This window comes from Camelus dromedarius, chromosome 2, assembly GCF_036321535.1.
Source record: "Camelus dromedarius isolate mCamDro1 chromosome 2, mCamDro1.pat, whole genome shotgun sequence".
NCBI classification, from domain to species: Eukaryota; Metazoa; Chordata; class Mammalia; order Artiodactyla; family Camelidae; genus Camelus; species Camelus dromedarius.
In genome coordinates this window covers 89,286,506-89,555,785 of record NC_087437.1, presented here as the reverse complement: position 1 = coordinate 89,555,785, position 269,280 = coordinate 89,286,506, and the positions used below count along the sequence as shown (strand labels likewise).

The window sequence follows — 269,280 nt, the reverse complement described above, 5'->3', positions numbered from 1 at the left end:
TCAGATACATATGCAGTAATGGAATTGCTGGATCATATGATAATATGGTAGTTCTATTTTTCAGTTTTTTGATGAAATGTTTTCCATAGTGGCAGTACCAGTTTACAATCCCACTAACACTGTACTGAGGTTTCCTTTTTTCCCTGTTTTATTTGTCAACTTTTTGATGGTAGCCATTTTGACAAGTATCAGGTGACATCTCATTGTAGTTTTGATTTGCATTTCTCTGATGATTAATGATAGCATTTTTTTCATGTGACTGTTGGCCATCTGTATATCTTCTCTGGAAAGACGTCTAGTCATGTCCTCTGCACATTTTTTAATCAGATTTTTTAATATTGATTTGTATGAGCTGTTTATATATTTTGGATATTAACCCCCTTATCAGTCATATAATTTGCAAATATTTTCCCCCATTAAGTAGGTTGTCTTTTCATTTTGTCAGTGGTTTCCTTTGCTGTGCAAAAGCTTTTAAATTTAATTAGGTCCATGTGTTTGTTTGTGCTTTTATTTCTTTTGCCTTAGGAGGCTGATCCAAGAAAATATTGCTGTGATTTATGTCAAAGAATGTTCTGCCTTTGTTTTTTTTTAGGAGTTTTATGGTTTCAGTTCTTACATTTAGATCTTCAATTCATTTTGGATTAAATCTCTTCAGTCTCTTATTTTATTTATTTTGGATTCTTTCTCTTTTCCTCTTGATGAACCTGGCTAAAGGTTTATCAGTTTGATTTATCTTTTCAGAAAATGAGCTCTTGGTTTCATTGATCTTTTCTCTTTTTTTTGGTGTTTGTTTAATTCCTTTCTGATCTTCATTATTCCCTTCTGTTGCCTTTGGGCTTTGTTTATTATTCTTTTCCTAATTCCTTTTAATGGAAGGTTAGGTTATTTATTTGAGATTTTTCTTTATTTCTGGAGGTAGGCCTGTTTTGCTATAAACTTCCCTTTTAGAACTGCATTTGCTGCCTCCCATAGATTTTAGAGAACTGTTTCCATTTTCATTGTCTTGAGGCATTTCCTGATTTCGTCTTTGATTTCTTTATTGTCCAATTGATTTTTTTAGTAGCATGTTATTTAGTCTCCTTGTGTTTTTTGAGTTTTTCTTATCTTCTTCCTGTAGTGGATTTGTAGTTTCATAGTGTTGTGGCTGGAAAAAAGTTTGATATGCTTTGTGTTATGTTAAACTTAAGGCTTGTGGTCTCGCAAGTGATCTATCCTGGAGAATATTCCATGATCACTTGAAAAGAATATGCATTCTGCTGTGTTTGGATGGAATGTCCTATAGATAACTACTAAATCCAACTAGTCTTTTTTGTCAAATAGGACCTAAGACCACTGTTTCCTTATTGATTTTTTTTTTTTGTCTGGATGATCTGTCCATTGATGTAAGTGGGGTGTTAAAGTCCCTATGATTGTTGTATTATTATAGATTTCTCAAATTTATATCTGTTAAAATTTGCTTTCTGTATTTCAGTGCTCCTGCATTGGGTGCATATATGTTAATGAGTGTAATATCCTATCCTTGTATTGATCCGTTTATAATTGTACAATACCCTTCTTTTAATTTTGTTACTAACTTTATTTTAAACTCTGTTTTGTCTGATACGGGTATTGCCACCCCCACTCTCTTGTTCTTTCATGAAATATCTTTTTCTATCCCCTCACCCATTCTGTGTGTGCTTTAGCTCTGAGGTGAGCCTCTAATAGGCAAGATATTAATGGGTTTTATTTTTTTTTATCCAATCAGCCACCCTGTGTCTCTTGACATTTAAAATGATTTTTGATAGATATGCTCTTTGCTGTTTTGTTACTTATTTTCTGGTTGTCTTTGTATTTCTTCTCTTTTCTTTTATTTCTTTTAGGTTTTTTTTGTTTGTTTGTTTGTTTTTTGTTTTTTTACCTTGTGGTTTGATTTGATTATTTTTCTTTAGTGGTATGCTTCTGTTCTTTTCTCTCTTGTTTTTGTGGATCTGTTTTAGGTTTTCCATTGGTGGTAACCATGAGGTTCATATTTGCTGACCTATAACTGTGTCTCCTTGTATTAAATAAGTAGTCCTTTAAGTTCAAACACACTAAAAGATCTACATTCTTTTTTTACTCTCCTCCTGACACTGTGTTTTTGATGCCACATTTTATATCTTCATGTTTATCCCTTTACTGGTTATTGTAGTTATAATTTATTTTATAATTTTTTGTCTTTTAATATTTATATTAGCTTATTTAAGTGGTTGATCCTCAACCTTTATTGTATATTTGCCTTCACTAGTGAGATTTTCCCTTTCTTAGAGATACTTGTTACAACCTTTTCTTTTCTTCTTAGAGAAGACCCTTTAACATTTCTTTCATGGTAAGTTTAGTATTGATGAACTATTTTAGTTTTTGCTTGTCTAAGATGTTCCTTATCTCTCCTTCAATTCTAAATGATAATATTGCCTGGCAGAGTAGCTAAGGTTGCAGGTTTTTCCCTTTCAGCCTTTTGAATATCATGCTGCTCCTTTCTGGCCTGAAGAGGGAAGTACAGAGGGTCTCAAACAAGATGAACCCAAACAGACCTACATCATGACATATAATTAAAATGAAAAATGTAAGGATAAGGAGAAAATTCTAAAGACAGCATGGAAAAAAAAAGAGGCATAAATGAGGGAACCCTCATAAGACTATCAGTTGATTTTTCTATCTTACATTTATTGAGGTCATCTTTTTTTATTTTTTCCCAATGATTTTCTTTTTGATTTTTCAGTGTATAAGTTTTCACTTCTTTTGTTAATTTGCTCCTAAGTATTTACATATTTTTTGGCAATCCTATTGCAAAATAAATTTGTCTTTAAATTTTATTTGGATTTTTCATTGGCAATATATAAAAATACAAATCATCTTTGTACATTGATCTTTAACCCTGAAACTTTGTTGAACTTTCTTAGTTCTAATTTTTTTTTTTTTTGATTACTGGGATTTCTCTCTTCAAGGTTATATCACCTGTGAATAGAGATAATTTTGCATTTTGCATCTTTCTTTCCAATCTGAAACTTTTATTTATTTTTCTTACTTAATTGCTTGGGCAAAATTTTTCAGTACAGTGTTGCATACAAGTGATGGGTATCTTTGTTGTTGCTTAAGGGGAAAATATTCAGTCTTTCACTATTAACTATGATCAGATTTGTGGGTTTTCATTGATGCCCTTTATCAGAGTGAGAAATAGTTTGTTGAATGTTTTTACCAGGAAAGGGTATTGGATTTTGCTGAATGTTCTTTCTGTGTTTGTTTAGATGATCATGAGGGTTTTTTCACTTATTCTATTATAGTGTATGTACCACAATTATTAATTTTCATATTTTGAACAAAACTTGTGTTCTTGGGATAAATCCTGTTTGATTGTGATGTATTACTCTTTTAAAGTGCTGCTGGATTTGGTTTGCCAGCATTTTTTTTTTTTTTTTGAGAATTTTTTTGGATCTAGTCCATAAGGGATACTGATTTGTATGTTTTCCCCCCTCCCTTGGGATTTTATTTTGTTTTGTTTTGTTGTATCAAAGAACTACTTGCCTCATGGGTTAAATTGAGAGATATTCCCTTCTCTTCTGTTTTTTAAAGGCTTGTGAAGGATTTTTGTTAACTCTTCTGTGAACATTTGTTAGAATTCATCAGTGAAGTCATGTGGTTTGAACTTTTCTTTGTAGGAAGTTTGTTTAAATATTAATTCAACTACTTTAGTTATCGTAAGTCCACTTAGATGTTCTGTTTCTTCTTGGGTCAGTGTCAGTATTTATGTCTTCAGAAATTTGTTTATGTCATCTAGTTCCTAATTTGTTGCTATATAATTTATAGTATTTTCCCCCTTATCATCCTTTTTTATTTCTGCAAGAGTAGTAATTGTGTCCCTTCTTTCATTTTTGTTTTAAAGATGTGATTCTTTTTTTTTTTTTTTTTTTATGGTCAGTATAGATAAAGGCATGCCAATTTTGTTGTTCTTTTCAAAGAACCAGCTTTTGGTTTCATTCATTTTCTTTATTGTTTTCCTCTTCTTTATTTTTTTTTCCCACTCTGGTTTTTATAATTATCTTTCTTCTGCTTGACTTAGGTTTTTTTCCTAGATTATTATTTAAATTAATTTAATTTTTTAGAAGTCTTTATTTTTAGAGCTTTTTTGTTTACAATAAAATGAGAGAAAAGTACAGAGATTTTCCATATCCCTCCAACATGCATAGCCTCCCTCATAATTGTCACTTACCAAAATGATACACTTTTTACCAAGGGTGAGCTTACATTGACATATCAAAATAACCCAAAGTCTATAGTTTGTTTTGTCTTGGTGTTGTATATTCTGTGAGTTTATACAAACATATAATGACATATATTCATGACTATATTATCATACAGACTATTTCACTATCCTAAAAATCCTTTGTGTTCTGCCAGTTCATCTCTCTCTCTCTTCATATCTGGCAACCACTGATTTTTATTGACTCATTAGTTTTGCTTTTTCCAGAATGTTATATAGTGAGAATGATACTGTATGTATAGATTGGCTTCTTTCACTTAGTACTATGCACGTAAGGTCCATCTAGGTCTTTTCATGGCTTGATTGCTCCATTTTTTTGTTTCGATCAAGTGCTGAATTGTTCCATTATCTGGATGTGCTAAAGCAACATTTTGGTTGCTTCCAAGTTTTGGCAATTATAAATAAAAATTATATAAATATCTTTGTGCAAGTTTTTATGTGGACATAAGTTTTCAACTCTTTTGGGTAAACACCAAAGAGTGTGATTGCTGGATTTTATATGTTTAGTTTTGTAAGAAACTGCCAAACTCTTCAAAAATGTCTGTACCATTTTGCATTCCCACCAGCAGTGTATGAGAGTTCTTGCTGCGTCATATTCTCACCAGGATTTGGTGTTGTCAGTGTTCTGGATTTTGGCCATTCGTATGGGTGTATAGTGGTATCTCATTATTGTTTTAATTTTCACTTCCCTGATGACATATGATGTGGAGCATCTTTTGATGGGCTTATTTTCCATCTATATATCTTTCTTAGTAAAGTTTCTGTTAAGTTTTTGACTCATTTTTCAATCAGGCTGTTTATTTTCCTATTGTTAAGTTTTAAGTGTTCTTTGTGTATTTTGGACAACAGCCATTTATCAAATGTGTTTTTTTGCAAATACTTTCTCCTAGTCATGGCTTATTTTCTAATTCTCTTGGTATTGTCTTTCACATAGCAGGGATTTTTTTAAATTTTAACAAAGTCATACTTATCAGTTATGTCTTTCATGATTGTGTCTTTGGTGTATCTAAAAAGGCATCCTCATAGCTAATGTCATCTATGTTTTCTCTTATGTTATCCCCTAGGAGTTACATATTTTTGTGTTTTATACTAAGGTCTGTGATAGAGTTTAAGTTAATTTTTGTGACAGATGTAAGATCTGTGTCTAGATTCTTTTTTTTTTTTTTTGCATGTGGTTGGATGTTTAGTTGTTCCAGCATTATTTGTTCAAGAAACTACCTTTTTTTTTTTTACCATTCCATAAAGCTGTACTTTATTGTGCAGTTGAACTGCATAATCTTTATTTTTGAATCAATATAATGTGAGTGCTGAGTAATTTTTTTCATAATCCAAAAATCTATTACGAATTCTCAACTACAAAAAAATAGTTTGAGAGTTGCTGAAAGAGTACAAACGAATTCCACGTCTGGATCCTTCTCATCCGTCCGAGGCTGCGCTCAGGATCTTAGGCTGTATGTGAGGCTCAGGAGAAGGGTGGCGCAGCCTGGCTACAGATCAAAGGCACCCCTCCTGGTCCATGTATCCAGCCATCCTCTGTGAAAGAGGAAGTCTCAGTTTGTCACTTGAAATACTGTGGGATTCTGTGGCTTCTGGGAAGATATTGGCTCTGTGGGTTAGGAAAGCAGGGATCAAAAAGACCCACTACTCAGAAGAAGGTCGTGAAAACAGCAAGCTCAATGGAGCTCGACCCAGGCGGTCTTCACAGACAAAGCAGAGAGAGTCTGGTGCCGGTGGGCAAGGCCGACTGAGGCGGGCAGCTGTGGGCCCTCTGCCCTTGCCTGCGTCTTGGTGGTGAGCCCGTGACCAGCAGCACGTCAGTCCAGCATCAGAGGAGCTAAGGAAGCCCTCTGAGTTCCACTGCAGAGTTCCTCAGGCTCCCACTGCCTCTGCCGGAGATTCCCCGACGCCCACGTTCAGGACTCTGCTGGTTCCTGGGTCCAACCATCCCAGAGTGGCAGGCAGGGAGGCTCCAAGCAGTGTGAGATGCAGCCAAAAGCCTCCTGGTTTCATTTTGTTGAGCCTGAGGCGGCCGGAGCCGAGGTGAAGACCAGGTGGCCGGACTCGGCACGCTGGAGGGAGCGCCCCGTGGTGGCGGCGGCGACCCGGCCCCGCGTCCTCAGGTTGGTCTCTCCGGCTGTTGGCGGGTCCTGGGCGAGCTGAAGGCTGTCGCGGTTCCAGCTCTCTGAGCCGCCGCTGCTCCGCTGCCCCGCTGCTCCAGTGTATGTATTGTTTTTGCTCCTTTGTCAAAAGTTAGCTGACTATATTTTTATGAGTCTATTTGTGGGCTTTTTGTTCCATTGATCTATTTGTCTATTCTTTCACCAGTACCACATTGTCTTTATTACCGTAGTTTTAAAGTAGGTCTTGAAGGCAGTTAGTATCACCTCTACAGTTTGTTCTTCTCCTTCAGTATTGTGTTGGCTATTCTGGGTCTTTAGCTTCCCATATAAATTTTGGAATAAGTTTGTTGACATCCATAAAACTACTTGCTGAGATTTTGATTGATGCTGCTTTGAATATATAAACCAAATTGCGAAGAACTGACATTTTGACAATATTTAGTCTTCCTACCCATAAGCATGGAATATCTCACTTATTTGATTCTTTTTTATTGTTTATAAAGGTTTTATAGTTTTTCTCCTGTCATCTTGTACATACTTTGTTAAATTTATACCAATATATGTTATTTGGAAGGGATGCTAATGTAAATGACATTATGTTTTTAATTTTCATTTCCACTTGTTCACTGCTAATTTTTAAGAAAGGTGTTGACTTTTGTATATTGACCTTGTATCCTGTAACCTTGCTCTAATTTCTTATTCATTACAGGAGTTTTTTGTTGATTCTTTCAGATTTTCTGTGTAGATAATCATGTAACCTGTGAACAAAGACATTTTTATGTCTTTCTTCCCAATCTGTGTACCTTTAATTTCCTTTTCTTGCCTTATTGCATGAACAAGGACTTCCAGTACAGTGTTGAAAAGGAGTGATGAGAGGGAACATCCTTGCCTTATACCTGATCTTACTGAGAAAGCTTTGAGTTTCTCACCATTAAGTGTGTTAAGTATGATGTTAGTTGTAGATTTTTTGAAGACAGTCTTTATCAAGTTGAGAAAGTTCCTGTCTACTGTTTTTTAGATTCTTAGGATGGAAGGTTAGGCTATTAATTTGAAATTACTTTCATTTTTAATATAAGTATTTAACAGATATCAACTTCCCTCTAAGCACTGCTTTAGCTGCATTCACTATGTTTTGGGATGTTTTGTTTTCATTTCACTCATCCCAATGTATTTTTAAAATTTATCTTTTTTTTTTCCTTTTCTAAAATTGAGTTGTTTAATTTATATGCATTTATGAGTTTCGCAAATTTTCTTCTGCATTGGTTTTAATTGTACTCCACTTGGCCAGAGAAAGTATATTTTGTATACTTTAAATCTTTTTGAATGTATTTAAACCTGTTTTATGGTATAGCAAATGGTATATATTAGAGAATGTTCCACGTGCACTTGAGAAGAATGTGTCACCTGCTATTGTTGGATAGAATGATTTATAGCTATCTGTTAAGTCTACTTGGTTTATAGTGTTACTTAAGTCTTCTATTTTCTTCTTAATCTTCTCTCTTGTTCCATGCATTACTGAAAATTGGATATTAAATTCTCTAACTATTATTATTGAATTGTCTATTTCTACTTTTACTTCTGTCACTTTTTGCTTTCTGTATTTTGGGGCTCAGTTGTTAAGTACATACTGTTTATAATTTTCATGTCTTCCTGATGAGTTGATCCTTTTTTACCTTAAAATAGCCTTCTTTGTGTCTACCAAAATTGTTTTAGAGTCTATTTTATGTATGATACCATAGCCACTACAGCTGTGTTTTTGGTGCTGTTTGCATTGTTTAACTTTTTACACTGTTGTACTTTCAGTCTATCTGTATCTAATTTTAAATGTGTCTCCTATGATAATATATTGTTAATCACTTTTAAAACTCACTCTACCAATTTCTACCTTTGAGTTGGAGTGTTTAATCCACTTATATTTAATGTAATTACTGATAAAGTATGATTTATGTCTCCCATTTAATTATTTTCTTTGGATATGTTCTGTTTACTTTTTGTTCCTCAAGTTTTTTTATTGCTGCCTTCTTTTGTGTTAAATATCTTCTAGTACACCGATTCAATTCTCTTGTTGCTTCTTTTACTATATATATTTTAGTTATTTTCTTAAAGCCTGCTCTGTGGATTACAGTTGACATTTATTTTAAAAAAAAGCTAACAACTTGATTTTTAAAAAGTAATATATTGTGGAAACTCTAGAAATCAACTACCACTTCCCTCCGGGATACGTTGTTTTCACTGCTTGATGCTGCTTCTGTTTGTTCAGTGACTTGCCTGGACTAATTCTCTGAAGTCAGTATTCTGTTTCATGTGAGGCCATTGAAGTCTCTGGTTAGTTCTGTTGTCAGCTAATGATTGGATGGAGATTTCCTTAGATGTTCTGAACCATTAAATCTCCGAGCCTCTACCAAGAGTTTCCACGTGTGTCTTGAGGTGTGTGTTTAATGGTTTGACAGGTAGTTTGCAACTTTTCCTTAGCCTTTACTTGCTTGAGGAGAGCCTTAAGGTCAGTCAGAAGAGAGAGAGTCGGGTCTTCTCATGTCTTCCCTAGGCACGTGCAAAGCACGTCATAAATGCATGGCCCGCTAGATTCCTGGGAATATGTCAGAGGAATATGACATTTTATTTCTCAGTGTTTTCTTTTTAAGATTTTTTTCAGACTCTTGTTAGTTCCACCCAGACAGCTTCAGTGTTAAGCAATTAGCCCTGATCATTTACCACAAATGCCTTGGGGATGTGACTGTTCCCACTGAGTAAACTTCTAGAATCAGTTTAAATTAAGACAAAGTCTGATAATGAAGCTTCCAGCAAGCTGCCAGACAGGTCGAATAGTAACAGTTGGAGATAAGGGTTTGTGGCACTGCAGATCTGTCCTCACTCCTCCATAGCTTCTAGCACGGTTTTCAGAGCTACCACAGTTGCCAGGCTATCGGTTTTCAAAGCCACTGAAGAATTAGAAAGGGATATGATTAGGGCAAATTAAAGTGACACAAATCTCACTTTCCTTTCTTAAAGCTGAGATTCAGCTGTTTATTTCTTTCTTCTTTTTAATAAATGCCTTTTTAATAAATGCCCTAGTTACAAGTCTTTAGTAATTTCCAGAGTTCTAAAACAGTTGCTTTTGACAGTTTTTGTTAGTACTCTTTTGGCTTTTATGGAGAGGCAGATTTTCAGAGGCCTTTACCCCATCACTCTGGACCATTCTTATGTTTTTGTAGTTTCTGTTTCAAAGTTTGCTAAATTTCTTGACTCAAGAATACAGATTAGTAGCTACTAAAATACAAAGTGGAAAAAAATAGTCAGAGTTTTAAGATTGACCCTGAGGGTGGAGTGGAGGATATTGTCTGGAAAGGAGGACTGAGAGAGATGTCTGAGAGCGAAGTTTGTAAATATCTTGACAGATTTTGGTTATGTTGCTGAGTCCAAACTCGTTCTGCTCGCCACACGACAGGGCAGTAAATGGGGAGACGAGGTGTTGGGGCAAGGAATAACGACTTTATTTGGAAAGCTGGCAGACCAAGAGGATGGCCGACTAACGTCTTGGAGAACCATCCTGCTCTAGTCAGAATACAGGTTCCTTTTATACAAAAAATAAGGGAGGGGGTCCGGTTGATTGTTGTAATCTTGCTGCAGGCATCCTTTGTTCTTGCAGCTGTTCCCGTGGGCTAGGTCATGGTGAGCCTGTAAACCTCTAACAAAATAAAGGTTATTCTCTACTACAGTTACACAGTTTTAGGCTGTGTCAGAAATCAGTGGATCTACATTCAAAATCCGTGCATTTTATTGTGTGTAAGTTTTATATTAAAAGAAAAATTATAAATAAATATTGAACTCTAGTCATACTTTGTGTTCTAAAGTATCTACAGTAAAACTAACTGATGTCTACAATCAATTTACTTGAAATGTGTCCAAAATAAGATAGATTCCTGGATAGGTAGAGGAATCGATACGTATGTTTAAAAAGTAAGTTTCACGAAAGTTAATGATATACGGGTATTTATTATAAAATCTTTCAACTTTGCATTAATTTTGAAAAAATGTAGTAAAATGTTAGGGTAAGCACTTAAAGTAGAAGATAGGTAATAGGTTTGAAACATACTTTATCTTTCTAATAGTGTCCCAATATAAATGACTAGTGTTTTTCCAGAGTTAAGAAACTTTGGAAACACAGCTAGGAATCTAACAGGATTAAAGTCAATCCTTGCCAGAGGGGTATAGCCAAAATCTTCCAGAAATTCAGGAAATGTTAAAAAAAAAAAAAAAAAAAGTTACATCTCCTAAACTGTGAAGAGAGAAATTAGTGTCATTAATAGCTCTATATAGCTGATATTTTAGAGGGTTTTTTTTTGTATTAGAATAAAAACATGAAATACTACTTTTCATTTTTCGATAGGATTTCTGTAAAAATAAAAGAAGTAGTAGATGAATCAGATTTGAAACTTTACGAGACCAGTGAACACAGTGGCTTAGCTCAAGGCACTATAAAAATAAAAGTGGTTCCTAGGAATCCTGTGAGGTGAAAATTGTACATGCCAGCATAGAAATGCAATCCTGTCATTGTACCCTGGGACCACCTTCTTTTTCCCTGAAACTTTGTGAGGCCACAGTCTAAAATTTAACATAAAGTATAATGTTTTGTCATCCAGACTAGATTGCCTCTCTTCTACAGAGCTGCTAGGTTGTTATTTAATGTGGTTGCATGATGCAGAGCCTGGCTATATGTGGTAAAAATGTTATCAGCAGTCACCGCCACAGCACAATCTATTACATAATTGGAAGCGCGGAGTAGTGCCTTTGGAGTTGAGAGGGAGAAACTGACTAGCTGGCTCATCACGCTGTTTAACAAAGCAGGAGTCAGGACTGTAAGCAGGAACAGACTGACATCACAGGTCATCTCGGCTGTGTGGATCTCTACACCTGAGAGAGAGAATGGAGCCCAGATACACAAGGATGTTTGAGTGCTGTTTAATCACCCAAGGAGATGTCTGTGCTGTGTTCATATTGCTCTCTTTTATGGACAAATAGGAGTTCTTAGCACAATAAATGTGCTGAATCTCTGGCTTTAGAGGTAAAAAAAAAAAAAAGGAACTTCGTGATAACTAGAAAAGACATTTTTAATAACTAGTATCTCATACAGAACCAGGCATACATAGTAGTGATCCTGGCAATGTTTGCTGATTAAATAAAGGCATGAATGAATTAATGAATTTTTTCAGCACACCTTTATACAATGAGTACTGTTTGCCCGGATCTGTGCTGGATTGCTTTCAGTACACAAATGTTTGTGGTGCTAGGTCTCAAGAAACCTACAGAATCTCAGGGAAGATGAATTATTACAAATATTTATATCACAAGGCAGAAAATAATAAAGAAGATATGTGAGAGATATAATTTGAGAGCTACTGGAACACGAAAGAAGGTAGAATCATCTTGGAAGACTCTCAGTTACAGTTGGAAGGATGCTAAGATTTTAATAAAAGTGAAGATGAGAAATTTAGGATATTACAGGTAAATTTACATAGAAGAATGGGAATGGAATGGACGTAACAACATATAATTTTCTTTTCTTAATCAGCTTTATGCAATTTACACATAATATAAAAGTCTATAGTTCAGTGAGGTTTGATACATTTATGTGATCTTATAACCTCAACCACATTTCTATCACTTGTAGGCAAGTTTCCTCATGTTACTGCATTAGTATCCTATTGCCATTGAAACAGCCACAAAAGTAGCGGCTTGAATCAACACAAATGTAATCTTTTACACTTCTGGACATTAGAAGCTCAAAGTGAGTCTTCTGGAAATAAAGTATGGACAGAGTTGGCTCCTTGAGCAGTCTCCAAGGGAAAATCCCTTGCTTTGCTTGCCTCTTGCAGTTTCTAGAAGCTGTCAGTATTCCTTGGCTTGTGGCCCTATCACTCCAGTCTTCCACTGTCACATCGGTTCTCCTCTTCCTGTTACTACTCCTGTGCCCATCTTTCTGACTTCACCATCTGCTCATTGTGATTACGAAAAGCCCACCTGGATAACTGAGGATAATATTCCCATTGCAAAGTCCTTAAATTAATCACATCTTCAAAGCCTTTACCATATGGGGTGAGAGGCGTTTACTGAGCTCACCATATGCATTCTGATTTTAGTCTCTTGCCCTAAACCTTTAGCCCTAGAAATCACTGCTTTTTATCACTATAGTTTTGCCTTTTCTAGAAAGCAATATAAATAGAATCATACAGCATCCAACAGTCTTTTGTTTCTGGCTTCTTTTACTTGGCTTGGTACTTTTGAGATTCATCCATGTAGTTGAGGTTAACAGAAGATTTTATCTTTTATTATGGAATAGTTATCAATTTGCATGGATATATGACAGTTTGTTTATTCATTCACCAGATGATGGTTGTTTAAGTTTTTCCCAGGTTTTGACTATTATGAATAAAACTGCTGTGAATATTTTATTAACAGAATTGTTTTAAAATGTATTTTCTTTCTCTTGGTCAAAAACGTAGGTGTTTATAGAATGTCTGTCATATAGTAAGAGTATTTTTAACTTCATAAGAAGCCATTAAACTCTTCTCCAATGTGGTTGTGCCATTGTGTATTTTCAGCACATGCGATTCACTTAATCCCTATCTTTCCAACAGTTGTTATTATTGTTGATTTGTTTTTAGCCATTCTGGATGGTATGCAGTGGTATGTCATTGTGTTTTTTATATTCCAGTAATGATTGATCTTTTTGTGTGCCTATTTGCAATTGAAATATCATGATTTGACATTTGCATACATTATGAAATAATAACCACAGTAAGTCTAGTAAACATCTGTCCCCATACAGTTAATACACTATTATTGACCATATTCCTTATGCTGTATATTACATCCCCTGGCTTACATATCATGTAACTGGAGGTTTGTATCTCTTAATCCCCTTCACCTATTTCACACTCTCCAACCTCTTCCTCTGGCAACCACCCATTTTTTCTTTGTATCTGTTTTCATTTTGTTTTGTTTTGTTTTTTAAGATTCCACATGTGAGATCGTGTGGTATTTGTCTTTGTCTGACTTGTTTCACTTAGGATAATACAAACTAAATCCATCCATGTTGCCCCAAATGGCAAGATCTCACCCTTTTTTATGACAGTAATATTCCATTGTATATACACACACACACTACACCTTCTTTATCTATTCACCTATCAATGGACACTTAGGTTCCATATATACTGGCTATTGTAAATAATGCTGCAATGAACATTGTGGTGGGTGCATATATCTTTTCAAATGGCTGCTTTTGTTATCTTTGGGTAAATACCCAGAAGTTAAATTGCTGGATAATATGGCAGTTCTATTTTTAATTTTTGAGGAACCTCCATACTGTTTTACATGGTAGTTGCACCAATTTCCATTCCCACCAACAGCCCACAAGGGTTCCCTTTTCTCTACATCCTTGCCAACATATGTTATTTGTAATATCCATTTGATAGCCATTCTGACAGGTGTAAGGGGATATCTCCTTGTGGTTTTGATTTGCATTTCCCTGATGATTAATGATATTCAGCATCTTTTTATATGTCTGTCATCCATCTGTATGACTTTGGAAAAATGGCTATTCAGGTCCCCTGCCCATTTTTAATCTTTTTTTTTTTTGACGTTGAGTTGTATGAGTACTTTGTATATTTTGAATAGTAACCTTTTATTGGATGTATTATTTACAAATATCTTCTTCTGTTCAGTAGGATGCCTTTTTATTTTGTTGACAGTTTCCTTTGTTTTGCAAAGGCTTTTTAGTTTGATGTAGTCTCATTTGCTTATTTTTCCTTTTGTTTCTTTGCCTGAGGATACAGATCCAAAAAAATACTGCTGAGACTGATGTCAGTGAGCGTACTGCCTGTGTTTTCTTCCAGCAGTTTTATGGTTTCAAGTCTTACATTTAGGGTTTTGATTTGTTTTGAGTTTATTTTTATATACGGTGTGTTCAGTTTGATTCTTTTGCATATAGCTGTCTAGTTTTCCCAGCACCATTTATTAAAGAGGATTTTTTTTTTGACTGTTTATTCTTGCCTCTTTTGTCCTAGATTAATTGGGCATATAAGTATGAGTTTATTTCTGGGCTCTCTTGTTCCATTGATCTGTGCCTCTGTGTTTGTGCCAGTACCATACTGTTTTGATTACTGTAGCTTTGTTGTACAGTTTGAAAGCAGGAGGCATGATCTCTCCAGCTTTGTTCTTCTCTCTCAAGATTGCTTTTGCTATTTGGAGGCCTTTGTATTTCCATACAAATTTTAGATTTATTTGTTTTAGTTCTATGAAAGTTGCCATTGTTATTTTGATAGAGATTGCACTGGATCTTCAATTTGCCTTGGGTCATATGCCCATTTTAACAATGTAAATTCCTCTACTCCGTGAGTATGGTATAATCTTCTCATTTGTTTGTGTCATCTTCAATTTCTTTCTTTAGTGTCTTACAGTTTTCTGAGTACAAGTCTGTTACCTCCTTAGTTACATTTATTCCTAGATATTTTATCACTTTGTTGCACTTGAAATGGGATTGTTTTCTTGATCTGATAGATTATTGTTAGTTTATACAAACAACATTCATGCATATTAATTTTACAAGTTTATTGAAAATACTAGTTTTAGTAGCATTTTGGTTGTGTCTTTAGGATTTTTTATATGTAGTATCACATTACCTGCAAAGAGTGACAGTTTCTCTTCTTTCTGAATTCCTTTTATTTATTTTTTTCTTATATGATGCCTGTGGTTTGGACTTTCAATAATATGTTGAATAAATGAGGTGAGACTAAGCATTCTTGTCTTGATCCTGATCTTAAAAGAAATGCTTTCAGCTTTATATCATTGACTTCATCTTCTCTCTCTTTTACCAAATTTTTAAATTAATTTCTTCCATCATAATTTTAATTTCTAAAAGTCTTCTCATGAATGCTAATGGCTCTATTGCATACATATACTTGTGGTTTAGAGAGTTAATGACATAGTTTTTACTACTCCTCTCTTTCTGCATCATCTTACTCTTCAGTATACATTTTTTTCTTTCGTGCTGATACTTTCTTCAAAAGTTTGTGAGTCTTGGTCATCTGTCCATAGTTCAGAAAGACACATGATGGTTGACTGGATAATTGGGTAGTTAGTGTAGGTGGGAGGGTTGACTAAACCTGTGGGTTTTGCTTTAAGGACATCATGCAGAGAGCTGAGTGCAGCTATAGACAGGTGTGGAGATTTCGGCATTACCTTTAGGTTAATACACTCTAGAACCTTCTGATCCTTTGGCTGGCAGAGAGATACATGAAGATTATGGAAAAACCGTCCTCATAAGGCTTTTAAATAATTCCTTGTTCCCAAACAGTCATGATTCTTCTGCAGTTTGCCATTCCAAGCATTACTGAGTCCTAAGTCTAGAGTTGCACTGGGTCAAAGAACTTCTTGATACCCACTTCTGGAAGGACATTAGGCTGCAGCTTTTTCTGTCCATCCTATTAATTTCTAGCCCTGCACAGTCAGACTTCTATTGAAATGTCACTTATTCTAGTAATTTTCTAATATTCCTTCCTTGTTCTCATTATTATTATGGTGTTATTTACTTTGTTTTTATCATTTTATTTTACTCTCAAGATAGGAAATTAATAAGTAATATTGTTTTCAGTACATCTATAAATACAGAGTCAATCAATGAGAACAAAAGTCGTTTTGATGGATAAAACAACTAGAAATTACAGGTTATATCTGATAAGTTAAACTCATCTATCAGTATGAGAATCTAATTTATATTTTTATCTTGCAGTTTCTGGAAATCCCGACTCACATGTTTAAGTTATTGGAAGCACTACATTTTTTACATGGATATTGTCCTTTTAAGTACATTGAAAATCCATTCACTGAAATTAAAACTTCTGTTCAGAAAATTGAATGAAGGAAGTGGGGAAACTGTTACAAAGTGAATAGCAAGTGGTAACATTTTCTTAAACTCTGTTCCAAAAATAGAAAAGTTCTGTAACATGAAACGTACATGAGAATTACATATGAGATGATGTCATTATACTTTCTGTTGTGTATTCACTGACTCACTTGACCATCATGCTGTGTTGGATAGCTAATGGTTGAGTCCTACTTGCTCCTGCATGTTGAATTGCATGTGGAGCATGTGCTCTTTTTTATGTGCCCAGTGGTAAAAATTTTATGAAGTGATATGCAGATATATTAATGAGAAGAAATGACATATTTATAAAATTTCAAGTTTAATACCAGAGATATTAAGAAAAAGTTTTATTCTGATACAGACCCTTCAAAGGATAAACCAGACAGATTGAGGTAAATGTATTAGTGGTGTACAATCTGCTAAATTGTGATATTATACACAGTTGAGTGTTTAAACATTGGATTTCTCAAATTATAGCTTGCCAGTTACGGTTCTAAAATGGGAACTTTAAAGCCTCTTTAAATTGGAAGCATGTAGTTCTCCCCCCAGAAAAGAAAAGAACAAAATATACTTGAAGGTAATACATTTGCCAGCCTTAGTGAGTATCTGAACTCTCAATTTCCCATCAGATTACCTTAGGTAGTAGTACATATTCAAAAAATTATATAGCAGGTTTTATTTAATATTCCCTAATATTTCAAAGAGGATCATAGCAGGAGGCACACATTAGAATTTTAAATTTGAGAAGGAAAAGGCTACAAATATTATAAATTATGAATGCTAAATTTTGATGGGATAGAGTCCATGAATACTTTAACATTCTGTAGTAGTTGCATACACTAGAAGTCAACTGCAAAGAAGCACAAGCAAAACTGTAGACCTTATTTAAAAATGCCATCTCCACCCCCTCTTGGGGCAGTATATGAAAGCCTGACTTTGTTTAATTGAAGTATAGTCAGTTTACAATGTTGTGTTAATTTCTGGTGTACAGCATAGTGATTCAGTTACACGTGTACCTGTATATTCCTTTTCATATTCTTTTTCATTATGGGTTATTACAAGCTATTGATACAGTTCCCTGTGCTATACAGCAGGACCTTGTTTGTCTAGTCTGTATCTAGTAGTTTGTATCTGCTAATCCTAAATTCCTGATTTGTCCCTCCTCACTACCCCCCACCCCATAACCATAAGTTGGTTTTCTATGTCTGTGAGTCTCTCTGTTTTGTAAATAAGTTAATTTGTGTCCTTTTTTTAAATTAGATTCCACATATAAGTGATATCATATGGTACTTTTCTTTCTCTTTCTGGCTTAGTATGACAGTCCCCGGGTCCATCCATGTTGCAGCAAATGGCATTATTTCATTCTCTTTTATGGCTGAGTAGTATTTCATTGCATCTGTCTATCTGTCTGTCTGTCTATGTCACATCTTCTTCATCCAGTCAGTCATCTGTCAATGGACATTTAGGTTGTTTCCATGTCTTGGCTATTGTAAATAGCGGAGAGCCTGACTTCTGAGGGTCTAATAGAAGCAGGAACTAGATGAAATCAGGGAGTGATACAGCTCTCAGTTTCCCACTTTTCCAGCTCATATGGTGTCCTGCCTCTGCGTGCCTGTTTCAACTTGTTGGCCCATCTTTCCCTGCTTCTCCATGAATATGGTAGAAGATGTTTCCACTGCTCCTCTGCCCCAACATTTCCCCACACCTGCTCCCCTTTGCACAGGCACACCTCATTCCTTAGCTGTCATCTGGTATTTAGTCCATCCATATGCAGATAACCTGAGTAGTCTCCTTGCTGTCAGGTGTCCTTTCCTGGTCCCTTCAACTCTGTAGAGTCCTGGAATATAAAAAGTCTGCTGAGGCACCAAACTGTGGAGTGGTCAGTTGTGGCTGTAAGTGAGCAGTGAGTGGCTGCAGCTCTGAGGGAAAGGGAAATGCCACTTATCAGAGAATGTGTTTCTCCAGCAGAAGTAAGCAGAACAGGGAAAATGATTCTCTATTTATTAACAAGTGAATTAATAACTCTCTACTCTCCTGTAGGGATTGGGTTAGCACTGCTTGGCTGGCACTTCCCCCAACTTGCTTTCCAAAATACAAACAGGTTATTTTAGGCTTAGAGGCTGTGCAGAAATTTCTCTATTATCGCCTTGCTCTGCTATTTTGAAGAGATCATCAGAATTTGACTCTGGTTATTTAGAATTTTTGAGTTTTTATATTAAATGAGGTTGAATTCAGGTTAAAACAAGAATGAATCAGGAGTGAACTATATGCTTTCCTTCTAGTTGGTGGAAATAATTACCAAAGCTGTCTTAGAGGGAGCTTTTGATAATGTTAGTAACCCTCTTGTAATACAGTTAGTACTCTAGCTAGAAAAAGGAGAGCACAGAAGCAAAATTAACATAATAAATTCTCATCAGTGTGTGGCTTGAGGGTTTTAAATGGGGCTTAAACAAAATCAGCCTGTAGGTAGTTATAAGATTGGAGAATACAATACCTAACATTGGTGAGCTGTTACAGAAGCAAAGAGCATTTGGACAACAGAGATGATGGACTCTAGAAATACCATATGAGTAAATTAAAGTGTAAGTCTGGATTTTTATTTTGACTTGGATAGCCTCTATTTTTAAGTAATATCCATGGTTTCAGTAAATTATCCATGTATGTGGAGAATATGACAAAAATACCACCTGAATAGAATTTCTAAAAATTAATTTTTAAATAAGCTAATCATACATGGATCAGCTTCCATGGATGCTTACTATCCAGAGACACATTCATATATTACAGTTGGCATTTCAAAAGCTGATCAATACATACTACTTTAATAATCTTCCTGTGCATAAAGGGACAGGAAGTTGTGAATTTCAATGTTAAAGCTTCTATTATAGAGTTCATGTTAGAATTTTCACTAAGAGACTATTGACTGTTTTCTGTGTAAAATATTAGGATACCTTATTTTTTAAAAGTAGAAACGTCTGACTGCCAGAGTGTTGTCATCAGAGGCAGGGCTGATGTCGGAGACACCTCTCATGTGCTTTCCTCAGTGAGGCCCCTGCTTCTTTTAGGGAAATATTTCCCCCTCATTTGAGCCACTAACACTTTTATGTGCTTTTTTTAAAAAACATACTGCAACAGGAAATCCTCTTTCGTATTGTGCACTGGTGATTTTGTCAACTGAAATAAAAACACACAGTGTGAGAGCTGTTTCAGTTTTATTACTGAGGACTGTAGCGCAGGAGAAGGCGTCCCAGAGTTGGCCCTCCAGAGAGGCGAGGGTGGAGGTCAGCATGTATGTAATTGTGAAGAAGAGGTACATGCGAGCAAGCACACAGCTTGGTAGAAGGTTGCTACCAGTCGAGAGGCACAGATACCTCAATTCATTATTTTAGTGCTTTTCTAAGTATGGGAAGATGCAAGAAATTGGCTTCATAAAATTTCCTGAAAATATCTAACCATCCGAAGGCCCATTCTGCTAGTTTTCCCAGAGCACAGAGTGCCTCATTCCTGATCTCTGCTCCTTCCAGGGTATGTTGAAAGTCAGCGACTGCAGTGGCCAATAACTTAGTCCTTGTAGAGCCAGATGGCGAGTGACATCCTTCAGTTGGCAGTTTGATAACATATTTTCTCCCTTAAGTGCTGATGTACGTATCTTTGGTACAGTATATGCAGCATACAGTGCCAGGAAGGGGAGTGAATCAGGCTAGGCACACCAGGGGTTTCATGGTTGGGTACGTGAATGAATGAATGAACATGCATTCCGCCACCAGAAAGAGCAATTCCAATAGGAAACTATCATTACATATGGCAAGTGGAATACAGTTGGATTAACAGAAAAGCTAGAAACATAAGCATTGTGAAATGGCCTTTTTATACTTAACCCTTTTCTACATGACTGCCTTGAATAGAACTCAGTACCACGGAGCCCCATCCAGCTTCCACTATCGGAGCGGCCCCTGCCGTGATGGCAGCAGCCAACAGACAGCATCTCTGGTTCCTGTAGCACCAGGCTTGAGAGCACCCAATAGCTTTCTCCTTTCTAAATTTTTTTTCCTTTCCAAGCTTTATAATGTTTGAGACTCAAAGTGATGAAAAGGATAAGATATATCCAGATTGCCTCTATTATGTCTTTGCTCAGTTCAACTCCTCGTTCATGTACCTCTTTGACAAATGAACCCAGATAACAATCTTACCTTTGTGTGGCTAAGCAAAGGGTACAAGAATATACAGCTGGTCAGAAGGTGGAGCTGGGATTAGAACTCTTGTCTGGCTTTTAGTCTTTTTATGTCAGTGGTTCTGCAGTTCATGTACCAGCTAGAGCAGCTTCCCTAAGTGGGGAGACTGGCCGTGGGCAGGGAAGAGCAGGAGGAGACTCCCCTCCCCCTTCCACTGAAACCCATTAAAGTGTCTTTCACTTAATCAGCAAGATTTTGTTGTCCACGCCTGTGGATTGGAAGAAGTCAGATGAGCAACTCATGATAGCATGGTCCATGGACTTTGGAAGTTGGTAAGAGTAACTAATAGAGCAAATGCTAGGAGACTGGCTGCTTCAAATGGAAGTAGGTGATGGTCTTATAGGTAATTAGCAGGGAAACATGTAGTGTAATTTCAGGGACTGCAGTTAAACCAGCCACTAGAATCCTGAAAGTTGGAGTTTTTCAGGTTTTATATATGGGTTAGGGGAATAGGAGTAACCAGAAATTCTTGGTCCACGTGCTTAATGTTACTTTTTTGTTTCAATCAGTCTTCTTAATAAAATAGAGAACATAGCTTATTTATTTCAGACAGTTGTAAGTTTTCTTGAGAGAGGGCTATAACATGGGTAAAACATCACTCAAACTAATTAATGGGAAAATCCATGGAAGTTTGCAGAAAGTATTGCGCTATGTCATCAAAACAGCTGTTTTGTATTCACTGTGAACTTGGCGAAAGATTCTGTCCTGGGGGCTATGAAAAGATGACACATAAATTCTCAATGAGCACAAGAGGTGTTTACATTTACTGGGGAGGCTAAGATACGGGTAAAAATACCTGTGATGCAAAATATTTAAATTGGTAAATTAAATTACCATTATAGCCAGAGTAAATATTTTTAGTAATAGGAGAGAAAAATTAATTAAATGAAAATTCAGTTGTTCAAGGTTCAGGAAGCAAAACTGATTATTAAGGCATTTCAGCAACATGATAATTAGTAGGATGATTCAGTTTTGCACTAAGCCCAATTTGACCTTACAGAAATTGAAATCTCAGTCTCCTAACAAGACAGAAACTATCAGATGAGAAAAGAGCAATTATGAATTGATGCCCAGGCTCTGACAACTATTTACATAAAAGTGTGTCCTCTAATGCAGTGCAGGAGTATTTTGTCAGACAATAATGCTTGGAGGCATTAAAAAGCACCTGCTACTTTAAAAAGTTTTGCCTTGGCAGACAGGCATCAAACTGAAAATTATGGATACAAATTTCCATTGTTTGAAAACATGCTCATTAGGATAGATAAAAACAAGGGCTACTTGTCACTTACTTTCTTTGTTGTATAGTCAGTACTGTCTAATATCTGTTTCCTTTACTAAGTGTAATAGCACATAGATTGTGCTGGTGAACATTTTTATGTGTGTCTGTATTGTTAAAGAATAATCAAAGAAGACAATTTGGGCAGTACAGACTTTGACCTTTCATGAAATGGACAGTCTTCATTCTGAGAACTGCAGAATCTGGCAGAAGACGGGAAACTTTTACAGGATAAAGACTAAAGAACAAGAAAGTCAAGGATATACAATAGAGTAAAGACAGGCTCTTCAACAAGTGGTGTTGGGAAAACTGGACAGCCACATGTAAATCAGTTAAGTTAGAACACTCCCTCACACCACACAAAAAAATAAACTCCAAATGGCTTAAAGATTTAAATATAAGACAAGACACTATAAACCTCCTAGAAGAAAACATAGGCAAAACATTTTCTGACCTAAATCTTAGCAGTGTTCTCCTTAGGGTAGTCTACCCAGACAAGAGAAATAAAAGCAAAAATGAACAAATGGGACCTAATTTAACTAATGAGCTTTTGCACAGCAAAGGAAACCATAAGTGAAACAAAATGACAGCCTATGTAATGGGAGAAAATATTTGCAAAGGATGAGACTGACAGGTGCTTAATTTCCAGCATATATAAACAGCTCACATAGCTTAATAACAACAACAACAAAAACAGAAACAATCCAATCCAAAAATGGACAGAAGACCTAAAAAGCAATTCTCCACTGAAGACATACAAATAGCCAATAGGCACATGAAAAAATGGTCAGTATTGCTAATGATCAGAGAAATGCAAATCAAAACTACCATGAGGTATCACCTCACACCAGTTAGAATGACCATTACTTAAAAGTCCACAAATGATAAATGCTGGAAAGGGTGCAGAGAAAAGGGAACCCTCCTACACTGTTGGTGGGAATGTAGTTTGCTGAAACCATTGTGGAAAGCAGGATGGAGTTTCCTCAAAAGACTGAAAACAGACTTACCAGTTGATCCAGCAATCCCGCTCCTGGGCATATATCCAGAGGGAACTTTAATTCAAAAAGACACCTGCACCCCAATGTTCATAGCAGCACTATTTACAATAGCCAAGACATGGAAACAACCTAAACATCCATTGACAGATGACTGGATAAAGAAGTTGTGGTATATTTATACAGTGGAATATTGTTCAGCCATAAAAAAGAATAAAAATAATGCCTTTTGAAGTAAAAGGGATGGACCTAAGTGAAGTAAGCCAGAAAGAAAAAGAAAAATACGATATGCTGTCACTCATATGAGGAACCAAAAAAAAAAAAAAAAAAAAGAGGGAGAGACACAAATGAACTTATTTACAAAACAGAAACAGATTCACAGACATAGAAAACAATCTTATGGTTACCAGTGGGGAATGGGGGTGGGAAAGGATAAATTGGAGTTTGAGATTTGCAGATACTGACTACTATATATAAAATAGATATATAAGAAGTTTCTTCTGTATAGCACAGGGAACTATATTCAATATCTTGTAATAACCTATAATGAAAAAATATGAAAACGAATATATTTATGTGTATGTATAACTGAAACATTATGCGATACACCAGAAATTGACACAACATTGTAAACTGACCATACTTCAATAAACAAACAAAAAAGAACAAGAAAGGGGAAAAAAACATCTGATTGGCTAGGGCCACACAGTCAACCTTGTTTGAGGTGAGATGGAACAAGCATATAAGTATGGAGCCCAGAGTTGGTTTAGTGTTTAGGGATTAGCTAACTGGATGTACTGTGTTTCTGGTCAAGCAGATCATTTACAGGGACAGGGAAGTTATCTAGGGTTTGGTTTGCTGAAGAAAGAAAGAAACAAAGACAATTTGCCTAAAAAAGAAATCAAATTCCATAAGCACTAAAAGTAATTTCTTTTTGTTCTCCCCCTTGAAGAATACCTGGTTTAAACATACTTGTAATCTACAGAATGACTCAATATGCAATTTGGATTTCTGCCACCGTAATTAGTGTCTTATGCTATAAAATAGGTTACTACCAAATCTGTGGCTTATTACAACACAAATTCATTATTTCATGTTTTGTGGATGAGACTGGGTTTCCCAGGGCTGAAGTCAAGGTTTTGGCTGTACTGTTTCTTGTGGAGGCTCTGGGGATGAATCTGCTTCCAAGATCATTCGGGTTGTTGGCAGAATTAAGTTGCGTGCAGTTTTAGGACTGGAGCCCCCGTTTCCTTGTTGGCTGTCAAGGCCTTTCTTATTTTCTGGAGGCTGCCCACCTTCCGGGTTCGTGGCCCTCTTCCTCCAATTTCAAGCCAGTAAAAGAGAGTTGCATCCTTGCCTTTGGATTCACCTCCCTGCTGCCTCTCTCTCCTGCCACATCTCCTGCTTCCATCTGGGACATTTTTCTGCTTTTAAGATTCAGGTGATTAGATTGGGCCCACCTGGACCGTCCGGGTTGCTCCCCCTGCTTTAAAATAAGTCAGTTGATTAGGAACGTGATTCCATCAGCAGTGTCCTTGCTCAGCAGTACAGCACCTAGATTAGTGTTGGCTTAAATAACCAGGCAGCCTTACAGAAACCTTTTTTGTAATTTTGCCTACCATAGTCATTACCTTTTATCTGGTGATCTTTATAAGTAAATTTGAGATATTATTTAAAGACCAACACTTAATTCCTCATTCAGATACACTTGAAAAACAGACAACTTCAACATAAACTGATTATGAATATATTTCTTCCATGAAGAACTAATCATTCCTGAAAATTACCATTATTTGAAAATAAAGGCCTTTATAAACAGTGAAATCCCATTTAAGCCCAGGTGTTTGTAAGAAAATAATACATTTTTATGATTCTACCTTTTGAAAATGGTACTTAGGCAAGAAGGTATAAAGTCCCTGTTTTTTGTTCACCCCACTGTCTCGACAAATACATACATCAACTTTAAACTTTGTCCAGTTTGAAGAAGTCACAGAACTTCCCTATGTAACTTTCACTGTATATAGTGATTATTTCACCTAAATTCTTCATGCTAAACCTCAGAATGTTAAATGATTCATCCAAAGTCAAATGATTGGTACTTGGAAGCCAGCCCTTTTATTTCCTTGAATATCAAAATATTTCTTGATATAGATCAAATGTCATTAAACATAGATAATGTAAGTTTTCCTTTAATATTTACCTGCTTACAGAATTATTGGGTTAGTATTATCTTTCAAAAGTTTTTTTTTAAGATTTTTAATATTATCTTATTTGCTTTTAGTTACCTCTTTCTCTTGGATAATCAAACTTAGTGAATATATATAATATATATATAAATATACATATACACATATATTTATATATATATTGTATATATATGTTTTTCAGTTGTCAAGGTTATTAAAATGTTCCTCACTGAACCAGACTAAATCTGACAGTAATCAATCAGAACCTCTACAGGTGACCTTGTAACTAGCTATGTAACTTGCTAAATGTTTTACTTCAGCTACTAATAAGTTTAACAAAAAGACCAAAAAAAGTCGTGTCAATGCAAAGTTTAATCAGATGTTTCTTTTCCTTGAAATTCTAAGTTGTTTTTGTTTTTTGTTTTTAACTAGAAAGTGGTGTATGAGCTTTTCTATATGGCTATGTTTCTTTTTTTTTTTTTTTTTTGAGTAAAGGTGGATTTATTCAGAGAGATACATTGAAAGGCACGAGAAAGGCCATGAGGTGTGGGGGTTGGGTGCTCAGATTAAAAGTAGGTACACACTCCATAGACAGAGTGTGGGCCGTCTCCGTCTCCAAAGAGGGAGGGAGAGGGGACAGCCTATGTTTCTTTTATCTGCAGCTTTAAAAAAATTATGTGATGATGATCTTTCCAGTATTTTTAGATACTTTTAGCTCTTATGACACCTAACATTTTAGATATTACAGACTTATATAATCAAATCATGTGCAATTTTTGTTTTTCCTTTAAAAATGAAGATTGTTACTTCACATCCTTTTTTGTTCACTCATCCATTTATCTGGTGTTTATTGGGCAACTATGTTGTGTCGGGGACACACAATAAAAAACATGAAATTCCCACCCTCATAACATTTACATTCTAATGTGGAGATAAATAAGAAACAGAGGGAAAAAAATCCTTTCTATTTCAGAAAGTTTAAGTGCTGGAACAAAATAAAGCGGTGTAAACAGGGAGAGAACAAAGGCAGGGTGGCAGGTGTGCTGTTTTACAGAGGAGGTGGGGAGGGGTGGATGGATCCGGTGCAGACACCTGAGTCCGGGGAAGAGCTGGGGGAGGGGCTTCATGGGTAGAAGGTGAGCAGGTGCGAGTCCTGAGCCCAGAGTGAGCCTGGAGGCATGAGGGAGCAAGCAGCCGAGTCGGCTGCACAGGGAAGGTGATAGAAAGCTCAGAGAAGAGCAGGCCCAGCCCTCACATTTCAGGATGGGGCTAGAGTCCAAATGAAGGTTCCAGATCACATGCCTAAAATTAAAAAGTTCTAAATCAAGCTGCAGTCACGGCCTGGCCAGCATCCCTACCTCACGACCTGGAGGTTGAAGGGGGCTTTTCTCTTTGGCCAGGCTTGGGGCCTCTGAGCCTGGTTGAGAGCACTGATGAGTTGAGGCTGGGCAGAGGGGAACCTGGGGTGGTACTCAGGATGCCTGGATGGTCACTAGACCCAGTTGAATCCAAGCAAGAACCTGACCTGGTCCATCTCCGCAGAGAGCCGGAATAGGGTAGGTTTTCCTCGCCATGCCAAATTTTTCTGACTTGGGATTTCTAGGCTGCTTGAAAAGCCTTCCACTTACCTCATCCCAGAGGAGGCAGCTCTGGTCTCTGGAGTACCTGGCGTCTTGGATGACTTGGGAGACCTTCAGCTTTAAACACAGGTAGGCGGTTTTTTCCTCTATCATGCATCTTCATCTGGCACGTCTTCTGTAATTCTTGTTTGACAGTTAAACTTTCAAAAACTGTTCTAAAGGGACAAAAAGAAAAAAAAATCCTTGTGTTTTGATATCTGTGAAAAACATCACTTACTAATATGCAGGAGGCTCCGAGGGTGGACTGAAGGTGAGGGTTGAGAGATTGTCAGGGCCAAGCCTCCTAGAGGTTTTAAGGCTGTGTTAGAAATTCAGATATTTATCTTCACGCAGTAGAACATGTTTGGAGGGTTGACTCTAGACTTAGATTGAAAGTCTGTTTGTAGGGTTCCGCCAGTCGAAATGTTTCCTCATTGTGAGTTGGCAAATTGCATGTTTCTTTTCTTGCAATCTCGACTTCATTCTCAGTGAATTGTGCCATTGTATCTTTGGTGATTATAGGCTGTGAACTCATCCTAGGTGGGACTTCATCTGTGGATATATTTTTTTTTCCAAATTTTGGAGCAATATCAAACTTAGAAAAACGTTAGAAATCTGGCCCAAATAAAACTTCTCATTTTTTCCCCAACTATCTGAGAGTAGATTGTCAAAATCAAACTCCATTAATTCCAAATACTTTATATTTCCTACAAACAAGAGTATTGTGTGTAACCACAAAATAACCATCACATTCAGGAAACTAACATTTATGCAGTACAGCTGTTGAGACTCCGAAGGCTCCATGGAACTAGACTTTGGAGAGGTTGCAGTTATTTGTAGGGATAAAGATCATCTATTGACATTGGAGTGAGCGGCTGAAGTAAAGACTATTGAAGGAGAGTAATTAATAGAACTGATAGGCCCCAGTTTGAAAGGTTTATCTGCACCTGTGTTGAAATCATTTATGACTGGTAATTCTGGTAGAGCTAAAAGGGGAACCAGAAGAAACAATCTAGGGGTTAGATAGGTAAAAGAAAAATTGTGGAGTAGTTGGTAACAGAATATGATAACATGGGATTCAGGGTTGAATGTTGTTGTCATTGGAGACGAGAGAATGTTTTAAAAATCTGTGAAGGGGTATCATGGACAGCTAGATCATCTCCACTCCCAGAGGAACAGAACTGTGCAGAGAAGATACAGCTGCTGCCTGACAGGCCCCCAGGGAAAGCCAGGCCTTCAGGAGAAAGTGGGGATTATCTTGAACAAGAAGGTGACAAGAATGATTGTGTCCTTGACTTAAATGACTGCAATCTCAAATGTGCTTTGAATATTATATTCAAAACTTTTTGTATTTTGTATTGAGAGGGTTTAAAATTTTTTTTTAACTTTTCAATTTAATTGAAGTCAGCTACAGTGTCTCAATTTCTGGTGTACAGCATAATATCCCAGTCATACATACATATATGTACATATATTTGTTTTCATGTTCTTTTTCATTAAAGGTTATTACAAGATACTGAATATAGTTACCTGCATTATACAGAACAAATTTGTTTTTTAATCTGTTTTTATATAGAGTACTTAATATTTGCAAATCTCAAACTCCCAATTTATCCCTTCCCACCCCCGTTTCCCCAGGGACCATAAGATTGTTTACTATGTCTGGGAGTCTGTTTCTGTTTTGTAGATGAGTTCATTAATGTCTTTTTTCTTTTTTAAAATGCCACATATGAATAATATCGTATGGTATTTTTCTTTCTCTTTCTGGCTTACTTCACTTAGAATGATGATCTCCAGATCCATCCATGTTGCTGCAAATGGCATTATTTTATTCTTTTTTACAGCTGAGTAGTATTCCATTGAATAAATATACCACAACTTTATCCAGTCATCTGTCAACGGACGTTTAGGTTGTTTCCATGTCTTGGCTGTTGTAAATAGTGCTGCTGTGAACATTGGGGTGCATGTATCTTTTCAAATTAGAGTTCTCTCTGGGTATACCTAGGAGTGGGATTGCTGGATCATATGGTAAGTCTGTTTTTAGTCTTTTGAGGAGTCTCCACCCTGTTTTCCATAATGGCTACACCAAACTACATTCCCACCAACAGTGTAGGAGGGTTGCCCTTTCTCCACACCCCTTCCAGCATTTATCATTTGTGGACTTTTAAATGATAGCCATTCTGACTGAGGTAATACTTCATTGTAGTTTTGATTTGCGTTTCTCTGATAATTAACAATATTGAGCATTTTTTATGTGCCTATTAGCCACTTATATATCTTCACTGGAGAGTTGCTTGTTTAGGTCTTCTGTCCATTTTTGGGTTGGGTTGGCTTTTTTGTTATTAAGTTGTATCAGCTGTTTATATATTCTGGAAATTAAGCTTTTGTCAGACTCATCATTTGCAAATATTTTCTCCCATTCCATAGGTTTTCATTTTGTTTTGCTTATGGTTTCTTTTGCTGTGCAAAAGCTTATAAGTTTAATTAGGTTTCATTTGTTTGTCTTTGCTTTCAATTTCTATTGTCTGGGTAGACTGCCCTAGGAGAACATTGCTAAGATTTATGTCAGAGAGTGTTTTGCCTTGTATTGAGAGGTTTTTACGATATCTAGATTGCCTTGTTTTCAGAAGTTTTCTGAAGTTGTGGGCAGGGAGGAGAGAGAGAAGAGAGAAAGGGGGAGAAGTGGGGAAAGGAGGGAGGGAGGAGGGTTTCTTTATAGAAATAGTACCAAGGAGTAGAACTAACTGCATTTTATTCAGAGCCCTAAAATTCACTGTATATTTGGGACATGAAGTTACCCAGGATTTTTTTTTCTTCTCATTTTCCTTTAACTCCAGACTGTCAATCAAATCCTGTATTTTCCATCTCCAAAAATTACCTGCAGTCAGCTTCTCTCCGGCTCTCACCTGCCTCCACTCTAGTCTAACCAGCAGCATCACTTGCATTTGTACTGTTCTCCCTGACTCCAATTTTAACAGCTTCAATTTATTCTCCACATATTAGGCAGCTTCATAAAAACACATCAAATTATGTCACTTCTTGGACTTAAACCCTTCAACTGCTTTCCACTCTCCTCAGGATGAATTTAAAACTGTACCAGAGATAGTAACTTATTACGTGAAATGTCTGCCCACTTTTCCAGCATCATTTCTTGCCGTTTCTCCATAGCCTGTAACAATCCAGCCACATGGACTTCCTGTCAGCTTTTAATCTATTCCAGACTCTTCATAGTACAAAAATTGTCACACATTTTCCTTTCCTCTCTGCTCCTTCCTCCCTCCAACACACATATACATACCCGACCCCGTTCTATTCATGACTCATTCCTTTGCATACTTCTGGGTCCCTTTTTACATGTTGCATTGTTTGAGGGGTCTTTGTTTACTATTCTTTCAGTCAGTTATTGGGTTATTCTCTACCTCTGCATTCAGTGTGTTTTCTTCATAACAGATCTCTCTCTCTCTCTCACACACACACACACATTTGTTATGTGATTTATTTATTGTCTATTTCCCAAGAGGAATATGCTAGCAAAATGCAGAATCCATATGTGTTTCATTAGTTAACAAATGCCTGCTACCTGGTACTTAATACACAGTTACTGAATGATTGAGTGAATTATTCAGTCATCTAGGTAGGAGGACTATTTGATAAGGCTTGATTACTATTATAAATAGAGTAGAAATAGAAATATGTGTTTATTCATTTACTTATTTACTATACTTGTAACAATGTTTGTTAAACCCTTCTTGACAATGTGTAAAGCATGTGAATGAGTGAATTTTGAGCCTCCGCCTCTTAGTATCTCACAAAAATTGTTAGGTTCTGAGCCCAAGAGGTATTAAAATATTTATCAGAAGTAGGTAAGTTTAGATGTCTTGGCTTGGACTTACAGGTTTGAGGTTTGAAGTCTGTGGTCCAGAGATGGATAAAATGACTGATACTAATCTGTGTAAAGAGAAATGGTGACATCTTATGACAACTGATATTCATTAGCCAGGAGAATCCAACAAAGGGACATGAGTTACGGCATTACAGACATACCTAGCTGCATGCATACCTAGTAACAAGGTACGTAAGTCATGATTATTGATTAAAACAACGAAGGTGAGCTCTAGTTAACTAAGAAAAAAAGAAATGATGGCAGGGTTATTGAATGGCCAGTCTGAATGGTCAGCGATCTGGAGAACGTGGCTTAAGAAACCAGGAAGAATTGAATAAGCCTAAGGCCTTGAGAACAAGCCAGGGTCATGGAGCAGGATATCAGGTGGTCACCACTGGTGAGCAGCTCCTGTTGCATCACTGTGGGCTTAGCCTCCAGTCCCCTGGAACATCTTTGCCTGGTTCTGTCCAGTTTTGCAAAATCTAGTCCCTCAAGCTGATTCTTTTTTGCAAGACCTGCTTGCTTGCCTTCTGTTTTGGTAAAGGAAAGGGGCTCTTGACTCTCACCAAAGCAAAAAGATAATGAGTGCTTTCCCCATAAATAGACACTAGCAACCTTCAAATGAGAACTGTTCACTGCATACATTACAATATTTCTGCCTTTTTGATCAGTAAAATTGTAAGAACTGGGTAACTTATTTGCATTGGCACTGATTAGTTTCACATGAAATTTTTAGCCAGCATTGACTGGGCTTGGACACTTACCATTAAGTTCCCAAGACTGCAGCTGTCAAGGTACCAAACCCCAAGGCTTGTATTGATTTCTCCTCCCCATAGGAACGCACAGTGAAATATCTGCTAATCTTACACTTTACTTTCCTCAATAAATATTCGGAGTAGCTACCACATGCCTAATTAAAAAAATTCCCTAATTGGCGAAGGCCACTGATTGATGATCCAGTTTTGTAAAGTACCAGTTGTTCATAGTATAAGAGAGCCGAGCCCTGCAGAAATAATAGCCCAAGTTGGACACATGGGTCTAGCTTTTATGATGGTCAAATGGATGAGAAAGATTATAATGGTACCTAAACATCTGCTGAAACTAACTGTATCAATGATCTGTGAACCAAGCCATGCTTTTGTGATGGACTGTTACCACTTCAAAGACATAATTATGGCTGATGAGATCAAACATTTACTTTTTTAAAAGAACACCTGAGTATAAAATTATACATTGCCCTATAGCATTTAGGATCTTATCAAGGAGAACCATCTTGCCTTCAAAAATAAAAATTAAATGGAGCAGATATGACTCAAAACGCACTTACCATGTGATACTTTTCCATAGCATGAGAGAAGTTCACGGGATTTGCAGTTTGCAAATATTGCTTCTTAATAAAGCATAACAGTTAGTTGTTTCAGGTCTGAAGGAACCACATAATAGGCATAAATCAGATAAATGCTCTTTTACCCTGGAGCCCTCTTCAGGGGATATCTATCGATGGAGATCTGTGACAGTGGACACACTCCAGTAGCTCATGAATCTTATCTGCTAAATATAGTAGGCAACGGAGTCAAAGATCAATAAAAAGATTAATGGTTTTAATTACCCCTACATAACCAGTTGTGGGTAAAATTTTACTTGCTACTTTCACTGAGGGTAGCACACCGCAGTCAGCGTTCCAGTGAAGCTAATTTGACTTTCTGCTTGGTAAATTGCTCATTGACAGTCCTGTAATGAGTCTGCTCTGTGTGTGACTGAATACTGAACAAGCTTCCGCTTTCTAAAATCAGGGGGAAAAGGCCATAAAACTGATGAATGACCTATAAACAATTTCCTTGTGAAAAATACTAGGAAATAAGACAATCTTCAGGGAAAAGTTTCCCTGCTTAAGCCGTATGGAGCAAGCAAAATAGTACCAGATCAGTGTTGTATTTATGGAGCTGCATGAGCTATTCTGACACTGACAAACATCTTCTGAAGATGCATGGAGTAACCGACAAATTATTTTCTTTTTGACAAAGGACAGAGACAACTTTAATGTGTGTGATTTGATTATGATTATTGATGTTTAGAGAGGAAACTACTTCACAGCCCGTGTATGTATTTGTAAATCCACACACAAGAATAAGTGGGGCTCTGAAAGGTTTCCAGCAGTTCTTTTTAAATAATGCCCTGGTGAGCCCTGGGCTTTAGTGTCATATTTCCGGGTTTGCACATCTATACAAGGAATCAAGACATTGCGTCGTAATATCAAAGATCCCTCAAGGAAGAGTGAGCAGAATCACGGGTATAACTTTTTGTTTTTTATTTTAGTTTTAGTTTTGGTGGTTTGAAGAATGGATGTTGCTTTTTTTTTTTTTAGAAAAATATTCATCTTGAAACTATTCATTTTACTACATTTGTCTGACTGTGTAATTTGTATTAGCTGTCCTCTTCTCAATTAGCATTATTAGAATGTTCTCAATATAACTCTAAATTAGGTGGTGAAAATCAAGTATTAATGAGCTATTGAATACAAATGTTCTGGAATGCCTGTGCTGGGGATGTGAGTTCTGAGGGCCACTCAAGCCACAGTAATGAAAGACCAGGGGATTCTATTAAGCCAGTGCATAAGTGTGAGATTTTTTTTATACCATGTTAAAGGAAAATAAAGATATTCCATAGAGCAATTCAGTTATTTCCAAACCAGACTATCTTGGTTTATTTGCTCAGTGAACCTGCTGATAGCGTGTGACATGGATGTAAAACTGGTCCCTCTGAAACTGTTCTTTATTTCTGAGGACAAGAAATAAGTATCTGCAGTAGAGGCATGAAAGTATTCAAAGGGAAAGAATAGCAAACAAAAATATTCCATGAAAAAAACATTTAGAGAATATTTGTATAACTACTGTACTACAATTAAATCGTTTAAGGAAAAAATTGAGCAGAAAATGTTCATTTGCAGAGAAAAATGTACACTATTAAACATGTTGTGTATCAGTGAAATCGTTCCAAAATACATAAGTTACATATTGGCAGACTAAAATAGAGAAATAGACATTCATAGTGGGAGACATTTAGCAACACAACATGAAGTGGAATTAGATTAAAAAAAAAAAAACAGTCCTGGTGATCATATAAAGGAAACTATTAGGAAATACATATTATGAACAAATATGGAAGTAAAATCATATACAAGGCCAAAATCTTAAGTTCTTAAGGGGAAATAAATTTTAAAATATTAAATAACCCAAATATTCTGAAAAACTGTAAAAATTCTAAGTGAACCACTCCAGAAAATAATTTTGAACCATTTATAAAATAACTTTGAAATTAAAAAATTCTCCAAGATGAGTAACAATGAATGTGTCTCAATCACAATTTTATGCCAACATTAAAAAAGATAGGAAAAAGTCTGACAATTAATTAGTAAGCTAAGCACTGAATTAAATAGGTTCAAAGTAGTCATAGAATAACCTTCAGTAATGTCAAAGGTAAGCATGAGTAGAAATGAAAGTAATATATAGTAGAGAAAAACCACAAAGCTAAAAGTTGGTTTTAAGACTAATTCAACTGAAAAGCTTGAGAATATCTTATAAAAAATAAAACAGATGTTAGAAATAAACAATATTAGAATTGAAAAGTTGACATAAATGTGTACATATATGCATACATTCAGCAGAGATTATGTGGTTAGTTTGTTAAAAATTATATTTGAAATTTGAAATTTACATAAGATAGAAGTATTCTTTAAAAAGTGAACCTTTGCTCAAAAAAATAGAAAATCTCAATAAAAACAACCGTTAAAACTATTCAATTGCAGGTAAAGTATATTTTGACCTCAAAGTGTTTTAAAACAGTACCAGACCCAGAGATTTTACAGATGATTTCTACCAAAAATAGGTAGTTACAATTTCAAAGTTAATTTTTTTAATTGGAAGAAAGAAACTTTTCAAATTTTATGTGTCCCACATAGCCTACATATCAAAACTAACAAAGACAATATGATGCCAGAAAAATACAAGTTATTTCATTGAATACAGATGAAAACACATTTATAACAATACAAGGTAAAATAATGTGTATTAAAATAGGGCAGGACCAAGTTGCCTTTATCTTTGCTAGTGCCAGATTGGTTTAAATGTAAGGAAATCTATAGTGTAATTAGCCACAATAGTCACATTAATACATTAAATTAACAAACAGGGATGATCATTTCACTGGATGTAGTAAAAACATTAAATAAAATTCAGCATCCATCCATAATAAAATAAATTCATAGCTAAATCAGAATAGAGGAGACTTCTGTTCTGAAGGTTAAATGCCAAACATACATTAAGCATCATAATGATGAAGGTTAAAAGAGTTAGTTTTAGATTAGCTAAATAATACCTGCTATCACTCTATGAGTAAGAGAGTAAAAGCTCAATATACACAAGTCAATTATATTCATTTTTATATATCCTCAGGAAAATGTTAAAAAATGTAAGATTTTAAAATGCCACTTAAAATGATAACTACCTATATAAAATAAGGTATCTAAATTCACCAAAAGATGTATTAAAATTGAATTACTATTAAATCTTCTTTGAAAGACATAAATTCTGTGCTATCCAGCCTCTGAAAAGGACCCAGTGATCCCTTCCTCTTCATAAATATGTGTCATAGTCCATGGCTTCATTTACCAGGGGAAGTCTTTGTGACCAATGTGTATGGTAGAGCTGCTAGTATGTTTCCTCCAAGTTTCGATTATAAGAGACCTTGGCTTCTGTCTTAGGTAATCTCTTGCTTTCCCTCTTGGATCACTTATCCTGGAGAAAGCAAGCCGAGACATTGTGAGTAGCCCTATGGATACATGAGGGTATAAAATGTGCAGCCAATAGCCTGTTAAGAACTGAGACCTACCATCAACCATATATGTGATCCTGGAAGCAAACTTTCTAGCCACAGTCAAGCTTTGAAATAGCTTCTGTTCTGACTAGTAGCTTAACTGCAACCTAGTAAAAAGCTCTGAGTCAGAACCACCAGCTAAGACACTCTTGATTCCTGATCTTCAGAAACTATATAAGATAATAAAGATTTGTTGCTATAAGATGCTACATTTTGAGGTGTGTTGACTGGGACTGATCATGCATTTGTAAGCAGCTGATAAGTTGAGTTTCTCATTTCCATGTCTGGAAGTAGGCTTGCTATTGATACACATGATGGAGTTAACTATGCCTCTTATCATTTAGCTGGTTAGCCCTGGTTTGTTCTGGTGGTGGCAGGCACAAGTTCTCAAAGAGTAGTGCTTGCACGAAGTCTTGCAGACGTCAAGACTTATACAAGCGTTTTGTAAGACTGTGCTTTGTGGTTTGTTTGTTTGTTTTAAACACCAATATATTACAGTTCTCTAGAGAATCAGCACCTATGTATGTGTGTGTGTGTGTGTGTGTATTGATGGATTGACTGGGAATGGTTCATGCAGTGATGGAGGCTGGCAAGTCTACATCTGCAGCGTGGCCAGCAGTCTGGAGACCCAGGGAAAATCTTGTGTTGTAGTTCAGGTTTAAATTCTCCCTTCTGCAGAATTCTCTCTTGCTCTGGGGAGGTCCATTTTTTGCTCTATTCAGATTTCAACTGCTTGGATAAGGCCCACCCTCCTTATGGAGTACAATCTGTCTACTCAAAAACCACTTATTTAAATGTTAATCTCATACAAAAACACTCTCACAGAAACAGCCAGGATAATGTCTGACCACCTGTCTGGGCACCATGCCTCAGCCACGATGACACAGATCATTCACTGTCACAGTCAAACTGGTCAAGAAAACCTGATGTAGTGAAATGCAGATTCTTCCTCTTCATGAGAAGAGTTAAAAATCTCATTGCAAAAGCATACACCATACAGGAATGGGAAAATGGCTGTCCAGTTTTTGGACAATATGCCACAGAATGGCAGATGATTCAGTGTTAGGGTTATGTCTGAGGAAGAACAGGAGGGTGAGCAGAGAGGATGGAGCCTGCGGGTACTGGTATCTGGGTGGTAAATATATGAGTGCTTGTTGTATTGTGCTTTAGACCTTAAATATTCATAACTATGAATACTCACATGTAAGCATATTGTGATACTGATATTGTGATTTATAAAAAGAAATGTGTATCTGGCACAGAGCTCCTAAACCCACTGGAATTTCCTAAGTGATGAGAGATAAAGGCATCTTTTGTTATGTCAGTGAGGTGACTTTGGGAAAGTGCCTAGGTAACCTAAGACTGGAGGTTGGTTGCCAGGGGAGCGAACCACACCGTAAGATGGTGAGAACTTCCAGTCCTCCCTCCCCAACCTTCAGGGAGAGGAGAGGGCCTGGAGGTTGAATCAATTACAGGGGCCAGTGATTTAGCGAATTATGCCTATGTAACGAAGCCTCCATAAAAGCATAAAAGAACGGGGTTTGGAGGACTTTTGGGTTGGTGAACACATGGAGATTTGGGGAGGGCAGGGCACTGGGAGAGGACGTGGAAGCCCCGTGCCCTTTGCTTATACCTCACCCTATTCATCTCTTTCATCTGGCTGTTCTGAGTTTATACCGTTTTATAATAAGCTGGTACTCTAGTAAGTAAAATGTTTCTCTGAGTTCTGTAAGTACTCTAGCGAAGTAATCAAACCCAGGGAGGGGGGTCTTTGGACCATCCAACCTATGGCTGGTTGGTCAAAACACAGGGGACAACCTGGGTTGAAACTGGCATCTGCAGTGATGGAAGGGTGGGGACCCTCTTCTAGGGCTGAACCTTTAACCTGTGGGATCTGATACTGTCTCCAGGTGGATGGTGTCAGAATTGAGTTGAATTGTGGGACAACACCCAGCTAGTGTCCAAAAGTTTCTTGGTAGTGTGGAGGAAAACGCCCAATATAAAAATTACTGACTAGAATTGTACATCTCTACATATGTGTGAAATTTAAAATCAAAACGTCATGGTCTGATTACCCTTTCATAATACTGTAGGAAAGTTTGGATCTTAGATTAGGCTATTTCAGGTATTATGGCTTGTTCAGAGTTTGTATTATGAAGGTAAATCCTGTATTTGCAGCATATTTTTGTACATATTAAAGTAGAGTTTCTGTCGCATGCAGAGGCCTTTGTTTTCAAGTCACATTAATGCAGCCTCTGTACTTAGAAATAGCTAATCTCAATAGAGACAGAACACATGTGTGCACATGGTATTTTGCTGTCCTTTCTTTTTTTTTAAGTTTGTTGCTTTATGAAATATTGAGGATAATTTTTCACAGAGACACTGCCTCTCCTAATTAGATGACTGGTTCGAAACAGGCACATTTAAAAATAAGAAATAGTGACATATTACTGAGACATTCTTGTTGAAATCAGGTGCAAGTGTATAAAACCTAGATTGCACGTACGTAGATTATGTGACATTGATATTGGAATACTTAAGACAGAAAGCATTTGGTTCTTTTGAGGTAAATTGATGTGAACCAAAATGTGATTAAATGGCCAGAGACGGTGCTTATTTTGTGCTTGCCTTAATAACTAGAGACTGCATGCCATTATGAATGAGACTAACTGGTGGCAGGATGCTCTGTTTCAACCACTGACTTGCAGGAAGACCTAAGCAAATCACTCAGCTTTCAGGGCCATGATTCCCCCATTTCTGGAATCAAATTTCTGATCTGATCTTTCTCTCAAAGAGTCTATGGATTATGATTTTTCATTCTTACGAAAAGATTAACTTTTCTACTTTGTGATTAGGTGTCATATCACTCACTTCTAATCAGAAAATGGTTTTCACTGTAAATAGCAAGGTATTTTACTCCTAATTTTCTAGCATTTAAAACTCAGATGGTACTCAGGGTAGTTGTAGATAAGTTACCACTCCTGGGGATCTGTCATTGATTTATTTTTCACGCACACTATCTCTTATGAAGCTGTGAGAATTTCTGAAATTCTGTGATTCTTTTCAAGTTATTTAAAGGTGGATGCAAGTGAAACCAAGGTGTGTACCTTTTTGTGTTTTTCACATCATAGTCGTAATTTCATCGTATACAACTTTGTTGGGTGGATGAAAATTGCATACTCATTCTTCCATCCAGTGTATTTGCTGGGCAAACAATTAGAATTCTGTTTTATACTACAGTGTTGTGTTTACAACCTATGTATTCTAAACTTAGAGAAGTTTTTTTTTTCCCCTTCTGGGGAGGAAATACATCCTTGAAAAAAATTTTTAAATGTGTTCTTAAAAAAAAAAAGTGGAAAGGTAAAGTCAGTATTGAAATACTGTGGTCCAAGAGTGATTGCAACATGCTTTGGGATAAAGACAAGAATATAAACAGTTAAATCTGAGCACATAACCTTCCAAAGTATTTGGAATGAGAGGTTGTATTATATAATAGGTAAGAACCTGGACACCATAGCCAGAGTGCCATTACAGGGCTTAGAATAGTGCCTTACATATAACAGTCAGCCATGCATGTGTTTGCCAAATCGATGTCCAAATGGCCTCACTCATTGGCAGAATGAAGCTTTGTGATAATTCTTGCATCTAAAATAAACTCTACTCTGATGTGTAAAGCAAAAATATTGAAAGATAAACAAGTAAAAGTTTATCAGCCTGTATGAATCATTTGTTTTGACATACTTTGTTTGAATGTATACAGTCAAAACTACTCTAAGAAATAGCTGCAGAATAAACAGAAATGTACCCATGTGGGTTAATGCTCTGTAACTGCCCTAGTTATGACAGCTGGCATAGTCTGGAACAAGGCTTTCCTTACCTCATAATGACTGACTTGCACTCAAAGGGAAAGTTTTATGTTCCTTTTTCATTATTTTATACTACCCAGAATAAATACAACTTAATAGACCTGGCTGTTAAATAAAGCATTTTGATCACAGACCTAGTGACAAAGATGAACGTCTGCCTGAGACACATTTACAGAATAATCACGGGGGTCAGTGACCAGGGCCAAACAGGGAAAGATAGTATCTGACCTCTGCACTCTGCCACTTGTATGACATTAAACAATGGAATAATCATCAAGGAACTAAGCTTTTTAATATTTATTGAAAATATGCTACATGCTGTGTAGTATTCCAGCATTCTTGAGGGAGATGTTGCCTGTTAATTTGTGTTTAAAGGAGGGCTTCACAGGGGAGGAAAAGGCTGGAAAAGGCTCTGTGGGGTCTGATCTTCAGCCCCATACACATTGTTAGTTTCAGGTCCCATGATATGTGGATTACATAGCCCTAGAATTTTTGTGGCGGTACTATGAGTGTGATTGTATTTACTGTTGTTCTTTTAGTGATATTAATACAAGTATAAAATAATAATTCACCTGAATGATAAATTACTTCAATGAGTAGGATTCAGGGTGAGAGCAATGAGTATTGAGTTTGTATCTGCTTTGAGCCACAAGCAGAGAATATCAATATGCCTGTGTTCTGAGGAATCTGTCCTCGAAAGTTAATAAAAATAACACCAAATAAAAGATGTAGTAATTTAACCCACTGGTTATCCAAAGGCACGTCTGAAAAAAAGACTAGAATTCTCCTACTGTGGTAATAGTCGTGTTGAGAAGAGTGGAAAATAAATGTGTAAGATGCCTTGAACCCAAAGGGTAATGACTGGTGAAAGAACAAGAATTTCTGTCAGGAACTGATAATTCTGGACTCGTAATTATCGGTTTGGATGAGGATTTTTTTTAAAGTTCCTTTAAAATTAGATGAATTTTCAAAATTCTTTTTGGAGAGTTGAATTAAGGGTACATATATTTTTTCTTCAGATAATTTTCCTATATTTTCAAATTTTTCTACCACAGCTGTATGACTTTATACGTAAAATGAGCACCGTATATAAATTATTTACATTTAATATATCTGTTAATGCAGCGTAAAATTTTCCCTGTGCCATGAATGCATGTGCAGTATACCCAGATTTTGTATCATAGACCCATGAGAACAACTTTTTTTAGGAGTCTGTCAGCAAAACTACAACACAAACTTTGGCTTTGCTCTCCTTGTACCTCAGCTAGTTCTTCTGTTAAGCTCAACAGCCTGTGTAACTATAACCTAAGGTTTAAATAAATATATTGCTAGGTAAGTGTACCTGGGGTTTGGAGATAGAAATGTATAAAGGATAAAGTAGAAAATGAGGGAGGCAAAGGACTGTCTTAGCTTGAGTTCCCTGGGGGCAGAGGCTGAAACAAAGATGTGGGTGAAGGAGATTTAAGGAGGAAGGACTCCCAGGAGAAGTGGAGGATTAGTGTACCCGCTCTCGATTGAGGAGATATTGGTGGGGCATCAGCATTACTCACTAAGAGACACTTAGTAGTTGGAAAGCCTCACTTTTTGGTTTGTTTTAAAAACAACGACAACAACAGGAAAACAGGATTTCATAGAGGAAAGGACATGAACTTTTCACCCACATCTGGATGATGAATTTTAAAACCATCACTAAACTTTGCTGAATCTCAGTTTCCTCCAGTATAAAATGTCCTTGTCAGCTAGCTGTATTTCTAAAACATCTTGGAAAGTGCTTGGAGCATCCTAGGTGCTCAGTAAGTGTAAGTACTTGCCTCGTGACACCAATCACTTGTGTCAACCTTGTTTATTCCTTAAAATTAGCTTGTATTTGCAGGGTGCTTGAGAGTTTGCTAAGCTCTACATGCATTCTCTTATTTAAACTTTATAAAGATCTTCTGAGGTCAGTAGGTCATGCATCATTATCTTTTACAGATCAACAGGTACAGATTCAGAGATGGCATATGCGAGAGAAACTGTGTTAGTTAACTACTGCTGGGTAACAACTTACTCTTAAGCATAGTAGTTTAAAACACTTCACGTTTATTATCTCACAATTTCTGTGGGTCAAGAATCAGAGCCCAGCTTTGTTGAGTTCTCTGATTCAGGGTCTTTGATAAACCTGAAATCAAGATGCTGGCCCGGCTCTCTCAGAAGGCTGCAGTCGCAGTATGGGCAGGGGTCGTGGTTGTCCCAAGGTTTAACACTGGTGCACGATTCACTTCCAAGATCCCTCAGTGGCTGTTGGCAGGATTTTGTTCATTATAGTCTGGTGGACTGAGGGCCTCAGTTCCTTACTGGATGGGTCTTTCCAACATTACATCTTTCTTCATGAGAGTGAGCAAGCCAAGGACATGGGGAAAGAAAATCAGTAAGTACTGGCAAGAAAGAAATGTTCTCTAACATAATCAGTGAAGTGACCTGTCCTTTTTACTGTATTCCTTTCTTAAAAGCAAGGAAAGGTCCAGCCCACACTCAATGAAAGGGGCTTATACAAGGATGTAAATACCAGGAGGTTGGTGTCATCGTGAGGCATGTCAGAGCTGCCTACGACAGAAACCGGTTTTTTTGTTTGTTTTGGTTTACTTTTTGTTGTCTACTGTGTCAGAAATTGGGCTATTCAACGTAATCCACACAACCACCTTGATGGATACTTTTCTCTTTTTTACCTTTGGAAAAGGACAGTTTTGATTAACCAATTTTACAGGGTCACATTGCTAGTAAGTAGAACATAGGTGCCCAAATTGTAATGATGCAAATAGACTACATGGTCTGACTTCTATTAGATGTCAAGAACAGTATCTGATCCCTTCCTGTGCCTTGCACAGTGGCTTGTTTTATACAGTTAGCATCCAAAAAATAGTTGTTGAATGAAGAAAGTGAACGACAGGCTGACCAGAGGAATATTATCCTTTATTTTCTTCATTTATCTTTTTGAAACTCCAGACACAGGCAGAAAGTGGATAAAGTAAAAACAGTTATGTTTGATGAATAGTATCTTCAGTGTCCCTTCTAATTCTTCAGCATAGGATGGAGATTATTTTTCCCTTGCAAAGGCAAACTGAACTGAACTCTGTCCAATGTGTCAATGCTTATGATTGCTTTATTAGGCAAGCTTATGCCACTCATAGCTTATCAGATTTTAAATTACCATATAAATTTCCATAGTTAGACAATATAGGAGACGTCAGTTTAAAAAGCATCTAATCTTATTTTCAAAGTTAGATAAGAAACAATCAACACTTTAGAATGAAAGCAATACCCCTAAGCTGGAAAGTGAGAACCTAACAATATTATGGAGACTCATCACCATTAGCTATCACAGTCATGATACTTGCAAAATAGAAACACTGGTTTAATTAATTGTAACACCTGCAGGGTGAGAGGATCCCGAATCTGCTGCTTGATGGGGAGGTGGGGGCTGGCAGAACACATTCCAGGTTTCACTGAACAAATCTATAAATTAACCTAGAATACATGATAAAGGGAATGCAAGTTCCATTCTAATTGTGAATTCCATTCCTATGGCTATTATGCTAACAAGTGAAATTTTTTTCTTTTATTTTTACCTATCCTTTTTTTTTTAACTGAAGTATATTCAATTTACAATGTTGTGTTACTTTCTGGTGTACAGCATAGTTATTCATTTCCCTATATACGTATTTACATGTAAAACCTATCTTTTTTGATATAACTTTCACATAATTTCAAGTTCAGTCTTTTCATCAATGTACTCATTTCACCCCAGGTGGCCAGGTAGGATTCTTCATTAAATCTAAGAAAGCAACAGGGAAAAATCAATTAAATTACAAAGTAAATTTTATGTTCCATTTGGAATTTAGTAGTTGGCTAATTTCAGATTTTGTTCCGAGGCTTGGTTTTATTTGACTGCACACATGGCTTTCTGTGCTGCTAGATGGTCAGCTATTTGTGAATAGGGAATAAATCACATGTTTATTTTTCTCAAAGCATATGACATAAAATCTTGTATCTAAGCCAGGAATCACTATATTAAACAAAACATAGCTTGAGATAAATAAAAGGTTGGCATTTTTAAGAAACTTTCAGCATCCCCATAATGGAGTAAGTGAATCCAGTTGTTAACAAGGGCATAACAAAAGGACTTTGAAAATTCAGGTATTACGATAAGGAAATATATAGGAAAACGGTATTGTACAGAATAAAACAATGCTTAAATAAAAAGGCTGAACTACAAAAAATGTTTTTGCATAAAAAACACATCAGAATTCAGCTAATACTTCGGTGTTTCTCTGCCAGTTGCAGAATCATTAATTATTCAGTGATAATGGCTAATGAACATTTAAAAATATTCACCCTCACTAATAATTAAAGAAATGAAAATTAAGATAATAAAATTTGATATTCACCTATAAAATTAGCACTTTTAACTGCAACAATGCAGTGCTAAAGGATGCCAAGAAGTCACTCACACATGTACATGTGCACACACAAACAATACACATACACACATACTTTCAGCTGAAAATAACTCAAGTGCTCAATAGTACAGGAATGAATTAAGAAAATTATTTCAGCAGCAATAAACATGAAATAAACTTTAGGATGCTATTTACAATAGCATACTAAACCAAATAGAACCAAAGTGAATGAAAGATATTCAAGGCAATGAAACAAGATTGAAAGAAACTAAAGAGGACCTAAATAAATGGAGGAACATATGATGCTCATGGATTGAAATATATTGAGAGATAGAAAGAGATTAAAGGAATGGAGAAAACTTGGTAAAGATATTATCCTCAAATTGATTGATAGATTCACTAAAATCCCAGTGAAATCCCCACATATTTGTGTGGGTGTGTATTTGTGTAGAAATTGACAAGCTGATTCTAAAATTCATAGGGAAATGCAATTTCCAAAGCATTCTAAAAAAGCACAATGCACAGGACTTGCTCTGTCGTGTATCAAGACTTATTGTAAAGCTAGAATGGGTGGTATTAGCGCAAGAATAGACTAATAAGTCAGTGGAAAAGAACAGAGCCCAGAAACAGACCCATGAATATATGTATTTAGGAGAAGGGAAAAATATATTCTTATAATAAAACACAATCATTGAAATGAAGAGTATTAATTAAATGAGGGAATGCTTATCACGTGTTTGTTGGAAAAAAGCAAGATTAAAAGGTTTATCAATATGGTTTTAGCTATTTAAATTGCATGGTTATTGGGACAAAAATATCAATATCAGATACCATTTCTAGATCATAATAGGGGACTTTTTGTCTTCCTATACCTTCATGAATTTAGCAAATCACAGGTATAACTTTTTATAATTAGAAATAACTTTAATATCAGAAAATGGAAGTACAAGGTGAGAGAAACTCTTTAGACAGTGAATAATTATATTAAACAAATTATTCATTTCAAGTTATTAAATTTAGATGTGATCATTCTCATTTTTTCTCTACAATCTTAGAGAGTGTGAGAAATTGAAAGCAAATACTCAGGTATTTTAGAGGTGAATTTTGAATATACATGTCAATAATTGTGACTTTGAAGAAAGAAGCTTGGGAAGTACAACGGAAAGCAAACACTGAAATGCAAGTGACAGAGACTCAGTGACTCTATTTTCACTTTGAATATTTAACAGTGTCAAAATGCAGCTTCTACAGCCTCCGAGTCCTGCAGGAGTCTTTGTTATGAGAGCATAGCTTTTGCAATTTTACAGAATGTTCCCTTAAAAACATTTCTTTTAAGTTAATTTATTCAATAATGTTTACTTTGTTGGAATTTATATAGTGCTATACTTTATTGAACAGGTCCTCTGAAAGGAAAATATTGAAGTGTTTTTTATTAGATGTAACCTTTAGTTTTCTTTAATGCCTACAGTTGAAGGAATTCAAGGCAGTATTCCTCTAAATCTGTCAGTTTTATTCATACATCTAAAAGCTCTAACCTTGGAAATATGTAGTAAGCACAGGGACATTGGAAAGGAAATAAGAAAGACAATACTTGAAAATAAAGAAAAGGAAACACAATTTTGCATTTGCAGGTACTTATGTGAGTCCAAGTGTTCTTGAAGGAGACACTTCTCTCACTTACTCTGTCAACACTGCTGAGCGGGGCTGGCCCCAAGCCCTAGTACCACATATGGCGATGTATCCTAAGTTTGCAAAATCAGATTGTTCTACCACCTTCCTCTGATCAAATAAATTGTGTAGGTCCAGGAATGGAATATTTGGACAAGTAGAGCTACTCTCAGTTGTGTTATTTTTTCATGAATTTATATGGCACAAGAGAAGAAAAGCTGTTTTGTCTTCATATTAAGTCTAGGGCTCCTGATGTTATCTGTGCACCATGTGAGGAATCTCCTTAAGAGTGGACCGCACAGAGGACACTATAAATGAAAAAGAGAGAGAGAGAGAATCCTGATGACATAGCTAGAAACCTGTGTCTGGACATTTCTGAATTCTCAGTGGCATGTACCACTATATTGACATGAAATGGTTTAAACTGGTCACTTGAAACAAAAAATAGTCCCATATTCAGATCTGTACATTACAGTTGCCATGTTTCTCAGCCAAATGTTACCAGGTCACAAGAAGAAAAAGATCTCACCTAGTCTACATTAGAGCTTCTTCCAAGTATTGAAGCCAGCAGATAAAACAGGTTGGAAAATGTGGATTCACAGAAATTCCTTATATATGCAAGATGGGAAAGTCAATGGGCAAAATGTATGAGGTACCAAAGTTCATGAGCAGTTAGTCTTATCACAGTGCCTTCTGTTTACAACCCAAGTCTGAACATGGATCTGTTGTTCACTGCCAACGTCCCTCTCAGGCTACCCCTTAAGGTGGAGTTAGCTAAAACCAGACTACCCCACCTCTTACTACTATTTACTTCATTTGCTTGTGGCTTTTTGTATTATAATCCTGGTAATACTAGGTAAGGTCTTCATAACCAGGGCAACCCAGAGCAGCGCTTACTTACACAGTGTTCTTGACGGCTCTCATTCGTGTGTGAAATTCTTCTTTCTTAGCTGGTTATGAAAGCACCTCCTTGTTATTCTGATTGGGACAATTCCGTTCAGCAGCAAAGGACTCATGACAGCTTATTTCTCTTAGCCTTAGGTCTTTACTTATATATAGCATAGCCATTAAGAGCATGGATGATGGGGCCAAATTGTGAGGTTAGAAGATTGGCCCCACCAATTACTAGCTGTGTGATCTTGGGGGAAATTACTAAATTATTTTGTACCTCATTTTTTTTCTCATTTCTAAGAAGTGGAGAGGAAGAGGACCTTAATCATGCTGATTTTTTTTTTAATGAACTTAATTTTTTTAGGACAGTTTTAGATTTATAGAAAAATTGAGAATGTAGTACAGGAGTTCCCATATACTCCATACTTGGTTTCTCCTGTTACTAACCTCTTTTGGTGCATTTGTTAAAATGAATGACCCAATATTGTTATGTTATTATTAACTAAAGTCCATACTTTATTTAGATTTCCTTAGTAGGTACCTTATATCTTTTCCAGTTCCAGGATCTCATCCAGGTTACACATTACATTTTAGCTATCATGTCTCCTTAGACTCTTGACTGTCAGTTTTCTTCTTCATTTTGATGGAGCAAATACTCCATTAATTTTCTTAGGGTGAATGGGATGCAAGTTCTACAGACATTACATCTCTGAAATTGCTTCTATTTTACCTTCCTATTTTATTAACAGTTTGGTCGGGTGTAGAGTTTAAAAGAGTTTAAAAGTTACTTTCTTTGTCAGAATTTTGAAGGCATATGTCCCATGTGGTTATTTGGATTGCATTGAATCTATAGATCAATTTTGGGGAAATGGACTTAACAACCTTGAATCTTCCAATCCATCAACATGGTGTATCTCTCATGGATTTCTATCCTCTTTTCTCAGAGCAGTTTAGAGGCCACGTACCTTTTATTAAATTTTATCCTAATTATTTTAGTTTGAGATGCTATTGTGAATAGTATTTTTATTAATTTTATTTTCCTAATTTTGTTGCTAGTATTAGATAAATCATACTGACTTTGAGGAGGTTAATTAAATTATACTTTTATTATTTGTTTAAACTATACTTTTATTATTGTTGTAATAATATTTACTAGTATTGTTATTACCATCTTCATTATTATTACTACATCTTTGGTAGTATACATACATTTTACCTCAGAGTTCTTAATATTCTTAATGTAATGCAATAGAATATGTTCTTCAGTTTGAAATTACATGAAGGGCAAGAGAGAGAAAAAAATATCTTTAAAACTTCAGTTTATATTAGAGAAACTGTAGCATGTTTTACACTCTAAGGTGAGAGAATTTTCAAATTGGTGAAGAGAATTTTTAATCACAATGAAAGGATTGTAATTACCCAATTAAAACTAACTCTGCAGCACATTGGTTGGGAAGCTCTTCTTTAAATAAAATTATATTTGATAAGGAGTGGCCTTTATGTGTGTTTTTGCTGATGAGGAAAACTTGTGGTGCCTTATAAATCAAAGATGACAAGGTTTTTTGATCAATTGTATGATAATATAATAATGGATAATTCTTCATATGTGAAGATTAACTCTATGAAAACCAAGGCTAACTTCTTAAATAATAACTTAAAATAGTTACATTTGATAAGTCACAAAGTTAGGAATATGATGATCATATGAATAAATATAGCCAATTGTTGGATTATATTAGTTTCTAGGAATGTCCATTCCTACTTTGCATTCTGGAAGTGGGAAAACAAAGACAGATCTGGACCAAAACTCCGTTTATCACCTGACATTCAAGCCGCATTGTGTTCTGAGTGCCCAGAGATTATCATCACTTCAGACTCAGTATCCAGTAACCCTATTTATTTTCTCTAATTCAGTTACATGGTAAACGATTTCAGGTCTCTTAAGGAAAGTGTCTGGAAATACATACTTGTAGAACTGTTAGAGTTTTCTCAAGGTCACACAGTCCCTTTTAAGAAGAGACTCCAGCTGTATAGATTGACTCAGGTCTGGGCATTGGGTGCAAAGCCATGATTACTTATTCTGGTGATTTATGTTAGGCTTTTATTTATCAGATCTATGATCTTTGTTTTGTTTTGTTTTTGTTTTACTTCTAAATGTAAAGTTGGTCTTTGAGTCTATTGCCAATCTATTACAGTTTTAGGGCTATCAAAATTAATAAAGCTACTACAGAAAATGTCTGATCGTCACATCATTATGATCACAGTTCAGTCCCTGCTGCCTTACAGGAACCATATGCATCATCTCAAGACTCTACTGAAATGAGGGAACCCTTTTAAAGTATGGGTTGCCCCCTGTGATTCCTGCCTGCAGAGTATGTCATTGCAAGGATGAGAAGTTCTACAGTGGATGTAATCCATTTATTTCTCAATAACTTGGTGAAGGAGTGATTAAAAACTTAAAACTGTTTATTTAACAATCTTTCAAACATTTACATCACTTGAAATTATATTTGAACACTATTCATAAATCTCTTTCTGTTAACATCCCAAACTCAGTCATTATCCTCTTGGCTCCTAGGAATTTCTGTATGGCATCAGAGGCCGCAGAGTCCTCTGCAAGTCAATACAGTGTATGTACACCCTTCGCTTTTACGTTTCCATTGAGTTTTTGCAATTATTCAAATTGCCCCTATGGGACATAAAATGTTTATTAACAGTGAAGTTCTTAGATTTGTGTGTGGTATAAAATACAGGTTCATAACCCCATTTTTGTAATTCTAAGAGCAAAAACAAATGATCCTTTTTTTTTTCTTTTTTTTTATGTTTGGCAGCAGCCACATTTGGTGGCTAAACTTGACCTAAACTAATATTAGCACTGATAGTCTTATTTAGCCCACTTGGTGTGAATGTTGAGAAACAAGACATTAAATTACAGAGTGTGGATGGAGATGTTACATAGTATATGATATACGCAAAATCCATTGACTCCAAGAGTTTCAGATAAAGGATTATGGGCCTTTATTATGTTTCTCTCTTTCTTGATTTACTTTGATCATTATTTCCCTCTTTTTCATCTAGCCCACAAGGTCATATACTCATTATTATCTGCTATGAATTCTTACGATTCATAAGATGATGTTGATCTTATTACTTTTATTGAGTGACTGATTTTTTTATTCTTAATGAGGCAGAATAATAAATTCCTTTTAAAAATGACTCAACTATATTTCTTTTTGAAAACAATGAATATAATTAATTTGGTGAAATTAAATATCTGTCCTTTCAGAATTTTAATGTTTAAATTTAAATTTAAAATATAATTTCAATAGTTTGTGTTGTTTAATCTCATACTTTTTTTTTTAATTTGTATATGATTTGCTTTAAATCATTTGTAAGAGGACAGATCATCTCTTTTTCTGTTGTATGTGATTTTTTTTGGAGGTCAATGCTTTGAACTCATAAGCTGTATTGTTTTTAAATAATTTTACATTTTACAGATGTCTATTTTCCTACCGAAATGGTCGACAAATATGGCATTAAAAATAATAAGTCAATAATGAGACAATACAGTGAGGACAATTTTATGTATTTTTATAGAACTCAGTAATTATTTTCTCTAGATTCAAAGTCTTATTTTCATTGGAAATTATATTATTTTTTTACACTGGAGCCAAGCCAACTATGCCAGCATCTTAATAAAAATTCTCAATAGTTAGTCCCCATATCTTGTTTCTGAGGCATTTGATTCCCCCTACTAGGTCACAGTTCACAGGCCTTAAATGGAAAAAGAATGGAAAGAAATATATCCCCTCTTCTTTGAAAACGCCATCCTTTCTGATTCTTGGGTCTTCCTCAAGACTTTATATTTCGCCCTGAACAACTGCAGTCAGCAGTGTCCCTGCTGTGGTCATTTCCAGGCTCTGGGATTGTCAGTTCCTCCTGTGGACGGTGCTGGTAATGAGTGTGAATGTCAGCTGGTGCTCTCTGCGTCACCTCCACGCATGTCCCTGAGACACTGAAATACACTCTGTCCTTCGCTGTGTCTCCTCACTCTGCTTCTGCTCCTGCCTGCTGTGATGATGGGGAGCCCCTCCTCCTTCGTGTTACACTTCTCACTCACCTGGGAAATTCTCCTCACACTTGACAAACGCTCATAGAGGCTGCCTGATGTTATCTCTTACATCTCACAGACAAGAAAATGGCCGAATTGATCCCATAGTGCGACACCTTGAAGTGAAACCTGAGGGAAGTCAGTCTTTGCTCCTCTCTGTCCCATGGCTTCTGCTAGCATAAGGAGTGTGGACCTTGAGTCTCAGATCTTCGCACTTTCTTCTCTCTTGGGGGAGCTGGGAGTGAACTGGAAAAAGTAGCTCAGTCTTCTGTATATGTGTGTACTTTGGCAACTCCTGCTGGCCCCCACCATCCAATACGTAGTGAATGATGAGGTGATGGACTTCCAGCCCATTCTCATGTTATCTTCCCCACCCCCAAACTTTTCTAATTAATGTATCTCTCCAAACCCTGCAAATCACTCATTTTTTCCTTGGAGGGGGAATTCCACTTGGTCCAGGGTCTTCAAGTGCATGTTAAAGAGCCTCTTTTGCTGTGCCCTTCACAGGCCTGTCACCCTGTGCTTTGTTGCAAAGCAGCCATTTTTTTTTTCCTAGACACAGCAGTGCTTTAAGGTTTTACAAGACCATTTTGCTGGCTTCCAATCTCTGACTTAATAACTACTCTCTATGTATGTGTGTGTTCTGTTAGAAACCTACATCAAATAAAAACTTTACTGTTTCAAAAGCTTTACTCAAACCAACCTACTTCCTGACTATGATTGTTCTTCATCTTTAAGCATCTGTTACCAACCAAGTCAAGCATGCAGAGAGGCATTGAACACACAGCATGGTGAGTGTTCATCTGGGTACTCATATGAAAGCTGGACTGCATGGAGTCGAGTGGAGAATGGCCACAGCTCTTGGTGTCCAGCATTCATGAGCATGAGCTGATGTGCCTCCGCTGAACTCAATTACATAAGTCTGCAACATTTCACAGTAGCAGAGAGGTGTTAAATATCTTTAATTCCAAGTGGAATGGAGCTATCCTTATAAAGTGGATGCTGAGCAGGGAGCAATTGGTTTGTTACCTAAATTTCAGAGTCGGGGGCCTCCCTATAAAATACAGTCTATTGACAACACCTAAATACAACCAGGAAACACGTGAGGTTCGAACACAGGGAATACATTAAGATATTTACATCCCAGATTTCTTCATTTTAAAAGATCTTTGATAGAAAAGAGTTGGAGGTAAACGTACTAGACTCTGAACAGGAGAGAGTCCATTAGCACGTTCAAAGGGACATCCGCCCTGATGCAGAGAAGAAAACACAGAATTAAATTTTCTCACTAGGATTTTCTGAAGTGTCACCACTCAGTGAGAATACAGCCACAAAGGGAAAATTTACATTTATGTTTTCTCACTAATTCAAGAAGCAAAGACGAGGCAAAAAAAGAAAAGGATTGTTCCATTTTCTAGTCTCAGTTGACTTTGCTGCTTCTCTGAGAACAGGGTGGGGAAGGCAAGAGGATGTATAATACATCGAATTCTGCTCTGACAGCTGGGAGACAATACTGCTATGCTAAGAGTTCTGGGGGCAGAATCCCATAATTCAGTGGTTTCATTCTGACGCGTGTTCCACTTCTTTTCCCACTGAGCTCATTTACAGTCCCAAGCAGTTTCTCCCTGTCACTTCCCATTTGTGTCGCCAATGTCCGTGTTTTTTCTTTCCTTTAGAGATCATCCCTGTCACAACCCATCTTCCTTCTGTCTTGTTGTCGTCTCTCCTTGAGCCTTTCTAGCCCCTTTCTTCTGTCTCCCTCACTTGCCATCACCTAAAGGTTAATGAGGCAGACCTTCTCCTGGGTGAAAATGCTCTGCGTGGACTTTCTGAAGCTTGGGAACCATGACCGTCCTTTTCCTGCATTTTACAGCATACCTCACTTTCAGGAGGTGGGAGCTGCGTAGGTTTTTCCTTAGTGATAAAGTTAGCCTTTGAAAAATCTAAAATATTCAGAGAGCTTTTGTGACTCCCTCCTCTTACTTTTTGCTGCTTTTCTGTAATGGAATTAGTGCTTGTGTATGCAGCAGGGTTGAGAGGTTGGAAGGATGACCAGAGGCTGGAGATGCTCTGTATCATAGTCACTTAACATGGGTTAAGACATGTTTTAAGAAATAGCTAGTATCATAGATTTTAGCCAACTGTGCACTTCAGTTTGAAATCCGATTTTCCCAAATCCTGACTTGTTCTCTATCTGCCAGGCTTTTAATGAAACCATTAAACTTGTCCTCTCATGACTGTGGACATAGGATAACAGTTGTTGTCATATACACAATCTCTAGAAGCTTGTTAAGACTTAGAAAGTAATTTTATTCAAGATCGTTTGCCCCAAATCCAAACTGATCAATTATATTTATGATTGAGTTAGTACATGTATACTTATTTCAAAAAATAGACATTATAGGTAATTATAAAGAAGAAATTAAAACTTTTAAAAATTTCCATGATGGGTGTTGTTTCTAGACATATATTTCATCACTAAGTAATGAAGTGTGTGAATGTGGTATATACACATAAGTAAATAGCATCACAAATGTAATTTAAAAAATGTGTCAACATTTTTTAGAGTGCTATATAGAAGTTTATGTACTATTATTTCTTCTGTCATTAGTATTAGCATTCCTTGAGTGGTTGTGCTTATATCCAACGTAACATTCAAATCTGAGCTATATATATTATTATTTCATTTATACAAGTAGCCAGGTATTTTATTTTAAGAGCTTCTGTATGTGTAGATTAAGAGGGTGGGTCTCAGAGCTAGATTTTCTGGGTTCAAATCCTAGCTCCCCCACTTATTAGCTGTGTTACCTTTGTCAAGTTGCTCAGTTTCTTTGTGCCTCAGTTTTCTTAGCACCTTAAAATCATGAGGGTAAAAATCATAACTACAACTTAGCGTTGTTATGAAATTTAAATGTGTTAATATATATTAAAACATTAAGCCTAGTATTTAGCAGAGAGTGGTACATGTTAATTACCACATTTATGATTAGAGCTTCTCATAGTCAGCCTAGTTAGTATCTCTCACGGTCTCATTTATTTCTTTTAGCTCCTGCATAAAGCTGCATATTTTCTTTTGTTTGATATTTAAAGACAAAAGTTACTATTGTTATTTATTATGAATTCAGTGTTAGATATTGAAAGTAATATTAAATTTCTGTCTTAGTCTTTTAATGTAGGACATTTAAATCTTACATAATCCTCCCACATATATAGCTTTCTGCCAGCCCCTCACTATCTTCTGATGGTAAAATTTCTAAGATGTTATGCTACAATAATTGTAGTTAGAGTAATTAACAAATAGTGATTATGTATTTACCTGCAAAGTAGAGAATCAGGGTGGAATGTTGGGGCACATCCTTAGTTCAGGCATCACCCCTAAAGGTGTTTGTGAACAAATTCTATGATATTTTTTTTTTAAGTAGATGAAACTTATTTTGGAAGTCTGGGTTAAGGAATGCCATTGGGGCTTCAGAAAAGTTCTGTAATACAAAAAGGCTAAGAGGAAAGGAATTTCATTTTCCTATAATAGCTTTTGTTTTTTCGGATCTCTACCCTTGCCTTTTCAAATCTCTTTAAAATAAGCTTGAGGAAAAAAAAAAGTTAGCGCCAAATGGAAATCAGCTCTTTAATTCTACCTTTTTATAATTCTGAAGCTACAGCTGACCCTCCTCAATATGGCCTTCCTTTTTAACATTAATTACCTTGTTATCTGAGAGATGCAGCAGTTCTCCCCTGTCTGCTTAGGAAGAGTGCCAGCAGGGCAACGGTTGGAAGTGAATTACCATGATTGTTCGGGGCTTTAGAAAGCCCTCTCTGCTGTCTATTCTTCCTAGACTCCTGGTAGAGTCACTTGGGGGTGTTGTCTAATTCGGTGTTCCTGTGTCCACTGTCCAGCAAATGTATGTTTATACTGTATGTATATAACCAATTATACTGTGGCTAGGGGCAATGTCTCTTCTGGATTCTTCACATGCCTATGATTAGAAAACCTGCTGTCGGACTCCTGGGCATGCCCTCACTCAGGAGGTGGGGAGAAAGCTGATTCCATTTGCCGACAGGTTTTGCTCATTCAGATGGTTGGTTCTGACCACGAGGGTAGGCAGGCAGCTTGCTTCGTGTTCCCCAACACTATCGTTTTTCTTCCGCTCAGAGAAGAGTAGGGCTTATTAGCAAAAATGTTAAGATTCAGAACCATAAGAAGGATATTGGAGTCAACACACCCAGTCTATTTACTTAGCTTGATTATTTTGACTGCATCCATTTGTCACTTCAGCTTAAGGCCAGTTTGGCCAATTTGATTCAATTGACTGGCTCTTTCACTGAAGTGACCAGTCAATGCTAACAAATTGGTTGTGTTTGTAGAAACTCATTAGGTTTTTATCTCTTGCATTGTGTCTGCCATAGATACGGAATCAAGAATTTGACACAGACTTTGCTTTTAGCTCTTATGGCAAGGCGGGTGGAGAAAGGATCATGGCTGGAATTTTATAGATTTGAGATGGGCAAAATAACCATTATTGATTTAGGCTACAAGCTAGCCCCCAGGTATTAATTATTATCAAGCCAATAATGTTTGAGATTACATTGTGCTTTCTTGAAAGGTTTTCCTTTTTTTTTTTTTTTTTTTAAATAAGCACTTAGTGTTATGCTCCTTGCTCTGAGCACCTGGGTAGTCAATTAATGTGTGACTGGGAGGAAAGTAATGTCTACCCAAGTGTCATGCAGACTGTTTCTTGGAAGAGAAGAAACCACTTTTTTGCCAAGAGGAGCAGTGCTGACCATCAACATGATTCTGGTATTTGAGTTTCATTTATTTCAAACTTCTTGTTTGCCATCCCAAGGGCCGCATATCTTAAAGGCTTCAGCATGTCAGCTGGGTAATTGCTGTAATAATAATCTGGTATAAAAGTCAGTAGCTTTTTACTATCCAGCAAAATAATTTTCTGGCATTTTTGTGTTGTGTCCAGGCAACAGTTTTAGCTACCAGCTACATTAATCATGGGGAATAATTTATAAGAATAAATTAGAGGATGAATCTTAATACCCTCTTTGTGTGCAATTTCATTTTCATTTTAAGTAAACTATACTTGTCTCGGTGCTTGTTGCTGGGTAGTATAAGGCGTGCTCTGAGCCCAGGGAATGTGGTCAGCGCCTCTGGAAGAATCCATGGTGCTTGTATTAGGAATCTTGGACTGCAAACAAGGGAAACTGAAGCTAACTAAGCAAAGGGAGATTTCACACGGTGATTTATGGAGCTCACAGGGATAACTGGATGCTGAGAAAGCAGTGCAGGAGCCAGGGAAGAACCTGGATTCCAGGTAGCAAGACACAATGGGTAGTTTCTCTAGGTCACCATTGTGGGAGTGAGTCTGGGACCAGCATCTCCAGTTTTTTTCCAGTCTTGATTGGCCATATCAGCAGAATGTATCCAGTAGGGAAAAGGTCTTTCCCAGCAGAATATTGGAATGGTTACAAAAAGTACAGGAAATGGATCTTGGATAACAAACATAATAAATGTCCTCCCTGTAGGGACATGGGCTAGTCATTTGAAATAAGAATGGAAAGTTTTTGGTGTCATCAGTCTCCAAATGGAGATTGAGATCTCTGGCATTCTGTCACAGAAAAAACTTTTATTTCTCACAGAAACAAAACAAAACAAGATGAATTGTTCTTTGGTGGGCCATGGTAACTTTGCTCTCTTCTTTAACAATGAGTTGAGTATTTAAACCAAGAAAAAAAAATATAAATGTAGGAGGAGAGGGATTTTTGTTTGTTTTGCTTATTATCCTATTCACTAAATTTAGTGCAGTGCCTGGAACGTGTAACCAATTTTTCAGTATCACCTGCAATAAGCAACCCTTTTAAGAATCTCGCTTACTTATTCTTTGATATGCCTGACTCCTGAAGAAATTAAAAAGAAACTGCCTTTGTATATACAAAATGGAAGTTTTACTTGGATTTTACCATGGCCAACAATCTTAGTTTCACGAGAGTAATCCCAATTCTCAGAACGTGCTTTCTTGGAAGTTCAGACTCTACTGAATTGGGGCTGTAAGGTGAGAGCAGGATTATTCTGCCAGCCATCTTGAGGAGCCTAGGACTATTCAGATGATTGAGTATGTTCATGTTTAGAGAAGCATGCATGGAATATGTGATATTGCCTAATATCAAATGCCTGTGTTACTACATTTGATAACATCTATCTCTTAAGGTCCTGAACATTCCATCTCATTGAGAAAAAGAGTCAAAGTAGATTCCAGCCCACAGAAGGAACATATGATTAACTGGTAACTCTCAGACATCCTTCATAGGTTGCCAAAAAATATGGGTGAATTCCCAATCTTGTATTAACATATATTGACAAGAGGGTGCCGTGAGCATAAAATTTCATTGATGTTGGGCAAGGCTGTGGGGGTATGTGTAGGAGACTAATGAGAGATAAAAATGCATCCAGGGATTGCCTTCGGCTGTCAGATGGATGGTGGAGTTACTGACTACGTGAGGGACTCCATACGGAAGAGCAGGATTAAGGAAGAAGCTGATGACCACTCAGGGTGACTGAACATTCCTTATCTTTTAGTAACGGTTTAAAATACCTTGTGCTTGTGTACTGATGCTTTAAGTCTTAAACACTTGTTTCTGCTGGGATTTGTCCTATTTCCTCTTCAGGGTGAGGTGCTGGTAGCGATGCAGTTCTCACTGAAGCCCCTGTGCTCCCCTGGCGCTGCAGTCTGCCTGCGTCACACCAGGAGATCACAGTGTCCTAGTTTAGAATTCACTGGTTGCATAATACATTTTGGCAGTTCTACATCATAATTTTTTTTATTCAGGTATGGCAGTAGCTCACAAATAAATTCTTGGCATGGGCTGGAAAAGTCTTTTTAATATTCAAGCCATCCTAATTAGAAAAATACAGAATTGAGGAGAAATACTCTTAACTAGAATCAGAAGCTTCCTTTTCAGATTATGTTCTACGTTCAATTTGGTTGTAAAGACAAGCCCTTTTTTTTTTTTTTTCTTCTCAGTAGAAATACATTTTTGCTCTAGTTTTTCTTTCTTTTTTCCAAATCTATTGTTGACACCTATAGGGCATACCTTGTTTCAAAGGACATCAGAGAGAAGTTTATTCATTCTTTACTGTGTTCACTAAAAAGAAAAGTTCATTCACAACGAAATCTCAGTGACCTGTTTGTGTGTGGGTGTGTGTTTCAGGAAGGCCTTCTCTAAAATCACCGCAAATAGGTATTATTCTAATATATTGAGTAGTCATTCTCTTGGCTGTCTGTTGAACTAAGAACTTATCTATCTGCTAGTGCTTATTGTTCCTACCTACCCAATACTGAACTTGATACAGCAGAAGAATCAACAAAGACTCCAGACTTAAGTCTGGCCTTTGAATGGTTCAGAACTCTGTTTGCTAGCTCCTTCAGCCCAATGCCTTCCACTGACAGAAAGTTTTCCTGGTGGTGGCATGGTGCCAAGGTTTGGGTTTTCTCACCTCTATCCTGAGTAATTTTTATCACAGACAAAATTCACTAGTGAAAACTAAGGGAATATTGGATGAGTCCTTTTAGATTCTTAAAGGTAGAGTGACCACATGATTTCTCTCAGAAACCAGAACTCTTCGAGTAAAGGCAGACAATATTAAAAACTTAAACAAAACAAAACAAAACAAAACTAGTTGTAAGCCAGGATTATCCTAGGCAAACTAGGATGTTTGTGGACCTGACATGTAGACAGTATGCATTTGGACCACCTGGCTAGTATTTGTGACAACCTAATACGGATCACTGTACTTACCATTGTGCTGGTGGTGTTCAGTCTAAAATAAGTGAGTAATAGAGTAAGTTAAATGATAAATATCTAGAAATTATAACAGCTAAGACTTGCCAAGTGGCAATATAGGGCAAAGTTCCTTTGAATATGCAGTATTTTATTAAACTTGCTAATTTACCCACTCAGATTTCCCATCTGTTTGGATGTCATGGTGTCACCCCTACGTAGATGTACACATAGCAGGGAGGACTCCTTATTTTGCAATTTTAGTAACTAATCTTTACCCATATACTTGGGAAATCTTTACTACGGAGAGAAATACTCTGACACAAACACCAACTTTCTTACTTGTGATTTTGCTAATTGTGGCCTATCAAAAGCAAGAACGATGACCACTATTAGATATTTTTCCTAAACGGCAGTTTATGCTCTGGAGATTATTCACATAATACCCGTTTCTGCCGTCTGAATGGTCTGACTCTGACATAACCACTTCAGTGAAGGTTTTCTAACCTCTATCAATAAATTTTAGCTATCTTCAGCCAAAATGATGTCATGGCCCTGTTTTCTCATGCAGAGCTGGTGTTTATTTCCCAAGGTGATGTCCTTGGATGAGCTGAACTTTCTCCCTGAATAGGGAAAAGCCCATCAGAATTCTGCAATCAAATACTGGATCTTTGGCCGGGCACTCAAAAAGTTTACTTTTGCAAAATATATAATGCCAACAAAAATTTAATTAAAAGCAAGACCTTTTCTGTGACCTTAATTTTAAACCATAGACAAAAACTAAGAAATTGAATGATAATAAACTTACAATATTTGAAAACTTATTCTAGATATATTTTAAAAACCATGAGATTTTAGAAAAATATATTGCCAAAATGTTTCAGTAAACCTTTTTAATTTGAAAAGCCTAAGGAAGTGAATTTTACTAACTAGGAATTCAGTAATTTAAAATCTGGGCAGTAGGTTCAAGTTTCATACCTTTCGTGAGTTCAAGGAGGCAGATTTGGATGACACAGTTTTTGATAAGTGTGCCTATTACCAGCTTTAAAATTACCTATAAAGAACATATTCAACTTTTATCAGTGTAAAATATTTAAATTTAACCCTATGAATACTCTCAGGGTCCTTTGAACTCAAACTTTTGCGGTTTCTTTTTAAGAAGTTCTATCTACTGTGAGAATTGATGCTACGTGACTTTTATTCTTTTTAAAAGATCTCTCAATAAATAAAGAGAAAGTTTACATTTTTAATAGCTGGATAAAGTGAGTTTTATTCTATGTCTCCAAGGGTCCCTTGGGGACTTTTATAAATGTGATTTATTATGGAAACTTGATGATCTGCTTTTCCCGTATATTCTGTGCACAAGCGCCTTTCTGGGATGTACGGGTGGTCTGGAAAGGCACAGAGGGACAGCACGAAGATGTTGCCTACTAGCCTCCCTGGTCTCTGGAGAGGGCTGATGTTGGCCCTGAGATTTGTGTTAAATTAGGAGCCTTACCCTCAGGCTGTAGCTTTTAAACAAACAAGCCTCTTTTCTGGGAAAGACTAGGGGATGGACATTTCTGTCTGCTGCCTCTGCTGCAAGCCCTGGGAGGGTAGCCAGGCAAGTCATTAAGAACCCTTTAAGAACTGTTCTTTGGTTTCTATGGTCTTGTGGACACACAGCCTATTGGTGTTCAGCGCTAGGTGTTCTGGAGGCAGGTGGGAATCTTAAAAAGTTTTTAAGTCCAAACTCTTCACTCCTTGAGAACTTGGGAGTTACGAGTTTCTGTCAAATGAATGTTGCCATACTAAGGGTGGGGTTTATGGTAAGATGTGTCTCTGCCTCTCCTGTCAGTTACAGTATGAATTTTTTTCTCCTTCACCTAACATGTGGGAATCATTTAACTAGTTTCTGGACTTCATTCAGAGGGCATTTTTTCATATGTAGCAGTAGATTCAGTATGTCCATGGAAGGAAATGAGTTCAGGAGCCTCTTACATTGCTATTTTGGACTGGAAATTGCTAAGTTACTCTAATTGAGATTAAGGAAATAAAAGAATGGTGGAATCACCTGGTAGGATGATTCAATAGTGAAACAAATAATCAACTTTTAATCATCTGTCAATTTTCTTGTTACACTGCCTAAAATATTGTATCATTCTTCAAAAAGGTTTATAAGAGACATTGGTGCCACCTTCTTTGTAGCATTTTGTTGAAGTTTTCATCATACAGAATTAAGAACACAGAATTGTTTCAGGTTTTCCATCTGTATTGGCAATGAGTAGAGCATTGACAACAGAAGTTTCAAAATTAATAGGCAAATGAGAAAATACATGCAGAGTCAGTACCACTCAAGATTCTAATAATGATGGTGAAGTTTATGTCTTTAGATGACCATAAATTACATGAATTTTCTCAAACTCCAGAATTAGTAAGCAGTATTGAATAAGTGAACCATCATTTCTAGGGACAAAAAAATGAAATATGATGTTCTCGGGCAGTACTTCATTCAACGGAAGGTATTTCATCATGCATGCTTTATGATAAGGATATGAGGAGTGGTTTTTTTTTCTTTAAAAAAAAATGACTATTTTCAGTTTTTATTATGTTTGTTTACCAAAACATACTTGATACATTTCATAAGCAGACAAAAGCTGAAGGCTGAAATGCATGCAAAGATTATTGGAAGGATATTTATCTAATTGACATGGAAAACAATTTATTGGCTTTTTAAATAGGTGTTCCTAAACCTGAAAATAAAACGTTTACAATTATGAAGCATAGAAGACAACCATTTTCTTTTTTTAAAAAAATAAGAGCAGTGGAATATTCAAGGGCATTATGCTTTGGTGATATAAATGCAAGAAGAACAAGATAAGTGCTAAACTAGAACCCATTAGAGATGTGTTTGAAATCTGGAATCAATATTTCCAAGATAAGAATGTTTCAGGTCCATGCTTAAAAGTTGCTGAGCAGTTAAATGAATTCAAAGAATGTCCATTTGGGGTACATGCTTTCAAAAAAAAAAAGTAAAATTTATGGTGTGTTATGTTTAAAATCTTATTAAAATTTCTAATAAATCTGTTATTCACTGTATCTTAAGTCTTACATCTATAATGTAATTATGTATTTATGTATATATACATATACATTATGTAAATATGTATTAAATATATTTATTTAAAAAAAGAAAAACAGCTATTTGGACTCAGAGGATGAGTGATGATGACTGATTTTTCAGGTGTACTGCAGTTAATTTAACCAGGCCCATAGTGCTTGAGCATGTATATGTTTGATAAAAATAAACCTCTGTAATTTTTATCTTCCTGCCTTTTTTCTCCTCTCCCAGATAATAATAAATAGACATGATTATCATATTAAGGAACTGTGGATTGTGTGACGTAGTGTATTTTGAAAGCTTAGCTATAACAGTGTGTTCACATTACAGAATTCCTAGCTTGAAGTGTATGGGTAGTTCCTGCTGGTTGAATCAACCAATTAATTACTAGAATATTTAAAGTGTTGAGTGTGATTGTGGGCGTGGCAGTAAACAGGCCTCAAGTGTTTGGTATTAACACGTATATGTATTGTAAGACTTGAGATATGTGTAAATAGCAATATTTGAGTTAACAGTCTCCTATACAAACCAAAGCATGATGTACATGATTCAGTCAGTAGCACTCACTCCTGTTACCTTTACAACAGGAATAGTTTTTGAAAGAAGCTGTTTAGATAAAGGGCCATTAAAACATTTTGCCAGAATTTGCCATGAAATAGCACAAGAAATGATATTTTGTTTTTCACACTATTAATAATGAGCCACGTGAATAAATCAACCCCTCTGAGCTGCATATTTTTAATTCTGTAAATGGAAGGATGCTAACATGATCTCTAAATGATTCCACCCCAGAAAAATCTCGATACCAATATCTTGGATGGCCCTCCGACCACCCAGGGATTCAGTTTGGACCCACAGCTTCTTCTAACCTAGATCTGATTTAAAAGGTACCTAATAATTACAGAAACGGCTGGAGCTGATTGGTCTCCAATTTGAGCAGCTTCTTCTCGCGTTCTTGCTCTATTCCCATCCCTTTCATCTTTCTGTATGTGAAATGACTGATTCGTGTGAGTGTTTTCCCTTAGGCTGTGTAATACAGGAGTAGAGCCGAATCAGGATGGTTCACTATTTTAACTCCAGTGACTAGAACAATTTTCAGGATACAACAGAAGCATAATAAATACTGATCAAATGGCTACATGAATTAATTAACAAACAAACATAATAACAGAATATTACACCTAAGTTTATCTTGTTTTCTTCTCTTGTACGAACAGTAGAGAAAAAAAAAAGTTCAAATAAAATTCAGGTAGCACAGTAAAATATCAACTTCTGGGGACTTCTGACAACTTATAAATATTATTCTTTCCCCCCTGCAAACTAAATCTATTTCTCACTCTTGCTTGCTTGCTTTCATACCCACACACAAACAATCGGATTTTCCTGATTTCCGACTCCAGTAGAATCAGGTCAGCAGTGGGGACAGAAGCAATAAATCTCTTTATCTCTGTTGACTTTTATGGAACTGACATCTCTTAAAATATTTTTCTTGACTTTGGTGCTTTTCTACTGACTGATTAGGCAGTAGGGCACGGCAGTCAATTGAATCTCCTGAAATCTAATATTAAAAGCGGAAATGGAAGGACCTGAGGGGCAGCAGAATAAGTGAAGAGGACTAAAGGAGGTCCAGTAATTCTTTTCCAAAAAATCGGAAATTGCATTTAAGTGTTAGCCTTTCTGTCTATCCAAGTTACTGTCTTTGTGACTCTGACATTCTCTGTTTTCTGTCATCAAGACAGCATTCCACGTTTTTATGTTAGTAATAAACTCAGCTGCTGAAAATTGATTGGTGATAAATGTATTACAAAGTCAAATGTACGTATCTAATGCCAAGTAGGAAGGAAAACATTTCTCCATTGTGATGGAATAGACAGGTTATCTAAGATAATGGAATGTGCAAAACAGAAACACAAGCTCTGGGAGATTTTATTTGTGTTTTGGGGTAAAGTTGATTTGGGCATACGAGCATTTGCAGGAATGAATAACGAGTCAAAAATCTGGGCCATTAAACTACAGAAGAGCATCACAAGTCCTGTCTCCTTCAACTTCTAGTAAGTATGGATATGGATGACACCAAGGTGCAACTGAATAGTATCCAGATGGTTGAAGACATAATTAAATTTTCAAAAGCCATACGGAGATTTTTGCTAAAGCACGGTGTCACTTAGCCAACTCTATAAACAATTTCCAAAGTAGCTTTATTTAAATCCCCAGGTTAATATGAGAAACAAAACCAAAAACACAAACAGAAAAAAAAAAAAAAACAATGAAAATTCATCTAGACTCCTCCCACAAGGAAATGAACATCTTCCCTATCTCAAGAGATAGTCAGTATTTGTACAATGACATAAATCCTGCATGATACAAGAAAGTATGATGACTTCATCTGGAGGCTGAGAGCTTCTAATTTCCTATCCTTTTCTTGCAGTTCTTTACTCAGGATCTCATAGAGAAGGCTTAAGTGGGAGGCTGTCACAGCGCCTAATAGCTTCTTGTTTATTTGCTCTACAAGGCCCAAGAAGGCTTGGAAAAGAGCCATTTAATTTCACTTTTTGTATTTTTTACCGGAATAGCTTTCTATAAAAACATCCAGTAGGTAACATGAAGAGAGGTGATCAAGAAACATGATTGAGGGATGAAAAAAAAAAAATCAGTCTTTTTCATTATATACAGATTTTCAATATTGCAAATTTTCCCAGCTTCAAATTCAACCTGAAGAACTGGAAAAGTTAAAGCTTTTTGGCTTTTTTTGCTGGGTTTTTTTGGTTTTTTTTAAACATTCCATATAAATATAGTCAAAACAAAATATAATCTGAAGTCCCTAGGTTTGCGTGTCAGGCTGCTTATTCTCAGACAGGTAGTCATTGGAATGGGTTTAGCTGATGGACTGTTTCTTTTCTGAGACCTTTTAATGGAAGAGAAAAATATTTAAAATTTGATAATTCCAACACTGAAGAGAATTTGATAATGAAAATTAGGAGTTCTTTCTTTGTTTGAGCCACTTAACTCTGGACCAGTTTTGTGATACAGTCCTATGGTTGGTGTAGAAATTTCTTAAAGAAAAAAAAAATCCATGTAGAAATTCTAGGATGGAAATGGTTCAGCAAGACATATTTAGGTATATGTTTGTCCTGCTTACTGCTCAGTGATACTTTAGGGTGGAATTTAAATCATCTCAAACCTTCCAGCGTGCACTGGATTCTAACTTGTCTCCATATAGACTCAAGTCCCTACTTAGACTAGTAACCTACAGCCAAATTTTTAATCTTATAGACCTTCTTTAGCCAATAGAAGGAGAGATTTGGAATAGAGAACTTTGGCCGCCTCTTCCTGTTCTCAAAACCATTAGAATATTCAGAAGTTGAAGCACTAAAACAAAAGTTAAGCAGAGAACTTTGGTTAAAAGGCTCTGTGGGTGATTGCTGCCTTGTTTTTGTCCAATTTCCTTACTTTCAAGTTGTGATTAAGAAATGAAATTAGAAAAAAGACAGTGTACTAGATTCTGAAGTAGTCATATTTAGTTTCAGGAATCCGGCAGCTGAAGCACAGAAATCATTTGAAATCTACAAAATTATTTGAAAACTAGTTATTTAAAAATGCTTCTTTTTGCTCAATCTCTACCTTCCACTTTTGTTCTTTTCCTTCCAATTGTTATTACTACCCTAATTATTAAATTACTTGCATGGAATGATTTACAATAAAATAAGAATAAGTCATGTCAAATGTAGATAACATCGCACGATATGTTCTATCACCACTTTTTGACATTTATTTGTAATATATTCACTTCATAAATTGCAAGATCATATAAGAAACAATGGTAGCAGTTGCCAATCTATGAACTCTAATCTTGGGAGAAGGTGTGTACAGTTTAAATGTTAAATATCAGCTGAAGTTACTTGAATTCACATTATAGATGTTAGTGTTGAGATATGGGTAAGAATTAAATTGGCTTTTCAGGTAGTTTTGAGGATTGGCTCATATAAATATCAAAGCATGTTTGAGAGACATTAATTCCATGAAAATAGTTTTACAATTACTTTAACTGCTTTTATTAATTCTTGCTTTGAGTAGCAGTAGAATTTGATGAGATTTCATAAGGCTGAAATGCTCCTTACCATCTGTTTTACAGTACACATCAGCAAAGGGAATATCCAGGTTCCCTTCTTGATAGGTGAACTATATTATACCAGGTTCTTCCCCTAACATTGCTCATGACTGTTGTTAATTTTAGCCTGGTGGCAATTAAGAATCCTGGTTTTCTCACCATCTGCAGAAGAGTTATTCATTAGGTAGGACACCATGAGGAACAGATAAGTGTCCAAGGAAAGATAATTGAAAGTCACTGTAATTCTCCTCAAACACTTTGTCCACCTGTCAGGCTCTTTGGCATAACAAAATCACTTTTCTGTCAATTTTGAGTTTTTCAATAGCTCAGGAGATTCTGAGAATATTAGTCTCTTGTTGAAAAAAGAAGTCCTGGAACATCAGAGCTTTCTGTTTCTCAAGGCAAATGATTAGTTTGCTAAATATAAATAAAAATCCAATTTGCCTGACACTTTGGAATATCTTAAAGTAAATATGCAAATTGGAAAATCTCCTTCACCAGAGCTGCATTATAAATTAGGGTGAGCTTTAAAAAAAGAAGAAGAAAAAAAGCAGTGAGTTTAAAGCCACTTTAATAAGTTCTTTTTGCTTCTAGTCCCCCTCCCATCCCTGTCAACTTCTTTGCTTTATTTTCTCCTTTTCAAACTTTCTCCCTTTGAAGTTCACAGCTTTGAAAGGTACTATTTGTTATTTTATGTCTTCTCTTTCTTTTCCTATAGGGTCTTTCTGTTACCTCTTTGTTAGATATTTAGGGGAAGTTGTGTTTGTGGGTGACCTCTGAGTGGTCTTTGGCTTCGGGATATACTTCTGTTTTCTTAGTCTGCTGACTTGGGAGGCGGGCTTGACAACCTGTTAAGTGAGTATTGATCAACTTTGTGTTGGTTGTCATTTTTGTCAGTCGCTTTGGATATGTATGCATGTATGTGCGTGCTTTATTCCACTGCATCCTCTTGTAATGATGTATCCATTCTTCAGTTTATAATTAAGTACAAAATCAAAGCACAGAAACCTTAAAACTTCTATTTTCAAATCACGGCCTAGCATTCGCCTCAAAAATTATGCTATGCCTGTTCTCTCTTCCACCTTCCTCACCTTAAATGCATTGGATCGTTTACGTGCTGGCCTCATGCATCTGGCATGTTCTCTGTACATTCACAACAGAGGGAGACCCTAGTGTGGGCAGCACACTGTTGGGCACTCATGTGTCCCATCAGTCTAGACCTTGTGCTTCACCAGCCACTGATCACATTAGCGTTATAGGACTGGCATTTCATGATGAACCTTGCGGCCAACTGCACGTCCAGATATACCCATCCTGTAATTTTCACAATTTTTAAACAAATGTAAGACTTTTTTTGTGATATTCCTGTTCAACTTAATCTTGTTTCCTTGGACTGAGCAATCTAGCTTAAGATCATTTTGCATCTGATTCTTTCAATTATCGTAGCTCTCAACTGTATGCCGTTCAAAATTTAATAAGCATACTCTCTGTGTCCTATTCTAGACAATAAATTCTTTGTACAGAGAAAGACCAAAGACAGAATCGAACTAGAAGAAAATTCTAGTCAGATTGACATTAATTGATATGTTCTATGTTACAAATGTATTTCAGATCCTCAAGAGTATTAAGAAAATCATGTCAAATATATCAACAAAATTAAAAATGATTATGTGGTAGTTTCCAAATCAATAATACCAGTAAAACTGCTAAAACACAAATGAGCCAATTTTTATGTAACTTTTAATAACTCCTTTCTGATATCCAATTATTTTAATTTTATTTTTTAAATGCCCATAAGCTTCTTGTTTAATACTTCTTCCTTTTCCCAGCATTTCATGTAGGCTATTAGTTTAATCACTTCCACATAAGTGATATTTAACACAGTCTATTAAGGCCTAGTTTTACATGGGAAGAAAGCTCTGATTTTATAATGAAAATCATCTAGGAAAGGGAATACATATTATAATTAGTTTCCCTGAAACGCATCTATTCTGTTAAGTGAGGATGAACGAACAGAGTTATTAGAATGCAGTGGGTATTTTACAAATTATGGCTTACTTCCCTGAGCACCACCCCAAACCATAGACTGATTAAATCAGCCAAATGACTACTATGTATTCTGTGCTGTACAGTAAAGAAAGTGAAGTACAAGTTTGGGTTTTATAAATTCAATACACTTAAGGGATGTGAAATCTAGAAAGTGAGACAAAAATATCAAATTAGTAATAAAAATGCATATATAAAATAATGTTTTACATTCTTGTTATTCAGTTAGACATAAATGAAAGCTGTAGTAGATGGGAAAATAACAGATGAGTATACTAATTTAAAAATCACATCTGTGTACTTTAATCTCATTTAATCAGAAGGTTATGGGAAAATAAGACATAATTGTCGTATTAGGCCTAATATGAAAGTCCAGTGTTATGAGCTGCCATGATGTCTGGAGGGCCTCAGATGGCCTTTCTGCAAGTTGTCCTCCCCACCAGGCTCCTGCACAGATATGGTTCTCTAGCCAAATTAACCCTATTATTAAAGGGACCAGACAAATTTCTTGCTTATACCTGAGTAACAGGTTTCAGATCCCTGCCAGCCCATGGAATAATTCATACAAGTCAACCGTATCCCTCCTTTGGTGCCAGGGGGCACCTCACCCTCTCGATAACTACAAAATTTAGCTCCCGCAGTCTCTGGTGGTCCACTGTGTTCTTAAGTGCAACCCCTGTGGGGCGGTGAATGGCATGTAGGGTCTTCTACTCCCCGGGCTATGAGTATTTGTGATTGATAATACTCATATTATCTCATTTGTGCAGAGTTGAATGCTGTGTGTTCAGGCATTCCCATAATCTAACGGCAAGAATAATCCCTCACTAATGGGGTGAATAGGAGGTGTTTAAAATGCTAAACCCCATCTTAAAGAATTAGTCTATGGACAGTGAGGACATTAACCTAAACAGAAGAGGAAAAATAAGAAGGCATTCTGAATTAAAAAAAAAAAAATAATAATGGCCACAGTGCATTTGTGGCACAAGGTGAAGACTGTCTTGGCTAGAGTAGAAGGTACTTTGGTACTTTTGAGTGATCAATGTATTTAAAGATCATGGGCCATGAAAATTATTCAAAGGAACTGGATAGGAATTTTTCAAAGGAATTATTCAAAGGAACAGTGTTTGCTGGATTCATGAGTTTGCGAAAGAAAGTGTCCTGATAAGAGCTGTATTTGAGGAAGATTAGAAATATGGAAGACATAAAATCTCAGGGTTAGTAGAAATTTTAAGGCTTTAAGTCTCCCTTTCAAGGCTTGGGTCTCCTCTCCCAGGTTCTTGCCACGTGATCATCCAGTAAAGCTTAAGTTTGAATATGTATCCTACCTACCTTCCATGCCATCTTTGGGTACCTCTACCTTGTAAAAAATTTTAACTTCAATTTGATGCTTGTACATGTTATTCCTATTATAACTATAAGATCCAAAGAAACAAGTTTAATTACCCTTCCATGGGACAGAAAGAAACTTTTATGTACTGCAACTGGGACCCAAGGAAGCTCACTGTATTACCCACCATAATTGGAGCAGAGAGCTGCAAAGCAGAATTCAAATCCAGTTTTTCCAATTAATAGTCTTCCCATTACACTACTGTTGTCATTGACAAAGACAAGGAAGTTATAACATGTATCTATGGGTTATTTTACCTTGAGCAGTTGAAAAACATGCTCTAATTTTGTGGTGCGAAGCTTAAAATAAAACGACTATGGCTTTTTTACATACATGTACCCAGATTTTTTCCTCATCTTTAAGGATACGGACTTTCACATCTTGGAAGTGTATACAATTAAGAAAAGTAATTACTGCTTTTTTTTTAAATTAAATGTAACCAGTTAAAGTTTCTATTATTTTGTTTTAAAATAATTAACATGGAAGTCCTTTGAAAAGATGAATATTCTTCTCCAAAGGGAATTTTCTGACTCTGTATAGCACCTTTGCATTAGTTAAATTCCCAGATGGAACATGTGCATTCAAATGCTTTCAAATACTTTAGATCCCCAAACTACGGAAACTGATGCTTCACAATTGCTTTGTAATTACAACTAGCATAATTATATAAATAACACAGGTCAAATCTCAGGAGCTGTAGCTTTCTCATATGAGAATGGTTGAGGGCTCTACCTTTTGCACTGTATTTTCTGTTAATGTTATTTTGGTGTTGATAAACTCAGATATTGTCATAAATTGAGTACCCCTGGCATATGAAAAGGCGTCTACTTTTTTTTTTTTAATTGGAAAGATTATAAGTAGAAGCGTCAAATAGATTTTGGTATGTATGCAAATGTAATTCATCTGTTTTTTTTTTTCTGTCTAAACTAGAATCATAAAGTTGAATATCACATTAAGATCTGTATTAGTTATTCAGGTGATACAATTTCTTTTCTTCTTCCTTTTTTTTTTTTTTAACACAAAAATGCCCTGGAGCATTAAATCTTTTTTGTATTCATCTGAGTAACTAGAAAAAGAACTTTGTAGTGGTTGCTTGAAAATGAAAACTGCTGGGAACTGAGGGGGAGGAGATGTATGCAGTTCTTTGTCCTGAGTCTCAGCTTGTGGGGCACACAATTCTACCGTGAAGAATGAGTTCTGTGGGATTTTTATACCTTTATTATAGAAAATAGAAGTTTGAACTTGAGGATATTTTCCCCTTTTTTATGACATTGTAATGTTTTGGACAGATAAATTCCAAACTCTAAGGAGCAATCTAAAACCTTTGAAACATAAAGACTGAAAGTAACAATAAGTTACAAACAAAATGAGCTTTGTAAGCTCTACAATAGGAAGTCACTTCATCACATTACCTTTCATATTTCTCTTCAAAGCAGACGAACCTTCCCAGTCTGTGTATATTGTTAATAAAATATAGCACCAATTCCCATGACAATTTATTGAACTACACTCACCTTCTGTTATTACCAAAAGACTAAAAAATCTCAAGTCCACGTGCAGCAGACCCATGGGTTTGTGGGGTGGGAATTGGAATAAAGGGAAATATGTGGGAACTAAATGAGAGCTCTGAGCAAGGACATGACTTATCCCATTCATAAGTTAATACTGCCTACATGAGCAAAGGATAAATCTAACACTCAGTCTAACAACATATTGTGTCATTCCTGTGATTGTTTATCTCTACTGGCATCTAAGGAAGTGTTCACATCTCTCTTTGGAGATAAGAGGAGTGATCAGAGCCATCAGTAGAGGCAGGAACAAATCTGCTTCTGGAGGTCACAGACAAATACTGCAGGCTTGGGAAGGAGGCCGCTCTCAGACACACTGACCCTTCGACTGCTGCTAACTTCAGGAATGACTGGACGGCTTCTTTGGTAACACACCTGTGTTCAAATAATGCTTCCTCTCATTACGGTGATGATAAGGCTTATGAGGTGGTTTGGCTGCTAGTGTTTACCAGCAATGTGGCTCCAGCAGGAAAGGAGGGCAGAGGTGACATCTCCAAGTGATAGGTTCTTGACCTGGTTTATTAGGAATAGAAAACACCCTTTTTGGAATTCCCAGATTTAACATAATCCAGCTTACATTTAAAGGGTCACAATAGCTTTAGACTGTAGGAGTATAAGAACAGAAGCAGGGAGACCAGTTGGGGGCTAGTGCAGTACCCGCTGGAAAGAAGGCGGAGGCATGAATCAGAAGGACGGCTGTGCAGACGGAATCAGGTGGACAGATTTAGGGTGAGTTTGAAGGTATACTTGGCATGCTTGTCTGATGTGATGTGAGAGAAAGAACGGGGGATATATGACTTTTTTTTTTTTTTTAATCTGAGCAATAGATGTATGGAGGAATCTTATGTGTGACATCAGACCATTGGAGGAGAAGTAGATTAGGGAGAAAGAAAACAAATGCTTGGGTTCAGATATGTCAAGTTTGAGATGGCAATTAGACATCCAGGAGAAGATGTGAGCAGGTAGAAATAGGAATATGGTATCTGGGTGATAGGTAGAGACCAGAGACAGACAGCTGAGTGCCATCAGTAGGAAGATATTTCAAGTCATGAGCCTGAATAATAACAGGAGTGAGTATAGAGAGTGAGGGGGACTCCACGAGTAAGCCTTCTGGCATAGAGAAAGTTTGCATTAAATACTTCGCCTTGCGAGTCCAAACCCTGCTGTGAAAATCTCCGCCACAACCATAAACCCTGACTTCTATGTTTCCCCTGTGCCAGGCTGATAACCCTATTTCTCCTATCTCCTGCCCATCAAGGATGCATTTTGTTTTTCTTAACTGAATGAAACTCTACTCTACAGGCAGTCCAAAGCTTTCTTTAAAAACCAGCCAGCTTTTGCTCAGGTCACACCTCATAAGCAAAAGTCAACTCTTCGTTGGTTTGAAGACTTGGGAATCTAGCCACGTGCCGTGTGAGACACAGCCATGCTGAACAGATTCACCCACCTTCAGACCTCTAGGTAGTTGATGTCTTTTCTAAACTATGAAAGGGGAGAGGAGTTTCAGTAGCATTCAGGGTTCTGCAGTAGTCTTCTTGAACAGTGAGCTGCTTGATGTTACTTCCTTGTTCCCCGCTCTACGTGAGAAAGTTGGAGAGGAATGGGGAACTCAGAAACAGTGTGTCTTCCATCCCATCTTGATGTTTGCAGAAATAATGCAGTTCATATGAGAGGTGTAGAGAAAGAAAAGCCACGTTCCTTCTACCCTTCTGAGTTCTTGGTTGAGACTTCTATAACAAAAGACAGATTAATAAGAGAAAAAGAAACTGAAGTTTATTAACACATAAAACTCACATATACCTGACTGATGCCCAGGGAAAAGTGAGTAACTCTTCAAGGTGGTTTATAATTCAGGATTAAATGCCATCTTGATAGTAAAATACTCTTTTAAGGTGGAGTAAATGATTTTTTTGGAAAGATGAATGGGCTTTTAGAAGAAACAAAAACCTTTGTGACAAAGTTTGTCTGGGTGTGGTAGTCCCCTCCCCTGGGAGCCAGTCTTCCCTGGTTGATGAAACTGCCAGGGAGGGGTTTATGACAATTGAGTTCCTCTTGGAGAATATGGTTTTTGGCCGATAAGGGGAATTTAGAGAAAGCCTCTCCCTGCATTTGTTGTTTATCAGGTGTCTACAGTGCAAAAAAAAAATCAATATACCAAAGCAGCATATTTTGGGGCATCATATTCTGCTACCCTTCAGTGATTATCAGAGTTACCCCCTTATCTGCAGTCTCTGGCTTCACCTGTGCGCCCCATGTAGAAATACAGAACACCTTCCGTAAGCATCAGGGTCGGTGCTCATGCCTACCCAGTGTGTTGTGTGCACTGTGGCTGTTTGGCCTTCAGTGTCAGTTCTCCCAGAGGAAAGTGTTCTGAGCATCTGACCATGAAACCTAAAGATGTTTTGCTTCAAGACTTTTGATGTGTTCCTATCACAGAGTATATTTTGTGGTCCAGCACTCCTGTTGTTCTAAGAACTGGAACGCCTAGTAAATTTGCCTGGTTCTCAATTACTGTACAGCAGAAGTCTAGTTGCTTAAAATAGAAACCATTTTATGTAATCCTACAAATAAATATGCGGTGAAGGAACTTGGGAAGTTTGTCAATAGGTATCACGGGGTTAGGCTTAGAGTCACAGGTAACAGACTGAGAGGTCTTGAACAATGAGCTAGAACTGAGTTCAGTGATGAATATTCTTGACTTTGATCTGCTATAATGGAGTGAGACTTCTGGGGACCTTGAGAGGGTGAGAGGGGATATTCTACATTGAGAGAGATGTGAATCATTGGAGGCCAGAGGACAGACTGGGGGGGGGGGGAGTCATTGAATATCACTTTAAATGATCCCTGCCTTCTGGTATTCCTGCCCGTGTGTCCTCTCCCTTTGAGTATGGGCTGGATCTAGTGGTTTGTTTCTAAAAGGTAGAATATGGCAAAAATTATGGAATGCCACTTCCACGAATAGGTTTTCAAAGACTCTGACCTCTGTCCTTCTAGTAGACTTTCTCTGTTGTTTTCTCAGCATGCGTTGTTTTGGGTCCCCCCCCCCTAATTTTTAATTGAAGTGTAATTGATTTATCAGAACGCATGTTTTTATGAAGCAGGCTGCCTTATTGGAGAAGCCCATGTGGCAAGGAACTGAGGGCAGCCTATGGCCAATAGTCAGTGAGTAATTGACCTTGTCAGTTTTCTCACAACCTTTGAGAAATGGAATCCTTCTCTCAGTCACACGATCTTGGAAGCAAATCCAAGATCTAAAGCCCAGTGGACATCTTGCTATACAGCCCGTGGGAGATGCTGAAGTAGAGGCCCAGGACACGTTGTGCCAGATTTCTGACCCACAGCAACTGTGAGATAACAAATGAGTGCTGTTCTAAGTTTGTGATACTTCAGGTCACTTATCTGCTGTTCTGCATCTGTAGATAACAAATGCAGAACCTTTACTGCCTTCCATTTTTGCTTCTTTCTGATTGTTAGCTTAATTTGAATTATGGCTTGACTTCTTCCACAAAGTGGGGATATGGCTCCTGACTATTTTGAAGTTTTATGTCTCGTAGCTTTTGCCACCAGACAAGGACTGACTCTCTCTCTCTGACCTCCGACTAGTTAGGATAAGCATTTAGATATGTAAACCAAATTGTACCATTGACCCTCTTAGATCTCTCACTCCCAAAGGCTTCTGATTATGTTTAAAATAAAATACAATTTTTTCCACAGACTGGGACTTTCCATGAATGGGATATTTCTTCTCTTACCCACCACTTCATCTTTTTAAAAAAATTTCCCCCACCGCACCCAACAAATTCTCCCTGATCACTTTCAGTCCACCCTTGTCCTTCTGTCCTCAACTACACACACTCGCTCAGACCTCTTCTATCCCACCAGGCTGTCCAAAATTCTGCATCCTTGCCTCAATTGTTTTTTTCTTTGATCTTTGTTCTCCTGGACCTTTCCATCCTTCTCATCTCACCAAAAATGTTCTCTTTAAAGTACTGTCTTCATATTCCAGCTAAAGTAGTAGCCAACTCCAAGACAACCTGTACACATTTTCCTGTTTAATTTCTGCATGATATATTCCATTGCCATCTGAAATCATCTTACATACATACATATTTATTACTTGTTTTCTTCCTATTAGATTGTTAGTTCCATGTGTTACCCCAAAGGGGGAAGGGAGAAGACCCCAGTTCTTGTTTTACCCGAGAATAATTTAAATGGGAGACTGAAAGAGTGGTATAAGCAGAAAGTTTTATTAGTAAAGCAAAAGTTAGCAAAGCAAAGTACACCTTTGAGAATTGAAGGGGTCCAACCCAAAAGAGGAAAATGGCATTGCTCCTTTGTTTCTCCTGTCTTGTATCCTGGCTTAGGGGCTGTTCTTGTGATTGATTGACGGCTCAGGTCCCCTGAGTGCACAGGCACACGCATCTTCTTTGCACATGTTCTTACCATGGTGAACACAGAAAAACCTACAGGAGGGGTTCTAAACCGCAATGCTAATTACATTATAATGAGCATTGGGTTATGTTAAGTCAGGTCCTTCTCTCTACTGCCCGCAGCGTCCGCTTCTTTACTGACACTCATTTAGAGAAAGTAAAACTCTTTGAAGCCCCTTATCCTGAGCGCAGGTGTACTGTTACCTTCTGGGTTGCTCCCTCCACCTTCTTCTCCCCTGCCCAGTGCTCATTTCTGTCTAACTACCTAACACATGAACTAACAGGGGCCTAGTATTTCATTGCTATGAGTTCAGGATTTGTTAAATGAATAGTGAATGAGTGAATTAACTACAGGAATATTGGACTTGCAGTATTATACATATAACTCAGCATGATTTCTTTCTTACAGATGAGGAGGCTGTTGGAGAGGTCGGTGTAAGATTGGCAGTGGCCTGTCGTGGAGATTTGTTAAAGGGAATTTGATAGAGAGGAATATTGTCTGACATACATCCTCTATGGTGCTTATGTAGAAATTTTCTTTGTGTTGGGTACAATTTCTTTTAAGTAATACTAAAGAAATACCATCTTGAACACCATTTTGCATTCATTGCTGAGGACGAAAATCACGAGTTTACTTCTGGGCATATGAGCTTCAAAGGGCCTTGAAGACATCTTCATGTATATAACAAACGGTTGGATATTATGTTTCTCATACAGGGAAAAGCGGTTTGAGTTAATGATATATGCTTGTGTGTTTTGTGTAGGGAACGAAACTTAAGCCTTGGAATAGGTGAAATGTCCCGGGGAGAGAGTGTTGGGGATGCAAAAATAGATTAGGGCCAAACACTGATGCACTTGATTATTTAAAGGTCTGGAGAAGGGATAGCAGTCAACAGTGGAGACAGATGAGAGTCCAGAAACATTAGAGGAAAATCGTAAATAGAAGCTAGGGGAGATCATATTTCAAGAAGCAAGTAGCAGCAACATATATCCAAAGTTAGCATGTCAGATAAAATGAGAAGAAATTGGCCATTCACTTTAAAATCACAAAAGTCATTGTTACCATAACGAAAAAAATTTCTGTGGAGCGAGGACTGAAGTCAGACTGAGGTGAATTGAAGAGAGAATGAAAGTTAGGAGTAAAAGTTCACACGTGAAGAAAAGTTGAACAAAGTGACAAGATTATTAGCACGATTCCTGTGACCCTTCTGCCTCCCTCCTTCAGGAGAAAGTCTGGCCATTTAATCTCCATATGGTGAAAGCGAATTCAGCCTTGAATGTATATTTTCACCTGAATGCTTTTCTTTCATTGAATTTATTGGTCTTTGTTTCCCAGCATCTGTTTCCTCTTTATTCTTTAATAATAGACCAAGAGTAATGGAAATCATCCAGGAACTGACACTGCATTGAAATAAACCTAGAAGTGAGACTCCAAATTCAGTTTTAATAAGATCTAAATGTGACCCTTTGAAAATATTACTTACCTGTAAAAGAAGCAGATTTTGCAAACTCTCTTAAGATCTTTCACTTTCCCCAATTCCATGTGAATATTTTAAGACCGCATTTTACTTAAAACCATTGTGAGTAATTTGCATTTTAGTTGTGAAATATGGGCATAGATAAACAATTATCCAACCTTCCAGGGAGCTTTTTAATTTAATTATTAGAAATCTACTCACTTATTATTTGTCTTCAACAGAAAAATAATTAACAGATGTTCTGTTTTCCAACTAGATTTTAATTTTCTGCAAATAAGTTGATAAGTTGACATTCTATCTAGGTAAACATCACAGGCATATTAAATTAATTCAAATAAAACCAGATGAGAGCATATTCTCTTTAAATAAATAATATGTATAGTTAATATTTTATTTTATTGTGTATAATCCTCTTACTCCTACATCTAGAATACTATTCAAAAAAAAAAAAAAACTTGCCATTTTAGTTTCCACATAAAAGTTTAACCACAGAGTTAACCATATGTTCAATTGAGGAATTTATCCCTAATTATGAGTTTCATAACAATGATTCTCTCCTGTGAGAAACAGAAAATAGGAAAGACTTTTCATGAAAATACAGTTTGAATTTTTCTTTCTTTCTTTCTTTCTTTCTTTCTTTTTTTTTTTTTTTTTGGGCAAACTGCAATTTGAACTTTCCATCAGCATTTCAAAAATAAGTTTGTCAGGATGAGAAAAGGAAGACAATGCAGCCGCCTACTTTCCTGACGCCTGCTGTGCTTTCCAAATGATGATTTTGGCATTTGCACTTTGCTATAGCAAAGAAAAGAAATAAAAGTAAGATTCAGATAAGGTCCGGTTCTATGATAATATCTGTAACTTCTAAATGACCAACGTAAGGCAGAAACACATCTACGTTAGTATTTTGGCACCTAATTCAGTTTCTCCCCTAGACTCGATGGTGCCATGTAGATGATACACTTTAGAATCAATTATTTTTATTACATTCATGAAAACACAAAGAAATTTGCTCCTATGAATTATGAAGGAAATGTTTAGGTGCCTTAAAAAATAAAAAACAAGAAATCTTGGTTTCAGAGTAAACCTAGATGATGTTATCTCTATGGCAACTTAAAAAAAAAATCACTTTCCATGTACTAGTGCCATGGCAGGCTTTCTATAATTCAGTAATTTATTATGATAAAGGTAAAATGTACTTTTAGAAATGTGAGCATCTAGTTACACTACCTAAATTCACCAGTTTAGAAGTAAAAGCTTGCATAATTTTACTACCTTTCTTTGGACCGCACAGTTTTCTTGGAGCACATCCGGGACAGTACCACATCTGACTCTTTGCTTGGCAGTACTGTGTATTACACAAGACCAATTGCCCATCAGAAGCCCATGTTATTTTTCTAAAGGCAAATGCCAGGCCACCAGTACCCTGCATTCTGTTTCAGTAGGTCTGAGGAGTGACAAAGTCATGTCTGACTGTGGTGTGTAGACAGCTGGGGAATGACTGTTAAATACTCAAAACTTGCCTTATCTGCTCACTAGAGGTCATAGAATGTTAATCTTACTTGACTGAATAGATATTTGTTTAGAAGAGTTGTGTCCAGAGTGGAGTAGGTAGCATCCTTAGGACATATTATAACATGGCATGGAATTCTCATATCATCACTTGGGAATCAGTACTTTCCAGATCCTACAGCTTTTACTCACAGTGTGTGTTATTACTAAGGAGTCAAAACTTCAATAGAAAATCTTGGTGTGTCATATATTTATGTATGTGTATGTTTAGTTTCTTCTGAATACTAGTGTTTCTACTAAGGAAAGCATTTAATAATCAAGACTCATTTTTTTCCTAAAGCCAAAAACTTCAGATAAGCAAACCTCTTTTCATTTCCTTTTCACATTATCTGTTTTCTGTTTATTACTAAAGACGCAATTGTAATTCTGGTACAATGTTTGATATTCTCCCAGGTTCTAGGTAGAAAAAATATTAGTCATAAAGATAGATTGTTGGTTAATCATTTTTTTTAACTAACAATAATCTCTCCCCTTCTCTTCTCCTCTCTGTAGATAATAGTGTTTTTATTTAAGAACACAACTTTACAATCAGAGAACTGGAGGCTTGGGTCCTGTGTCTGCTTGTTTCCAGTCTGATACTTAACTCAAGTTACTTATATTCTCTAAAGTCTTCATTTCCTAATTTTAAAATGATAATAATATTTGCTTTAATCATTATTGTAAGCATTGAATATGAGAAAGTGTGTGAAACCATTAACATACTGCCCAAGACATATAAGTTATTAATTGATTAATAAGATTTCATTATTGCATTATCAATAAGAAAACTGAAGAAAATGAATATTGCCATGGACTTAATATTTGTGTCCCCCCAAATTCATATATTAAAACTCCAATCCCCAATATGATTGTATTGGAGGTGAGGCCTTTAGGAGGTAATTAGGTCTAAAGAGTGGAGCCTTCAAGAGTGGAATTAGTGCCCTTTTGACAGAGACACAAAGAAATGATCTCTCTGTCTACCATCTAAGGACATACCAAGAACTGAGAAATGAACTTCTGACGTTTAAGCCACCCAGTCCTTGGAATTCTGTTAGAACAGCCCAAACAGACTAAGACAGAAATATTGGAATAATAATGGGAAACTCACAGGAATAAGAAAAACCTGGGAAAACAAACATAGGAATCAGGGGATCCATGATTCTCCCTGACATTTTCCAGGAGTTTTAAAACAGCCTCTTTTGAGTGTTTCATCTACCTTTTGTCCATATGTTACTCTGCTCAAGATTTAGATTTCTGGGAGAGTATGAGTGGTCCACCTGGGTCCGGTGCACTCTGCAAGGGTGAGGGGAGGAGCATGCAGAGTGACAGGTCTTTGATAGACATTTCCATGAAGAACACAGGGAATGTAAGAATTGTTCCATAAAAGAAAAGAGGGACAGTGATTTTTAAAGAAAAAGGATGAGAGAGAACGGTTGGGGAAATATCTACTATATTCATCCTTGTATGTTTGAAATATAAAGAGACATTCACACACAAATACTTTTTTCATTTCAATTTTGAAATGTCCCCACTTTACATAATTGTATATCATGAGCATGTACACATGCACACACACACACTGTACCCTATTTCTACAGGGTTATAGCCTGAATATCAATGACAAGTACTTGGCCTTGAGTGATGCCCATTTTTCCTATAAAATGTTGTAACATGATGTGAGAGTCTAAACTATGAACATAAATGTATAAGTTTATGTTTATTTACCTCTAAAACACTTTATATAGATTAGCAGAAGAAAGATCATTGGAAAGGTATAGCAAGATATATGATTAAATATATATTTGGGCTATGAAGTGAGATCATGATTCTTTTCTAATATGCAATTAAAACCCCAGTTGTAGTTGATTTTCTTTCATATGGTCACATCCATTAAACTAACATCTGGGGTAAGACTTCTCCAGAAGCTGGACAAAGCAAGCAAGCAAGCCACCAATCAGCCAACAAACTTCCTTTTCCAGATAGCCTTGCGACTCGGTTTTGGGATGTGACTTCATTTTCACCAATCGCTGCATTTGTGTGAATTGCCAGACTTGTGTAAGCTTGGAAGATTAATTGAAGTGGAGAATATCTTTCTTTCCTCTGCTTCTCATATATATGGTGCCTACCCTAGTCATGGAGATGCTGTAATTTTAGGTGTCAACCTGCAATGGTGAGGCTGTGAGTTCATTGATTGATTTATTGCCCATGCAGATTAAGCAACAGACATGGCTGTAGGACAAGCAGTCGCAGAGGTGGTAGAGGTTTCTGATATTATGAACTGAAGTGAACGCACCTATGTTCCTAAAGATAACCATCCCAAATGCTGTTTCCTGATTTCCCTTCTCTGCTGATTGTGGCAGAGAAGGCAGCTCTTTGGACCAGATCTGTAGTATTGTTGCTGCTCATTCACTGGTGGAGTGATCTAAACTTTTTTCCTCAGTTATTTGAAGCCTTGACAATCTTTCCTGTTTTGTTTTGCAGTCATGTAACCGTAAAAACTTTGGACATAGTAGAGAACAGAAAGCATCCCAATCACCTGAGCGCCAATTGCACTTTCCTAGGCTCCTATTTTATAGTAGGTGTCTTACTGTCCTTTATCACTCTTCTGTTACTGGAAATATTCTACCCAACACTGAAACACCCCTTTTTGTTTTCTTACCTATTTAATGGCATGAACAACCCCCAATGACCAACTCTTAGATTCCAAACTAGTGAAACTATTGTTGGGGCCCTGAGTAAAAAGTATTTCTCCCTTGGGTGATAAAATCTTGAAGTCCACAGAACCTGACTTCTTGGTGAAAAAGTCAAAAACATGATGGTATATAGTTGTGTATATACATGATGTCACTAACAATTCCATCCATTGGTTCTGGGACCCATGCATGTTTACCGGTAGGAGAAACTGCGACTCTAATTGGTATCTGATTCCAGTCTCATCCTACAAGTTAGTATGTCGTTGCATCATTCAGTGAAACTGTTTCTAGATGGTAAAGTAGATAGTACCAGGTAATCCCAAAGGCATCAGCCTGTTGCCCTACTTTTACTTTAGCTATTAAAATGCTCTATGAGTGAGTCAGTACTATGTGAGCTAGCATAAGATGGATAGTGTACAATGCGTGTGGCAAGTCTATTTTTAGAAGTGCTGGCAGTTATTTAAAGGTAGGGGCCATCCATCTCCACAATAAAGTCTATTCCAGGGAAGAAAAAAGTAGCTTTAACTTTTAATATAAAAGGAGCTTAGTATAATAAATGCTTCTAGATATGTTTCTTGAAGACATTGTCAAATGGGAACCAGAAGTTTGATTTATTTGTTGTTTGTTTGTTTTCATTGCTGGAAACATACAATCTAGATCAGAGAAGTCAAGTCAGTCTTAGTAGAGATCCAGTGACAGCCTCGATCTCCACTATCTTGGGCATTTTTATGAGTTTACAAAATGTCCAAAGATATCCGTGCACTGGACTTGTTGATAAGGGTACTGATTTTTCATCCACAGAGTAGGTCATTGTATCTACTTGATTGCCAAGAGCCTGTAACATAGAGGGACTTCTCTGATGATCTTTTACAAGGAATATGAACATCCTTATTGTCTGATTTCATTCCAAATGTACCGTTTCACGTTCACCCCTTCCTCTGGTAAGCAGAATGAGGTTCAGTATAGGAATGACATGTTTATGCTCAGTTTTTGTCTATCTAGTTATTCTAGATAAACCAAATGTTTTAATTTACACTTACTTTTTAGGAATATAATTTCTGGTAGGTTTAAATATTTTTATTTTCTCAAAGTGGTACAATATACATTTTAATTATTTTAGCTTATACTTTTTTTTGTCTTGCTGGTTTTTTTTTTTTCCTGTTTATTTATTTTTTAATTTAGTATACAGTTCTGGGGCTTTCTGTTTTAAACTTAATATCCGTATCCAAAAAGGGACTGAGCATCAGTAACTGGTAGGTAGCTTGAATCTCTCAGAGTATGAATCAGGACACATACATTTTTGAGGTTCTTTCTGATTGGAAACTTAAGCATGTAGGAATTGTTAACTGGAAAGTCTAACTCAGTGAGGGTGAGATTTCTGCATAATCTTGTCCACTTATACCTCATTCACTTCCATGAAGATAGGTTTCCTGGTAACTTCCTTTCCAGTATTCGTATTTGGACTAAGTTTCCTAATGAGAGATTTCCTTTGCAAGCTAGACAGCAATTTTAGGGACACACACACAAAAAAAGATAAGCTACTCTACTGAAGTTTTTCTTATAGGTATAAAAAAAGTTAACACACAAATAACTAACAAAAATATGAAACACAAATGCAGGTGATGCATGGTTAAAAAATAAACAGTACAATAAGATCTATTTCAAGACTATAATTTCTTAGTAACCATTTTAATGAAATATCAATAAAAATGATGGTGGATTTGAATAGATTTCTATTTCATTTGAAAAATGTAAAAAACAAATATGTAGTGTGAAATTTTCATGGATTTAATAACTCTCTGAACTTAGCCCACATTCTTGGTTAATACTAATTGCCAATTTGATAGGGTTTATTTTATTTATTAAACTATAGTTAATTTACAATATTGTGTTAGTTTCAGGGGTATAGCTTCAGATTATTTTCCATTATAGGTTATTACAAGATATTGAATATAGTTCCCTGTGCTATACAGTAGGTATTTGTTGTTTATTTTATACATGGTAGTGTGTGTCTGTTAATCCTATACTCCTAATGTATCCCTCCGTCACCACCACTTTCCCCTTTGGTAACCATAAGTTTGTTTTCTATGTCTGTGAGTCTGTTTCTGTTTTGTAAATAAGTTGATTTATATTGTATTTTTTAATTCCACATAAGTGTGGTATGTGATATTTGTCTTTCTCTGCCTGACTTATTTCACTTAATATGATAATCTCTAGGTCCATCATGTTACTGCAAATGGCAATACTTCATTCTTTTTTATGGCTGAGTTATATTCCATTTTGTGTGTGTGTATGTTTGTGTGTGTCTGTATATGTGTGTGTATATATATATACTGCATTTTCTTTATCCATTTATCTGTTGATGGTCACTTAGATTGTTTCCATATCTTGGCTGTTGTGAATAGAACTGCTTTGAACATTGGTGTGTGCAAATCTTTTTGAATTAGAGTTTTCATCTTTTCTAGATATATACCCAGTTTGGTGAGGAATTTTAAATGTAGCACTTAAAGTCTTCTTTTATCTTTAAAAGCAGAAGTCTGTTTATCTCCTATAGAGGACAACTTTTCTTGCCACCTAACTCATGAAAGAAAGAACATATTATAAATCAACGTGTGTCTTATATCTCTTGAGGAAGCATTTCTGCAGGCTTCATAAGACCTTTAGTGGAAAAGATTCTATAACCATCATGTACAAATATTTGTACTTGAGGGTTGTATAACTTGAAGCATAACTTAAACCTCTTGAGGTCTCTGAAGCCAAACACTGATTTTGTTTTGCTCAGCCATTTGAAGTGCATTTTTCAATGGTCCAGTGGGCCCTTGATGGGTGATAAAATAGTGTTTTATATCACACCAATCAAGCCCCCTAGAGTTAACAGGTAAGGGGGAAGGCTAAGGATAAACACTAACTTGTCAAAACTTCAATCCTCAGTCTTACTTTTCTCATCCTCTGCAACAGTACAGACTTGGCTATTGTCTTACTTGACAGCTAGTTAGGTAATTGCCAGCCATTAAGGTAGTCCTTGTCACCATAAATTAAAGGTTAGAATGAGTCATTAAAATACATCAAATACAGTATATGCAGTTCTTATGAGGTTTAGCACATAGAAGACCCTACAAACTCTGTAACTTCTAACTGAGAGGACTTCTGAGAGGGGACTGAGTAGATTCTGGGCAACACTCCCACCTCTACCAAGCTTCATACCTTACATTTAAAACACATAGCAGTAAAAATGTAATGCTGTCAATGAAAAGATGTAGCTGAAAAGAGAAAAAGAGAAAAGAAAGAGAAATCTGCAGGTACTAAAAGGGACTTTCTAGCTGTGGCAGTAAAATGGAAGTTGAAGCTGTATGACTGGCTGAGGTACTGGGGCTGGTACAGGCCTGAGAGCCTGGGGTGTTAATGTACTTAGAGGGTCCAGCGTTGTAATTTTAAGCCCTGCTATGGCAGAGCTGTGTCTGGCCCAGCCTAATAAAGCCAGTAGCTTGAAAAGCAATGTATACTCACTGAAGCTTCCACCTGCTGGTTAAATTGTACCTATGAGGAAAATTGGATCTGAGCTATGGCCATTTGAGGAAGTGAGTCCCCATTTCACAATATGTGTGCAACTGGGTTGAGATTCTTTTGATCAGATGGAAAGGTTTCATAACTCATCCATGGGGAGGGAGTTTTTAGTGGGTTTTTAAGCTTTATTTCTTTTTTTTATTTTAATTTTGTTTACCGGTGCTCTTTTGGTTTAAAACAATGTGAAGGGACTATCCTAGAAAAGGGTGCCACTCAGGATACAGTGAGAACAGTGACCCACACTGAGTGGAGTCAGACCTATATCTACTCAGAAACCATCTCCTCAGAGGAGATTTTCCTGCCTGCTCTGCACAACAGTGCAGCGCCACCTCATTCTCTGCCCTTCACCATGTGGTATTTTCTGATTTATCTCCACCTGACATATTTCACATTTCTTTGTGTTTTTAACTCTCTTTCCTCATTAAAATATAAGCTTCATACGTCAGTGTATTGCTGGTTTTGTACTTTGCTGTATATTCAGAACCTAGAAACTGTATCTGGCATGCAGTATCACTCAATAAATACTTGTTGAAATTGCTGAATGAAAGTTTGAGCATAAGTAGACAATAAATATGACAAGTCTTGCCCACAGATTTAAACATGAGTTGCAGAATTGTTTGAATCAAAGAACAACATAATACTGAAAATTTGTAGCTCTCTCTGTTTTTCTATATGTAAGCTATTGTGTATTATTTGGTAACAGAAAGTGGCAAGATCTGGGGAATAGGTGCAAAAATGACCTGGAAAATTACATAAATTAGATATAAAATGAAATTGGCTTTTTATTGGCCATTTTCAAGTATTAGTCACCAAGTATGAGTTCCCATGTCACACTGAGAGCTGAGAATAGTCAAAAGAAGCAGGTGAGAAGCTTTTGCTAAGGAAAAAAATGATCTAGGTGCTAATATCCAAAATCGCATCACACCTTGCTAAGGGCAGAGCAGTTGGTGATACCCAGTTTTGAAGTAAGCTCATCTATTGATGGAATCAACATTTGAAGTTAATTTATCAAGCACATAGCTGGATAGAGGTCTACCAACCTCACCTCAGGGATGGATTAAAGCAGTACATGAAATAGCTCAAGATGGTAGAATATAGCAGGACATTTTCAGAATTTAAACAACCAAGATCTCTTCCCATTGGAATATTACAATCTACAGCAGCAATCAAGAACATTAGTGGAAACAATATGGCATTAAAGCATATCAAAATATCAAGAGGAACAAAAATTAAATGTATTAATTATCATTGTGGTCAGTGTCCACATTGTACCTGGCTCTGTAAGAACACGAAGTGACTGCCAAGGATGCCATGATGATGCCTTTCACCTCTGTCATGGGGCTGCCACTGTTTACTGCTCTGGACTGATCGTCTAAAGTGTCCTCATTAAGACTATATCATCATCTTGTCAGTAGACATTTTACCAGTGTCTGATCTTTTCCTGGAATGTATTTGCTCAGTTTAGATTTGAAAACAATACAGTTAATCACAACATAAGTAATTTGTATAGGCTTGCTCAAGGGAAGATCCTGGTAGGAGACAGGATTTAAAAGTTTTTTTTTCCTATATCTTTTCACTACAGAATTAATTTTAATCACAATTTACATAATATTTAAGTTATATTCGTATTATACCCATATTTATTGTTTACTCAAAGTTTTTTTTAGTTATACAGACTTTTCATTCCGTGCTCCCCCCCACACACACTTTTTACTTTTGTTTAGTCTTGAGATCTGTTTGATGTAATTGTCCCTAATGGTACCTTTTGCATCTAATAAACCTCTTCCTCCTCCTTCTTCATCACTTAAAGCATTTTCATTATTAAAATGTGTAATCTACTTAGTTTTACCAGCCATCCTTTTATTATTACTTATTTGAAATATCTGCATTTTTATTCAGCTCAAATTAAGGACCACAATCAATTTATCCTAAATTGTCTTCATACAAAATGTTAGGAAAGCCTGAAACACAGTTGGGGGGAAAGTCAAAAGTAGTGTCTCTCAGAAATTTCTGTTTTCCAAGAATTCTGAACTTAGAGTGTCACACCCTAAAATAGTGAGTCTCAGAGTGTGAATCCAGGGTTAAGGGCACCAGAATCACCCATGAACTTGTGGACAGTGTCATGTCTGGGGTCTAATTGCTGGCACACTGACGTGGAGTCTCTGGAGAGGGAGCCTATGGCAATTTTAACGCACACAGTATTTTGAGAACTTGGGTCCAGGAGCCCCAGAAACTTCACAGACAGAAAAAGTAAATGAGATAAGAATGATCATTTGAAGTGTGATTTGAAGTTTTTGTTTTTTCAAAGATCTCTATAGAAGAAAAATTGAGTAAAGAGATATATGTTTAGTGTTCACAGCCTCCCATAGCAGGATAATAATTCAAGTCCCAACCAGGTGTACAGATACAACCCATTACAATCTGAATTCACCAGGCCTTATGACAAGGAGACCCGTGTGAATGTAAATAGATCGATCATTCAGTAAGCCTGGCATCATGGAGATGCACTGGGATTTATGATACTCTAAGATATCACAAGTGGTTAAGAATAGGAGGTATTGTTAAATCACACATGGTAATTAATGATCAGTGGGTATTTTGTTAGGTATTCTGTAGCTATTTCAAAGTATATGAATCTTACCCCCAAAATCTTAAATATGTATGAAAAACTTATCTTTCATAAATGAAGCAAAGTTTATAATAGAGTTTAGTCTTTAAACTTTAGACATTTCATTGATTAAAGAGTCTCGAAACATTTTTGAAAGATGGTGTGGTGGAATTAAAAACACCCAAATGTGGCATTGAAGTGGGAGGATGTTATTATTCATTCATGACTGAAGGAATCCCACAAATTATGATAATTGAAAGTGGCTTTGAAATATGTCTTGGGAGTTTAGCTTTCTCCTAGGGAAATTAATGCCTTATTTGTTCCCATAGAGCTGTGGGACATGGGATCTGGTCTTATTAATTGTGACATTATTTACTAAATGCATGTGTTTTCATAGACATGATAGAAGTGCCTGAGTGCATAGTTAATCTTAGCTACATAGAGTTTTCAGAAATTTCAAGGATTATTCTGAGTATATGGCTCTGGTCATAGCCAAACCAAATACATGGAAAGTATGAGGACAAACTATAGATGCATATATTTATTTCTTGAGAGCCCTCACATGTTCAATTTAAAATATTTACAGCTCAAACTCTGAAGGCTAAATTCCATTAATGAAGTTGGTTTTTTGGAAAAAAAGGGTATGGTGTTGCCTCAGAATGTGACTTAGCAGGAAACTCAGGAACCATGTTTTCTATCTCTGTGCCAAGAATTAGCTCATAATGTTGACCATGCCAAAAACTAAAGAAAGCCAGCAGCTTCCCCCCAGCCAAATCTTCCACCTGATTTTTTTCTTTTCCTTTTAATATCCCTTTGCAGTTTATAAGTAGCAATAACTATACTTAGGGCATATTTTTAATCAACTTCATCATTGAGCTCAGTAAATTCATATGGCATTGATGAGCTCAGTAAATTCATATGGCGTTGAATCAAAGTTAAAAAAAAAAAAGTACATGAGATTTGAAAAACTACTTTGTTCTTCAACTTTATTGAGTATCTACTATGTACCAGGTACTAAGCTAAGTATTGAGGTAAAAATATAAAAAACACAATCCTTGCAACCATCTAATGATGGCAAAAGATGTTATACCTAGCGGAATATCAGTGGAAAAGTAAAAGAAGACATTTCAGGTAAAATCCAAAGGATGTATAGAAACCAAGGAAAGACAGGAAGCTAGTACATCGCAGTGAGAGCAGTAGCATGTGTGTAGACAATTATGCATGTAAATCATGAGGCATTTATGAGAGTTCAGTTCTGGGTATACATTCTGTCATAGTCTTAGCACCCACCAAAATGAACAGATGCCATTAGTATTTTATAAGTGCCTGGAAAAAAAAGTTAAAGTTAAGGCAGCCTGATTGTACAGCCCATACAAAAATAGGTGTTTACTATTAATTTTTAATACTCAATAAATATTTATTAAATATTAAAGCATTTAATAAATTGAAAACCATGGTCAGAATTTTATTAACTAGATTGTTAAATCCTAAGGTAGAAGAATCTGGTGCCTCATACTACTAAATTTATTTAGGATAAGTATCTTAGTTATTTTGTATAGGTTTACCATATTCTGGGAGCTTTTTAAGAGAAATAATCATGGAGGTCAAGGCATTATTTTAATCTTTGTTCTTCAGCTATACACACACATACACATACATACATAGACAAACACACATACTCTATATGGAACACAGCTAGCATAATATATGAATCAAATAACTTTTTGAACCTAAATATTAGATAACATCTAATGAACAGAGTATGAGATGTTTCACAGAAGTCTAAAATACATAGTGTGAAGATAGAGAGAAGTTACAAAATAGGAAGTAGAAAGGGAAAGGCTAGCCAAAGGTGTGAGTAAGACCAGAGTTGAAAAGAAGAAACAAATATATATATGATCCTTGGAATTTGCAAATGTTTCTAAGGGCTTTGGATGTAGGTTGGCTGACTTGATTTATATTATCAAAAAAATGTTTGTAAACTTGCTATTTAATAACCTTAGCCTTACAGACTTGAAATAAATTATTTTATGGCATACATATATAAAAGTTACATTATTTCATAAAATGTATCCATAACCATTTATATCAGATATAGGTATCTGTTTATAACAAGCAATTAACAACTATACAATAAGGCTGATACTCTGCTACTCAGGACTTTCTATTTACCCTCTCCCTTATTGTAAAAGCACCTTCCAGAAGCAGTGAATTTCACTTATGAGGATCGAATATTTTAATAATGGCGTTTGATGATGTTCACAAAAATGGATGTTTGCATGATTTGAAAAGATAATCAGTCTCATAGCTGGGTCACGTTTGTATTGATGACCAGGAAGTATCTGAATATCTCCTATTTTGAGACCAATTTTATAGGAGTCTGTCGAGAACACAGGAAGAAAATAAAATAACAGCCAAGGGAGATGACCAAGGCGTTGTCCTACATAATTTCAGCATATGTTGCAACAGTAAATTCTATTCACTGTCTTGAATAACACTTCAAATGTCCCTTATTTTACCTTCATACTTGTCACTAGCATTTATAAATATTCAATTTATCTAAAAAACTACTTTGACCCTCTTAAGCTAGCCTCTGTTTTTACCGTTTTTTCAAGTTAGTATCATTACTTTATATATAATAAACTTATCCCTTCCTTGTAAGACTGTGGTTTATTTTCATTTAGCCTCTCAAGTTTCATAACATGATGATACTCTGTATGTTCCTTAAATACAATTTTGCTCCCTTTTGTCCTGAAGAAGAAAGCACTCTCATAAACTGTCCTCTGTTCTCATTTGAGTTTAAACCCAATTGCAAAGTGGATTAAAAGACCAAACAGATAAAATTAACCTAATCTTCAGCATTCTGGATTTATTGTGATTTAGAGACAAATTAAGCCAGAAATGTAATGATGACAAGAATTTTACACAATTCATATAGTTGAGTGTTTCTAAATGAACTTTATGGAAATATTTTAAATGCTTATTTCTTTGGTTTCCTTTTATAAAGGAAAATATGTATTAATTTAGGTATTTAGCTATTAAAATATGTATTTAATATGTGTTAATTTACATACTTTGCTATTCAAGGAACATGCAACCTTAAAAATGCATTTGTTCTCCTGTCTGAAAATATATATTAAAGGATAAAAATCAGTTAAATATTTAAAATTGTACTCTTTATGTTTGAGTGTATAATTCTTTCTTTATAAAATTACTAATTAGATATATAGGAAAATAGATTATTGAAATAAAAGGAAAAAGATAAAGTTGCCACTTAGCTATTTATTTTAAAGCTATTTTAATCCTTATTTTCTTCTTTTAAGATATAAAGAAAACAAGAGGAAAGAGCTGTAACTAATTTGTTGGGTTCATACTATTATTTGTTAGGGACTATGCTGACAGCTTTGAAATATGTCATTAAATATGTAAAATTATCAACTGTAGTGAAGACAGTAATTCCTACTTGAAAACAGGCTCAGAAAGTTACATCACTTCAAAGACACACAGTTGGCATGTGATGGATTAAGAAGAGCATATAAAACATAATGGCTTTTGCTGCTTTTATAAAATATAGTATTGAAAGTTCCAGCCAGAGCAATTAAGCAATGAAGAAAGGAAGGAAAGAAGGAAGGAAAAAAGGGAAAGAATTAAGCAATTAAATAAAATCATCGTAATTTGAAAGGAGGAAGGACAATTTTCTCTGCACGTGACATGAACTTAAATGTAGAAAACCCTAATGAGTCCATACACACACACACAAACTGTTTAGTGAATAAATTCAGCAACATTTCAGAATACAAATTCAATGTACAAAAATCAGTTAAGTTTTTATACACTGACAATGAACAATCCAAAAAGTAAAATAAGAAAATGGTCCATTTACAAAAGCATCAAAATGAATAAAATACTTAGGTTAACTTAGCCAAGGAAGCTAAACTGGTACACTGAAATGACAAAATGTTGCTGAAAGAAAGTACAAATGTATGGAAAGATACGTGTTTATGAATTGGAAGACATAATATTGCTAAGATGTTAATGCCACCCAAAGCAATCTACAGGTTGAATGCAATCCCTTTCAAAGTTCCAGTGATGCCTTTTCGCATAAATAGAAAAACCCATCCTAAAATTTGTATCCTGAAGGATTGTAAATAGACAAAACAATCTTGAAAATGAACAAAGTTGGAGGAGTCGTGATCTGATTTTAAAACTTACTTTGAATCTGCAGTGTTCAAAAGAGTGTGTTACTGTCATAAAGGTAGACATATAGACCAATAGAATAGAATAGAGAGCTGAGAAATAAACTTTTACATACATGAACAAATGATCTCCAACCATGTATTCAAATCAAGGAGTTGAAAGCAAGTTGTCAAACGGATCTTTGCACACCATGTTCATAGCAGCATTTTTCACAATACTCAAAAGGTGAAAATAAACCAAATGTCAACTGGAGGTTGGATGGATAAGCAAAATGTAGCTTATACATACAATGGAGTATAACAACCTTTATAAAAAGTGAAGTTCTAATATATGCTACAGCATGGGTGAACCTTCAGAACATTATGCTGACTGAAATAGGCTAGACATAAAAGAATAAATGTTACGTGATTTTACTAGAATAATCCATTCATAGAGACATAAAATAGAATGGTGGTAACCAGTGGCTGGAGGCAGAAAGGAATGGGGGTTACTGTTTAATGGGCACAGCTTCAGTTTGGGATGATGAAAAGCTATGGAGTTGGTAGTGATGATGGTTGCATAAGAATGTGAATGTATTTAATGCTACTGAGTTGTTCACCTAAAAATGGCTAAATTGGTAAATTTTATGTCATGTATATTTACTACAATTTTTTTTTTAAGTATGGGAGGAGAAGATCTATTTAAACGATTGATAACCTGCAGTTATGATAAAGGAAGGAGGAGATTATGCTAATATTTGTAGTGATACACTGTTAGCTGGGATGCCTTCTAGGTTCTTTATGTAGATTTTTTTTGTCACATAATTGTCATACAATCTACACTACTTATTTTGCCTGCCTTTTTTTTTTTTTTTTTTTTTTGGTGGAGGATGTTGAAACTCTCACTTTGACTCAAAATTACATTGCACATCAGTAGCAAACACAAGATTTAAAAGGCTGCTTCTCTGCTCCCAAATTCAGTCCTTCCCAGTATACTTTTGACAACCTTAAAGGATATATTTTCCTCCCTTCAACAATGAAGGAATTTTGTCTACTTAAATTCTGTTAATTAGCATATAAAATGGTTTATAAGTCATAATAAATTAGTGCCATCGTGACCAACTAAATTTTCACAGGCAAAGAGATGATCATTATTTATGATTGTTAGTTTTATTTCCATTATATGTACTCAGTAATTATAGAAAATTTGTCATGTGTTAAAACTATGATAACACATATTTAAATATATTAATTTACATATATTTAAAGATCATTGTTATTATAACAGACATAAGAATATTGCAAGATGTTACTATAATTTGACCCCTTATGTCTGCTGGAAACATACACAATAACACCAAGCATACAAAGTTATAGGGGAAAGCATTTTTGGTAAATGCATTATTTTTATAAATGTATACTATATTTGATTTACCAATTGAGTACTTGAGAATGATTAAACAAAGTCTGTCTTGTCACTATTAACAAAGAAATATAAGGTTATAATCCATTGAGTAAGAAATAATAAATGGTGATGACCATGAATTTCTAAGTGGAATGGTAGAATGTAATTCATATTTATAAATATATGGGAACCAATATATGTTCATTATAAGTCACTTTCTAAAAAAGTTACTTAGTCTGAATACCCTGTTTCTTAGAAGATCGTGACAAAATAGGGTATCAGGGAAAAGAGGAAATTTCTTAAAAGGTAACATAGAAGATTACATTTAAAAAATAATTTTTAGGAAATGTCTCCTAGCTTTAATAAGACCTTTTATTTTCAGATGGGTACGATTCAGTTTTTTTCTCAAATTGACAAGTGGATCAGAAGGGTATTTGTGGGTAATTCTTAATTTTTTACACAGGGAATTATGTAGTAGTAAAGATGATAGTTACTTTTGAAAATAAGTAAAAATAATGTCTATATTAAATTCTTGAATGTTCCATCCTTTTAAGCTATATGCTACCTTTTATTTTCAAATGCACTTATATATAAATATAACTGGATATGTATTCTCAGAGAAACCTGCTGAAAAAGTGAGTCTTAAAACAAATTTAGGAAGAATTTTAATCAGTTATATTTACCAAAACCATCATCAACAGACCAATCGAGCAGAACTGGGCTTCACTGTCTTTTTAAACTCTGGTTAAGAATCAAGACAAAAGAAAAGCAGAGCATTTCAGTTCCTCCTGATGCAAAGCAACTGTACCAGTTTTTGTTCCGTTTCCTCATCTTGCTGGAGACAAGGTCTTCAATCATTTGCTAAATTTTCTTAGGATCTTATTGGTTGTTAAACATTGTTTCATTTTGTGTAAAAGACTGAATTAACAGAGGGACTAAAATGATATTAAAAATAAACAAAAACAATAATCAGAGACTTGAGTTTGACATAAAATCTTAGTTTAACAGGGTGGATGACAAAGAATGTATTAGATAGCATAAGATTTTTTTTCCTCCTTAGCAGAGAAGTCCTCCTAAAATATTGATACTGTGAAGTGTTTATGTAATGTGCACAAAATAAAATCTCTTTGCTAGATAATGATTTTTCTTTTTAAAGTTATGAGACATCTCTTGACAATTCTCTTATTAGTTACATGTAGAATTGGAATTCTTTTATCTGGAACTTGGGAATAAAAATGAAAAAAATCAAATGTATTTTCTAAGAAGTCAGGTAAGTAAAATGGAGGAAGGAACAAAGAGGATGGTAAAACCCAAGGACAGCAGAATGATCTGGGAAATTGAAAACAAAGTGGGAAGTAGCAAAGAAATGGAGAATTGCATTTCAACAAGTATTAAAGTTTTAATTATACCAGATGAATAAGTTCTAGAGCTCTGCCATGCATTGTGTCTGTAGCCAACAGACTGTACTGTGCATTTAAAAATTTGTTAAGAGTGTACATATCACATTAAGTGTTCTTACAAGGACGGCACCAATAATAATGACAATAATAAAAGAAGTAGAAGGCAATGAGTGATACAAATGGATGAATAAAGTAACTCATTAATGGCTAACAAAGATCACCAGTGAATGAAAAATAAATAAGATAGATGGCACAATACGTAGGACAAGGAGGGAAATAGAAGTTTGTTCACATACTGATTATGTTATTTAACTGCTAAATTTCAAACTACTAAAGTATATGTTGTGATATTTGAGAAATACGATGAACAGTTTACAGTGGTAGATGTATAAAAGACAACAGAAAGGGGTTGCTCTGTCGAATAGTAAACAATCCCATTCTTGTGTGTCTATTTATCCTCTTTCTCAGTTGCATTATATTTTTCCTTTTGTAAATGCTATGCAGTTGTTACCAGGGAGGGCACTATCTGCAGAGGATAAATTAAATTCTTTTTTTAACTCTATTTTATTTTTAGATTACAATGTAAATATTTCCCCGTGATTAAAGCTGCTCAAGACATGCCTATTATATGCTTATTATTTATATAAATTCATACAGAGGGTCAGATTGATTTTTTAAAAATTGTGTATTGTGAATCCTTAATCAAAGTCTTTGTGCTTGCTATTAGCCTTGGGAATAGAAGGCTAAGCAGAGGTCCAATGTTGAACTCTTGGAAGTTCTTTCTTCATTTTAAACATTAATAGAGTTATTTTTAGTCATTAATTTTGTAACAAAGGAAATTGATGCATGTTCAAGATTTAATAGAGAGCTTCAAGATTTTGATAACACTGCATGATGACATTTCTTAACTCAGTGAAGTTAAAGGATCAGAATGTGTGGAATGTACATCCAGACTACACCTAGTGATGTGGGGCATCTCTGTCATTTTTGGTCAGAGGCAAATAATAGGACATGGGGAAATTGCTGTGATCCCTCCTAAGGTTGTGGTGTGGCACATTTACAGGTCTGCATGAGCAGTTGGATGCTTTCTTAGTTCATCATTCATGAGTTGTTTCACCAGCCCTGTCAACAGTTAGTCCTCTAAGGAGCAATCATCCACATCTTGCAATCCTCTAGGACTACAAACTCATTCTGCAACAAGCAGTTAGAGTGATGCTGCTTACTTGAGCCTCAAAATGGCATTGTGTTGTCATATAACCCTCAGTTGCCAGACGGAAGTAGGGTCCAGTAGTAATTGGAAAGCTCCAAATGTTTGGCGTAGTTGCATTCTCTAGTTTAATCACTTGCCTTATGCTTTTCCTTGTATTTTTTGAATATTAATGGTTATCATGGGGCATAAAAGATATACATCTTAATGAGCAAAACTAAAGAGGCCTTCTAATGTTCTTGAACTGACAAGCTAGAGACTGAGATGGGCTCTACACAGATGACTTTTTTTTTTTTAAAGTGGGAATGTAATAGCCTCTGGAGATTCTTGGTCAGGACAGATAGATGTTTCTGCAGGTCTTGCTTAGACATTAGAGATTTATGATATGAATATATTAGAATATATTTCATCTGCTCCTTAAATCTGAAACAAAGAAGTGCCCTTGATTTGGAGAGAAAAGTTTTTAAAAGGCACATCAATGTGAAATAGATGATTTGGACATTTTGCTGACACTCAGGTAATTTTTGTTTGGAAAGAAGCATTCTTCTTGCTTCTGTCTTGATAGCCTGAGCCAGTGACTTTGACCAAGTGACATGGGATGTTAATGTGGGGATTATAATTTAAAGCTGAAATTTAATTGTGAAGCACTCTTAGTCTTTCCCACTGTCTCTCCTCCTTTCCAAGTATGAGTGCATTTTATTAATGTTAACTAAAATCTTTAATGCCTACAGAATACTTGAACTATCACCCATTATTGATAGCATAATATAATATTATTTTCCTAGCCATGGTTTTCCAAATATACCTCAGTAGTAGAGCTGTGTAATTTTTTCAAAAGAAAAATAGTAGCTATAATTGATATCACTTTTTTTTTTTTGCCTTTTGGAAATCTTGGAACAATCGTGTATTTTTTGATGCATAAAAATGTATATAACAAATTTGTAAATTATAAAGCATAGTAAAAAAAAAAAAGATATCAAATGAAACCACAAACATTACTGCCACCTTATTACTCTTCCCCATTCCATTGTCATGACTCTCATTGTAGTGAGAATTTTTTAAAATTTGGAATTTTTTTGTGTGCTATACGTATGTAATTATTGCACATATGCATTCTTACATGATACATTATTATTATTTTTACTGAATGAAAGATTCTTTAAATTCTACAGCACTTTACAATTTTCAAAAGTTTCACACACATGATTTCATATAATCCCATAACAACTCTTTATTTATTTTTTTCTACCTTTATATTGTCCCTCCCCACTACCCTCTCCCCACTGGTAACCACTAGTTTGTTCTATCTGTGAATCTGCTTCTTTTTTGCTTCATTCACTAGCTTACTGTATTTTTCTGATTCCACATACAGTATTTGTCTTTCTCTGTCTGACATTTCACTTAGTGTAATGTCCTCCAAGTCCAACCATGTTGCTGCAAATGGCAAAATTTCATTCTTTTTATGACTGAGTAGTATTCCATTGTATATAATATACCACATCATCTTTATACACTCATCTATTGGTGAACACTTAGATGCTTCCATACCTTGGCAAATGTAAATAATGCTGCTATGAGCATTGAGGTGCATGTATCTTTTAAAATTAGTGGTTTTGTTTTTTTCTGGAAATATACCCAGGAATGGAATTGTAGGCTCATATAGTAGTTCTATTTTTATTTTTTCGAGAAACCTCCATACTGTTTTCTGCAGTGGCTACACCAATTTATGTTCCCACCGACTTAGCAGGAGGATTCCTTTTTCTCCACATCCTTGCCAACATTTATTTGTGTTGTTTTTGATGATAGCCATTCTGTGAGTTGTGAGGTAATACCTCATTGTAGTTTTGATTTGCATTTCCCTGATGATTAGTGGTGACTTCAGACTATACTACACAGCTACAGTGATCAAAACAGTACGGTACTAGTACAAAAACAGACACATAGATCAATGGAATAGAAAAGAGAGGTCAGACATTTGATCCCACACATTTGAGGTCAATTATTGATGACAAAGGAGGCAAGAATATACAATGGAGAAAAGACAGTCTCTTCAATAAGCGGTGCTGGGAAAACTGGACAGCTAATTGTAAAAGAATGAAATTAGAACATTTTCTACCACCACATACAAAAATAAACTCATAATGGGTTAATGACCTAAATGTAAGACCAGATACTCCTAGAGGAAAACAGGAATAACACTCTGACATAAATCACAGCAATATTTTTTTAATCTGTCTCCTAAAACAAAGGAAATAAAAGCAAAAATAAACAAGTAGGACCTAATTAAACTGAAAATCTTTTGCACAGCAAAGGAAACTATTAGTAAAATAAATGACAACCTACTGAGTAAGAAGATATTTGCAAATAATATGACTGATAAGGTATTAATATCTAACATGTGAACAGCTCACATACCTCAACATCAAAAAAACAAACAAACAACCTGATTGAAAAATGGGCGGAAGAACTGAATATACATTTTTCCAGAGAGGAAATGCAGATGGCCAATTAATTTTATTTCTTTTGAGCTTTTTAAAGTGTTTTTGTAATTTAAGAAGTTTTTAGTATTTTTATTTTTCAACATTATGTTTCCAAATTTCATCCATGTTATTTCTATGCAGTTTTTCATTTGTTACCATTATTTTATAACATTACTCTACATAAATACATTATGATTTCGTTATATATTTTCCTATATTTTGGGGCTGTTTCCATTTTTTGGTAAATACAAACAGTGCTGCTTTGAATATTCTTGTACATGTTTTCTAGGGCACATTTGCAGGAATTTGTCTAGCCTAGAAGTGGAGTTGCTAGGTTTTAGTATTTGCACATATTATTACAGAAGATAATGGCAAAAATTTTTCCAATGTAATTTATCAATGTATTCCACTAGCAGTATATACATAGTTCCCTGTGTTCTATATTCCCACCATTTTTGGTATTGTCAGGCACTACCAGTCTTATGAATATAAAAGTTTCTCATTATAGTCTAATTTTGCGTATTCCTAATTAGTAATGAAGTGTGAGCATCTTTTATTTGCTTTTCTTATTTGGTTCTTGTTCTAAGTAAACTCTTCTTATGTTTGAATAGTACTTCTTTGCTAAGGCCCATAAGAGATTCTTTTGTCTTTTAAAGGTTTTATAATTTTATTTTACTTAAGTCTTTAATATATTTGAAGTTGATTATTGTGGATCTTGTGAGCTAATTTCATTTTCTTTTTTCTATGTGAATAACTAATTGTCCCAGCACCACTAATTAAACAGTCTCTTTTGTCCTTAATTATTGATTGCCATGATTTCTGTCATATGTTAAGTATTCTTTGATTAATAGATATTTTAGATGTATTCTCCATTCCTGTTTTAAAGCCACATTAACTTAAAAATTATAGTTTTCTAATAAACCTTAATATTTGGTGTAGATCTTCCAAACTTGCTCTTTTTCTTCAGGAACTTCTTGGTTACTCCCAGACCTTGCAATTCAATACAAATTTTAGAAAAATCTTGCTAAAAATGTTACAGTAATTTCATTGAACCTGTAGATCAATGTTGATAAAAATAACTAGACTCTTTACAATCCAAGAACACTGTAGCTTATTTATGTCTTTTTAAATGTCTCACAACGAAGTTTGTAATTTTCTGCAAACATACCTTACCATATTTTATTCAGAGATGACATATTTTAATTAGCATTGCAAATTATGTCTGATGTATTCCTTCTGAATGTCCTTTCTGAATATTTCAGTTCTTCAAAAATGTAGTTAGTATTTGAACATTAATATTGCATTCAACAGCTTTCTTAATATCTGTTTTAATTCTAAAATTTTTATGAATATTTTTATAATTTCTATACAATTGTATCATCCCTGAATAATAGCAATTTTGTTTCTTTCCTTCTAATCCTTATAAAGGTTATTTTTCTTGTTTAATGCATTGGGTATGTATTCCAATGCATTAGAGACAGCTGTGATATAAGTCATCCTTGTGTTGATTGTGATTTTAAATGAAATACTTCTAAATTTTTACCACTAAATATTATTTTCCTGTTGATTCTCTTCATTAAATTGAGGCTAATCCTAATTTGCCAACAATTTTTGTCATGGATAAAATTTGAATTAATAACAATATGCCAGTATTTATTGACTTAATCATTTCATTTAGCCTCTTAATGTGGTAATCACATTTACAGAGTTTTTAGTGATAGACCACTCTTGCAGTTGTGGAATAAATCAAGCACAGTCACGGTATAGCACCTTTTCATGCACTGCTGGATTAAGTTAGCTAATATTTTGTTTAGGATTTTACATCTATATTTATAAGGAGAATTAGACTGTAGTTTACCCATCTCATTACATCCTTGACTACAGTTGATAATGTGAGTAGGGGACTATATCCTCTTTTTAATTCTTTGAAAGAGTTTATGTAAGTTTTGAACTATCTCTTTTTAGAGTTACATAGGGATTACCCATAAAACATTTTTGTCCTGGAATTTGCTTTTTGGAACATTAAAAAAAGCTGATTCAGTTAGTTTATTTATTTGCTTCAAGAATGTTTGAGCTTTATTTCTTCCTAATTCAATTGTGGTAGCGTAGATTTTTCTAAGAATTTGTCCATTTTTTCTAAATAGTAGATAAACTTCTTTCACTTCTTTAAATCAGGCTCTGAAATGATATACACACTCATTTCTTAGTTAAATTTCTATAATGATTCTTTTTTGTTATATTAGATTTTTAAATAGATTAATTTATAAGTACATGCATTTATATTATTTATAAATTTTATCACCATGTAACTTATTTGTATTTTATTTATGATAATTGAAACTGACTTTTTTAAATGTTTTTACTGTCTCATTTATATCCTAGTATGTGACCAATGTTCTTTAGGTGCACTCTGTGTCCTTAAGAATGAACATTCCTCAGTTGGTTTCAAGGTGCTATATATGTCCTTTAATCTAGCATTATAATCCTTTTGTTCAAATTTATGTGTGTATGTATATATATATTATATATATATGTATTTGTGGAGATAAAAATATTTTTGTGGTCTTCGCAGACTTTGAGAGAAGAATGTTGAGATCTCTCACTATAATAGTGGCTGTCAGTTTTCCTGTGTAGTTGACTATCAACTTTGGCTTTTTATATTTTGAGACTACTGAAGCAGAAGCTGCTGGGTGTCTTCCAAAATCTGTTCTCTACTTCTTCAGTAGTCACAGGAGCTGTACAGACTGTCATTTCAAGCTTTCTTGTATCCACACATGATGTTATCACTAGATATAGTTCATGGCTCATGGGATATAAGTAGTATAAGGTATTTTTTCAAAGTCTTTAGATGAAAGTTGGCAGAGACCTTTGGCCCTTGTTTGTCCCTTTTCTAGCCTACAGCATGGGACACAAGTGTCATCTTAGACTGGGATAAGGAGACTATATCTATGTGTGACTGAGAGATATGGTAGAAAAAGCCTGGTCCCCAAGGAATTTGAAGGCAAAATTCTCAAAGCACCACTGGAAGTTTAAATCCATGAAAGGGGAAAAATATTACTTCAGCTACTGCCATTTTAAATGGTGTGACATAGGTAGCTCTACCTAATCTAAAACTACTGAGGTATTAAATGTAAACAAATGTACAATTGCTAGATAACCCTGGTTAATGGAACATTTATTGTGTAGTGACCCTCACCTTCCTATATACATAGGAAATTTGGGGCTCTTTATGTTTTGTGTACATTTCTTGTACCTAGCATACTGTAAGATGTTATTTGATTTTCCATTTAGACTTTCTGTGTTTTTGTTTAACTGGCAAGTGTAGTCATTTTGATAATTGATCTATTTTAACATATTTCTTCATCTTACTTAGTGTTTTATGGTGTCTCACTTTTTTAAGACTTTTTTCCTTCTTTCTTTCTTTACATATCAATTGAAAATGTTTCTTTTTTCCCCCTATTTTTCACTGACTTTTACCTTGTAAAATTGGGAAGTTTGGGTTTTGGCTGTCACTTCCCTTGCTTCTTTTAATACTGTAGACCACCCTCTGAATGACTCAAATACCTTAAGGCTGTTTTACTTTGTCAATTCTAATCTGCTTTACAGATCATCCTTTTGTGATTTTACTTCCTTCTTTTTAGCCAGACACATTTGATATTATTATTATTACTATACAGATAACTTTTATTTAGATTTTAATAAATGTATAGCATTTTTTGAGCTTAAACAACAAAAATTTCTTTTCTCACAGTTTTGAAAGCAAGAAATCCGAAAATCAAGATGTCACTGGTATTGGTTCCTTTTGAGAGCTATTCAGGAATTAGACCTATTCAGCTATTCAGTTTTAGACCTCTCTCCTTGGCTTGCAGGTGGTTTCTTCATGTTCACATTTTTTTTTCCCCTGTATTTTTACATCATTTTCTCCCTTCCAGTCTTTTCACTATTCTCTCTTGCATCTTAGACCATCTTTCTAGGATATGTTTGTTTGTTTTCCTTTCTGAAATATATCCTCTAGATATTTCTCTGGGGAAGAATTACTTGTGGTAAAGTTAACTCTAGTTTGTTGGAAAATACCATTATTTTACTCTTATTATTAATATATAGTTTTGTTGTATAAGCTGGTTTAGGTTGGTGACTATTTTTTTCTTATCATTCAGAAGATACTACTCCATGGTCTTCTGGCTTCCATTGTTGTTCATAAGTCTGCAGTTCATCTATTGGTCCATCATATCTTTGTTATTGCTGCTTTTATGTTCTTCTTTTTGTCAATAGTCTCTTGAAATTTTATTATAACTTACTTATATTGTTTCACACATATTGTGGGTCCTATTTCTACGAGTTTATCTGGTCAGTTCTGGGATTTTTAAAGGCAGTAAGTTTTAGTCAGTACTACTCAGATCTTAGTGTTATACATTTTCCAAATAGAGAGGATTTCTCCTCACAAATATGAAGACTGCTGATTCTAGGTAAAAGGAAATCTGTGTGGCGTTTAAAAATTCATTTATGTAAAGCAATAAAAATCATTTTGGGGAGAACAAAGATGATTTTACACAAAAATTCTTTCCCCTCTTATTTTTTGAAACTAAAAATCGCTGAACTTTCTCCCAAGTTTAAGTAGTGTGAGGTCATCTCATATAGACAGCCAGGTAAAAGGAAAAAAAGTTACAAAATAAAAGATGTTTCCTCATTCCATGAGCATACGCAGGGTGCTTTGCTGTTTCTGGCTTATTAACTCTAACTTGATTTATGTCTTTTCTTAAAAAAAAATTCATATGGGAAAGTAAGTTATACTGATGTTATAGAAATAGGTATTCTAAAATAATTAAATTATTCATAGATTTGCAGCTCAGATTTCGCCTTGAAAATAATATCACTTCCATTTAAACTTATTGTCTTAAAGTTCTAGTACCAGTTTGTTCACTCATTTATTCTGCAAGTATGCATTAAGCTAATAATGTAGGTTATTAATCTACTCCTCTCCTGAATTTTTCTTGACACCTGCTGAAGAAATGAGCCAAAAATATAATGGAGAATCACTTTAAATTAAGGGGAAAAAAGAAAATGATCATTTTTTTTCCTTATGGCTATAATATAAAGTATTATTTTTAAAAAGTATAATGGGGAAAATAGCTGTAAACTCATATATAATGGTGCACCGTATTTTTAAACTCTTACATATTTAGATCTTTTTTAGAAGCCAGAGTAGGCTGAGTAGAATTCAGTGCCATCCTTGAAATATTGGTCTTGTAGTTATTAATTACTTCAGCGAAGTTAACCCTTATCCACAGTCATTCTGGCTACTGCTTATAAGTTCATGTCTTACTGCATCTCTGTTCTACTGAGTTTAGAAATAACCCAGCTTCCTACTGCAAATCTTTATAATGAGAATCATTTTAATCCTCAGTCTCTCGCTGTAAGCTGTTCTTATAGAGAATTTGTTTCACTGATAATATTTTAGTTTATTTGCTTTTAAAGTAGCACTTATTTCATCTTTTGAGATACAGTTGGTATTTTTGAAGGATTACACTAAGCAAAGTATTGATTTATAATCAACTTTATTATAAATTATGAACTATCATGGTTTAAGACATTAATATCCTTAATGTATTAATATTTTGAGGTTGAATTTCATGACATAAAATATAGTAACAAGGCAGATAGTGTAAAAATATTTAATACATATTAGTTTTCATTCAGAATACCAAAGTTTAAGTCAGAAATTAATACCTGTATTCTGCTAGTATTTAATGAAGGGATGTGGCTGTGAATTACAGAGAATAATCACAATTGTTTTTATTCATCCTTTTTGTTGGGTTCTGTATATACATGGCCAGAAGTTTAATTTTAAAAAAACCAAAAACTATGCCCTCCTAAAGTTTTCCACTTGAGTATCTAACACTAAAATAAGCAAAATTGGACCAGGCAAAAAATATTCAGTGGTAAAGAAAATACTTGAATTAATTTAATGAAAGGAACAAATTCTCACTTCCAAGTATAGGTTTTTGGTGTTAGACAACAACTTGAAATGTTTTGGGGAAATTTCCTTGCTTTTTAAATTCCCCATCTTCCCCCACCCTTCCCTTCACCCCAAGGTTTTCTTTTTGTATCATTTGATTATGATAATATCCCTAACCCAGCCCCTGGTACAAGCCTCAGCCACTTCCAAAGATTTCATCGCCACACCCACCCCCGTTTTCCTTTGAGACTGGAATAAATTAGAGATTGAGAAAATGGTGTAGTGAGTTAAAAATAGGTGAAATAGAATCAGTAAGTCACCCCAGGCTAATTTTCTGCTTGTATGTGGCAGAAAAATTGGGGATAATTATCATTTAAAAGAATTAGGATTTATCTTTCTCAGTTGTATTTCCAAAAATTAAGTCTTCAAGCAAATACTTGTATTCAAGTGAGAAGTTTCTAGAACCTCAGGCCTATCATTTCCTTCAGGCAGTAATGTGTTAGGAGTCACAAGGACATAATTTGGGATCACAGATCTCCTCCTAGAACCTGTGGATTCTGTTGTTTCATATGATAATTTATGGTAGTAGAACCTAAATCACATCATCATTATGAAAATGAACTTAGGAAATATGTACAATATGCCAGGCAAGTGGAAACAATGTGAGAGATGCCAACAATTGTTAGTGTATATTAGTTAGAAGTGGGTGAAGAGATCGTATCTATATATGGAAGTGGCTTTAAAAGAGTTATTCTTACATTTTACAAACAACTTAAAAGTTAAACTTAGAATCACTGATCTTTTTTAGAATGTTTAACTCTTTGTAGAGGAAAACTATTAATATCAGAGTTGTGTTGAAATATTCTATATATATATTTATGCATTAAATTCATGACACTATGCATGATCCTTCCTTATGTAACACATTTCATCATTTTACTATTGATGTTTAAAGATGAATTAATAGTTTTATAACTTACATCAAGTGGGAACTACATAGTCATAAAGGGTAATGCTTTTATTACTTGTTTATTAATCTTCAAAGTACTTTTTTCAGGGATAAAACCCCCAAAATTAAACCTTATTTTTTTTTTGCCTTATTTTTAGGATTTTTTTAAATGGCTACTGGAAAATGTGTTGAAAAATACTCTTGGAATTTTATGTAAATAGTGACTGAGATAAATTGCCAATCCTGATTTCAGTTCACTCTGTGATGAGAAGAATAAAAGTTAAATCTACAGAGTAACATTACAGTTTACTTTTTATAATCTTAATTTAGATGTATGGGTATTATATTCTTTAATCTTTACATTTTTAGTTAATTTTTTGTGTATGATATAGTAGTCAAGTTTCATTTTTTTTGCATGTGGTTGTCCAGTTTTCTTGACATCATGTATTAAAGAGACTGTTCTTTTACCATTGTGTATTTTGAGCATCTTTGTCATAAATTAATTGACCATATGTGAGTGGGTTTATTTCTGGGCTCTCTGTTCTGTCTCATTGATCTGTGTATCTGTTTTTATGCCAGTGCTGTACTGTTTTAATTACTATAGCCTTGTAGTAGTTGAAATCAGGGCATGTGATGGCTCCAGCTTTGTTCTTTCTCAGTATTGCTTTAGCTATTCAGAATTTGTTTTGTTCTTGTTTTTCTGGTTTCATACAAATTTTAGGATTATTTGTTCTATTTATTTGGAAAATGTCATTGTCACTTTGATAAGGATTTCATTGAATCTGTAGATTGCTCTGGGTAGTATGGACATTTTAACAATATTGATTCTTCTGATCCATGAGATTAGAAGAGATTCTCTCTCCATTTATTTATGTCTTGAATTTCTTTCATCAATGTCTTACAGTTTTCAATGTACAGGTGTTTCACCTCCCTGGTTAAATTTATTCTTAGGCATTTTATTCTTTTTCATGTAATTATAAATGAGGAATATCTTATTTTTCTTTCTGATAGTTATTGGTGTATAGAAATGCAACGGATTTTTGTGTATTGATTTTATATCCTGTAACTTTACTGAATTTGCTTATTAGTTCTAGCAGTTTTTTTTTAATGGAATCTTTAGGGTTTTTATATAAGTATCACATCATCTGCATACAGTGGCAGTTTTACTTCTTTTCCAATTTGACTGCCTTTTCTCTTCCTTTCTTTTCTTTTCTTTTCTTTTCTTTTCTTTTCTTTTCTTTTCTTTTCTTTTCTTTTCTTTTCTAATTGCTCTTGCTAGGGCTTCCAATATGATGTTTAATAAAAGTAAGAGTGGTTATCCTTGTCTTGTTCCTTATCTTGAAAGAAATACTTTAAGATTTTCATTATTGAGTATGATATTAGCTGTGGGCTTGTCATATATGGCCTTTATTATATTGAGGTATGTTCCTTCTATACCCACTCTGAGAATTTTTGTCATAAATGGATATTGAATTTTGTCAGATGCTTTTTCTGCATCTATTGAGAAAATTATTTGATTTTTATCCTTCATTTTGTTAATGTGGTGTATTACATTGACTAATTTATAGATGTTGGATCATCCTTGCATCCCTGGAATAAATCCCACTTGATCATGGTGTATGAATCATCTAATGTATTATTGAGTTCAGTTTGCTAATACTGAGTTCAGAATTATTGCAACTAAGTTCGTCACTGATATTGACCTATAATTTTCTTGTGGAGTCCTTGTCTGGTTTTGATATCAGGATAATTCTGGCCTCATAAAATAGATTTGGAGGAGTTCCCCCCTATTCTGTTTTTTTGGAAGAATTTGAGAAAGATTGGTATTAATTTTTATTTGAATGTTTGGTAGAATTCACCTGTGAAGCCATCTGGTCCTGGACTTTTGTTTGTTGAGAGATTTTTGTTTACTGATTCACTCTATTTGCTCAAAATCAGTCTGTTCCAATTTTCTATTTCATCATGATTCAGTCCTGGTAAATTGTATGTTTCTAGGAATTAATCCATTTCTTCCAGGTTGTCAAATTTGTTATTATATAATTGTTGATAGTCTCTTAAGATCCTTTATATTTCTGTGGTATCAGCTATAAAGTCTCCTTTTTCATTTCTTATTTACTTATTTTTTTTTTTTTTTTGGTGATTCTAGCTAAAGACTTGTCAATTTTGTTTATGTTTTCAAAGAACCAGGTCTTAGTTTCATTGATCTTCTCTATTGTCTTTTTAGTCTCAATTTTATTTATTTCTGCTCTAATTTTCATTACTTCCTTCTTTCTACTAACTTTGGTCTTTCTTCTTTTTTTTATTTCTTGAAGTATATTTCAAGTTAGGTTGTTTGAGACACTTGTTTCTTGAGGTCGGCATTTATCTCTAGGAACTTTTCTATTAGAACTGCTTTTGTTGCATCACACAAATTGTGGTATCTTGTATTTCCATTGTTATTTGTCTCAAGGTATTATTTTAATTTCTCTTTTGACTTCTTTTTTTGACTGTTCAGTAGCAGTTGTTTAATTTTCATATATTTGTGTATTTTCTAGTTTACTTCATGTAATTAATTTTCTATTTCTTATCATTGTGGTCAGAAAAGATGCTTAATATGGTATCAGTCCTCTTAAATTTAAGGCTTATTTTTGTGCCCTGAGTGTCTTCTATCCTGGAAAATGTTCTATGTGTACTTGAGATGTGTATTCTGGTTTTTTTTTGGGGGGGGGATTAAATGTTCCCTATAGATCTACTAAATCTATTTGGTTTAATATGTTGTTTAAGGCCAAAGTTTACTTGATTTTGATTTCCCTGATTTATTGATTTCTGTCTAGATGATCTATTCATCTATTCATTGATGTAAGTGGGGTAGTGAAATCCCCCACTATTATTTGTATTGCTGTCTATTTCTCCCTTTAGGTCTGTTTATATTTGCTTTATATATTTAGGTGCTCCTATGTTGGGTGCATATATATTTTCAATTGTTTTATCTTGTTGGATTTATCATTTGTGTAACAGCCATCATTTTTTTTTTAAATTACGGTCTTTGTTTTAAAGTCTGTTTTGTCTGATATAAGTACAAAGATTCCTGCTTTCTCTTGGTTTCCATTTTCATAGAATGTATTTTTTCCATCTCTTCACTTTTAGTCTGTATGTGTCCTTATATCTAAAGTGAGTCTCTCTTAGGCAGCATATATAGATATAGATATAGATATAGATAGATATAGATACGTTTTTGTTGTTGTTTTATTTTGTTGTTATCCATTCTATGTCTTTTGAAATTAATTTACATTTAAGTAAATTATTAAAGAGTATAGATCTCCATTTTGTTAGTTATTTACTGGGTGTTTTTGTAGTCTCCTCTTTTGCTCTTTTCCTTTGTGATTTGATGACTTTCTTTGGTGATATGCTTAGATTCCTTTCTCTTATCTTGTGTGTATTTAATATAGATTTTTGCTTTGTGGTTAGCATGGGGCTTACAAATACCAACTTACATCTGTATCGGTCTAATTTAAGTTGATAACAAGTTGAGTTTGATCCCATTGTAAGGTTCAGTCTTTTTTACTCTATACTCCATATTTTATGTTTTTCATGTCACATTTCACATCTTATTATTTTGTGTATCTCTTCACTAATTATTGCAATCATAGTTATTTTCACTACTTTTGTTTTGTAACCTTTGTATTAGCATTGTAAGGAATAGTCCATTACTTTTACTGTATACTGAACTATTCAACAATGTCTATTTTTTCATATACTTTCTTGTTACTAATTAGCAAGCTTTCTTTTCAGCTTGAGGTTCCTTTAACATTTTTTGTAAGGCTGGATTAGTTATGATGAACTCCTTTAGCTTTTGCTCATCTGGAAAACTCTTTATCTCTCCTTCAATTCAGAATGATAACTTTGCCAGGTAGAGTATTCTTGGCTGGAATTTTAAAATCCTTTTTTTTTAGCCCTTTGAATATATCATGCCACTCCCTTCTGTCATTCAAAGTTTCGATTGAAAAATCTGCTGGTAGTGTTAAGGGGGTTCTTTTGTACATAACAAGTTGTTTTTCTCATTGCTTCTAATATTCTCCCCTTGTCTTTAAGTTTTGACATTTTAATTATAATATGTCTTGGTGTCAGTCTCTCTGAGTTACTCTTATCTTGAGATCTCTGGGCTTCATGATTTAACTGTCTGTTTCCTTTTCCAGGTTAATGAATGTTTCAACCATTATATATTCAAACAAGATATTTGCCTTTTTCTCTCTTTTCCTTCTGGGAACCCTATAATAAAAATGTTTGTTTGTTTGATATTCTCTAAGCCCCTTATGCTATCTTCACTCTTTGTTATTTCATTTTATTTTTGCAGCTCTGATTGTGTAGGTTCCAGTGTCTTGCCTTTGAGTTGACTGATCCTTTCTTCTGCTTTATCTACTATGCTGTTGACCTTCTCTAATGCATATTGTAATCTTTAACTCTGACTTCTATTTGGTACTCTTATATTTTTCATCTCTTTGTTGAAGTACTCACTGTGTTCATCCATTCTCCCCAGTTCATGGAGCATTTTTATGACCATTACTTTGAACTCTTTTATCACATGAATTGCTTATCTCCATTTCATTAAGGTCTTGTCTGAAGTTTTTATCTGGTTCTTTCAATTGGACTATATTCCTCTGTTTCTTCATTTTTCTTGATTCTGTGTTAGTTTCTATACAGTAGATGAGACAATCGCCTCTCCCAGTCTTGAAAGACTGGTCTCATGTAAAGATGAAACTTGTTGTTCAACCCTGCTTCAATTCTTTATTCTCTCTCAAACTTTTATGCTTGTCCAAGCAGCCTATTATATTTTTAATAGTTTCCAATAGTTGAGGAAGTGCCAAGACCTGTCAGTGTCCCTAAGAGAAGTCTCAGCACCTAGATTCAGGCAGACTCTTAGGCAGTAGCTTTTAAAAGTATGCAAGTATTCACTGTCAGGTGAGACTACAAGTGTAAACCCCACTGTCTAGTGGATTGTGCAGTGTCCCCTGGGCAGCAGTCACAAAAACCAGGGCTCCAGATGAGCATACAAGCTCTTTTCTGAAATAAAAGGGCAAGATGGAGTGAGACAGAGGGAGAGCGCCAAGATGCTGCCCACAGCCTGTACTCCTTGAGAGCAGCTTCACAGTTGACTAGATGTTTGTCAAACCTGAAGTCTCTACCTCAGGTTGAAGCTCCAGAACAAGCAGAGCCTCTTTCACAGATTGGGAGTGTGCCTTAGTCTGTCCAGTGCCTTGTGGGGAAGACGGGGTGCAGGTGGCCTGCCCCAAACCATCTCTCCATTGCCACAGTCTGCTGGGACCCAGGATGCAAGTGCCCTGGCCATCATCGCCAGGTGATCAAGAGTCATCCCCTGGGTGGCAGCTGCCCAAACTGAGACACCAGACGTAACAGCCAGGTTACCAGCCACATATAAAGCTCCCTTCCAGAAGGTACTTACGTTCCAGATCACAGCAGAGGAAGAGTGCAAAGGTAGGCAAAGGGGAAGGATTGCAGTCAGCCCCTAGCAGCCTGCCACCCAGGCTGCAGCCATGATGATTACCTAGTAGGCTTTCTTCACAGAAAGACTGAGCTCCTGGATGTGTTGCCTCTTGTGTCCTGGGGTGGGAGCTGTTAAGAACTTTTTCTCTGTTAGTTAAAGTCCTGTGGCACTCATGAGAGTAAGCCCCATGGGCTGCCAGAGCCATGAAACAGAGGGTCTCCCCTGATGGAAGTCAGTAAAATTGGAGTGCCAGACAGAAGGTGATCTTCTTTCTGAGTGACACTGATTATTGCAGTCTCCTGGGACCAGGAACCCAAACTCTGCTGGCCCCCAGAGTCAGGAACCAAGAGGCATTTCCTGGGTGGGAGCCACAGTGACCAAGGCTCCAGACACGTGGAACAGCTTCTGCCCAGGAGATACTGGCATTTTGGAGCACAGGAAAGGGAAAGCATAAAAGTGGAACCCAGGAGACTCCATGTCTGGATAGTGTTCCACAGGCTCCTAGACATGTGTTAAATTAGATGCCTGCCCATGCTTTGATGTAAGCAAGTGATCCTCCTTTATGTTAAGTCTGGGCCCAATCAGCTGGGCTCTGGGGTGGGTAAGTCTGAGTACAAGGACTCTTAGAGCTGTCTCCCAGATGGCCACAGTCTTGTATGTGTTATCATGCGAGCTCTGTTGGTCTTCAAATTTAGGTGTTTCGGAAGCTTGTCTCTGAGGTGCAGGCCCCACTTAGGATTTGAACTCTTCACTCCCTAGAGATAAGCTCTGGGTTTTGAATTTTCTCCCAGTTGTGGGTTGAGGTGCTATGGATGGAGTTTATGGCAAGATTGTGTCTCAGCCTCTTCTACCCACTTTGACATGGCTTTCTTCTTGTTTGCCCCATGTATAGTCATCACTCAGCCAGACTTTAGGGTTTTATGTAGCTGCAGATTCACAGGAGGACGTGAGTTCAGGATCCCCCTTCATCATTGTCTTCAACCAGAACCATAGTCAGATTACCAGGATTAGCTAGTTAGCTCTTTATTTAAACAGCAACAAAACCCCTCTGTTGTAGACTTTATATTAAACATGAGGAGTGGGAATTGAATTCTGCAACAATAACCTGTAAAACCTAAAAACAACAAGAAGCTAATATCTAGGGGAAAAAATTATTTTACTTCATCTACCTCTGATGGAAGTCATAAAGAATCTGGCTTCTGGTATGCCAAAAAACAAACAAACAAAAACAAATGTAAGGTCAAGAAAGCTTGTGTTCATTTGCTCTGATAGGTTCCCAATATCCCCCTGTATAAAAAAAAAAAAGATCGTATTTAATTCATCAACATGATAGGGAGATACACAAAATATAATCCCTGAATTTGCAAATATTGGCTATGGGTAGGGCACTGCAAAAACAAACAAAGCAAAAAACAAAGAAACTCACTTTTGAGTACTTTTAAAAGCAAGTTTTTTGTTTGCTAGTGGATGCCAGATGACAGAATTAAACCAGACAAATACATAGAGTGTTTACGTCTCTCTGTTATTACCAGCACAGATTTTTAAATGGCCCATACATCTATGTGTAGCACTAAGGGACTGCATCTGTGTTGCTGAGCAGCAGACTGCTGGCATGAAAATCCCAGTGGCTCAAAGGAACACAGCTTTGGAAGCTCAGGTAGTTTTGCGAGGAAATGGCCTGGGAGAAGGGAGGGCTGCATTCTCGTCCTCACTGTTTTGGTAGCTGGCTATGCAGTCTTGGGCTTCTCTGTTCATATTTTTTAAAATAATTAGATTATTTTTAAGGTCTCTTTCAACTCACCTCATAAAATTTATATCCCTGCAAACACAGATATTCACTGTCAGTGTTAAGTGAGCTACTTTGACTGCTTCTCCTGATGGTATAACTTCCTCCCCCCTCCCCACAAGATATATATACACATATATATACATTTTGATGATTGTTCTTATAAGAATGAATATGGCAAGCAAGTTTATGCACTAGCAGTTTTATGCATTTGATTAGAAAACATATTTAGGAGACTTTGGTAGGTTAGCAATAAGTAATTAGTGATGAAAAAATATGACTGTTAAAGAAAATAGACCTAAGCGATGGAGTCTCTTCTTTCACGCTGCTGTAACTGAGTGCAGCTTAAATAATATTTGATGTGTTCTTAATGCTTAGAAGGAAAAACAATCCCTGGCCTCCTTCAGATTTGCATTGGGTTTTACTAATTAGCATATAAATAAATTACAATCTAATTTTCCTGGATGCATTTTCTTCCTGGAATCCTACTTATTTCCTTCATATTAAAGATTCTCCCAGTTTAGCCACAGAACTTGGACTTCCAACAAAAAACTGCACTACTTCAATTTTGGAAAGTGTCCAAAAACCTTTAGAGGCACTCAGTCCATTTAACACTTGAAAAGTAAACCTGATTGAAGTCACTGTGTGGCCGTGCTCTAAGTGGATCACGTTCTCTCTGCGGACATGCATAATTCTCTCCAGGTTTAATGCCAGTTATGAGTTTGCCTCAACAGAATGCCCAGAGCATCGATACATGGTGGCTGGAATCACACTTACTTTTAAAACTATTAAATATATGAAATAATTCTCACTGTATGCACACGAATAATAATGGAGTGTCACAGATCCACAAAGAGGGAAAAAGAAAACAAAACTCTGGGTAGATAAAGACATTTTCCTTAGGAACCAACCAACTTGTTGGCTCAAAACCAGAAATAAAAAAGGGTAATTTTTGGTTTTGCTAGCATAATAAAATGTTTGGAGCACAGAGGTCATGGAAAAGGACACAGCATTCAGTCGGCCGCTTCTTAGTCATATAGCACACAGGAAATTCAGGGTGTTTGTCCAGTAACGAGGACATTCTGTGCTCAGGGAAGCACCTCTGTAGAACTGTTTCCTCAGCAGAAGCTTCATTCTGTGTTCCCCCCCATCCCAACTTTATTGAGTAATAATTGACAGATATAATTGTATACATTTAAAGTGTACAATGTGACGATTTGCTATACATATACATTGTGGAATGATTACCCTGTTCAAGGTGATTAACATATCCATCAGCTCACAGAGTTAACTTTCTCGTGTGTGTGTGTGTGTGTGTGTGTGTGTGTGTGTGTGTGTGTCTGTTGGGAACACTTAAGGTTTATTCTCAGCAGCTCTCAAGTATGCCATATTATGAACTATAGCTCCCAAGCTATTTATTAGATCCTCAGAACTAATTATTCTTAGAACTGAAGGATAGTACCCTTTAACCTACCTCTCCCCATTTCTCCCTCTCTCTCCCCCTGCAGTCATTCTATTCTTAGTTTCCATTACTTGACTTTTTTTTTTTAAACTTAATTCACATGTAAGTGATGCCATACTTAGTGTTTGTCTTTCTCTGTTTAGCTTGTCTTACTTAGCATAATGTGCTCTGGTTTCATCCATATCATCACAAATGTCAGGATTTCCCTTTTTTATGGCTGAATATGATTCCATTGTGTCTGTAAGGTACAGTTTTTCTTTCCATTCATCCCTCAGAGGACATTTAAATTGTATTGGTATCTTGGCCTTTATGAACTGTCTGTATAGGTTCACTATAATTTTAAGGTTTAGGAAAAACGAGGCTAAAATAGTCTTTGTTTCTTGACTTGTATATGTCTAGAAGTCCACACTAGATGTAATAATAAATGCTTAAACCCAAATGAAACAATTAATCCTGGAGCATTAAAATCAGAATTTGGAGAACTTCTGCTCTTTCCTGAGAGTGTGCATACATATCTAGCATTGCAGTGCACCCATGGTTCTCAGTCAGGGGCCACTGGACCCCTAGGAGATGTTTTCCCCGTAGGAGATGCTGTTGGTTGTTGCAGTGTGTTGAGAGAAGTTGATACCAGCAGCTAGAAGCCAAGTATGTTGCTACGCATCCTATGATGCACAGAACAGCTTCCACACCAAAGAATTATCCAGTCCAAAATGCGGATAGTGCTGAGGTTGGGAAACCCTACTTCATGAACAGAAAACTTTTCTAATTTAAAACATTTAATGGTTTGAGACTATCTGTTGTTGAGTTATAACTATCGGGAATGTTAATGGCACTTTATTATATACCCATATTTTTAGTATGTAATGTGTGTGTGATGGAAACTAGTCATTCATGGAGAACTGAATTGGAAGGCTCCCAAACATCAAGAAACATTGCCTTTATAATAAGTAAATCAGTGATGAGTGACTCTTCCCTGCGCAGGTGAAGAATCCACTCACATTCCTAGGGAATTGATGCATCTAGCGAAACTGAACCTGATATTCTTTTATTCATCACTTAAAAAATGCAAAATAGTCTCATTCAAGAGTACTGACACTGAGAAGCGAGAATAATATTCTTGGTACATTCTCTCTGCATTTTTAGGGAAACAAACACAGAATCTGCACTCTACAGGGGCCTTTAAAGATCATCTATTTTAATCCTTGTATTTTATAGATGGAGAGCATAATCCTCAAAAGGGGGGAGTGTGGATCTGCAGGTGCACAACTAGTTAGTAATGAAACCAGATCAACAGTCACGGTGTATATCACTATCAAAATGAGGTCATGATTTGGTGACTTTGTAAAATTGAGTCTATGGATATTGAGATGTTCTATTGAGGTGATTTATAATGGAATTCTGCTCAGCTGCAATAGTTTGGAATTGTCCTTCATGACTGACATGACCTCTTTTGCCATCTAGATAAGATAGAACTTACCGCATAATGATTTTTGCCTTCTCTGGGATGTACCTTCTTTGTGCTAATATTATATTCATACTAGAAACATCATTTTCAAGTCACAATGTGCCATATGTAATATTCTATTTTAAATCATGTTATGCCTTTAAAGTCATACATGTCTGTGTCCGTATGTCAGAGAGATTAAGAGGTGAGTCTCTAAAAATTCATTTCTGTCCACAAATCCATTAATCTTTTACATTTTCATGGAAAAAGTCTGCTTTCTGTCCTTGAACAATAGCCTGCATATAGACTTAATTTATGAACATAGTTTTTTTTGCTTTATTGTTAAGCCGATTCTTCTGGGTTTTGTGCCTTCACACATTAATAGGGCCATACGGCCAAATTATTTTTCCTGTGTTTTTTTAAATTCTTATTTTATACTGAAGTGTAGTCGATTTACAATGTTAGTTTCATGTGTAAGGCAAAGCACTTCTATTATCATATACATACATATATATATTTCAGATTCTTTTCCATTACAGCTCATTACAAGAAATTGAATATCGTTCCCTGTGCTATAGAGTAAGCCCATATTGTTTATTTTATATATAGTAATGGGTGTCTGTTAATCCTAATCCTTGTGATAATTTTTACCTCTGATTCAAGATTACTGATATAGTCTTTAAATGAAGATTATGAAAGTAATGAGAACTACATATTTTTCTTTAAGGGAGATTATACAGTAATTGTATTTCATATCAGTTTGAAGTAAAAAACGTTACAGAAGTTTGACCTAGTTATTTTTAAAAAGTGCTTTTAATTGTGTTGAAAGTATCATCCTGACAATACCAGTTGATATAATCTTAAAGAACATGTTATCTATGACTTCGTTGACACATTGTTGTAAACTGAAGCTTCATGTATAGGAAGCTTCAAGACAATATTTATTGAAAAAAAGGAACTCTTTGTTTACACTTAAATATCAGTGGTCCTTTCACACTCTAGTGACTAAAAGTTATTAGGAAATATCCAACATGTTATGTAAACATTACAGAGGCCTAATTTGGAGGCCCAAACTTCTGAACAGCTCCTTCATTAAGGTACAAATTATCACATTCTCAACAGATTGTATTATTATTTTATGACTGTCTTCTGGTTATAGGAGATTTTAGAAGACATTACTAATTGTACAAAATAATATGGTATCATATGAAATTGATAGGATACCCTCTTCTCAGATAAGTTGTAAGGTATCTCAAAGTTGGCACCGTATTTAACATTTAATAGTATTCACCTGACAGGTTCTCAGAATGTCATACCTATCTTGGGGATTGAGGGTGTCCATATATAGCACTCCTCTCTTTCCCTCCTGAATTAGAAACAAATTGAAAAATAAGATAGAGCACAGATGGATATAAAAATTGTTACAGAAAAAAAAGCATAGAAAAATTGTCTAGATTTGTATCTAAAAGAGGTTGATTATTATTCTTTCCTTCTCCCACATCGCCCCCTTTTTCCTATACATGTAGATGCCTTGGAACCACCCCTCCCAGGAAACTCTGTGTTTACAAAGCAACTTGAGTTTTTTCAAGATAGCTGCCTCTCACTGGTCAAGGTGGGAAAAATAAAGCAAAAGCTTAGAAATTAAACCTCTCAATGCTTCAATTCTACAAAGTCAAGAAATATGACCCAGATAGTAAATAACTGCATCTTCTTACCTACCGGTGTGATAACCAGTCAAAAGAGAAATTAAGCATGAGGAGCGTAACAAGGAGAGGTGTTCTAACGCAGGTGTCTTCATATGCAAATGCAGTATCAGAGGCAGGGAGTGTTCCCACCAACATGACATATTCTAATAAAATGTGTTTCCTTTGGTTGATTGACTATTCCCTGATAAGATACTTTTATCCTTCTGGGAGTGACTTATTAATTTTTTTATCCCCTCAAAATGAAGGAAAAATATCAATGTGTCCTCTGGGATTCTGTAGCTCTGCTACAAAAAAAATGGTTATCTACTTGTGAGGGACATGGAATTATATGGACAAGAGAAATAACCAAGAGATTAGGTTGATTATTAGGTGGAAAATATTTACATGAGCATACTGATTTTTCTCGCTCTGTTTAACAATTGTAAGAAGAGTCAAGATTAGTCTTGATTAAAGATTCACTTTTGTTTAGATCTTAATTTTTTTATTAATTTCTATGCTGTTTAATTATGCTAATGAAAATTGCTATTATGAGGTACTTTCAGAATTTTGGAATTTTATGCTCAGTTATCTAATGATTCTAAGATAAATTCAAATAGAATATAGAAGTGTGCAAATCACAGTCTATACATTTTTCCTAAATTAGTGAAACTAAATACATATACAGAATATAGATGAGAGAATGAATTTAAACATTTGTATTTTATTTGAGTAACTTTAGTAGTCATATTGATTTAAAAAATTTTTGTGATGGTGCATAATTATAATGTTAAACTATCCTAAAGAGAAATATTTGATAAGAAGTAATGTAGTAGACTGTGGAATTCATGGCTTATATTAATATTTTCTCATTCATTTTGATAAAATAGTATCTATTCAGTTGATGAGACAACATTAGCTATAGCAAAAAGAAGCCAGTTTCAGACTAAGGAAATGTGTCTTATTTCAGTTGTTTTTAATTCATTCTTCATTTGTAGTACTTTGAACATAAGGAAAACACTGAAGACACTGTATGTTTCTGTATGTCACTACAGTAGTACATGTTACCTAGACTTCAGGGCATCGGTTAACATACTCTGCTTGACAAGCCAAAGGGAAAGCATAAAAACAAGGTAGACCGAAGATCTCCATGATTCTAAACTAGATTATCCTGGCATCCTGACATAATCTCTAAATGAATCCACAAGTGACAAAAGCACTCAGAAGGGACATCTACAAACTGCTGTCCATTCAGAGAGCAATCCCAGGGCCTTCTCTTGGACACTTAGCATGTTTTCACTTGTTCAAGTGGGGCTGTTCCCAAGATTTTATGACCAGAGTCTGGGAGGAAGGGAGAGTTCTGTTACGAATGATAAAAGATGGTGATAAAATACAAACATTGATTTTTTTCTCTAGTTTTATATATATAGATAGAGATCTGGAGATAGAATAAATTAAATTTATTTATCTTCCATTACATATAGATATTTGTAGATAACATATTCCTGTTTAGTAGATAAACTTTTGCTAGTGAAAGCTCAGTATCATCCCTGGGTAGAGACAGATGCACGGAGAGCATCCATCCCTGTCATCTCTCTTTTCCTCTCATTGCTTGCAAAGATCTCTGTCATGCTTCTGCACAGGACAGTGAAGGCTCTGACCAGGCTAACCCAGCATGGGTTGGGAGGGCCATGACCTTATTTGAAAGCTCTCTCTCTGAAATCTCAAATGCCCCGAATACCAATGTTGAATTTGCCTGAGTCTGTCCTCTCTGATTTCCCCTAGTACATAACTCAGGAGCTCTCTGTCAAATTTGATGTGGCTGATAATAAGCAGGCTTTTGTATTAAATACAAGTTCTCTGGGTAACTTTTGAAAGTGAAAAGGAAAAATATAGAGAAAACTGAAGACTAAAGGGAGTATGTTTTTGTTCTACAGCAATACATTTACTCTGTAAATCAATGCGTTTATCTGTACTTACGCTTTTTACTTCTGTTCTATATTAACCCCATCTGATTTATGCTAATTTCTGCCCAAAGTGACAAGAGAAGCAGAAAGTTATAGAGTTACATAGAGTATTTGCTTTACTATTACTCCACCTACTGGAATTGCCCTTCACTGACCACAAATTCTAGGACAGAGACTTAAGGAAAAATGAGAGAAAGGGAACTGGATTTATATACATGGACTGATAAAACTGTTCTCTTCAAATTGATTCATTTAATGGGATGATACTTATAAAAATGAGACTATTTTTATTGGGGCATGAGTTCACTATTTAGTAACAGGATGGATACATTGTTTTCCTCTTTTTTATTTTGTGCTCTTCTCAGTTTCAGAGTCCTGATCACAACCTGTAGAAACTGTTTTTTTGATATTCAAATGCTGCACTATGCATTATTACAATATGTATCATTTGCTTATCAATCAAGCATGCATGCTTTCCTTATAAAAAATGTAGGTTCTCAGTGTTTCAGGAATGTCTTCAAACAAAATAATTTCAGAGGAACACTGAAATATTTTGTTGAGTTTACCTTTATATATCAAGATAAATTAACTTTTTTATTTACAAATATAATGTAGAAGACTTTTTGAATTACTACAAATTATACATTCTAACTTAATATGTTTTCCACATTGTTTACATCAGATCATGGGAATCCTGTCCATATTTGCATTTATTATTAGATATGTTTTACCTGATTTTCAGTTTTGGAGTACCTGAAAAAATGCAATATAATTTTATTACATTTAATTAGAATCTAATTAGAGTTAGGATTACATATTATTTTTATATCAAGCACTTAATTTAGCAGATAATTTGTCCATGGCCATATGTATATATTTATTTACTGACATATAGTTGAAGAAATATTGTGTTAGTTTCTGGTGTAGCAAAGTGATTCAGTTATATAGAGAGAGATATAGATATATAGGTATATATCTTCTTTTTCATTATGGGTTATAATAAGATATTGAATATCATTGCTTGTGCTATAGAGTAGGACCTTGTTTATCTGTTTTATATATGGTAGTTTGTATCTGCTAATCTCAAACTCCTTATTTATCCCTCTCCCCACCTTCCCCTTTAGTAACCATAAATTTGTTTTCTATGTCTGTAAATCTGTTTCAGTTTTGTAAATAAGTTCATTTGTGTCTTTTTGTTTGTTTGTTTGTTTAAGATTCCACATATAAGTGATACCATATGGTATGTTTCTTTCTCTTTCTGGCTTACTTCACTCACTATGACAGTCTCCAAGTCCATCCATGTTGCTGCAAACAACATTATTTTATTCTTTTTTATGGCTGACTAGTATTCCATTGTATACATATAACCACATCTTCCTTAGCCAGTTATCTGTCAATGGACATTTGGGTTGTTTCTGTGTCTTGGCTATTGTAAGTAGTACTGCTATGAACATTGGAGTGCATGTATTTCTTCAAATTAGAGTTTCCTCTGGAAATATGCCCCAGAATGGGATTGATGATCATATGGCAACTCTATTTTTAGTTTTGTAAGGAATCTCTATACTGTTTTCCATAGTGGCTGCACCAAATTACATTCCCACCAACAGTGTAGTAGACGGGTTCATTTTTCTCCACACCCTCTCCAGCATTTATCATTTGTAGACTTTTTAATGATGGCCATCCTGACTGGTGTGAGGTGATATCTCATTGTAGTTAGATTTGCATTTCTCTGATAATTAGTGATATTGAGCACTTTTCATGTGCCTGTTCATGGCCATATATATTTTTTTTAAAAAACTGTCTTAAAGTAACATGCTGATAAAAAATATTCTAAGATATTGGCAGTTGCCATGCTCACTATATTGTGTTTCTTTTTAAATGAATCAAAGTCACCTTAGTTTATTTCTGAAGTGAATTTAAAAGTGACTTCCTTCATAATGTAGAAACAAATTGATACTAAACTAACGCTGAATAATGTGTGTTTGTGTTTATGTATGTGAAAAATATGATATATAGGGGCATTGTTAATCCTCACATTTATATTACCTTTTCTTGAATGTACATAAAAAATAACAGGACAGACTGAAGGACTAACAAAATGGCCGCACTTAGGCTGACAGATTGCTTATTCTTAAGCTTGCCCTTAAAACGGTCAACTGACCTGACTGACCGGTTGCTCCCCACAGTTCCAGGCCCATTGTTAAAACTAAGGCTATTGATCTTACTGTTTCTACTTTATTTCAGTAATCAAAAGCTGTAATCATGCTTGGTCTCTGAGTCCATCTCCAGGGAGAAGGTCAGAGAACTGTAACCTTACAAAGTAGGCTAAATACCAAGAAGACCAGGCCTTGGGTGCTTACAAGACCAAAAAAGTGACAACCTCTATAGAATTGGTCACTGGAAGGCATCATGACGCCACTCTAAGTTTTATGAATCTGATGATTGTTTATTGTTTAAGCTACGGGCTATATAATCACCCTGCCCCATCCCTTGCCTGGAAAAGTAACAAAGCTGCCTCTTTTCTTCTAAGCTCAAGACCCTGTCTGTGAGTTACTTGGCTCCTCAGGGATGGGGGCCCATATTTGGGCATGAAGACAACTTTATATTAACAATAAATGTTGTTTGAGGCATTATTCAGCGTATTCCAGTAACCAGAGAATGATTTTTATATAGTGGCAAACTCTGTATTATGAATGATTATGTTATAAATATTAAATATGTCCATTTTCATATCTGAGAAAGTCAAAAAAATTTTTTAATCAGTCATAGACTAGCCTGAAAGACATAAATTTGTGTATTCATTCACAACTGTCATGTGGAACACGGCAATAATCTGAGACGGACTTACATTGTTTTTGATGAAAAATACCCTTGCCTGAGCACAAAATGAAGTAAACTTCTTCTCCTCTGCAGCACAATAAAAGCATGTACTAGATACAAGTGAATCAACACAGCTGGTTGCTAGCATTATGATTAGAAATGCACTAGTTTGGATAAAATAAGAACTGGCCTGAATCTCTGCCCAAAGCTTGGACTGAAATAACCCTGAAAGAAGTTAAAATACTTTACCAAACTTCTTTTTTTTTCCCCCCTCTAATTTCACATGTTCTGTTTTTATAATGAAAGAATTGGGTGGTGGTGGTGGGGAATCCTATTTCTTGATTGGCTTAGGTAAAGAAGTTCTAAAATAAAAATAACCAAACATAGAACAAAACATGCCACATTTTAATAACACAAGTTTAAACCATACATTGAGGAAAAAATACATTTTCTTTCTTTCTGTCTTTTTTAAATTTTTACAGCAATTTTTATTTTTTATTTAGGTATAATTGACATATACTATTATATCAGTTTTAGGTGTACAATATAATGATTTGATGTTTGTATGCACTGAAAAATGATCACCACAGTTAAGTCTAGTTAACATCTGTCACCATGTATAGTTACAACAGTTTTTTTCTTGTGATGAGAATTTTTAAGATTCATTCTCTTAACCACTTTCAAATATGCAATATATTATTGTTAACTATAGTCACCATATTGTACACTACATCCTCACAAGTTACTTATTTCATAACTGGAAGTCTGTAACTCTTGACCCCATTCACCCATTTCACCAGCTCTCGACTTTGACAACTACTAATCTCTTCTCTGTACCTATGAACTTAGCTGTTATAATTATTTTTTTTAACATTTTTTAATTGAGTTATAGTCATTTTACAATGTTGTGTCAAATTCCAGTGTAGAGCACAATTTTTCAGTTATCCCATTTTGTTTCTTTTAAGTGAATTCCTTCTTGGTGTCTTTTTCTTAAGTAACATTAAAAAGACTTGTTTTTACCAATAGAATGCAAAAAGTGCATTTTAAGTTTTTCACAAGATTTTTGAAGAAGGGTGTAGGATATTTTATTGCATGTCAGTGCACTTTTTGTGTTGTTTAATGTTTCAGTGATCATTAAGGCACTGTTTTGTTTGGTCACTTTCTGAACAGACTGAGTAAATTTATAGCTGCCAATTTTGCACTGTGGGTTAAAATGTAGGTAGGACTATTAATGGCAAAGAATGTGTTTCAAGGATGCAAATTATTGTCAGAAATTGAGTTGTAAAAAAAGTAGAATTAATATAATAGTTACAGATGATCACTCTAGAGGAATCATAGTCCCAAATGTCCTTGCATTCTCAGGAAAATGCAAATAACACTATTAATGTTCTGACACTGCCACTTGTATTGCATTTCCCTTAAGCTGAATCTCAGTAATAAGTCATAAGCCAGGTCTTAACAGTTTAGTGTTCTTCCACCTACTGATGAGTATCTCAAAGCAGAGTCACATGATTTAAAACCAACCACCCATTGTTGAAAATGCAGGCTTTAAAAAGGTGAACACAGAAAACATCCAAAGGGGAGGTAACTCACAACACAGCAGGCTGAAAAAGCAGAGGATGCCCTTTCTTTGTGGAAGGTGGCCAGCAGTGTCCTAGAAGGAATAAATGAAAAAAGACAATGTTCTTAATGGAAAAAAAATGAGAAAGGAGAAAATCTAGGTTGGGGAAACAAAGAGACTTAAGAAAGGAAAAGCAAAAGAAGGAAGAGGAAAAGTAGGAAGGACAGAAGAGAAGAGAGAAAACAGGTGGAAGGGTGATGATATAAGAAAGAGAAAAAACAAGGTGGAGCGTGATGAGTAAGAAGCAAAAAATAAGGGAGAAGAAAGAGCAAGGGGATATAAGTGAGGCAGAAACAGGAAGAGGGAAGGTATGGAAGTGGCTTCTCTGTAACTTCCTTTATTTTTTGTTAACATCTGTTGAAGGCTGACTGAGGGACCTCCCCGCACCTCATAATACAGGTCTCAGGGAGGAGGGGCAGGCTGCCTCACAGCCTTCTTCACGTGCACTCTGCCACACACACGTCACTGTGTGGAGATGCTTTCAGCTTCTCTTCAAACCAAACTTCTACCACTGTTTTGTTTGTTTGTTTGTTTTATCTTTTGTGAATAACAAAACTTAAAATTATTTACAGATGAATTAGGATGATGAAGAAATAATAGGCATTACAAATAACTACCTAAAAAAAAATTAACTCAAGTACTATGTTTATTTCAGAAGATAAATGAAATATTTTAAAGAGCCTTATCCTCAAGAATTGAGATCAAACACTTCTATAGTCTTCAATCTTTAAAAAAAAAATGAAACAAAACAAAACAAACCTCTTTAATTTATCGACTCTTCTTCAGACTGATCATTGAGTCGCTTGGATTTTTTTCTACTGTAAAACTGTTGTATAGTAACAAGTATATATAGTTTCTTTCTTTGCCCAGGTTCCTGGCCAGAGTTCGTAAAACCCTTGTAACTTCCTAAATGGTTGCTAAGTATGATTTCCTAGGAGCAAGAGGAGTATCTTTTGTCATTATATTTGGTTTTTGTCCCCAGTTCCTGAAACAGCTCCAGAGCAACAGAGATGAAATGAGCATCTTTTGTTATTCATAACAAATCCCTGTGAAAGACACCTGATTTATGTTAATGAGGTGACACTTGGAAAACCCCTGAGTATGTGGGACTGATGGCCAGCAGATCCAAACAGTGTTATCAGGGCACTGGAACTTTCAGCCCCAACCCACAACCTCCAGGGAGGGGAGAGTGGCTGGAGGTGGAGTCGATCACTAATGGACAGTGATTTAATCAGTTATGCCTATGTAATGAAGCCTCCGTAAAACCCGAACCAAAGGGATTTAGAGAGCTTCTAAGATGGTGAACAGATAGAGGTGCTGCAAGGGTGGCTTGCCCAGGGAGGGTATAGAAACACAGCACCCCCTCCTATTGTCCACTGAAATAAAATCACGAGAGAGTTGTGAGTTAAGTTTTACTGGGGGCAAAGTGAGGACTAGAGCCCAGGAGACAGCATTGCATGTAGCTCTGAGTAACTGCTCCAGTGAGGCAGAGAGGAAGGCCAGGATTATCTATAATTTCAGTGAAGGGGGCACGTGCAGTCAAGCACACATCTAGGCAGAGGCTGCTGCTAGTCACGGGGAGCAGATGTCACCATTAATGGTTTTACTGCTTTTCTAGATGTGAGGAGATGAAAGAATTTGGGCCCATAAAATCTTCTCCTGAAAATATCTATTTGAAGGCCTGTTCTACCAGTTTTCCTGGAGTACAAGGTGCCTGATTCCTGATCTCCACCCTCGACTCCTTTCTGACAATACTCGTGTTTTTTTCAGGGTGCATTGAAGGTCAGCGGCTACAGTGGCTGGTGATTTAATCCTTGTAGAGGCAGATGGCAAGTGCCAGTGTTTAGTTGGCACCACATACCTTGTCTAATGCGTCTTTTTATCTGCCTGTTCATTTGTATCCTTTAAGATATTCCTGGTTGTACAACAGTAATAGCAAGTAAAGTGCTTTCCTGAGTTCAGTGAGCCATTCTAGCCAATTATTGAAGCTGGAGCTACTCATAGGCACCTCCAGCTTATAACTGCTTCCTCAGAAATACAGATGACAACCTGAAAATTGTGACTAATGTCAAAAGTTGGCATGGGGCATTCTTACAGTATTGGGCCCTTAAACTGTGGCGTCTTCACTAACTCCAAATGGCAGGTGTCAGAATTGAGGACGCTCAGTCTGTGTCCATCAAGATTTGGAGAATTGGTTGGTTTGGAAAAAGCCACAATTATTTTGTCAGAAGTAAAATGTAGGAGAGGACAGAGAAGAGTTTTTCCATTTATATGCCTTGACCTCTTGTCCTAAAGATCCTTTCTTCTTTTTCCTTTCTCCCAAAGTCTCTGAAATGCTGGTTTCATGGTAAACAGTATTTAGCCACATCACAGAACACATGCAGCCCCACTTTGCTTTCACTCAAGCCCAGCTCTCCCCATAGCATATCTTATTTTGGTCCTTTTAAAGAAAGGCTACTTACTTTCCAGTGAAATTGGTTCAGAAATGGAGGAGGGATTCAAAGTTCTTTGGGCTTTCAACTGTTATTTGTTGCCTGCTTATAAAATGTCTTCTTTGTGTTGCCAAAAGATCAGCCCCTGTCCCTGACGAGCCAAATAACTCAGAGACAGGGGCTTGGAGCTTAGAAGAAAAGAGGCAGCTTTATTGCTTTGCCGGGCAAAGGGGACTCCCAGCAGGCTGGTGCCTTCAAAACTGTGAGCCCATCTTGGGGATGGGGTGGGGTAATTATATAGCCAGAGCTCAAACAGTAAAGCAGAATAACAATCAACAGAATCATTTTCTTCTCATAAGACTCAGAGTGGCGTCATGGTGTCTCCAGATGACCGATTCTGTAGAGGCTAGTGGTTGTCGCTCTCGATCTCTTTAAGTGCCCAAGGCATGGTCTTCTTGGTAATTCAGGCTATTTTGTAAGGTTACAGTTCTGTGACCTTCTCCCTGGAGAGAGACTCAGAGACTAAGCATGATTATTACTTTTGATTACTGGAATAAAGTAGAAACAGTAAAATGAGTAACTTTAGTTTTAACAATGGGCCTGGAGTTGTGAGTAGCAACCGGTCAGTCAGGTTAGCTGACCATTTTAAGGGCGAGCATAAGAATAAGCAATCTTTTAGCCTAAGTGCGGCCATTTTATTAATTCTCCTTCATTTGCGATTCATGCCTTCTGTATATGCTGTCTCCTTTGTCTTTTGCTTGTTTGCTTTTTTTTAATTAAAGTATAATCAGTTTACAATGTTGTGTTAATTTCTGGTGTACAGCATAGTGATTCAGTTATCTATCTATCTATACACACACACACATATATATATATATGTATATATATATTCCTTTTCATATTCTTTTTCATTATAGGCTATTACAAGGTATTGAATATAGTTCCCTGTGCTATACAGTAGGGCCTTGCTGTTTACTTATTTTATATGTAGTAGTTAGTATCTACAAATCCCAAACTCCCAATTTATCCCTCCAACCCCACTTACCCTCTGGTAACCATAGTTTGTTTTCTGCTTGTGAGGCTGTTTCTGTTTTGTAAATAAGTTCATTTGTCTCTTTTTTTTTTAGATTCCACATATGAGTGATATCATATGGTATTTTTCTTTCTTTTTCTACTTACTTTGTACTAGGATATTCCAACACCTTTAAGGACCCTTGAAGGGCTTCTAATTTCTGAACTTGTGAGCTATTAGGCAGTCTGTGGGGCCAAGTCATCTGACTTCTCAACATTACTGATTCTCTATCTTTGCACTCAACTTGAGCAACCTGATCCAGTCCATAAACTGTACCATTCTTCCTGACTTAGGACCTTTATTACCACCTCACTGTCAGGAAACAGTGCTTCATGAATATTTTTATGTTTCTACACCAATGGGGCTTTAGAGCAAAGATTGCTAGACCCTTGGTTAAAAGATCTTTGAATGAAAATAGATTTTGAAAATTAAAGCAAATGAAGGGGTTCAGAACATGCCACCCAAAAATATGCCAAGTATATTGACTTTTTTGAGCTAAAGGCACTTAAAAAAAACAGCAGGTGCTGAAACAGGCATCAGACCTCCATTTTTCTTCTTGAAAACAAGAGATAAAATATGCCCATGTGGAAGATGTCCTCCCAGCACCTGGAGGAAAAGAACATTCTTATCACCAGAGAAAGGGAGTTGAGACTGAGAAGAATCTGTACAAACCCATCTGGTTAAAATGACCCTTATCTTCCTCTAGCCTCCCCAAATATTTGTTACTTTTTCACAATTAACACGCTTTGTTCAATCTAACATGGAAGTACTTAGACCACCGAAGCACTGTTTGGGCCTTCATTTTCCTGTGAAGGCTTCCATGTACATGTAGAAATAAAATGTGTATTCTTTACTCCTGCTTATCTGTTTTATGTCAACTTAATTCTCAGGCTCAGCCAGAGACCATTAAATTTTGCTTCCCCTCTAAGACCTTCAGAGAGATTTACAGACAACTCTCCTGGAGGCATTCATGCACATTTCAAATAAGAATAAATCTAGCAACTTTCACCTCCTTTGCCCAGGTAGGATACCTTTACATTCCAAACCAGAGGTCACTCTTTCTCCAGAGAGGAGAAGGGGTAAATATGCCAGCTGCCCTCTGTAAGTTCCCAGTCTCATAATTTCAGAGGTGTTCTCCTGTGGTATCCACGAGAAGGGTACATCTGACAAGAAGCATATATCTGACTCACTGCATCCCTCCGTGGGGAATTAGGGCATAGACCATTAGCACCAAAATTGCCATGTGAGTAGTAAATAATCAGTCTGTGTTCTGACGCAGAAAACTTGAGTTTTCTGTTAGGACAAATAAGTAAATTTAGGTGTAAAAACTTGATACACACTTTTCCTTTAGCCACCTGGAAACATCCTGGATCTTAATCCCTTCATTCTCTCTGCAATCTACCAGATCAATTCTGATTTCACATTCTTCAAGTTCTATTATTTTCATCTCTCAATTACTTTCTAGTTTCCATATAAAATAGAAATCACCAAGAAGAATCTCGAGTTTCCTGCCTCTTGTATCTATCAGTCTGTCTTTTATTTGCATGAATCTCAAAAGGTGAGATTCATCCTATATTACTCCTTTATCCACCACATCCAATTCATTTCATGCCTTATTGACTCTACCTTCTAAATATATATTGAAACATTTTTTTTCCCCTCCTCAACACCTTGATTACTGCTCTTGACTTAGTTTAGACTCACATCACTACTGGATGGCATTAGTGAGACACACACCTTAAAATAAAATTGAGATGATGCTGAACAGAATGTCTGGAGTGGGACGGCAAATTGCTCTTTTAAATTTCAATTGAAATTGCTTTTAAAGTACTTTTTTCAGACAATTACTTTGTAATAGAATAACAAATATTAAAATTGCTCTGGATAAGTTTGTTGTATTTATCTCTTCTAAATATAAACTTGACATTAAATGGACTTAATCAAAATATTTCCTTTTTTAAGCTCGTGATTATTTTATGGTGAGTCAGCAGGCTTCCTTATGTATTGTGATTCTGGAATTTTTGATGCTAATTACTTTATGAAAACAGTTCTTATTTTATCCTGTTGCAGATTAACTTACCAGAACTTGTTTACTATGTGGTAATATATTTGAAAGTTAGTTTTAAAAAAAACTTTAAATATATTGGAGACTAATATAAAAATCCAAATTGAGGATAATTCACATTTATCCCACAAAACATATTAAACTGAATATAGCAATTTAGTTTTAGAATCCAGGAAAATAATATAAAAATTACAATATCTTTCTAGATGTTTATTTTCACAAATAATTGATTTCAATGGTTCTGAATCCAGTAACAAAAAAGTGATATTTACCATTGTATATTTTATTTGGTTTTGAGGGTAAAAACTTGATATTTTCCAACACAAATGCATATGATAAGTGACGATTATGAGTAAGAGATCTTTTCATTCTTCTGATTTTCTTGCTAGCTATAGAATATATCTGGAGTTGAATCTGAAAGTAAGTTCTAGAGAAATAAGTAAATGTCTAGCAATGTATAAGGAGAAGACTTCTTGGACATTCGAGAGTGAAGAGAGAAAATCATATTAGAGGGAGGAGATAGGAGAAGCCAGAAAAATGATGTGTGATTGGGAGTCTGTGTATTGACAATGTTAGGCAGTTAGATAGAAATGAGCACTGGGCAAGGGAAAAGGAAAGGGGTGGAAACAATCCAGAAGGTAACAGTGCACCTGCACTCAGGATAAGGGGCTTCAAAGAGTTTTACTTTCTCTAAACGAGGGCCAGTAAAGAAGGTTAGAAATGGATTCTGCAGCTGCACAGTAGAGAGAAGGATACGACTTAACGTAACCCAGTGCTCTTTATAATGTAATTAGCATTGAGGTTTGGGGCCCCTTCCACAGGTTTTTCTGTGTGCATCATGTCTAACAGCATGTGCAAAGGAGATGGGCGTGCCTGAGCACTCAAGGGACCTGAGCCGTCAATCAATCAGGAGAATGCCCCGAAAGTCAGGATATAAGACAGGACAAACAAAGGAGCACCCCATTTTCCTCTCTCGGGTTGGCCTGCCTTCAGTTCTCGAAAGTGTACTCTACTAACTTTTCCTCTACTAGAAAACCCTCTGTTTACATAATGCTTTCAGTCTCCCATTTGAATTCTTTTGTTTCTGGTAAGACAAAATACCTAGGCCTTTTCTCCCTCCTCGTGGTAACAAAAAGACCAAAAAAAAACCCAAAAAAACAAACAAAAAAAAACTTGTCACAGCACCTGGGGAAAGCTTTTTAAGTGGTTGTGACTGATATTTCTTGAAATTTTTTTTTGTAATCTAAATTCCTTTTATCAATGCAAGTTGATGGCAATCAAGTATCTATTATAATATCTATTATAAACACAGTTCTTTGTGTGATTTTGTGTGTGTTTGGAAATTTAGGAAATGTCCTAATTCCATATATGTGTGGATAAAGTGAGGACTAGAAATAGTACCCATAGAAAAAAAAATTAAATTATACAAAGCAAAATCTCAGAAACTCAGATGACAGATTCACAGCTCTAATGAAGAGAATTTTAAACTTTTTTGGATTTAGTCTACCTTTCATATATCAGTAGGCAAAGATAAGCCAATCGACACCTGATTAAGTTGTATAGAAATGTAAAGTGGACACTTTCAGCCACAACTATAGTCCCTCAGTCATCATTTATTCATTCAGTAATTCATTTAACAAATAGCTACTGAACTTTCACTAGATGCTGGCCGGAAGGTTGTGAACAAACAGCTAGTTAAAACAATGCTCTGGCCCTCAAGATCTCACAGGGAAACCAGCATGAAGAAAAACAGTTGTAATGTGTGATAGGTGCGAAAATACAGACATGCACAAGGCTAGAGCTGCTCACAAGAGGAAAAAAAATCTAACTTGGAAAAAGCAGACATAGTTTCAGAGGTATTAGCCTTTGAACTGAGTAGTGAACAATTATTAGGAATTCTTTAAGAATAGAAAGATATGTGAGGGGCAAGCCAAAAAGGAATAATATCATGTGCTAAAAATACAGAGGTATAAAAAGCAGTAGTGTGGTCAAGAAGACCTAGACGTGTCCAGAGTAAGTGTGCATGTGACACAGAGACAGCAGATAACCTCGTGAAGTGGTGCTGCCCAACAGCAGGAAATGGAATGCAGGCCACATGTGTAATCTAGAAGCCATATTAAAAAAATAAAAAGAAATGGTAAAATCAATTTTACTGATACATTTTATTCACCTAATGTTTCCAAGAGATTATCATTTTGACATGGAATTAGTACAAAATTATTAATGAAATGTTTTGCATTAACAAATCATTAAAGTTGGAATATTATCTATACTTACAACACATCTCATTGCAGACAGGTCACAGGGGTAGATTATTTATCAGTGGTAGAGTGCATGCTTAGCATGCACGAGGTCCTGGGTTCAATCTCCAGTACCTCCATCAAAAAGTAAATAAATAAAAATAAGTAAACCTGAATACCCACCCCAAAACAAACAAAAAACAAGCGAAAAAAATGCAGAGGAGTCACGTCTCAGTGCTTATCAGACACATGGTGTGAGTGATTACCTTATTGGACAGTGTACCTCTAAAATTAGGTTGAATGGTGCATGACATGGTTCTTGAGTGATGTAGAGATTGATTTTAAAAGAAAATACATTCTCAGCATTCTCAGGAGTCTCCCACTGTGGATAAGTCCTTTTTATTTTTGTTTAATTTTATATTTATTTTAATAACTTAAGTATGTGCAAGCATGAGTCTAGTGATAAGTTTCTCAAGTTTATAGCTCTTACACATTATAAGACCCATGCAGATGTACACTCTTATAAAACCACTTTAATGCTAATAATCAACAGAAATTTCCTAAGATGAATAATATAATTTGTTTAATCAATGCTTCAAATATGAATAAAAACCTAGCTTCTCTGAGTATGTTCTTTTAAGTTCAACCTGTCACATACCAATTTAAACTACTGCAGAACGTTTGCTAGTGTACTACACAGTGATATTTGTTATTTCAAGGCAAGGATCGATCCTTTTTTTTTTTTTTTTTAGATCTCATATATAAATGAGATCATACAAGATTTCTGTCTGACTTACTTCACTTAGCAGAATGCCCTCAAGATCTATCCCATGTTGTCACAAATGGCAAAATTTTATTCTTTTTTATGCCTGACTATAGTATTCCATTGTATATATGTACTACATTTTCTTTATCCATTCATCCATCAACGCACACATAGGTTTCCATATTTTGTTTCCACATCTTGGCTATTGTAAATAATGCTGCAGTGAATATGGGGGTTCATATATATCTTTTTGAGTTAGTGTTTAATTTCCTTCAGATAAATGGATCTTTTCCGCATTGAGTCATTCCTTTATTTGTTAATCTGCAAATTAAAATAGTTCAGAGTGGTGTCAGTGTGATTTTAGAACAAACTCAAGCAATGAATTCCTTTGTTTGTTCTTGGATGTAGGGCAGGTCATTCAAATATTCCAGATATACTGAGTGTTTTACATGCTGTCAAAATGAAAACAGTATTTTTAAATATGATAGAGAACCTGTGAATTCTCTGTGACTTAGTTTACAGATGGTCCTGTTTGAGGAATGTTGCTGTTGCCACAGTGTACTATTTCTGTGATATCTAAAAGGTTAGCAGGTAATCATTTAAAATCACTGGGGATTTACAAGGTCAGCTTCAGCTTTAAAAAGAGAAGTGCCTGTGAGTATAGGTAGATGTTGTACATGTGTATATAAGAAGGAGGATTCTAAACTCATGAGATTTTTGGTGGAGGAACATAATTTAAATATCCTTATTCTCTGTAAGAAAGTAAACACAGTTAAAACATTGTTATTCAAACCATATTTTGATATCTTTTTTGTAATTGCCTTAGGAATGACTTAGACTTGTATAAGCAAATCAACTCCATTACTTTATAATCCTCAAACTTGTATTACTAAATTATCTTCAGAAATGGAACTGCTCCACCACTGGGCACGTTCAGCAGAGCAGTGAAGCTCGAATAGGTCCTAGGCCTGCCTACGTACGGTACCCCTCTGAGGAAACAGTATTTGCAATATTCACTTGAATATACGTGACCAGGAGCACTTGTAATTTCGTATGCTAACATAGTATGGTAGCCATAATTTGACTTTTCTTCACTTCTGCTTTTGTACATAATAACTTGGAGAGCTCTTTTTTCAAATATCAGAATTTCACTTAGAATTTTAAAAGTCTGTTATCAACTCTACCCTCTCTAAAAGTAATCAGCTGATTATATACATACAAAATTTGTCTACAAAAAAGATGCCTGGAAATCTATTTATTAGTAGTTCTTATGTTGACTTAATTTGCTAAATATTTGAGCTAAGAGTAAGTTGACATATTCTTTTTGTGCCTGTACATGTGAGCATGAATTTAATTAGGTGTATATCCATTAGGAAATAATTATTAAACTTCTTTTGTTTTTAGAAGTTATTTAGAAACTTACATATTGCTATTAAATAATATGACATTGAAAAATCACAGTCTCTATGATAAAATGCTAAATATTACAAAAATCATCATTCTCTGAAGATCATACTGATTATACATTCAACTAAAACAATGTTCTCAACCATCTGTTTTTAAAAAGCCACACCCAGTTGAGGAAAAAAAAAAGATTATGAAGAGTTCAATGTACCAAATAAATCAACAGCAGATCCATGTGTGCTTTATGGACTTTTAATTCCTTAGTATATTAATTTGTGTTTTATGAAAAAAGGGACAGATGCCCAAGTAAGTCTATAAAATCATGGGTTAAACCCAGTTAAATAGGTTACTTTAATACTGAATTTTTCCATGTCTATCGCATAATGATTTGCTTTGTGACTTTCTGGTAGCAGGCCGTGTTGCCCATAGATGTAACCGGTGTTCCGGGTTCTCGTCCCGTCACAGAAAGAATTCAGAGACAAGACGTAGTGGTTAAAAAAAGTAAAGTGAGGATTTATTAAAGGATGGATAGTACACTCTCAGGGGAGAGCGGGCAGGCTCAGGAGAGCGGCTGCCCTGAGTTTCTTTGCCAAGTTAGCTACAGAGGGTGTAAAAATGAATGGGCGGAATATTCACTGGGGAGGGAAGGGTTTGGGGTCATATTCCCTGATTATCATCCCAACTCCACCTTCCCAAAGGGAGGAGGGATTTTTGTCCTTATTTAGTCTGGATTGGAAGTGTCATGGTGTCAGTGCGTGATGGGTACTTCTGATCTGCAAGGCTAATTTTATTGAAATGAGGGCATAATAACCAAAAGGTTACATTCGGACACTGGAAATTCCTGCCTTTCCTCACCTTTCTTTGTTCTTCTTCAGGCCACTTAATCAACCCAAAAAGTATGATCCCTTATCAGCCCAAAAGTTCCTGCCTTTCTTTCTCTGCCCAGGGACCCCTGGTACTTACATGATGTATGGTTTCCTGCATTTGGCTTGTGCCCCTCCTCTCTGCCCAATTTCTGCCATTTGATCTGTGTCCCTCTTTCTCTGCTCATATCTCGCTGTCTGTCTGCTCTAACAGCTGTATGTGCAGTTATACAAAAGTTTCTGATTAAGCTACAACTGTTTCTACAGGACCTCATATCTAGATGAGTAACTAAAAATAAGAAAATGTCTGATTTATTTTTAAGTTATAGTATTTCAGTCAGATGCTGGTAGGGGTATTTACTACATAGGTAGGAGACTTCCTTCAGTGTTTCTATACATTGTTGTGTTCCCACCAATGACAGACACATGCATTAGATTAAAATGGATTACACTGAAATATTTATATTTGGTTTTATAAATCATTGTAAAAATTCGTGTTGCAACTATTGTTAAATAATGACCTAAAATAAGTAAAACATTCTCAGCAAAATATCTAGTCTTAATGATAAAATTAGTCTATTTTTCATTGAGAAAATTAATGCTTTGGACTTTAAATGATTGGTTTTAATAGGTAAATAGAACTTATTATAATAACTGGGATTATTTTATTACATAGTTTAACAAATGGGTTTATATTGTTCTTTAGGTTTTTCTAAACCACCTACTTTTTTGTCTTTTAATGCATTTCAGAAAATTTGTCTTGAGTCTGATAGAACTGGACCATTCATTCATTCATTCAAAAAATATTTATTGAAAAATGTATTATTTCCAGGCATAGTCTAGAAGCTGAGTATAGAATGATACATTAAAAAATTCTTAATATTATGAAAAGCATTTTTTTGGCATATTATAGTAAATAAGGAAATATACAAATAAATCTAGTATTCCTCATGGTGATATGTGCTTTGGAGAAAGATAAAGCAGAGAAAGGGACTGGAAATTGCCAAGATGAGGGATAGGTTTACAGTGTTAAATAAAATTCCCAAGGAAGTTGTCAATCAGAAGGTAGAATTTGAACAAAGTGCTGGAATGGATAAGAAAGCAAGCATCTGTGTGTCTATGTAGCAGAAGAATATTCCAGGTAGAAGAAAAAGAAAGCACAAAAGCAGTCAGGAGGGAATCTGTCTAGTGTATTCAATAAGTAGCAGGGCATGAACTGAATGAGTGGGAGGACAGAAGGTGACGAGGTCAGAAAAGTAATAAAAAGAAAAACAGATCATGTGTAGGACCCTCTAGGTCATTGTAAGAGCCTTCAGTTTTACTTGGAAGTGAAATGGGAAGTGATTGGAGGGTTTGGGGCAGAGAAATAATATCATCTCACTTACTTTTAAAGAACCCTCTGAAGTGTGTTGAGAATAGGCAATAGGGGAGAAAAGAGGAGCAGAAAGATGAATTGGAAGCAGTTGCAGTAATCCAGATAAATAACAGCAACAGTGTGAATGAGCGTGTTCATGGTGGGGATAGTGTGAAATAGTGAACAGTTTCTGAGTATGCCTGAAAATAAAAAGAACAGTATTTTCTGACAGATTGGCTGTGGGAGGTGACCACAAGGTTAGCTTAATCACTTCACAAGCATGAAAGAGGAGAATGTGGAAGAGCAAGTGTGAGAAGACAATGGGACTTCTAAGTGCAGATATTGAATTGGTAATTGAGAGTCATCAGCATGGAAATAAGTCTTAAGTCAATGGGACTGAATGAGAGTACCAAGGAAATGAGTGAAGACAGAGCAAAGATCAAGGACTAATCCCTAAGGGCCCTTTAAATTGGCAGGACAAGAGAATGGAGAAGGGTATCAAGAAGGGTGCTGGGAAGACGTAGCCAGTAAGGTAGGATGAAACTAGGAGAATTATCTGAAAGCAAAGTCAAGGGTATGTCAAGATATGCCAAGTCAGATGAGAAATGAGAATTCACTATTGGTAGCGGACTTTGATAAGAGTAATCTTGGGTAAAGTGTTAGTGATAACAGGCTGAATGCAGTGAGTTCAAGAGAAACTTGAAGGCAGGCAATAGAGAAGTAGTCAGGGAAGGAAACACTGAAATGCTTGCTGTAAAAGTAGTCCAGGGACATCAGGTATTGTCAGCAGAGGATATGGAGCCAAGAAATTTGTATTTTGATTTGTTTTTTGAAGTTGGGAGAAATTACTATTGATATGGTATTGGAAATTCCGTAGAGATTAATAAATCATGATGTAGCAGAAAGAGAAACACTGAAGCTGTATCCTTGTGTAGATGAGAAAGAATAAAATGCAATGCATTCGAGGAAGATTGATTTTAGAACGTAAGTCATCCATAGTAAACAAAGGGAAGGAACATGGGGAAGGTAGTTTGGTTACCTGTGGAAATACCTTTCTGATTGCTCCTTTTTTCTTATTCAAATAGAAGGCAAGGCTATCAGCTAGGAGGGAGGACTGGGGAGATAGAGATAAGGTTTGAGGAGAAAAAGGAAAAAAAAAATAGCTTTCTGGGAGCAATGGGTGTTAACTGAATTTACGGAAATTCTTTTTGATTTCTTGGCATCACTAAAGAGCACGCTTGGTATTAGTGATTATGAACTTAAAGTGAGATGAGTCACCATGATTGGCTGCCTCTGTCTAGCCATGTTCAGCTATAAGGGTACAAGTGTGGAATAAGCAAGAAGTTGTATTTAACTAGGGGTGAGATTTTGACAAAATAATATGCGAGGAACAGAGAGTTAAAGGTTGGTGTCCTCAGGTATAAAAGTTAATCATTTAGTGATCATTTATTCTAATATTATTTTAAAAGTAGTATTGGTGGTTAAAAAGGAACAATGCAAAGGTCTGTAAGGCAGAATAAACAAATTCACATTAAAACTCACTCCAATTCCATGTCCCAGAGGTAGCCGCTATAAATAGTTTCGTGTCTATCCTCCTAGACGTTTTCTATGAATACATAAACAGGTAGTTTTTTTTTTTTTTTTTTTTCAAGCCACATACTGCTTTAGACTGTTCATATGGTTGTGGTACTTTTTCACCCAACAATATATCACCGACACATTTCGATGATGGTTCTTAGAGATCTACCTCATTCCACAAATACAAATACGTCACTGTATGGCTAAGCCATAATTTATTTAAATAATCACTTTTTGATTTAAGTTGTTTACAGCTTTTGCTATTATGGATAATGCAAAATGAACATCCACAGAGGTTTATTATTGCTTGAATTATTCCTTTAATGTAGATTACTAGAGAAAAGATTGCTTAGGGAAAGAGTATGCACTGTTTCACAGTTTTTACTAAGTAGAAGCCACAAGGAACAGCAATTTATCCCTCTTCTATGTTCTTATCAATACTAGGTATGAAAAATGGTAATTCATTTTTAAGTATATACAAAGTTGTGAAGAGTTTGAGCCTTACTTTTTATTATATTATTATAAAATAGTTTATTGAGATGATAGTTCTCTTTTTCTCTTAAAGATTTTAAGTATAAAATTCTATATTCTTTGAGTAATTTGACTTAGTGATGATTTGCTAATACTTAATTTGTTTCGATTATTCTTTAGAATTTTTACACATTTTTAATTGAGTCACTATGATGCTTCTCCTATGTTCTTGTGTAGTCTTGTGTCAAGGTTACAGTCTCTTGGTGTATGTCTCTTTTTTTCCTTTAATGCCAAATTATTTGAATAAGACAAATATCTGTTTCTAAAAGACTTTAAGATACTTTCATATAAAATGGCTGGACCTAGATAAATTTGAAATGTATTTTTTAAATGTGGGTTAGGAAGGTGGAAGAATGGTTTGATTTTCTTAATGGCATGTGACTGTTGAGATTTTCAGTTACTTTATGAGTTAAGTAGTGGAAAATTAGGTTTTGTACAACAAATCATCAATTACTGCTATTTTAAAGATTATTTGTACTTGGTTTTTCCAATCCTTATTTTGTTTTTCTTTACAAACTATTTGGGGTTTTTTGCCCATTTTCGTGCTTGACCATCCTCTCCAGAGACTTTCTATGTATTATTTAGTTGCATTTCACAGGTTCTGCATATGTGAGAATTTCATGGTTGAGTTCTGGGTATGTTTTATTTACAATTTGAAGTCTATTTTCACTAATGGGTAAATTTTAAGGGTGTTTTATAGATTCCCAATGATAATGCTTGGTAATTACTATTTCATTATTTATTTTTAAATTATTCTGTGGCAGCATAATGTGGCCTGTTTGCTAACAGTTCTTTGAAATTTGTTGAGATTTGCTTTTTGATGGCCAATTTTTATTAGCTTTGATACTTGAAGTTTATTTAGCAAAAAGTAAGTTAATTTCTCTAAAACTAACTCAAAAATACAAGGATATCATAATGCCATTACTGAAAACATTTCCTTCTCTCTTACATGTTACTTTTGTCTAGCATTTTAATTCTATATACTTTTTATAATCTAAATATTAGTTGGTATAATTATCCTTATTTTATACAGTCAGTGCTTGCCTTATTTTTAACCAAATGCTTAATGATTTGTGTGACTAATAGTATTTCTCCTATTCCATTCTATCAAGAGAGAGACAATCACAAGACTTAGACCATCAGCTGTTTTCCTGCTGATGGAATTATTTCAATGTTTTAGCAACTATTATGGTGGTTTTGATGAATAGTAGCTGAATAATAGATCAGGATCCAGAAATAGTAAATATTATTTAGTTTCCATTAGAAACTCCATTTCAACCTCAGGTTTAAGAAGCACTTTGCCAGAGTATAGCCTTTTAGATATATATATGGTTTCATTCAGCATGTTGAAGATGTTTTCCTTTGTCATCTTCTTTGAATGATGTGATTGAGAATTCAAGGGTGAGTCTGAGATTCCTTTGTAAATAAGCCACCTTTCTCTCTAGTGGCTTCAATACTATTTTCTGTTTTATTACTATGTAATTTCACTATGATATGACAAAGAACGTATGGTATGAACAAGGAATGTGTGTGTCCTCATGGAATTTCAATATTTTGCCTCACTTTCATACTTTCCTCTGAGAATTCAAGTGTTAAGGTTAGATTATCTCATTTTAACCTCAGTGTCTCTTCACTATGTCATATTTTCCATCTTTCTGTGCTGCATTCTATTTAGTGCAATGACTCAGTTCTCCAATCTTCTCTTCAACTATTTCTAATTTGTAGAAATTAGAAATTATGAGTTTATTATTTTAATTTCATTGTCTATACATTTTCACTTTTAATTGTTCTATTTGGGCCTGTCTCAAATCTACAGGTAGTTTTTCACCCTCCTACACATTCAGTTATTCTTTTACGACTGTAATAATATTAAATATACCTGTTTAACTTTCTATTTCAGATTACTGAAATTTTACATAGACTATGCTACTCTGTAACTGACCTGTTTCTGCCTCATAGTGGATTTTTTTAACTAGTGTGTTTTAGCATATTTTGTGTGTGAGCTGAGTTTTTAGAGGACTTTTTGACTTTTTATTTGGTGGTTTTGTTTTCCTGTGAGTATCCCTGGACTAGATTATAACATCCCTTCAGAGTGGTTTTGCAAGTGTTTCCCATAATATTTCCAAATGTATCACCTACTGTATTAGTCACAGTTCTCCAGAGAAATAGAACTAATAAGATGTGTGTATATACAGAGAGTTTTATTTTAAGGAATTGGCCTGTGCCATTGTGGAGGCTGGCAAGACCAAAATATGCAGGGTAGGCCAGCAGGCTAGAAACTCCAGCAAGAGTTGCAGTTCAAGACCTAAGGCAATCTCCTGGCATTTTTTCTTCTTCTTGGAGGTATGTCAGTCTTTTCCTAGAGGTCTTCAATTGATTACATGAGACCCACTCACATTATGGAGGGCAATCTGCTTTACTCAGAATCTATTGATTTAAATTTTAGCCCCACTCAAAAAATACCTTCACAGAAACATCTGTGAAATCTGATTAAATATTTGGGTACCAAGATATTTGGGTGCCTTGTCAAGTTGACGTATGAAATTAGCCATCACACTTGACTAGAATAGACTTTTACATTGATTTCTTAGCTTGAGAATTTCCAGTCAATGCAGATGATTAAAAAGTTTTATCCCTCTATCTGTTCAGAGGCATTAAGAGTCACAGGTCTTCAAATTTCCAACAAAAAGAAATAGGGTTCCTTGGTACCTCCCTCCTGCTCTGGGCATATTTGCTTTTTAATCCAGCCATTCACTGACTTGGAAGTTCTTCAAGTGTTGGCTACATCTCTAATTTTTGACCTTTCACAGACTTATGATCTATTTCTCTGTTCTTGTGAAGTTAAAAACTAATCTAGTTTACTTAGATCAACATACGATTCCCTGGGTAATGACAATATCTGCTTATATTCTTACCGTTTTACTTTTCTGCTTCCTTTCTCTCTCTTCTTCCCATGTCCTCCTTCCCTTTCCTGCTTCCTTTCTCTCTCTTCTTCCCATGTCCTCCTTCCCTTTCCCCATTTCTTCATCTTCCTTAGGAACTAAGGTATAATTCCATAATAATGTTATCTTCAATTTCCAGATGGTTTTATTGGGCAAGATTTGTGTCAAACAATTCAAATGGAGAATTCAGAAAAGCACCTTTTTTTAATATACTTTTTTCTCTCTCTCAACTTCTATTCATCTTGTACTCCTTTTTATTGTTTTAAAAATTTTATTGTTTTTAAGAGATTTTGGCATATTAAGGACAGTACCTTTTACCTCTCACATGGTTTATATTTTATCCAATTTATATTTTTGTGTTTTAAAATTGTTTATATTTACCTAAGAATATAGTCTAATATTTATCAACTACATTTTTTCTATGTAGTTTCGGAATTCAGTCTAATATTTATCAACTACATTTTTTCTATGTAGCTTCTGAGTCCTCAGTTATGATTATAAAGGATTTCCCCAATTCTAAAATATACAACAACTAAAAATAAAATCACTTTTAATACTAGTTTTTTATGACTTTTAGTGTGTATTTAAATCCTTAAGCACACAGAATTTATTTTAGCTTAAGGAGTATGTTTGATGTTCAGGTTTATTTTCTTACAAATAATTAGGCAGTTACCCCCCAAACTAATTTTAAGTAATCTGTCTTTTCCCCACTCACCATATTTATTTTACCAATGAAGGAGCTCAGCCCGAGTATAACTTACTTAATAGTATAGGTAATTTACAATTAAATTGGGACTTAAATTGAAACCTCCATATAAAATTCAGTCCTCTTACTTCTTAACTTCTGTGATTTCTGTTAGCATAGTAAAAATTATTTTATTATCCATTCTTGAGATACCAAATAGTTTTTTTGCTAAGGGCATTCATCTTTCTTCTGTTAAGTACCAATACTGGTACAGAATGTGTAAGTGTGCATTTGTGTGTGTTTGTAAATTAACTCTCTCAATGAAAAATCTCATAAAATTAATAAAACAACACTTTATTGAGTAGCAACAGAATAATGGGCACAGTAAACAGTGAGTGCAGACTGTAATAAAGCAAATGACATTAAGATGTGATGTGAAACATAACAGAAAAGAATTAATTGGTGTTTGTTTATAACATGAACTTTAGGTAGAGAAGTAGCTTTTAAAAATTGGAGTTTATGGTAATTGGATGTGAAAATTCAACTAATTATATTGCCATGCATACTCGAATATGAGTATACCTGATTTAAATATAGAGAAATTTGTTGCCTTAGTTTTTTTCTATTGATTGGTTATTTAAAGTTGTGGCAATACTTCTAAATAATGAATGCAGAAAACACTCAGATATATAAATGTTAATAAGAAGTTGTGCTCAGTGAATGAACATTGAATTAAGGCAGATGATATCTGCTGTGTGTATGCTGCCATGTCTATCTTCAGTCAGTCGATTAGCATGTATTTTAGTTATGTGTAAGGAATTATAAAACATTATGTTCTTAAATAATTTAATACTTGTTTGGGAACATAATATATTGATACCTGGAGAGTAGTAATACAAGTACATATTATGACTGAAATGTGTAAGAAACAAAATGAAGCTGCCGATGTTGAGAAAAGAGAGTAATGCAGTCAAAAAATGAAGTAAAATTGACATCTAGGTGATTTTTTGTGCCCTTTTAAATAACTTTATATCCACGTTGATGTGTGAATCAGGACAATGAATATGGTGCTCTAAACTAACTCAGTAAGGGATCTATACATAGTCAAACTTACAAGGGTTATGGTCAACACATTTATTTGCTTGTCATTGTGACCAAAACCAACTACTGGCAGCATGGTTATTTCACTCGCTTGAACATTCAGATTGCACATACGCTTTGGTACGTTCACAGACAATGTAAAGTTGAGTTCAGCACTCTTGCCATGAACACTGGTACAATAACTACCTCATGGTGGAGTCTGGTAGAAGCTTCTTCCGTATATTTTATTTTAAATGTAGTGCTTTGCCAAAAAAGCATTGAGTTGAAGTGAAGGGGACTGAAGACCAGGTTTCAGTGCTAGGTCATTAACTTCCCTGCTGGGTGATTTCTGGCATGCTACCTAAGTTCTCTGAGCCATAGCATCCTGAACTGTGATAGAAGGAAAATGACTGTCCACAATACCTACTTCTTGGGTTTTTATGAGAAACAGTTTAGAATTTGTGATAGTATTTACAAGTCTGTATTATGTAAGCAGGGTATCACCAACCTTATTGTATCCTGTGCACTGCCTCTGTGACTGCAGATACTGAGAAGCAGGAAGCGGGTTGAGGTTCAGTGCTGCTGGGGCCTAGGAGGTCCTGTTGTACACTAGGTGAAGCTCGGCTATTACCGTGAGGCGTGATGGACAAAAGATCCTGCATTCAAGTACAGACATTCCAATATTCAAAGCTTCTCCTCATACCCTTTTCCTTTTGATGTTATAATAGTAAAAGGATGGGGGAAATGGGAAAAAAGTACCCTAGAATCATTAGTAATAGTTTTCAAAGGAAACAACAGTAGAAAAGAGCAAAGGGTTCATGGGCCTCCATTCAAGCACATAACAGGCACAAGTAATAAAAGATTAAATTTACCTCTATAGAAAAAGATGAAAAATTAAAATGAGGCAAATTTAGAGCAGAATAGAAATGGAAAAGCCAGAAGAGTCTTTAAGGCAGTTAAACTATAAAGTGCCTATTACTTAACAGCTATTATGGTACAAGACAGTGCAATATTGATTTCCTAGAAAGAGAAGACTCTATATTTTTAAGAGGGGGGATGAACTATATTTTCACACTTTAATCTTAAGAGCATAATTTATCAGATATACTCTTAATGGAAGTATATTTTATACAATTGAAGATAAGAGATACAAACACTCTGTAAAGAGATCTGTTCTGCCCAGTTTCCTATAATGCTGCATTACATAAGCCAGAAGGGTTTTATGATTCCAGCTCAAATATAAAGACCGTTTGAAGTATTTCAATAAAATGCATGAACATTTAATAGTGTACCTTATTTATAATTGGAATTAACTATCATAGAGTATTAAAAATGGTATTATTAAATATCTATAACTTAAATAAATAACTGCTACCAATTACATTTATTTAAAAGAAATTAATGATGAATTCATAGTTGTTGTTATATTGGTATTTTGATTGGGATTCGTGTTTCCAGTGTCTTTATACCTTGATAATACCTTTCATTTTTTTAGTAGCACTTTAAGACTTTTGCTGCTTCAAAATAAGACCTGATTCTGCCATTTTGAATTTATGTCTTTTCTTACCCATATATATATTTAGTATGGCTGTCTAATATCACTAGTGCTAACTTCCAGAATTATGCAATAATACAAAAATATCACATTATTTCCCATACTTGTAAATGTCATATCAGCAATCACTGTCCATGTATTTTATGGAAACACCTTGTTTCTTTCTACCCCACTGCTTCCTAATAACAAGAGATGAGACCATCTGAGAATTTTCAGAGCAATTTAGCACAAAATGTAGCTATGAATATTAAAGGGTTTTTTTTTTAGGCTGATTCTTAAAAGTATAATAAAAAGTCTTTTGGATAAAAGTTAGGAAGGATTTTGTACCACCCTTTTTCAAATTTTTCTACACTGTTATCATAGATGATACATAAAAACACAGTTTTTTTCTCATCATTTCTCAGTTGCCTATAGAAAAAGGCAACTGATATTTAATTCATGATGATTCACTATTAAGTAAATAGCATCTCCTCAGTGAGGTTTTCTCTGGCCAGTGATATCTTCCCTACCATCCTATAAAATGATACTACCACTCTAACACTTGTTAATTCCTTCCTAATTCTTATCATCAAATAACATAGTCTATATTTTGCTTAATAACCACGTTCATTGTGTGTTTCCTCCCAATAGAAAGTAAGCTGCATGAAGGCAAAATATCTTCCTTTTGTTTTTTAAATGTTTATCTATTTTCTAGTATTTGGCAAATTGTCACCACCGATGCCTACTTTTTCAGTAAACAAACAGAAAAGAGGATATAGCTAGAAAACTAGGAAAAATAGACACTACATTTAAGGAAATACAATTTTTCGTATTTACCTAGTATAAAATTCACTCATTTTTGTGTACAGCTGTATGAGTTTTGATAAATGCATAGAATCATTTAACCACCACTATAATAGAGATACAGAACAGTTCCATCAACCCAAAACATTTCCTTGTGTTGCTTTTTTAGAGTTGATCACTCCCCTTATTTTTAATTCCTAACAACCACAGAACTGTTCTCCATTCTTTAAATTATACCTTTTCCAGGGTAGGGGGAAAATGGAATTGTATTGTTTGTAGTCTTTTTAGTCTAGTGTATTTTGCTTACTGTGCATTTGTGGTTTATCCATGTTGTTATATGTATCAGTAGTAGTTCATTCCTTTTTTATTGTTGAGTAGTGTTTCATCATCTAGAGGTACCACAGGGTTGTTTTTTTTTAACCAGTTGCAATTAAAAATAAAACTGCTATAAACATTTGCAAGCAGGTTATCAGTTTTCTTGGGTAGATACTAACTGGTCATATAGTTTGTATATGTTTATCTTTCTAAGAAATTACTAAACTCCTTCTAAAGATGCTGTACTGTTTTGCCTTCCCATCAGCAATGTATTAGAGTTTAATTGCTCTGCATCTTGACCTACATTTTTATTGTCAGTTTTGATGATGTTGCTTATTTTAAAAAGTTGCTTATTTGCTTCTTTTGATGAAGTTCATTTTATCTGTGTTTTTAGATGGCGCATGCTTTGGTGTCATATCTAAGAACATTTGCCTAAAATGTGGCCACAATGATTTTTCTCCTATGATCACTCCTAAAAGTTTTAGGTTTTACATTTAAATCTATGGTTTATTTTGAGCTATAGGTAAAAGTTTAATTATTTATCCATGAATATCCAATTTTTCCAGTACCATTTGTTCAAAAGACTACCCTTTCACCTTAAATTACGATTTTTACCTTTGTTGAAAATGAATCAATCGTATATGGTGGGTCTATTTCTGAACTCACCATTCTGTGCTATTGATCAATATGTGCATTCTTTGGCAATACCACACTGTCTTGATTACTGTAGCTTTATAGTAAGTCTTGGAATTGTATAATATGAGTTACTCAACTCTTCTATTCTTTTCCATATAAATTTTAGAACAATCTTTTTAATATCTATAAAAAATTCTTTTGGAATATTGATTTGAGTTATATTGATCTATAGGTCAGTTTGAAGAGTGTTGATATAATGCTAGTAAGTCTTCCAATTACAAACTTAGTATAAACTCTCCATTTTTTAAACTCTTGATTTTGTGTATGTGCTCTTGCAAATTTTGATTTCCAAGTGTTCAGTGCTACTATTTAGAAAAAAACTGATTTTTGTCTTGTCTCTTGCCATCTTGCTCAACTAACCTATCAGTTATAGAAGTATTTTGTGTAGATTCCATGAGATTCTATAGAAAATTATAGAATCTATTAATACAGACAGTTTTATTTCATCTTTCTAAACTTTATCTTGCTAATTTCTTTTTATTTCCTTGCTATATTGTTTAGGACTTCCAGCATGAAATTGAATAGAAGGGGAGGGGCTCATTCAGTGATTTTTTTTTCTATCTTTTCTCTTCGTATTAGAAAATTTCTACTGATCTATGTTCAGTTTCACCGATTCATTTTTCTTTCATCCTTATTCTGCAATTGAGGCCATCTAGCATTTTTGAAATTCAGGTATTTTATATTTAATTTCCAAAATTTTTATTTAGATCTTTTCTATGATTTTGATTTTTCTGCTATGAACTTTCTACTTCCCATTGAGGAATGTTACCCTTCCTTCATGGATTATGTCTCAAGAGTTCTCATAAGGTCTTTCTGTGATAATCTCATTTTCATGGCAATCTTGAGTTGACATATTTTCTCTTTTTATTTGATGATTAATCAGTTTTTCCTTTGTCTCCCTACTCCCTGACTTTGCTATACTGTTATTCTGAATTATATCCTGGACATTTGGAATATTATATTGGGGGATCCTGGAGATCCCCTCTGGAGGATCTAGTCAAATCCTCTGGAGAATTTTGTGTTTGTTGTGTTGTTATAGTTGCTGTTGCTACTTTATAAGGCAGTTAACATGGTTAGGTTCAGAAGGCAAGTTCTGTTTCGTTTTCTGTGGGCAGTAGCTCCAATGTCAGTGCACCTATGAAGTTTGCTGTGTGTCTATGTCTTCCTGTGCATGAGCCACTCAGGAGTTCATCTGGGACTAAACTATTTGGTTGGTGGTTTATATAATACCTCCTTTCTCAAATCCTTTGCTCTGTCTAATTTGGTGTTGACCTTGGAGGCAGGCGCAGGCCCATGTATTGAGTCGTCATACACAGGATGAGGGAACCTGTTTCTCCAGGTGTCACCTCTTTAGTATTCCCACCACAATTTCCAGGGAGACACAGTGCAATCAAGCACTGGTTGAACAATGCTTGACTCAAAGAGAGAAGAAACAGAGCAAGATCAGCTTCCTTAGTGGACTTCAGTCCCCTACGGCCAGTGGGTCCCTCCTGGCAGTCGACGCAGACAGCTGGTCTGCATGCACCCTTGTGCTATAGTAGAAAGGCTTCATTCCTCCTTACAGAGGACAGACATAGCAGTGGGGTTGGCCAGGTGCCATGATACAGACAGTGAAGCAGAACAAAGGAGCACACATTGCATCTGCAGCAGGGAAAGTTGTACCCCCACAAGGTGATCAGCCTGGCACTGGCTCTGAGCAGCTCTCATCTCCTGCTAAGGAAGTACCCCAGGCCCAAGACCCATTCTCCTGCAGCCAGAAGGGGTAGAAAGGATGTCCGTGTAAGGCTGCCTTTCCCAACAACTTCATAGCCTTTTAATACTAAAGTGGCTTCATAATGTTTTATCTGAACACTCTCTTTATATTAAAAATTGATTTAGAATCTACACCCTATATACTTGTTTGACCATCACGGGGCTGTAAAACAGAGAAGCCGGGTGTCCTGACACCCAGCCCAGAGCTTCCTCTGCTGTATGTTTTTTTCTTCCTTATATTTATTATTTTTTGGCCACTTTTAACTTCCAAACAGAAAACTGAGAAAGAACCACCTAAGAGTTATTTACCATAGTAATTAACATACTCATTTAGAATTTGAACACGGAATGTGGTCAGATTCAATTTTCATTTGAAGGCTCTGACCGAGGACTTGCCATTGCTGTTGCCTTGAATAGAAAATCAAATGCTTATCCTACAATCCTGCAGCTATGAACTCCTAGGCTATGAAAAACTGTGACTAAAGGACTTAACTAGTTATTTCCAATGTAACGAATAGATAGCTCATCAGAATAAATACACTTGGGTTTTACTATAACAACTCTTTTTTTATTATCCTCTGTAGTTTTGAAAATTCTAACTTAGCTGTCCTCTCTTATTATGCGGCTGGCTATATATTTACCCCCTTACAATCCTTGGCCATTTCCCTGAAGGGGATAGAGTCAGTGGACTGAATAGGATTAGCATCAAAAGTCACCACTGCTTTCCCAAGCAGAGTTTAAAAATAGGATCATTGAATAATAAGGGATTTAAGTCTCAACCAGGCAGGGTGTGGAAGGAAATTATTTGGATTTAGACCAATAGAGATTAGAGTGTGATTAGAGACTACCATGTCCTTTATATCAGATTAAGGGACTTGAAAGAGAAGACTTGCAGGAAAAAAAAAAGTCAGGTCACAAAATTGTGCACCTGCTTCCCTAAATCAATCAAAGAATCAAAGGAAGATCTCTCTTTCCCTGTACATTTGTGAGTCTGAGAGTACCGAGTGAAGCAAACAAAAAGAGGTGAAGGTCTAGAGTGTAACAGTGTAAGGTCTAGTGAAAATTACCTCTGGGAAATAGCCAACATAGGAACCAAGGAACGAAGACAGGTAACCAATAATAATAACTTTTACACAGATCTTCTATCTTAAAGAATCCCCAAACAATTTCCAAGGAAGAAAATGCATCATATTCAGCAGAAATCCAGCCATCCCTAGAGTGAGGCTTTTCTTTTTAATACAGAATTCTTAGCAGGGGCTTAATGAGAGAAAAAGTTTTTCTACAATATAAGGTTAGTTTACATTGCTTACTCAAAGCTTGGATAAAAGAAAGAGTTCCTCTTTGATTTTGCTAAGATATTCTGGAGAAGAAAAAATGCCTATGTAAAATCACTTTAAAAATGTTTCCTAATCAATCAGAGGTGGATGTCTATTTATCTCAACAACAGTTTATTTATTAAGAAGGCAGTAACGAGGCAATATCGGGGAGCATGGATCATTTAGGTAATAGCAAGTATGAAGAAAGAATCATTTTTAAATTGTAAAAAATTTTGCTTACGTAAGTAAAAATCTGTAAAATAATGTTGGAAACTTACGTTGTACAGTCTGTATTGTTTCCTTTATGAAGATAGTAACAGTCTTGATAAAGAATCTGTTCAAAATCTATTTGAACTAGGACGTGAAGAATTCTTGTGCTTTTTTTTTCAAAATATACATCAAATTAAACTGACACTTGAACACAGTTTTTTTGTATCTAAAATCTCACTTATTCTGAAATCTGTAGAAAATTTTATAGCAGCAGCAAGAATATAAACCTTTTACCTATGGTTAAAAATTCTGATACTGCTAAGTGTCAGCTATTTGCTGTTATTTGTCCTTATTTTAGTGATTTTTTTTATTACAGATCTATGGATATAAGTTATGGATGAGAACTGAAATAGAGAGTAAGACTGAAAATGATACACACATCAACTTTTGTATGAAGACAAGAACAAACGATAGACTTTTTCCCCCCCAAAGGTAATTACTTGTTCTGTGTTTATTGCATTATCAATAATCAGTTTCCACTGTAGGGCTGTAAAAGCATTATATAATTGGTAAGAATTTACTAAACTACAGTAAAGTAATAATCTGAAATTGAATGGGAGACAGTCTGGGTCTTGCAGGTCCATTAGTTTAATCATAATGAATGTACAACTTTAAAAACGAGATTGATTCATCAAATAGTAACTCCACCTTGATAATTGGGAACTCCATATGTATAATTAGGAATATACATATAGTGTTCAGAGGTAATAAAGTCAGGTACAGAGATTATGAGACTTTTCAACAGCTATCTTTTTTAAGCCACTTTTAAGTATGACTGAGACACAAAGAGCTGTATGTATTTAATGTACACAATTTGATGAATTTGGAGAGAAGCTGACATCCATGAAACCATCACCACAATGCATACAATAAATATATCCATTGCCTCCAAAAGTTCTCCCAGCCTTTTCATTTTCTTCCTCTTGAATCATGACACTGTTTACCACCAAGATCAGCATTCTTCTTTTATTGTTTAGAAGTTTCAATATAATATTAATATTTACTAAAAATTCAGTCAGTAGTTCTAAGTATGAATCACTACTCCACACTGTTCATCTTTTTCAGAGAACACTGTTTCACTCTGAGGAGAAAATTTCATTGTCATCGTGATCTGGTAAGTTTCCTGAAATTAAAGGGAACTTTTCACAATGTCAAACCAAACAGTGAAAAATCAAACACTACTTTGAAAATACTTGTTCACTACTAATCTATCTATTTTGTTAAATAACAGCTTACTGTAATAGAAAAAAGATAAATTATGTTATAACAGTGCCTCAGACATACTAAGAGCCAAGTAAATTATTGGTAAATGTTATTATTCCTATTCATCTTAGGTTGTTTTTTTTTTTTTTCCACTTTTAGATTAGGGATAATAATACTTAGTTCATTGAATGTTTTTTGGAACAAATCATAGTTTATACATTATAATTCTCATATTACTTGGACTTTGTTAATTAGTTGATAAATAATTATATAGTTTAATAAACCCTCCTATCATTGTTTTCAGTCTGTAGAAGGAGGCATCATCTTGCATGAGTCATTTTTCGTGAGACTTTTATGATGTGTTGGATTTAGGCATGATGATAAAGAATGGGGATACTGTGTGGTATAAAAGGTATATGCCTACAAAGCCTGGGACTAATGGATCTTTATGTTTGGTGCACCAGAAGAAGTCAGTGTTGACAGGGAATTGTGAAGTATAAAAATGCTAAACTAGCTGTAAAACCTGATGATGGGAAAAGGCAAAATGATGGGACATCTTAAAAGTTAAGCAGGTTGGATTTTCCTATACTTTATTTAAGTTTTATTTTGTGGGGGCTGTGTTTTCCCTTTTTAAAATTTCACATTGTTAAGTTTAGAAAATACAGTTTTCAAATATTTTGAGGATTGAATTGATTGAGGCAAAGGGGAAATCGCCATTATGACTTTAAGGCTTTAAAAAGATTGTAACAAAGACTCTTCAAAAAGAAAAGAGCCTAGGTCCATACCTGTAAAGAGCCTTAGATAGTATGCAAGGCATTTCATTTGTGTTTCTGGACCAATACCTTTTGCCTACTTGGGATAATTTGTTATTCCTCCTAGATTCTGGGGCTGGTTATTTTGATTTATGTTGAGAGGCTGTGAAAATGACTTCCCTAGAAATCTTGACTAGGCTAGAGACCCATCTGTCTTCCATGGCTTAGTTGTAGTCCTGCCTGGAGGCAAAGGATAGATAACCTGAAATAGAATAAGAGACCCAAAGGAGAGGATTAAGTCACTAGATTAGTGGTGACCAGATGCTCTCTAGAAGGTTCATGAAATTGCTCGTTTCCATGGGAAAAGGTATCTTTTTCTCAGTGGCCTTGAATTTTTTAGTAAGAGAACAAGACCACCAGTTTCCTTTAAAATGCCCATTAAAACCACTGGAGCAAGTAATCTTCCAAGGAGAATATTTATGAAACCTCTTTCATTTCTTTTTCCTTCCTCTCTTTCTCTTCTTTTTCCTCCCACTTCCTGATTTCCTTACAAAAGATTTGAAGTGCTTCATTAATATTTTTTTCAGATGCTATGTTTTACTAGATTGCTTAGCAGTAAAAGAATATCCTAAAAAGAAAAAAAGATACCTTTGAATTCAAGGCATACTATTTTACTTACATTGATTCTTTTTCTTTTACTGTTAGTAATGAAAGGGTTTAAACAAAACTGGTTGAGTTACTTTTTCTAAAATAACTCCATACTACTACTACAACGGACTGTACTGCACTATACAGTTAAAAAATTATTTCTAAACTTAGTCTTCTCTGTGTGTTTAATCTATCCTTTACTTTAACCTAAATATAGAGCTTGCTTTACTCTTGCTGAAAATGTATTTATTTTTTAATGAGACCATTAACTCAAGAGATATCAATTCTTTTTAAACTAGAGTCTAAACCAAAGGGTTTCGTGAGTTTTTTTTCCCTCTGTATTAATTAGCATTTAAGTGAAGTGATTCTATTAAAGTGCAATATGAGTTAGTATTCTCAGTAAGAGAAAAAATAGAAATTCATTAACTATAGTTATGTTTAAATACTTCTTTCATCAAGGAAAACTTATTTGTGAATTTACTTCACTGTCACTCATGAGAATTCAATGCCCTCTAATTATTTTCAACTTCATATCACCCGTTTTCTTCTCTGCCTTTCCTTAGACTATTCCTTCTGCCTGGGATGTTCATCTCCATCTATTGCATCCATCTTGCATTGCCCTACTAAATGTCACCTCTCTTATGTGCTGTCTGGTGCTTTTCTTAAGCCCTCTCTCCATGACCTCTCTTTGAGGGCAGGGACAGTTTCATATTTATAGAATATGATGTTCAGGATCATGCACATAGACACTTAATGTATTTTTCCATGGGCAGATTAAATGCCTTATTCCACTTCTGAAACATGGAGGTTTTTACCTCTCGTTATAAAGTTTTCATTTATTGTAAACAGATTCTTGAGGAATCTATTCTGCTCTTCCTTCTTCTGTTTGAAATGAGGTAGTAGGTACATTTTACGATATATGCTTAGTTAAGTGTAAATTTCCTTTTATCCTGGCCATTCTCATTAAAACAAAAACCTCATTATACCTAAATCCATAGCCTAAATATGTAAGGTTTTAGGCAGGAAAAATTCTAATTGAATATAGCCTTCTATATTCAAATAGTCAGAAAAAGTGTTTTAAGAAAAAAATAGCAATTATGATGTTCTAACAGCCAGCACTTTTATAGTAACTCACTCTGTGCCAGGCACTATTCTATGCTCTTTGCACATACAACCCATATTTACTCTCACAAAAGGTATGTTAAGAAACTGAGTCACAAGGAGCTCATATCACTTCCCTGAGCCATACAAGTAGCAAGTATAAGAGCCAAAGTTTGGATTTAGTTAATATGCCTCTAAAATCCATACTCTTAACCACCATGCTATATCATATATTACTTTCTAACGGGTAGCAAAAGGTGCAAAATTTCAAGAAAAAATTCTTGAGCTTCTATTGTGCACTGCCACTGTAATAAGTAATCCAAGTAAAGCTAATACATGTCTATTCTTGAAGAAATCAAGTTTTTTATTAAAGTTTAGTAATAAAATAGGTGTTCAAGGTTAACATGAAGATATATGAACATATTTTAGCCAAGGTTTAGTAATGTTTCCTTAATATAACCTTTCTTTTTATTTCACCCTCGATCTTACTCTTATTTCTCCTATACTGTGACTATCTTTGCAATGTTTCATTATTGTTAAATAGGCATTCCCATGTCTTTGTGCAATAGCAAGTATATATTAATTTTTATAAAAACTCAGCAAATGATAATAAATTTATCAGTACATTTTCAGACCATAAAATGCAGACATTTGGGGGACAGTGAAAAACAGTGGAGTTTGTCAAACTCGGTTGTTCTTAATTTTAGAGACACAGAGACTGAGATCAAAGAGGCTATGTGAACTGCTCAAGGTCACTCAGCAGTAAGTGACATGATGATTATTCACTAGTGAAGTCATTCAAAGTAATTTTTTAATGAAGTGCTACAAAATAACCTGGACTGACTCTCCTTTGACTATCTTCTACCTTTCCTAGTTTGTCAGTTTCTCTGACTGACATGTCAAAGTTGTTTTATTTTCTTTGTCATATGAGTATAAACATATTATTCTAGTTTACTACAGATACCATATAAGCATAACTTTTATCCTTATGAATTTATTTTACTCAAAAATTTAATTGTCATTTAATTTTATGGTATGATAAAGTAGATAAAGATATATGAATGTATCAATATATGCAGGTAATTTTTGCTTCTATATTAATACATAAACAAACATAGCAAAAAAGGCAAAGATTACCTACATTTTGCACTTACACTCAAGTTGGAGTGAGTCTGATATTCTGTAAACTCAAATTGAAACTACCAGAATCCCACAGTGGGAAACTGAAAGCCACGCTGCTTCTTTATTCAGCATTTGCCAAACCCCTGACAGAAGCCGTTCCACCAGTGGACCGTATGTCCCAAATAACATTTGGCATCAATGATTGATGACTAAACCTCCTTAGGAAGTAAAATTTAAAGTCTTTTTCTGTTTGTTTGCATAGTACATAAAAACAAGGGTGTTTCCTAGAAGGAATTTCATTCTAATACATACCTTGAGGAAAAACATTTCAAACTAAAGCATGCCAAAGCCTATGGTAAAGGATGGAAACAATGTAATGTGATTTACAAGTAGGTAAACTTTGTTGAGAAAAAGGGGTTAATGTATATCATTCTCTTCAAAATTATAAATTTCTGCTATTTGAACAAGAAACTAGTTATTCCTTCTAATGGTTCATATAGTAAAATTGAAGTGAAGTCTTAAAAATGCAGTGTTTTTATTTTAGCTTGTAGTTATAAAAGCTTCCCAGTAATGGAACTGTCCAATAATCTTTTTGTAGAAGAATTTTCTGTATTGAGACGGAATAGGACTTATGTAGAGAAAGAATCTCTTCTTTGCATAGATTCTAGGAGTCTGTATCAAATTGATAATAGTATGCTCTCTCTCTTGTCATATATATATCCAAATATATCTTCCACAGTCTTGGTTCTGGCACTATTCAGCTTTGCATGGCTTAAATCTACTTGTTAGTAATGCCATTTCCTTCCTAAACACCATTGTTTCTTTTTCTTCCTGACTAAGATGATCTTAACATCTACTGGCCTGTGCTGTCACATGACTACTGTTGAGCTGGTTGCAGCTTCTTTTCGGTTTTTTTAGCTGCTTAAACAACACATACAAATCTCCTTACAGAAATATATGCCTATTTATTTAATTAAAAGTAATTCTTCCCTAATTACCTCTAGTTTTTAAAGCAAAGTACTTTTTTTCTGCCTGTAATCATGACCAAATTTAAGTTCATGTTAAATGAAATGACCATAATTGTTCCTTTAACATTTGAATTATGTTGAATATAATAATTGACCAGTAAATGGTGAATGATGACCAGATTTGGTTTTCACATTACTTTTTCACATCAATTGTATGGATATGTTTACATATGCAAAAATATACGGTACAAAGGAGACAATACAAAGTGATCATACTTTTTAATCAACCAAATGGAGGTGTCAATGGTTATAGCACTCTGCTGTCTTAACTAAAGAAGTCACTGATTTATATTTCTTGCTTTACTTATTGACAGCCCTCAGTCTTCTGCTTCTACATAATCTAGATTACTACAGCAAATAGCTCATGCCATCCAATCTTACACAAAGTGCATTAATTGCATTTCATGTTGATTAAAAGGTTTGTTAAGTTCTTTGCCACTATGGAGTTTATAAACCATAAATCTATATGGATTATTATAGATAGACATAGTCATTCATTCTGAATATGACTTTGAACAAAGAATATTCTTAAAGAAGTTATGAAAAAAGCTACCTGTTTTTCCTCTGTTCTCTTCACTTTTCCTCTGATCTTTCATTTTTTTCTCAACTAAATCCTCCTCTGGCCTTTGCAAACCCTTCCCCTAAACCAATTATGGTGCAGAACACCCTGTTTCATTATTATTCCTCTTTCTCTTCACATTTTCTCATAAGTAAACCTTTACCTAAGGTCCCCTCTCCTCTTTCCCTTATTATCTACTTCCTGATGCTCCTTTCAGCTAAGAGCTACATCATTCTTTTCTGCTCTCCATCCTCCTTTGCCCCCTCCTCCCATCATTTATCTTAGTATTTCTTGATGCTTATTTTCCAGTCTCCATTTCTTTAGGGTAAAAGAAACTGTGCTCAGCAATCTCCCCAAATCCTGAAAATCTGAATTTGGAGAGCAAAAATAGTAAGTAGATATAAACTGCAATGAAATACACTCACAGTATGAGATAATGAATTGAACTTCCACCTGATCCAGTTAAGCTCAAAACCTTCCTAAAACTGTCATTATGGTCTATGGCTTTTCAGGAATGGAGTTAGAAATGTAAAATCAATCATTTAAAGAAAATGTATTGCACTCGACTTAATGTGAGGGAAAATGCTCATGCTGGAGCTGCAGTGGTAGAATAGAAAGTCAATTCCTCACAAACTAAGTAAATGTTTTGCTCCTTGTTGTTCTGTTTCTCCAGTATTTCCCTCATTTCTGGTGCAAATTGTTACTCATCCTTCTCACTGTACTTTCCCCCTTTGCTTCTCACGTCATCAGATATAATTCCATTGCATTCACAATTGTTTTAATATCTGTACTGCTGTTTTCATCTAGCATGGCAGAGTACTGAGATGTAACTATACACGTAATATACATTATATTCATAAATGTATATGCATTTTACATATTGTAAAATAGCTATACACTCTAAAATAATTAATAACTAGATTTAACTGATGAATGAAAAGGTGAACCTCAAATTCTATTCCATTTGGCTTAAAGGTTTCTCTTGCTGAAGCACTGATGTTTAAAACAAAGGAGAAGGATGTCACTGATTAGAGACAATCCAAATATATGAACAAGAAATAAAATTCAGTAAAACCTCCTTGGAGGGACAGTAGAACAGTTGTTTTCATAAAACCAAGTCAATATTTTAATAACTTTACTTCAAACAAGTTTAGTTTTTCTTCATCAACTGTGGAAGGCAGAAAACCAAAGGCGCTCTATCTTATTCATACTGCATTACATTAGGACTCAGTTCTTGGACTTTCAGGGAGATCTTTAGTCACATTTTTAAGTGGTATAAATGTGTCCCAGCTAGTCTGATACCAATTTTTTTGACAAATCAATATTTTGTAATAATTTTGTCTAGATCTTCAAGGTCATTTCTGAAATTATTAAGAAATTGGGTCGGCTGCAAGGGATTATTTCATTACAGCCTATAATCCTTATATGAGCTAACCCAGAGGTAAATTTGAATAATGAATGTTAGCAAAAAATGTCAAACTTCACCTTTCATCTGGAAGTTTCTAAGGTCAACCTGAAAACATTGAAAAAAAATGTAAGTCAGACAACGAAATTCTCTGCCTAACAGAGAAACAATTTAATTTATTACCTACTCTGGTACTTTTCCTCTAATGAGAAGACCTGATTTATATGTATTATCTGATGTTTCCCATATTGTTATAATAAAATAATGTTATATTAAAATAACTGTAGCAATCAAACCTCATAGGTGGTAAAGATGAGACAGGTGATACAATTTGTAGAGCCTCCATGGTATCATTTAGAGATAGGAATCATGAGTTTTGACTTCACTTTCTGAACTGTGTTGATTAAATCTGTAGTTGTGGAAAAAAATCTATTGATTGTATCCAGTGATATAAATATGTAATAGATGCACATTGTGAAATACTCATTTTTATTGTAAGTTAATTATTAGCCACACTAAGTACAGTAAGCATCAAAATAAAATAGTTATCATTTAAAAATATAAACACAAATCAAACATGCCATCATGTGCTTGCTGTTTGACTTTTAGGGTGGATTTTTTTTTTCCCCAACTGCTGCATGATGGTACAATTAGTTTGTTATCAAAAGGAAAAAATAGAGTCTCTTGAAATTCAAATTTTATTAAACATTTTATGCCCCTAAAATCTAACTACTTTTCAGGCCTCATGGGTAGAGTACGTTGTATTGAGATCGTCCCTCTTCATTAAAAGTATTTTATACATTTTACGAGTTTCGTAAGAGAACTGAAACACAAGTAATTTAGAAAATATCATTGAAGTCAATATTTGTAGTTACGGCAACTTTAGATCTTGTCATCTCTGAAAAAATAATACAGTTCGTAAAAAGACTTTTTGATAAAACCACAAATATGATAGTATACCATTTCTCATGAGAAAAACATATATTCTCTTGCAGATGAACCATTACCAACTAGAAGCATCTCTAAACCAGACTTCAGGGTAGCATGCTCCCAATATTTTTAACCGATTGCTTGGGCATTGTTCATGCAGACATGCAGTGTTGGAGCAGAACATTTGAGCTGGACTTCAAGAGACCCATGAAATTCTGAAAGATTTGTTTTCCTTATTGAATATTTAATTTAGATAAAAATCTGCAATATAGCCAGAATATTCACTCAATTTTTGGCATAATTAGAAGCAGAGATAGATAAATACTAAGAATGCCATCTAGGTGAACGTCTTCCTTAGTAGTTTTCCATAAATAACTTCCTTCAAAGAAGAAAACTGAAGTGAAAGTAATACAGAATTGCTTACTGTATTTTATGGTTTCTTTGCTACCAAAGTTATGTTTTCAGGAAACTAAGGTAGGAAGTTACTACTAAGTAAGAAGTTACTGCAACAGGATGGGTTTATAACAAAGAATGTCAAAAATTTCCCATCTCAAGAAGCAGAAAATAGGTTTTTTTTTAAGCAAATACATAACTTGGTCATAGATCATGCTACTTTTCTGTTCAGAACCCATCAAAGGCTCCCATCTCAGAGTAAAAGCCAGTTTTGACAAAGGCCTTCCAAGCCCTCTCCACTTTGCCATCTTCTAGTAACATGCTCTTCTTTGTCCCTTCTCCCCAGCCCTGTTTACCTCTTGGTTATTCCTTGAATTCTAGTTCTATACTCTAGTTACTATGTCTGCAAAACATAGCACCACAAAACTTAACTTAATGGAGTAAAACAGCTGTTTATTATGTTACAGATCCTGAGGGTCTTGAATGTGGAAATAGTACTGCAAGGAAGGCTTGTCACTCCTCCCTAATGTATGGAACATGAAGGCTAGAGGCCAGAATCATGCTTGTTCACGTATGTATTGTGACTTATCTTTGGAAAGCCTATAACGTTACTTCTTTCCCATTCTATTTGTTAAAGCAGGTGTAACACCTGGACCAAGTGAAATAACAGGTCCCAAGTGACCTTGGTAACATTGTTTATCTTATTTCAAGAGTCAGAAATATTTGGCACAGTCCATCACTCTTCTAGTAATGCTATCTTCCCTTGGGTTTCATGACAACACTTATTTAAGGTGTTCCCTCTACTACAGTGTCAGCTGCTTCTTAGTCTCTTTTACTTCCTCAATCTTCTCTATCTTCTAGATATTGGTTAGCCAGTGGGGCTCAGTTCTTGTCTTCTTTTTATCTGTACATTTCCCCTAAAAAATCCTGTTTATGGCTTTTAAATACAATCTCTATGCCCATGATTTTCAAGTGTATATACCTAGACTCTACCTCTTCACTGAACTCAAGATACATATAACAGAATACCTGCTTTATGTTTTCATTTGGATATCTAATTAACACCTCAGAATTAGTATGTCAAAAACACATTGATTCTTTCTTCAAACCTCCTTTTTTTTTTATGTCAGTAAATAAGATTACCATCTACAGTGTTGCTCATATCCTTACAGCAAATCTATTGATTCTAGCTCCATGAACACATTTTCAGTCTGTTCTCTACCTCTCTGATAATCTAGGCTGGTTGAATTTGATGACTTAGAATGCAGAGTATTTTCCTAGCCTGAATCCTCATACAGCAGGAACCACTGCACTGAAGATTCAGAGACTCTTACCATGCAGAGATGGTGCTTTGACTGCTCGGTCTGGTACTATACTTTAAAATTTCTTGCATTAGCAGATGGGGAAGGGATGTGATCATTTATTTCCATGGGTTATGTGTCTAAATGATCAGCATTACTTCTGAGCCCAAGTGGCTTAGAGGCAAGTGGACTTTCCTTATACTATCTCTTCTTACCCATTGGCTAAAACCAAAGGATTATGAAGCCCTGCAGATAAAGGAGCCACGAGATGGAAGAAATCTACATTCCTGAATCACTCCATTAAGAGCTGCCAGATAAAAATCCATATTAAGTTATGTGAGTAAAAAGTATTTTGGAGGATTATTTTATTTTCTATAGCAGGTTCTGTCATTTAATTTAGTATGCCATACTTTTTAGACCATAAAGCAACTACTAAGAAAATAAAATACACAGGAATTATTACAGAAATTAAAGTATTACTCTAGAAAATATCCACTTAATAGAACTTAGTAAAGGGGGAAAAGAGGAACAAATTAGTAATGAGACATATAGAACAAAAAAGCATGATGGCAGACCTAAATCCAACTATATCAATAACATATGTGAATTAATAAAACAAACTGATCAAAAGGCAGAGGTTGTCCAACTGGTTAAAAAAAGAAAAAAACACAAGATCTAACTATATGCCTTCTACAGAAGACACACTTTAGATTCAAAGATACACATAGGTTGAACATGTGTTTTCATTCTTTGCTCCCTACCTCCAGTCAATTGCTTCAAATTCCCTAATGACTTTTCATTATACTTAGGAACAGTACAGTTGATCCAAATTTCTTGTCTTTTATTCAGAGATCTACATTGTTAGTTCAGGAACCAGAAGCATCAGCCTCACCTGGTAACTCACTAAGAATGAAAATCTGAGGCCCCGTATCAGACCTCCTGAATTAGAAGACCTAAAATAGGATGTTGGCAATCTGGTTTGTTATGGTTTTTGTTTCTTACAAGTTCTCCAGGCTTGCTTAAGTTTGATAACCACTGCTTTACATCATCATTTAACTACCAATCTACTCTTCACCCTCCTTTTGTACTTCTCTGTTTTTCACTGCACTAGAGCCCCCAACACACACACTCCTTATTTCCTCTCTGTTGAATTTGATAAATTCATTCCTGCTTAAGGCTCTTGGAGTATTTGTTCCCTTCTGCCTGAGACAATCTTCCTTTGTCCCCTTATTGTCCCTTCTCCTTTCATGTCTCCTATCAAGTATCACTCTCTAAGACCTTTCCTTCTCCTCTGTTCCATTACCTGTGTCTCTGTCTCACCTTGTACCAGCTACTCTCCTCAGTGATTATCACTTTCTGAACTTATTTTGAGTGTTAATTGATTTATTAACTAACTTTTATGTATTTCTCCTCCTTTAAAGTGTAAGGTCCAAGAAACAGGAGATTCTACATCAGCAGTGCTAGACAGATAGGGAAGTGAGTATGTACTTAATTGATCATAATTTTATTTCAAAAAACTTGAAATATAATTTACTTTATAACGTAATTACAAATATATTTTGATGTTGAGTGTAACTTAGAAGATTCATTCTTAAAGCCATCTCCTTCTCATATATTTGAGAGACTAGGTGATCATTCCTGAATCAGACATGTTACAATTCTTGCTTTGACTTACTGTTTATCATCTAGTCTTCCTTTGGCCACCCCTTAAGCTGAAGTTCCCTACAGATGCAATCAATGCTGTGACTTAAAAAGAACCTCTAAAAAGCATAGGTTGGGGGTGGGTAGGCTTTCTTTCCTTTTTTGGATTGTCCCTCATGTTCATACATAGCATCAATGTGCTGAGTTGTTCCAGAAGGGAACTTTATGGATGCATACAGTTCTTAAACTTGTTTCCTTTTTCTGAAGTTTTCTTCATGAATACTCATCTTGTATCTGTGTGCAAACTTTCAAACTACATCACAGGGGCTGTGCAATTTCCCCCCCTAATTAGTACATCCTTCCAAGAAGTCTCCATCAGAACTTTCGTTACTCCAAAGGAGACTAGAGCAGCATTTTTTAGCCTGCTCCCCTTCCAGGTTACTCAACTAGTGATAAATACAGATATTAAGCATGTCTGGGGTTTTTTTTTTTTTTTGACTGACTGAAAAAATATTAGAAATGAAAATTGATGTGCTATTTGGTTAATGGGAGCTGGAAAATTATTTTTATGATCACAAATCCACATTGGTTTTTCTATTTGAATATTATCTTTCTTTAGTCTTCCTTGACCATTAAGATTCTCTACTATATTGTTACTTGTATCATTTCTCTTAACAGAACATATTTCTTGTGTATAGATGGCTAAGATGTCAGAAATAGAAAGGACATTTAGCTCATGCAAGTGTTAGTCACTTATTTTATAGGTGGAGAAACTGAAGCCCAAAGAGAGTACCAAAGACACTATATAAATGACACGTGTTTGCTTATCGTTTGGATTGAAACTGTAAGACTTTGAGGCAGTACGTAGTCAGAATTAAAGTAAAAAGATGCAGTGATGAGCTAAAAATCTGTTTACCAGAGGATAATAAAGATGAGTATATAGAAGGAAAATTTCTTGATTGCAAAATATACAATTAGCAAAGTTAAAATTGATCAAATGTGAGAAAATATTTGTGACAAAGGGTTAATCCTTTGAACACATAATTCAAGAAACAAATAGGCAAATTAAATCAGCAAATACAAATGATTAACAGACACAAGGAAAATGTTTATCATACCTAACAGAGAAGATATCATTATATACTGTTTTCAGTTGAGTTCAGGCTTTGGGAAATGCAACTTGGAAGTGCCTATCACAATTTGAAATGTGTATATTATTGGAGAGTGACCATTAGCATTATTGCATTATGGTGGCAAAAGTCATTTTTCTCCCCTTTAATAAACTAATTGGGCATCCATAACCAAACACAAGTGCCTGTGCACACTATAAAACAGCACCCCTGGGAGGTTTCTACCCACATGTGCATCCAACAGTGGGCAGATCCAAGGGAGTCAATGAGCCTGCTCCACCCGTAGTCACTGTTTTGATGCTATCAATCAGAGGGGAGAAGGAACTGGGAGAATATAAGACAGGGTGGATGCCTATATACAATAGAGAATTTGTGGAGGGCCATCCTGTGTGATGAGAGAATCTGCCTGCCATCATGCATTTAATGTGGGGCAGAGGAGAGAGACAAATTCACTAAAGGCAGCCCCTGTACCGGGTTACACTGCAAGGTGCTGGACTTCTGGGGGCATCAGTGGTGACCTCTTTGGCAAAAGAGATGGAAAGCAGCACCCAGACTTCTCTGGCAGGATCTCTGTGACTGGGTGGAAGAAGAGAAAAGGGAAGCAGGCTGACAAGAATATCAAAGAGTATTGAAGGAATAAGTTTCCTGCTGTCTGCTTTAATACCTCAGCAGGAGGTCCAGCCAGAGACCTCTGGGTGTGCCCCACTAGCTGTGGGTACCACCAAATCCTTAATTGCTAAGCCTACGTCTCCCTACTCCGCTGCCAGCAACTTGTGCACATTCTGAGAGCATCCATGGGAGCCAGGTCTGGCTAGACAAATCAGCTGTAGTGCTACTTATAGAATACAAAAGGGATTATTCTTATAGTTTACTCAATTGTAATATCCAAACTAAAAATAAACTGGAACTTGGAAAACTGTTAAGACACTGATGAAAGAAACTGATGGTGACACAAACATATGGAAAGATACACCATGTTCTTGGATTGGAAGAACTAATGTTGTTAAAATGGCCATACTACCCAAGGCAGTCTATACAGGTCAATGCAATCCCTACCAAAATACCAATAACTTTTTTTTTTTTAACAGAACTACAACAAATAATTTTAAAAATTGTATGGAAACGTAAAAGACTCCAACAAAATAATCTTGAGAAAGAAGAACTGAGCTGGAGGAATCGTGCTCCCTGATTTCAGACTATAAAGCTACAGTAATCTAAACAGAATGGTACTGACACAAAAACACACAGCTCAGTGGATAGGGCACCCAGAAGTAAACTCATGCACTTACGGTCAATTCAGCTACAAAAAAAAGGCAAGAATATACAATGGAGAAAAAGACAGTCTCTTCAGTAATTGAAGCTGGCAAAACTGAACAGCTACATGTGAAAGAATGAAATTAGAATAGACTACACTCTACCACCATATACAAAAATAAATTAAAAATGGATTAAAAACCCAAATATAAGACCAGATACCATAAAACTTTTAGGGGGAAACCCAGGCAGAACACTCTTTGACATAATTCATAGCAGTATTTTTTTGGATGCATCTCCTAAAGCAAAGGAAATAAAAGGAAAAATACACAAATGGGACCTAATTAAACATAAAACCTTTTGCACAGCAAAAGAAACTATAGACAAAATGAAAAGACAACTCAACTGAACAGACATTTTCACAAAGAGGAAATGGAGATGGCAAATAGGTACATGAAAATAAGACAAAAATACTTGTGAGGATGTGGAGAAAAAGGAAGCCTTGTACATTGTTGGTTGGAATGTAAATTGGTGTAGCTACTGTGGAAAACAGTATGGAGGCTTTTCAATAATATGACCCAGCAGTTCCAGCCCTGAGTGTATACCCAAAAACAACAGAAAGACTAATTCAAAAAGGTACATGCACCTCAATGTTCATGGCAGCACTATTTACAATAGCCAAGATATGGAAACAACCTAAGTGTCCATCAACAGATGACTGGATAAATAAGATGTGGTATATATACATACATATATATAATGAATAATATATATATAATGTATAATACTACTCAGCCCTATAAAAGAATGAAATTTTGCCATTTGCATCATCCAACTTGGATGGACTTGGACGGTATTATGCTAAGTGAAGTAAGTCAGACAGAGAAAGAAATACTGGATGATTTCACTTATATATGCAATGTGTAAAACACAAAATAGTGAATTAAACAAAGAAAACCCACAAATATAGAGTACAAATTAATGGTTACCAGTGGGGAGAGGGAAGGGAGGAGGGCAATGTAGAGATAGGGGATTAAGAGGTAGAACTTTATGTTTTAAGTAAGCTACAAGTGTGCTTTATACAACACAGGTAATATAGCCAATATTTTATATCTATAAATGGAGTAGAATCTCTAATAATTGAGTCACTATATTGTATACCTGTAACTTATTTTGTAAATTAAATATCCTTCAATTAAAAAAATATTACCTTAATTGAAAAGGGTGTCTTCTGTTTCAAATGTGAAAGCAGAATTGCATATATTCAAATACTATGAAAAAAATCAAGGAGATATGGAATCACAAAAAGAAAATTATATTCATCAGAAGTGGAATGGAATAGTGTGATCTGATAAAGAATTTGAAATAGCTATTGTGAAGAAATCCAATGAACTACAAGAAAACTCAGGCAATTCAATGAACTCAAAATTAAAGTCAATAAAATAAGTATTTTTTTAAACCAAAGAAATCAAAATTATACAAAAGAAACAAATTCTGAAGCTGAACAATTCAATAAATAAGATGAAGAATACCATAGAAAGCACTGGCAACAGGGCAGAGTAGATGAAAGAAAGAGTAAATGACCCAGAGGGTAGGAATATAGAAATAATTTAGAAGTGGAGAGAGAACTAAGGTTTTTAAAAATAAACCCTGCAAGAGCTATCCAGTTCAACCAGAAAAGCAAATATAAAATAATTAGTGCACCAGAAGAACAGAGGGAGAAGAAGGCATAAAGTTTATTTTAAAAAATAATAGCTGAGAACTTTCCAAACCTGGAACAGGAACTTGACATACAATCCATGAAGCTTATAAAACATTGCAAAAAAGACCTTTTCCAAGACACATTATAGTAAAGCTATAAAAAACAATGATACAGACTCAAAGGCAGCCAGGGTTGGGGTGGGGGTTATAAGTAATCTACAAAGGAACCATCATTGGGTTAACAGTAAATTTCTCAGTAGAAACTACAGACTAGGAGAGAGTAGAATGACATATTCAAAGTGTGGAAAGATCAAGTTTTTTTGGCTAGCAATTTTTATCTGGCAAAGTTATCCTTTAGATATGAAGGGGAAGTAAAGACTTTGTCAGACAAATGGAAAGCTGAGGGAGTTTACCACTACACCTGCCTTGCAAGAAATGCTGAAAGGAGTTCTTCAAGCTGAAATAAAAATACACTAACCAATGACACAATTATTTCAAAATATACAACACTTTGGTACAGGTGAAAAAGAAACAATCAGAATTAGAAAACTATATTACAGTAGTGTGTTAACCACTTAACTATAGTATAAAATTTAAAAGAAAAGAGTATTAAAAATAACTATAGCTACTATAATTTGTTAACATATACCCAGCATAAAAAACAAATGGTGACATCAAAAATATGAAAGGGGAGGAATATAAGTATGAATCCTTTATGGGCAAACAAGAAGTTGCTATCAGCATAAAATGGACTGTTTTATCTGTGAGCTGTTTTAAGAGAGCTTCATGGTAACCTCAAAGCAAAAATCTAGAAGAGATTCACAAAACATAAAAATGGGGAAGATAGGGCATACCACTATGGAAAATACCAATTTATAAAGGTAGTCAAAAACAGGGAAAAAGAAGCAATGGAGATTGAAATCAACCCAAAGGAAGGATAAGATGGCATTAGTAAGTCCTTACACATCAACAGTCACTCTAAATGGGTTAAATTTACCAATCACAAGGCACAGAATGGCTGGCTGGATTAAAAAGGCAAGACCTAACAATACGTTGCCTAAGGACACTCATTTCAGCTCTAAAGACACAAATAGGATCAAAGTGAAGAGACAGCAGAAGGTAGTCGTGCAAGGAGAATTTTTTTCTTTTAAAGCGGGGATAGCCATACTTACATTGGATAAAATAGACATCAAGCCAAAAAGGGTAACAAGAGCATAAAAGTTCATTGATAAAGAGACCAAAAAATCAAGAAGATTTAAATCATGAAAATATACACACTCAACATTAGAGCACCTAAATGTATTAAGCAAAACTAACAGATCTGAAAGGAAAAATAGACAACATGGTAATAGTAGGGGACTTCAGTACCCCTGTCCACAATAGATAATTCACATAAAAAATCCACATGAAACATTGGAATTGAACCACAATTTAGAACAAATGGACTTAATGGACACATACAAAATATTCCATCAGCAGCAGAATAAACATTCTCAAGTGAGCATGGAACATTCTTCAGGATAGATCCTATGAGAGGACACAAAGTAAATCTTAGCAAATTAAGATTGAAATCATACCATCTTTTCTGACCACATAATATGAAACTGCAAATCAACAAAAAGAAATCAAAAGGAAACGAAAACATCTAAAAGCAAATAAAAATGGAAATATATCAAATCTTATGGGATGCTGCAGAAGCAGTTTATAGAGGAAAATATAAATGCCTACATTAATTTTTTTAAAAAACTCAAAAAACCCCAGAACTTTATACTGCAGGGACCTAGAAAAAAAAAGGACAAATTCAGTCCAAAGTTAGCAGAAGGAAATAATAAAGATCAAAGTGGAAATACATAAAATCAAAACAGGAAAACAACAGAAAGAATTACTGAAAGTATAGCTATTTTTTGAAAGGATATTAAATATCTATAAACTTCAGCTAAACCAAGAATAAAAAAGAATACTCAAAGTTAGAAATTAAATAGGAGATATTACAACTGATTTTATAGAAATACATAGGATCATAAGAGATGACTGAACAATTATTTATCAACAGATTAGATAACCTAGAAGAAACAGATAAATTCCTAGAAACGGAAAACCTACCAAGACTGAGTCAGGAAGAAATAAAAAATTTGAACAAACCATGACAAGTAAAGAGTTTGAATTGGTATTAAAAAAAAAAAAAAAACCCAACAAAGAAAACCCAAGGACCAGATGGCTTCATTGGTAAATTCTATCAAACATTTAAGACTTAACACCAATTCTTCTCAAACTCTTCCCAAAAATTAAGACGGAGGGAACACTTCCAAATTCATTCTAAAAGGTCAGTCTTATCCAGATAAGGACATGACAAGAAAAGAAAACTATAGGCCAATATCCCTGCTGAATATAGAAGCAAAAATTCTGAACAGAATTTTAGCAAACTGAATTCAAAAACACTTTAAAAGGATTATACACTATGGTCAAGTGAAATTTATACCTGGGATGCAAAGATGGGTCAGTACACTCAAAAGAATTAATGTGGTACATCAAATTTCTAAAATGAAAGATGAAAATCAAATATCAAATAATCACATGATTATCACACTAGATGCAGAAAATCACTAGACAAAATACAACATCCTTTCATTATAAAAACCCTCAACAGATTGGGCATGGAAGAAATATACCTCAACATAATAAAGGTCATATATGACAAACCCACAACTAACATTATAATTAATGGAGAAAAATTGAAAGCTTTTCCTCTTAAGATCAGGAACAAGACAAGAATACCCACTCTACCACTATTATTCAATATAGTTTTGGAAATCCTAGCTAGAGCAATTAGGAAAGAAAATAAATAAATAAATAAAACAACATCCAAATTGGAAAGGAAGAAGTGAAACTGTCACTATTTGTAGATGACATGATTTTGTATATACATATCCCAAAAAGTACACCAAAACACTGTTGGAACTAATCAATTTCAGTAAAGTTGCAGGATATAAAATCAACATACATAAGTCAGTTTCATTTTCATACACTAATAATGAAGCATCTGAAACAAATAAAGAAAACTATCCTGTTTATACTAGCAACAACAACGAAAAGAATGCCTAGGAATAAATTTAACCAAGGAAGTAAAAGATCTGTACAATGAAAACTAGAAGACTTGCTGAAAGAAATTGTGGAAGACATAAAAAAATGGGAAGACATCTCACATTCATGAATTAGAAGAATATTGTTAGAGTATACTACAACCCAAAATCATCTATAGATGCAACATAAACCCCATCAAAATTTCAATGTCATTGTTCAGAGAAAGAGAAATAGAAAAAACAATTCTAAAGTTTGTATAAAGTCACAAAAAACTGCCAGAGCAAGCATGAGAAAGAACAAAGCCAGATGAATCACATTTCTTGATTTCAAAATATACGAAAAAGCTATAGTAATAATAACAGTAGTGTACTAGCAAATTAATGGAACAGAGCAGAGAGGCCAGAATTAAATCCCTGTATATAAAGTCAACTAATAGTGGGCAAGGGAGCCAAGAGCACCCAATGGGGGAAAAATAGTCTCTTCAACAAATGATATGGAGAAAACTGGATAAACAGACACACAACAGTGAAACTGGACCCATATATTACACCACTCACACGAATTAATTCTAACAGATCAAAGACTTACACATGAGACCAGATACCATAAAACTCCTAGAAGAACACATAGTTAAGTTCCTTGACAGTTTCGATATGTCACCAAAAGCACAAACAACAAAAGCAAAAATCAGCAAATGGGATTATATCAAACTTAGAAGCTTCAGCACAGCAAGAGAGACAATTAGCCAATTGAAAAGGCATCCTACAGAATGGGAGAAAATATTTGCAAGCCGTATTATCAGATACAGTGTTAATACCCAAAATATATAAGGAACTCATACAACTCAACAATAACAACAAAATACAAACAGATTAAAAAAAACACAGAATAGTTAGATACTTCTCCAAAGATGACATCCAGATAACCAACAGTTAAGTGAAAAGGTGTTCAGTATCACTAATCATCAGGGAAATATAAATCAAAACCACAATGAGATACCACCTCATATTTGTCAGAATGAATATTATCAAAAAAGATAGGAAATAACAAGTGTTGGTGAGGATGTGGAGACAATGGAACCCTTGTACACTGTTGGTCAGAATGTAAATTAGTTCAGCCACTATGGAAAAAATATGGAGATTCTTAAAAAAATAATAACCTACCATGTGATCCAGCAATTCCACATCTTTGGTATACACCCAGAGTAAATGAAAACAGAATATTGAAGGGATATATGCACTCCCGTGTTTTTGTTGCAGCACTATTCACCATAGCCAAGGCATGCAAACACCTATTAGTCAAAGGGTGAATGGATAAAGAAAATGTAATATAAATACAGTAAGTACTATCAGCCATGAGAAAGAAGGACATCCTGCCATCTGTGACAACATGGATGGGCCCTGATCACATTATTCTAATAGTGAGACAAGTGGGGGGACAGAGAAAGACAAGAATTGTATGTTATCACTTATATGTGAAATATAAAGCAAAGCCCAACTGGTAAAAATAGAGTAAAATGGTAGTAGCCAGCGGGTGGGGGGACAGGAGAAATGTTGTTTAAGGGTACAAATTTGCAAGAAATAGTAAATAAGCCCTATTGAATACACAGTATAGTGACTATAGACAACAATACTGTATTATAATTACCAAGCTTTCTAAGAAACTAGAACTTAATTATCCTGGCTTTTAAAAAGAAATGATTACTATGTGATATGATAGAGGTGCTAGTTATCACCACAATGGCAATCATATACAATATATAAATGTATCAAATTAATATGTTGAACACCTTAAGTTTATACAATATTATGTCATATATATTTCAATAAAAAGGTGTATATTATTCAGTTGATATATTTAAGAATTTTGTCTTAAAACACACAATTGAAAAAAATGCCTTCAAGTGTATTCACTGCAGCATGAATGATGGGCATAGTAAAACATTAGCAAAAACTTAAATAGCAATTAAATGGAAAATGAATAAATAATTACATATTGAAACATAGAATAACAAAAACCCTCAAAAATGCATAGTACACATATAGACAATTTTAGTAAGTGAAAAAAATCACCTCACAAAATAAGATTTATAGCATGATCACATAATATAACGTGCACACTCAAATGTATGAGAGTTCATTATTTTATATATAGGAAAAGATCTAGGAGAATACACAGGAAGCTACATACCCTGTTTTTTCTTTTTGGAGAATTAATTTGGGATGTTAGAGAAGTTTACACTCTTCCATATTTTTAAAAAATATTCAATCAGACTGAAATTAAAAAATAGAATATATGCACAGAGGTCTTCCTTTTGTTAGGGAGAAATTAAAGGTAATAGATTATAATACTGATAAACAGAAATTATACAGTACTGTGTATTAATTTTAATGACCATGGCCTAATTTAAAAATTGCTGCCTTTCAGTTTTGCTAAAATGTTTTTTTGTTGTTGAATATCAATTATTTAATGTTTCCTTTGAGCATATCAGTGTGCTCATTAATAACTAGAAGTATAAAATATCATGGTTTGCATGCTGAAATTCAATTTTTTGCTGAAGTGTTATGCAACATTTTTGACCAGTTTGCTCTGATAGTTTCAACTGAGCATTTCCTACTTATTATATTTTTACCAGTGGCACTTTTAAAAGTGCCTTTGAAAACATATTAAAGCATAACACATTTGAGATGTTAACAAGATGCATTTTACATTTTGCATGCTTTTACTTGGGTATCTACCATATATATTTAGAGCAGTGTTTTTGATATTTTAATGTTGAAAAAGCCTAGTTTTTTTTTCAATTCCAAACCTGTAACAATAAAGAGGAATGACTGGAAGTAATAATTTAGAATAGAAAGAAAACATAAAAGACCAAGGTCACCGCAGATACAAACTTATTTTAAAGAGGCTTGATAAATATTATTTGTTAATGAGTAACTCAGATTGGGCTATGATAATTCTATTATGCTGTATCTGCATTTAAATGTACTAAACAGACCCCAGAAAATTAAAAGCTTGTGAAATTGGTATTCGAATGAAACAAAATGAGAAGATGAGTGTTTTCTATGTGTTGTTAGAAATGAAGTCTGAAGTCTTGCAATCTTCTTCCCTGGAGGGTTATTGAATGAGAAAAGAGTGATAAGAGAGAACTTAGCATGACCCCTGCAGTTAGTTTAAGAAAAAAAAAATCAACTAAGAGTACTTCACATCATCAATCTGTATAATGTACTGAAGAGACCCAAATGTCTGGATATACACAGTAAACACTGAAATGAAGATTGATAAATTTATTTTTTAAGGATTTTTCCTCACCTACTGTATTGATAATTGATGCACTATAAACTACAAATTTGGTTATTCAAGCAACAAAATTTATTCAATTGGCTATTCAGCCCAAATCATCGTCAGCCTACTTGTTCCAGCCATTTTCACCTATGGATGCTGATCTCTCAATCTGTGGAATCAGGTCCTCTCAGTTCCTGAGTAATCACTAACCAAGGCTTTGACAGACTTACATCCAATTGTTACGTCTGGGGCTAGTCTTGCAGCAGTGAGCAGGGGCTTTTGGTTTGAACTGGGCCAGTAGCTTCTCAAAATAAAGAAACAACAGAACAGAATAGAGAGCCCAGAAATAAATGCACACACCTAGGGTCAGTTAGTCTCAGACAACGAAGGTAAGAATATGCAATGGAGAAAAGACAGTCTGTTCAACAAGTGGTTTGGGGAAAGCTGGACAGCTACAGGTAAATCAATGAAATTAGAACATTCCCTCACACCATATAAAAAACAAACTCAAAATGGTTTAAAGACTTAAATGTAAGGCATGACACCATGAAATTCCATGAGGAGAATACAAGTAAAATACTCTAACATAAATCATAGCAGTATTTTCTTAGATTAGTCTCTCAGGCAAAAAAAAATTCAAAGCAAAAATAAACAAATGGAATCTAATCAAACTTGAAAGCTTTCATTCAGCAAAGGAAACTATCAAAAAAAATGAAAAGACTACCTATGGAATGGCAGAAAAATAGTACAAACAATGCTACTGACAGGAGGTTAATATCTAAAATATACAAACAGCTCATACAACTCAGTATCGAAAAAACAAACAGCCCAATCAAAAGCTGGGCAGAAGACCTAAATAGACATTTTTCCAAAAATAGATAAATATACAGATGGCCAACAGGTACATAAAAAGATGCTCAACATGGATGGACCTGGAGAATGTTATACTTAGTGAAGTAAGTTAGAGAAAGACAAAAACTGTATGATATCACCTATATGTGAAATCTAAAAAATAATACAAATGAATCTATATACAAACAGAAATAGACTCACAGACATGGAAAACTTACAGTTAGCAGAGGGAAGGACGAGAGTGGGATAAATTAGGAATATGGGATTAACAGATACAAACTACTATACATAAAATAGATCAACAAAAAGCATTTATTGTACAGCACAGGGAATTATATTCAGTCTTAAAATAAGCTATAGTGGAATATACTCTTAAAAAATAACTGAATTGTTTTGCTGTACCCCTGAAACACAAATATTGAAAATCAACAAAATACAAAAAATATATACACATCATAATTTAAAACTATTTTAAGTAATGTTTTCATATACAAACTTTGTTTTTCACAAGAGTATTATTAGTATTTTTTACTTTCTGAACTTCTAAATGCCAGGGTTTTTGATCTGAGTACTGACAAATGTGATAGTCTATCCATTCTTTTTCTTCCTAGCAGGTGTTGGAATTTGGCTTTTGTAATTCTGGCTTTTGACTTTTGGCTGTCAGTGTCATGCATAGTGACTTATCAATGAGAAACCACAACATCTTCTGTTCTAACTTTCCAGTGGCAAAATCTGTATCTTCATGAAGCCAAAATGGCCAGGGCACTCAGTAGTGAAGGGGCCGGTATTTGGTAGGGTCCAGGCCCCAGAACTGAACTGTGTAAAGACATTACACGATGTATTCAGTAGCAGACAGCAGCAGAGATGAAAAGTTTTATGCAAGCCTTGTCTTGGAGTACACCAGAGGTTAAACTCGGGAATCCAAACTCTCCTGTTAATTTTAAGGGCCCAAGAGATGGGAGACATTGAAACAAAGCCAATAATGGGGGTAGAGGAGAAATGATAAGATCATTTTTCAGAAAGAATGAGATGCATTGGTTGACCTTTGGATGACTATGTGCAGTTGGGTTATGGTATAAATCAAGGTTATTCTAGCTATTGTAAACCAATGGGAAGTGTATAGTGGCTCAAACATGATTGACATTATTTCTTGTTCCCCTACTGTTACAAAAAAAAAAGTTATTTTTGCTTTGCAGTCACCTATTTAGTAATGATTCAAAGACTGTGGTCTAGCTATGTACGTAGGAAAAAGAAAAAATGGGTATGATAAACTGCTGGCTTGCCTCTATTGTAAACACTTTTGTTTAAAGACATGTGATTGGTGATCGGGGTATTTGGGTTTGAATATTCATGCTGCATCTCTTCTGATTGGTGATGATGTTGGTTATTTCAAATTTGTCATGTCCTATAGCTGGATTTACTGTGGGCTATATCAGGATCTCTCAAGGATAAGCTAGTTCCCCTATCCCTACTCCCTCCTGGTCTTGAAATTCTTTCTCTTTTATTTGCAGGTTCCTTGAAGATCACTGAATACTCACTGACAGTGTTTGCTTGAAATATGACTGGCACAGTGTTAGGAAGGCTGGCTTAATAAATATGGTATTATTTACCAACCTGTGGCTTGGAGATAATTGTGTATTTCCAATGACCAATAAAAATGCTTTGATAGATTATGTTTAACTGTATAAATGTAAATTAATATTAACATAAAATATATGGGACTGTGAGTCTGATAAGTGCTCATCTCCTTTCTCTTATACTTTCTTGTGCTGTCATGCATTCTAGGTTTCTATTGCCTTGTGCTTTGTGAAAGAATAATTCCCTGCAATGATCTCTTGGGTGAAAGATACAGATGATAGGGACAAAGTGTGAATTTCCACCTAGTCTCTAGGTTGTAAAAATGAACAGAACTTTTTTTTTTTAATTTAAAAAATTGGGAAGGGGGTAATTAGGTTTATTATGTATGTATGTATGTATTATTTTAATAGAGATACCGGGGATTGAACCCAGGACCTCATGCATGCTAAATGTGCACTCTACGACTGAGCTATACCCTCCCCCCTAATCTTTTTTTTGAACAGAACTTTTAATACATGGCTTTGCAGGTTGCCCTAGTATTGCCACAATATCCATGGAACATCACCATGCGATTGGCTAGCAAATGATACCTTGTAGTTTTCTCCATACCATCATTTGCATTATACCTTCTACCTCCCTCTCCCAGCAATAACCAAGTCCATCAATATTGAGATATTAAAAATGTAGGAGAGAATAACTGAAATATAAAAAATAAAATGTTAAAAAAATAAAATATTTCATTCTTTTTTTCTTCTTTCCTCCCTTTATATCATTTTGAAAACATCCAATTCAGTATATAAAATCAGCCTTTGTTGACTTTGAATGGATTACTCTCAGCTGACTTCTCCATCTTTAAGTTATGTAAGATTCCAAAATGTGTGGGGTCATACCAAGTTCCCTTTTATCACCCTTACTCGTCTTCTGTAAGTTCAATATCCCCTATGGAAGAAGAAGGGAAAAAAACCCCACAGATTACAGAGAATTTAAGGTTGCATTGCTATTGCTGTGTAAGTAACTGTCCCTTAACTCTGAATTTGTGATAAAAGTACTGGAACCCTCTGTTCTCAGGTCTGATTTGTGTAAACATCACCTCTGAATTCACTCACAAGTCAGCACCTGAAGCCTGCCAAGCTAAAGTAAAGAAAATAACTGAAATCAATTATTGGTGCTGTTACAGCCTAATTTCCTTGCCATCTAAATGCAGATAAATAGAAAATCTAATTTTTATTATATCTCACCTACCACTTTTAATAAATACTAATGTACATGACTGTGGCTGACCTCCCTCTAGACTTAAAATCAATAGTTGTTGATTAAGGTCTTTTGGGCAGTAGTACAAAGATGAAGACTCGCTATTCATTCCCATTGCCTATTCTCTGATCCCTAAATAGGTTAACAGTAGGCCTATTAAGAAAAGTATTGGAGCAAAATCTGGTCATGTAAGCATACTTGAGCAAGGAAGTGAATTGTGCCTATTATATCTACATGGGCTATGTAGCATTTTTATCACTTGTGATTTCAATTCTACTTTTCACTTTTTAAGGACCATAATGGAAGTCTTTTTTTCTTTTAACTGAAGTATAGTTGACTTAATGTGTTAATTCTAGGTGTACAGCAAAGTTCAGATATATATTTTATATATATATATATATATATATATATATGTATATATTCACTCATATATATTTTAGTTTTCAGATTCTTTTCCATTATAAGTCATTACAAGATATTGAATATAGTTCCCTGTGCTATACGGTAGGTCCCTGTTATTATTTTATATACAGTAGTGTGTATATGTAAATCCCAAATGCCTAATTTATCCCTCCCATGCTTTTCCCCTTTGGTAACTACAGTTTGTTTTCTATGTAAACCTATTTCTGGTTTTTAAATAAGTCAATTTATATAATTTTTTTTAGCTTCCACATATAAGTGATATCATAAGATATTTACCTTTCTCTGTCTTACTTCACTTAATATGATCATTTTTAGGTCTATCCACGTTGCTGCAAATGGCATAATCTCATTCTTTTTTTATGGCTGAATAGGGATAGTCTCATCAGTTTTTTTTTTTTTAAACCACATGCAACTCCAGGATAGCAATTTTAAATATTTTTAAATTATACAATTTCTTATTGGCTTTTCTTACTGATTTCACTCAAACTCCAAATTCCTCAGAAACACAGAACACAGATTTTTACCATAAGAATACTTCTGACCTTGAGTTTGCTTACTAATTTATGGTATAAATACTTTGTTTTTAAAAATATTTCCTTACACATGTTTATTCTTTAAACAGTCACTTGGTGCCAGATATGGTGTCAAACACTGGAGACTCAAAGATAAGTAGCACACAGTCCCTACCTTTGTAGAAATTATGACACAGGGAATATAGGGAAAACTAAGTAATTGTGCTCAAATAGTAAAGAGTGAAAACATATGCTTAGCTGGAGTAGAGGGTATAAAACTGGGAGGTAACACCATAAGTGTAAGATTACAACATGGAAAGTCAAAGCTTTCATAAAACTTTGGCATTAAATGTGATCATCTAGAAGCCTGTGTGTCTGTTTGCTGCATAATGTGGGAACCACTTAAGTAGTGGGAGCTACTTAAAATGAAGACAATTCCACCATAATGAATGTGAAGAAAGAAAATTAATCTGAACCCTGAGGGTGCATCTTGGGGTAATTGAAGATTTAGTAAATAAGATGCTAAGTGAGGAAGTAAAGATTAAGGTAATCAAGAAGAGGGCAACATTTTGGAAATGCACAAATTCACAGAAGCCTCCTTCCCACTCCTTCCTGAGGAAAGACCAATAGACTACACTGAATACTAGAGACCTAACGATCAGGTTCATGGACAGACATCATTATTATTTTCTTCATTGTCTTAATGAAGTTCTAATAGAGAAATTAATATGTTTCTTCTGTTTGTCCTTCCTTAAGCTGGTGTACCCTTTCAAGAATATCAATATATGTTAGCTATATAACTGAATATAAAAAGCTGGGCATGCAAAGATTTCCATGTATGTTAAATGCCAAATTTAGTTGGCATCTAGGCTCAGTGTCAAGGACTTAACTACTCCCCTAATCAAAAATAGGAAATATGGCAGGAATTCTGAACAACAAAATGCAGCTGATCCTAGACATAGATGTGTGAAGTAAAAAGATAGAGGGAGCTATAATTTCCTATAATAATTATACCAATATAATATATTGTATATAATATTTAATAATAGAAGGTATATTATATATAATGATCATATATATGTAAAATAGTAGGTATTATATATACGTGTTTGTGCGCGCGCACATGCAGTCATTCCTCGGTATCAGAAGGGAATTGGTTCCAGGACCTGCTATGGATATCAAAATCTGTGGATGCTCAAGTCCCATAGTTGGCCCTCCTTATCTGCAGTTCCTGCATCCAAGAATTCTACCAACTGTGTTGTATAAAATTTGAGATCCAGGGTTGGTTGAATCCATGGATGTGGAGCTGCCCATATGGAGGGGAACAGTGTGTTTATTGGGGGGGAAAAACTGCATATAAGCAGACCCATGCAGTTTAAACCCAGTGTTGTTCAAAGGTCAACTGTATGTCTGACTGCCTGCCTGACTGCCTATCTCCCTCCCTCTCTCTATGGAGAGAGAGTATGTGGCTTCATTAAGCTCGGGGGGGGGGGGCATAAACTTACTACCATGTGTAATGTTTTATGGGAAAAAAATCTATTCCATATTCTAATGTGTGATTTTCAAAATTTGAAACTTCCTGAACCTAAATTGAATACTGCCTACATTAACTCGTCGAGTTTAGAAACCATCTACTGACCCTATGAGATTACCATGTCACGAATTTTCCCTGGGTTTTTAGAGGCTGTTATTCTTCCTGTTCCTACATGTACAGTATTTTGGATCTCTGGCAAGGTGCCTTCACTTTCCATGGCAGTTTTAAAACTCTGTGGTTTTGCAATATTCTGAAATGGTAAACAACAAATGCAGCAAACATTATTCCCACTAAGCATGCATATTTCATCAGAAGCATGAGTTGTTTAAAATTTCACAAAAATTCAAAGCCATAATCCAACCTTGAGGTAACAAACTGATTATAAAATAGTTTTGTACTTAATATGGAATTAGAAACGTTTCTGGTAACCAAGCTAAAATGTGTGGAGTTAAAACAGGCACCTATGAATTACAAAGCTTTGTTGCCATCAAGAGGTTCCTGCTGACATAAATATGCCTATGTGATTTACAAAAAAAAAATGCTTTTTATTTTGTAACTGGTAGTTAGGAAATATTTTAATATATTTCAGATGTTTGTGAAAACTGTGAAATAGGAGTTAAATATCACAACTTGTACACGGGCTTTCTGTTTTCAATATATACATATTTTAGTACCTAGAGGGCTGACCTCAGTCACTTACATCTCTTTAAGGGAAATAATGGGACCTAATAAGAGGTGGTTTTATTCTGTAACTTCAGTTCTTGAGCCATAGTCTTTCGTCTACAAATTTATTTTCCTCAGGATTGGCCCAAGGCAAAAGTTTTAAGACAAAATTCTGTCTTACTTTGCTTGCCTTCCTCTCCAAACTTCCTTTCATTTGTTACATTCCCTTTCTTTATTCTCATGGTGGCACTCCAACTTGGTCTATTTTTGTGTGGATAGTGCCCCAACTTCCTATCACAAAACAAAACAAAACAAAACAAAAACAAATGAAAAAAAAAAGCAAACACAAATGTATTACTTTATTATCTAGACTTTAGTTGGTTATTATGAAAAAAATTCCCTGAAAATAATTCCCAGTAAGGTGTGCATGACTTACTATACAACTCTGCATTAACGTTTTAAAGATTATTAAGGACAGTTATTAGAGACAACTTCTAACATATTTGATTTAGGTTGGCAAATATTAATAGAATGAATATTTTGTGAAAGGTACTGTTCTAGGTGATAGAATGTTAAAAAATAAATGGAAAGGAAATGAGGATTGAGGTCTAATATATTACTGTTTTTTATGTATTGTTTCATTTTATCTTCAGAGTAAGGTAATATGATACCTATGCTATTTTTCTTTCACAAGCTGAGGTTCACAGTCTTAAGCTATTACCCATGATCAAATCTGAAAAACTAGAAAAGTATACATTTGAATCCATGTCCATCTACTTCTACAGAACAGAATATGACAATTACCACACTTAAGCCAAAGCACAAATGAAGACTATAGGAACCTGGGGGAAGGGAAGAGAAGATGATCTTAGCTGCCTGGATAGATGAGAAAATATTATCATAATGAAGATGGGATTTGAGACTGGCTTAAAATACAGGTGAATAAAATTAGCTTAGAAGGTAGGAGTATTATAGTTATAAAATGGAGTTTAATGAAAAATGACTTAATAAAAATGTAGGATGTGATAGGTAACGAGATAACATTTATTTGGCAGAACCATGGGGTATAAATAGTGAAAAAAATACGAGACTGGAAAACAGAGTTGAATCATATCACAAAGATCCAGGTATATAAGATTGAGGGGTTATAGGTAATATAGAAGGCCATGGGAATCTTTAAAGACTTTTAAATAAATATATGAAATTTACTCAGTCTGCATTTTAGACAGTATAATATAAATACAGGATCTGAATGGATTAAATGGAATTTGGGAGATTAGTCTAGGTAAGAAATAATCAGATTCTAAGCTGTGTAAGGAAAAAGATCAAAGACATGCATATTGTTGAGGTACAGTTATGCTTGAGAACTGGCTGGTTGTCAGTAAATAAAGATATCAATGTCTCTAGGGTTCAGTATTTGGGTGACTTGGATAATGATGATAATACTAATAGAAATTGATGGAAGATGAGCTAATTATGGTGTGATGAGTGATGGTTTATTATTTGAGGTTTCTGGAGAAGAGTCGAAGCCAGATGACTGAAAATGACCACAAAGCTCTGAAGTTCCATCGGGTCATGCAGCAATGCTACATGTTCTATATTTAGCTTACTCCTTCCCTCTGGCCCACAGTGCCTTACCTACTGATTCAAAGCTTCTGTACTCCATGTCCTCCCTTACTCTCAGCGAATTTTACCTTTTACTTCACTGAAAAGAGAATATCCCCAAAATGATAAATTTTGCTTCCAATTCTACAAATTTAGTCGTATTCACATAAATCCTAATTCTTTTTTTTTTGGATAAACTTTTTTCTCTTTCTTTCAAAGGTCAGTAATACTTGTATCTCATCCCCTATTAGCTTCCCAGGAACTACCATCATTGACCATCTCTCATTGGCATTATCAGTCTATTCTATTATTTGAGGTTTCCATTATCATTACGTATTTAGAATCTCTGATCTTAAGACAGTAGAAACTATGATAAAAACAAAATAATTCCAGTTACTGTCCTCTCCAGACCCTTTCACAGCTCAGCTGCTGTATTCTTACATTCCATTTATTCTTCAACCCACACCAATCTGAATCTGTTCCCTTTGTAGCAAAAATAGCTACTCATATTAAAGTCTTTATTTCAGTATTGCAAATTTAAGTAGAAACATTTCTTTCATCATATTATTAGATTTATCAAAAGCATTCAACAAAGGTAACCACCGATCTTCTTAATATTCTCCCTTTGAATACTTGAAACAATGCTCTCTTGATAATCCTCCCTACATTTAAGATCACCTCTTTACTCTCCTTTTTGAAATTCAGCTCCTCAGAGATTTTCTCAAGTGGGAGCTCTTTTCTCCATCTTTTTCTCTCCTTTTCTTGCTCTCTCCCTCTTACATCTATTCCTATGACCTCAGATGCATTTTATAAACTGATGGCTTCCAAATGTGCATCTTCAGACCCTTCCTGAGTGAAGGCTTTATAAGCCCCGCTGCCTGCTTCACCTCTCCTCTAAGATGTCTCTCTAGAATCTCAAGTTCAGAATGTTCAAAGTTAAATATTTTGTCTTTCCCAGACCTCTTTTAATCTTCATCTCAGGAACACACAATACCCTTCCTCCTGCTGATAGAGCTACATACCTAGGAGCTATCCCCTTACCCACCTACTCCATCTAGTAAAGACCAAGTTAATAGGCCTCCTATCTCATTTCTTAGCCTCTATTCTAAAAATAATGTTTGATATATTAAAAAATCTAATAGTAATTTAGAAATGGAAAAATCAATGTAATAAACACTGATAGCAAAATTAAGCACTAGAATGTTACCAAAACTGTTGTTTTTATCCTACATCCTGCCTTCTGGGAGGTTAACCAATATCCTTAATATGAATATATCCTTAATTTGCTTTGATTTTCAAAGTAATTTTCTACATGTGTTGTATATCCCTAAAAATACTTTGTTTAATCATGCCTTTACTCCAGTTTCCATCATTATAATATTATGCTATTTGTTGATATCTGGGATTTTAAAAATTCCAATTAAGGTACTATTTCTAAGATGTATGGATTCTACTCCATGATTTAACAACAGTTTTAGTAATCATATAGAAAGTAGGTTACATTATGTTTTTATTTTGTTTTGTTTTATTTTTTTACTTTCTACTCTTTGATTGCTTCCCAAACCCACTAGCACAATCCATAAGATTCTAGCCACTGGCTGCTTTTTTCATGTCACTGTGTGGGCATGAAATTGTGTCCTATAACCATCCTAGATTTTTAAAACTTTCTTGAAGGTAACAAGTCCTTTTCCACCACAGGTAATTGCATCAATGGTTTATTTCCTTCAACAGGGATAAATTCCCCATTCTAACCTCAATTTCACCTAGAACAGTTATACAAATTTTCTTCAAAAGTTTTGACTCCTGCCACTCAATTTACTCTTTCCCAAGAGTTTTTGCTGTATTCATGGAACCCATTAAAATTTACAAACATTCATGTGTTCTTTTGTTAGCTTTCTAATCCTTAATATGAGGTGGGAGTGCTTATTAAATGTGTAAACTATAATTCCCATGACAGTCATTGCATGTTATCTAGTACTACATGCTTAATACCAAGTACTAGGCCACATGCTAGACACTAAATAAAAGTTGTTGAAAAGAAGAGTGAAAATTAATTTCCTGTAACCCATGGAACATATAGCTGAACAGAACAAGCAAGTTCTCAAGCATTGATTTACAAGTTCTTTTAGTATATATTTATAGAGACAGGATTAATTAAAAAGGAGAAAATACAACACATTCTATATTTGATTATGTAGCAAAGCCAAAATCCTATCTGAAAAACATTCATTCTAAATTTATGAGAGTGATGTCACCAACATAGTAACATAGATCATTCCTGACATGCTCCCTCTCACAAGAAACACAACTACATACAGTTCATGGATAAGACACCACTGAGGAAATCCTTGAAATGGGAATGAGCCTGAAGCACCCTCTCTCCTCCCCTCTTCATCACAGAGACCAAGACAGACAGCATTAGAAGGGTAAAAGGAGTGGTTATTCACTGACTGCATTGCACCTTTTTTAGGTGTGCACACCACACCAGTGTGGAAAGAAAGCTCAGTGTAGGCATCCAGCTCCCTTAGCACTGTGAGTCACTTCTTGGGAGTGGCCACTCCAGTCTCACCTCATGAAAATCATGGGGGAATCTGCAGGGCTTGACCACTGGGAATTGAATTATGACCAAAAAAAGTGGGGAGAGTCTTGGCAGACCAAGTAATGGATCTTGGCAGACCAAGTTCCTACCTGCAGCACCCAAGTAGTAATCCCAACCAGTGACTCTGCTCATCTGTAGAGTCAAAACAGTGATGCAGTCTGACCAGGGAACTCAGCAGGGTGAAATCTGTGTTCTTAAGTGAAGAGCTTTGCTGACTGTAAAGCCTTGTCTGCTCCTGCCAAGGCAAGGGAGCTGAGTCAGAGCTATGCCCACTGCTGAATGTAGTTCCTGGTTCCACTCCACTAGAAAGGCTGGCCAGAATACCTGAAAGATGGCCCCACATCACTTGAGCAGAAAATACCACAGGCAGAGATGACTGTCCACAGAGCAAAGCTAGTTCACTGTTCAGCCAGTGAACTTGGGGCACTGGTTCACAGTTAAGACCACAGAGCCTTGTCAACTTTGGAGATGGCTGTGCAGGGAGAGGGATGAGATCTTCGCCTGTGCAGGGAAACTTAGTTTCAACCCAGCCCATTGCTGAAGACAGCACTCAGCCCGCCCTACCAGGAAAGCTAACCAGAGCACATGGGAAACTGCATTGCTCATCCAGCAGCCCTGCTTACAGTGGCTCTGAGATAGAGAGCACAACTCATGGCCCTCCCTGTCTGCAGAGGAAAACCAAAGGCTCCATCTGGTTAGGGGATTCACTGCATAGTCTTGCCTGATTTGAATCCCTTAACAGTGAGCAGTGTAGGCCCTAGGGACTGCTCTGCTGACCTGCCAAGGCAGGGAAGCTGATTTGTAGCTTCACCTACTAATGAGCATAGTACTCAGTCTGACCACCTAGTTAGCTTGACCAGAGAGTCCAGGCAACCATGGAGCCCATCCTACAGCCTTGCTTGGGTGGGAAACCAAATCAGCAGTCCTATCCAACTATTCTCAGCCAGTAGAACACCCTCCCACCTCTGAGCACGGGGCAGTGACCTCACCACAAAATAGGCCCTAATAGTGAGCACACCTGCTCAAGAACATCACCAGTGGACCCATTCAGAAACCCAAACCAAACTCTAAAGAAATAATGACTTATGGACTGTTGGACAAAGAATTCTGAATTTTCTTAAAGAACTTTAGTGAAGTGCAAGAACACATAGATAACTCAGTGAAAAAAAGAAAACAACGCATGAACAAAACAGGAAGTTCAAAGAAATAGAAACCACCATAAAATAGAAATCCTAGAGCTAAAATATACAATGACTGAACTGAAAAATTCAATACAGAGCTTCAAAAGCAGATTTCACCATGTAGAAGAATTCATGACCTAGAAGACAACACATTTGAAATTATCCAGTCAGTGGAGGAAAAAAAGAATGTAAAAGAGTGAAGAAAGCCTATGAGACTTAAAGGAAGCAAAGGAAAAAATATCTGTATTGTGGAAGTTCCAGAAGGAGAAGAGAAAGCAAAAAAGACAGACAGTATATTTAAAGCAATAATGACTGAAAACATTCCAAATGTGGAAAGAAAAATGGACATCCAGATTCATGAGGCCCAAAGTATCTCAGATAGGTTGAACCTGAATAGAGCTACACCAAAACACATAAAATTGCTGAGCATCAAAGACAAACAAAGAACTTTAGAATCAGCAAGAGAAAATAGAGAAGTTGCTTACAAGAGAACCCCAATAAGACTTTAGGTAGATTTCTCAACAGAAACTTTCAGGCCAGAAGAGAATGGAATGATATATTGAAAGAAAAATAAAAAACGGTCAATCAAGACTTCTATACCTTGCAAAACTGTTCTTCAAAAGTGAAGGAGAAATAAAATGTTTTTCAAACAAGTAAAAATTGAGGGAGTTTATTACCACTAGCCTTCCCTATCAAAAATTCTAAAGGGGGTTTATTTTAATGGAAGCATGAGGGTGCTAGATAATATAAAAACAGAAGGTAGTATAAAACTCATTGGTGATGTTAAATATAAAGTCAAAGTTAGATTTTTGTAATATGGTAATGGCTGTATGTAATTCATTTACAACTGTAGTTTTAAGTTAAAAAACAAAAGTTAAAAAAAAGAACATTAACTTCAGTAATCTGTTAGTGTATACACAATATTAAAAAATATGTAAACTGTAACAACAATAACCTAAAATGTGAGGGTGAGGAGAAGAAAAAGTGATAAGTTTAGAAATTCCATGGAAGCTAAGTTGTTGTATACAAACATGCTAAACAAGTCAAAGCACACTAGTACCAAAATTCATTAAAAAAAAAAAAAAAAAAAGACTAAGAAAGGATGAACAATGGATCTACAGAACAGCCAGAAACAATGAACAAAATGGCAATAGTAAGCCCTTACCTTTCAGTAATTACTATAAATGTAAGTAGGTTAAATTCTCCAATCAAAAGAAATAGAATAGCTAAATGGATGAAAAAACAAAACCCAACAATATGCTACATACAAAAGACTCCCTTTAACCTTGAAGACACACAGACTGAAAATATCGGGTTGGAAAAGGTATTTCAAGCAAATGGTAACTGAAAAAGGGGAAGGGCTGTAGCTATACTTATATCAGTCAAAATAGACTTTAAACTAAAAAACAGTAAAACATGGAAAAGAAGGTAATTACATAATGATAGATGGGTTAAGCCATTAAGATAAAACAATTATAAATATTTATGCATCCAACACTGTAACACCTAAAAAGGTGAAACTTAACAGAGCAAAAAGTAGAAATAAACAGCAATATAGTAATAGTTGGGGACTTTAATACCCCACTCTCAACAATGGATAGATCATTCAGATGGAGAATAAATAATTGCAGATTTGAACAACATTATAAAACAAATGGACCTAACGAACATACATAAAGTATTCTACCTGATAGCAGCAGAATACACAATCTTCTGATGCATACCTCAGAGCTTGGGCAGTGGCCTCACACAAAATGAAGCCCTATTAGTGTGCCTGCCTGCTTGAGAACATCACTGGTGGACATTCAGAAATCTAAACTGAAATATTTTCTAAGATAAACCATATGTTAGGCCACAAAACAAGTCTTATCAAATTCAAGAAGACTGAAATCATACCAAGTATCTTCTCTGACTACAATGGTATGAAACTAAATAACAGGAGGAAAACTCATGAATATATGAAAATTAACACCCTAGCAAACAACCAATAGATCAAAGTTGAAATTAAAGGCAAAATAAAAACTTATTTTGGGACAAACACACACAGAAACACAACATACCAAAACTTATGGGATGAAGCAAATACTGTTCTAAAAGGGAAGTTCATAACGAAAAAAGCTACATTAAGGAAAAAGAAAGATTTCAAATAAACAACCTAACTGTAATTTCTAGTCTCAAGAAACTAGAAGAAGAACACTAAGCCCAAAGTTAGCTGACAGAAGAAAATAATAAACATTGGAGCAGAAATAAATAAAATAGAGAGCAGGAAGACAATAGAAAAGATTAATGAAACTAACACTTGGTTCTTTGAAAAGATAAACAAGATTTACAAGCCTTTAGTTAGATTAATCACGTTAAAAAAGGAAGAGGACCAAAATCAACAAAATTAGATATGAAAAAGGAGATATTACAACTGTCACCACAGAAATACCAAGGATTATAATATTCTGCTATGAATAAGTATATGCAAACAATTGGGACAACCTAGAAGAAATGGAAAAGTTCTTAGAAATGTACAACCTACCAAGACTGATCAGGAAGATACAGAAAATGTGAACAGATTAATTACTATTAAGGATTTTGGATCAGTAATTTAAAATCTTTCAAGAAAAAAAATACCAGAGAAGCAAAATGGCGGAGTAGAAGGATGCTTGTAGCTCACCTTCTCCCACAAATACACCAAAACTCACATCTATCGACCTACTCAGCCAAGCAGAGCACGTGCTGAACTCCCACAGAACATCACCCTCTTCAAAAGACAAAGACGCCAAAAAGCTGGTAGGAGAAAAGGAAAAAAGAAAGAAGAAAAAGCAAAACAGTGCGGGACCGATCCTGTAGGGAGGGAGCGGCAAAGGGTCTCCCCCCCTCCAACGGAGAGGCCAATGGGACGGAGAGGGAGCCTCCAAGGCTCAGATCTGCCCCGAGCACCCCTTGACCGACAGAACTGAGTTAAATGGGCACAAAGGGTCCCCACAACACCCAGCCTGAGACGTGAGCTGGCAGCTGGGGCCAAGACAGGCTGCTCAAGCCGGGTGGAAGACTGGGGCGGCTGCACTGAGGCAGCCCTGGGGGGACTGCAGAGGGCTGCACGCCATGGTTGGGAGGGGATACGGAGCAGAACAACCTCAGTCCCCCATAAATTGTGAAAAAAGCAAAGCAACACAGCTTGTGTGCCCTGTGGGGAGGGGCTCCGTAGCCTTTGTCTCCTCAGACCTGTGCTGCCATTACTGGCGCTTCTCACGAGAAGAGAGGCATGGCACAGCCAACGCCGCCATCTCCTCCTGTGCGCAGTTGGGGCCGAGACCTAAATCTGCGCCCGGGGGCTCTGCAATCTCCTGGGCAGGACTGAGATTTATTTACAGCCCAAGGCAGATAGGATCTTTCTGCCCTGGCACCTCAGAGAACTTGTGCTGCCAAGACAAACAAGGAGCTGAGATTTGGCACAGAGCAGGGGCAGGGCCGTTCCATGGTCTTCCAAGAGCCCGCCTTCAGAGCACCGACCCAAGGCAGAGCAGGTAGCTGCACAGAGCAGCAGAGCAACCAGTGCCAGGAAAGGGTGGGCGGCCAACCGCCTTCCTGGCAGGAACGCAGCACCTAACCACGGTGCTGGGAGGGGGTGCAATCCACCCACCTGCCTCGCCTAAGCACAGCATCTGACTGCGGCATTTGGAGGGGGAGCAACGCCACCCCTGCCCACCCACGGGGAAAGAGCTCAGCACCTGACCCAGTGTTGGGAGGGGGTGCGATCTGCTAGCCTACAGCCAGCCACTGGGAGCAGCACAGATGAAGGTGCCAACAGAGGGCCTCTGGAAACAGCAAGCTGAGTTCATGAAACAGGGTGAAGACACAAAGACCTCTCGATAAAATCATTAAGAGCAGACCGTCTCCAGGAGAACTACATAACTGATACTCCTTAAGCCACAGTGTCTGAGATATGAGCAATATGAAGAAGCAGAGGAACGACTCCCAATTAAAAGATCAAGAGAAATCCCCTGAAAGCACAATCAAGGAAATAGACATTGATGGCCTACTAGATCAAGATTTCAAAAAAGGAGTGATCAAAGTACTGAAGGAACTAAAAGAAATAGTGTTTAGAGATATAAAATATGTCAAAAATGAAATAGAAGCTATAAAGAAGAGCCAAGTAGAATTAGTAAACTCATTTGCTGAGATGAGAGCTAACCTAAAGGCTGTACAAAGCAGGATAGATAATGCAGAGGAACGAATTAGTGACCTAGAAGACAGGATAACAGAAAGCACCCAATCAGAACAGCTGAGAGAAAAACAAATAAAAAACAATAAAAACAATATAAGGGACCTATGGGATAATACAAAGCATGCCAATCTACGCATAATAGGGGTTCCAGAAGGGAAAGAAAGAACAAAGGGGATTGAAAAGATATTTGAAGAAATCATGACTGAAAACTTCCAAACCTAAAGAAGGAATCAGATATCCAAGTACAGGAGGCTCAGAGGGTCCCAAAAAGGAAGAACCCAAACAGACCCACACCAAGACATATCATAATCAAGATGGCCAGAGTCAAGGATAAAGAAATGATCCTTAAGGCAGCAAGAGAAAAATAAAGAATGAGTTACAAAGGGAACCCCCATAAGGCTCTCAGCTGATTTCTCTACACAAACACTACAGGCCAGAAGGGAGTAGCAAGATATATTCAAAGTCCTGAATTAAAAAAAGATGCAGCCTAGGATACTCTATCCAGCAAGGCTATCCTTTAGAAGGAGAGATAAAGAACTTCATAGACAAGCAAAAACTAAAAGAGTTTAGCAACACTAAACCCATGCTAAAAGAAATACTGGCAGGTCTACTCTAAATAGAAAAGCAGGATGCTACAAAAATGAGAAACTCATAATTGGAAAGGAGATAACTGTCATGAATTACAAAAAGAATAAACACAAAATTGTAAAAGAAGACATCTAAATCATTAAGAGTGGGAGAGGGAAGCAAGGAAAGCCACTGTGGAAAACAGTATGGAGATTCCTCAAAAGACTAGGAAAAGACTTACCATATGACCCAGGAATCCCACTCTGGGGCATCTATCCAGAAGGAACCCTACTTCAAAATGACACCTGCACCCCAATGTTCATAGCAGCACTATTTACAATAGCCAAGACATGGAAGCAGCCTAGATGTCCATCAACAGATGACTGAATAAAGAAGAGGTGGTATATTTATACAACGGAATGCTATTCAGCCACAAAAACTGACAACCTAACGCCATTTGCAGCAACATGGATGTTCCTGGAGAATGTCAGTCTAAGTGAAATAAGCCAGAAAGAGAAAGAAAAATACCATATGAGATCACTCATATGTGGAATCTAGAAAAAAAAAAAAAAAGAAAAAAAAATACAAACCAGAAACAGACTCATAGACCTAGAATACAAACTTGTGGTGCCAAGAGGGCGGGGGGTGGGGGTGGGTGGGAAGGGACAGACTTGGATTTTAAAATGCAGAATAGATAAACAAAATTATACTGTATAGCACAGGGAAATACATACAAGATCTTGTGGTAGCTCACAGTGGAAAAAAAATGTGACAATGAATATATATATGTTCATGTAAAACTGAAAAATTGTACTCTACACTAGAATTTGACACAACATTGTAAAATGATTATTACTCAATAAAAAAAATGTAAAAAAAAAAAAAAAAAAAAAGAAAGAAAATACCAGTACCAGGAGTACCTGGTGTATTTCACCAAACTTTTAAAGAAGAATTAAAGTCAATCCTTCTCAAATTCTTCCAAAAAATGAAACAAGAGGGAACACTCCCAAACTCATTTTACAAGGCCACCATCACACAGAGTCAGGGAAGAATTTTAAAAGAAAAACAACTATAGAATAATATCCTTAATTCATGAATATAAATATAAAAATTCTCAATAAAACACTAACAAACAGAATTAAGCAACTCACTGAAAGGATTATTCACCGTGATCAAGTAGGATTAATCCTTATGATGCAAGGATGGTTCAACATATGCAAAAAATACAATATGATACATCACAATGATAAAATAATACAATATGACACATCACAATGATAAAATGATAAAATTATATGATCATCTCAATAGACACAAAAAGCATTTGACAAAATTCAACATTCATTCATTGGATAACTCCTAACAAATTAAGTAGGTATAGAAGGAAAGTACCTAAACATAGTAAAGGTCATATAGGAAAAGTTCACAGCTAACATTATACTCAGTGGTGAAATACTGAAAGCTTTTCCATTAATAACAGGTAAAAGACAAGGAGGCTAACTCTTAACACTCCTACTCAACATAGTACTGCAATTCAACCAGAGCATGAGGTAAGAAAAATAAATGAAAGGCATCAGGATTTGAAAGGAAATACAGCTGGCTCTATCTGCAGATGATTGGTTTTATATAGAAAATCCTAAAGACCCCACCAAAAGCTGTTAGATGCAATCAACAAATTTTGTAAAGTTGCAGGATATGATATTAATACACAAAGTACTACAGTTTTATAGACTAACAACAATTTATCTGAAATGAAAGAAAACAATCTTATTTACAATAGCATCAAAAATAATAAAAATACCTAGGAATAAATTTAACCAAGGAAGTGAGAGGACTCCACTATGAAAACTATAAGACTTTGATGAAAGAAATTAAAGAAGACACAAATAAACAGAAAAGTATCCCATGTTTGTGGATCTGTAGAATTAATGCCGCTAAAATGCCCATGCTGTATGCAAAGCCATCTATAAATCAATGATCAAGATTCCAATGGCATTTTTTATAGAAGTAGAAAGTAATTTCTAAAATTTGTAGAGTACCACAAAAGACCCTGAATAGCTAAATCAATCCAGAAAAAGAACAAAGCTAGAGGCATCACACTTCCAGATTTCAAGCTATATACAAAGTAACAGTCATTAAAACAGTATCATACCACCATGAAAACAGACACATAGACCAAGAGAACAGAACTGAGCCCCAAAATAAGCCCATGCATATATGGTCAACTAATACTTGACAAGGGAACCAGGAATACTCAGAGAAAAGAATCCTTTCAATAAATTGTGCTGGTCAAAGGGGATATTCACATTTAGTAGAAAAACTAGACCTCTATCTTACACCACTCACAAAAATAAACTCAAAATGAGTTAAAGACTTAAATGTAAAACTGGAAACCATAAAATTCATAGGAAAAAAACCACAGGAAAAAGGATCTGTGACATGAGTGTTACTCTTTGGATATGACACATAAAACACAAGAAATAAAATAAAAATACTGATTGGGCCTACGTGAAACTACAAGGCTTCCGCACAGCAAAAGAGATGATCAACAAAATGAGAGGATAATCCAAAGAATGGGAGGCTATATTTGCAAACCATACATTAGAGAAGGAGTTAATATCCAAAATATAGAAAGAACTCATACAACTCAATAGCAAGAAAATAATCCATTTGAAAAATGGGCAAAGGACCTGAATAGACTTTTTTTACAGAAAGATAAATAAATGGTCAACAGGTACTTGAAAGGTGTTCAGCATTACTAATCTTCAGAACCACAGTGAAATATCACCTTCCACCTGTTGGAATAGGTAGCATTAAGAAGGAGATAATAAATACTGGCAAGGATGTAGAAAAAAGGGAACCCTTGTGCACTGTTAGTGGGAATATATTTGTACAGCCAATGAGGAAAACATTATGGAGGTTCCTCAAATAATTAAAAATAGGACTTCCAGCAATTCCACTTCTGGGTATTTATCCAAAGAAACAAAACATTAACTTGAAAAGATACTTGCACCCCAATGTTCGTAGCAGCATTATTTATAATAGCCAAGGCATGGAAAGAAGCTAAGTGTCCATTGATGGATGAATGGATAAAGAAGTAGAAGTTGGGATATAAATATAATTTATACATACACACGCACACACATATACAAAATATAATATTATTCAGCCATAAAAAAGAAATTCTGTCATTTGTACCAACCTGGATGGACTTTGAAGGCATTATGCTAAATTAAGTAAGTCAGAGACAAATACTGTATGATCTCACTTATACGTGGAATCTAAAAGAAAATAAACAAAAATGCCCCCCAAACAAATAAACACATAGAAAAGACATCAGATTTGTGGCTACCAGATTCAGGGAGTGAGGGGAGGAGTACTGGATGAAAGTGATCAAGAAGTACAAACTGCAGTTAGAAGATAAATAAGGACTAAGGACTAGGGGTGTAACAAATAACATGATGACTATAATAAACACTGCTTTTTGGTGAATTTGAAAGTTGTTAAGAGAGTAAATCCCGAAAGTTCCCATCACAAGGGAAAATAATATTTTTTCTTTTTTTAACTATCTACATGAGATGATAAATGTTAACTAAGCGTCTTGTGGTAACCATTTCTCACTCTACGTTAAGTCAAATCATTTTGCTGTACACCATAAGCTTATACAGTGATGTCTTTCAAATCTCAATAAAACTAGAAAAAATAAATGTATATATGTGCATCTGTAGACAATACCAGGATAATCAAGAGCAAACCAATCTAATCTGGTAATTTCACGTGACGGACCATTATTCATTCTTTCAGGGTTCTCTCATTGTTAATCCTTTGACAAACTCGATTATTTTAACTGAGCAAGCTTTTAAAATAATCTTATGAAAATTACAACATTTAAAACAGAGATTGAGGAATTCACTGCAAGACACTAATAATTGTAGCCTAAAGCAATATGCTCAGATAAAGACTATTCAAGTGAAGGCAATGTCCATACAAGGGCCAGTTAGCTTTCAATTAAAAAAATCCTCCTCATGATAAATAGATGCTACTCATAATATAGATCTTTTGCAAATATGTGCTACAGACTCAAATTAGAAACAGGCAAGTGACTACATCGACAGAGCATGCATGTATGGACCTGGAAAAATGATTCATAGTACATACACTACCAACCATAGATCCTATAATAGACCTGCTGTAGCTCACTGTATATAAATAAAGGTGAGCTCATTTTCATAGCTATGAGGAATAACTGTTATATATATGATGATTTTAACCTTGCAGTATATAATTATAATTTGCTAAAAGACATAAGTATTTGTGGGATTTTAAATAATAATTCAAGAATGGTCAGTATCATGAATGGAAAGATATATTACACCAATTTTTTTTGAAACTTAATGTCTAAAAGTGGTGACAATCTTGTTTTGTGTAACAGCTAGAGATTAAGAAGCTATTGACTATAAAATGCACGTATGATAAAGTGCTCTTTTTTCATATAAATCCAAATCTTTGTACAGCTTTTTTTTTTTTCCAAGATGGATCTATCCCAAGTGTCAAATGAAACTGATCCAAAGTCATCACAAAACTAAGCCAGGATATGACTTTATTTTGGATTCATCCTATTTTAGTTGTGAATTCCAAATATGAACTGCTGACGAGAATGATCTGAAATTGATCTTGAAACATTTAATTACAAACTGATTTTGATCTGAATAGAATTGTAACTCCTGCATTGATATATCACCCAAGGCACATGAAATATCTTTAAAAATCAGAATTGTTATTACTACTTTACCAATGAGAAAATATATAATCTGGAGAATGATGCTAGTGTTTCAAGTTGGCACCAGTTAAAATGATATGGTTTATAATAACAACTAGAACCTCAACACAGTATAGCGATTTTGTTTTCCCTTGATCCTGGCTAGTATCATTTTGGGCTTTTCTCATCTGCTCTTTCGTAATTTAACTATTCTTTTCAATTTTTCTACCTATTTGATTCTAACAAACTCCTTGTGCTCTGTATCACAAGGAAAATAAAGACTACCCATTGTAAACTCCTCCAATCTTTAAACTATCCATCATTTCCTTCTTTCATAGATGTATGAATATCTGTCCTTTCTAAATGTAAATCCCTCGTTTTGCTTTATTTATTCCTCAACCTCTTACCTAGTCCAGAATCTTACTATGTCCATTATCACCCTTTCTTCTGTTGCTTTAATTCTCCAGATAGTTTTCTTTACCATCAAACAACAGATGAGGCTTTTCTTTAACTCTACTTTTACTTCAAGCTGCTGCCATAACATTTTTCTGTATTCCAAAAAATTCTACTGTTTAAACTCCCTTTACTCCTAGAAACATAGCTCTCTGGCTTCTTTCCACCTCACATATTACTCTTTTCATTCAGTGAATAAATAGCTAAGAGTAAAGGTCTCAATTTTTATTCTAAATGGCTTTGCCAGATCAAATGCCCTCTTTTCGAAACTCCTTTCTATGCTAATTTCTGGTTTTCTTTCTGTTACACTGACTATTCACTTTCAGACTTCCCCCTGCTGCTTCTTTATTTTTGACACTCAAATATAGGTAATCCTTTAGAGCTCCATTCTTGACCCTTCCCTCTTCCTGTGGTTTCCAGACTCTACGTTTAGAGTGTACATACTCCCACAGAAAACTCAATCATAGTAACTCCACTTTTATCAGCTTTATACATTGTTCCTAAATGTTATTTAAAACAAAGGATTTGTGGATTAGAAACAAAACAAAACACAAATACACCAGCACCTAGATGACTTCATTCATTATCATCATTTAAAACACACCAGTTGAAAAGCGCATACCTTTTCCCTCAGATTTACCCATTAGATGTCATTGCATAAAGAAGCCTATTAAATCCAAATTCACCGTGTTCTTTCATATTAGTATTTGGGCTGATAGCTCTTCCATGATGGTTTATTTCTCTCTCCCCATTTTTCCTGCAGGTTAAATTTCAGCCCAGTCACAAGGCTGAACAAACATGACTAGAGATTGTAAACACAGTGGTACATGCCCAGACAGCAATGAGAAACAATAAAGAGTGGTAGGAACCTTGGTGACCTCGCAGACCAAACAAACACATCTCCCCATCAGATGCTGCTCGCTGACTACCAGTATTCAGCCTTTGGCTAACAGTCAGCATTTGCAGTGCTGGGACTCTGTCACTTTGTCATAGCATTTGATGTTGAACTCTGATTATGGCTAATAACAGGCACCCAGTAATGTTCGGACACAGTGAATAAATTAAGTGAGCAATAGTCAAATGAAATGAAATCCACTTGGACTTTCTAAATGGTTTATCTAGGTCTGAATATGAATGATATCCAGGTAAAGACACAGACAAACATAATAATCACCAAAATTTCTATTTCCTCATCTTCTCTTGAGGGCTTTTAAAAAATTCCTTAACTTAAATATATATACACACACACACACACACACACACACACATATATATATGACACTATCACTACCTTTTAAGCAAGTCCACAGGATTTTCCCAAGGAGAATGCAATTACTTTCACTAGCTGATATCAGACACAGTTACAGTCAGAAAAACAAAGTTCTATTTTAAAAGTAAATTCTTGTTCACTCAAAGTAAATGACTCTCTCCAGAATATAAGAAGGTAGACCATACTTTAACATTATTAATGTCCCAGACAATTGTAATTTACTAAGATTAGAACATATTTTCCTAACAACTCTCCTATTGTAGAATTAGACTCAATATTAATTTTATCATGTTATCAGCAGTCTACTAAGTATATACCAAATTCAATTTCTGCCTCTTAGAAAAGTGCAAATTAAAATAATATACTAATGTTAGTAATTCTCAGTTTTTGTATTATGCCACCAAGTTAAAAATAAACATTTAAAAATGTTAAAACTTTAAAGAAGATTATTTTACTCACTAAATTATGTTGGCTATTTTATTGAAGAGATGCTGGAGATGAGGATGTTGGAGACTTTAGCAAGCAAGTCTTCATGAACTAGGTCACCTAGGAATAGAAAATAGGATAAAATGAACAGAGAGTCCATTTCAAAGCCTAAGGGTGGGGAGGGAGAGAAAAAGGAGCCCAAAAACTAACTAAGAAGAAAATATGGAAGGATTGTGCACAAACATACAGAAACTCAAGAATATGCACTGAGGGAGAAAACAAGGAAATGGATAGTTTAGAGATGGAAGGAGTAAACACTGGGTCAAATACAGGAAAGAGGCCCTATACAGTAAAGACTTAACTTTTTTCCCCCCTAGTTATGGATGACTTTTGCAAAAGGAAACGTACTAATTAACCTTAGTAAAATAAAAGTAAATGTGTTAGAAGGGAACCAGAGACCTATTTGCTATGGGCTATAGAAAAAATGGAAGGCAGAGTCTGTTACTTTTTAAATTTTTTTCAGTGTAGAAATAGGCTTTTAAGTATTCTATATTGAAATCATTTGTTGAAGTTTCTAACTCCTTCACTGTCAGCTTTTCAAAGGCAGAAGCATGACTTTGTTTTTTGTCCTTACTTTGGAGTCGGTATTCATTCTATACTGAATTTTCTGTGAATAGTAAGTAAAGGAGAAAGACATACATGCTAAAATTATTTATAAGAAGAGTTGTTTCTTATCAATCACAGGGATGAAGTACATGACCCTAATTACCTTTTAGTTTGTGATATCTTTTTTATTTTAATGTAACAGAGCATCAACTAGTATTAACAATTATAAGCATATTTATGTTACTTAAGTCTCCTAGGAATATCTTTGCTTCTTCTCTCTTTATTAACTTAAAAAAAAAAAAACAAAGATAATTAAAATGCCTGCAACTGAAATTTCCCTCAGTGTCAGCACCACTAATAGAAAGCAAATATTTGTCTGTAACAAAACTAAGTTAAAGTTTTGGATCATTATCTTTTCCACATTACACTCGATACCTGCCACAACCTTTGTATAACTATTTAAAATAAATAATTTAAAATTTTAATTTAAATATATTTAAATGAACTTAAACTGTTTTGATATATAGCCTTAATCTGACTATCTGGCTGTGCTGAATCTAGCTCAATCACAGCTACTTACAATTTAAATTCACATTATTTTGCAGTTGGTCTGAACCTGAAACTTCGAAGTCGTGATTTTGAGTTACATCTGTTTTACTCATTTTATTTTTTTTCTATGATCATAAGAAAAGGAGTAAGATGATTAAGAATAAATGATAGTATTTCCCACTGTCAACAGCAACAAAGAGATTACTGTCATGTCATCTGGCAATAGGTGCATTTGACCACCACCTATATGTAAAGCAGACATTGTACCAGACTCCATTTATTAACAACCATAACAGCAGAAAGTAATTTGATAATCTATTTATGCAAGGTTCTATAGATGATAATCTTCAAAGACAAATGTATTATGCCCCAGAATTCTTAGAGTACTGCTGAGACCTGGCTGGAGTAAATAGGAAGAGGTTGCTTTTTGCTATGCATTAATATTTCTGGACATTGCAATAGCCTCCTAGCTGCACTTTCTGCTTACAGTTTTAGCCTATAATCCATTATTCTCATAGAAGCCAGAGTGGTGTTTTTTTAAAACATATTTCCCATGACATCATTCCCTTGTGTAAAACTATTAAAACTCTTGGCATCTCTCATGGAAGACAATTTCCTTGTTTTGCATTTCTCGTGAAGCCCTCCTGCTCCATGTCTAGGCTCCCTCTGCTAATTTAGCATGCTCCTGTTCCCACCCTGTTCCAGCCATACTGATTCTTTTCTTTAATTACTTGAATTAACTAAATTCTTTCTCCCTCTATCTTGAAAATTGTATCTTAATATTTACAAAATTGGTTCTTTCTTAGTACTCACAGGTTAGAGATATCCTCCAGCCTGTCATACTCTTTTATCATTTTATATAATTTTTCTGCCAGACTATCTCTATCAGGTGATGGTCTTTTATGTTTACTGTGTACTTCCTTCCTCAGAGAACCCTCCATGAAAATGGAAATATTGTGTTGTTCACTGATGCATCCTCTATGAGAACAAAGAATGACAGACTGAGCATTCAATAAAGATGTACAGAGGGAAGGAATGCCCATGTATAATTCACTTACACTGAGACAGTGGACCAGTGTAGAAATTAATAAAAGCATTCAAGAATCAGTTCCAAGATGGTGATGTCAGAACTCCAGCACTCAGCTCCTCCCACACGCACTATGAATATACAGCTATGCATGAACAATTTCCTCTAGAACAGAACCAAAAACTAGCTAAGTGACTCTTACAGCAAACAAGAAAAGGAAAAAATCATCAAAGTAGGTAGGAGAAGATAAAACACCATCTTGTCATGAATCCCACCCACCTTCAGCACAGTGATAGACAATCAGGAAATTCACAAACCCGAGCTTCTGCCTGAAGAATCACAGGTTTGAACCTCACATCAGGCACCCCAACTTTTAGGACCTGTGCCTGAGAAGTGAGCCTCAAAACATCTCTTTGGAAGACAACAGAGCTTGAGCCCATGAGACCCACAAGACTGCAGTGAGTGAGAAACAGATTTTAAAGACCCACGTGGAACTACCCTGAGGACCCACCACAGAGGCAGCTGACTGAAAAGCACCCAGACCTGTGAAGGAGGCTTATGTTCTTATCTTAAAGCACTGATCTGAGAGGCAGGCATCCAACCTAACACACACGTAGGGCTGGCTGAAATACTCTCCCGGGATGGATGCTGACTAGTATCATCCTTGTTACCTCCCTCTGCCTTGCTCCAGCTTGCCAGTATATCCTAGAGAGAAGCTTGTACCCCCATCTGGTGCCCTGATTTTTTCAGTTGTTACCCACAGGACACCTCTAGATCACCTGAGTCTACTGGCCAGTGGAACTAACACTTGTGAGTCCTACAGGACAGTCACAGAGAAAGCATTCTTAACCAGCTCCTACCCCCAGGGCATAGCAAAGAGGCAGTAGCCTGAGGTGCCCAGTCTCTGTGAAGAGGCCAATTAGCTTATCTTTGTAGCTGTTGCCTGAGGGGCAGGCTACTGATTAAACACAGGTCTAAGGGACAACTGTAATCCCTCAGAGGGTGGGTGCTTTCTCTCTGCTACATCCCAGAGACCCAGTATTTTCTGGAGGGGAGGTTATATGTGCCTCTGGTGGCCCAATTTTTACACCTGGTATCCTGGTTTTGTGGCTGCTGCTGAGGGGATGCCCCTTGATTGCCTGTTATAGTGGCCAGTGGAGTTTGCATTCCTGGATCCCACGGGACTATTAACAAATAGCAAAAGAGTGGTGCCTATTTGCTTGTCTGGAGCTTTGGTCTGAGGGGAGGGCTTCTGGTTTTGCACACACATAGAGGCTTACTGAGGTATTCTTAGGGGATAGGGGTCAGTGGATGTCATCTTTTTCTCCCCCTCTGTCTTGCTTTAGCTCACTGGTATCTCTTGGAAAGGAACTTGTACTCATGTGTGTCATCCCAAATTTTGCAACTGCCATCCAGGGTATACCTCTAGATAGTTTGGCTCTGGATATCTCACAGGACTATTTATATTTGCATACTTGACAAGCTGCTGCCTGAGGGTCTGGCTTTCCATCAGCCTGAATTTAGGTGCTAAGAGCCTCTTCTTTGGGATACTGACAGGTTTTGTATACATTCAACTACCAGGAACCACTAAGGATAAAGTAGGCTGCTTGAACTATTACAAACGTTTGATAGATAACCAAAAGCTAGGGCAGGATTGAATGATATGATTCATCTTCTATATGAGGCCACACCATCAAGGCTGGGAAAGGTAGTTATTTTATCTAATCCATAGAAACCAACACAGAAAGCCAAGCAAAATGAAGAACAGAGAAATATGTTCCAAAGTAAAGAACAAGATAAAACCTCAGAAAAAGTCCTTAATGAAATGGAGATACATGATTTATCTAATAAAGAGTTCAAAATGAGTCATACAGATGCTCATTGAGCTCAAGAACCGAAAGGATGAACAAAGTGAGACCCTTGAGACAGAAAGTACCAAGGAAAAGTCAGAGCTGAAGAATACAATGACTGAACTGAAAAATACACTAGCAGTCTAGATGAAGCAAAAGAAAGGATCAGTGAACATGAAGACAGGGCAGTGAAACTCACCCAATCAGACCAACAGAACAAAAAAAGAATGAAAAAAAGTTAAGGTAGCTTAAGGGAGTATGGCACATCAAGTGGAGCAATATTTGGAATATAGTGGTCTTAAAAGAAGAAGAAGGAGAAGAAGAAAGAAAAAATAATAATGGCTGAAAAATTTCTAATCTGGTGAAGGAAACAGACATTCAGATCCAGGAAGGCAACAGAGTTCCCAGTAAGAGGAACCCAAAGATACCCACACCAAACACATTATAATTAAATTGTCAAAAGTTAAATACAAGAAAAGAAACTTAAAGGTATCTAGAGAAAAACAGCATACTACATACAAAGAGAAATCCATAAAACTATCAACAGGTCTTTTCAGCAGAATCTTTGGAGGCCAGAAAGGAGTGGCTCAATATATGCAAAGTGCTGAAAGAAAACAACAACTGCTAATGAAGAATGATCTACCCAGCAAAATTGTGGAGAGACAGAGAGTTTTCCAGACAAGCAAAAGTAAAAGCATTCATCACCACTAAGCTGGCCTTACAAGAAATGTAAAGGACTTTTTAAAGCTAAAACAAAAGGTTACTAAGTAGTAACAGGAAAACATATTAACACATAAGTCTCCCAGTAAACACAGTAAAATTCAGAATAATCAAATGTTGTAAAGGTAGTGGGTTAATCACTTACAAAGCTAGCATCAAGGGTAAAAAACAAAATTAGTAAAAATAACTATAACTACAATAATTTGGCAATACATACAGACAATAAAAAGTAGTAAATTATGACACTGAAAACATGAAACATTATGTGTGGGGGATGTAGAGTTTTAGAGTGCATTCAAATTTAAGTTATCAACATAAAATAGACTGTTATGAATATAAGTTGCTTTATGTAAGCCTCATGGTAACCACAAAACAAAAATCTACAGGAATTATACAAAAGATAAAGAGAAATAAATTTAAGCATATCACTAAAGGAAGCCATCAAACCACAAAGGAAGAGAGCAAGAGAAGAAGAAAGGAACAGAGGACCTACCAAAAAAAAAAAAAAATCCAGGAAACAATTAACAAAATGGTGACTGGTACATACCTATCAATAATTACTCTAACTGGAAATGGATTAAATGCTCCAATCCGAAGACAGATTGGCTGAGTGGATAAAAAATAAGAATCATATATATGCTGCCTACATGACTCACTTCAGAACTAAGGACACGCACACTGAAAGTGAAGAGATGAAAAAAGATGTTTCATGCAAATGGAAATCAAAAGGAAGCTAGTGTATATCAGACAAAACAGACTTTAAAGCAGACTGTAACAAAAGACAAAAAAGGACATTACATAATGGTAAAGGGGTTAATCCAACAAGAGGATATAATATTTATAAATATTTATGTACCCAAAATAGGAGGCCTAAATATATAAAGCAAATATTAGCATTACCAAAGGGAGAAATAGACCACAATACAACAATAGAAAGAAACTGTAATACCCCACTTACATCAATTGACAGATCATCCAGGATGAAAATCAATAGAAAATACTGGCCTTAAATGATATGTTGGACCAGATGGATTCAATAGAAACATGCAGAATATTCCATCCAAAACCAAGTGCACCTGGAACATTCTCCAGGGTAGTCCATATGTTAGGCCACAAAGCCAGTCCAAAATTCAAGAAGACTGACATTATATCATGCATCTTTTCAGATCACATTAGTAAATAGTAATCATGATAAGAATACTGGAAAATTCACAAGTATGTGGAAATTAAGTAACATGCTACTGAACAACCAGTAGGTCAAAGATGAAATCAAAACAGAAATTTAAAAATACTTTGAAACAAATGAAAATGGGAATACAATCCCCCAAAACTAATGTGATGGAGCAAATGCAGATCTAAGAGGTAACTTCATAGCAATAAATGGCTAAGTCAAGAAACAAGAAAAATCTCAAATAAGCAACCCTTTTTAAATACCTCAATCAACTAGAAAAAGAACAAGACCAAAATTAATATAAGGAGAGAAATAGCAAAATTCAAAGCAGAAAAAACTGAGAGACTAAAATGACTGTAGAATGATCAAGAGGAAAAAAAGAGAAAAACATCACATAAATAAAATTAGATATGAAAGATGAAACATTACAGTTGATACTACAGAAATATAAAGAATCATAAGGTAACTATTATAAATAATTATACAGACTGAATAACCTAGAAGAAATGGATAAAATTCTAGAAACATACAACCTACCAAAATAATAATGAAGAAATAGAAAGTCTGAACAGAGCAAGGCCTAGTAACAAGACTGAATCAGTAATCAGAAACCTCACAACAGACAAAAGCCCAGGACCAGATGGCTTTCCTGGTGAATTTTACCAAACATTAAAAAAATTAAAGCAAATTTTTCTGAAACTCTTGCAAAAAAAAAAAAAATAATAATAAAAAAAAAGAAAAAGAAAAAACGAAAAGAAAAAAGGAGGGAACACTTTCAAACTCATTTTATAAGGCTAGCATTACCCTGATACCAAACACAGAAAATACCTAGAAATAACTTTAACCAAGGAAGTTAAAGATCAATCTTTACACTGAAAATCCTAAGATATTTATCAATGAAGATGACACAAATAAATGGAAAGATATACTGTGCTTATGGATTAGAAGAATTACTATTGTCAAAATGTCCATACTGCACAAAGCAATCTACAGATTCAGTACAATTCCCATTACAATTCCAATAGTGCTTTTCACAGAAATAAAACAATCCTAAAATTTGTATAGAACCACAAAAGACCTCAAATAGCCAAAGCAATCTTGGGAACAAAATACAAAGCTGGAGGCATCATGTGCCTTGATTTCAAATTATACTACAAAGCTCTAGTAATCAAAACAGTATGGTTTTGGCATTAAAAAAAGACACACAGGTCAATGGAACAGGACAGATAAGAAATAAATCCACACTTATACAGTCAATTAATTTATGAGAAAGGAGTCAAGAATATACAATGGTAGAAAGTACAGTCTCTTGAGTAAATGATGTTGGGCATTCACACACAAAATAAATGAAACTGGATGAGTATATTACACCATACCCAAAAACTAACTCAAAATGAACTGGAGACTTTAACATGAGACCTGAAACCATAAAATTCCTAGAAGTAAACATAGGTGGCAAGATTCTTGACACTAGACTTGATAATGAATTTTTGGTTTTGACATCAAGAGCAAAGTCAACAAAAGTAACAATTAACAAGTGGGCCTACATACAAATAAAAAATTCTGAACAACAAAGGGAACCATCAAAAAATGAAAAGGTAATCTACTAAATGAAAAAAGAATTTTTGCAAGTCATATATCTGAAAAGAGGTTAATATGCAAAATATATAAGGAATGTATACAACTAAATACAAAAAAATCCAGTTAAAAAACAGGGAGAGAATCTAAATACTCCTTTTTCAAAGAAGATATACAGATGGGCAGCATGTACATTAAAAGGTGCCCAACATCATTAACCATTAAGAAAATGAAAATCAAAACCACAAAGAGATACCTCCTTACACCTATTAGAATAGCTACAATAAACACACACACACACACACACACACACAAAACCAAATGTTGGGGAGGATGTGGAGAAAAGTAAATCCTTGTGCACTATTGGAAGGGAATATAAATTGGCACAACCACTATGGAAAACAGTTTGACAGTTTACCAAAAAATTAAAAATAGAACTACCATATGATCCATCAGTTTCACTTCTGAATATTTATCCAAAGAAAACAAAAACATTAACTTGAAAAAATACATGAACCCCCATGTTTGTCGCAGCATTATTTACAACATTCAAGACATGGAACAACGTAAGTGTCCATTGATGGATTAATGGTTAAAGAAAATGTGGTAAACACACACGCGTGCACACACACACACACACACACGCACACGCACACACACACACACACACACACACACAAAGAGGAATATTATTCAGCCGTAAAGAAGAAAATCTTACAATTTGTGACAAAAGAACAGAACTTGACAAGACAGACCTTGATGACATTATACTAGATGAAATAAATTAGAGAAAGACTAATACCATATAATCTCACTGAAATAAAGAATCCAAAACAAAACAGAATGAAACAAAATAACAGAAAATAAAAAACCAAGCTCATAGATACAGAGAACAAATTACTAATTGTCTGATGCAGGGGAGAGGGGTGATGAATGGGCAAAATGCATGATGGAGGTCAAAAGGTACAAACTTGCAGTTGTAAAATAAATAGGTCATGGGGTTATAATGTATAGCATGGTAATTATAGTTAATACTGTATTGCATAGTTGAAAGTTGCTAAAAGTAGATCTTAAAAGTTGTTATGAGGAAAAAATGTTGAAACTGGTTACAGAGGTTAACTGGGCTTATTATAGTGATCATTTTGCAATATATACAAATATCCAATCATTATGCTGTACATCTGAAATTGACATAATGTTATATGTCAATTACACTGCTAAAATTTTTTAAAAAGCAGTTAAGCACTTAGCACTAGGCACTGTACTAAACACATTACCTGTAATAATTAAATCTGCATCTATATATTATTATTCCAAATTTAGAGAAGAAGAAACTGAGCGTAGAGAATTTAACTTGTGTAAAGTTCCACAACTATTAAACAATGGAGCTGGGATATTCAGCCAGGTCTATCGGACTTCTCATTTGGAAATCTTATTCCGTTAACTGTACACAAAGTTAACACTATAGCAACACAAGGGAAGACAGATATTGGCTTGAAAAGTAACACTAATAGAAAGGGAGGGAAGCTGCTATGAAGTGAATCGTGACCCCCTTCAAATTCATATGTTGAAGTAACATCCAATGTGGCTGTATTTGAAGACAGGGCTTTTAGGAGGTAATTAAGGTTAAATGAGGTCATAAGGACAGTCTTCTAGACTGAGGACTAGTAGCCTTACACAAAGAGGAGGAGAGGTCTCTCTTTGTGCCGTAGGAGGCCATAGGGAGAAGGCAGCAGTAGGCAAGTTAGGAAGAGGTCAGTCACCAGAACCCAACCATTCTAATCGTGGACTTCTGGCCTCCTGAACTGTGGGGAAAATAATTTGTTGTTTAGGTTCCCAGGTCTATGGTATTTTGGTATGGCCATCTGAGCAGGCTAAGACAGAGGCAAACAAAGCTATTTGTTTTACTATCTCAGAAGAAGAAATAGGAAGAAAAAAAAAAATGGCATGCTCTAACTAACCAGAACTTTTCTTATGGATATTACTTCCACACCAGATCTATGAACCTTCCAGCTCTGTTACCCTCCCCTCATTAACTCACTTCTGAGTCACCTCAGATACATTATGAGAAATGTAGCTTTGTAGGTTTCAGCAAGCGAACTCATGCCAATTCAGAAAGTTTTGCTGTCAAAGAGTATACACAGTAGACATGCAGAGCTTTAAATAATCACCAGTCAGTAAAAATGAGTTTTAAAGGCTTACTTAAAAGGGCAAATTTAATTTTTGAAAGCATATTTGTGTTATACTACCATAGTTTTTCATGCTGATGGCTTCAGAAACACAGGAAACACTTTTCAGGTCTCCCTGTCTACCCAATATGCTAAGTTCCCATTAATTCAAAAACATAAAGAGGGGATCAAGAATTGGGTCAATGGGTAGGAAATCTCGGAAATGATCATCTCTGCAAATGAGTAAAACCAGGCTGTGCTGTACATGCACAATAATTAAAATAACTATTAATATGCATTCACAGAGAAAAACAGTTTTGTGTGAAGGATGTCTACACTGATATAACACTTGACTTACATACACAGATTTTTTTTAACAAATTTTAAAAAATTTTTCTTTAATTTAAACAAAGCTCAGAATTTGGGGGGGGTAGTAATTAGGTTTATTTATTTATTATTATTTTTATTATTATTATTTTTTAATGGAGGTACTGGGGATTGAACCCAGGACTTCATGTATATTAAGCATGCACTCTGTCACTGAGCTATACCTATCCACCCCCCCATCACAAATATTGTAGTTAGTTTCAGTGCCCAGAAAGCCTGTGTATGATGTTTTATAAGCTTAAGTAATACAACTGCTCTTGTTAAATTGAACTAAGTAGTAGAAGTAGATGGTGATCACTGGACTATACTAGCCTCTTATTAATTAAATAATTTTAATACCTTTTAATAGTCAAATTTGCTAATCAAATATGGTATTTATACCAATTTCAAACTTATGTCCAAGTTAAAACATATTGTAAAAAAAAAAGTTAAAATAAAAATGTTGCCACAACATTTACTGAGGAAATTTGGTGAAAATAATAAGGTTTCTTTGTTTGAAAGGTTTCTCTAATAATCCTGGAATAGAAAAAAATACTGCATCATCTTTAGAAAATCCTCCTTTAATTGTTCCTCCTATGGCTTCACTTTGCCATCAAGTGATCATCAGTTAAATGATAATTCAAATTGTTAATGTCAGCTTAATGCCTAAGAGTTCATGAAGAACTAAGTTAAATTGCATTCAATCAGCAATATGATAGTTTTACTATATTACAAACATGAGTGACTGGTTCTTTTCCAAAGAAACATTTTACTTCTCATTACTAAGGTCAAATTTGCATAAATAGTTATATGGTTCTTTGAAAAGGCAAAGATAGACCTATACTTTCAAATCATTTTTCTTAAGCAGTTATTAAAGTTTTATTCAAGACTGGGTAACAGCCTGAATTCTTGTCTAACAGGAAATACTCTGACATTATTCTATGTCAGAGTAGAACTATCTTGATCTGATGTAGAAAAATTTCAGTAAAAAATGAACCTTGTTCCTTTAATTTTTAGTAAAATCTACTGACAAGCTCTGTATAGCCCACTCAACTCAAGAATAGGTTTTTACTAAAATAACTTTAGTATTTAAAAAAATAAGTAATGAGTCTTTTGCTTCTGAAAGGAAGCTTAAATTTTTGCACCAATAAAAGGTCATTACCCAAAGTTCTGCACAGAAAAATTACATGCAAATAAATTACAGATGCTAAAATATTTGGCTTTTTATGTAAGATTTTTTTTTTTCAAATTTGAGAATGGGCCACTAGGGGGTTTCCAATAATTTCCTCATTATAAGAATTACCAGGGGGCTTGTGAAAAGTAAAGACTCTTATGTCCCACAACAAACATACTAAACCAGAATTTTATCAGGGAGAAATGTTTACCTGTTTAAAAAACTTTTTATGATAGAAAATTTCAAACATATAAAAAATATAAAGGTTAGCATAAAAAACTCAAATGCTTCATTTATCAACTCATGATGAAACAAGATAATGTTTAATACACCACATTTTCCCTTATCCTGTAAAATTTTTGTAGTAAATCCCAGACATTTATAAGTTCATCCATATACAGTTGACCTTTGAACAATTCAGGAGTTGGGGCTCCCACCCTTCCGCTGTGGAAAATCCACTTGTAACTTATAGTTAGCCTTCCGTTTCTGCTCTTCCTTTTTATGCTCTGTTTGGTGTCCAGTATTGGATGGTGTAGTATGATAGTATTTACTATTGATAAAAATCTGTGTATGCATGGACCCGAGCAATTCAAACCTATGTTATTCAAGGGTCAACTGTATATTTCAGAATGTATCTCATAAACAAGACTCTTCTTGTAAAATGACCACAATAACATTACCACACCTAGAAATTCACCAATAATCATTAAATATTGTTAAATATCTGGTCACTGTTCAGATTTTCCACTGATTCAGAAATGCAAATTTTTATAGTTCGTCTGAATCATGATCCAAAGATCATATAATCCACTTGGTTTTATATCTGGGAAGTCTTTTAATCTATAAGATTTTTCCCAATCTCCCTTTTCATTTCAATGTATTTATTAAAGATGAATATGTATATTAATAAGAACTCACAACAATTCGTATTAAAGAAGCTGAGGAAATTCAGAGCAGATGGATTTAGCCCAGAGTACGTGCACATGCTCTTTCTGCATTCATGTGCTTAGATTCATGGCTGCTTCCCCATAAGCCCAAGACAAGGCAGTTGACCTTTCTATTATTTGTTGTTCCATGTGTAGAGCAGTGATAATACCTGTTGTCTTCTTCGCAAGGATGCTGTGAAGATTAATGAGTTAATATCGATAAAGCACTCTGAACTTGTGAGAAGAAAGGCACGTTCGAAAAGCTTTTAAGAATCTTACAGCCCTTATAATACTCTTCTGTGGGAGACTGAGCCGTCACGTCTAGCAGATGTATACTATCCCAGGTGAATTGTGTATGTGAGGAATTAATGATGGATACAAATCAATTTCTCTCAAACTAAAAAGCTATAAATTGCTAGAAAAATGGATGGGTGGATGGATGGAGAGAGAGAGAAATACGTTATTACAGACAGGAGGAAATAACACACATTTCACCATTCGTGTGGTTAAATTGACAGTCTAAATTCCTTTGAGATTTAGCTGTAAAAGTATTGTAAAAATTTAATATAATCCTTCATCATAAATAATAAAACAAAAACTTTAATTTCATCAAATGCTAAAAACCCCAGTAGATTATAAATTTTTGTTGCCAACAAGTTCGCATTTACATAAACAAATCCTACATAATCACTGGTTTTAAAAATTTTATAGATAGTGAGGCGTCTGTATTATCATCCTATATAAATTGTTTCTGCAGTTTAAGGGTTGTCTTGTAAATATTGAAAAGATTATAGAATTGAAAGTAGGGAAAACTCTGGGTCTAATCTTTCTAAAGCAATTAAAATGCATATAATCTGGAGCATGTCACTTTACCTCTCTGAGCTAGCATTTATTCCACAGTACAGTAAGTAGGTTGTTCTTTCGACTTCTAAAACTCTATGATTAGGGGAAATGCTTTTTTATTGAGAGAAATTCTTTATTGTATTTTTATCTGTCCTTGCATTTCTGTTAAACTAAAATTAAGACTCAAAAATAATAAGAAATATGGAGAGAAACTTAAATTCAAAATCTCCCCACTCTAGTTAACTTCTGCTATTGAATTATCCATTATATGGTAGTTATTTATAAAATCATAGTTGTAGGGGACTCACCTGATTAACATCCCCTGAGTTCATAAACTTCAATAGGATTGAAGGTTTGATGCTATTTGAAATAAACTATTAAAACACAGCAAATCATTTTCTTTCAAATTACATAAAAATAATTTTTTATTCCAAAGCTATGGCTTTCCTACTAGAAGTAATATAATTTAAAGACTGTAAATTTAGCCGTAAATGCCTAGAATAAGGCTTCCAAATAATATTTTTAAAAGGCCTGTGTTTTTTATATAGTTAAACTTTGTTTTTGAAATTTCTGCCATGTTTAACTTAAAGAATGCTATTATTTCTATCTACTCAAATGAATGTCACATCAATAGTTTTATCTAATTCCCTATTATAGGGACAACACTCAGAAAGATTACCCTTAAGGTAATAGTAAAGTTAAGTAGAATCAATGGATGTGTGTAGAAAGGAAAATTTTATTGTGTGTAGGGCACTTACATTTATGTTTCTAGCTCCATTTTGAAGTCCTTATCTTACAGGAAGATGGACAGCAAATTGAGAATCAAGAATAGGGAAATATAAAATAAACCTGCATTAGTTAATAGAGTCAACAGGAAGACATCTAAGAAATTAAGGTCTCTGAACAAGCCAATAGCTGACCTGTTATATGAACTTCTTGCATGGGGTTCTTACTGGGGTAAAATCAACGCCTTTATAATGTGGGACATAGGTGCCACTTCTTGAACTGTATGCTTTTAATCTTTTATGCATGAATTTATATAAAAGTATATATTTGTATCATAAAGTACTTGGTACTAGGCAAAACTAGGAATTTTGCCAGCTTCTCTCTTGTCCTAGGATTAATATAAAGTAAAAAAAAAAATTGCTTCCCTTTAACGATGAGGAAACCAAAGTTTTTGAGGTTCTATGGCCAGGGACATACGGCCATGCTTCTGTCATCCTAGTTACAGCTTCAGAGTAGTGAACTGGCTGAATATTCTAACTGTACTTTTTTTTTAATCTTCAGAATCCAAGCCACTTGCTTTTCATCCTTATATCACAATGAATAAACATCAAGGCTCCTGAATCTGTAATACCCCTAGGATGCTGTAAGAACATGAGGATGCATCAAAAAGCAAAGCAAATTTGGTCACATCTCCTTGGACTCCTAACTGTCCAGTATAACAAACTCCTTGGAGCAGAGAATACGTTGTTCACTTAGTAACACAAATATAGCACCTGGTTTATAGTAAGGGTGTAAGTGGAAAAAGTGAAAAATAAAAAAGATCTGTTGACTGTTGAGTGTTTGCAACCATCAGGTTGTTGTTGATTTAACTTGTTTGGCTTCTTTCTGTTCTTTGAAACATAGTATTGTGACCTTTATTCTGCTTCATCTTTTATCCTAGAAATGGTGCACTCATTTGCCACTTGCCATGGGCATTTCCAGTAGCTCTAACCAACTTCAGTCTTAGCTCTCACATTCCCCAAAGCATATTAGAATGAGAGTAAGAAAAACTGACATTTTTATATCAGTAAGTACAGAACTATATCAATATTTTCTGTATTTTTAATTTTTCTATCAGTAACAAATTACTTGTGACTGATCTCATAGCTGTTGGAGGTCCTGTATTCAAAACCAATGGCTGAATACTACAAATCTGAGAGGTTGAGTTCAATAACACTAGAAATCAATTAACTTCTTGGGTTATCTGACTTAACATTTCTACCACCCAGCAACTGGGGCTACCTGCAGACCCAGCTCAAAACTCGAGGCGTATCTTGAAAACCATTTTTCTGGGTCACAAATGCGTCCCTGCCACTAATTTCCACAACTGCTGATGCTGGCGGCTGCTTCACCTGCCTTTTTGCATTTTGCCTGCTCTGTTCCTAGATTACACATAGGTAGGTCTTTCTAACCTTATGAAACACTCTTCTTCAGTTGGACTTCACCTGTCCATTTCAAAATTGCCTAATCACTTCATTCTCTAGAAACTGCATCTACTTTGAATTCCTTAACCTATAACTTGTGTCTCCACATCTAACTCCTCTCCTCACTCTCTCCCTGTCTTGTTCTCAATTGTGATGTGGCATATACTGTAGGGCTGCATTTTCTACCTTTATCTTGGCCTCCTGTTTTTCAAATTTTAGGGAAAGCAGCCTAAAGTACATGTTTAATAACAAAAACATTGTCATGGTGAACTTCGTATGTGTGTCAGAATTTTTTGGCTGTAATATACCTGATATTTTCTTAATGTGTACATTTATCATTATGTAAGGAAATGATTTACTTTAGAGGAATAAAGGCAGATATTTTGAGTTTTCTTTTAGTAGTAGAAAAGATGGAGCAAATATTGTTTTGCAAAACCATATTCCAGAGCACTAATTAAAGATTTATTTCATGGACAAATAAACCACCTGCCCCTGCATTCTTTATGGAGATGTTTTACATTTTCCAATCCCTTCTTTTACACACTCATTAATTACACAGAACAGTGCAGTTTGCATGAGACATTTTCATAAGTATGAAATATTCAGCTTCCACGGCATTGAGTCAGCATAGCCAAAATAATTATAAGTACTAACTCCGCATTGTGTAAAAGTTCAGATATGGGGAGTATGGGTATAAGTGTCTGTATGTACATAAATCCACATAGGTATGCATGTTATAAAGAGCCATATACTTTTTTTCTTTATAATAATGTCTGTTGTTGAAAACTTTTTAAGTTAGGAAATGTTGCTTAATTTTGAAAAAACTGTCACCTTCTTTCCTACATAAAACTATGATGAATATTTATGATTAATTTTATTCACAAATATTAGTTTTATTAAAAATTCCAAAGCTTATTGTAAATGTTTGTAATAACTCCAGAGCATGTTCTCTGTAGTTTAACTTGATTTTTAAGAAAGTTATTAACTTCTATAATGTGCCTCTGTCATTAGGTTGATCAAGATGTTTCTAGAAATTATTTTTTGGGCTCTTATTTCAGATGGGTATTTGTAAATTTAAAAATGAGCAAATGCATTACTAAATAAAGCAAGTTTATAAAATTTAACTAAGATAATTCTGTCACTGTTTCAAATTATCTGCTGTTTGACTACATTAACAACTCACTGAGATCCCACCCCTGCTCACTCTTCAGTTTACTGTGAAGCTATTTTTAAAAAACAAGTTCTTAAAATAATATGTTGACTACCAACTTCCTATAGAAACGTAACCAGAGTGCAACAAAAAACTATCAGACTAGTGATATTTTAACAGGTTTATATTACAACTCTCATTTCCAGTAGTTTCCAGTAAAACTGCAGACTGGCTTTGATTATGGATAATTTTTAATTTTTACTTACAGTGGCTAGATAACCCTAAGTTTGACGTAAAAGGCATCACCAGTACTACCCTCTGTCCTTGTGACACACCTGCCTGCCCGACCCCACTACCAAGCACTTATTAAGGAGGTGTCTGTAGCTGATAGCTAATCAGCCTCTGACATACCATAAAGAAAGAGTTGACACTAGTTCTAAAAAGTTTCTGCTGTCAAAAGCAGTGGGGACCTATTGGCTATGCTAGACTGTCCAATAGTATATCTTAAAAAGGTTTTAACATATAGCAAATCAGATTTGATATTATATTGCAACATTTGGTAGGAGGTTAATTTTTAGGAAAAGTACCACTGATGGTATCTGTTTTTCAAACTCAGGACTGTCTAATCTATTTCTCTCTGCTTCAGTTTGTCACAAACTATTATCTTATTTCCACACCTATATTTGCTCTCCTATGCTCCACATACAAACTTTAGATAAAGCATAGTTCTTAGAGCAGTCTTGTTAATTTTATCTAGCTTTAGCAAAAAGGGAAATACATTTATATTATTCTTTCAATTGTTTTTTCTCTCAAAATAGAATTCAATATAATGTTTTCCAATTTTCAGTGTTTTAAAACAAATGATATATGTAATTGAAAATAGTGTATATGTATGTATATGTGGTATGCATATTGATATCATATATTTACATAATATGCATGCATCTGTATGTATATATTACATATTTATGTTTATATCAAATCTTGGGTTGAAAAAAACTTAACTATCTCCCAGATCTGAAGGTCTAAAAGTCAAAACGTTATTCTCTGTAGACTGTGAAGTGTCTGCAAAAATTTACACGCCCATGCCTTGTGTGTATGTGTGTATTTCCAATGTCTTTTAGAAGTCAGTTTTCATAAAGAAAATGTTTCTAAAAGATAGACAGCAATAGTTTAACTTCTGAACAAAGTGAACATACTACCCAGTTCTAAGCAAATCAGTTTGCAAAGCATTTCTTTGGAAAAACAACAAAAACCTCAATTCTATTAATGAGTGTTGGTCTAAGGAGATGATGAGTTAAAAATGTGATCAACAGATAAGATGGATGATGGCAGAGCTAGTTAGTATGTCAAAGAAATGGGGTGGGGAATGATGAAATGTTTCATATGGATATGAGGATACTATAGGTTTCAAAATAAGAGCCGCTATCTTTGGTGATGATGGAATAAGTTGTACTGGGCTAGCTCTCCTACTGAAAACAATGTAAAAGTGAGTGTATGGATTGTATGAAATGACACTTCAGATGTAGTTCATCAAGACTGTGACCCTTGAGAGATGGGATTAATGAGTGTTAAGTTTCAGAATTATACCAGATACCTTCTGAATGCACTGTCTTGACTGCAGTAAAGGAAGTGGAGGCCAAACAGTACGTGGAGGTCTCACTGAGCTCAGTGGCTCTGGATTCATAGTCACTGAGGTCATAAGAAAGAGGACAGGGGCCCTCAGTGATGGAAGCAATGCAAAGAAAGAACTCTAGAGTCTTCGTGATGTTTGTTGGCAAAAACTAAGCTGCATGTTCAAAGGGTGGGACTCTGAAAGGCCTGGTAAAGTAAAACAACTGGGGAAAAATTACTGCTGGATTTCTGTGGGGTGAACAGACACTGAGTCTCATACAGCAGTGGAGAAAGTATGAGTCTGATCCTTGAGAATAAAGAAACTTCATTGAAAAACCCAGACAACCTAGAAAGGTCATACATTTGGGTAAGTCTTATCTAACTCTCAAACAGAGACTACTCTAGATTCACTGTGTTAAAGTAAAAGGGCTCAAAAAGATGAAGTGAGTCCTCCTTCAAGCAACTGCCAGCCTGAACAAAATGAAATACTGTATAAAAGAAAAAAATCTAGACTCTCAACAACATAGCATTCAAAATGTCCAGCATACACTAGATAAGACTATTTTACTAAGCATGCAGGTAGAGAAGCAGGAAATGTGACCCATTACCAGGGTTAAAGACAAGCCAAGAAAAATAGATTACAAATAACAAAAATGATGGACTTAGCAAAAAAATTCATTTTAGGCTATTAGACATATCATGAAGAAAACAAAGAAGCAAATAGGAAATCTCAGATTTACTCAAATTTACTACTAGAACCACCAACAAGAGAGAACCAAAGGAAATTCCAGAAATGTGACAAGCAATATAAGAAACAAAAATCTCACTGAATAGTATAACAGTGTATTAGAATCTCCAAATTCCCACAACCTCAGTGAGTTTTTAAAAAAGAGTCCAAAAAGAGTTGCTTAAACTGAAGTACAAAAAGAAAGATGAAAAAAATGAACAGATTGTCCCTCGGTGATTTATGGGACAGAAACAAGCAGTCTAAGATACGGGCAACTCGAGTACTAGAATGAGAAGACAAAGATATTCATGCAGATAAAAATATTTGGAAAATTATGATAGAATTTTTCCAAATTTGATGAAAAATTTAAACTTCTAGTTTCAAGAGACTCAACAAAATTTAGAAAAGATAATCTGTCTCTGGCACCCGTACACACACACACACACTGACAGCCACATCATAATCAAATAGCTGAAAACCCATGAAACAGTGCAGAGTAATTTTAACAATCAATGGAAAACTTATGATTATTCTATAATCTTTTAAAATCAGTCAAAATGTTAAACTTTCCCACTGTCAGTTATAAATATGTAAGGAAAAAGAAAAAATAGTGCTATTAACATTTATTACACTGTAATTTAAAACACTAGATATGCTGATAAAGTATTTATTTGTAAAAAAAAAAAATCTTACCAAGAATAGTTTGATACTGCTTGCCCTCTTATTGTGTAGCTTATGATATAGAGTGTGTGACCTCTCTATAATTTGGCAGATTGTCACAGTCCTTTGTATGTTTAATCAGCTTTGAATGTTTTATCCTTTGTGGCCCAACAGTTGAAATACCCATCAATATGAAGGTTTTTTTGGTCAGTGTCACTTTTTCTGGGATCTCTTCCACTTGGTTTTTTGTTTTCGTTTTTCTGTCCCAACCATTTTTCTCATTTGTGTTAATAAATTTGCTCTCACATAAGTTCCTCTGGCTGCAAATCTAGAGTATCTTGAATAGAGGCAGTTCAACATTCCCACTGTCAGCTTTTTCTTTCTTAGCTCCGTTTACATTTGACTTAATTTACACATTCAGCATGATCACCTGGTTTCTTTGCTGCACTTTCAGAATTGCTGGCTAAATTTCCTCTATTGATGTTCTCTTTTGGAAAATGTCACAGTTTATCACTTAGAAACAGAAAAGCAATACAGCTACACACTTTGCTGTCTGTGCATGAACTAACACATGTGCAGTGACCAGTCACCAACAGACTTTGAAAGAAGTGATGTGGTTGGTCATTGATGTCATTGATCATGGTGTCCATCCATTATTTAGTGATTTGTGAACTGAAGAACTAGATTTGTACTTTATGCAAATATTCATAGTTATCATACCTTGGTAACAAATTTGAACCATGTTGTTGGGGGACTGGTGTTGTTTAAACTCTGATAAATAGAAGTTGTGCATTTTCGAACCATGCAAGGTAAGGACTGCCTTACTAGTTTCTAACAAAATATAGTTTATCTTTCCCAGAAATATATAATCCTTCTTCACAGTGTCTAAATACTAAACATTAAGTTAACATTACTATTAAATTTGTTCTAATTTTAGGCTGTTAAAAAGTTGACTAGATTATTACATATTAGGTACTAGTCAGTTTTTAAAACATATTTCTAGGGTAGGTCACTTTTCTGTGATATGTCACCTGTGTGAAGAGCAGCTCTATGGTGCAACATGATTACTAACAGCCTCCTCTATATTAGCAACAAGATTTTTACAATTCCTACTTGCAACAACTAAATGGAGCATATTATCCTATTCTTAGAAGTAAATTAATATCATCAACATTGTTAACTTTTTTCTTTTAGAAAATATGATATAGTAACTGGATCCAGAACTTTCAGAAATGAAAGGATCTGTGAAGGTAAATTATCAGGTTGAGTATTTGGATTAAGGCTTCTGAATACAGATTTTTTATTGTTGGACTATATGTTTTACCACTATTACCCCAACTGTCTATCCTAACTTCATTTATAATCATAATAAAAACATTATTACATTATATAGTTCTGAAGATTTTAATACCATTTATTCAATTCCATCTGACTTATTTTTATTTGCAGATCCAATATTGAGTATATAAATATCTCTCCAAAGAAACCAAGCTGGTTTCAAATCAAACAGAAAGAGCCAACGGAACTTTTAATGACCTATTGAAAGCAAAAATATCTGAAAAATTAATTTAGAGGGCAGAAGTGTAGTAAAATTTCTTACTGACTTTTTCAGATCTGGAAAACATCCATACATGTGGCAGAAAGAAGGGAGAAAAATGATCTGAATGATTAAGAAAGAGTTACCCTTGTTTAAGGAAGTCTTTCCATAAAGAAGTTACACATTGAGGTGTATTTTGGAGGATAGGATCTCCCTTTTATACCCAAACCCATACTAACACTAGAAAACAACAGTAATGGACACTTCTCAAGTGCTTGACCTATGGTGTCTCATTTAGTTCTCACAAAATCTTGGCTCAATAGGTACTATTATTATTCCCAATTTACAAGTATAAATTGGGACTGAGAGAAGGTATATGTAACTTGTCCCAAATTACATTACATCATTGATGAATGTCCATGCTAGGATTAGAACCAAGGGAAACAGACTCTCATCTGCCATATTGTCTTCAGTGCAGTAGAAGGTTTGGTTTGGTAGGACCTCACTATGCTTCACGTAAAAGGTCCCCTGGGAGAAGTAGCACAGGGGCTGATAGTTAATCTCTACAGTCCACTGTTTGACAGCTTTCTAGGCTTTGAAGGGTATGATTTGTATCTTTTAATATTGAACAACTGAGTAGACCTAAACTGATCTAATATTAAGGTGGATATTTTAAAGATATTTTCTCATTATTTTATTGAAGGATAATTTATTATATTAGTTTCAGGTATATAACAATGATTCAGTATTTTTACACATTACACAGTGATCATCACTGTAAGTCTAGTTACCATCTGTCACCAAAGTTATTATAATATTATTGACTATATTCCCTATACTGTACATCGCATCCCATGAGTAACTTATTTTATAAATGGAAGTTCGTACCTCTTAATCCCCTTCACCTACTTCACCCATTTCCCCCTTTCCTATCCCCTCAAGCAATCACTACTTTGTTCCCTGTGTCTATGAGTCTGTTTCTGTTTTGTTATATTTGTTCATTTGTTTAGTTTCTAGATTCCACTTACAAGTGAAATCATATGGTTTTTGTCTTTGATTTATTTCACTTAGCAAAATACCCTCTAGGTCCATCCATGTTTTGGCAAATGGCAAATTTTCATTCTTTTTTTATGACTGAATAATGTCCTATTTCATATATATATACTGCGTTTTCTTATCCATTTATCTATTGATGGACATTTAGGTTGCTTCCATTTCTTGCTATCATAACTAAATACTGCAATGAACATTGGGGTGCATAAATATTTTCAAATTAATGTTTCCATTTTCTTCAGGTAAATACCCAAAAGTGGAATCGCAGGATTATACAGTAGCTCTATTTTTAATTTTTTGAGAAATCCCCGTGTTGTTTTCCACAGTGACTGCAACAATTTACATTCCCACCAACAGTGCACAAGTGTTCCTTTATCCACACCCTTGCTGACGCTTGTTATTTGAAAAAATAGCCATTCCAGTGGGTGTGAAGTGACATCTCATTGAGGTTTTGAATTACATTTCCCTGATGATAAGTGATGTTATGCACACACCAGATCCTTCACATTGTCTCTTGTCTTCTCCATCTACTAGCAAATGGAAGTGAAAGATAGAGATGTACAGGTACAGGTCTTCAAAACCTGGTATAATTTCTTACTTCCCACTAGACTCACACAAAGTACTGGTTATGTTAATATCTCTGTCCCTCATCCAACTCACAATTGACTTTTGAACAATTAATTTGTAAGTATATTATGAGCACAGATATTTTATTCAGATATCTATTCTCAGCAATATTGTAATAGTTGTTCTTAGGCTGTATCTTTATGGTTGGTCTGATTCCTTTTTTTTTTCTCCCCACATTTTAAACTTTTCACTTGTAATGTTACTTTTACCCCTTGATGTAACAGAAAAGAAAAATCCAATACGTATTTATGTTTACGTTCATAGTTATTGCACACATTTTTTATCAAGTCTTGTAGTACAACGACTGTGATAACACTAGCTCTACTGGGCTACTTTATGAGGCAATAATTTTGCTGCTTATGAGTGACCTCGATTACAGTCTTATAAAACTATAGTAGAAACACTATTACCTTACTAACAGTTTTTGTTTCGATCTTTCATTTATTTTTAAATTACATCCAGTAAAGACACAGTTAGAAGTCAAAGTTCTCCAGGCGCAGTCTAACTGAAAATCAAATTAGAAAAGTCACAAAATGAAAATACCTTTTTTATGTGTCTTAAACATTTCCCAAATTATGTTGCTTGAACTTTCCATTATTTGGTTCACCTGGAAAATATGTGTGCCTCCTCGTTTTTTAAGTGTTATTTTGTGAAATATCTGTAAAATGAGTACTAAATTTATAATAGTAAATCATTCATAATTTATTTAGCTATTTTTAAGGTGATGATTTTGTGTCTTGAATCACTGTTTTGTTTTTGAAGTTTGAATCAAACTTCAGCATGGTCACAGGTACTTATATTTGAGACTAGGTAAATCAATGCTGTTGGATTTAAAGATTTTCTCTATCTTTAATTTCAATTTTCTCTGACTTAAAAAAAAATTAAAAGCTGAAACATTTACTGAAGATTTGTTACTTGCAAGGAAGAATGCATCTCATCGCGGGACATTAAGAGGAACTAACTACAGAAAGCAGTTCCCAACTACACCTGGTATAAATACAGAACAGAAGCAGGCAAAAGCTGTTTGCTTTGTTTTGTTTTTGGAAACACCCTTTTCCTACATAGTGTTCATTAGATTATACATATCCAAAATAACTGATTCAACCTGGGATCTGAATAACTGAAACATTAGGGATAAAAAAATTGCTAAAATTTTTTCCTTGTAATTCAGGATTTACCATTTTTAATTGAGATATAATTGGCCTATAAGTTTCAGGTGTATAACAATGATTTTTACCTTTGAAACATAATTTAAGATATTTCTGACGTAATATTTAGGTATATTTCTCTGATTATTTAATGCAATGTAGTTCTGTAACTATTTTTCTTTAAAAATAATGTCTTTTTCTGACTCAAATTTTATTATTTTCTTATCTTTTACCACTTGTACCCCTTGACCTTCCCAAGAGGTCACTTGTGGAAATGTCCATAGAAACCCATGGCTTCCTTCATCTTTTTGCCCGAGGGCATCTCTAGCTACAAGATCATCTTCTGCTATGCTGGGCAGGGTAACTGACAGTCTAGAACAGCAGTTGGCAAACTGGCCAAATTCAGCTCACCACTTGTTTTTGGAAATAAATACAACCATAGCCATTTTTTAACATGTTTCCTGTTAAATGCTTTCATGTTACGATGGCAGTGGTGCGTAGTGTGACAGAGATCATGTGGTTTGCAAAGCTCAAGGTATTTACTATTTGGCCCTTTACTGAAAAGGTTTGCTGACTACTGATCTAGAAGCTAACCTTAACCTAATGGAAATGGTAAATAAATGCCCCAGTACCCTCACAACCTTGGGGGAATTTGAAGGTGTGTTCTACGCCTTAGCCCTTGTTACCCACAGTGGTTACTAATTCAGCAATACACCTTATTGGCTTTTCTCCTCCGGTTTTATGCTCCCACATTCTTCCCAAGATTTCTGGGACCATCTTCCAAACACTACTTACTGTACCCAAACCTCAGTCTCAGAATGTGATTGTGAGGAATGCAAACTTAGGTATCTTCTGTTAAATACTTTCTTTTTATCTGTCCAATCCAGTTACAGTTTAAATTAGCTTAGTGAGTTGTTACATGACAAAGATTTACTCAGTATTTATTCATCTTTCACTGAAAATATCACATGCCAAGCTACAAGATACAGATAAAATTGTAAGCTGTCATAGGCATGTATTTTATACCTCTCCTTACCTTTTGGTGCTCATGTTCAGTATTGATTTTAATTTATGTTGCTGTCTTGCCATGTATCTTATGAGTACAAAATATTCATCATCCTCTTCTATTCTTATGATAGATAGTAATCAATCAACCTAAATCAAGTCATTTCAGTTTACTGTGAGAAAAATTAAACACCCCTGCCCCTTAGGACAAAAGACCAAGGGTGAAGAAGTCACAACTCCTTGCCCTGATTTAAACAATGCATCAGTGGTTGAGAGAGTAAGCAAAAGCTGCTTGGGAAAGTCCTGGGGACTACAGACATCATTAATAGTATAAATGGACACTATTCTGCTACCAAGCATGCTAAAGATCCAGGATTACCATGATCCAACTTGCTGTTTACTGGGTTATGGAGAGGATACACACAATGAAGATGACGATTAAGAGCTGGTCTTTTGGGAAGAAAGCAAGCTCATAGTTGAAGTGTTTTGTCTCAGCTAATGTTAATGGAGGGGGCTTAGAATCTGCAAACCCAGAATATTGAGACAAACTAATCAAGAAAACTGGAATAGCATCATTAGAGGGTTCACATTCCCTTATCTAAACAGAGCAGGAGAGCTAGAAGGAGACAGTTATGTAGCAGCAGCTTCAGTGGATTTTTGGTGGCAAGATAAGAAGCCAAGTCTTTTAACAAAGTTTAGAGACAAAGAGTTTCAGCAGAAATATATTTGTAAGTCAATGGGGACCCGAGTTCTGTTCCAGTGATCTGTATTTTTTATTAAAAGTAGCAGTCGTGCTATCAAAAGTGGTGGTGTCATTCTGCAGAGGAACAGATCTGGAAGACAATTCTGTAGTTTCATTTTCTTTTTATTTTAGTACTCTTGAATACTTTTAGGGTCTGGGGAATCTGGGGAGTTTATAGTAGCTGCCCCACATTTGTTCAGAGTAACTTGACTATGGTTACTTCTTTGGGATCTAATAGCTGACCACAGTGAGATACCCATGAACTTTTGAAACATGTAGTTTGAATTAAACAGTTAGACTAGATCAAGGGATCTTGACTAGAATGGGAAGTTCTAAAACTCCGTTTGATTTTTATCCTTTGCATCTCCACAACAGGTATTATCAGCAAGACTCCTTTCTCTGTTCCATCTCTCTTATTCTACATTCTCAACTAATGTAGCCTTTGATTAAAAAAGGCTCATTCCCTCTCTGAAGATACTTCTACAGATACACAATCTCTCATTTTGATGGCTCTCAAAGTTGAGATGATCAAGAAATTTCCTCCCTGCCAGAAATATGTTTCTATGCTAAAATCAGTTTCAATCTTTCACATAAAACAGAAAAAATAATAATAACATCTAGATCATGTCGTAAAATGTTTCACAACTTGCAGGCACTCAACTTCTGTTGATCCTGTCATTCTCTTTTTCTGACTCTCTGGCAGATATCTCATTTTTGCTCTTAGCTACTTGAAATAGTGTAGTTCATTTTCAAGATGCTTTAGATTTACATCATTTTATCAGAAGATATCTCTTAAAAATAGTGTGCTTATCCAAAAATCTGTTTTGTCACTTTGATCTCATGTTATTTAATACTCCCTGTAGTAAATAGCCTGATTGATAGAAACTTTTGAACAATAAATGCCCCAATTCACATTCTGGAAAGTAAAACATTTTCCCTTGGAATCACTACTTTTATCCCACCCTGTATTCTGAATTAATTATTTCTATAACTGTGAAAAAAACATGATCTTAGCCACAAATTCATTTTTGAAAGTGATTAGCCAATGCTTATTAAAATCTCTAAATTTATATATTTATTCTCTCTTTCCCCAAACACTGAAAACTAAACTGCTTGACTGCAATGAAGACTCTCCAAAGGTATTTCACAGGGTGTTCAAATGTTAAGTTTAGGTCAAAGTCTCATGTATAGTCTATGTATTTTTATTAATTTATAATTTCTAAATTTGTTTTAAATTTTCTGACTTTTAGAAGCTGTGTTGCTTCATTTTCACCTGATTTTCACTTACATTGTATTAATATAATCTTGTCAAAATATGTGAATAACTAAGACATACTGAAGCTAAAAGTCATGGAAATAATTAAAGGACAGGACATTGAATGAAACCCATTGTTTGCACATGAAACCTACAGAAAAATAGTGAACTTTTTCAAATCCAGGTATACATAATTTTTTTTCTTTGTAGGTTTAAGATTTTTATTTTTTTCCTGCCACGTGACTCAATTTTTAGGGAGTTTGGTTAAAGGAATAGACTATAATACAACTGACAACAGGAGGCTCTGATTAAAGTTATAGTTTGTGTGTTGTTACAGTTTTATGCACCAATCAGTGACTCCTCCCCTCATTAGAATGTAGCACTTCATTTTGGGTTTGAGAAGCTCTGTTCCTCCACAGCCATTATTTTTGGTATCATTTGAGGCTGCCCTTTTTTTTTTCTGGCTACTACTGACTTGTCTGGAGTGGGCACCTAAGCCATTCTGAACCAATCACAGTAATTCCCCACAAATTTTTTTTTTAAACTAAAATTAGGAATAGAGACTTTCTGTAGTAGAGGCTGTTGTGATATTCAGGAAATGCTGATTACTGTGTTTTCTGTGAAGTGGGTCAAAAAGGGGGCAGTAAGAGCAAATGGGTTTATGTAGAAAGAAGCAAGTATGAGTTAAGCACAGAGAGAGAGAGAGAGAAAATTTCCAGCAAAAAATCTATCAAATGCATTACTGAGATCTTACTTCCTTTGCTTGTTTAGGTCAATAAATGGTCAGTTCTTTTTTGCCCTAAAGCTAGTACAGATGAATTTTAATTACTTCCATTCAAGAATCCTAAAGAATACCAAAGTTTAGTTTCTTCTTATCTATTTTAATCTAAAAGAAGATAGTAGTTTAACCTAATTTTAATATATTAATGGAATTATGGCAAATAGTTTCCTCAACACTGAATGTTTTTTTTTTACCTCAGCTAAGTTTATAAATAATATTCTTATACTATTGTAGACTGGGGAGTCTCAAGGATCCTTGAAAGACTTATTTTACCTCATTAATTAAAGTACTAGAGCTCCATACTGAAATGTGTATATTCCTTTTACTAATGGACAAAAGGGAATATTTTGCAAAAAAATATTTTAAGGTAAAAATTCAGCAGTAATTCAGCAATACATCCTATGAAATTGCTTAGAAACTATTATATTAACTATATAGTACAATTTTAAAATCATTCTGTAGAATATTCATAATCATTATAAATCCAAAGTATAGTCTTTGTGTCACACAAAAGCATTTGAATAATGAAAATATTAAAGATATAAAATATTTTATAAAATATGTGTATATATGAAAAAACATTTCCTTCTGTGTATACTGCAATACATAAAATTTAAAATAATCTTAGAAACTCCTTGAATATCTTTGCATCCTCTCCTTCAAAGACCTTCTGACCAAGAGAATTAGTTGAAGCATAACTAGAGGAAATTCCTAGCCAAGACTAGTATGAAATAACTAGTAAGAAAGTCTAAGAAGGCAATAAATAGTCATCATTACATTTTTCAGTGTCTTCAAGATTTTTTTATCTGAATGTTGAAACCTTTTTTAGGTTTACTGCATCTTACTAAATTCCAATAATTCTTAACCAGTACCAACTAACAACATATTCCTGAGGTGGCAGAGCAAAGACTATAAGGCAAAGGTCAAAGGAGTAGGAGAAACATGAAGTGGTTACCTGGATTCATATTAATGAAATATAATTCATCTCTGTGTTGAGATGTGTAGTATGTTCCCACAAAGAAATTATATGGGTCTTTCTGCTGATTATAACCATGAGGTTACTCTGATATCAGAACGTGAGACAGTGATACAGTCTGGAGACAACAAACTTATGCATTTAAAAAGAAATCTTAGAGAAATAAAGCAATTCTAAGATGTGTTTGGAACTACAAAAGACCCTGAAACAGCCAAAGGAACCCTTAGAAAGAAGAGCATAATTGGAGGCATCATGCTCCCTGATTTCAAACTATATTATAAACTATAGTAATCAAAACAGTATGGTGCTGGCATAAAACAGACATATATCAATGGAACAGAACAGAAAGGCCAGAAATAAACTCATATATATGGTCAATTAATTTTTGATAAAGAAGCCAAGAATACACAATGGAGAAAGAACAGTCTCTTCAATACATGGTGCTGGAAAAACTGTACAGCCATGTGCAAAAGATGAAACTGGATCATTATCTTATACCATACACAAAAATTAACTCAAAATGGATTAAAGACTTGAATGTAAGACTTGAAACTATTAAGCTCCTAGAAAAAAAAAACACACATAGGTGTTAATCTCGTTGATGGTGGTCTCGTTGATGATTTTTTGGATTTGAGACCAAAAGAAAGACAATAACAGCAAAAATGAACAAATGGGACTACATCAAACCAAAAAGGTTTTGTTTAGCACAACAAAATGAAAAGGCAACCTACTTAATGGGAAAAATAGTTGCAAACTACGTATTTGATTATATTCAAAACATATAAAGAACTCACAAAACTCAATACCAAAAAACAACTCTATTTAAACAATGGGCAGAGAATCTGAATAGACATTTTTGTAAAGACATATAGATAGCCAAAAGATATCTAAAAAGAGGCTCAACATCACAAACCATCAGGGAAATGCAAAGTAAAACCACAATGATATATTACCTCACAGTTGTTAGTATAACTGTGATCAAAAAGACAAGAAATAACCAGTGTTGACGAGGATGTGGATAAGAGGGAACACTTGTGCTTTGTTGGTAGGCATATAAATTTGTACAGACACTATGGACAAGAGCATGGAGTTTCCTTCAAAAACAGAACTACCATATAATCTAGTAATTCCACTTATAGATTCTTATTTGAATAAAATAAAAACATTAATTGAAAAAGGTACAATGCTTTTTGTGCCCATGCTCATTACTGTATTGCCAAATATATAGCCAAGACATGGAAAGCAACTTAAGTTTCCATCAATGGGTGAATGAATAAAGAAAACATGGTGTATAAATACAATGGAGTCGTATGTAGCCAAAAAACAAAGGAAATCTTGCCATTTGCAACAACATAATGCTCTCAGGGTCCATCCATGTTAAATGATATAAGCCAGACAGAAGAAGACAAATACCGTATGACCTCACTTTTGTGTGGAATCTAAAACAACAAGAAATACAAATCCAAAGTCACAGATACAGAGAACAGATCGGTATTTGCCAGAAGCAGGGGGTGGGGAGGTGGTAGGCAAAACAAGTGAAATTGGACAAAAGGTACTAATTCCAGCTATAAAATAAATAAGTCCTGGGGATGTAATGTACAGCATGGTGACTACAGTTAATAATATTGAATTGTATATTTCAAAATTGCTAACAGTAGATCTAAAATCCTCATCACAAAAGGAAATTTCTAACTATGTGTGGTGATGGTTATTGACTAGACTTCTTGTGGTGATCATTTCACAATATATAGAAATACAAAATCATTATGTTGTATGCCTGAAATTGACATAATGTTATATGTCAAGTGTACCTCAAAAAAAAAAAAAAACTTTGAAAGTCAGGAAGTCTTTGATCTATATTTATTCTATTTTAAATCCTCTGCTCGAATAGCAAAATGGAAGAACTTGCCTCATTTTGGCCTCAGAAGAGTTGACCTAATTCTGACTCCCTTTATGAAAGTTATAGAGATTATTAAATTAACTAGCTCTCCTTACATAGATGATGGTTACCAGGAGACTAAGTTCTACCCTTTTTCCAGATCAGATGAGCATCCAGCTAGAACCCTTAGAGCCTACATTTTCACAAACAGGATGCATGCCAGAGTGCATCCAAGGGTAGTCTGAGTGGCAGAAATCAAGTTTTAGTTGTTTTCTTTTTTTTTTTTAACATGATACAGTTCTGGTTCTAACCTTATGTTCCTTTGCTGTATAAAAACTCTGCCACGTAATTACTACAGGGACCTGAGCCTCTGTTTCTGGTTAAGTAAATGGTATCTTTGATAATGGTATATGTTACCAACCAAAATCAAAATTATTAGTCCAGGGACTCTGGTGGAAGCTGCAGTCAAAGCAAGTTGTTTTTGTTTTTGTTTTTTTTAAGGCCTAGGATGTCATTTGAATATATCTCTGCCTTTTGCTGACTTGTTAGTGGTAACTTCATTGTGGCAGTTTTCCTGATTGCTTATGAGGGAGAGATGTTTATTATTATCTAACACCATGGAGAACATAAATACAGACTACAGTAGCTAATGGTCGGGGTTGGCACTTGATTGAGGTTAACTTCAGATAACCAGCACTTGGCAGACAGGATAACGTTTAAGTCCAGCCCACTGGGAGGGATATACCCCTGGTTCAGGGGGTAGTATGAGAACCCTGGGAAACAACTGCACCAATTGCTCCAAGACGGTACCCAGCTACAGACAGCAGATTGATCCAGTAGCTGTGTTTTTAATGTCTTATCTTTATACTATAAAAGTAGTACAGGCGTATACTTTTGGCCATCAAAACGCTATCATACATCGCAGAACTGAAATTGTAGCACACAGCTTCACTGAGAGTCAAGCATCTGCTGTACAGAAAACACAAAAGAACATGCTCTCCTTGGCAACAGAGAGTAGATGGTGAGAAGGCATTAAATGCAAAATTTCCTAGATATTTCATAGCATCATTCTAAATACTTTTTATTAAAAATCTATCTTTATGTCCTATAACTTCATGTTTGGGTCACATTTGTAGAATCAGTCATCTGTTCATATTGGGTTCACATTTATAGGATTTTGTTAAAATACACATCTTTGTCTCTGGTTACAGAGCTTGGACAACAATTTGTAAATGTGACTAAATGCAAGGAAGATTTATGGTGTTGTTTGTAGAATGGTTTACTTAGGTATGGTACCCATATACAATACGTCTTGGTAGACTGAGGAGAACTTTGAAATTATTATGTGTTTCTCTGAGGAATTCTTTCGCTACATTTTGGAAAACTCAGATACTAACCAATTCTTCTGTGGGAATTATCATCAACAATATACATAAAATCTACTCTGGCATTATGTGATGGTTAGACTTGTTTATATGAGCATCTAAATTAATCTAAAAGATGTAATAAAATATGCTGTTAGTCTTATAAGGGTCCTCCTCTACAAATGCTTCATAGGTAAGCAAAAACCCCTAAAAATATTTTAAGTGCTTATTATTTTTTTTAATTTTTTTAATGGATAATAATTGATCTGGTTTCAGCTATCACTAGTAGAGTGAAGGGAAATAGATCTGGTGGGACCAATTTCTGCAAGCTCGCTGCCGACTTTTCTTCTAGCCATTGTGATGATATTTCCACACAGCCGTGTAAACTGCTAAAGCTAAGCAGAATTATGATCTTATTTGGACACACCTCACTCTGCCATTTTTGTGTGGACACGGCCCTGGCCAACAGTGATTTGATTTTAGATGGAGTCTGACAAAAGGCAGAATGTGACGAAGGTGAAATACAGGTGGACTCACAGGGAATCAGAGGCGCCACATTTCTTTTCCTGTCAGGCTCTTTGACTGTGACCTGCTTGAGGAGGCAGAAAACTAAAATGGAAGAAAGGTCTGAGAATTCAGAAGTCTCAGGGAGAAAATACTGCTAATAGATAGAATGGCCTTTATGGATTTTACTCATGTTTTGTGAACTGTTGTAGAGTTAAATTTTGAGAGAAGTAGCATGAATGTTCTTACCTGTAGACTTGCTATAGTGTGCTTTGGTAAACAATTTTAATGCTAAGGTTAATTAGGGAAGATGGTGCAGGGAAATCCATTTGTGTTGTAAAGATAACTGCTAAGTGCAGAAGGCTAGGGCAAGGAGAAGAGAAACTATTTTGTATTATTCCTGGGTTTTGCTTTTTTTTTTTTTTTCTATAAAGATTTCTCTGTTTTTGGGTCTACAAAGTTATTCCATTATATCCTGTTTCATATTTTCTAGGTCAACAAGAAAAACTGTTCTCTCAGGAGTCACTTGATGAAAAAAAAATGTGTTATGTCCAAAAAGTAGAAGGCCTATCTTTTTTTCCTAACCTGGTAAGCTTCTATTTGTGGATGACAGTTCTTATATTTGCACTGTTCCATCTGCTGGATTCCTAAGAGTAAAATGTGAGAAGGGAGCACAAAGATAATTCCAATGAGAAAATGAATCAATTAATGTTAAAATCTCTGAAAGTTTGATTTCTTGAAAATCCTTGTGAGTTTCTCTGATAATAAACACATGCCTCCTCTCTGAAGCAGCACAGAATAGGGAGAATTTCAGTCCTCTTGATTCTGAAGTTTTCTAATATATTAAAAGGAAATAATGAAACTGTCTTACTCTTAAGTGACAATGGTGCTTTTTTAAAGTACATCATCACTTTATTTTAAATTATCCCCAAACCCAAACTCACCCTTGCTTCCCCATACCTTATCTAGTCTTTAGCTGTAAGGTAAATGTTTTTTTCTCTGAAAATTTCTTCTCTGAATTCCTTAGCATAAGCATATTTCATTTTAAAATCAGCATATTTCATTTTAAAATCAGCAAAATTAATTATGTTTTTGTTTTAATTGTTTATATCTTAGTTATTTCAAATCTAGGTCTTTTGCTTCAGTGCCACTGTAATTAACTCCCTTGAGGGCAGAGCTCAAGTCCTAAGGGGGGGGGTAAATGATATGCTTTCAGGTACTCCCCCAAAAGATGTCTTAAGCTCTCTGAGTATCTTTAGTCTCACAAGTAATACTTCTGCTTAAAATAGTCTCTTTGATGGAAATATGGAAAATTAATTCTGTTAATTCTTTAAATTCTTTGTAATATGGATGTATTAAAATATTTTAAAATAAATTTGTGGATAGGTAGGAGAAGACAGGCTCTGAGTGCTTTAAGACAACGGACAAAATATGGTAACTGTAGGAATGAACAAAAACTTAGTGGCTGTTTTCCAATTTGTTTCAGATTTAACCACATACAACTATTAGTGTTGACTTCAATATATTCTATTAGACTGGGTGGAAAGCATTCTAGTATCATGTATATTGTTTATATTTTTTAGAATAAAAACACTCACTGAAAAGACAAACATAAATCAGTATTTTTATGGCAGCACTATCTCCCATCTATTTTTTCCAGTCTTAAATACCCAATATTAAAATATAGCCTCTTTATTTCAGGAAGTAGACATTGTACATTGAAAAGAAATTGGTGTCAAATTCTAAGAAGTAGTTGATTTTTTTCTTTCTAAAGTTGATTTTCTTTAATTTGATGACATATTTAAAGTGTGGCTACAGCAAAGTACTGTCATTTATAGAAATAAAATATTGCAAAATACCTGAGAAACTGATACTTAGGACTAGTTTATGAAAAATTCAATTGCCTCTCTGGGGACAAATCTCAACTACTATTCTTAAGAACTGAGCAAGATGAAGATAATCTACTGTAAGAGGTGAGTTACTTTATAATTAAGAGTTCTTTACCTTTTGACTTGTCTTTAGGAAAACCTGGCTCTCTTTAGACAGGGAGTAGTGTTACCACAGCCCAAAGCATCTTTGTCTTAGTGACTGCTGCTGTTCTGAGAAGTGAAAAAAGGCACTAGCAGTACTGAAAGGTCATGATCAAACTTTAAATGCACTTAAGAATCATGCTAATAATTTAGAACAAACACACTAACCTCAATATGTGTCATCTTTCTAGTAATTAACTTTAATGCTCTGGCTGGATGATAAGACATTAATGCCAGACTCACCTACATGTAAGGACAGGTTGATTGTATTGCTGTATTCTTGGGTTTATTACGTTTGTATAGGGAGAAGAGAGCAGCAAGAAGCCTCGTGCTTTGCGGAAGAGCGGCTCTCATCCTGAGTTAGGAACGTGTAACCAAGGGACTGCAGTGGAGTGCATGTCTCAGGCCACTGGGAAAACGCCTCTTTTACCTCCATGTTTCCTTTCACGGACACGTTTGGCAGAGCTTCTTTGCTGTTTTTCTCTGGATACCTGATTGTTGAGAGTCTGTTATGTCATGACAGTGGTGACAGTATCTGATACACACATTGATGACAATGTGGCATGTGCCTCTTTCGAAACGCTTGATGAATGGAGAGGGAAGAAATTCACTGCACCTCTTCAGAAGATGTTTACAGTTTTAACATTTTCCAGCACCCTTCTCTTCTATAAACAGTTGTATTTGTACATAAAGGATATGTTTACTAAAATTAAGTGGTGCCATCTAAGAAGTGAGCTATATAAATAATTTGAAATGAGTAATTTATCTTTTTGTTTCCTAGCTGTACACAATTCTCAATCTGTTTAGTTACCCTACCTATGTTTCTATTCCTTTAATATTATTTCATTTGATTTCATTCAATTTATCATTTCTGCAAAAATCAAATATTAATGTGGATCAAACACACATTATATTAGAAAGGATTTTTACCTTCAAAGGCCAGTCATTGACGTATGTTGAAACTAGCAATTCAGAGGTTAGGGGTGACCAGAAGAACATTGTTAATAAAGGATATATTTTTTCTCATGAGTGATATTCATTTAGTCTATCTAAATGTTTTGGTTTTGGTGTTACTAGAGATATGCTTTTATTCTTTACCAAGATCAATATTTTATTTTGATATAATAGCATCTTTAGGGGTTATATCTAAGAGTAGTAATAATGACATTTGGTAATGTTTACCTTTTATTATAAAGTCTGTGGCTACTTCCTCTTAAACCATTTTTTCATGTTTTTCATGTGGAATGTAGAACAAAAAGGTAATAAATTTGTCTTTTGTCAAGGTCTCAGGGGAAGTAGTTTGAGAAAGTGAGTTGACATAATATTTCTTCTCTTTGATAAAGTACATTATGTTTATCAGCTTGTGAATCATTTACAGAGTGAACGTCAATTTGATGGTTTAACAAGTCTATTTCCCTTTTAATAAATACCTGTATTATGTTTAGTTATTGTTATTCGCCACAAGGTTACTTAGTGCCTGAAATTAGTCATGTGGGCTCTCCAGATGCAACTAAACACTTTATTAATTTGTATGCAGTTGGAGATTAGAATACAGTAAAATTATTGCAGGAGAGTGATTCATTCCACACTATTTAAGAAACTAAAGGAGCACTTTGATTTCAGAGTCAAACGATTTTTTAAACTATTTAATTCTGAAGAACCGCAAACTTAATATGTGACTAATCAGATTCTTGTATTTTCTCCTCTGCTATGACAAGAACGGAACCAGCAGCTCCTTTGTGCGCCTCGGTAAGGATAATAAGAATAAAACCATCCAAGATATTTTGCAAAGCTTGCCTTTCTCCTGACTGTTTAAGAGTGATATTTATGAACAACATGTTTATATAGTTACAGGTAAATATGAAGACAAGATGGACTACTGATATCAATGCCTCACACATATATGGGTATATATGTAGGCTAGGTGTGCAGATATACATTTTCAGATTATTTTGTTCTGAATAATGAATACAGTTATTTCTATGAGAGAACATTTTTACATCCATATGTGTGTGAGAATGGGTGTGTGTTTATGTGAGAGAGAGACAGATAATTGTGGTGTAATCATTTGTAATCAGTGTTCAAATGTTTTGTTATTTTTCTTCTTTTATTGTCATGGAGTCCTGCGGTTTTGGAGGGTGGTCATATGAACTGAAAAACATAATGGTAACTTCCTTGACTGCAGTATATTTCCAGGAATAGCCCGAATAATAATAAGGGCTGTACTGCTTGGACATCTGATTTTTCTGTTAAGACAAAATATACTCAATTCAGTACATATGTTCTGAGGTGATAAAAAGAGGTTTTCAAGTGCCCTGGCCAAATGCTAGGGCACTTGAAAGCCTCTTTTCTTAATATTAGAAAACTAAGTCCTAGATAATATATGCATCACTGAAATAGTTTCAGATTTAATGTTAATTTTCAATCTTCCCATTTACTTCAGGCTAACAAGTTCCTGGAGAAATGTTGGATACTGAAATTTTGCTCAGTAGGGGCAGGGGAAGTCTTCAGTGACTTTGATTCTGTTTTGTTATTAAAGATGTTTAATGATCCTTAGTGTCAAAAAGGAGAAAAATATTCCTCTCCTCACTTTGTAACTTGTACCTTTTCCATGCTTTGAGAGGCAGAGGCATGTGGAGAAGATGACTTCCCTTTCATTTCTCTCCTAACCATGTAAGCAGCTCCCTCTGTACACATGGACTGTGTGCTACAAAAGTCCTGGAGTCTTCCTTTCAACACAAAATACTTTCCACAACAGCTCACTTTCTCTTTAGGCTTCACCTCTATTTCCCATTCTTTCTCTAATGATCCTAAAGATAAGCCTCCTCCTCTAAATGCTGCTAGTCTACATTCACTACTTATTTTAAAAATCAGGTAGACAAACACAAATACTACATGGTATCACTTATATGTGGAATCAGAAAAAAAGGTCAAATTCATAGAAGCCGATTAGAAAAGTGGTTGCCAGGTGCTTCGGGGGGTGGGGTGGGGAAAATAGGGAGAGGTTGGTAAGAGTACTGTCAATTCGTTCTAAGATGAGTAAGTTTGGAGACTCTAACGCATAAACACGGTGACTATAGTTGACAATACTGTATTGTGCAATTGAAATTTGCCAAGAGTGTAGAACTTAAATGTTCCCAGCAAAAAGCAAAAATAAAGTAAATATGTCAGATCATGGACGTGTTAATTAATTTGATGGGGGGATTTCTTTCACATTGTATACAGATATCAAATCATCACCTTAGATACTTTAACTGTCTTACAATTTTGTCAATTATACCTCAAAGCTGGAAAAAACCTGCTTATACAGATATGTAGAGCCAAAGAAATGGAAATAATGGAATCAATGTCAAGTACATAGCAAATAGTAGAAATTATAAACACTGACACTTTGAAATTGGAGTTCTTGATGAGTATCATACTTTATCTCTTGGACTACCATTTTAACTTTGGAGCTATCATAAATACTTTTAAGCCCAGTCTTCAGAAATGTTCACATTCTCATAGACACATTACAGTAAAAATAATTTCACAGGAGCTGCATATACTATACAGATAAAGTTAATTATGAATTAACTATATATGCAATATAATATGAATTATATTATAAGCCTTGAATTTATGCTTCTAAATGTATGTTTGATACATTTAGTTCAAAATGTTTGTGACTCCATGATAAACTCAAATTCAGAGTATGAACTTGAAGACTTTTTCCCTAGTTTTTCCTGTTCTGCATTATCAATTAAAATGATAAGCTATAATTTCTGTTAATAAGTAGAATGTTGATTTACTTTCAGGCAATGCTTCCATTTCTATATTTTTTCTATTTACCATTCTATTTTTGTGATTTTACCACCATTTTGTTAGCCAGGTTGATCTCAAGTGTAAACAAACTTGGCAGTCACATATTTGGCGTGAGTTAAGGTACTTAGGGCAAAATTCCTGCTCCAAACTTTCTTCCCCAATGGGCCTGCCATCAGTCTCACCACCATGAGTTAACTTATTGAAGATGATGATGATATGTCGAAAAGAGACATTCAAACTTCTGGGAGTTTTTTAGTTGAAAGCAATTGTGTGTGTGTGCCTTTAGGTTATGTCTTCTTTTCCCCACAGCAATTATTCTAAACATTCACTGTACTTCATCAAGTCTCTATACTTTGTGGTCGGTATCACATCACAGAGAAAACTCAGATCACGTGAGAACTCTCTCAGCTTCCTACCCCTATCTGTGCATCTGCACTTACCCCAATCACACTGAGGATTTACTCCATTCCTCCTCCTCCTATTCTCTCCTTAACACAAACTTTTGTCCCACAACCCAAGTAGAACTGCTCTTCTAAAAGTTGCCAGTAAAATCAACTTTACCAAATCCTAAGTCAAGTCTCATTCATTATTTACTTAACCCTCTAAAAACATTTAATGCAGCTGATTACTTCTTGAAAAACCATGTTTTCTGGTCTTTCAGGATTCCTTACTCCTCTGATTTTTCTCCTACTTCACTGGTGGTCACTACTCAGTCTTTGCTGGTTCTTCACTTCCCACAGCTAGAGATTAGCTTTCGTCTGTTCTCTATTTATTCTCACTTACTGTGTGGTATCAGATATACAAATGGCCAATAGGCACATGAAAAAAAAATGCTCTATATAGCTAATTATCAGAGAAATGCAAATCAAAACTACAATGAGGTATCACCTCACATCAGTAAGAACAGCCATCATTCAACAGCCCACAAATGATAATTACATGGCTTTACATACATTCTGACAACTTGAATTTCTACCTTCACCTATTCTCTTCCTTGTCTCCTAGCCTCATATTGGACTGCCTAGTAAGCATCTTTACTTGGATATTTAATAGTAGTATCTAATTTAGCATATCTAAGAACATCCCCAAATTGGCCCAACCCTGTACCTCCTTCAATCTTACCTATCTGAGTAAATGGTACTTATATTGACCTGGTTGCTCAATCCAAACATTCAGGACTCATACTTGACTATTTCTTCCCATGAATCCAGTCCAGCCTAATAAGATGCTTAAGCTCATGTTTCAAGTTATATTCCAAATTTTACCATATCTTACCAAATCCACAGCTATCACCCAAGTCCACACTTCCAAACTCTTTCACGTGGATCAAAGTACTATTTTAAGTACCTGGTAGACACACTGTACAGGTAGCCCCCTGATTCTCCTTTCTAGTGTTTCCTACTTTGCTTAATATCCTGCCGTGGAGCATGAGCAGGAAATGTGACTTAATTCTAACTAATAGACTGTACAAAGTAATGGGATGTCACTTCCATAATTATAATCCATAAGACCGTAATGTTCATCTCTCGAGATTTTCTCTTTTTGGGGGGCTCTGAGGAAGGAAGCAGCCATGTTGGGAAGGCCCACATGGCATTGAGGGGTAGGCTCCAGGCAAGTGCCAGAAGAAACAGGCCCTCAGTCCAAAATCTCACAAGGAAATGAAGTGTAGGCAACTATATGGACTTGAAAGCAGACCCTTCCTAGTTGAGCTTCAGACAAGACCACAGGCTAGGGTACAACCTTGATAGCAGCTTTATGAGACTGTGAAGCAGAGAACCCAGCTACGCTATGCCCTGACTCTTGACCCACACAAACTGAAATAATAAATGTAAATTGTTTCAATACACTCAGCTTGTAGTAGTGCTGTTGTGCAATACTACTAGTCTCCTGTCATGGACCTGTTCCTTCTCACAGTCTATTCTCCACAGAGCAGGCAAGTGATTTTTTTTGACCAAGTTGTTACCAAATGATCTTAATTGTTTATATTTGTCAATTTATTAGTTGAAAAATATATAAGTTCCTTTTTTGTATTAAACTGTACATTAAGGTTAATGATACAACTATGAATGACGCTGTCTCTTATAATACTTGCCTATAACTATATCTCCATTTCCTCACCTCCGATTCAGTTTTCAGCACAGGTTGTTATTCCACTCAAATGTCTCTTGCCACATTTGAGGTCCTAAAATGTATTGGAACCAGCCTTTCTTTTCACGCTATCAGTGTTCTCCTTTCTATTTTGCCTTTCTCTCTGAAATGCCATCCTAAATGTCCTTAAAGTTTCCTTATTCTCCTTTCCTTGAATTGGTTTTGTTCTTTGATTCCTACAACACTATTTTTCGCTTCACTGCCCTTTTGTTCTTACCTTTCAAATATCAACATCCCTCCTAGGTCTGTCTCCTTCTTGCTATACGCTCTTCCTGAGTGGCTTCACTGTTATATATTTAGCTAAAGCTTTCAATTGTATAAACTGAGGACAGCCCTATTTCCTTATTTTCAGATATTACTATCTGATGTGCTGCAAACAGCTTTACTTAATATAATGAATTCTACTTTGTATCTTCTAATTAACTCCATTGGTGTCTACCTGTACTCTTCCTGATCTCCACATGTATCCACCAACTATCCAAGCATGCAAGTCAAATCTTTTGGTGTCATCCTCAATCCCCACCCTACCTTAAAACCAGCTACCCCCCTCTCCCATATAAACATTCAATGGATCATTACACCCAATTCTTATAGTAATAGGTATCTGAGGGTTCATCTCTTTCTTCTATTTCTATTGTTGAGTTCTGGCTGGAGTCAAGATTTTTAAATATTTTCTATGCCTCTAGTTTTCCCTTCTCTATAATTCTCAATTTCTGCACTATTGTCAGGTTGATCTTTCAAACATGCAAACCATTCTAGTGGTTTCTCATTACTCGTCTACTATATTATGATAGTGTCCAAATGCCTTAATACGTTGTGTAAGATCATTTGTAGAGATAGTCCTTCTTGTATTCATATGATGAGGTAATTCAGCATTCTTGTCCTCACTGCAGGGCTTTGCAGATATTCTTTCTTCTTCCTGAAAGACACTCTACCTTGTTCTCTTGACTCACTGTCAAGTGACTTACTATCTATCTCAGAGAGAGTGAAACAGTCTCCTTTATAGATTTCCCAGTTATTTCCATCCCTTACTTCCACACTGAACCAAGATTTTTCTCTATGCTTTCAATGTATGTTATTTACATACTTCTTATAGTACTCACCATACATTACTTTAGAAGTTTGTTTAGGTTCTCTCCCTTTAGGCTGTAATCTCCAAGAGATCAAGGATAATGTAGGCATAAATTTCTGAATCTTCCATTAAGACTGGCACATTGCAGGCACCAAAGAAATATTTTGTAGTTTTAAAGTAAGTGTCGACAAATTACATTCTTTATTAGCCATTTAATAGTCTAGTCCCAAATAGCTACCTCAGGAACTAGCCAGATACTTAGGGGGGATGAAAGGATATGAGATGCAATGCAGAATAGTTTGAATTAAGGAGAAAGGTTCTTGAATATGAAAGAGCGAATTGGAAGGGAAGAAAAGTATAGCAGTAAAGGGTCTGGCATTCAGAGCTCAGTATAGTAGGCAGGAATAAGAGAGAGAGGATACAGAAGAATAGGAATGCAATCACACAGAGAAGGATGGAGTGGTACTAATGAAACACTCAATGTGCTTCTTCTACTTCACAATCTCTCAGACCCAACTGAATGGCCACCTTCACTTGGATGATAAAAGTCACAGTCAGCATCAGTGATTTACTGTTCACTCACTTTTCTAGTTCATTGCCAACCACTGAGTTATGACTTGTCAAAAGTAAAATGTAGATAAAGACAAAGACATTGCTTTTAAAGCTGTATGACTTTAAGAGTGGAAAGACTGACACATCAATTGATGGAATGTTGGCTATAATCCAGTGCTCAAATTACAGATGCCGATATGATAGATGGCACACTGAAACTCTGTTAGCCATGCATCCTGGGTCATATAAGAACAGAGAGGTCAGGGCTCAGCATTTGATGCTGTACTGTGCTGTAGTGCACGGCTCTGCTCCTTGTTCCATGAGTGCTGCATGCCTCATTGATTAGTACAGTGCCTGCATTAGGTATTTATGATACATTCTTTTATTTACCCAATGGATGCCAGAGTCAGAAGGGGGTCCTTAGAGATTTTTTTCAGATAATTTGTTTAAACATGAATAAACTCATATGCAGAAATTTAAATTTCTTATCCGATACCAATGCCAAGTTAGGATCAAGACAAGGAACAGAACGCTTGAAGCATATTTCTCAATGTCATGGTCTCTCCATTGCTTTTACTTTCATTTTAATGTTTAGCATTTCACAGCTTAGTTTTCCCTCTCACCCACCCAAGTATTCACGTCACATTGCCCAGAGTTATTATTCTCTAACCCCTTGAGATTTTTTTTTGGCTGCAGTTCTGAAAACAGTACCTTGATAGTATCAACAGTATAAACTTTTCATTTGGAAAAAGTATTGGTAAACTTTCCCTGAACTTTAGTCTATCACTTTTGAAAAAAAGATTTTAATATGAGAGAAAAATTGTAAGATCACAACTGTCTAACAATAATGCAACTTACTGCTTCTCAGATTAAAGAGCTCCTAATTGCTAAAAGCATTTAGAAGCTGGCCACCTGTCAGAATATCATAGAGGAAATTGCTATATTGGCTGGGAATTTAACTGGATGCATATTCTGTGACCGTTGATTCCATAAAGGAAAGTGATGATCATCTAAATCTCAAAATGGATTACTGGCTTAAGGTTATTAGTTCAAGCATGAAAGAGAAGGAATGGGCAAGCAGTTCCTTCTCAGATACTGCTAGTAATGGCAATTTTCTACCTCCAAAGAACAGTCTTAACCATAAGTTGGCTATCATTTTGTTACATCCCAATAATTCTGAAGATTAGAATAATTAACACTTAAATTAGGATTTTTGTTGTTGTTGTTTATAAATAAAAGAAAGCAACTTAAAATATCTTAGGCACAAAGGGGAAATATAATGAAACAGAGACAGGTCATGAAAGTCAAAGATAAGAAATCAGCTGGACCTTGGAACAGCAGTCAGACCAAAAAGCTGAAAATTGCTCTCATCTTTCATCTTTACTTCCCTCATGTGATTCTCTCTTCTCTGTCTCTACGAGTTGACTTTCTGTGCTTGTCTAGTCCACATAGAGAACAAATAAAAGCCACTATGCCATTTTCAATGCTTGATTTACCTTCCTTTCTGTAATCCACAAATACTTCCCTGGGGAGAAAACTCTGAGCCTCTTGGGTCCAGTCTCATAAATCATAGCCTTAGGGTCAGGGTCAACAGTATTTGAGGACTTTTGAGTTGTAACTGAGGTCATGAGATGGGTTGTTAAGGAGTTTATCAGGATCCTGGAAGACACTCCGTACAGGTATCAATTATACCTGGGCATAGTTCTTTACCAGAATATGCATATCCATGCCCCATTCTTAACATTAAGCCAGGATCTCCAGTGTATAGTCTCAGAATTGGGATTTTGAAGAAAGAGCTTCCCCATGTGATTATGATAAATACCTTTACCCCTTATTAAAAGTCATGAATCAAATGTATTTGAAAATTAGCAAAATAAAGTAGATCTAGAACTAACTCCGTTTCTTAACTCAAGCACTCTGGATGTCACATGTGAAGTGGACCATATCTGTCAGGCAACACTGGCATAGAACCTTTGATTCTAGGATGATTATTTAGCATATGTAAATCTTAGACTTGAGTCTGTGCTTAGATCAGTGGTGAGATGGGATTAGGAGGAGGGGATGTAAACTGTACTAGTGCCCAGAGAACCCATGAAAAAGTACGTTATAAATTAATAAAAGAAATTTAAAATAGTCTTTTGCCAGACTTACCCAATATGGGTTTCCTTGACACTATTTCTTTGGCTCTGTGTGTGTGTGTGTGTGTGTGTGTTTGGTGGGGGGTGTTTAGGAATAAAATGGAATTGGTCTGTCTGGATCCATGAGAAATTTCTAAACCACAACATCCAGTTTTCTCTTAGAAATGTTCTTATTCTTTCTCTTTTGTCATGGAATTGGTTACAGAGGTTTCCAGCCACTCCAGAGGGGACCAACTGTATTCTCTGTATGAGTCTCATAATTTTCTTTCCTACCTGCATTCTCTTAACATGACACACTATGAATGAAACCAAAGCATTAAAGCAAACGCTATAGAAGCTTACCTATATTAATTTTGCCTGTTTGATTATGGAAGATAATTTCATCTTATAAATAGAAAAAAAATACATTTTTAAAGTAAAGTCTATTTTTCACACTACTTTCCCCTAGAGGATATTTAAAAGCCTTTCCATTCAAAACTTTTTAAAACATACTTTTCAAACACCTTGAGAATTTTTTTGAAGGTTAGAGAAAACATTAAGCTTTCAAGAGTCAGTTTAGACCTATGCAAGGTCACTACTAATTCATTCAGACTGGCAAACACTTAAAACAGCTATAGATGAATATAAACCAAGACCTTTATGTAAAATATTTAATGAAAGGAGAGGAACAGTTATTTTGCAATCTATTCCAAAATATAATACAAGGATCAAACTTTACTTATTTTTGTGTCTGTATTCTTAGCATGGTGTTTTGCATGTAATGTTTCATTTTATTTGAATAGATTGTATCATGCTATTACATTTTTTAAAATTAAAAAAAGGCATATTAATTTGTCTTAATGATTCAGAGATACCTTGATGCCTTCTGGTACCAATCTATTTTTAGCAATGATAGGAAGTTATGCTATTATTTACTTTAAACTGAGAAATTAAAAACACAGAAAGCAGTGCAGAAAATTCCCTTAAGTTTATAATCATTTTATATTTGTTCTAAACTTGATTGCAGAAATAACAGTGAGCATTTCTTCTGAGTAATTAAAGTCACTATAGTTTGGGGTTAAACTCTAGCAATAATTCCTCAAATTCAGAATGATAGTGAATTTTAAGGGCAAGTATTAGTGGTGCGAGGAGAACAGGGAGGCAATGGCACCTGTAAGAAGCATCCTGGGGCCTCAACTGTGGATGTAGGACTTTATTTTTATAAGCTGGGTTGTTGAATATAGAGGAATTCATTTTATTATGTATTTGTTCATATGCCCGAAATATTTTGAAATTTGGTGTAAAAAATATTTTTAATTGACCCTCTACTATGTCAAATATACAATTTAGGCTTAAAATTGCGCTTATTAAAAGCAACTAAAACAGAAGCAACTTCAACAGTTATAACCGAAGACAGTCTACTTATTTTTTTTCCTCCCTTAATAAACCACTTCAAAAAATTACATTACACTCTCTAGTTATATTTTTAAAGGAAATTTTAATGTCACTTTTTTTATAAGGGCAGTAATTTGCATTATAAATAAGATAGTAAAATTAATCTTTGCTATTTTCTGGGTTTATGTTTATGTCTTAGTAAAGCAGAGTTACCTACACTAAATGAAAATGATAATAGCTGCCTTTTATTAAGGTCTTATTATGAACCAGACCTAGTTCTTATTAATCATTTTTCTTATAATAACCCTGTGATTTAGATGTTATTAACCTAGCTTTACAAAAGGAAAAACACTTAGGCAGAGAATGATTAATTTTTTTTTCTTTCAGATTTGTACAAGTAATATGTGACAGATCCAGATTTCAAACAAAGGTCTGTCATGTTCCAAAATGTCTGCTCTTCCTTCATAAATAAAATGTCCCACCAATAAGAGTTACCACTGGGCACCAGGGGTCATTGATCCTGCCCTGTGGTTACTCCTAAGCATGGGGCATTGTGGAGTGGAAAACAAAAATAATCAACACTAAAGAGAAGCTCTATTGGGATTTCCTAGTGATGATGAGCTCATTATAAAAGAAGGAACACCTTTACATTCTAATACAGTTGGTAGAAATAGGAGTCCTCCCCTTATAGGAAGAAATGGATGACTGAGATGTTCCAAATAATGAAGCTCTGACTTTCAATGATATATAGAATCATTATTGTTACAGCTAACATCTATTGAGTATTCACTATGTATCAGCCACCATCGGTACTGCTTTATATAAATCATCTCACTTAATTTGGAGAACACACCTTACAGTACATGCCAGCATTACCCTCTCATCTGTGAGTGAGCAAACTGAGTCTTAAAGAGGACTTGGAAGCTATTCAAAGCCACAAACCTATGGAAAAGTACAGAAGGGCATCTCAGCACAGACAGTCTGACTCCAAACCTCTTGCTCTGATTCTCCACAAGGCACTGCCTTCATCCTGCCTGTGTGCAAAGATGCAGAAAAACCATACAAAGAGACAGAGATAGAGATGAGTGCTACCAGTTATTCAAGCTGTTTATATTCACAGATCCAGCTAAGGGCCATTGTACAGTGTTAAAATGTTTTTACTCTTTGATAATTTTGATTCCAAAATTCTAGTCTCAGTTTGCCAGGGAACCAAAGATTACAAGTATATACTGTGAAAATAATTTTAAATATTTGGATGTTACTGGAAACTGCCAAGTTCTTAGATACAAACTACCAAGCTTTTCCTCTTTTTCCTTTTTCTTTATTTTACAAGGTAACAATCCTGTTGATAATGTCTTTGGAATGGGATATACTGCAAAAAGAGGACAAGGTTAAGTTTAAGTTTTGCATTTATGGAATATTTGTAGATTGAATGAAATTCTTCTCTGTAGCCAAATGAGAATTTAGCTCCCATTAAAGGCTGAAAAGAGGCTGTAGCTTTATGAGTCTAGCATTGTTATGTTAAAATGTTTTGGTCCATTTTCATGATTATAATTAATAATATATATTAAAAAATTAAGAAGTTTCAACTGCAATTAACTGTGGCTCAGAGCATAAGGCCATGAAGGATTTCTCAGTTCTTCTTGTGTAAATGTTGAATAAATGCTGAATTCTTTTGGGAAATAACTTGAATATCCATTGATTTTACTAGTACAGTAATTAAATATATTCCCTAAGGAAATATACTTTAGCATGTTGGCAATCTGCCTACTGTCTGTGCATCTTGGGCCAGGTAAGCTGTTTCCTAGTCATTAACCCTGGGGTTGCTCACTGTCCTTACCATTATTACCTACAGATGAGGCTCTGTGTGTTCCATTTCTCTTTGAAGTTCATATATATTTTCCATAAACATCTTTTATGCTATGTTGAAATTGTATAATATTTACAAAAACTCAGGGGAAACACAGAATATAAAGTTTACTTAAGATTTACATTATGATTTAGCAAAGGGTTCCCTACTAATATTAATAATGATAATTTTTAAAAAAGCATTTAAAATCTTCTAGTAGTGTTAACTGCTTCCCCAAGAGTATATGTCTGGATTATTCTTCACTTTTTCCCCTGTTTTCTATCTTAAACACTTTCAATTTTCTCTACAGTAAGTGCTATTGGGCAGAGGAGGGTTAATAAAAGGCTACATTCCTGCCTCTACTGATTTTATATTCTATTGTCTAATATCCATGAGTTTTCCCATTTTTCTGGAGCATGGATCCCCTGTTTGACAATAAGATACATTTCACATTTCTGATTTTTTGGACTCTGTAGGTTGATGTTGAGGACTTTTATATAATACCATACTTCTTGTCTAAACTGTTTTTGGTCTTCATAATAATAGAAAGGCTTCAGTATAGAAATGATTACTGGATGCTTACCAAGTGTCGTTGGCACTGTCCATGCCAGACGTGCCTGCCTTTAGGAATCTAGAATTAATAAATATTTGGACTAGTGAATATAAAATTACAATGGAATTAAATAAGTGTAATAATAGAGAAGTATATGAAGAATCACATATGAGGGACTCTTAACTCTTTTGAGGAGTAAGAGATGGACTTTATAGGAAGCTATCTGAAAGAACACTCAAACAGAAGGATAAGAGAGTATAATCTGAGAAGTCTATAAAGAGATTGATGGAAGGGTACAAGGTGGGAGACAAGAGAATGTTCCACAAGAGCGGAGAGCATCTTCAAACATAATAGGGCTTCTGGACTTCACTCAAGGATGTAGAGAGCTGGAAAGAGCATCATTCATACTCTCACAACATAAATCTGGACAAACTGAAACTCCATCACGTTTCTTGTATTCACCGGGGAGCTGAGGTCATAAGGTAATCAACTAGCACAAAATCTAAGGAATGGCACCTGCAGGGAGAGACGGGACTCAAGTGCTTTTTTATCTAGAGAGATGCAGGTGGAAACTAGTAGAAGAATTCAACTAGAATAGTCAACAAATTGGTAAAGGAGAAGTGTGGGGAGACAGTGTGGGCTGCTGGAGGCCACAGATATAAGGGAACTGGCACATTTCTGTAGATTTTTCTCTCCATCATCTCCCTAAAAGTTTGAGAATACTGAGAAAGCTTCTGAATTAATACACACTTAGGTGAGAGGGAAGATCAGCTGCTGTGTGAGAACATAAAAATCTGCCTGGACCTTCTTTATCTCCTATTCAGAAAAATGCCTTATTCTATGGTTGGAAGGGGTAAAAAAATAGACAACCTTGGGCACTGGTGAAAATCCAATGTAGCTAGCAGAAATGAACAGGCAAAAAAATATACCAACAACTCCTCTACTGTGGGAGGAAGAACAGGGATACATGCTGAAATCACAACTAAAAGCTGAAGGGAGTCAAGAACAATGAGAAGGTCACGTGCTCCATACCAAGGAACACTTTGCCTAAAGCTGAAGCTTAATCAGATCATCAGTGAACACCCCTTTTCCACTCTGTTCATTCATAATTTAAACAGAATTTTGTAAAAAAAAAAAAATCATATGATCACCTCAAAGGATAAAGAAAAGGTATTTATAATTCAGTGTCCACTCATTATCCAAATTTTCAGCACACTAGAGAGGATATTTTTTTCCTTAACCTGGTAAAAGGCATCTATAAAAATCTACACGTGACATGATATTCAATATTCAATGGTGAAATCTTTCCCTTTAATTGGGAACAAGTCTGTTCTTACAACTCCTATTAAACATTGTTCTAGTAGTTTTAGTATAATACGGCAAGAAGGAAGAAAGAATATTTAGATTGGAAAGGAAGAAGTAAAACTGCCTCTATTCACAGATGACAGAATTGTCTATGTAGAAAACCACAAAAGACCTATACAAAAACTCTTAAAATTGCTAGGTGAGTTTAGAAGAGTCTCAGGATACAAAGTCAACATGTCAAAAAAAAAAAAATTCAATTTTATCTCTGCTAACTAACAATTGGAAAAGTTTTAAAAAGCATCATTTACAGTCGTGTCACAAAATGTATTTAGGTACAAATCTTAAAGAAGGTTCATGGATTTGCATGCTGAAAAGTACAAAATATTGATGAAAGAAATAAAACACCTAAATAGATGTAGAGATATGTCTGTGACTCAGAAGATTCAATGGTTTAAAGTGGCAGCTTTACACAAATTGATCTGTAGATTCAACAGAATCCCAATCAAGATTCCAGCAATCTATTTGTAGATATTGACAAACTGATGTAGAATTTTCACATAAAGGCAAAGGAACTAGAAGAACCAAAACAATTTGAAAAAATAGTTTAAGGACCCATACTAAAATTACAAGACTTAATTATAATTATTCACTAATCAAGGCAAGTGGATAAACACAGAACAAGAGAAGAGAATAGAAAATCAAGTAATAGACACACAAGTGCTGTCTACTTATTTTTGACAAGGATACAAAGGCAGTTCACTGCAAAAGAATCATCTTTTCAACAAGTGACATTGGAATATTTATGTATCTTTTAAAAAGTGGTGCTGGAACATTTATACATATATATGCAAAAAATAATAATCCTTAACCTGTATCTCATGTCTTGTACCAAAAATTAGTTCAAAATAAAACAGACTCAATAGGATATAAAGCCATAAATAGGTAAGAAGAAAACAGGGAAAATATTTGTGATAATCAGTCAGGCAAATATCTTTTCTTCCTTAACATACGATACCAAAATACAAACCATGCAATAAAAAACAAAAATTAAATTTCCTTAAAATTGAAATATTTTGCTTTAAGAAAGACAATCCTAAGGTAATGAAAAGACAAGTCAAAGACTTGGAGAAAATATTTGCAAGTTATAGTTTTGGTAAAAGTGCATGTTTCTAGAATACATAAAGAATTCTGAAAGCTTAACAATAACAAGCACTAAAGTCAATTGAAAAAAATAGGCAAAGGATCTAAATTGGCGCTTCATCAAAGAAGATATATGGATGGCAAATAAGTGTAGAAAAAGATGCTCAACAGCATTAGTCACTAGAGAATGTGAATCAAAACCACATTGATGTATGGCTATTCATATAATCAGTGATTAAAATAAGAACATATTGACACTACCAAGCTCTGGCAAGGCTGTGGAGGAGTGGGAACTCTCATACATTGCTGCTGCAAATGCTAAATGCATGGCCACTACAGATAATTGTTTGGCTATTTCTAATAAAGTTGAATAGACACCGTATTACCACACAGTCCATCTCCTAGCTATTCATCCAAGAGAAATAAAAACTTATGTTCACATAAAAATCTGTCCATGGATATTTATAACAGCTTTATTCAATAATCACCACAAACTGGAATCAACTCAGATGTCCTTCAATAGAAGAACAGATAAACTGCCATACAGTCATCAAATGAATACTGCTTGGTGATATAATGGAAAACACTATTAATTCATGTAATGATATAGTTACCAAAGGCAGGTTCATGTGCCTGTCGCACCATGATGCCAAACAAACTGAAATAGCAAGAGATTGGAGCAGGGAAATGTTTACTGCAGGGTGGAGCAAGGAGGACATGGTGGCTCATGTCCAAGAAAACCTGAACTCCCAGAAGGGTTTCAACAAAGCATATTTAAAGGCCAGGTGAGGGAGGCGAGGTAGCAGGGTACATGATCAGCTTGTGCACAACTCTCTGATTGGTTGACGTTGAGGCAACAGAGTGGTCAACACTATCAACCCCTAGGCATCAAAAGGTCTGGGGGCCATGTGCTCTCAATCATCAAGTAGTTAATTTCTTCCCTTTGGTGGTGGCTTTTAGCATCTGAAAAACTCAGGAAATTTGCATGAGATACTATTACCTGGGTACTTCAGAGAGCAGCTGCATCAGAGGATATAGGGGGAAGGTCTGACCCTAGAGGGCCAGGGTTCTGCTCAGCTACAATATGAATGAACCTTAAATGCATTTTGAAAGCTTTGGCCAAACCCAAAGAGTTATATACTGTTTAATTCCATGTATATGACATTCCGGAAAAGACAAAAAGTGTAGGATTGAAAATAGACTAGTGCTTTTCAGTTTTGAGAATAGGGGAGAAATTAGTAACAGGGGCAATTCAAAACAACTTTGGGGGTGATGAAATTGTTCTATTTGTGTTGGTAGATACACAGCTCTATGTGTTTTTCAAAATCCACAGAACTATATACCACAAAGAATATGTTTTACTATATGTAAATAAAAACAAAAACAAGACCTGGAGACATAAATGAAACACAAACAGATAACCTAGCTGTTATCACCTCAATAACAAAGTAGGGAAGAAAGTAACTAGCCCAACTCATCTTTGGAAAATAGTATTTTGACTTAATACCACAAGACTGTGGACAAAAAGAACTGTTCACAAACATTGCACTCCAGCTAGTAAATTTTTTGCTCACAGAGTATGGGTCAGTAATTCTGGAATTACTTTACATATGTAGTAGGTTCCAACATATATATTTTTTATATCTGTCTAATCAGAGGGACTAGAAGTAACAACATCATTATAAAAATGAGTACATCTAGCACCCAGATCTTGGTTCCTCAGTGCCATTCTTAATGAAGTAAACAAGGCCAACTTGGAAAAATGGTTGACTGTAGGGCACAGAAAATATAAGACGAATCTGTAACAACAAACGTACGGGTGTTAGAAAAGAAAGGATTATTTCAAAAAAGGATGAGGATGTGGAAAATGCACAGAAGCCAATCTGCAAGGGTTCCTAATAACTAAAGCTCAAAAATTGTTCAACAATTTAACCAACACATAAAACAATACTGATTTTAAATCTTAAAATAAAAATGAACACACATGAATTTATAGTGATATAAATAAATAAATAAATAAATAAATAAATAAATAAATAAATACATACATACATACAGAAGATCCTTCCTACTAAAAATAAAAATTAATATGGGGTTGAGGAAAAAAGAAAATCACCATCAGAACTCAGTATTTTTTTGTTCAGGCAAGTTCTACCAATTAATGCCAAAATTAGTGGGCAAAAGTTTAACGAGCAACAGCTTATTTGCATAGTCTCAAAACATCTTTCTCAAGATGTTCATCAATTACAAATCAAAAATAGTAGCTTTACCATGGAAAAATCCTTAATCAGGTGGTTGAGATTAGTAACACCAGTAATAAGACATAGCACATCATGTACTCCCTCCTCACATGATGCACTAAGAAAGAGGTACCACTCTGTGATATTCTCACCAAAAATATATAACCTACATTTTACCACGAGGACACATCAGAGAAATTAAAAATGAAAGAAGGTTCCACAAAATGATCAACCAGCAGTCTTAAAAGCGTTAGTACATTGAAAGATACTGAAAGACTGAGGAACTGTCACAGATAGGGGTAGACTGAAAAAAAAAAAAAAAGGACAACTAAATGTGTTATGGAAACTGGGATTAGATTTGGATCAGAAAAAGGACAGTGTAAAAACTGGTGAAAACAGCATGAAGACTGCAGTTTCCTTACCAGTACTGCACTAATGTTAATTTCATAGTTTTAATGAATGCGAGATAGTTATGTTAAGTTGTTAGCATTAGGAAAAGCGACTGAAGAATATGCAGGAACTCTGGACTATTTTTTAAACTATTCTGTAAATCTAAAATTATTTTAACATAAAAGCCTACAGGCAAGATAGAGCTTGAGGAGCACTGAAAAGCCTGGGAAGTTAGATATAGTTGGATTATGAAGTGTGACCTGGAAAGTAGGAAGCTGGAGAGCTAAGAAGAGATTAGAGTACACAAAAATATGCTATCCACTCAAAAATGAGGAGTTTGGATTTTTTTTCAAGGAATTAACATAATGAGATTTGCATTTTGAAAAGTATACACTTGTTGAATTTAAATAATAATTTAGAAAGAACCAAACCTGATGATATATAATATATAATATATAGTCCATTAGAAAGAAAGATCACAAGGGAGATGGGGGAGGATTTTGTCAGGATGGAGAGACTTAGAATGGATTTTAGAACAATTTGGAGGCACAATAAAAACACTTGGTGGTTAAGACAGAGGAAAGGGGAAGGCAAGGAGTCTGAGATGACACCAATATCCACGCTCCAGAAGCATTAGGCATTTTGATTTGAGCTGAAAATTATTCTTTGATGGTCAACTCTTTAAAAATTGTCAAGTAATATAAATCACATATCCCCATTCCATCTTGAGATGAAATATTTATTCCCTCTATTTATATCCCTCTTTTTCTCAAAGCTAAGTCCTATTTCTAAGGTGGGAACCTGAGTTGATTAACAATGTCATGAGAAAGAGATTAGAGTGGGTACCACGTGGAAGAAAAAAATAGTTCGATGTTTAAGTCTTGGCCCTACAGCTAAACAAAACTCTAAGCAATGGTTCCCCTTCCTACTTATTTTTCTCCTTTGATAAATTTCTGTCCCATATATGTTTCCTTTTTCATATCTATGAAATGAGAATAATCAATTTAACTACCATTTTAGCTGCTTGAGTGTTAAATATATATAAAGGCCTTAGATCAGTGCTTGGCATATAGTGCACTTGAAGTAAATGGTAATAATCATAGGGAAGTTGTTATTGTTAGTTTTGTTCTGTTTACCAATTTTCCTCCTCTCAGAAGAGGTCACTAAGCCTGTTCAGTAACTACTCATTCTCTAACACATCACATATGTCTTGAACCAGTTTGACTGGGTGAAGGGCAAGATATAAGGGACCATAACCGAGTCCCCTGTGTGATGATTCTCTCCACCTCAGACATCCCAGGACATAATGAATTGCACTAACAAACAGTGATGTTAGTGATATCAGTCCTACGCATACAGACATTACTGGTGCATAACATGGTAAATTTTCCAGCAGACTTAAAAAAAAATAACATATGTAATAATACATTCTAATAAAAATCTCACAACATAAAGTGAAATAAGAAAGTCTAAAAATTCAAGTGTGGTTTTAAGGATGGAATGAAGCACAGATACTTGTTACACACATTACTTGGAAATAAAAAGTATAGATATTTCTTTGTCAAGATACTCCTTTTATTATCAGATTTATCAGGGAATATGCTTCCCTGAGTAAAAGGAGTTTATAGAAGTAGATGTAGATTTAGGAGAAATTATTAAATTTTATATATTCATTTTCAGATGTCTGGGTAATATTATAATGCAAATATCTGGACAGCTGCTGAATGGACAAGTCGAAAGTACAGGATTATAAATTAGGTCAGAGGTACAGATTTAGGATACATGACACACAGAATAAAGGTCAAAGATAACAGAACAAAAGACAAACCCAAACTGTGGTATTTATTACCCCAGAAGGGTATGTACAATTAATAAAGAATGCCTATAATTAAATTCAAACGCATTGCTAACAGAACATGAAAATGGTGATTTTATAGAACCAATGCTGTATCAGGGTGGTATTATAATGATATTCTAATTTTTTATAAGTACCAAGTGTTTATTAAATATTTAATCAGGAGTAATAAGCTCATGGGATGTAAAGGCAATTTATACCTCATATTAATAGTTTGTGTCAAAAAAAGGAAGTTTAACAAAACTTAGGTGGTCATTCAATAATAATTTAATTGATAATAATTTAACTGATCAAAATTTGATCAGCCTACTGTATTTTCCCATACAGATTAATTTAATATTTTGCATGAGTGGTTTTATCAACCCATTTTTTATCTTCCATGAGTGCCTAGTAATATATATGTGTTATATAAATTATGTGTATTAACATATAGATAACAGGCATTGTATTACTCATACCAAGAAAACCTATTTTTTTCAATGTTTGCATAGAGTTCTATTTCTTGATAGCTCAATAATAATTTTTGAGCAACTGATTCTGTAGGATTTTGCTTCTTGGGAAGCCTACATCATTTGATTTACATTTTAGATTTATAAAGCAAGTATTTCCTCATATCTTTCTCTTGTCCAGTCTCAACCTCTCAGTTGGCATTATCAGGGCAGATAGAGCCTGAAAAGGCTTCTTATTAAAAGCAACCAATCAGGAGGATAAGACTCAAAGAGATCAGAGACGTAAAACTAAATGTTTGGGATAAGGCTATTACTACCTGATCTTAACAAGATAAGTCTGAATTGAGACCTGCAACATTCATCTGTGGGTAAGGCAACATTTCTGATGATGTCTGATATCAGAACTTACAAGATTTTCTACTGCCTAGGATTAAATAGACCTTCATCATGGTTAATAACACTTTTTCCTCGAAAACATACAAGAGTCTAAGATTTTTACTGAAGCTTATGAAATTGAAGCTCCAGACAAATATAAAAATTTTTCCTCTGGTGTCTAAAGGAAATGGCATTTTTCCAGAACATAAAAAAAAACACACACTTTTACTATATTGTGTTAATATTACTCAAGTTTATTCATATTTGGAGTCTTAGGGCAAAAATTATTTGAAAATACTGATAGAAATCAGGGTAAAATTCATTGCTCACTAATCTATAGCTCATACCCTAAGCAGAACTGCTTTTTGAAAATCTAGTTATAGTTCCACGATCTAAGAGGTCATATTTAATCATGCCACAAATTCTATCATTGGTAAAGTTTATAAACTTTGGTGACTACCTTAATAATTTCCATTCTGTTCTATATGTTTTCTTGGTTGGAGTTTCTTGATGTTCTTTTATCTGTTTGCATCCTATAAATAAAAGGTGTCAGAGCCAGAACTGTATCTTAAATCTCTACATGGCACTGAGAGATCAAGGCTTACGGAGCCTTGATGTTATCAAGCTTACAAAGCAAGGGAGCTGCCACAGAAGTTGCCCTCTGAGCTATGCTCTGTCCGAGTTTCACACTGATATTTCCGGAAGGCACATCTGATGATATCACTCCCTACTTAAAAATCTTCCTATTCTCCCTACAGCCTTCAGGATCAAATCTAAACTCTTAAACATGACCTACCCACAAGACATTTCACAATTTGACTCTTGTTCACCTCTTCTCTCATCTTCCTTCCTTTATTTCTGTCCTACGGATATGCTTTTAAATCACTGAGCAATAAATACTATGCTATCCTCTTTCTGAAGTTTGGGTCTTTGCCTGGGCTGTTTGCTTTACCTGTATTATTTCACCTCTGTCCTTACCTAGTTAGTTGTATGTCTATACTACCACATTTGTCATCTGATATTAAAAGTTCCTTTTTACAAGTCTGAAAAGACAGGGATAGCTTCTTTGCTTCTTGGTTATACTAGCACAGTGGCAAACATTTGAAAAGTTCTAGACAAACACTTGAATGTGCTAATATGTGAATGAATTAATGAAGTGATTGCCTCCTCTGCATAATTCCCAGACCCTCACAGCCTTTCCAGAATTGACTACATTACTATCTGCCCATCCCCAAACTCATGCTGGCTGCATCTCAAACTAGGTACATTATTTCATTTCTAGAATACATCATCACATCTGGATCACATCAAATGGTACAGGTGGACCACAGATTCTTCCCCAATCCATCACAGCAAAGCTGCTTTCTTCATGTCACTATAAAAAGTCCATTTTTGACCTCCTAGAAACCTGAGACCCTGTTGCAGCACACAATTTTCCCTTAGCCCATCACTTAGGAAGTCACTGCTTATTTCAATAGGGGGAGAAGAGTTATTGTCTTTCCTTACCAAGCTACTGTTTTAGATGAATTCTCTGGGAAACAGACTCTTAGATGGAGAGTTTACTGGGGAGTGCTCCAGAGAATAACATCTGGAAAGAGTAAGAGAAACAGTGTCAAGTGGAGGGAGAAGTTGAAATGTGATATAGTTTCATGACATCTCAGCTGATGTCCTTAGGGAGCTCTGGAGCTGGGATGATTCTCCCTAATTGTCTCAGGTTAAGGAAAAAAGTCTAGTCTCTGCACCCACTCGTCAACCAGCCTTGATTTTGGACTTCCCCTGAGTAAGATGGTAACTTGGGGAAGGGCAGCACTCTTTCTTCTACTAAGTTGGGCAGTTCTGGAACAGAAATTGACAATGTGCTGTCAGCAGCAAACACTCTCAGCATCATGCTGGAAATGTGTCCAGATGGAGCAAACTTACTATATAAAGCAAGTTTTTTATCTGAAAGGCATGGGTAGACTGTAGTAGGTACTGGGGTGGATTTCTACTTCCCTCCTTCAAGGCTGAGGCACTCACTTTTCCAGGTGTTGAAAGCAACAGTAATTCAGGTACAAATATTTCACTCAGTGTAAGTCATTGTTGTATTCATGCTCCTAGCACCATATTGGCATTAACTCATGGGATTCTTGCCAAGGTGTGAAATCTAACATCATGAAGGAGGGCTGCATTAATTATCTTTTGCTGTAGTAACCAATTTCTAAAACCTAAGTGGCTTAAATCATACAAATTTGCTATCTTATAGTTATAAAGGGCAGAAGTCTGAAATGGGTCTCATTGGGCTAAAAATCATGATCTCATCAGAAATGAGTTACTTCTGGAGTCTCTAGGGTAGAACCTGTTTTCTTGCCTTTCCCAGCTTTCAGAGCATGTCCAAATTCCTTGGCTTCTGGGCTTTCTCCCAATTTTGAAGTGAGCCATGGCAGGTTTAGTCCACTCACTCACCTGTCCTCACTCTGACTGATCACATCTCCTTTTCTGACTCTTGTTTTTCACTTCCTTTTTCCAACGTTAAGAATCCTTGGATTTATATTAGAACCACCTGGGTAACCCTGAATACCTTCTCTATTTTAAGCGCAGCTTGTTAGCAAATTTAATTCATCTGTCTGGTTTAATTTGTCATGGAAGGCAAAAAGTACATAAATACATATTCATATATATATATATATATGGTCACTGGGTCAGATGGTTCCAGAGATTAGGAAATGGACATTTATGAGGGTGAGGTGGGGCATTATTCTGCCTAACACAACTGCTAACATATATTAAGACAAACAAAGCTACTCTCTTTGATCCTTCTTAATCCAGACCCCACAGGATCCATATATACCGTCCTAGCTCCTAAGAGTAACTTTTGGCTACTCCACTACAGCTGTTTGGTGTGTATTCCTTTTCGTCACTTTGCAGACTCAGCACTGCCCCAGTTGGGTTCGATGTGATGACCCAGGTTATTGGTACAGTGGCCCAGAGTGGAAATGAGAATGTATAAAAAGAATATTGCCATCAAATTCCCATAAAGATGGAGTCCTAGCCTTTGAAGAGAGGAGAGGGCCATTTCCAGAGGCCCACTGTGTTTGAGAGACCTGGAAATTCAAGATTTTTAAGGGCATCAATCTACTTTTTACCTTCACAGGGTTCCACGCCTTTCTTATTAGGGTCTTAACCTTAAGACAAGCACACTTGCAGAGTTAAGAATTTGAACTTTTCTGAAACTCCTCTATTCTTATAATTAAATTATGGGCCTCATGCATAGCTGTTTTTGCCCTTCAGAAATAAAAATAACTTTATGCTGCTCAGAAGGTCATCTGGCTTTCACACATGACCAAAATTGGTGATTAATTTTCCCCAGCCTTCATTTTTCACCCCCAATGCATAAGTAGTATCCAATAAAACTGACCAATTTCAGGATCCTGGTAATACTATTTTCTTTGGACTCTCAGGATGCCGGAGATGTAACTGCCAGTGCATTCCCCCTCCACCATTACCCCATCCCAGTTTAACACTAGTGAAAAGTTTAAAATTTCACTGAGATAGCATGTGAGGTGTTCGTACTCCACTTACCTCCAGTGGCGCGGTCCTCATTTTCAGCTGGCAGGAGGTACTGCAATCCAAAAACCCCAGTTTTGCCTCTGCTCTCTGGAGTTAGGTTGTCCCTGAAAAACAGTTGCAAATGAAACAAGGGGGCAGGGTTTTTATACCCTGCATTGACAAATCAATGGATGTCAGCTGCCCATAGGAGGAAGGCAACACTGAAACAAAGGCAGATTATTGTTCTCCAGCTGAGGGCAAAGGCCTAAGGGAGAACTCAGCTGTGAGCAGTCAGCAGCCAACAAGCCTTGCAGCAAGGGGCAAAAACGGCCAGGTCTGAAGAGAGGATCTAGTTGGCTCATCACGACCTAACTGCCACTAATTGTTCTCTCCCACTCATGGATGTCTCTAGCTTCATTATTCACCAATACATAGTCCTAAAATTCCTTTTCTAATAACACTTCTGAGTTTCTGTTTGTTATTACAGCCTATAATGAAAAAGAAAATCAGGGAGGGTATAGCTCAAGAGTGCATGCTTAGCATGCAGGAGGTCCTGGGTTCAATCCCCAGAACCTCCTCTAAAAATAAATAGATAAACCTAATTACTTCTCTCCCCCCCATCAAAAAACAAAACAAAACAAAAACAAAAACACCCAACAAGTTTATGCTATATAGCACAGGGAACTATAGTCAATATCTTGTAGTAACTTATGGTTAAAAAGAATATATATTTGTTACTATATGACTGAAGTATTGTGCTGTACACCTGTAGTTGACACATTGCAAGCTGACTATACGTCAATAAAATATATATATTAAAAATGGAAAAAGAAAAAAATATGAAAAAGAATATATATACACACATATATATAACAGAATCACTATGCTGTACACCAGAAATTAACACGTTATAAACTGACTATACTTTAATAAAAAATTTAAGAAAGTTTCCTTATGATATCACTTATATGTGGAATCTAAACACAAATGAACTTATTTACAAAATAGAGACAGTCACTGACATAAAAAACAAACTTATGGTCACCAGGAGGGAAATAGGGTGGGGAGGGATAGATTGGGAGTTTGAGATTTGCAGATACTAATTACTATATATAAAATAGGTAAACAACAAAGTCCTACTGTATAGCACAGGGAACTGTAATCAATACCTTGTAATAACCTATATATGAAAAAGAATGTGAAAAGGAATAAATATACATGTATAAGTGAATCACTATGCTGTACAGTAGAAATTAACACAGCACTGTAAATCAACTATACTTAAATTTAAAAAAATCAAATGTTATGCTACAACTTAATCAAGAACTGTCTCTGTGAAATTTTATTACCTATTAAATTAAATAACGATGAATAGGAATATTCTGACCTCTGTGCAATATCCAATAATTGATGATATAATGTGGATTGGATAGATGATAATAGTAGCTTCTACTCTTTGCCAAGCAGAGTAATATATTGAACATCCACTATATGTCAGACACCATTCTAGGCATTTGGATTATATCAATGAACCCAACAGATACAGACCCTTGCCTACCTGGGGTGCAATTACTATAAAACCATTAGCTAATAAACATTTGATATAATCCAAAAAAGGTAAATTATATAATCCATTAAAATTGATAAGTGTAATGGAAAAATCAAACATGAGAATGAATCATGCAGATTTTAATTTTAAACAGGTGGTGATGGTAGGAATCAATGAAAAGATAACATTTCAGCAAAAGTTTGAAGAAAGTATTGGAATTAGTCATGAACTTTCTTATCTTCGGGAAAAGAATTTCAGGAAGAAAAAAAGTGGTTTATTTCTGCCACCATTCCTACGGCAAGAATAAGTCTCTCCGATTAAAGAAAGAGCAAGAAGGCCAACGTTGCTGAAATGGAATGAAAAATGGGGAGAGGAGAAGATTACATCAAAAAATCATGGGGATCTCATCATGTGAGGCCTTTGGAGGCCATTGTGAAGTCTTTGAAATTGGGTGCTATTGCAGGGTTTTCAGCAGATCATAACACAATCAGAGTTACAATGGTAATGTCCTTCCTTGTAGAGAACACCTTGGGGAAGGTCACAGTGAAAACAATGAGACCTATTAAAAGTCTAAATTAGACAGCTATTCAAGTGCTTGTTTCACAGGACCAGGGGGATAGCAGATGTGATCAGATTCTAGAGCTTCAGAATTTCCTGAAAGATTTGATACGCGGTATGAGTAAGTTGGAGAGGTTGACATCTGAGTGACCAGAAGGATGAAGTTTCTATCAATTTATATGGAAAAGACTATGGGCAGATGGATTAGTATTTGGGGGGCAGATCACAAAACATGTTGGATATGTCAGTTTGAAATTTCTAATAACCATTTAACTTAAGAGTAGATGGCTAGATATACAGTAGTTTGTGAACGTTATCTGGGATGTAGATATGAATCTGAGTCATAAATATATGAATAGTATTTAATGTCAGGAGACTAATAAGATCACCAAAGAAGTGAATGCAAATTTAGAAGAGGACCAGAAAATTAAACCTGGGGAATATCAATGCTATAACATAGGCCAGAAATGAGGAGCCACTAAAATTCAGTCGCCACCAATTAGATTTTTTTAAAAAAAGTAGTGTCCTGTAAACCAAATAAAAAGAGTGAAACCAAGTTGGGGTGATTAGCTGTTGATAATGGGAAATTGAAGACTGAGAATTGACTCTTGGTTTCAGCTGATATATTTCTAAAATAGACAACAGGTATTGTCTTGAATCCTCAAAATAACAGTGCTATGTAAATACTATTTTAACATATTTAAATATTATTTTACAGATGTAAACATTAATCTCAAATTAGTTTTCATCACCCAATTGAACAGTGGGTTATAGAGCTGGATTCTGTATACAAACTGCCTGTTCATTTCAAATACAGTAATTTTTTAGTAGTGGGATTGAAAACAAAATAATCTTTGCATGTGGCACAGTTGAGAGTCCAAGATAGAGGTGGTTGTCTGATCATGTCACCTGGTTGTTTACATATGATCTTTAGGGTTAATATTTTCCAGGTATTATTTCCAGTTATTCCAGAATAAGTCAATTATTCTATCAGAGATCAATATGCTGAACAAATGCATAGATGAATATTAGAATCCACGTGCTTACCTATTTTAGAGGATATAAGATTTTGCTCTTTATGAAAATCCTCCTCTCTTTGACAAAATACCTGGGAAATTAAATATTTAGAATGTAATTAGTTGAGCTTTGATTAAGTCAAAGATAATGGGATGACCTTGAGGAGATACTTAAGATCTAGGGAAGGTCATGAACTATTCTGCTCTCTCAATAGAGATCTCCTTTTTCAGCAAAAGGAAATATCAGGTAGACAAAGAGGTAGACTCACATGGCGGTCAGAAATACTGATAACCAGATAATGCTGGTTCAAACTGGAAACTAGACATTTTCCAGTATCAAATATCAGGAGACATTAAATATTATTTATATATTTATGACTCTTAGACTCGTATCTACATCCCAGACAACTTTCACAAACTACTGTATACCTGGCCACCTACTCTTAAGCTGAATGATTATTAGAAATCTCAAACTGACATACCCAACATGTTTTGTGATCTGCCCCTCAAATACTGATACCAGCAAGAATCTGGAGAGTTTTTTTCCCCTAACTTTTTTCTGACTTTGCTTCATATGTATATAATATATATATGAATTTTTATATATATATAAAAATTGTACCATGTACACAATATTGCAGAAAAGAACAAAGTAAATAATACACACAGCACATTTACACATGTGATTATTTGGATTGGCTTTTTGTGTTTCTCACATGCAGAAGCTTTCTGTTTCTGAGACATTGCTAGCTATTCTCTGACCAATTTATTTTTTATTTAGTTTTCCCCATACTTTCAGATACAGCAACCTTCTTTTATTGGCACGTTTTTCTTTATATATGTGAAATTACTAAATGAGGTAAGGTAGCGCTTCACATTTTTAAGCCAGGAAAAACAATCTGCCTTTTGCTGTTTTGGTTTGAATTTGTGAATTAAGCTAGGTAATTTTAAATTTATTTTTCCAGGAATTTGTGCTTACTTGGAGAAAGAAACAAGAGGCCCTATCTGAGGTACACTTAAAAATATACAAGATTTGGCTGGGGCTCACTTCTGGGTTTTTGGGTTTTTTGTGCCAAATGTGCAAGCCTAGTGTAGAAACGGAATTTCTCACAAAAATAGAAAATATTTAAAAATATTATGTGAAGGAAAAGAAGGTTTGAAACAGCTAAGGAGAATAATATTAGAGACTAAAAAGTGATGAAAATTTCTATGATGTTTTTCTGCATATTGTACAATGTACACCTTCTTCTTACTATGAAATTTTCAATAAAATAGATGTACACCTTAGTACATGCAGTAGCAAAAAAATCAACGTATTTGTTCTCAAATAAGTATGGCATACTTTTTTCTCACAGAACAAAATTTCTACTGATTTTAGTCATCTGCTCAAAGTCCCAGATTACTCCTCTGTCCCCGTCAACATTCTGAGGATGTTTCATATCATCTTCATGTTTGTTACAAGATGATGGCTGCAGTTTTAAGTATATCTACATTTAGAGCAAGAAGTGCTTGATGGAGGTGGAGAAGGGAGGGCAGCAGGTGGAGGTGGCTCCCTGCACTACCCTTTATTAGGAGAACAGACCCTTTCTTACTGCTCTCCTCCTTTTTTAATGGTCAAATTATTTTTTCACCCATCAGATCTCATTGGCTAAGATTAGGATCTTCTGCTCATTCCTAACTACAATGAGGGTCGTCAAACCTGCAACAGATCTTCAGGAAGAGATGTGAGCTGATTGCTAGAAACCTGGGTAGAGGACTAAGGAGGTGAGATGAGAAAGAAATCAGCAAGGGGGAGTTATGAAGCAAGTTCTCACTGTGGGCAACTAACGCTCAATCCTGCCAAGGACCTATGCAAGACAGTGTAGAACACAAATCAACGTCATTCTAAGGATGACAAGAAACTGGGGTATATATTCACCACCGACTGAGAACCACATATGGGAAGTAAGCAGCCTAACTAGGTAGTGTAGAGTGCCAAGAGGGTAGGGGACAGTCCCTCCCGTTAAAATGGTATTTCTCTTAAGCTTAGAAAGCAGGGGTTTGGGGTTGATGTTGTATAGGAAGCTAAAAATCTAACCACAGTATGAAAATTATATCAATAAATGGTGGGTTCAATCTATTGGGAGATGGTTAAAGGTTCTAACCTTGACTTTAAAGTGTTCATGGGTGAAACTGGAGGCTGTGGAAGGACCACTGCTACACTGAGTTCCATGTGTTCAGGATGCTTGATTTGAAAGATATTTAAACTTTGTCTTCATTTTAATGCGCAGCTTATTTAGTGCCATTTTTTAAGGACATTCAGACATGTCATAAGCATTTATCCGAGATGATTTAGCCCTAATGGCCATTGCTAAAAAAATAAAGTGTTTTATTAAATAACATAACAAGAATGCTTAGAGCCCAGTGATTGTGTGGCCCTCCAAATTTCTCCTCAAGCAGTGGTTGTGATTTAGCAAATGCACTTTTGGAATGATACTCAGTGTAATAGATCATCAGAGAAAACTAGTAGCCATTTCACAAAAACTCTAAACTTACAACTCTTGCTAGTTGTCAGCATACAGTTCTCACCACTGTAAAAACAAGTCTCTTGATATGCCATGTTTAACTGCATGTATACCCTCCGTATTTGGGGGAACTTGTCTCCCTTAAATATTTGAAAACAAACGTGTAAGTTCAGGGATTTTAACATGTGACATTAAATTCACCTTTCTAAATCAAGCTAGCTCACTGAAATGACAGCAATTCTGTGATGCTCATACTGTCTCCCTCAACTACAATTTTATTTTGTTTGCTTTGTATGGTGTGCAATTAAACCCATGGGGGGTGTATCATTGTGCTTCAGTACACTACATCATATAATCAATGAATCTTTTTAATAAATGGTAGGCAAGAAATTACTGACATCTTTGTTTAATTTTCCCTTTGCCAACGGAAGAGCAGATCAAGCAGATTGTTCCCAGAGAACATGCATTTGTAGAAGAGCTGAAGAACAAGTAGTGGTACTTAAAACTCTGATTTTTTTTCACATACTGGAAATGCCAAGGATGTATTTCTAACTTTGTTCTTCAAAACACACATTTCAGCATTGAGCAAGGGAAACTATAAAGATAATTCCATTGAATTTATAATCCTACGTATTGGATTATTCACAGCTGGCAATTTTATATGTTGAATATTGTCAAAGCAAACATTGCACCAGACAATGTTTAGCAGAGAAGGAAGGCTTTTTTTTTTAAATTGAAGAATAGTCGATTTATAATGTTGTGTTAATTTCTGGTGTACAGCATAGTGATTCATTTATACACACACACATATATATATACTTCTCTTCATATTATTTTTCATCATAGGCCATTGAATATAGTTTCCTGTGTTATATATAGTAAGATCTTGTTGCTTACCTATTTTATATATAGTAGTTAGTATCTACAAATCCCAAACTCTCAATTTATTCCTTCCCACCCCCTTTCCTCTCTGGTAACCATAAATTTGCTTTCTATGTCTGTGAGTCTGTCTCTGTTTTATAAATACGTTCATTTGTGTCCTTTTTTTCTTTTTTTTCCCAGAATCCAATATAGGTGATGTCTTATGGCATTCTTTTTTCTCTTTCTGGTTTAGTTTATTTAGTATGATGATCTCCAGGTCCATCCATGTTGCTGCAAATGACATTATTTTATTCTTTTTAAGGCTGAGAAGTATTTCATGGTATATATATATACCACAATTTCTTTATCTAATTATCTGTTGATAGACATTTAGGTTACCTCCATGTCTTATCTTCCATAGTCTTTATTCAAGTCTTTCAATTGGGGAGAGAAGCCAGAACTCAGTCTGAGCCCAACTCTATTGAAACAAAGGGCTAGAGAGCCTTTAAGAGCTGGGTTGAAGGTAGGGGATTTTAGGTTCTCTGTGTTTGCTAATTGGTCTTAGCCAAAGAAAAAGTCAACTTTCTCCAATCTTCTGGACAGGAGGTAGTTTTACAACTTGGAACAAAGTGCCCACTCAAGTTTGGCTCCTACCCTTCCACAGGGGCTGAGTGATAGGCGCTCGCTCTTCCCTGGTGATGATGATCACATTTCAAAGGTCCTGGCTCCTATAGGTCCTTAAAGAGCAGGAAGAAGGCTGTTTAGGTTGGTCAAGCTGAGAGAACTGCTAAGGCCATCATGGCTAGTCCTTAATTTTACAATAAAATTTGAGACTGTTGATAATCTATTCATTAAATTATTTCATTTGGTGTACTTAAAAATGTATAACAATGGAATTTTATTCTCAACAAATGAGCTTATTCCTAAGTCAGAGAGTGGTATCGCTTTACTTGTGAAAGTCATAATTAAAAAGAAAAAGGCAGATAAACATATAATATCAAAAGATTCTGCTTCTCACACTATTAAATAAAAGAAGATAATTTTTATATTCTTATTCGAGGCAACTATAGGTAGAGGGAGAAAAAAGCAACAATAATTTGGCCATATGAAATGTAAATCAACTAGGTATAAGTTAAATGTATAAAATGGAATAAGAAGAGAAAATAAAACTGATTATTTGTTCACTGCAGCCATCTTCTTGCCCTTAGTGCTTTCTTTTCCCCTAGACTTTGGGATTCCATTCTTCCTTGTTTTTCATCTACACAATCTGCCTATTTTTTTCAGTCTCCTTCTTCTGTTCCCTGACCTTTAGATCATATATTCTGTCCTTAGCACTCTTCTCATCTCATTCCAAATTCAATCTCCTGGAGCACAAATCTACTTCAATAATTTTAATTATCTCCTATACACTAGTGACTATAAGATTTATATAAATAGTATCAAATATTTATGAATTTATCTTTTTACATTTCATCTATTGGCCAGATAGCTCTACTAGCATATCTACCATGTAATTTAATGCCAACATACACAAATATGGCCTCATTTTTGACATTGAAAGAAAACGTTTCTTCAAGTTTTCTTTTTCCTTCAGTCATCAATTGTTTACCCATATAAAGAGTTACTATTGCTAGAAACCTTAGCGTCATTTTCAAATTTGTCAATCTTCAAATCTAATTGATTACTGTGTTAAAAAAAAAAAAAAGTATATCATTCCTCTCTGTAAAACCTATATTGCTCGTGTATTATTTCTTTTCAGAACTGTTAAACTAGCCTCCTGGTAAGTCCCTTGGCTTCTCTTCCCACTAATTTTCTTCCGCATTGTCATGCAAACACAATTAATCATGTCACTTTGTTGCTTAAAGACATTTAGTAACCTCATGCTGTCGATAATAATTCAGATTATTTAGCACATTATGAAAGATCTTTGACAATCTGTTCCCCAAATTTTCCACTTCTATCTCCGTCTACTCCACTTCATTTTACTGACACTCAAGTTTAGCCACATCTTACTTTCCTACCAAACACACACAGAAACACGCATATTCTATACAACTCCTAAGTCACACCTCAAAAGTATCTAGTCCATGAAGTCTGCCTTTACTCCCAATGCATAAAGGGCCGTTCTATTTCATCTGGTCACATTTAGAATAATTAGTTGTTCTATGACTGGTTCTCCTTTGTGGATGGAAACCAAACTATATTTATTTTACACCTGTTTCCATGAATTCTTCAGAGCTTCACAGTCCTGTCTGATGGCTTTGTGTTCATTTCTTCTGTGTAAAATGTTCCACTTCACACAGTTGATTTGTACAAATTTTGCATCTTTAACCTCTCAAATACCTTTAGAGGTCACTCCTAGGTCAGGCAAGGATTTCGTTGATAGGCTATTCAATGTGCTATTACTGAACCAGGCCCTGTTAACAGTAGCCAAAAGTCTCTGGGCCGCCTGTCTTACTAGCCTATTATGGTCCAACAGTTTCCTTTTGTTGTTTCTTCCAGTATCTACAGTTACACTATTGTGATCGTTGATCATATAGCATCATTGATTTCATAGCATCATTGATTTTATATTTGGTTAATCATTTCAAAGTCACCTAGTCATCGTTATTTTTATCAGAAGTTCAGTCACACACTGGGTGATGCAATAAACAATAATCTTGTAAAATAGGCAGAACACAAGTTATATAACTAGTAACATTAATAAGGTCATAAGTAAGTATTTAAGCTAAGAACTTTCATTAGGTGTGGCCCAGTAACTCCCCAGGTCTTCTGACTAGTTTGTTCTGCATTAGTCACTATCTTTAAGGGAAATGATACATTGGCATAGTACATAAAGTTCACTAGAGGCGTCTGCACATACGAGGAGAGTGGTGGGGCATCCTGACCCCTGAGAAAGAAGTATTAGCTTCCAAGAAGTTACATGACTGGCTCCAGAAAAAGAAAAATTGACCTTTATGGTTGAGCAGGTATTTCTGCCATTGAGGTCTTGGTAATGCATAATGCTGATCCACAACACACACTAGAGAGGAAGGAGGAGGCTAAAGGGCAGAGAAAAAAATTTTTATTTTACCACCTTGTTTTCTAAAATATAGATTGTCAACTACGCTGTTTGATCCCAATTAGTCAAAGTATAACATACGTTGCAAAACTATTCTTAATTTGTTTAACCTAAAATGGTCTTTTAAATATTTAGAGATGGTAGAAAGACATTTTAAGAAATTATTCCTTACATGAACACTGTATGCAGAAGATGAGATGATGGAATAGAGTCACACTATCTATTTTCATGGCATCAACTACAATTAAAGACTTTTAAATCTGTATCTCCTGCCCAGCTCTCTTTTGTTGGGTCCAGATTTGTTTATCCAAATGCTTTCTGTCATCTTCATTTGGGTGTTACACAAGACCACAAGTTCAGTATGTTGAAACTGAACTTGGTGTTTCCCCCATCCATTCCTCTTTCTCAAATCTGCTTTTGTTCCAAAGGTTTTTATAGATTAAATGATTCCCCTCTTAATCAGGATAGGATTAGATATGATGTTGTAAAATATAATCCTGGGTATTCCAGTGAATTAATATAGTAAGTTTCATTTTTCATTCTTCTCACCATGTAATGAGGATGAGGCATGTATCCTCAGAAGTTTTGTCATAGGGACTAAAGGAAATAGATTGTTACCAATCTTGTGGCTAAACCATTTAGAATAGATGGATTCCAACATTGCCATGGGAGAGACAGAATGACTTGTGGATTGTGCGGAAAGTTTTGAAGGGTTAGGCTTGAAAATAGCTTTTATCACTACCGCCCATGTGATCAGCTAGAAGTCAGTCACATGATATATTACGTAACTGTAAGGGAGGCTGGGAAATATATTTATGTGCCCAAAAAAGAACATGATGAGCTGAACACAATGTACTGTCTTCACAGACTCACCATTTTTCTAGCTGCCCAAATCTGGGAATTACTAACTTTTCCTTTTCCCTTGCATTTTCCTTCTAATCAATCTTGTAGTCCTCCTTATTAAATTGATTAATATCTCTTGAACCTACTCAAAACTGTTTTACAATAACTGGTCACTGGCTTTACCTTGGTCCAAGCCTTCATTATTCCTCTCTAAGCTTATTGCAACAGTCCAAGTTAGTCTCCTCTCTGATGCCAGAAGACCTTTCCAAATTAAAAATTCAATTGAAAAACCGCTCCTTCATTAAAATTCTTCAGTGGCATCCAATATTTTTCAGGCTACTGTGCAAACTTCTTAGTATGCTGTAATGGGCTTTCATAATATGAACTTTGCTTAAATCTCACTCTCTACCCTTATCCTCATTATAGATTTGGATTCTGCAGAAAAATAAGACTTTCTTCACCTACATCTTTACATGTGCTTACTCTTTTGCATGGATTACCCTTCAGTGACTCCTTAAGTCCTACTGAAGCTTTAGGAATCACCTTCACTTCTTCCAAAGTGTCCTTCCTAACCAGGGTATGGCATCTGATCCACCATTTTATTTGATCCCATAAAACCTTGTAGTTATCAGTGTCCACTTTTCTTATAGCATTCATTACACTTGATTTTATTTTTCTCTTTATTATCTGCCTCTTTTCAGGGAGTGAGTAAATATTTTAGACAAAGAACTGTATGTTTTTCATCTTTGCATTTCTAACATGCTTAATACATAGTAGAGCCTCAGTAAATGTTTGTTGAATAATTTTGGGGGTGGGGTGGGCAAGGAATAACAACTTTATTCAGAAATCTAGCAGACCAAGAAGATGGGGGACTAATGTCTTAGAGAACTATCTTACCCAAGTCACTATTCAGGCTTCTTTTATACTAAAAAGGGGAGAATAATATTTTTTTTGAAGCCAGAGTGTTTTGTATGCCTCTGGTCCATTGATCTTGCCAAACTTCATTATGATATATTCAAGTATCCTGATTACATAGGCTCCTATAACCAGCTTAAACCTCACTCAACATTTTGTGACCTACAGTTTGAATGGGTAGAAAAGGTTGAGTGGTTTTGTTATCACTGTCAATAAGTGTGGTTCTTATACATTTCTCAAAATATTCCCACGAGGAAAAAGCTTGGAAGTGATTAAAAAAGAAAAATAATGGACAATTTTAGATTCCTCCTTATAAGTAGTATCACGTAATATACGGAGGTGATGGATACGTTTATGACATAGATTATGGTGACAGTTTCACGAATGTTACTTATCTCCAGAGTCATCAAGTTACATAGGTTAAACGTGTAGCTTTTTGTATGTCAATCATACTTTAATAAAGGGGTTAAAATAAAGACAAAAGAAAAAAAGGAATGCTAGAAAATAAAAGCAACAGTGTACTAATGGCCTGACCCTTTATCTAATTTACTAAAACCAAGTTTTATTCTGATTTATTTGATTTTTTCCTTTTGATGTATGAGACCATAGGGAAAGAATAACAGATGGCTGGGTTGTAAGGGTTTCTGAATCACGTTGCTTTACACACACTTGATGAACTGTAAACACCTTTTCATTGACTTTTCTAGTTACCTTAGTCTTCTATTATGCATAATATATAGTGTTAAGAATAGCCACATAGGTAAATTTAGGAATATTTAATTCACTACAGTCTCAAAAATATTTTAAATAAGTACATATCTGAAATAATTCGATAATTAATACAAACTTCTTATTTGACAACAGAGGTCACTAAAAGCAAAATGGGATCTATAATATGAGATATAGTATCCTGCAAGTAAGGGATAGACCCCCACGGCTGCTACTGCTAAGCTATGCAAGTTTAAGTTGGGGAGTCCAAACCCTCTAGGGCCACAGACAGGACCCTGGCCAGAATCCAGGTCTCTGGGTCCCAGTTTAGTCCGTATTACATGTTATTGTTCTACCAGAAGTTCTCAAACTTATAAAATGTAAACTCTGCTCCACAAAAACAAACATCTCATAAGTATATTCAGTATCCAAATAACCCTTCCTGCCTTAAGAATTAATAATATGCAAAGTAGTAGAGATTTCTTTATAAGCTTACTTTCTGGAATTTGTATTAAAAGAAACAATAATAACCTGAGGAATATTTCTAAATATCAAATTGAATTGTCATACTGAATATGCTTATTTAAACGTTATACATGCTCCAAGGATGCTGCAATACTTCTCTCCATGCTGACAGCCTTAAAAATGTCTGCCATGTACAATGGTACTGTCAGTTTAAAACCTTTTAATGCTTTAAATTCTAGAATGCCATTTGAAGTATGCACCAGGTTTGCAGCTAGCATTTTATTTCATATTTCATGAAACATAAAGTTAATATTTTTGGATATAAAAATAGGTAGACTTTAACTATTATTTTGCAAAATCAGTGGCGTATAAAACGTTTGCATCTTATGTCGTCAACAAAGAGCTCTGAAGGTGATCCAGGGCATGTGTCTAATGCAGAACTGATCTTGTTACAGGTGTGAGATTATCTTCCTTTAAAGCCCAAATCCTGCCATTAAATCACCGACAAAGCTTTCATTTCAAATGTGGCCTTTAAATGCATAACACAACAGAAGGACAATTAAAGATAGTCATAGTCTATTATCATTGCCATTGGTTCTGCTAATGAGTTCTGTGACTTGTTTCAGAATCAAAATGCTACTCCTGAGAAAGCTTATCAACCTAAGTAAGTGAGTCTTTATCACTTTGCCCTTAAATAGCTAGTGATCTGCGGCTTTGAGTTTGGGGAGCAGTGCTAAAAGAAACTCTTTATAAAAGAGCTATTAGTCTTGTGCAGTCTAGGATATGACAGCTCACGAGGCTACACAGACCATTACATTACCAACACCATTTCCAATTCCTTAGGCATCTCCTCCAGCTCCTCTGGAGAAATTCCTCAGCTGACTTGCTCTTTCTTTTCCTCCCTTTCTTTCTCCCTTTCTTTGTTTCTTCCTTCCTTCCTTCCTCCCTCCCTCTCCCTCTCTCTCTCCCTTTTCCTCTCAATCTCTCACTTTTAATTTTACTAACCTATTCTAAATTATTGGATGAAAGAAAACATATACCTTTTAGAATTTTTCCACCTAAGTGCCTATTTTTATACTTTATATGATAATACCATATTAATATTTTAGCTGGAAAAGAAACAATATAAATAACAAAAGAAGAAATTATTTAGTTTGCTTTTGCAAGGAAATTGATTGATTACATTTATTTACTGACATAAAATTGAAGGATTATAATCATGTATATAGCATTGTTATAATTTGTAATTAAAACAATTTATGTAAGTCATAAGCCTCTGAGCTTCTAGAGAATAATGAACTAGGCATTTAAGTAAGAAGATTTGAATATGGGCATTTCCAAAAAGACAAACAGCATAAATGTAGTTTTATGATAAAATGCCAGTATCTGACAATATATTTAACATGGTCTTATTTTTAGTACTTCCATATATATATTTCTAATCCAAATTTCGTCTATAGACAGTCCCATTAATTTACACTTTAAAAATAGCAGCAATCTATTTTCTATTTTATGATTGAAATTTCTCTGAAGATACTGCTGTATCAGAACATCTAGGATCTGGGTAAAAAATGATATTCTAACTACTGTCTGTTGTATTATTTAAGTGCATGTTTATTTCATTGATCTGAACTTTTCCACTGAAATTTTGTACAGTTTTTAAGGAGAAACTGTATATTTATTATTCACTGCACTGTGACCTTTCCTACAGAACAATGCTGTATTTCTAAGGTACTGAAACTGACAATGTCCAGTTATATGTTACCTGTGTTATGGATGTAAAAGTGTCACAGGATAAGTGAAAGCTAACTCAAGCCACACTGTGTAGAAGTCAAACGGTTCTCCTTCCCCCCCTGCCAATTTTATGCATTCACCCTCTGCTCAGTGCCATTTTATTCCAGTTATATTCAAAGGTGTTGAAAGTATACTTTAGGAACCACATGTGAAAATAGAGGCATGCAGGATTCTCATTTAAAAATCAGTGCCTTGCAAGGTTCTATGTTACTGTGCTGCTGAATATTATGTGGTCTTATATATCATGTGTGTTGGGATGGTGAAAGTCAGCTTCAGAAAAGCTGCACTAGACTACACCTTCTTATTGGCATCCCATTTATTTTATTGTGGTGAGAAGAGAGAGCATGAGATCTACCCTCTTAACAACACTTTCAATGTACAGTGCAGTATTATTAACTATAAGCATAATATTACACAGATTTCTACAATTTATTCATCTTGAATAACTGAAACTTTATACACGTTGAACAGCAACTCCTCAAATTAGTTTAAGGCTGTTAAAATACTATTACTTAAATGTAGGATCGTTTAACTATCTTAGGGATATTCAGGAATCTAACTAAAATGGCTTCATGGTTCAAAGAGAGTATCTCCAGTAATAGAAGTTTACATGATCCCGGTTGGTGCAAGGTATTCATCTGTTCATTCTCCCTTTGGGACTTGCTGGATTTATTATCCTCCCTTAAAAGGCCCTCCTTTGATTTTTATGTCTTGGATTCTTATTTCATGGATCAAGGATTAGTGACATCTTTGTCTCCAAGCTCTTCTGGTGGTAATAAGAAATGTCTGCAGTCTAAGACAAACCTTAAGGAGAAGGAAAAATCAATCAGAGTATCTTTGGAGAAGCAAAGTCCCCATACTGGTATTCAGTGTTTGAAAATTCTTCAAAAATTATCCAGATAAATTAATATACTATTATTATCATCTGTGAATAGGGTTCCTCACTGAAATTAAAAATGAAACCAGTGCTCCCTTAATACATGTCATGTCGTTATGTGGAATTTACATGGTAAAAGAAAATACCAACTGAAAGATTAGTAAGAATGAACAATTTTAGTTCATCTAGGAATCCTCTCCTGGAAAATATGTTTAATCATTCATGATACTTTAATTTTGTGATTTTCTGTGTATTTATACTCAAACATGTGAACAATTAGGAGATTTTATCTGAGATTTTTAAACTTTGACACATGGGTGTCCACATTTTCTTCTTAGAAAACTTTAATTCCAACAAGTTGGTTTAAAAAAATCTAAAATAATAGCTGTATTTCTTCCATTGTGTTTGGAAAGCAAATTCATCAAAAAATGTTTTGTAAGTTTCTTCATATGTTGAAATATGAGGTAAATAGTTTTAGAAAGGTGATTTGGAATGCTTCAGATTACTAATTGGTA

At 35.2% G+C, this 269,280-nt stretch overlaps 2 long non-coding RNA genes across 2 annotated transcripts; one reads left to right on the top strand and one right to left on the bottom strand.

Annotated features, from left to right (window-relative positions):
• Positions 1-25,935: 25,935 nt before the first annotated feature.
• LOC116154760 (uncharacterized) lies at positions 25,936-173,180 on the top strand. Its single transcript, XR_010384826.1, has 8 exons — positions 25,936-26,719; positions 148,520-148,635; positions 149,269-149,317; positions 157,812-157,915; positions 158,880-158,981; positions 159,495-159,622; positions 160,067-160,121; positions 173,101-173,180. It is a non-coding gene; the product is annotated as an uncharacterized LOC116154760 (long non-coding RNA).
• Positions 121,429-253,779, bottom strand: LOC116154763 (uncharacterized). The gene is made up of 4 exons (XR_004138717.2): positions 253,648-253,779; positions 251,596-251,677; positions 194,660-194,746; positions 121,429-122,537 (listed from the first exon to the last, which is right to left on the bottom strand). It is a non-coding gene; the product is annotated as an uncharacterized LOC116154763 (long non-coding RNA).
• Between the last annotated feature and the right edge of the window lie 15,501 nt (positions 253,780-269,280).